General features: G+C 33.1%; 26 protein-coding genes, 4 non-coding genes and 3 pseudogenes across 44 annotated transcripts; 21 read left to right on the top strand and 12 right to left on the bottom strand.

Moving 5' to 3' along the window:
* The first annotated feature begins 14,681 nt into the window (after nt 1-14,681).
* On the top strand, nt 14,682-14,788 carry LOC131176214 (small nucleolar RNA R71). The gene has a single exon (XR_009146339.1). It is a non-coding gene; the product is annotated as a small nucleolar RNA R71 (small nucleolar RNA).
* A 13,751-nt stretch (nt 14,789-28,539) lies between these two features.
* LOC110634917 (protein LIGHT-DEPENDENT SHORT HYPOCOTYLS 10) lies at nt 28,540-35,038 on the top strand. Its single transcript, XM_021784076.2, has 2 exons — nt 28,540-29,253; nt 34,623-35,038. The coding sequence occupies exon 1, from the start codon at nt 28,688-28,690 to the stop codon at nt 29,222-29,224; it is 537 nt and encodes a 178-aa protein (XP_021639768.1). The 5' UTR covers nt 28,540-28,687; the 3' UTR covers nt 29,225-29,253; nt 34,623-35,038.
* A 1,654-nt stretch (nt 35,039-36,692) lies between these two features.
* Nucleotides 36,693-41,073, top strand: LOC110634916 (trihelix transcription factor ENAP1-like). Of its 3 annotated transcripts, none has more exons than XM_021784073.2 (2): nt 36,693-37,926; nt 39,538-39,929. In XM_021784073.2, the coding sequence occupies exons 1-2, from the start codon at nt 37,095-37,097 to the stop codon at nt 39,633-39,635; spliced, it is 930 nt and encodes a 309-aa protein (XP_021639765.2). In that variant the 5' UTR covers nt 36,693-37,094; the 3' UTR covers nt 39,636-39,929. The 3 variants fall into 3 exon arrangements, with proteins under 3 accessions (XP_021639765.2, XP_057996756.1, XP_021639766.2); XM_058140773.1 differs by lacking the exon at nt 39,538-39,929 and adding an exon at nt 41,012-41,073 and having other exon boundaries at nt 36,694-37,926; XM_021784074.2 differs by lacking the exon at nt 39,538-39,929 and adding an exon at nt 38,765-39,010 and having other exon boundaries at nt 36,694-37,926.
* A 2,617-nt stretch (nt 41,074-43,690) lies between these two features.
* On the bottom strand, nt 43,691-44,978 carry LOC110634894 (uncharacterized). The gene has a single exon (XM_021784040.2). It carries the CDS (start codon nt 44,796-44,798, stop codon nt 44,256-44,258), a length of 543 nt encoding a protein of 180 aa, XP_021639732.2. The 5' UTR covers nt 44,799-44,978; the 3' UTR covers nt 43,691-44,255.
* A 4,667-nt stretch (nt 44,979-49,645) lies between these two features.
* LOC110634910 (peroxisome biogenesis protein 7) lies at nt 49,646-50,870 on the top strand. Its single transcript, XM_058140398.1, has one exon. The coding sequence runs from the start codon at nt 49,732-49,734 to the stop codon at nt 50,686-50,688; it is 957 nt and encodes a 318-aa protein (XP_057996381.1). The 5' UTR covers nt 49,646-49,731; the 3' UTR covers nt 50,689-50,870.
* A 10,298-nt stretch (nt 50,871-61,168) lies between these two features.
* On the top strand, nt 61,169-64,363 carry LOC110634911 (F-box/LRR-repeat MAX2 homolog A-like). The gene has a single exon (XM_021784064.2). It carries the CDS (start codon nt 62,032-62,034, stop codon nt 64,108-64,110), a length of 2,079 nt encoding a protein of 692 aa, XP_021639756.1. The 5' UTR covers nt 61,169-62,031; the 3' UTR covers nt 64,111-64,363.
* Nucleotides 64,364-64,494: 131 nt separating this feature from the next.
* Nucleotides 64,495-66,262, bottom strand: LOC110634912 (uncharacterized). Its single transcript, XM_058140720.1, has 3 exons — nt 66,007-66,262; nt 65,714-65,906; nt 64,495-65,525 (listed from the first exon to the last, which is right to left on the bottom strand). Exons 2-3 carry the CDS (start codon nt 65,727-65,729, stop codon nt 64,864-64,866), a joined length of 678 nt encoding a protein of 225 aa, XP_057996703.1. The 5' UTR covers nt 65,730-65,906; nt 66,007-66,262; the 3' UTR covers nt 64,495-64,863.
* A 10,527-nt stretch (nt 66,263-76,789) lies between these two features.
* On the top strand, nt 76,790-77,691 carry LOC110639407 (abscisic acid receptor PYL11). Its single transcript, XM_021790338.2, is given in 2 exon segments — nt 76,790-77,124; nt 77,127-77,691. Coding segments are annotated over 2 exon segments (504 nt in total). The 5' UTR covers nt 76,790-76,955; the 3' UTR covers nt 77,462-77,691.
* A 3,711-nt stretch (nt 77,692-81,402) lies between these two features.
* On the top strand, nt 81,403-102,580 carry LOC110648956 (zingipain-2-like; annotated as a pseudogene).
* LOC131176096 (small nucleolar RNA R71) lies at nt 85,503-85,609 on the bottom strand. The gene has a single exon (XR_009146224.1). It is a non-coding gene; the product is annotated as a small nucleolar RNA R71 (small nucleolar RNA).
* A 4,054-nt stretch (nt 102,581-106,634) lies between the features above and the next one.
* LOC110649875 (uncharacterized) lies at nt 106,635-110,566 on the top strand. Its single transcript, XM_021804618.2, has 4 exons — nt 106,635-106,943; nt 107,585-108,712; nt 108,820-109,809; nt 109,908-110,566. Exons 2-4 carry the CDS (start codon nt 107,696-107,698, stop codon nt 109,944-109,946), a joined length of 2,046 nt encoding a protein of 681 aa, XP_021660310.2. The 5' UTR covers nt 106,635-106,943; nt 107,585-107,695; the 3' UTR covers nt 109,947-110,566.
* A 968-nt stretch (nt 110,567-111,534) lies between these two features.
* LOC110649867 (uncharacterized) lies at nt 111,535-117,283 on the bottom strand. Of its 3 annotated transcripts, none has more exons than XM_021804607.2 (8): nt 117,067-117,283; nt 115,740-115,815; nt 114,145-114,507; nt 113,954-114,030; nt 113,799-113,835; nt 112,666-112,885; nt 112,025-112,403; nt 111,535-111,925 (listed from the first exon to the last, which is right to left on the bottom strand). In XM_021804607.2, the coding sequence occupies exons 3-8, from the start codon at nt 114,467-114,469 to the stop codon at nt 111,779-111,781; spliced, it is 1,185 nt and encodes a 394-aa protein (XP_021660299.2). In that variant the 5' UTR covers nt 114,470-114,507; nt 115,740-115,815; nt 117,067-117,283; the 3' UTR covers nt 111,535-111,778. The 3 variants fall into 3 exon arrangements, with proteins under 3 accessions (XP_021660299.2, XP_057997074.1, XP_057997075.1); XM_058141091.1 differs by lacking the exon at nt 117,067-117,283 and adding an exon at nt 116,285-116,603; XM_058141092.1 differs by lacking the exons at nt 115,740-115,815; nt 117,067-117,283 and adding an exon at nt 115,565-115,678.
* A 4,791-nt stretch (nt 117,284-122,074) lies between these two features.
* LOC110649857 (plant cysteine oxidase 4) lies at nt 122,075-126,306 on the bottom strand. 5 transcript variants are annotated; one of them, XM_058140736.1, is made up of 7 exons: nt 126,141-126,306; nt 125,586-125,833; nt 125,133-125,435; nt 124,829-124,992; nt 124,507-124,654; nt 122,504-122,707; nt 122,075-122,390 (listed from the first exon to the last, which is right to left on the bottom strand). In XM_058140736.1, the coding sequence occupies exons 3-7, from the start codon at nt 125,230-125,232 to the stop codon at nt 122,269-122,271; spliced, it is 738 nt and encodes a 245-aa protein (XP_057996719.1). In that variant the 5' UTR covers nt 125,233-125,435; nt 125,586-125,833; nt 126,141-126,306; the 3' UTR covers nt 122,075-122,268. The 5 variants fall into 5 exon arrangements, with proteins under 5 accessions (XP_057996719.1, XP_021660281.1, XP_057996718.1 ...); XM_021804589.2 differs by having other exon boundaries at nt 125,133-125,411; XM_058140735.1 differs by having other exon boundaries at nt 125,133-125,411; nt 125,586-125,759; nt 126,141-126,300.
* A 4,282-nt stretch (nt 126,307-130,588) lies between these two features.
* On the top strand, nt 130,589-136,978 carry LOC110649838 (protein MALE DISCOVERER 2). 3 transcript variants are annotated; one of them, XM_021804571.2, is made up of 15 exons: nt 130,589-131,000; nt 131,158-131,455; nt 131,590-131,722; nt 131,824-131,895; nt 132,481-132,624; nt 132,707-132,850; nt 133,370-133,471; nt 133,632-133,693; nt 133,793-134,251; nt 134,926-135,116; nt 135,235-135,367; nt 135,462-135,619; nt 135,691-135,852; nt 135,978-136,265; nt 136,687-136,978. In XM_021804571.2, exons 2-14 carry the CDS (start codon nt 131,356-131,358, stop codon nt 136,236-136,238), a joined length of 2,121 nt encoding a protein of 706 aa, XP_021660263.2. In that variant the 5' UTR covers nt 130,589-131,000; nt 131,158-131,355; the 3' UTR covers nt 136,239-136,265; nt 136,687-136,978. The 3 variants fall into 3 exon arrangements, with proteins under 3 accessions (XP_021660263.2, XP_021660258.2, XP_021660271.2); XM_021804566.2 differs by having other exon boundaries at nt 136,662-136,978; XM_021804579.2 differs by lacking the exon at nt 133,370-133,471 and having other exon boundaries at nt 136,662-136,978.
* A 1,770-nt stretch (nt 136,979-138,748) lies between these two features.
* On the bottom strand, nt 138,749-139,711 carry LOC110648824 (protein DOG1-like 4). Its single transcript, XM_021803181.2, has one exon. The coding sequence runs from the start codon at nt 139,648-139,650 to the stop codon at nt 138,910-138,912; it is 741 nt and encodes a 246-aa protein (XP_021658873.2). The 5' UTR covers nt 139,651-139,711; the 3' UTR covers nt 138,749-138,909.
* Nucleotides 139,712-145,294: 5,583 nt separating this feature from the next.
* Nucleotides 145,295-157,414, top strand: LOC131175905 (protein DELAY OF GERMINATION 1). Its single transcript, XM_058140597.1, is given in 4 exon segments — nt 145,295-145,556; nt 148,783-148,786; nt 156,933-157,377; nt 157,379-157,414. Coding segments are annotated over 4 exon segments (747 nt in total).
* Nucleotides 157,415-160,786: 3,372 nt separating this feature from the next.
* On the top strand, nt 160,787-162,820 carry LOC110649829 (CBL-interacting serine/threonine-protein kinase 20). Its single transcript, XM_021804553.2, has one exon. It carries the CDS (start codon nt 161,254-161,256, stop codon nt 162,613-162,615), a length of 1,362 nt encoding a protein of 453 aa, XP_021660245.2. The 5' UTR covers nt 160,787-161,253; the 3' UTR covers nt 162,616-162,820.
* Nucleotides 162,821-164,343: 1,523 nt separating this feature from the next.
* Nucleotides 164,344-167,734, bottom strand: LOC110649787 (CBL-interacting serine/threonine-protein kinase 12). 2 transcript variants are annotated; one of them, XM_058140425.1, is made up of 2 exons: nt 166,144-167,734; nt 164,344-165,579 (listed from the first exon to the last, which is right to left on the bottom strand). In XM_058140425.1, exon 1 carries the CDS (start codon nt 167,598-167,600, stop codon nt 166,164-166,166), a length of 1,437 nt encoding a protein of 478 aa, XP_057996408.1. In that variant the 5' UTR covers nt 167,601-167,734; the 3' UTR covers nt 164,344-165,579; nt 166,144-166,163. The 2 variants fall into 2 exon arrangements, with proteins under 2 accessions (XP_057996408.1, XP_057996409.1); XM_058140426.1 differs by lacking the exon at nt 164,344-165,579 and adding an exon at nt 165,945-165,992.
* Nucleotides 167,735-169,926: 2,192 nt separating this feature from the next.
* LOC110649818 (anaphase-promoting complex subunit 13) lies at nt 169,927-171,526 on the top strand. Of its 2 annotated transcripts, none has more exons than XM_021804533.2 (4): nt 169,927-170,077; nt 170,441-170,542; nt 170,802-170,855; nt 171,215-171,526. In XM_021804533.2, the coding sequence occupies exons 2-4, from the start codon at nt 170,467-170,469 to the stop codon at nt 171,274-171,276; spliced, it is 192 nt and encodes a 63-aa protein (XP_021660225.1). In that variant the 5' UTR covers nt 169,927-170,077; nt 170,441-170,466; the 3' UTR covers nt 171,277-171,526. The 2 variants fall into 2 exon arrangements, with proteins under 2 accessions (XP_021660225.1, XP_021660233.1); XM_021804541.2 differs by having other exon boundaries at nt 170,072-170,172.
* Nucleotides 171,527-174,165: 2,639 nt separating this feature from the next.
* LOC110649774 (calmodulin-binding receptor kinase CaMRLK) lies at nt 174,166-177,788 on the top strand. 2 transcript variants are annotated; one of them, XM_021804481.2, is made up of 3 exons: nt 174,166-174,587; nt 174,728-175,999; nt 176,707-177,788. In XM_021804481.2, exons 2-3 carry the CDS (start codon nt 174,805-174,807, stop codon nt 177,348-177,350), a joined length of 1,839 nt encoding a protein of 612 aa, XP_021660173.1. In that variant the 5' UTR covers nt 174,166-174,587; nt 174,728-174,804; the 3' UTR covers nt 177,351-177,788. The 2 variants fall into 2 exon arrangements, with proteins under 2 accessions (XP_021660173.1, XP_021660166.1); XM_021804474.2 differs by having other exon boundaries at nt 174,166-175,999.
* A 3,584-nt stretch (nt 177,789-181,372) lies between these two features.
* Nucleotides 181,373-185,044, top strand: LOC110652589 (uncharacterized). Its single transcript, XM_021808203.2, has 6 exons — nt 181,373-181,969; nt 182,357-182,558; nt 183,359-183,490; nt 183,605-183,696; nt 184,094-184,212; nt 184,743-185,044. The coding sequence occupies exons 1-6, from the start codon at nt 181,574-181,576 to the stop codon at nt 184,807-184,809; spliced, it is 1,008 nt and encodes a 335-aa protein (XP_021663895.2). The 5' UTR covers nt 181,373-181,573; the 3' UTR covers nt 184,810-185,044.
* A 1,169-nt stretch (nt 185,045-186,213) lies between these two features.
* TRNAL-AAG (transfer RNA leucine (anticodon AAG)) lies at nt 186,214-186,294 on the bottom strand. Its single transcript has one exon. It is a non-coding gene; the product is annotated as a tRNA-Leu (tRNA).
* A 2,034-nt stretch (nt 186,295-188,328) lies between these two features.
* On the top strand, nt 188,329-193,056 carry LOC110649730 (nucleobase-ascorbate transporter 2). The gene is made up of 13 exons (XM_058140340.1): nt 188,329-188,729; nt 188,849-188,946; nt 189,065-189,241; nt 189,912-190,012; nt 190,114-190,189; nt 190,298-190,357; nt 190,723-190,907; nt 191,134-191,230; nt 191,308-191,453; nt 191,539-191,630; nt 192,213-192,290; nt 192,381-192,541; nt 192,640-193,056. The coding sequence occupies exons 1-13, from the start codon at nt 188,639-188,641 to the stop codon at nt 192,850-192,852; spliced, it is 1,575 nt and encodes a 524-aa protein (XP_057996323.1). The 5' UTR covers nt 188,329-188,638; the 3' UTR covers nt 192,853-193,056.
* A 6,772-nt stretch (nt 193,057-199,828) lies between these two features.
* Nucleotides 199,829-205,572, top strand: LOC110649724 (probable LRR receptor-like serine/threonine-protein kinase At3g47570). The gene is made up of 3 exons (XM_021804421.2): nt 199,829-200,738; nt 202,888-204,879; nt 204,987-205,572. Exons 1-3 carry the CDS (start codon nt 199,838-199,840, stop codon nt 205,349-205,351), a joined length of 3,258 nt encoding a protein of 1,085 aa, XP_021660113.2. The 5' UTR covers nt 199,829-199,837; the 3' UTR covers nt 205,352-205,572.
* Nucleotides 205,573-208,909: 3,337 nt separating this feature from the next.
* Nucleotides 208,910-213,535, top strand: LOC110649740 (shaggy-related protein kinase eta). 2 transcript variants are annotated; one of them, XM_021804443.2, is made up of 12 exons: nt 208,910-209,208; nt 210,042-210,134; nt 210,299-210,358; nt 210,834-211,106; nt 211,184-211,258; nt 211,359-211,415; nt 211,593-211,733; nt 211,835-211,885; nt 211,964-212,059; nt 212,314-212,397; nt 212,623-212,724; nt 212,907-213,535. In XM_021804443.2, the coding sequence occupies exons 1-12, from the start codon at nt 209,194-209,196 to the stop codon at nt 213,000-213,002; spliced, it is 1,143 nt and encodes a 380-aa protein (XP_021660135.2). In that variant the 5' UTR covers nt 208,910-209,193; the 3' UTR covers nt 213,003-213,535. The 2 variants fall into 2 exon arrangements, with proteins under 2 accessions (XP_021660135.2, XP_021660141.2); XM_021804449.2 differs by lacking the exon at nt 211,184-211,258 and having other exon boundaries at nt 208,932-209,208.
* Nucleotides 213,239-218,736, top strand: LOC110649755 (probable LRR receptor-like serine/threonine-protein kinase At5g45780; annotated as a pseudogene).
* A 1,533-nt stretch (nt 218,737-220,269) lies between these two features.
* Nucleotides 220,270-223,500, top strand: LOC110649705 (uncharacterized). Its single transcript, XM_058140341.1, has 3 exons — nt 220,270-220,569; nt 220,838-221,704; nt 222,879-223,500. The coding sequence occupies exons 2-3, from the start codon at nt 220,863-220,865 to the stop codon at nt 223,096-223,098; spliced, it is 1,062 nt and encodes a 353-aa protein (XP_057996324.1). The 5' UTR covers nt 220,270-220,569; nt 220,838-220,862; the 3' UTR covers nt 223,099-223,500.
* A 583-nt stretch (nt 223,501-224,083) lies between these two features.
* Nucleotides 224,084-226,125, top strand: LOC110649717 (60S ribosomal protein L11). Its single transcript, XM_021804407.2, has 5 exons — nt 224,084-224,107; nt 224,190-224,297; nt 224,389-224,431; nt 224,525-224,720; nt 225,741-226,125. Exons 1-5 carry the CDS (start codon nt 224,105-224,107, stop codon nt 225,937-225,939), a joined length of 549 nt encoding a protein of 182 aa, XP_021660099.1. The 5' UTR covers nt 224,084-224,104; the 3' UTR covers nt 225,940-226,125.
* A 6,168-nt stretch (nt 226,126-232,293) lies between these two features.
* On the top strand, nt 232,294-235,370 carry LOC110649694 (pentatricopeptide repeat-containing protein DOT4, chloroplastic). The gene has a single exon (XM_021804377.2). It carries the CDS (start codon nt 232,456-232,458, stop codon nt 235,090-235,092), a length of 2,637 nt encoding a protein of 878 aa, XP_021660069.2. The 5' UTR covers nt 232,294-232,455; the 3' UTR covers nt 235,093-235,370.
* Nucleotides 235,371-237,082: 1,712 nt separating this feature from the next.
* Nucleotides 237,083-239,019, bottom strand: LOC110649687 (receptor-like protein 51). The gene has a single exon (XM_021804368.2). The coding sequence runs from the start codon at nt 239,017-239,019 to the stop codon at nt 237,499-237,501; it is 1,521 nt and encodes a 506-aa protein (XP_021660060.2). The 3' UTR covers nt 237,083-237,498.
* Nucleotides 237,083-255,051, bottom strand: LOC110649675 (cellulose synthase A catalytic subunit 8 [UDP-forming]-like; annotated as a pseudogene).
* A 4,169-nt stretch (nt 255,052-259,220) lies between these two features.
* On the bottom strand, nt 259,221-259,302 carry TRNAS-GCU (transfer RNA serine (anticodon GCU)). Its single transcript has one exon. It is a non-coding gene; the product is annotated as a tRNA-Ser (tRNA).
* Nucleotides 259,303-262,331: 3,029 nt separating this feature from the next.
* Nucleotides 262,332-263,075, bottom strand: LOC131175904 (uncharacterized). The gene has a single exon (XM_058140596.1). It carries the CDS (start codon nt 263,073-263,075, stop codon nt 262,332-262,334), a length of 744 nt encoding a protein of 247 aa, XP_057996579.1.
* Between the last annotated feature and the right edge of the window lie 22,074 nt (nt 263,076-285,149).

Below are 285,149 nucleotides of genomic sequence, written 5' to 3'. Positions count from 1 at the left end.
TTGCATTTATTTTTAAGATTACAATATAAGAATTTAGTGATTAAATTAATTTAACGGTAAATTTAACCAAACACATATTAGAGAGACCAGATTTGGTCTAACAATAAAATAATAGTAAGTTAAGCAAAACTTGTCGGTAAGTGGATTTGACAGAGTGATGTTAATGTGGGATTTGGTGAAGTTTTGACTTGGATTAGAGTTCCAGATTTAGAATCTTAGTTAGCTTTCACTCCACCTCAGGACATATGCTAGTGTAAGATTCAATTTTATATATATCTAAATAACAAACTTATTAGCATTATTCACTTGTATCAAACCTATAATTAATTGTTTTTTCATATTTTTAATAATGAAGCCAGTAGACTATGGATCCTATGGCCAATATATCATGATAACATATTAGCTATGCATCATGTAGTGGTTGGGATTGACGATTTGGATATCTAACTTATCTCATCAAACCCATTAATTTTATATAAAAGAAAATTATTCAGTTATGGATCAGTAAGTGTAAGTAAAGATATTAAGAACTCTAAATTATTAAATCACTGTTCTATGGCATCATCAAAGCCTTTTGAGGTTTGACATTAATGGGGGCTTCTATATATGTACCTACTCCCGCAACTAATTAATAAACTTCACAGCAATTGGGTTAATTATAATGCATGGCAGGCCAATTAGTATTAATTATTGAATAAAAAACATGCTCCCATCATGTCTTTAGACCTCTACTTTCCATAATTTAAACCTAATTTAGCCTTAACACCACTAGAAAAGTAATATGTGCTAACTGCCAACTAACTACTTGATTAGATTCATTCAAACCCTCTAAAATTAATTTTATAAGTAAAAATACATATAGATTGAGTGTACTGAATGTCTGATTTTATTGGAAGTTCATAGTGACAAAACCTTGGCAGAGTCAAAAAGCCTCAAGGAAATGAACAAAATGACACATTAATAATATGGGCTATAGAAAATACATGGACAAGGTGGGATAATGCCCCACTCCTTCTAGCTGGACTGATGAAGTCAGTTCCCTGCCAAAGTAAAGCTTGCTAGAAAGCATTATCATTAGTCAGAAGAAAGTGGGGGTAATACCAGCTCATGCATCACCCCTTACAAACATTCATGTCTCACTAAACTCCATATCTTCTCAGCTGGCCAATTCACGTTCTCTATAGGATTTTAATTTCAAATATAACTTTCTATATGTACAAATTAATCATCTGATGTTTTACAGAAAAAATGTGATGGTAGATTTGTCACTTAGATCATTTTTATAATAACAAGTCTTAATCCTAAATTAATTAAAATTACTTGTATATTATTTTTCTACTCAAAACTCTGTTAGATATTAAATTGACCTTGATATCACCCTTACTTCTACGAAGTTAGCATATTTTCGCACTAACATTTGGTTGATTAAGTTCATGACTATATATGTATTTACTGACCTCATTGGAAAATGAGTGAAGGTAGGCCATGGAAATTTGAGGTTCAGCGGTAAATGACATTATTAAATACTAGATGGGACGCACGTGATGTCCATCATTTGGACAGCTAATAAGTTGTCCAGTATCATTAAATTTGTTACTGCAAAAAACATTGGTCCTCATTCTTGACTTGATCCTTCAGAAGTTTGTCGCATCTCTCGTCTTTCATCTCACCTTCTTGCAGCAATCCATGGAGTCAGGACAAAGGAACCAACTCTCTCCGATTTCACATGGTCCATTAGGCATCAGCCTGCAGGCCTCGTTTCAATTTTCATTTGGGAACCTCAGTTTTTGGGTCCTTGGACCACGAACCAAAAGTAACCAGACAAAAAAAATTTGGTATAATAGGGCCTGTGGTTTCTGTAGTGGGTTATGATGAATTCCGGCCCAGTCAATGCCAAGAAATCCACCAATAACATGGCCCAGTGTTTCAATTGCGTGGGAATATTAGCTACGAGCCTGTAAGCAGTGCAGTGTGCAAGGACTTGAATGCCAAGGGAGCCCTGCATGCGGATGAACACGGGCTGATTGAGTTTGAGCTCAAAGCAGTCAAGCCTCAAGGGGTGGCCTGGCACGGGAATTGTGGTTGAGTGGGTCGTCCATTGAATTCGTGGATGCCATGTGGGATGAAAAGTTAAATATTACTAGATTTGAGCTCAATCTAAAGAAAACGAAAAACTATTGCGTGTGCGTTTCCAACTCCATTGAAAGGAAGATAGGTCAAGGGTCTTGTCTTCTCCTTTCCAGAAGAAAAAAGAAACAATAAATCAGATGATAATAAAAGCAAAGGCCCAATGCATGTTTTCCATCTAACCTTAACTAAAAAATTGTGGTGACACCTTTCATTTCTCCTTTTAATTACTGTCACCATCGCTTTTATCTTCTTCCTCATATCGTCTATATTCATTGCGAGTATCATAGTCTCCTACCACATCATTGCAACCAATTCAATCCAAAAAATCCATAAATTCACATCAATCTCACAATCAAATCCAAAGTACTTCTCACATGAGACGTTGTAAATCTTCTTTTTAACTTCCTTCTCACTGAAATAAAATAATAAAAAAGAGAGTTCATGCATAATCAATGAAGCACAACCAACCTCTCATCTACTGAGAAACTCAAATTTTCAATCAGTTCTAAAACCCAAATCAACAACACTAACAACAAAAACATTCAAAATTTGTAATCATTTAACACCAAAAAAACTTTACTTGCCCACCAAGTTTGATTGAATGGATGTACGGCATGGGAGAGTGGGAGCAACGATAGGTGGCAAAAAAGAAGAGGTTGGGATGGATTATGGTAGTTGTATTGATTGGACGGAGGCGTTTGTGGAGAAGAATGGAAGTGAGGCAGTGGGTGGTGATAGAAGTGAAAGTGTCAGTCCATGAGAAATTATGTTATAAAGATGTGATTTTAAATAGCATGTTACATAAAATGATAAATCAATAAAATTTAAATATATAAATAATTTTAATTATTAAATTAAAGGACTTGGAGAGTCTAAAGGACATGGACCACCATCAAAAGAGAGATGGTGGTGGAATGAGGAAGTACAAAAGGTAGTGAAGAGAAAAAGGGAATGGTATAAGAAATTACCTAAATGTGATAATAATGAGGCATATGAACAGTATAAGATAGCAAAGAAAGAGACAAAAAAGACAGTTAGTCAAGCAAAAGCACAGGCCTTTGAAAAGTTATATGAGAAACTTAGAACTAAAGAAGGGTAGAAAGATATTTATAGATTAGCAAGGAGGAGAGAAAGGAAATGTCAAGATCTCAATCAAGTTAGGTGCATTAAGGATAAAGAAGGAAAAATGTTGGTGAAAGATGAGGACATTAAAGAAAGATGGAGAAATTATTTTAATGATCTCTTTAATAATAGTCAAAATGGTAATAGCGTGAATATAGATTATAGAACAATAGAAAAAAATGTAAATTATACTAGAAGGATTAGATCCTTAGAAGTAAAGGAAGCACTTAAGAGAATGAAAGTGGGTAAAGTTTGCGGACCCGATGAAATACCAATTGAAGTGTGGAAGTATTTGGGAGATATGGGAGTGGCATGGTTAACTAAATTATTTAATAAGATTCTAAACTCAAAGAAAATGCCTGATGAATGGAAGAAGAGTATTTTAGTACCTATTTTTAAAAATAAGGGAGATATACAAAGTTGCTCAAACTATAAGGGAATTAAACTCATGAGCCATACTATGAAGTTGTGGGAGAGAGTTGTTGAGCATCGACTACGTCATGATACTTCTATCTCTCTCAATCAATTTGGTTTCATGCCCGGTCATTCAACTATGGAAGCGATCTTTCTCATTAGAAGCTTGATGGAGAAATATAGAGATGTGAAGAAAGATCTACACATGGTTTTTATTGATTTGGAGAAGGCTTATGATAGTATTCCAAGAAAGGTCTTATGGAATGTGTTAGAACAAAAGAGGGTATCTATTAGGTACATACAAGTATTGAAAGATATGTATGAAGGAGCAACTACTATTGTGCGCACAGTGGGAGGGGACACAAGAGATTTTCTGATCTCAATTGGATTACACCAAGGATCAGCCATAAGCCCTTACATTTTTACATTAGTTTTAGATGAACTGACGAAACATATACAAGAGAGTATTCCTTGGTGCATGATGTTTGCGGATGATATTGTTTTGATAGATGAGACACGAGAAAGAGTCAATAGAAAGCTAGAACTTTGGAGAAGTACTCTAGAGGCAAAGGGTTTTAAGTTAAGTATAACGAAGACAGAATACATGCATTGCAAGTTCAGTGAAGGCCAAACTGGTGATAGAGAAGGAGTTAGTCTGAATGGAGTGATACTGCCCCAAAGTAATCACTTTAAATATCTAGACTCAGTCCTTCAAGTAGATGAGGGATGTGAGGAGGATGTTAGTCATAGGATTAAAGTCGGATGGTTGAAGTGGAGACGTGCCACGGGAGTTTTATGTGATCGTAAGATTCCCAATAAATTGAAAGGAAAATTTTACCGTACAGCCATACGACCGGCTATGTTATATGGTAGTGAGTGTTGGGCACTGAAAGAGTCGTATGCATCTAAGATAAGAGTTTCAGAGATGAGAATGTTAAGGTGGATGAGTGGCCATACTAGACTAGATAAAGTTCGTAATGAGAATATTAGAGAAAAGGTAGGAGTGGTGCCAATTGAAGATAAGTTGAGAGAAAGGAGATTGAGGTGTTTTGGTCATGTAAAGCGTAGACATACGGAGGCTCAAGTTAGACAAGTAGAGCACATTAGGTTAGAGGATAGAAAGAAAAAAAAGGGATAGACCTAAATTGACTTGGAGGAGAGTAGTACAACATGACCTAGAAGCATTACACATTTCTCAGGATTTAACCCAAAATCGTTCAGAGTGGAGAAAGCGAATCCATATAGCCGACCCCAAATTTTTGAGATAAAGGCTTAGTTGAGTTGAGTAAATTTTGAAAAGAAAAAAAATACTTAATAAAAACTGCTTAGTAATTACTTATAGTTATAATTTTATAAGGTCTACTTATCTATCCATGTTTAAATCTTATATGTTTGCAATTCCATAGAGAACATCCTAAATGGATTCATTATTATACTATATAATTTAATTGTCAATCCACACCCTCTGTTGCTCTGTTGTCAAGCCTCACTCCTCCCATTGTTTCTATGGTTCTTAGCTTTTGATTTTTTTTTGGTTTTACAAGCAAGTCAATTTTATTAATTAATAAAATGTAAAAAAAAAAAAATTAGCATGCATTATCCAACTAAGTCTAGGCCATCAGCCTCCCTATTATTAGTTTCTTAGCTTTTGATTTGTTATAGAAAATTCAAACTGATTTATGAATTTGTGAAATTTTGTGGATTTGCTGAATTGGGGTTTTACGATCTGTGAAAAGGAATAGAAAAATTGAAAAAGATGGAGAAGATAGTAGTAGAATAATGGAGAATTTGATCTTGAAAATTAGATTAGATTTTTGTAAGAGAAGCCATGAGAAATAAGGGCATAAAAGGAGAGATGAGTCATAGAAGAATATAGAGAGAGCAAAATGAGAAAAATAGGAGGAGAGAAAGATGGGAAGAAATCCCAAGAATCCATGTCAGCGGCTTTTTGACAAGGTGAGGTTCATTCTCTTAGGTAAAGGTTTGCCTCCAATAGTATTTTTAAAAAAAAAAATTTGAAGTGTTTAATAGAACGAAAATAGATGAGACCAAACTTTTTTGATAAATGTTTTTCGAAAATTATGAATTTGGCTTCTAAAAAATTACATGTATTTTTTCTTATATCTTAGTTCTACACTTATTTCCCCACATAGAATTAGGGAAACTACTCTTAATAGCAATTTCAACAATAATAATACTATCATTTAATTTTGGACACTACTTAACACCTAAAGATCTCCATATTGACTATGCATAATGCACCTTCTTTGAAAGTAGAAGACAAGACAAGAAGAGGAAAAGAATGATACTACTTCATCTTAAGTTTCTAGAGAAAGAAAATTAACAATGTGTTTATTGATACGGTGTGTCCGCAAGTGCACGGGTCACAGTTGTATAGTTTTAAAAAAATGATATCGATCCCACAGGGAATTGTGCTTAAATTGAAAATAAAAGTATAAGCTAATTAGAATGACAAAAATTAAAGATGTAAAATGAAATTTAGAATTAAAATTGGTATTTGAGGAATTAAAACTAAATCAATCAATTAATTAATTAAACTAGATTACCAAAAATTAATTTGAAATTTCTATTTATGAAATTTGAGAGGAATTAAATCTAAATTCAATAAAAATAAAAATAAAGTGATTCTAGAGATTGGATTTAAATTGGATTTAAATTTAAATTGGATTTAAATTGAAATTGCTATTTATGAGATTTGGAGGATTTAAATCTAAATTCAATGAAAATTAAATTGATTCTAGAGATTGGATTTTTCAATATTGTTTGCATGTGGTTTATCCCTAATTTAGCCAAACACATGAGAATTGCAATTTTGAGGGAAATCAATTCTTAAATTTTTGAAACCTTTTTCAAGCATTTCAAAGTTGGTTTTCATTAAATCAAACCCTTTTTTCATTAAATCAAACCCTGTTTTCACGGTATTTCAAACCTAACAAAAACCCATTTAAAGCTCTAATTGATTTTTGGAAAGTTCCCCTTAATCTTCTTAGCTTATCTCTAACACCAAGAAAATAAAGTTTATTGCAAGATTATCTATCCCTAATATTCACTTTTCAGTCCATCTATTAAGGATTAAAGCTTAACTTAATGAGGGCTCATTCATCAAGCAAGGCAACAAGCTCACAAGCAATAAATCAAAATGTGACAAATCTCATTTAAATGGCTAAATCAGTTCAAAACCACAATACAAATCAATATTTACAAACCCATCTCTAGAATCTCAATAAACTACTCACAAATCATTGTTTAAAGACAAACCCAAATGTATAAATGAAGAAATAATGGAAGTGTAAGCTAAGGGGTAGAAAAACCCAGAAATATGCAGCAGATTCTGCTGCAGAAAAGTGCAGAAAACGTGATCTGCAGCTGCTGAAAAAGAAATGCAGAAAGTGCTCCCTCCTTCTCTTTCTAATCTTGCCAAAAATGCCTCTCTTGCTCTCTATGGAAAGAAAATGATAAAATGAGGCTTTATATAGGCTAAGGGTCTGCCCTAGAATGGGTAAAAGGGGGAAGGTTCCAGAGAAAGTGAGGTAAAAAGCTGGAGTAACGGAAATGCCACATCAATTATTTTCAGTAAAAATGACATAAGCCGAGTCAGTTGTGTCGTGGGTTGTGTTGCGGGTTGTGTCGCTCTCGGCGTGAATATCTGACGATCGACACAACCTGCGACATAAGCTAATCTTGTCAGCCGCAAGTTGTGTCGCTTCGCCATTTTTACTCAACTTCAAAATTTTTGCAATTCGACTTTAATCTCCTCCAAATGGCTACTCTGATCAAAATACATCAAATTTCTCCAAATTTACCCTACAAAACAAATAAATTCCAAAAATTAAACTAAGAAAAGTGAAAATTGCAAAATTGACTAAATATATACTAATATCTATAATAATGGCTATGAACAAGGGTAAATTATGTGCAAAAATTACACCTAAATGATGATCTAAAATACATGCATCAAATTCCCCCATACTCAAACTCTTGCTTGTCCTCAAGCAAAATTTCATTAAAACTCATTTGGAAGGGAATAAAATCAGTCTTTGAAAACACAAAAATCACTAATCCAAACCACCAACTTACCTCTAGCCACCAACATTCCAAGTTCCCACCAGCAAAAGCACAAAGAATGAAGCAAGCACTCTCAACAATTACAGAATAGCTAAGAATTAACCAATCAACCCAAGCAACAAATACCAACCAATTACAAGAGTCAATTGTGCCAAAACAAACCTAAATGAAATAGATAGCCAATGTGTCTCAAATAGATGGTGAGTAATGTATGGAAGATTATATTGCCAAACCCATATGCAAGCATAAAAGATCTAACTCTACTAATGTAACAAGCATTTTTCAAAGAATCATTAGGTCTTTTTAAGGGTTGTAATGGGGTCAAATAGGGTAAAATTGTGGTTAACAAAGAAAGGGAATAAGGTAAACAAAATATGAGAATAATATTAACCATGAAACTCAAAGTGCATCCATTTTTTTTTTTTATAATAGTAAATTTTTTTTTTATCAAGAGGAAAGAAATTCACAATGAATCTTAAGTGCTAACACAATAAAGGGACTACTTTTATAATATATTTTTTTATTTTGTATGTGTCCCTATTTCACGTCACACCCAAAATTACCTTTGGGATATTTTTGTGACTTTTTTTTTTTTAAATCAAAATGTAACAATTACTCTAGCACTTTTCAAGATGTTTCAATCCTCCAAGTTTTTTTTTTATATCATTATTTATTTTATTTTTTTTTATGCACTTAATTGCTAAAATATTATTCTCATAATAGGTGGTAGTGTTTAGGTTTAATGGCTAGGTAAATGATTTGGGTTCCAAAGAAATTAGGGAATTAAGGTTCAAGGGGGTTTTCAAGGGTTAAAATGAGATTAAGGTAGGTTAAGGCTAAATGTGAGGTTTAAAATATGAAGGAATGCCTAAATCATATTCTTATCAAATGCAAGTTAAAAATTTCGCTTTGAAAGATCTAAAATGCTTGTTCTAGGAATGGTGAGACGACAAGGACCATTTTCTTCCTTAAAGGCTTATCCAGACACTCAAAACTCAAAATAACTAATCAGAATCTGCATACCTAGATGAATGTATTAATTTTCAGCTATTAAGTAAGAGAAAGAATAATGCTTAAGACTTTGTACCCAGCTGGAACTTTCATTCCACTAACCATCTAAAGGCAAGTTGGATTGCTTGAATAAGTGGCTTATGGAATCCAAAGACTGGTTTAAAAATCCAAAAATTGTGAATGAATGAATGAAATGCATGAGTGTATAAATGTATAGTCAACCTATATGCAACTAAGTATGCATAACTAAGTATATGAGGCTATATGCAAATGTATGTATGTGAATATGTACAAGTATGAAGTAATGAATGAGTATGTCACTATATGCAAATGAAAAAGGAAAAAATAATTTTTGCAAAAAATTTACCCTCTCCCCCATACTCAGAATGAACATTGTCCTCAATGTTAAAAGAGTGCATGGAATGGGATAATGTGCAAAAAATTGGTAGCTCATATGTGCATAAAAATTATTACCCTGTTGCATAAGCGATAGCACAACTTGTGTTGACAGTGACACAAGCTGAGATGAGAATTGTTACCTCATTGAAGTGCAGCCAATTTAATTAAGTAAAATTTGGACAGCTGCTGCACTCATTGCAAAAGAAACAATGCAATGGAAGCCATTAAATCAATTAAACTCAAAAAGTTGAAATAGGGAGTTAAGCTCGAAAATGTAACCATCAAGTGTAAATCCGAAGTGGCACATAAAAGCAAGTGAGCAATGTACTAAAAATATAAAAAAAATGTATTTTATGAGGAACTAAAAAAACTGAATAAGTAAATGGTTTAAGTAAAAGAAAAACAACACAAGCAAAATATTAACTAAATAAGTTCAAAATACTAATAAATTAAGCAACGAAATAAAGACATGAAATGTTTTTTTTTTTTTTTTTATGCTCATTTGCTTGCAATGAATTGCATCCCATCTGCACAAGAAAATTAGAACAATGTTAAACTCTGAATAAGGAGTATAGAAAAGCTTAAAACAAACATATATATGAAAGAAATAAAGAATCAATAAAAAAAAAATTATGAGTTATGCACAAAAATGCTAAGTTTAGGTCTTTAGCTTGACCATACTCACTCAAGATGTTATGGAGAATGAGAGAGATAGCAAGTTGCTATCTTCTCAATTGGCTCACCAACTGAATAGTGCCTCAATCTTTGCCCATTTACCTTGAAATTACCTGATTTTTCACCAAAAAGTTCCACAGCACCATGAGGGAAAACTTTCACAATTTTGAATGGACCGGACCACCTTGATTTTAATTTTCCTGGAAAAAATTTTAACCTTGAATTGAATAAGAGAACCAAATCTCCTTCTTTAAAGTCCTTTTTCTTGATATGCTTATCATGCCATTTTTTAGTTCTTTCTTTATAGATCTTAGCATTTTCATAAGCATCAAGTCTCAATTCTTCTAATTCATCAAGTTGCAAAAGTCTTTTATGTCCAGTAGCTTGTAAATCAAAATTGATTGCTCTAATGGCCCAATAAGCTTTGTGTTCTAACTCTACGGGCAAATGGCATGATTTCCCAAAAACTAACCTATAAGGTGTAGTTCCTATGGGGGTTTTAAATGCTGTTCTATATGCCCAAAGAGTGTCATCTAATTTAAGGGACCAATCTTTTCTGGACTTATTGACAGTTTTCTCCAAGATTTGCTTGATTTCTCTATTTGTGATTTCTACTTGGCCATTTGTTTGAGGGTGATATGGTGTGGCAATCCTATGCTTTACCCCATACTTTCTCATCAATTTTTCAAATTGGTGGTTGCAAAAATGGCTACCACCATCACTGATTATGGCACGTGGGGCACCAAACCTGGTCAAAACAAATTTTTTCAGAAATTTCACCACAACTTTAGCATCATTGGTAGGTGTAGCAATAGCTTCTACCCATTTAGATACATAGTCCACCCCTACCAAGATATATTTATTCTCATAAGAAGATGGAAATGGCCCCATGAAATCAATTCCCCACACATCAAATAATTCAACTTCTAATATGGACTGTTGGGGCATCTCATCTCTCTTGGAAATGTTGCCTACCCTTTGGCACCTATCACACTTTCTTACAAAATCTCTCACATGTTTAAACATATTAGGCCAATAGAAACCTGATGTTAAGACTTTTTCAACAGTTTTTGAGACACTAAAATGACCACCATATTCAGAGGAATGACAATGGTAAATAACATCATGTATTTCTTCTTCTGGTATACATCTCCTAATTATTCCATCATTACATCTTCTAAACAAAAGAGGTTCTTCCCAAGAATAAAATTTAACATCATGCAAGAATCTTTTCTTTTGCTGCCAAGATAAATCAGGTGACAAGACACCACAAGACAAGAAATTTACAATATCAGCAAACCATGGAAGTGCAGAATTCAACACATACAACTGCTCATTCATGAAAAACTCATCAATTGGCACAATTTCATCATCTTTATTTTCAGTTTTTATCCTAGAAAGGTGATCAGCCACCACATTTTCAACACCCTTTTTATCTCTTATTTCCAAATCAAATTCTTGAAGTAATAAAATCCATCTAATCAACCTAGATTTAGCTTCTTTCTTGCTCATTAAATACCTTATTGCTGCATGATCAGTGAAAATTATTACCTTTGAGTTGACCAAATAAGAACGAAATTTATTGAGTGCAAATACTACCGCAAGGAACTCCTTTTCAGTTGTGGCATAATTAACTTGAGCTTCATCAAGGGTTCGGCTTGCATAGTAAATGGCATAAGGTTTTCTATCTTTCATTGGCCAAGGACTCCAACAAAGAAACTCGCTTGCATCACACATGATTTCGAATGGCAAAGTCCAATCCGAGGGTTGCATGATAGGAGCTGTTGTTAATGCCGTCTTTAACCTGCAAAAAGCAACCATACAATCTTGATTAAAATCAAATTTAACATCATGATTCAAAAGATTTGTTAAGGGTTTAGCAAGTTTAGAAAAATCCTGAATAAATCGCCGGTAAAACCCGGCATGTCCAAGAAAACTCCGCACTCCTTTGACAGTGGTTGGAGGGGGCATTTTTTCAATAATTTCTATTTTAGCTCTATCCACTTCAATTCCCCTATTTGAGATTAAATGCCCTAAAACGATCCCCTCTTGGACCATAAAGTGGCATTGCTCCCAATTCAACACCAGATCATTATCAGCACATCTCTGCAAGATTTTAGACAAATTAGTCAAGCATGAATCAAAATTAGTGCCATATACTGAAAAGTCATCCATGAAGACCTCCATAATTTCTTCAATAAAATCAGAAAAAATGGCCATCATGCACCTTTGAAATGTGCCAGCGACACATTAATCCGAATGGCATCCTTCGATATGCAAAGGTGCCATAGGGACAGGTAAAGGTAGTTTTTTCTTGGTCATCATGATGTATTGGAATTTGAAAGAAACCAAAATATCCATCTAAGTAACAAAAGAATGAATGCTTGGCTAATCTCTCTAACATTTGATCCATAAAAGGAAGGGGAAAGTGGTCTTTTCTTGTGGCATTGTTCAACTTCCTATAGTCTATGCACATTCTCCAACCTGTAACAGTTCTAGTGGGTATCAATTCATTATTCTCATTTTTAACAACTGTCACCCTACCTTTTTTTGGTACAACATGCACAGGACTAACCCACTCACTGTCAGAAATAGGGTAAATAATTCCAGCAGCTAGTAATTTTAGGATTTCCTTTTTCACAACATCCTTCATTGTAGGATTCAATCTTCTTTGGTGTTCAATGGAAGGTTTACTATTTGGCTCAAGGAAAATCCTATGCATACAAACTGTTGGACTAATTCCCTTTATATCATCAATTGCATAACCCAAAACTCTTCTATATTCTCTCAAAACTCTCAACAATTTGTCAATCTCAATATCAGTCAAACATGCATTAATTATAACAGGATATGTTTCATTCGGTCCAAGAAAAGCATACCTGAGGTTGGAAGGAAGAGGTTTAAGATCTACCTTTGGGGCATCCTCTACCTTTAATGATGGTGGTTTGATCTCCAAATTTTGCACTCCTTCAAGTTGAAAAATTGTGGCTTCAGGATGTGGTGGAGAGCTCTCCAAGTGTTGTGCAAAAGCAGCTATGTTGTGATTGTCATCATCAATGCTCCCACTATGGACTAAGCAATTTTCAAGTGGGTCTTGTGGATAGCTTTTTCTGAAATGCTCTTGAACAATCTCATCAATAATGTCTACCCGCAAACAAGACTCAACTTCTTCATGTTTCCTTTTCATGGCAGGATTGATGTTGAATATCATTTGATCATCTCCCACTCTAAGTGTCAATTTCTCACCCTTTACATCAATTAATGCACCAGCTGTTGCCAAAAAGGGTCTTCCCAATAAGATAGGAACTTTTGTGTCTTCTTCCATATCTAGAATGACAAAGTCCACCGGAATGTAGAATTTCCCAACCTTGATAGGCACATTTTCAAGAATGCCTTCTGGATACTTAATTGAACGGTCAGCCAATGAAAGATACATGTTTGTGGGCTTCAAATCTCCCATATTCAACTTCTCATATATTGAAAGAGGCATTAGGCTGACACTAGCTCCAAGGTCACATAAGGCATTTGCCACACAATTATCACCAATATGACAAGGAATGGAAAACACACCCGGATCTTTGAGTTTGGGCGGTAACTTCTTCTGAATTATAGCACTGCATTGCTCTCCCAAGTTGATGGTGTCATAATCTTCTAGCCTTCTCTTGTTGGAAAGAATCTCCTTCAAAAACTTGGCATAACTTGGCATTTGGGATAGTGCCTCAGTGAATGGCACATTGATATACAACTTCTTTAGTACTTCAAGGAATTTGCCAAATTGTTTGTCTAGCTTGTGCTTGATGAATCTTTGAGGGTAGGGAAGGGTGGGCTTGTAAGGTTCAGGTGGGATGTATGGTTTCTCTCCTTCATCTTGCTCACTTTTGCTTTCTTCTTCTTTTTCATTTTTCTTGCTCTCAACTGAATTTTCTTCTTTTGTGCTCTCTTTTTCTTCTCTCTTGTTTTCACTCTCTTGACCAACTTTTTTACCACTTCTCAAGGTTACAACCTTACATTGTTCATGAGGGTTTTGTGGTTAGCTAGGTAGTTTCCCATAGGACTTGCTTCCCGATGAGCTTGCTTGTTGCACCAATTGAGTCTCCAACATGCGGTTGTGGACTTGTAATTGATCCATGGTTTGTCTCATGTGTTGCATTTCTTCCTCCAATTTGCTATTCATCTTGCTTTGTTCAGCAAAAAATTTCTCCATCATGCTTTCCAAGGTTGGCTTCGGTTCATGAGGTGGAAGGGATTGTTGTGCTCTTGCTTGATATCCAGGTTGTGGCTGCCTTGTGGGCTGAAATTGAGGCTGAAATTGAGGCCTATTTTGCTGCATAAACTGCTGGTTATGAGGATAATTTGAGCTTTGGCCTTGTTGAGCAAAAGTTGCTTGTGGTCTCCATGTTGAGTTGTTCACATTAGAGTAAGCATTTCCCATAGGTTTTTGTTGATAACCTCCTGCATAAGCAGCTTGTTCTTGCAAATAATCATCACCATAAGAAGAGTAATTAACTCCACAACTTTGGCTTCCATCTGTGAAAGCAACTTGTTGCATAGTTGTAGGAGTTGAGATTGTTGCCTTTGTGCAAAAATCACTAAGAAGCTGAGTCAACTGGTCAAATCTTGCATTCATGTAGTTAACTGAGTCAAGTTCATAGATCCCAGCCTTCTTTGGCTCAAGTGCTCTAGGATTTCCCCACAAATGGGTATTATGAGCAATCTTCTCTAGTAGATCATAGCATTCTTCACTTGTCATTCTCATGAAATCTCCTCCTGCTTGTGAATCAATTGTGTTTCTTATGGCTGGAGTAACTCTGGTGTAGAAATTTTGAACAATCATCCATTTCGGTATTTCATGATGTGGACATTGCCTTTCAAGCTCCTTAAATCTCATCCAAGATTCATACAAAGTTTCATCATCTCTTGGTTTAAAGGCTACCATCAAATTCCTCAAATGAGTAGTTTTCCCGGGTGGGAAAAATTGAGATAGAAAAGCTTGAGATAGCTGCTCCCAAGTAGCTATAATAGCTTGTGGAAGCGAGTCATACCACTCCAATGCTGAATCCCGAAGAGAGAATGGAAATAAGGTGAGCCGAATAACTTCATCTGAAACTCCAGGCTGCCTTTGTGTACCACATATCATCAAAAATTTCTTCAAATGAGAATGAGGATTTTCAAGTGGACTACCTCCAAATTGTGAATTCTGAACCATTTGAATGAGACCAGTTTTTAACTCAAATTGATTAGCTCCAATGATAGGTCTGTTATCTCTCACATCTGCACATCTAGGAAAAGCATAATCTAACATGGATCTTCTTTGAGGATCATTTTGATTAGCAACTGCATTTTGCCCGTTTTGCTCATTTCCTCCATTATCTCCACCAATAGCTCTATTTTGATTCTCCATATTTTATATTGTCACCTCTTGCTCAAATCTTTGTTGTTCTTCTTTTTCTGCTTCTTGTCTTCTTTTGTATTCCTTTTTGTTGGCTCGACAGAATTTTTCAATTTCAGGATTGAACAACAATTCAGTGTCACTTGTGCTTTTCGATCGTCTCATAAACAAGAAAAGTACCTGAAAAACACAAGGAACAGTAGTGAAAATAAAAGAAAATAAAAATTCTAATTAGCTTAAAACAATTAAAATCCAACTTAAAAACAAACAATTCAAGAACGGCGCCAAAAACTTGATACGGTGTGTCCGCAAGTGCACGGGTCACAGTTGTATAGTTTTAAAAAAATGATATCGATCCCACAGGGAATTGTGCTTAAATTGGAAATAAAAGTATAAGCTAATTAGAATGACAAAAATTAAAGATGTAAAATGAAATTTAGAATTAAAATTGGTATTTGAGGAATTAAAACTAAATCAATCAATTAATTAATTAAACTAGATTACCAAAAATTAATTTGAAATTTCTATTTATGAAATTTGAGAGGAATTAAATCTAAATTCAATAAAAATAAAAATAAAGTGATTCTAGAGATTGGATTTAAATTGGATTTAAATTTAAATTGGATTTAAATTGAAATTGCTATTTATGAGATTTGGAGGATTTAAATCTAAATTCAATGAAAATTAAATTGATTCTAGAGATTGGATTTTTCAATATTGTTTGCATGTGGTTTATCCCTAATTTAGCCAAACACATGAGAATTGCAATTTTGAGGGAAATCAATTCTTAAATTTTTGAAACCTTTTTCAAGCATTTCAAAGTTGGTTTTCATTAAATCAAACCCTGTTTTCATTAAATCAAACTCTGTTTTCACGGTATTTCAAACCTAACAAAAACCCATTTAAAGCTCTAATTAATTTTTGGAAAGTTCCCCTTAATCTTCTTAGCTTATCTCTAACACCAAGAAAATAAAGTTTATTGCAAGATTATCTATCCCTAATATTCACTTTTCAGTCCATCTATTAAGGATTAAAGCTTAACTTAATGAGGGCCTATTCATCAAGCAAGGCAACAAGCTCACAAGCAATAAATCAAAATGTGACAAATCCCATTTAAATGGCTAAATCAGTTCAAAACCACAATACAAATCAATATTTACAAACCCATCTCTAGAATCTCAATAAACTACTCACAAATCATTGTTTAAAGACAAACCCAAATGTATAAATGAAGAAATAATGGAAGTGTAAGCTAAGGGGTAGAAAAACCCAGAAATATGCAGCAGATTCTGCTGCAGAAAAGTGCAGAAAATGTGATCTGCAGCTGCTGAAAAAGAAATGCAGAAAGTGCTCCCTCCTTCTCTTTCTAATCTTGCCAAAAATGCCTCTCTTGCTCTCTATGGAAAGAAAATGATAAAATGAGGCTTTATATAGGCTAAGGGTCTGCCCTAGAATGGGTAAAAGGGGGAAGGTTCCAGAGAAAGTGAGGTAAAAAGCTGGAGTAACGGAAATGCCACGTCAATTATTTTCAGTAAAAATGACATAAGCCGAGTCAGTTGTGTCGTGGGTTGTGTTGCGGGTTGTGTCGCTCTTGGCGTGAATATCTGACGATCGACACAACCTGCGACATAAGCTAATTCGGTTGTGCTGCAAGTTGTGTCGCTTTCGGCCATTTTTTTACTCAACTTCAAAATTTTTGCAATTCGACTTTAATCTCCTCCAAATGGCTACTCTGATCAAAATACATCAAATTTCTCCAAATTTACCCTACAAAATAAATAAATTCCAAAAATTAAACTAAGAAAAGTGAAAATTGTAAAATTGACTAAATATATACTAATATCTATAATAATGGCTATGAACAAGGGTAAATTATGTGCAAAAATTACACCTAAATGATGATCTAAAATGCATACATCATTTATCACATTGCAAACCTAAATTTCAAATACAACCTTCACTAAAATTATTTGTGCCTCTTGTATTAGTGGCCTAGCTAATCCATTTCATTTGATATGCCAACCTAATTAAATCACAATACTTCCCAAAAAAAAAAATCCACATAATATGAACTTATAAAGAAAGGGCACACAAATTTATATAATTTTTTTTATATAGGAAATTAAAAAAATAAAGAGATAAATTTATGCCTTTAAGATAAATTTAACGTGATAAATTTAACGTATACAATCACTTGATCAAATCAGACTAGGCCAGCAAAAAGTTAACCTAGCACACCATCATCACCATATCGTAATCCATGTAGAGGGACCATGAATAGAAAATGCACTCGAATTCAATTGGAGGAGAGGGTGGGGGCCATTCACGTGGATTGGCTGGTCTTGCTGCTAGGGAAAGCATTCCAATAAAGAGCATAGCATTATAGAAATGTTTACTGTAATTGGTGATTGCTATCGGCTATGATATAGTCCAACTCCATATTGGCTTTGATAAAAGCCACTCAGTTTCAGTGCTTCACTATAATATACCTTGCTTTCTTTTTTTCTTTGAATGAATGCATTTTGCCTTTCAACCTTTGGCCCTATTCTTCAATTTCTAATCCCTAGAATTTCTCTTGTATATTCTTATCAAATATATAAAGTTCCATCTAAATTAATATCCAATTTTCTTTTAGTGTTACCTGTGAACTTATAATTATAAATTTGCATCTCTTTTTATTTATGATTATAATTGTCAAATTTTGATTCAAATTTTAACTCAATTGAAAACAACATAGTAATTCATTTTAATTTGTGTAAAAGTTTAAAATATTATAACATGAATTATCTATAAATTAAAAGTTTAATTGATTATTAAATTCAAAGATTCATATAATTAATTTATTTGATTCATTTTAATCAATTGAATTTTAATTCAAAATAACTTATAGTTTACAAATTTTTTTTGGAAAATTTTTATATAATAATCTTAATTAATTTAAATCAACTAATCAAAATCTGAAAAAATTTATCAATTCTGTTATTGGAAAATGCCACAATAAAAATATATAATAAGATGATACTTCCTCCATCTCATTTTAAGTGCTTTTTAAAGTTTTTTTTTTTTACATAGATTAATGAAATAATTAGATAACCTATTTTAAAAAAATACTAATATTTGATTAAAATACTTTTATAGTGTTATTAAAATATAAAAAGGTGATAAAAAAATAACTACATTAGAGATAATAATAAATATAAAATTAAAAAAATATTAACACTTTTTTAATTTTTTAAAATAGTAATTACAGTGGGGTATTTTTTTTTAATATCACTTAATATATAAAACTTATATTAAAAATGAATTAAATATGTGGAATAATTTTTTCAAAATTTGCATATATCCCGCTGAATATGAGTGCAATTAATTGTTTCGTGATACTATAATGATGAAAATGGACACAACTTCCAATAAAAGAGGAAAAATTGGGCTCTGCTGCCAATAAAAAGAGGAAAACGAAATGGAAAGGCTAATGGCAAATGGAACCCTCTACTATAATAAAGTCCGGCAAGACGTAAAACACAATCTTCAACATACAATTATGATTTTCATTACATCATTAACATTTAAGAAGAACCAAAAAAAATCTGCCAATGCTCAAATTATTGTTTGCTAAAGACACACACTCAGATACATATATATATATACATATATATATATATATATATATATATATATATATATATAATCGGACATGGTTAACACACATTTTAACTTTAGGAACGAAGGGAGCACTATAGGGAATAATTAGCTATTGTCTGTTCATTCAGGAGACAGTTGATGCGTCACAGAAGCCAATGACGATAACACTCTGCCTCCCAAAAATATATTGTAATAATGTGATTTTGGATTACTAAAAACACATCTGAGTGAATTTTCAATGGCAATTTTTATGTGTTATTATTGTCAAAAATTTGAAACTTTATCTAAATTGAAATTTTTGCTTATTATCAAATAAGTAATTATTTGGTCTTAAAAATTGATATCAGGTTTATGGACGATTTGTAACACTCCCATACTAATTAGTCTATACATTCTACTGTTTCAGTGACTAGTGTCTGTCCGAATAGTCAAGATGTTTAGAACTATATCTAAGTCATCTAAAAAAGTCATAAATACAAATTAATAGAAATCATATGAAAGTGATATAGAAATAAGAAAAATAAAGCATAATCGGTTAAATGAGTCGAGGTCCCAACGATAGGTGACCGAATTGGGAAGCGACTATGAGCTTAGTTGTTACCTTAAATTCGTGTGAGACCTTATGATACTCCAGGCCTATGAATAATTACGAAACTAATGGTAATGTGAAAACTACAGAAAAGAATAAAGAATAAGTTCAAATGATCGAATCACTGTTCAAATGATCGAATCACTATTCAAAGAGCTACCAAACACTATTAGAAAAATGGATTGAACCGGTGAGGGGTATTTTGATCAATTCATTCCTAAAGGTGATTTCTGACCTACATGTCTATTAAAATATGTAAAATTAAAATAATAAAAAATAGATTAAAAGTTAAGAGGTATAATGGAAGAAAAGAAAAGGAAAAAAAATCAAGTTTTATAATGAATTATGAATCATGATGACTATAATATGACACAATTAAAATTATAATATTAATTATTTAAAATTGTAGATAATTATCTACGTAAAAAGCTAAAAATAAAAAAAGGAAATAATTGTCTTCTTCTTCCCCAAACATAGCCGAATTCACTCGCTCTCTTATTCTCTCAAATTCTTCCATTTTTCCTCTCATCTCAAGCTTGAATCCTCACTTTCCCTCTATAAAACTTCTACCAAATTAGTATAAAATATTAAGTTAAGCCTTGATTTGAAGATTTGAAGGAAGAAAGATAAGAAAGAGAGAAGGAATTTCAAGTTTTGAAGAGCTCCACTTAAGTTGGAAAGGAACCCTCAAAGGAAAGAGGAAGAGTAGATTAACTCAAGGCAAGCAAAAGAGGTTTGTATACAATAAATTTTAAATTCTTTGTTTCTACTTGAAAAGCTATTTGAATAAGTGTTGTAAATAATTTTTTATTGTTATGACCTTGAGAAATTTATTTGAGAAATAGTGTGTTGCCTATTTTGTAAATGAGAATTAGAATGAAATATTATCTGTGAATTATATGAAATATTTGAATTATATGGTTTTGATTTGGACTTTGAAATCACACTTGGCATGACAATTCTATTGTGTTCCTCCTCTATCTATGGAGTTGAGATTAATTATGTTCCTCTCTCTTTGGCTTACCAGTTTGAGGTTGAGTTCGGATGAATATTCATATAGCTAGTTAGCCATCTCCCTCATTAGTTTCGATTAGTGAGATTGTAAATTGTTTTGTCATGGTGTACAACACGGCATTGATCGTAAAATTTTGTGTCATGACCTAAGTTGTATCAATTATTGGTAACACTATTGTTTATAATTTATTTTGATAAATTGTTATTAAAAATATTGGCATCAGCTTTGTGAATTATGATTGTGAAAATTTTTAAATTTCTGCTTACCAATGAATGATTATATTTTTATTGACATTTAAAAATTATTATTGTGTACACTGAGTAAATTACTCAGTGATAGCTTTTTCCTGCTGTCGCAAATAAAGAGAATGATAAAGTAGCAGAGTAAGCTACTTATAGCTGCAGTTGAAGAAATTTTGAGATCTTTATCGGATATAATATTTATACCATTGTAAATTTTTTTTGATGTAAATTGTTTGTTCACATGTATCTATAGAATCAAATGAGTAGTTGTACAATAAATTTGTAATAATATTATTTGGTTCTCTTTTTCATGAATTGAGAATTTAATAAATGAATTGAACTGAATTAAATGATATTGAGATTATTTGAAATTGTGTTGATTGAGTTTGGATTGTGTTGGGTTAAACGGAGTTGTGGATATTAAATATTTTGGGAGTATTTTTAACAGGTTTCGAAGAACTATTTTTTCAATTTCTAGTCGGTATTCTGCCAAAATTTTTATAAAATTTTTGAAATCCCGAATTAACCAAAATTTCGTTTCATGATATAAACCTCATTTAAAAACTCTTTAATAATTATTTATCACTATTTTATAATTTGGAATAAATTGAATTGGTTTAAAATCCATTATAGTATATTTAATAGATTATCGGTAGGGGAAGTTCGCTAATTCATTAGGTATACTATGGGATCATGTCATGCCTTATAGAGGAGTAAGGTGTGACATGATTTTAATAAATTTAATTAAAAGTGGAACTGCTGTAATATAAAAAAAGTCTTCTATGCAATGATTTAAGCTTAAGGTTATGTAGAGAGTTAAAATTCATGTGGGACTCATAATGTAAAATCAAATAAGTTGATGACATGAAGATTAATTTGAAAGAAAAAATAATTTATACGATTTGATAATAATGAAAAATATTTGTAAATTTAATTTTATGTTAAGAATATGAATTACATAAATATTATCTATAATATTTATTTTCCTTTTTTATAAGATTCTAACATTTTAAAATCAAGTTAAGTAATTAATTCAAGCCATTGCCTGGAGCAATGACCATATTCACAAGAATAATGCTAAAATTGATTATTCAAGCTATCATATGCTGCAACTCCCATCTACAAACCAAACATCTAAAGGACTAAAAATTGTAATGGGATTATTTACACAAAAAAGGGGATTTTTTTTTTCCAAAAAAATAAAATAAATTGCTTTAGTATTGCATGCAAAACACAGGGTCCCGCAGCCCACGTGTGTGGATGGATTTATCACGAAGCGTATAAGAAATTGCCCCCCACAAGATCTTCACAGTATATATATATATATATATATATATATTTTCTCTCTCTGTCTGCTTAATGTGCTCTCTAATGTCTAAAATGGTTGGTGACTTGGTGGGGTGGAACCCCCATTGATTGCCCTTCTTCTTTCTATGAATTGTCCATATCAACCCACTCATTTAATCTTTTCATAAATCAAATTATTAATACAACTGTAAATCATGCCAACTTTTTAGATTATATTCATCCATTATTCGAAACATTTTGATCTCAATACCTCATTTTATATAATTTTATTGACATTTACATTTACCATTAAATTAAGGCATCCGTTAATTTTCTCCATTTGTTGTTGATTTCCTTTTCAATGGCTGTGATGAGGATAGATAATAAGAGGCACTCATAATTTTCTATTTTTTAAAAATAAAAAATCATCCGATGCATAAACATAATGCATATATTTATCTTTGACAGAGTAAAATTAATGCCATAATTAATTAATTAATTGATTATTGTACAAACAACTAACCCAACAAACAGTCTTCTCTTTATTAATTACGCACCAGCAGCTAACCAAACTTGTACGCAATATCATATCATATTTTAAATTTGCTCCCACCAAAGAAAATACTTTGTCTTCATCGTTGTACTAATTAAATTATTCATTATGCTGATTATTTTCACAAATTCAAAGGATCGAACAAGTAAGAAAAATAATTCATGTATCAGAGTATATATATAATATTTCATTATTTATATGATGTAATTAAACTATTAATTATCATTTGATTGTCTAAGAAATTATAAAATACACCAAATGTATACTATTTTTTTCACACAAAGAAGGAACTGTATGTTTACATGAGTCAATTTCACCTTAATTGCAAAATCTTGACTGCCTACAAAAGAAAATATAAGTGGGGCTTTAAGAATTAAATGATGTGTGTCGTCATGTTGCCAAGCATCCATTTTCCAAGCTATTGTATGATTCACTCATACTCAAAGGTAAATTTAAATATAATGCGAAATAAACTATTTATAAAAGAAGAATTTAATTGAATTTTTATATAATTATATTTATATTTATTTTTATTTTAAAAAAAAAAAAAAAACATATAGACTGATTTGTTGATAGGCAGAAAGAGAAAGTTAATGAGAAATCTTTGTAAATGTTTAGTGAAGTTGACACCACTCAAAGGAAGCATAAAAGCAAATGAATGAGAGAGAGAGAAGATCGAAGAAGGACAAAGACAAAGTGATGAAACGTAAGAAAGGTAGATGTGGTCCGACAAAGAGTACATCTCTCTCCTTATTTTGAGTTGTTGGTCTTTTACTTTGGATTCTCTGGTAGGATGCTCACATTGTATTAATCATTCTATATTATTTGATGTAATTGCACAATTTTTTTTTTTATTTTTTTTTTAATTAATTAATGTGTTTGTTTGTTAATAATAATATATCTCTCTCTCTCTTTTTTTTATATTATTTTTTTTTTTTTTTTAATAATTAAGGAAATAATTGTATAACTTTATTTTTATAAAAACATACTAATAATTCACTAAATTATCTTTTATCTTACCTAGTTACTTCTTCTTTAAATATTTATTATATTTAATAGAGATAAAGAATAAAAATTAAAAAAAATAGTTAATGTTCATTGACTTTCTAAATGCGACAAACATTTAAAAAAAAAAATTCAAATGCGACAGATAAAATAGGTAAAAATGATAATCGGAATGTAAAGAATAAAATTTTATAATTTACTATAGTGTTAAATTTTTATTTGATCACATTTTCTATTACAATGATTTACATCCTAATAAATTAAATATGTACTACGTGCATGTTTAATTAGTATATCATAATGAAATGAAGCTCTTGGTTATTATTTTAATGAATTTTTATTTATTATATTTAATTAAGCCATCAACTTCCTAATTTTTAGTAATTGAATACTTATCTTTATAGCGTAAAAAGTTAAATTTAAAATTTGAGAATCTATATGATTTTTTTTTATATTTATTTTGCATTAATTAGATCGTAATTCAATTAAATTTATATAGTTTAAAAGTATTTAATGTGCTAAAATCATCCCATGACAATTTTTAAGCAATCAATTTAAATTTCAAGAATTCTATTTATTAGAAATAGTTTTTGTCAAGAAGCCACTCAATTTAAAAATTTAAGTTTGTAGCCGAGAGTCTTAAAAATAGTTTTATATCTCTAACACATCCCATATACAAATGCTCATTGAACTTGAAGTGTAAATAAACATAAACATAAAAATACTTTTATTTGTGTTGATATATTTAATTAATAAATGAAGATAGTCATAATTTGAAGTTTGAATATTGGTTTAAGAGGCTCTAATTAACATCATGTTAAAAGAGCACTTATTCTAAACTTTTAAATTTATAAAATACCTTTAAAATAATTTTATATCTCTGATAACTTCAAGTTGAATACACCACAAAAAAATATAGGAAAAAAAAAAGAATGAGTGAAAAATTGAAAGAGAGAGAAGGATCTTCACTTTAATAATAAGGAAAAAAAAATTTATATACACATAATAATGAATTCAAAATATAAATACATAAATTTCATTAATTTTACATATAAATTTCAGTATGTATTATAATTTAAGTTTATAATAAATTGAGTATAAACAATTAATGAATCGTGAACCGATTATATGGTGGTTGAGTAATATGATTGAAATGCATCCAAATTATTCAATGCATATAGAAAAGACAAGCAAGGCATAAATTTTCGGTGAAGTAAAAACAAAAGCAAATCGTTCTTCAAATTGAAAAATGGGTAATTTGGGCCATCCCTATCATACTTTTTCACTATTTTGGCCTTCAAAAGTCATGTGGCTTCCATACACAACATTATATGTTCATCATCATGCGTAGCACGAGTTAAACCCCATCTTCATGGATTTTAATTTTCTTCCCAAACTCATTTTTTCTCAAACCATTATTTCTTCTTCTTTTTTTTTTTCAAGGTATAATAAATTATAAAGCTAATAATTATCTTTTTTGCTTAACTTTACAACTTAATTATTAAAACTAATAATTGATGGTGGTCAAGAATAATTTAATTATAAAAACTTAAATTAGCCATAATTTAAGAAACATATGTATACTCCTTCACTAGGGATGCATAAATATAAACTATATATAATAAATTTAGAAGTTTTTTTTCCCTCTTTATTGATTTAATTATGAATAAGGCAAACACGAGGAACACTTTGCTAAGTCTCTCTTGCAGATATGCAGGGTATTAATTAGGAGAAATTAAAAAATATAAACAAAATTTTATTATGATCATTTATTATAGTGGGTTTTAATTAGTTGATCCATCATAATTAATAATTTTTTTATAAGTAAAATTTTATTAAAATTAATTTTAAATTAAAAAAAAAAAACTTAATGTTGGAACATCAAACTAAACTCAAGTCAATAAACTTACCCTAGTGCACTTAACTTACACGTACTATGCTAAGTGAAAATTTTTGTTAAAGTAGGCAAATTATATAGTGCTTCCGGTGTATTTACATAATCACTCGTAAAGTTATGAGTTTCAATCTCATAAATTTAAGCTAAAACTACTTTTTCTATGAGCTGCTGTAGTTTTGAGTGTATAAAAGAATGTCCATTGGCATGAGTTTAGTGTGCAGCTTTCTCCAGCCTTTATTCTTATCTTTCTTAATAAAATTTTTGCTTGCTTATCAAAAAAGGACTGTATACTATTTTTTATTACACTAAATGTATCTAATAATTTATCATCATATCCATTATATAAATAATAATCGTATAAAATAAATTCAAATTAGACCTCCAAATCTACGAGTAAATTTTCCACCGTTATAAATAATTCAAAATACTCAAAATTTCCTGGCTTATCCATCTTCAGGTCATTTTCTTTGCCATGTTTTGCATTTCAATGGCTGATATCTGTTTGGGATCGTCATTGGTTTTATTTTCTCTTGATAGTGCAGTTCTCTTTTTTTCCCCCAATATATTCTGCTCTATATTGCTCTTATACCTGCCATAGTTTCTATCTCTTGTTTGGTTTTTGCAGCATGAAATCTACTTTTACAAAGACCCTTTGATGAGCTATCTCCATAATTGGATTTTGATCACTCCAAAATTAGAAGCAAGGATATGAACTAAGTGGGCTAGGAGGAACCTGCAAGTACAAATGAATTTTATATTCCCTTCGACCAAAGGGATATTATTTCCTTTATGCCTGAGGAGACTTTGAATTTAGCGTCTGGTTAGAGTAACTGAGGGAGGGTCCATTTTTTTCAATTTTCTCGTTGATGTAATTTTATTTTCATATTCATAGAGAAAGAGAGCATGAAGCTCACCAAGAGCCACAATGAAATGCCAAACAAGTGGTACAACTAAAGGTAATGTCCTCCAAAAAAAACACATTATGATTCATCAGAGGCATAGAGTGAATTGTTGGACCCATCTCACAAAGATGTCTCGAAAAATTGGATCAATCTTTCTTTTCAGTGTCTTGTATTTTCAATCTTTGATTATATTTTTGTACAATCACTACAAAGGAATTATTCTTCTCTTTTTATTTACCTAAATATAGTAAATTTCCTTATCACGATATGCTCACTGAGATTTGAGATCAAGAAGAGATTGACCATTGATGGACAAATTAATTGTTAAATTCTTCACCAATGAACTTTAAGACTATAAAATCTCGAGTTCGAGCTCTAATTAGAAAACTAATTATAACAAAAAAAATTATTAAATTCCTCTACTCAATTAGGACCATTTTGTTTTCTTATAAAAATAGAAAAGAGCAACTCAAACTTGAAATCTTATTTAAATTGAAAGAAGCATTTTATCTGCAAGCTAAGCTTGCAATCAGTTAGTCATCATTTCTATCCACCTTATGCGTATCTCAGTTTCTCTCCCGGTTTATAATAATGGCCAGTACGATTTGACTGGAATTTAATTTGTAATATAATAAAGACCATAATTAAGAGATCTAGCTCTAGGGCTAAAAGAAGATCACAAGCATACAGTAGCAGGCGCGTCATTAGTTGATTCAAATATGATATAAAGTGATTAGAGCTTAAAATATTTTGGACCCCATGCTACATATACCCACTATGTGAAAGGAAAATCCCTTCTCTCTCATTGCTTTTTGAGGCCTAAAATACCTTTTCAATTTAAATTCACGATTCTGGTTCAAGGAGTCTAGTGAATTATGAATCAAAAAGTATGAATATCAAAATAGCACGCTACACGTTGAATTGGGTTCATCATCACTTAGCCACTTTGATTTGGGTTTTTAATCTCTGATTGACACATGAAACATGAAATTGAAATGTAACAGCAATGCCAAAAAACTGAACTAAAACTAAAATCGAACTTGACCTGCTTTGATATCATGTTGAGAATTATAAACTGAAAAGTATGATTAATTAGACTCCATACTTTTTTTATTTATTTTTCTAATATTTATATGCCCTTTAATTTTTAACATGCAAGCGATGTCTAACTTGTTTCCACAAGTAATATTCCAACAAGGAGGGGTATAGTACCAGCCGGCTAATATATCCTACTTGAAATTAATGCGAAGGCAAGTTTTCATTTTTTTTTTTTTTTAATTATACATGAGTATATATGATCCCTTTACTTATGATGCATGCATGGATATATGTGTGCATGTATATATATATATATGTGTGTGTGAGTATATATACAATTTCATACATGCACTAGGAAAAAATCTGACAGAGAAATGAGCTTGGAGTTTCAAGACAGGATTCATGAGGTATGTGTTGTATTGCCCGGTTTTTTATACCAAACTCAAGAAAATTTTGAAAGGAAAAAAGAAATAAGAGAAAGAAAGGGACAGCAACTAAGAAACTATTACCCACCAAAGGAATAAAAACAAATCAATAAGGAAACCAATACTAAAGAGTCAGCTGTTGCACTAAAATACCATCCTGTATTATTGGCCATTATTACTTCATCCTTCTGTGTCTGATGAATGGATAATGGTCGTAATAATCTTTCACACCCTAAGTAATAATAATAATAAAATACACTCTTTTATTTAGAATCTGATTTGGTTAATATTTAATAACCTTATATTGTGAAGTTTCTTTAGTTATATACCCATCAAAATTTTTTTAAAAACTGAAAAAAAAATAAATTAAAATAAATATTCAATAATTGAATTAAATTGATATAAGGGATGAGGGTTGATTTTCATTTTCTCTAAATGTATGTTGTCAAGTATGAGTTAGTGGCTCTAATAGGTTGCACCGACTAATGAGTCATGGATCGAGTTTCGGATATAATTGAATGATCATAATTCAAAGGGAAATGATGGTAATGATTAATGTATTGATGATGGTATAGATCAATTATAAATCATAATTAAAAAAAAAAATAGTTAGTGCAAAATAGTTCAATGGAAGAAAGAAATGAAAATTCAAAGAGAGGAAGAAAGAAAACAAAAGCACTTTCATGGGACCCATAATACGTCTCCTGATAGACCCATAGATGTGATTTTCATCTTTCTCCCCACTGCTCTACACTATTCTTCTTTCCCATAGTCTCTCTCTCTCTTGCTCTCTAAGCCCCAATATTTTTTCCCCATATCTTGCTAAAAATATCAAAGAATTTCTTTGAGAGAGAAAAAAATTGATCATGTCAGGTGACAGGCCTAAAGATTCTGCCGAAGGATCCTCGCGATCCGGCGGAGATCATCAGCAGCAGCTTCCTCAACCGGCTCCGTTGAGCAGGTACGAGTCACAGAAAAGGCGAGATTGGAACACTTTTGGGCAGTACTTGAAGAACCAGAGACCTCCAGTTTCACTGTCGCAGTGTAACTGCAACCATGTTCTGGAATTCCTAAGGTATCTTGATCAGTTTGGGAAGACTAAGGTTCATCTACATGGGTGTATGTTTTTTGGACAACCAGACCCTCCTGCTCCTTGCACTTGCCCTCTAAGGCAAGCTTGGGGGAGTCTTGATGCTCTAATCGGAAGGCTGCGAGCTGCTTATGAGGAGCATGGAGGATCATCAGAGACAAATCCTTTTGGAAATGGGGCTATTCGGGTTTATTTGCGCGAAGTGAGGGAGTGTCAGGCTAAGGCAAGAGGGATTCCATACAAGAAGAAAAAGAAGAAGAAGAATCAAATCAAGCCAAGAGAAGATGCAAAGTCCTCGATGCAGCCAGCTTAATCAACTCCTTCGGCTTCTGCAGACGAATGGTAATTCTGCCTTAGAATTATATGCAATCACATACACACATACGGATATATATATATATTTACAAATATGTTCATGCGTACATATATTATATGACCACTATAGTTTCGTTTTGCTTGGAAATTTTCAGATTAAGAGATGCAAACTTTACACTGCAATCTTTGTCTATATTAAATGACAAGCAGACAAATCAAAATCCCACTTAATTAAAAATCGATTCTTGAAAATGGGATTATAACAATTGAACCATAAATTAGAAATATAACCTCTGCGAGTAGAAAGAAGTTGAACAGATTAGCTAATTAGGGGAGGATACAATGAAAGAAATTGATGATCAAATAAAAGGGTTTCCTTTGTGTCATATATAAAACCCTAAACCCATATCGCAAAACCCTAATCCAGGCATGCCTATATATATGTGTGGACACTGAAGCACAGTAGGTTTAATAGTATATGTTTTAGCTTGGGTTGTATGGGATCGATGGTAACTATGATTGGAGTGGAAGCAAGAAAGAATGGACTCTCTCTCATATTATGCAAAACACTGTTTATACGGTTTCCAAATTAAATATTTCTGAATTGCTTACTTTTTCCCTTGTTTTTGGCTCTTTTTTCTTGATTCTCTGTGATTTTTGTGCTCCCCATGAATGACCATGTGACATGTCATACGTTGCATGTGATTTCATATGCTCATTGACGTCTCATTTCTATTCTATGCGTTCCCTATGTATACACTTAGCATTAATTATTATTATAAGCAGCATTATATATCTCCCTAACCATTTCCCCATGCTTAGGTGCTTCCCAATTATGTATAAATAATATATTCTTTTCTTTATATATTATTGTGGAACAATAGTCTTCTATATTAAAACATTTACTTTCATTGTTAGTAATCATTATTGCAAACCTCGTCTAATTAGTTCTAGGTTTGCTCGTACAAAGTTACCACTTATCGATGCATGCTATGTCAGGATCTGATTTGATTTACTGAAATTCTTATTGTATTACCTTTTTTTTAATTAAATTTTTAATTACTCGAAGAGAAATGAGTTTTTTTTTTTTCAAATAAAACTTTTATCAAACCAGTGTCTACTTGTGAGACACATTAATTTTTGTAGTTTAATATCATTAAACTTGTATTGATTTTGTTGTTAGTGTGTTACATATGTTTAGTCTGACTTAATTCAACAGTTAAAATTATATCACTCGTTTAGCAAGTTTGAGTATCTAATTTGATACTCTCTAATATCTTTATAAACAAAAAAATATGCTGCGCAATAAATTTTATTAATAATTATTAAGTTAAGAAAAACTTAACATAAAATCCTTAATCGAAATCTCGATCAATCAATAGGTCTTCCCTTAAAAATCAAACTAGAGAGAAAAATGCTAAGAGAGGAAGGTTAAGGTGAGGATATGTTGAGTCCTCAATTTAAAAAAAAAAAAAAATAACTACTTTAAAGGGATGAAGAATGCATCATCCTCTATTTTATATGTAGAAATTAAAAAAAAAAAGCTTGAGAATTAGTTGAGATTTCATTTTCTGTTTTACAATGTATATATTTTTTGGGGTAGATGTATAATTAATGAAAACGAAATTACTTAATTATTCTTTTCACATGTTTCTTCATATTGAACATATAAATAATTTCACTTTTATTATAAGTATATCTACATAAAAAAAAACAATAACCTTGCTTTATTTGTTTTATTGAACATTCAAAATTTTCATTTTGAGGTCAAAGCACAAAGAAGGTTTTTCCTCTCTTTCTCATTAATATTCCTCCTAATTTATTTAGACTCTGTTTGAGTATGACTGTAAATGAATTAAGTTATTTGCGAGCTATTTAGATGTGATTTGATAAAAACTAGGTCCGGTTTGACTCGTTTAGAAAATGAGTTGGGTTTAAACTTGATTTTTAGTCTCATTTAATAAATGAGTCGAGTTCAAGCTCCACAATATTCGATTTATTAAGACTCATGAATCAGCCTGTTTATAGACTCACAAATCAACTTGTAAGTAAGCTCATTAAATAGGCTCATGAATATACTTGTTTATAAAAATATTTATATTAGTTATTGTATTTTATTATATATTATAAACATTTATTATTTTATTTTATTTATTAACATTATGAAAATAATTATTATTTAATCAATAGTACATAAAATGTATTTTATTAAATATAGTTATTTATAATTTAAATTTAATTTTTATAAAAATTTAATTATTTTTTTTAAAATGAAAACTAATCAAAACGATGTAATTTGAACTTTATAATACTAAATCTAAAATTTACTTTATAAATGAGTTGAGTTACTCATGAGTTATTTAAAACTCAATTCAACAAAAGTTCAGATTAGCTTGGCTAATTTAGAACTTATTTTTTAAACGAGTCAAACTTAAAATGATTGATATTCAATTCGAACTCAAAGAAATTTTAACAAATTAAAATTAAGCTATTCAAAAATCAGCTTAGTTCGATCTGTTTACCCACATACATTTGAGATTGGAAACTAAAAAAATATTTTTTTAAAGAAAAATATCATTTTACATATTAAAAAAAAAGCAAAACTATTTAATTATTTAAAATTTTTTATGATTAAAACATATTAAATTTAACTTTAAATTAATTACTATTATCATTTACGATATATGAAAACCAATTAAACTGAAACCTTATCATTATTTTCTCCACCGACAAAGGAATTCATACTTACTTCACTTCCAAGGGACTTAGACGATATGGTTAATTTCTTGAGCTACGCAAATGTGACACGTTGTGCAGCATAATAGGGAGAAAGGGATGTTTTGAAGTTTACTTGGAGAAATTAAATTAAACTCTTTTACTCTGACTAATTTTAACTTGGCGTATGGTTTAAACCATAGTTATATTTAAATTTAAGCTTTAAAATAAATATAATATTAATAATCAAATTAATAAATACATCACCTCAAATACCTGGTTTGTTCGTCTGTCTATCAATGAATTTTTAACCTAGAGATACCTAAAAAAGTATAAGAGTTATTTTCAAATTTGTAAGATGTTGAATTTGAATTCCACGAAATCAATTATATATAATTGAAAAAAAAAGGAGCTGGTCTGTCTCCCTTGTGTTTGCTGTTGCTGTGCTGACAAATATAATATTGTTGGCCTATGTGTCTGTCAGTATTCATTAATTTAGCTATGAATGCTAAAGATTCTGGAAGAGAAAAAAAGAAATGCATTAGGAGAAATGTCTGTATTCTTTTAGTTCAGAGGTTGAAGATAAGTATTCTAATTTGTTAAGAGATTATTTTTTGGTTATAATATTGAAAGCTTGTTACAATTTTGTTCAATTTTTTTGACATATTATTTCACTTTGGTTAATTTAATCTTACTAAAATTTTATTAATAAAATAAGAACCATGAAAAATTTAACTTGAGATATCCAGCTAGACCCAGGTTAGCAGACTATCCATGTATACCCAACTTAGAACAACACAAGCTAAGTGAAAAAATCTAGAGAAACAATACACAAAAAAGAACACAAAATTCAACAGCAGGACAACAAAATTACCCAAAGACTTGAAATAAGAACAACAAAATTGCCCAAACCCTAAAAACACCAAGCTAAAATAGGCACACAAACCATAATCAAGAACAAAAGTATACTTCAGAGGCAAGAGACACCCAAGCGCATACAATTCCATCAAAAACAGAAAAAACCAGAAAGAAAATCAGATGCACAACGGATGCACCAAAGAGCCATTAGAGGAATGCAAAAAAATCCTGAGACCTTGAGTTATCCTCCTTTGCTAAGTGATCAGCAAGATGGGCAGTGAAGACCTGAAATTAATGATTTCATTTAACCATTTGTTCAAATATCATTACCTACTTCCAAACTTCATTTTGGTGGTGCATTAAAATTAAAATTCTTAACTATTTGATCAAATTAGTTTTTTTAGTCTTTCACTCTCTCACCTTAATACCATCAAATCTTATTATTATTTAATGCTTAATAGTTTTCAAGATGAATTTATGAAAGAATTGATTGATATGGTAAAATTGAATTTTCAATGATAGCAATAAACAATTAGAAAAATGAAGTTTAAAATTCGATTGATAAAAATTAGATAAAATTTTAATAACTTTAGAAATTTTAGCTAACTCTGTCAAGATTGAAAGTATTAAATAAAATTATTAAAATGCAATAAAGTTTGACTCTTTTTTTTTTTTTTTTTTTTTTATCAATAAGCCTATATGTCTGGGTTATACTTTAACCCTCTTCCCTTCGGTTTGGTTTCACTAATATATATATCACCAATGTGGTAATTGGCAAGAAACCACTCACCCTGACCTCAAAGCTTAAATTTGCAGATGAGTGTTCCAATAATAGTGTTCTGTCTAATATACTCTTGCCTATGAATGTCCATTGAACTTGAAGTGTGAACAAGTAGAGGTTCATTTTAACTTGTGTTGAAATATTTAATTAATAAATAGGGAGTTTAGAATTCGAATTATCTAAACCTTTGGGTATGAGAAACTTAGATATTATGTCCAAAAGCTACTCAATTTGAAAGATTAAACTTGTAGGTAAGGAACTAAGAATAGTTTTATCTATAATAGTGATGAGGTTTGTTACACATGTTTTGGAGGAGTTTTTTAGGGATGGAATTAGGGTTATGAATAACATATAGGCAACAAATCTCACTACAATAATGTCAGCTTGTAAAGAATGGATATTATTTGCTCATTTTTTTTACTAATTAATACTGATAGCACATAACAAGCCATGCATGCTAAGGCTAGCTAGCAGTAGGCAGTGAATTATTATATACGATATGCAGAAAGCACTGGATATCTGCTAAAGATTGCACTTTTCGTTTAGCTTTTGCCTACTTCTTCTAACTAGGTAGAAAAAAAAAATTAGAATGTTTGTTTGGCATTGAGTTTGGAAGATCAAAATTATTTTTCTGAATAAAAATATCATTTTAGATGCTATTGAAAAAAATAATTAAAAAAAAAACTGTTTTATTATTTTAGTGCTCTTATAACTAAAACATATTAAATTTAATTTTAAATTATTTTTTAATACTATCTAATTAGTATATTTAAAAAAGTGATATAGTTTTAACAGTAATACCAAAAAGGAGAGAGATACATATTAGATATGGTGTTTACAAGAATAAGTGATTGTTAAATTAGAATTAGGATTTGAGTGAATTTTCAAAGAATTATTTATGAAAAAGGAAGAATTGGATGAGAGTTTTATCAATACTATCTTTACGTTTCGTTTCTTGTTCTTTAATTATATATATGATGAATGCAGATTAAGTTAAGGAAATTAACAAACTCGATCTCTGTCTCTTTTGTGAATGTTGCAGGGGTTACAGAATAGTTCAGTTTGGATGAGCAGGTTATATAAATGGGAAATGATTCAAGTTTGTGGTGTCGTCTTCTCTATTCTCTAAGTGGGTATTAGGTTCGTCCACAGCAGATATGATAATATATATACATATATATAAATGAAAGAGCAGTGTTAGCTACTTCTGAAATAATGTTGTGGTACGTGGTCTAAAAATGGACTTGTAGAAGATAGGAATTTAATTACCAAGCACTTTGTAATGCCCTTATATCACTAGACATGTTGTTAGAATCCTAAAAAAGCTAGCATGCAATATCTCTTCTTTGCCGCAGACACAGTAATGTTTTCACATATACTGTGAAAAATAGATTAATTAAGCCTTCAACTTTCATGTTATAATTAGATGAGTTGTAATTATTAGTTATTACCCTTTAATTACTGGTCTCAACAATTCTATTTTATATTATATAATGTTAAATGATTTAAATATTAAAATAATAAAATAATTTTTTTTAAAATTAATTTCTTTAACGACATTTAAAAGTATTTTTTAACCTCTAAAATTCAATTCCAAATCGGGCACCAAGTGATATCAAATTTAAGAATTAAAAAATATTATCTTATGTTGTAACAAGATTCTTAATTAAGGGGATGGAGAATACTTCTCAAAATTAAAATAGCCGTTAAAGGGACACGATTTAAGATATTGAACGATAGGAGAATTTTATGGTGACCTTGATTTTAATAAAGTAAATATCATTTTATTAATAATTACTACAAATAAATGAAATAAAACTGCATTTTATGATAAAAATATAAAATTAAATTAAAGTGTAATAAAAATAAAGTAACAGTAGAAAGTGTACTTAAGACACCATAATTTAAATTTAATAAATATATTAAATTTAATTTATCAGAATAATAAATTAAAATTCATCTTATTATTACATCAAAGTATATTATTATTATTATTATTATTATTATTATTATTATTATTAAAAATGTTCGCATGAAAAATTGAAGTTAGAGGCCCATGTCAGATGGTCGATGGACCCTTAAATTATATCAGGCTCATGCAAATATATACACTTACAAAATCCAATAAAAATTAGTGATTTTTATATTTATAAAATAATGTTTTACTTTGTAAAATAAGTTAAATTTTAAAAAATTATACATTTTTAGCTCAAAAATTTTACATCAAATAATAATATTTTTTTTTATTATTTGGTAAAAATATTAAATTAAAGAAAAAATAACGTCACTTAAATAATAGATTTATTTTTTTTTATAAAATTAATATACTAAATATTTTTTTAATTTAATAATAATGAATTACATTATTTGCATTTATTATTTAAATTTAAAATTTTTGCTAATGCTTTATTTATAAAATGGCCATAAAAATCACAAGATCAGAAGGCACACAAAAATTGCCTCCCACTCTTCGAATTCACAGTTCTCCGTTCCGTTTACGGGTCCACCCTAATTGCTAGAAGCAATGTTTCAAAACCGCAAGCGCACAAATCAACCAGCCGTCAGTCATCAGTCGCCCGCTGAGCCGAGAAAACCCTCTGGCTTGGCAGCCGAAAGCCGGCGTACGTTGCTGGTCACAACGTCAAACCCCACATCGAACGCGACCGCCTTCCTCATTCCCTTTTTGCCCATATATTACACCACCGACCGGCTTCCTCTTTCCCTTTTTGCCCATATATTACACCACCACTTTTACCGAAGGGCATATTATTGGCTGCACTCTCTGGATGTATACAGTCATGCATAAAAATATAAATTTTATTTTATTTTCCAAAATTGAAAGTTCAAAACCGATGTATCTTATAATTTATCATACCATAGTCTTTTTTTATTTTTTAATTTTAAGCCCTTAAGAAATATTAAATTTTAAAATAAATAAATAAATTTAAATTTAAAAAATTACTTTGTCTTTCTACACATAGAAAAAAATTATTATTATTAGTAAAAAAATGAAAGGAATATTATTTTTTTATATAATATAATATAATCTTAACCTAAATAAATTATTATGACTGTTTGAGAAATAAATTAAGATATAATAATAATTATTGTGGAATTGGAAGGCAAGGAGTGGAAGCGCAGAGAGAGACCTAAATTATGGTTAGCGGACGGAGCAATCTGGCAGCTAAGACAGTAAAGTGGTAGCCGAGCCAAATCCCGATGACGCAACCCAAGTCACCACACCTATTCTATTCCCTCTTTACTTCACGCGCTTACCCACGTCCCGGCGACCCCTATCTTTTATTTCCCCTACACTTTCGCCCCATGCGTCCGGCGCGTCACCTTCGCCGCACCGACCCCGTTTTCTTGTTTTTTTTTCTTGGTCAGAGATCCCCTTTGCTCTTTCACCTTCTCTCTCACATCAATATCACACGAACCGAGAATAACCTAATACACCACCATCACCAACGAGAATACGACGACGACCACCACCACCATCCACCATTAGAAAGAGATGGGTGACCTCACGGATTCTGTCACGCAGTCCACCACCCCTCACTCACGACCGTTGCCTATCCGTGAGGATTGCTGGAGCGAGGAGGCTACCTCTACTCTTGTCGAAGTTTGGGGCAAAAGGTATTTGGAGCTCAACCGAGGTAATCTCCGTCAGAAGGACTGGCAGGAAGTCGCCGACGCCGTCAACGCCAAACATGGTCATACGAAGAAGACTCACCGTACGGATGTGCAGTGTAAGAACCGTATCGACACGATTAAGAAGAAGTACAAGATCGAGAAGGCTAAGGTTACGTCCTCTAACGGAACGATAACATCGTCGTGGCCTTTCTTCGAGAGCTTAGATAACTTGATCGGATCTAATTTTACCGCTAAGAAACAAGCTTCTCCGTCTCCTCCGGTGGCTCTGCCTGTAACTACCTACAGGAGGACTCCCACTTCGACTCCGCCTACGGCGGTGGTGGCTTTGCCCCAGAAGAGGCCGTTGGATGATGGCTATTTCAGGAGGAATTACTCCGCCATGGCTGCAGCTGCGGCAGCCGCAGCTGAATCGGAGAGTGAAGAGGAGGAGGAGGAGGAGAGGGAGGGGGAGAGGGAGAGGGAGAGCGAGGAAGATGAGGAGGGAGAGGGGATAAGGAGATTGGCTCGAGCTATAGAGAGATTCGGAGAGGCTTATGAGAGAGTGGAGAGCGAGAAGTTGAGGCAGATGTTGGATTTGGAGAAGCAGAGGATGAAATTCGCCAAAGATTTGGAGATGGAGAGGATGCGTATTTTCACTGAGACGCAGATTCAGCTTGAGAAGATCAAGAAGGGCAAGCGATCTGGGTCCAATGGTGAGAGAGATTATTAAAATTGACTCTAATTTACTTTGTTCCTTTACTTTTATGTAAATCTTTGTTGTAAGTTAGGGCATGGAGATTTCATGAATTAATATTATTGTGGATTTTATGCACAATTGGTAATATCAGAAGAATTTTAGACCTGCTATGAATAGAACAATACAAACAAACCTGAACATTTAGATATGACAAGTTACGATTAACGAAATTTGTCAGTCTTCCTTCTCAAGTTCAATATTTTGATATACTTGTCAATTTTTTTGAGTTTATTTGGAATTAATTTCCTCTGTGTTGGAATAGAGTCTATAGATGCTATCCTGGATCTTTTTTTTAGGGATTTAACTAGTTTCTAAAGATTTAGCTTTGTTTTGAGTTGTTGAAAGGTCAAAAGTAGTTAATTTTTTAATAGCCAACAACTGCCATCCAGAATATCTATGGATAGATTTTAAAATGTAACATGTTCCTGGTTTATGCATTTGATGCTATATGATTTTAAAATCATGCAAGTACCTAAATCCAAAATCCTATCCCAACTTTTATTGCTTGACATTAATCAAATAAGATCAGAGCCGCTGATTTTTGTCCCCAACAACTCTTTTAGTATGGATAGAGAATTCCCGTCATTTATGTTTAGGGGTAAAATTCCCGAGTAACCAATAATACAGGGTGATTTAAGCTTTTAGAGCAATCACTTTATATGAAAATGGCTATTTGGTGGTATTATCCATTGATGTCCTGCATTTTGATTTTGATGTATGTATATTTAGCATTTGTCTTGTAGCTTGTAGTGTTCCTGTGATTGATGCCTAACATCCATTTTTTCCTCTGCTAGGGTGAGGGTTTTGAGGGAGTATCTCCTCTGATTGTGTAGGCATCATTATACCTATAGGGCTTGTATTGACTACAACTGAAGTTAGTAATTTGTGCTTCTGAGTCTGCAGGAAGCATACTATTTTAGTTTTAGCAAACTTGATAGGACATTGGCATGAAAATTCACCATAATTCTAATATTGTCATTTCTCTAACAATGTAGGTATACTTCCTCCATGATTGTTCCTTCTGTCATTTTTTGGATGAATTATACACTTTTGAATGCTAGGTGACACTTTCTTGCTAGCTTGCCTAGTTTTTTAAGTGGGCAATAATGTATATGTTGAGTAATTTCATGAACTGGTTCTGTTCTGAGTAATAGATGGATAACACTAGTCTACTTCTAATTATAATAATCTTGTCATGCCAAGTTGGTCTAAACCTTCTCTAGTAGTCTAGTTGATATATAAGAAGCAGGAATTGACCACACAACATTCTAGTTACATCCTAGATTTTTTGTTAGATGCTAATGCTATATCTGTATCTATTATTTCATCCATTATTTCTTTGGTGCAAACTATATGCCTGTATTTCTTGATGGTGAAAAGTATAATAGCTGCTGGCTCAACCTTGTGTTAAATTTTTAGGTGAATTGTCAATAGGAATTATTGAACAACTTTTTATTTATATTATAATTCAGATGTGTATAAACATAGTGTCAAATTTTTTATCTTCATCTTCCCACGCTTCTTTATCAAGCCAGTTGATAAACATCTTGTCATTTCTTGCCTATAGGCCCCAACTTGCCATGGATGAAAACCTTTATGCTTTGGATTGGAAGGCTGATTCGAAGCAAAAAATCTTCATTAGGTAATAGGTACTTAATTTTTTAGAATTAGAGATTGTTGTCATATTGATGAAAACTAGAATCTGGGCATAGGGATAGCAGCTAGTCTATGTAGGGTTCTAGAATTTTTTTTTTTTTTTTTTTTTTTAAATATATAGAATCTGTTTATACACACTATAGAGAGAATGGATGTTGTAACAATGTTGTAGGAGAATGGATAATTGCATAGATGATGTTTACGTATTGTTTGACAATCCATCTGCAACTCTGATCCCCAGAGGCTTTGTCAGGATAATTCTAATCTAGATGTTAATTGCAAAAGCTCAAGGGGTTATGGCAATGGTCTTCCTTTGTTTAATTAGTATGAAAAGTTGTCGCGCAGCAGCTCTACCCATGTTGGCCTTGGCCAGGTTGGGGGCGGTAGTAAACTCATAAGCTTTCAAGCTTTTAAGGGTGATATGGACATGTTTGGATAGAGACGTGCAGAAATTCACTCTTATCTGGAATGATTTAGGACTTGGTAGAAACATTTGGATTAGGGACTCAACTGTGATTATATCCAGGCTCGAGTTTTGCAGAACCATCCGTGTTATCTTGAATTTGTCCATTGCCTTTGAGGAGTGTAAGCCCTGCACTTCTACATACCATTATCTTTAGTTAGTTATGTCAAAAGATGATGTTTGTTATATTTCTTAATCATATATGATTGAGAAGAGGATGAACTTCGTGAAGTGCAAACCCCATAGTCAATAAATGTTTAGTCCCTTATTTTCTTTTTCTTGCTTGTTTCTTCATTGACATTGAGCAAGGGAAAACTATTGTGATTTGTAAGAAAGAACATGGACGTGGTTGTTATGGATCACCCATTGGACGGCTTCTCAACTGATCCTCGCCGCTGTGACTAAAGCTGAATTGAATTTGAATACTCCACAAGAAACAAACAATAAGAGTGACATCTACACTAATCTTCTCCAATAACATTATCCATGAAAATGAAACCGACCCTGTGAGATCCACCGCGGAAGGAGCAGAGTTGAACTGCAAGAGCACCGTCCTTTTAAGTAGAGCCATATGATTCAACCTTTAGTCATCCCAGAGCAGTCGCAAAGCATATATAAAATTACCTTAGCCAGTAGCGGTTTGTTTTGGAAATTTCTTGCATACATCCGATTTTATATTATAAAGGATAAGTCTTATGTATCTTGCATGGGTTACCAATTAACCAAAAACAAGTATCTAGAAAAAAACAATCTTTTACTCAAGATTATTCTGCAGGCAAATGGAAATTTGCTGTATTTAGCATTGAGTATTTCAATTTAATTCTTGAAATAAATCTTGGATTAGAACTTGTCAATCTTAATTGATCTTTCATCCCACTTAGCAGCAGATATCTTATTACCATACAGCCAATCCCAATTGCAGGAAAATTGGATAAGATAAAAGAGAGTGAAAAGCTGGGTGAAGGTTAAAACTGTGGTGACTGATCCCGTCACTTAATCTCCCAAATGTACTTGGCAAAGGGGACGACAAAATAGTCGAACCATATTCGATCCTGCACTACCCACTTTATGAAAAGCAAGATGGAAGATCTAAAGGTACATTTCTAGCAACAAAGAGCATATATGAACTAAAGAACATATAAAATAAAAAATAAAAATATACAAATACAAATATATAAAATAAAAGCATATAAAAATAATAATAAATTAATTTCCTAACAGAAATCATTAAAAAAAAAAAAAAGATGGAAGATAGCGACTCTACTCTTCACCAATTGTAGGTCGTTGCAAATTGCAAAAGTGGGAGGCGCCGCTTGAATTATTGCATTTCCACAACTTCTAGGATTATGCACCACAAAAAGAATAATATCTCTTCTTTTTCTTTTATTTTTATGAACATTTTGGCCAATCAGAGCATGGGTTTATTAAAAAGTTTTCTTTTTTTAAAAAAAATAATTTTGTTATGGACAGCGGTTTGAACTTTAAAAGGGCTGGTGATTTGCGTCCTTGTGTTATTTGGCCATTATATATATATATGTATGCATGAAACATGCAGAATTATTGAAATCATTTTTGTATGTTATCTGTTTGGATCTTTTGCTCTTACACATTACGATTTTCTAAGGTCTTTGTTCTTTTTATTTATTAATAATTTTTTTTAAATTAAAAGTTAAGTACTAATGAGTTAAACTCTACTTGTTTAATGTTTTCTTTTTCCCATTTTTTCATTTATTTATTATTTGGCCCATCAACTAATTAAGATAGCCCTATAACTGAAGCGCTTGTTTCCATGGTGTCCGTCGGCAAACAATGGACAAATGAAAAGAATACAAAACGGTTGTTAACATAATGTTTCTTTCTGGCTAAAACTCTCTCTCTTTTTTTTTTTTTAATTTTAATTAATTATCATGACAACACAATTAAGATAATTAACCCAAATTCTTTTAAAAATCCTAATTCATTTCCCATCTGACAAAACATAGTACTCTATATATATGAATTGTAAATTTACAATTTTGAAATTAATTAAATTTGGTTTTATTAAATTAATACTCATTATTTGAAGCTTGCAACTCTTTTAAAAGATGAAAAAGAATTTCAGAGCTGCTACTCTGACAGTCCATAGTATGATATATTTTGGATTATAGATTGCATTCCAATGATACCAAAGCAGTGTCATGTTTTGATAGCCCAGATGGTGGGACTTGGCAAAATATTTTGTATGAGGAATTTTCTATATGGATGTGAGACTATCCAACCAATATAGATGTCAAAATCTACTGTAAATTATCTTTGCAGATGCTGGTGGCACCATCTAATAAAATCATCTCATCACCATCATGAACAAAATACTTAAAGACATGCCCCCAGCCAGCCCACTTGTTAGTGCAAGCTAGATAGAAGTGCATTATTAATTATTCTATGGTGGAAAGTTATGTGGGGACTATTATTTCATCCACCATCAAAGTCACTTTGATCATCTAATAAAAAATCTGATGATCATGGGGTAAGTGGTTGATGGGTATATGCTCTATCAAAGTTTATGTGTTCTAGCTATTAATATATAATACTGGGAAAAAAAAAATTTTGGTTCAACTCATTTTTATCTATTTATTCCTCCAATATGATCAGGTGGTATGCTACATTGATTATCATGACCAAATATACATGCTTTATTTATACATAGTAATATTTTTTTAAAAAAAAGAAAAAATAAAATAGGTCAAAGCGCATTTATTTCTTGGATATATCCCACAATTTATGCATGAAAATTGGCTGCTTTTGGTCAAAGATCAAGAATGGTTGAAACAATGGGAACTGCAAAAAATTTTAACCAAATTGGAGATTTTTTTTTTCTTTAGAAGTGCATTATGATTCAATTCCCCTCCTAGTTAACTTTGAGTGATAAGGGAAGTAGTTAATCAATGGATATTTATAAATTAATACAGAAATATAAATAATTATAGCTCTTGAAGTATATATCATTGTCTCACATTAATTTGAAATAAGGTGTTTGTACTATATATAAAACTTAGATAAATCTCTTCCTTTTAAGTTAACTTTTGAGATAAAATTAGGCCTAATTCATTTTTTAGATGTTCATGACTGAGCGTGAGGGAGTGTGTTATCATATTAGTTTAGAATAAAGTATTTGAGTTATATATAAGACTTTAGTAAACCTTCTTCCCTTAAGTTAGCTCTCAAGGCAAATTAGATTCGATTTATTTTCTCTATATATAAAAGTATTAACAATTAATACGTGGCATAAGAGAACTGTATTTATATTTATTAATTATTCAATGCATCTAATGTACTATTTTGCATTCACAAACACATGAAATGTGTCAAATTAGCCAATTTTCTACATATAACATCATGACAATACTTATTCTTCTAACGAGGATTAATTTATGTTTAACTCTAGAAGGAAATTGATAATAACAATAATAATAACTTAATTATTTGATGAGTGATGCAAGCATTTAATTTTATCATACAAAGACCAACAAAATCTTGAGCTACATAAACAAATTTTCCTTAAGAAAAGATATAAATTTAAATCATGGGCAGAATTGTTATGAGAATTGAATGGTGGTGTAAGAATCATCATTGCACAATCATTTTTCAATTCTTATTGAAACAATTTTTGGTACTTCACACAGTAGAAATGTGACCATTCTCAGTAACAATATCTATTCCTTATTTCTTACAAACAGATTAAGAAAAAAAAATTTTGCACATGTGTTTCTCTCTCAAAAAGATTACAAAAATTATATTGCTTTCTCTTCATGAATTTCTGTACTAATTAAAAGCCACACTTGAATATTAAAGAAGCTCTCAAAGCAATTACTTATGGCTTGATGATACATGGAGTAGCAAGATCCTGCCACAACTGTTTAATATCATCATCATCACCAACATCAATTTCCAAACCTTGACTCATCTTCTGCATTATTTGCCATTTTTCTCTATGCCTCTATATACACGAAAAGGGGGAAATTCAAAAAAAAAAAATGAAAGAAAGAAGAGAAGGGTAGGGAAAAGAAAAGGAAAATGAATAATAGGGATGGAGTTCTTGAACCCTAATGGATAAGAACCGCAGGAATGAATCGCAAAGAAAAAGAAAAATCATATATGGCTCATTACAAACTCATCAAGAACCTCCTTTAAGCATCATTTGGGGTCTCAGATATGCTCTCTAAGTGTGGTCTCCACACCCCAACACGACCTCTCCTTCGATCTCTCTGAGTTGATAGCTTCTCTGAAAGTATCTCACTCAGGTACCGATCAGAAATGAGAAGGTTTGTGGACATTGAAATGGAGTTGCTGACGACGTTATTGCTCAAATTGTTGCTTTCACTATTGTTGTTGCTATTATTCTCTCTTCTTTTCCTTCTGTTGGTGCTGGAATTTCTTGATCGAGGAGGCTTCTTATTCTCTGGGGTTGATGGGAGTGGAATGAGAAAATAGATCTTTCCACGCTGAAGCTCAGCATCAGGTGGGACTACAACGATCTTTGGAACCACCCCATCATCGCAGGGAGAAGAGGGCTTTTTCAAGACGTGTTTTGGGTGTGCTTTCATGATCTCGCTTGCTCGGATTGTGCCACTGATCTCTTCTACTCGGCCATTAGAGTGTACTATTCTAATCACGTCTAGAGCTCCACATGGTAGAATGCAAGAGATACAGCATCTAATGGTGTTCTTCATGGCTACTTCTCTCTCTCTATGAGTTCTTCATAGAGAGAGGAATGAGAAGGGGAGGGTTGTAGAAAGGAAAGAAATATATGGAGAGAGAAAGTGAGAAGACTTCTTTTTTCTCCCGTCTTTTTCTTTTTGGGTTTTGGGTATCTTTCGCAATGAGAGAGTGGGAATTAGTCACTTTAAGAATTTTGTATCAAATGATATAAGATTTTATTATAGTCTCTGTAATAACCTTTTTTTTTTCCCCTTGTATTCCTTTTTTTCTGCTTTTTGTGGATGAGGGGGAAGAGGAATTTTGCTCTTCCTCACTTGCTTACGATGAAATTCATGGCATGAATAATTGAACCTCACTCTGTACTTTGCCTTTTGGATCCATCATTTAGGGCCCCCCATCCCTCCATGCATCACCAAATTCGATAATTTTGGGGGTTGGATTTGCAAGGTTGGGGGACCCATGGTTAACACATGTTAGTGCATGATTGGGATGGCCAAGTAAGCAAAGACATGACCCTTTGGGGGTGATCCAAGACATGTGTTTCAATCAGGATTTGACATCTGTCCAAATTCAACTGAACCAGCCACTAAGATTAGGTGGAGAGGCTTATGAGGTGGGGTTCTTGAGGTGATGGCTTTGTTTGGAGTGAATTGGGTTTAGGGTGAGTGAGAGGAGTGGGAAATTTGGGAAATAGGGTATAGGGAGAAATCTTCTTTTGAGGGGGAGGTTGTGATCTTTCAATATCCCCAAGCAAGATCATGTGGGTTGTGGTTTTCATTGGAAAGTGAGGTGTGATAGACTTCTTTAACTTTTTCTCCTTGTGGATTTTAGGTTTGTGAAGTGCTTCCTGCTTTGACTCAAGGCATTGACAGTAATAAATAGTCTACTAGGCTTTTCTTTTCGTTTTTTCAACAAGAAATTTACTCTTGCATGACTAGCTAGAAGCCTCTAATAGTGCTTCTCTTTCTTTCCCTTTTGCTTAAAAAAAAATCTCACCCTTCATTTGTTACTTCTCCAAGAAATCAAGATTAGGTAAAGCAATATGATTTTCCATTTGCAGAAGTGAAGAGATATTGTCTTGCAAGAAAAACCAAAAGATTCAAGAATTAGATGATGAGAAGTAGGAAAATAGGCGAAGATTTTTCTTTTCTTTGGATTACTGTTGTGATAGATTTGGTGTCCGTGTAGTTTCATATTGAGCTATAAGACCAATCGATTTGTGAGCCCACATAGACATTTGCCACAAGAAAACAAGGTAGTTAAAACTGTTTACTTGGCTTAAGCTGCTTAATATTAATCTTGGCAATGTCCCATCCAAAACATGGCCCATCCATTAAATGGTTCAGATGTAGACGTTAGTGGGCAACATGTGAAGGATAGAAAGGAGGGGTTTAGCCATTTGCTTTCCATGTCACATTCATATATTTTTAATGCTAATAAAAATTATCTCAAACCAAAACTCTTTTTCACATTTAATTACAATCAATAAAAAACACAGCCATAACCCTAATAATTTTCTTTTACTGTGATATCACATTAATTACTATCATTTTCTCATGCATTTATAATGATTTTACTTTCGTTAATTATAATAAATGTTTATAACTCGATTTTTAATTTTTAATTTAAAGTGTTTGACATACATAATTTTTAAATTTATTTTCAAAAATTAGTAATCATTGGTTTAAAATTATAATTATATTGTTAAAAAGTTGAAATTTTCTTTTTTTTTTTTTTTTCTATCAAGGGGAGGGGATCGAATCGGGATATAACCCCAGGTTCATTATATCCTTACCACTAGACTAAAGCTAGGCAAATGAAATTTTCATACTTCACTTTTTATCCTTTTATTATATGTATCTATTGTTAATTTTGATAGTAGTAGATAAATCAATTTGACATGATTAAATATAAATAATTTATATAATGACTATATATATCACAAAAGAAAATATAAATTGGCATGTATTAGAATTTAAATTTTAATTAAATTATAATGCGTAAAAGTATGGAAGATGTAAATTTTCTAATATATATATATATAATATTTTATTTTTAATTAATTTTTATCCTTTTATGAATTTTTATTAATTATTTTATTTTATTTTTTTAATTGATTTTATATTTCAACGTGATTACTAAATTCTTAACACCATTAAATACTACCAAAATAAATGGATAGTGCATATTTATAAGTAAAAAAAAAAAATTTAATTATTAAAAGTGCAAGAGTAATTATATGTAGAATTCATGTTAGTAACTTTTTTTTGTTTTCCCCTGTTATTTTTAATTCAGCTAATTTTGAATAAATTACTTTCTAATCCCTAAATTATGTTATAATTAATATTTTTATTTTTATATTTTTAAAAATCAACACTCATATCTCTATATTTTTATTTAGTCCCACGGAAAGCTCTTCTGTCAAAATTTGCCGTTAATGAAGCATGAATTGACCCTATTGCCCTTTTCTCTCTCTCTCTCTTTACATTATTTTCTTTCCCCACGCTCTGTCTCTCTCAGTGTTCTCACTCTTCCTCTCCCCCCTTCTAACTCTCTCTCTCTCTCTCTCTCTCTCTCTCACAGCCAAATACAATAACATATAGAAAATGAAATAAAATTTAATTCCCTCCCTATATTTATTATTAAAAAAATTTAATTTAATTTAAAAAAAATATAACTCACTCGCTATTTTAATGTGTAAATTACTTTTTTTTATATTTTTCAAATATTTTAAAAATTAATTATTTTTAATATTAATTTCTTAATTAATTATTTTTAATCTTAATTTAACTATAATTAATTATTTTTATATTTTACTTTTTTTAATATTAATTAATAATGTGAAGACAAAAAATAATATTTTTATATTTTTAATTTTATTTAATTATAATTTTTTAATTTTAAATTAAAAGCGTGAAGTATAAAAATTATATTTTTTATTTAAATGATTAAAATTAATTAAAATTTTAATTAATTATATGAAAATATAAAGATATTTTTTTTATATTTTTAATTTAATTAATAATATTGAATAATAAAAATAATATTTTTATATTTTATTTAAATAATTATATAATATAAAAATATTTTAATATTAAAAAGTAATATATATTAATTAATTGAATTAATTTGAATATAAATTAAAATTTATGAGTTTAATTAAATAAAAAATTAAAAATAAATTAAATTAAACGTCGTCAAATTGAACATTATTCAAATAAAAAATTAAAAGGGCAGAGAATAAGTTTGCCGCATCCAACATCTCCCTCCCTTTGACTCTCTCTTCTCCTCTTCCTCCCACGCAGACAATATTTTTATGCAAATTAAACATCTAAATTCCTCTCCCTTTCTCAAATGTATATCTAAATCAATATATTCAACTCATCAGACTCATTCTTTCTCCAAACAACATACCAAGATAAACAAAACCAAAATTTGACAATGCAAATCCAGCTCAACAATTCCAGTCATTGTTGGGATATACAACACAACACGGTCCAAAAACCACAAGAAATAACTTTTAAATTATGCACAGAAGTTGACAAAAGTAAAAATTTCATTTCTCAAAGTGAAATTCTTTATGAAATTACAACACAAACAATTCTTCAAGATGGGGCTGTTCTCACAAAGTGAAGCTTTCTCTTAAATTAATCTCTCACCTGCTCTATTGATTTGAGTCTAAACTCAAACCCAAATTCAATTTCATCTCCTGCGCTTGATTGAATACAAAAAATCATTGGCATCCCGTTCACCATCAAATCCACTTGCAAACTCACCACCACCCACCAACTCACTCCCAATAACAGTATCTAGGCCACTTGACAAAAGTTTGCCTTCACCTGCATGTGCAGGGAACCCAAAAACCCAAGGAACCACCAATTCGGCTTGTTGCTGGTTCTTAATCGCATACTTTGATTGCAGAATGGTAAGAAAATGGTGAGGCATGGTTCATTAGACAACAATCGCAGACTTGGGGGTACTTGAGAGAACCAAGGTAGAAGTGCATATGGTTGTGCTTGACATGGGTTAGATCAACATTCTTAAAAATTCACTCTTTTGTGTTTCTGTTTCAAGGAGCGACGGGTTTGAGATGGAGCTTTTAGAAATTAGGTGAGGTTGAGGTGTTGAAGGAAATGGGTATGAGATTTAGGTTGATGCTAGCTGGGAGAACGAAGGTCTTTGAGGCTTTGGATGAGGAGAAGCTTGTAGGTGGTTGGATTGGACGGAAGGACTCAAACTGTGAAAACGAATTTAAAATGCAAGAACAGAAGTATAGACTTTTAAAAATACAGGGACAAAAATATTAATTATGCATAATTTAAAGATTAAAAAGTAATTTATTTTATAATTTTTAATATTTAATCATTTTAATAATAAAAAAAAGTCTCCACCAACTATAGAGCAACTGAAAGTTGAAACCACATAGTTGGCAAACCATTATTATAATAAATTCAAGTGAGTAAATTCTAGTTTTTTCAAGTGTCAATGTCATTGAACCATGTCTATCCATTAATGCATCTTGAAGCCCAAACAAATCCAAACATTATTAATGAGGCTGCTTGAGCTTGAGGAAGCCTCCAAAACTAGCCAGCTTTGAGTTCTAAATTTGCGGGATTGTGTCTAAATTCCATTGTTAAGAAGAAGCCTGCATTCTCTACACCAAAAACTCCATTATTCCGCCTAATTCAAGGCCATTAAAAAAGGGAATTAACAAAAAGGCCCCTCAACTTTTCCTAGCCCTTGAGCCCAAATACTGTTTAAGGTGTTTGAATTTGAAGCCCATCCCAAGGAAACTAGTTTTTTCAGCCCATCAGCCTCAATGGCTATGGCTGATCTGATCCAACTTTATCTCTCTCAGTCTCAACAACTCTTTTCTTTACTTTTCCCAGAGCTCCAACCGGATGATACATCACTACACCCATTCCCACCAAATCCTCCGACGCAATGCCAATCTTCAAAACGCCATTCAACGGCTACTCCGTTAAATTCAGTCCCTTCTACGAATCGCGACTAGCTGTCGCCACTGCCCAGAACTTCGGCATCCTCGGAAACGGCCGTGTCCATGTCCTCGCTCTCCCTCCATCCCCTTCCCTTCCCCTCTCTGAACTCGTCGCCTTCGACACAGCTGACGGTGTCTACGATCTCGCCTGGTCTGAATCCCACGATTCTCTCCTAGTCGCCGCTGTCGCTGACGGCTCCGTTAAGCTCTTCGACACCGCTCTTCCTCCAACGCAGAACCCTCTCAGATCCCTCCAAGAGCACACCCGCGAAGTCCACTCCGTTGACTACAATCCCACTCGGCGAGATTCCTTCATCACTTCCTCTTGGGATGACACCATCAAGCTCTGGACTCTCGACCGTCCCGCTAGTATACGCACATTCAAAGAACACGCCTATTGCGTCTACTCCGCTGCCTGGAACCCTAGGCACACCGATGTTTTTGCTTCCGCTTCCGGCGATTGTACGGTCAGAATTTGGGATGTCCGTGAACCGGGTTCAACGATGATAATTCCAGGGCACGATTTCGAAATTTTGTCTTGCGATTGGAACAAGTATGATGATTGTCTTATAGCGACGGCGTCGGTGGATAAGAGCATTAGGGTGTGGGATGTGAGGAGCTACAGGGCACCAATTGCTGTGTTAAATGGGCATGGATATGCGGTTAGGAAAGTGAAGTTTTCGCCGCACCATAGGAATTTGATGGTTTCTTGCTCTTATGACATGACAGTGTGTATGTGGGATTTCATGGTGGAGGATGCATTGGTTGGGAGGTATGATCACCACACAGAATTCGCAGTTGGGTTGGATATGAGTGTTCTTGTTGAGGGTTTGCTGGCTAGTACTGGTTGGGATGAATTGGTTTACGTTTGGCAGCATGGGACGGACCCCAGAGCATCTTGATGGGGAAGTGTTTTCTACTTGTTCTTCTTGTATTAGTTGCTAGCTAGTTGCTCTGAAAGTTGCATTTTCTATAGAGCAAAAGCATTGGTGTGTTGTTTGTCGGGGATAATTATCAAATTCCAATCTTGCTGAACGAATCCCTTGTACATCATTTTTAATAAAGCAAAAAGGTTTATACTTCATATCGATGCATGCGATTTTATCTTTGTTGAGTAGGTATTTCTATTAAATTGAAGATGCAAAAATATTTTTCACTGTTTGCTTTGTGCATTTTGTCTTTGTAGTATGGCTTGTTTTCTGTTAGGTTGGAGATGCTGGATTGTGGTTTATTTGGAATTGATATGATTCATTTTAACTTACATTTGCCTCTAGCAGTTTATACTGTCAGGATATGATAGAAATGAATTACATAGTACAAGGCACCAATTACATATAAAGTAATTAGCCTTTATATCCATCTGTATGTATATGTAGGTTGATTGTCAGGTAACTTGGTTTTTTCAAAGTATTACGTTGTTAGTCATCACCATTAGAAATGAAACCGCCAATGGATAAAAAATCTGTTAGGTATCAACCCTAATTCAACCTCTAGATGCAAAGATTGAAGCAGATCTAGGGAATAGAGAGTAGATGAGAAGAGAATTGGACTTAGATGAGAAGAGAAGAGAGAAGTTCTGTTATTGATTCATTAATGGAATGAATGAAACAGATGAGGATCTTTCGTTTTATACAGCAGTTACACAACTACAGCGGTTACACAACTAATTGTAACCAATTAACAAATTCAGTTATTCCTTCTAACTTCCTCAACAGCATTTCCCTCCAAACCAAGACAATCTTCTTGTCCCCAAGAAGATTTAAAATCAAGAAATTGGCTCTGGATAAAAGACTGATCCTACCATGTAATGAAGCCATTTAACGAGGCCTTGAAGGACTTGCTGCTGTTGCCTAGTTACAGTTCTTGTCTTCAACACCTTCTCAGGAGCTACAACAATCATGTCATCTTGAAAAGTGGGAAGATCTTGGATTGCAACAGTACCTTCACCTACTTTTCTCTTTAAGAGTGACACATGAAAGATAGGATGAATGGATGCCGTGGGAGGTAACTTCAATTTATAAGCAACAGAACCTACTTTAGCCTCCACCTGAAATGGACCATAGAACCTGGCTGCTAGCTTAAAATTCTTTCTTAGAGCCACTGATGTCTGTTTGTAGGGCTGCAGCTTAAGGTAAACCCAGTCCCCCACTTCAAAAGTCCTCTCAGACCTCTTTTTCTCAGCATACTGTTTCATCCTATTCTGAGCCATTAGCAGATTCTCCCTAATTAGCTGAGACATGTGCTGCCTACCCTTCACAAAGTCAACAACAGACCTACGATAGTATCATCCAAAGGCAGAAATGTCAAGGAGGTGGTTTGTAACCATAGAGAGTCTCAAATGGAGTCATTTTCAAGGAAGAATGATGGCTAGTATTATACCACCACTCGGCTAATGGTAACCACTTGGCCCAAGAATGTGGTTGTTGATAACAAAGACACCTCAAGTGCCCCTTTAGGCTTTGGTTTAGCCTTTCAGATTGACTATCTGATTAGGGATGATATGTTGAAGTATAAGCCAATTTGGTCGCTAACAACCTGAACAGTCCTTTCCAAAAAGAACTAGTAAGAATCTTATCTCTATCAGAGATAATAGTAATAGGGCAGCCATGTAATTTGAAGACAAAAATCCAAGAATAATTTGGCAACATCAGAAGCAGAAAAAGGATGTTGAAGTGGCACAAAGTGAGCATACTTAGTAAATTTGCAAATGACCACAAGAATGGTGTCTTTGCCTTTGGACTTTGGCAACTGCTCTACAAAGTCCATAGTGATATGCTGCCAAGCTTGATGAGGAACAGGTAAGGGCTGTAACAGCCCAGGGATAGCACAAGTCTCAACCTTACACTTGGCACAAACATCACAACTTCTGACCCAATCCACTACTGCCTTAGGCATCCCCGACCAAAAGAAATGCCTGCTAAGTCTCACTGAAGTGGCATTAATTCCTAAGTGTCCTCCCAACTGTGAGTTGTGATAGAGAGCCAATAAATGCTCCCTCAAACGCCCTGTTCTAACCCACATAAAGTCTGTCTTTGTAAAACAACAATCCATCTTTTAAAGAGAACCCAGGATGTGCATTTGCATCAATAGAGAGGTGAGAAATTAAGTCAGTAGCTTGCTTATCAGTAGCATAGCTATGAATTAAGTGTGACATTGAAGTAGGTTGCAGGGAAGAAGAATGCAAGGCCAGTAAAGTAGCTTTCAATGGTGCAAGTCTCCTAGACAGGGTATCTGCCACCTTATTATCCACCCCTCTTTTGTATTGGATTCTATATTGCAAACCTAGCAATTTAGAAACCCTTCAATTCTTCCTTATCCTTCTTCGACACCTGTTGCATAACCCTAATCTGTTCCTCCAATTCAGCTATTTAGCTGAATTAGTTGAATCCTGAGTAACTACTCTAGATTTGGTCATCATGCAACTGCCAGAATCACAATTGTAGAACTGATCCCTTTGTAACCTAGCTCTTATACCAAATTATTTGGTATCAACCCTAATTCAACCTGTGGATGCAAAGATTGAAGCAGATTTAGAGAATAGAGAGTAAATGATAAGAGAATTAGACTTAGATGAGAAGAGAAGAGAGAGTAGAAACACAGAGAGAGAGAAAAGTTATTTTATTGATTCATTAATGGAATGAATGAATACAGATGAGGATCTTTCCTTTTATATAGCGGATACACAACTACAGCGGTTACACAACTAACTGTAACCAATTAACAAATTCAGTTCGTCCTTCTAACTTCCTCAACAGCATTTCCCTCCATAACATTCTCTACTTGACCCTTATTCTGCCTAACAATATTATTTCTCTTATTTCTTCTACAATATGTAACAAAATCCCAGGTGCATTGCTTTGGTTGGCCAACTAAGGAAGCGTCAGATTTGCACCTCCATTCAATTGTTCATTATATCATTCTTCTATATGTAGATTGTGATGCTTTTTTGAGTGCTTTTACGATGTTAAAGGTACAACATAAAAATGGAGATTAACCATGGTTGATTTTGCTTTGCAGCAATTGAAAATGATCTTTTATGCTTCATTATATTATGCATTAAATTGAATTATATTTAGATGGTTTTTTAAGCAGGTGGTGATTGTCATTTGATGGGAGCCAAGGAGGGGCGCTGGAATGAATGTCAATATGATGAAAATGATAATATGCTTAAGATAGAAAGCCTATGAAAAGGTCAAAGCAAATAATCATTCCTAGTGAAGCATGTTTAACTGTTAATTGCTTTTGGCGTCATTGCTCTGCTCTGGTTTTATAGTTGTGATGATTGAATGGTTTAGTAGCTTGACGTAGTGGAAAAATGATTTCTACCATTAAATGGATTTGCCCAATGCTAGGCCTAGGCCTGAGAAATGGTAACCAAAGTTGCATCTGCCTACATCAAGATTGTGAAAGGCAATCTGCCTAAATTAATTTAATTTCATGAGCTCCGATTTTTATAAAGATTTACGTGTTAAATTATTCCAGCTTTACTAATTTTGATTTCACTAGTGTTATAACTGCTGCCCATTTGAGCTGTTTGCTTCTTCCCTCTATTGTTTTCTTTTTATTTTTTTCTTGTATCGTCTTTTTCATTCTCTTTTCACACAGGAAGTATATTTCTTTGATCGGTGAAGGAGTTTGATACAACCCAATGTGCAGTAGCTGATGTTCGCCTCACCTGCCCATCTTCTACTTGTAATGCTTGCAAGAGTGTACTAATCCTTTTCCACAACTTTTTTAATAGGGTGGCTGGTAATCCGAACATTGAAAGTACACCACAGAATCAGTATAGAATCGGCTGAACAAAGTCTGGGAAGAAAATAGAGGCTAAAGATGCCAAAGACAGTGAACCAAACACCACCATGCTACGACGAAGTGCAGTGATGTAAAATGGAGAACAAAAACCATCAACAAAGCTTATCTCAACACCATAAGCCAAGCAGTAAGCTAGCAAACAAGTAAGGCTAAATCACATGGCTATTGGATGTGTATCAAAAGGAGAGCAGTCCTTTCCCTGATACATGAGTTCAAGAAAGTTGAGGAGTGGCATGATAAAGGCGAAAATGGCATGAAGGGAATTGGGCGTAAGCCGATGTTGCTGGAAGTAGTTTTTCGCCGTCATAACCTTTTCCCATGGAAGGCTTGCTCTAGCAATTGTGCCTATTTGACTGAGACCACTTCTCTGTAAAAGATACTCTACCTTGATTTAGATGTATAATTTGTAGATGAACATATGGTGTTGATCGGATTAGAAGAAAGGAAAGGTTTCTTGAGTTGAACAAAACTTGGGTGGAAGTCTTTTATGGGGTATCCTTACTACGAAACCTAGGTGGTTATTTGTTATTATAAAAATTATTTTGTTCCTGATTAGTCACTTTTCCATTCTCCCATTGCTCTATGCTTTAGATTATATATTGCCACACCCCATTAACTGCCAAATTTATGCAAGTTATTTGGTGTAATCAGCTTCAACAATGCTAGGGCTGGATCGATGTCTAGTCCACAGAAGCGACAAAAAGATGAAACAGAAGTTTTTTAAGATATTCAATGGCATTTTTTGATCCTTGTTATTCGGGCAATTGTTCACATGTCCTTTTTTGATCCATTTTGAAATATACTAAATGCTGCTCAAAATATAATATATTTTTAAAATGAAAAGCCTAATAACCTAAAAAACTCAAACTTCATTTAAAAAAAAATCATATTCTTTTAATTAATCAATTTTAGCATAAACTAAATATTAATAAAAGTTATATATATAACTTAGTGTAGAAAACAATTTTCCATCAGCAAAATTTTATGAATTTTACATGTACATTTCAATTCTAATCCAATAAATTTGATAAATTTTTGTTAATATTATAGTTTACAAAATATTAATAAAAATCAGAAGAATAAATTAAAAATCATACAAATTTCAGTCAGTCATACCCCAAATGAAACCAACATTAAGATTTTAAGTTTTAAAAAATTTTAATTCAAAGATATCATTGAATATAACTTAACATCAACAAATTAAGAAAGAAAACAACCTGCAAGTTAAAGCTTAAAATATATTATTAAAATAAATTAAATATAATTTCTGAAATTTTAAAATTTTAATTCCTATTTATATTACTCGTCTCCCTTCAAAATTCCAACTACTGTTGCATCTCAGCTGAATAGATTCTGGGCAAACATTTTGTGGTCTGGTCAACAAAAATTGCATCTAATCAACTGGTCAACCCTGGCTCGCTGCTCCAAAACGCGACGGACGTCTTGTAGGAGTGGCCACTATTCCGGGATCGCCGATTACGATTTTTGATTCATCGATTCAGGTTCAATAAAATTATGAATCTGAACCAAACCTTCGTAGGATGATTTGGAAGACGATTCCTGAATTGTCGATTTCGGTTCGAGCTCCGGTGTAAAACGGTTTGAAGGAAGGTTCGAAAAAGAACGGTTCCAGACGGTTTAAAGAACGATTTAGGAGCAGTTTAGGGATAGTTTAAGAGCAATTTAGACAAAAAAATTAGAGAAAAATTTTATTGATTTGAAATTTAAGTTATATTTATAAAAATATTTTGATTTTTTATTAAAAATCTTTCAATCAAAATAAAATAAGAAAAAAAAAATCATTTTTAAGAAAAATTTAATAAGAAAAGACTTAAACTTTTTAAAAAAGTGGAGATGAAATTAATTTTTTAAAAAAAATTAAAAAAAAGTGCATGAACTTAATTTTACTTATGTATCTCTTTAGGATTTAGAAGAATTAAAATTTCCAATTATATTACTTACCTTTTTAAAAAAAATTATATGATAATTGATAATTAAAAAAGTATCAAAAAAAATTAAAATAGAGGGTATTGAAAATTTTATTGAAGACATAAAATAATAACATAGTAATTGAGATATTATTAAAAATTTCAGTGAGCATATAAAATAATAAAGTAGGGAAATTGTGAGAATACTGAAAATTAAAAGGAGTGTATAAAATAATTATTTAGAAAATTTGAGAGAAATTGAAAGAGTATTAAGAATTAAAGAGAGTGTAGAGAATAATTGTGTAGGGAATTAATGATATATATATATAAGTGAATTAGAACCGGAGTAAAGTGTTTATTGAATTCTTTTGTATTTAAATTGTCGATTTGGTCTAATTCAGAACCGTCTGTCTACAGTTTATAAAAAATATGAATGTAAACTAAATCATAGAATAACGATTTCAGTCCGGTTCGAAGCCGGTTCCAATTTGAAACCAAATCATGACCACATTGTCTTGGAATCATTAAGGTCCAAAACAGAGCTCTACTCTTTAAGTGGTTTTGGAGGCTCCAAAGTGAATATGAATCCATGTGGGCAACTGTTATCTCATAAATATCACATCCAACCGCAAAGCTTCAAGGCAGACTATATATACGGTCCTCTCGCTCTTAAAAAAATGATGAGGCTTCCACGACTATCCGGTCCGAGAGGGACTGATCAATGGATCTTAAGCTCTCTTGGGTTGATAATTCTTGTCCTATCTAGCCCTTGGAAGATGGACAATTTGATTAAATCAACTGTCAACCTGGCTGCTGCCTTCCCTCGAATCAGTTTTGTTTGCTCCCCACATGAAGGCAACAGTTTGACTGATGGTTTAGCTAGGCTTGGTACAGCTTTCTTGTTTATGAACGGAGCAGCTAGCGGGGTCTCTGAAAGGATTAATCTACAGTGGTAATTAACTTTGCTCCCTTTTTATTTCCCTGTATCGTATTCAGTTTTCTTCTTTCTTTGAAATGTTGCATCGTGTTTGCTTTCTGTAATGGATATTTCATTCGATCTTCTCATGATATTTTTTGATACAGCATCATGTCATAATCTGTATTGTTGTTATAACACATAGTATCCTATCACGTTCAGTTCATATGATTCACAATCAATCAACAAATCCACCATTTTGGCCCTTTTGGATGTTTCATCCCTGTCATCATTGATTTAGAAAGAATCTCGAATTTCGTACAAGATAAGAGTAGATAAAATTCGCATTCAATTCATGTTTTCTTTTGACATTGTAATCAGATAAAAGAGAAATGCTGGCTTAGATTATTGTGAATGATGACCCTTTTAACGCATGTGTATTAGATGATTGTCAGGCGTTCGGTTCTCTGAATGAATCCCGAAAGCACTTTACCTCATAATTGATCTCATCGGTCCGAACAGGTCTAACCATTGAATTAATAAATATCTATAATTTATTACAAAAAAATTATTAATTTAAATACATTAATAGTATCTATTTAGGGGTGGAGTAAAAAAAATTTTCTTAAAGGCCAACGTTATATTAATTTAAAAATGATTAATTATATTCATTGTTTTTAATATTTTAAAGAGTTAATATTATATAATTAAATTAATATTTATTTTAAAAAATTATTAATACTGAACAAATTTATTAAATATATAATAAAAAATAAAAAATTTTAATATTTCATGTGATAAAGTGATTAAATAATTTTAGAGTAATTAATAATTAAAATAATTTTTTATATATATAAATATATAAAAGAATATTTTACAACGAATGAGAGATGGCTCCCACTAGCCGCCTTCCTTGACCCGTGCATCTAGCAATCTTTTTTAAATAAATTCGAAGTATAATTACAAATTAATCAATAAGATTCCTTGATTATATTAATTAATCTTTTAGTGTAACAAAGTACAACTCTAATTAATACAAGATGTTTCACAATTTAATATTGCACATTTCTTTATCTTTTTATGAAATGCTTTATATTTTTTGAAAATTCCGTCTGATAATTTTTCATATATATTTACCAGAAAATATAAATATATTTTTTTGGTATGATAAAATTATATTTTAGGATAGATTATTATGAGTCCTTTCTATTTTATCAAAATTAGTTATTTAGCTTTTAATTTTTTAAATTTCAATTAAAATATTAATAAACTCAATATTAATAAACTTATTTTAATATTAAATATTTATATTATTTAGTCCTTACATTTTAACTATTTATATTATTTAGTCCTAAATAATTTTAACAATCTATATTATTTTATCCCTCTTATCAAGACTAAAACAAGTTGATTATTTTTTCTTTTTATAAAAATATAACAAAAGACTAAAGAGTTTGACTTTACTAAATACAATAATTTTTAATTATTTTTTTTAAATAGAGATTCAGACTGTTTATTTCACGAAAAATAATTTATATATGAAAAATATTTTTTAAAAAATACTTTTATGAAAATATTTTTCATTGTTGGTTGTAATGTTGAATTAATTGTATATGTTTATTTAATGTATGTATATATATTTTCATATTTTAATAAAATTATAAAAATTAAAAAAATAAAAAATAACTTTTTCTTTTAAAAAAAATACTTTACTTAAAAATAACTTAGCTTTCTCTTTAATCAATATCCCAAACACTAAAAAATACAGAAAATATTTTTTTATGAAACAAATAGAATTTAAGTAATTAATTTTGATAAAATACTGAGATCTTAATATGGGATCCAGGACTTTTTCATAGAAAAAAAATTAATATTATCAAACCATTTAATAGTTTTATATTATTTATATTTTATTTTTAATTTATCATTGCACATATACTATTTGGAGTGGGGTATTTTTCATCTACAAATGTTCTGGGTTGAAATGAAAAGTAAGGCCAAAGTGATGATCAGTGGATTTGTAAATGGGAAGCACAAATACATGTTTGATCCTGATTTCTCAATGTACTGCGTATTGAGACCCACTTGGAGCTTTAGAACTGAGTTCATTGCTTGGAATCATGTGTTTTTAAGCTGGGCTCTTTCCTCTCAAATTGGAAAAAGAGTTGGTGGGTACATCTTCTTGTGCTTAATTAGCTTTTGTGGTGACAGAATATATATATATATAAACATCTTAATCAAATCATAAAAAGATGTTTATGCTTATCTAATCCTAAATCTTATGCAGAATCCAAAGCTTTAATTAACCAAAATGTACAGTTCAGGTATCGTCACCTAAAATGATGATTTCATTTCTGATGGCTGGTTTTTCTTCTTTTTATTGGCTGTTGATTCTGTAAGTACTTTTTGCATAATCACTGCTTGTTTTCACTACAGTATTCAAATGTAGTACGAGAGTGATCTTCAGAACTCTAAAATTTTTAAATTTAAATTTTAATCCAAATTATTTATAAAAAAAAAAATATAATATCCTTAATTTTTTTCACCATTTTTAATTTTTATATATGGAATCTAGTTTTAAAATTCTTTTTTTTTTAAAAAAAAAAATAAAGAGACTGCTGAGCCTGAGAGGGTATCTGAGTGGGCAGCCTGTCGGGGTCATGGTGTTGAATAAGTGGCTTTTGAGTTGTTTCTTTCCATTTGGGTACTTCATTCAAATTGATTGAATTCAAATCGATGGTTTTTTATTTATTTATTTTTTATCTTGAATTAATTCGGACATATAAATATGTATGAATTAATATAATGTGTGATTCATCAATATATTCTAAATTAATGTAAACAACAGGCGTCTCTTGTCTTCTCTACTTTATTATTATTATTATTATTTAATATATCTGAAAGTACGCGTATAATTGTGCTTTCTTCATAATTACACACCCAGAACTTAAAACGATATTCTGTGAGTTCTCTTCCTTGTACTTTATTTCATGGGTCAACTTTAGCACTGTCGGCTCAGTAATGGCCGCAATTTAACGGTAGGAATTGGATAAAAGCAGTGGGTGTCATTTCATGTGGAAACCTAACATATCTCCATCATTTCTTCCAATCCACGATCGCAAACACCAACTTCTTTTATATATATTATGCTTTATCCTTTTATTTATCTCCTCAAGAAATCATTTTAAATTTAAAATATGATATTTTTAAGCAACAATTTATGGCTCAGCCGAAAGAATTTTAGTAGGGAAAGACACAAGAACATAGAAGTACCCACCTCTTATGGTAATAGGAACTCCTCCTGCTCAGGAATCATGACGTTCATATGTTGTCTGGTTCATTTAAAGCCACAAATCCATACAAGCTATATATTATCCACATTTTGTTTATGGCATTTTCCGCTTTTTTTTTTTTTTTTTTTAATCTATCAAAATATTATGTCAGATCATGGGGTAGAACTCTGTTTATAGATTCATACTCTTATCCCTCTTATGATACCGACTAATATATGTATTTGTCATATATATAATTTTATTTTTTCAAATTTAAGAAACAAATCAGTTTATTTTAAAAAATTTGTCATGTAAACTTAAATTTATTGTCGCAAGAATTGCTTTAACTTAATCAATTTCTTTAAGAGCCTCCAAGAATATCTTATTACAACATTTTTTGGAGTTGTTGAAACTGGAATTCAATTATTCAAATAATTATTGCTTTTAAACGGGAAAAGGAATTATAAAATGGAAAGGATTAGGCAAGTGGTATTACTGCAGCCAAGGGACTAACACATATCCATGGCTGAAACAAGTCGAAGTAACATACAATACAATTTTTTTCTGGGGAAGAAAAAAGGGGTGCCCTGCGATATCCAAAAAAGGTGAGAAAGATTTCGAAAAAGAATAATAAAAGGGTGTGTATCATGATCAACATGAGAACAGTGTATGGCAAGTGGCATCCCACCAGCCACTTACTCTCGCAACACACTATTACACTGTTGTATCTTTATCTTCAACCCTACATGTCCTCTCTCATTTAGAGTTCTCTAAAACCACCAGTTTCAGTCGCCGTATCTTTATCTTCATCCCTACAGCTCCTCTCTCTCTCTCTCTTTGCCTTATTCTCTAATGCCACCAGTCCCAGTAGTCGTATCTTTATCTTCTTCATGATAAGTATGAGACCCCCTCTCTCTCTTCAGGCCGCCACCAGTTCCCACTACTGTATCTTTGTCTTCATTTTCACACCTTGTCAAGATTCTCTCTCTCTTAACTCACCTGTCTCCATTCTTGAATCTTTCATCTTCACCCTCACACAGAGAGTAGGCCGGGTTTAGTATGTTTTCCTGCGTCTTTATCTTCATTCTCACACCACATAAAGACTTCCCTTTAATCTGCTCCCACAAGTCTCCAATTTGCGTTCTTGAATTTTTTCTTTTCAGGCACGATCCTCATGATCCCTGCTATATATATAAAGATCGTAAGGTTCGGGTTCTATATATATTTATCTTATCCCCTTCCAAGTTATACATGTTCCATTGCATTTCTCTAGCTATTCATATGTGAGCGTTTGCATGTCTAGTTACAGTTGACAAAATGGCTGGAACCCTAAGCAGTGTTCATTTTCATGCTATTCCGGATGTAATTCTTTCCAATATATTTTCCTTGATCACTGATATTCGTACCCGTAATTCCATGTCCCTTGTTTGCGTCAAGTGGCACTTGATAGAGCGATCCACTCGCACCTCTCTCACTCTGAGAGGCAATATCCGTGACCTCTTTCTCCTCCCAACTTGCTTTCGAGCTGTCACTGATCTTGACCTCTCTTTCCTCTCCCCTTGGGGCCACCCGATTTTTGATTTCTCTTCCAACCCTAAACTTCTTGCTCAGCTTATCCGTAGGGCTTTTCCCTCTGTTGCTTCTCTCACTGTTTATGCCAGGAATCCTTCAACTCTTCAACTTCTTGCTCCCCAATGGCCTTGTTTAAGCAAGGTTAAGCTCGTTCGCTGGCACCAGAGATCACCTACGGCTCCGGGTTCTGAATTTGTTGCACTGTTTGAGCATAACAGTTCACTTGCTTGGCTTGATCTGTCCCATTTCTACTGCTGGACAGAAGATCTGCCACCAGCCCTCGAAGCATACCCTTCCATTGCTGCTTCTCTAACCCATCTAAATATCCTTACCCACTCTTCTGCAGAGGGATTCAAGTCCCATGAGCTTCTTGCCATTTCCGCTGCCGGCCCAAATCTCCGCGAATTGCTTGCAACTTGTGTATTTGATCATAGATTCATTGGTTTTGTGGGAGATGAAACCCTGCTATGTCTTGCTTCAAATTGTCCTCGCCTTTCCATTCTTCACCTTGTTGACACTGGTTCCTTATCTGATGCCAGGGGTGACCCGGATGATGATGGATACACTTCTGAGGATGCTAGAATCAGCCATGCTACGCTTGCAGACATGTTTGCTGGATTGCCATTGCTTGAAGAATTGGTTCTTGATGTCTGCCACAATGTCAGGGATACTTGGCCAGCAGTGGAAGTGCTTAATTCCAAGTGCCCAAGACTTAAATCTTTGAAGTTGGGACAATTTCATGGAATCTGTAGGGGAATAGATGCTAGGCCGGATGGGATTGCTCTTTGCAGCAGATTAGAATCATTGTCAATCAAGAACTCTGCTGACTTGACTGATTCTTGCCTGATAGCGATCTCCCTTGGCTGTCCAAGACTGGCCAAGTTTGAGGTCCAGGGTTGCAAGAAGATCACTGAAATGGGGATGAATAAATTGGCCTCTATTCTCCAAAAAACATTGATTGATGTGAAAATCTCTGGTTGCAAGCACCTAAATGCTGTGTGCTCCTTAAGGGCTCTGGAGCCAATTCAAGACCAGATACAACGATTGCATATAGATTGTGTGTGGGAAAATGTTGAACAGTTTGGAGGGGGACCTAGCGTTTCAGGTGAATCTGCTGACCGCAGGTACTTCCCGTCAGAAAAGAGAGGTGGTATCTGGGAAGAAACAAGCTCAAGGAAGAAAAGCAAGAATTTCAATGGTAATGGAAATGAGCATTCTTCTAGGACTTGGGCTCGGCTAGAGTTTCTTTCCCTCTGGATTCCTGTTGGTGAGTTGTTGACTCCATTGAAGTTGTCAGGATTGGAGGATTGCCCTGTCCTGGAGGAAATTAAAATCAAAGTTGAAGGTGATTGCAGGCATCGACCAAGGCCTACAAATGCATTTGGGTTAAGCACTCTTGCGTGCTATCATCGGCTTTGGAAGATGAGTTTGAACTGTGGAGCTGCAATAGGGTTTGCCCTGACCGCCCCTTCTGGGCTTGCGGATTTAAGTCCTTGGGAGAGATTCTACCTGAAAGGGATTGGTAACTTGAACCTGACCGAGCTTGATTATTGGCCTCCACAGGACACTGATGTTAATCAAAGAAGCCTCACTCTCCCAGCAGCTGGATTGCTGGCTCAGTGTGGGAGGTTAAGGAAGCTATTTATTCATGGCACAGCCAATGAACATTTCATGATGTTTCTGTTGAAAATACCAACACTCAGGGATGTCCAGCTGAGGGAAGATTATTACCCTGCACCTGAGAATGATACTTGTACAGAGATGAGAATAGACTCATGCTCTCGATTTGAGGATGCCTTGAACAGGCGTCGGATCCCTGATTAGAGAATTGGGGGAGCTCTAGATACTGAACAACCTGCAATGCTGGAGAACTCTAGATTAATAACTGCAATTCTTTCTCAGGCGAGTGGGAAGTAAATAAAATTGAAAGAGCAGTTGTGTTGCAGATGGATCAGTATGCCCCCATTTGGAGTGTGAATTATGGAAATTTGTAGATAAATAAATGTAAGCTATTTAGAACTGAATAATGATCTTTGCTTATTAAAAAAAAAAAAAAAAACTATTTAGAACTGAATAATGATGATCATTCATATGAAATTGATTAAATTTACATCCTATCAAATTGTAAGTTCTGAATCTTTCATAAATTCATATTGAAGATCAAACCCAGAAGTACAAATTAAGCAAAGAGGGTCCAACAGCAGTTGGACAAAGGAGCTAGAATCTCATCATCCAGGTTAGGCTTTTCATCCACTTCTGCATAACGATCTGGATTAAGAATTCCCATTGAATTGGTAATCAATTTCGAAGGTGATTAAAGCTTCATAATTAAAAACTTAAATTGAACAAGAATTTCCATGGAAAGAAATCTAGGTAGCAAAAAGAGAGAGAGAGAGAGATGCAGATGTAATCAAAATCTTGGTTTAGGCAAAATAACTTTTTGAAGCACACCTGAATAGCAGAACTAACAAAGATAGAAATGACATGAAGATTTACCCAATTTGTAATCAATCAACCGCTTTATGGTGGAAATTGGGCAGCTTCTTGTCAAGGCATAGTTGAGAATTATAAACTTGATCAATCTTTAAAACATCCACGAACACAGAGCAATAAAGGCAGAGAAAAGCACGACTTGGACATAAATAGCAAATGTCTTCCCAGAATGGAAAGACCAATAATACTTAGCTCGTCTAGCTGCAGGTGCCTGCGAATGCAAACTGGAGAAAAAAAAAATTCTTCCAGAACATCAGGTATTTTTAACGTGTGAGAAAAACTATCTTTTAGGCGCAAGAACATAAGCTTTACTTTGTTCAAAGCATAAACAAAAGCTGCAAATGCAATGGGATAATTGAAAATTTGAAGCAAAGATGTATTCAAAGCATAAACAAAAGCTGCAAATGCAATGAGATAATTGAAAATTTGAAGCAAAGATGTATATTGCTCACAGGAAGACAGAAAGTTAGCTTCTAGAGATGAAAGAACCTCCACTAGTTTAGGTTTTGGTTTCTTGGATTCGAGGAATGCCCATTCTAGCTGTAATCTGGGATCACCAAGTGGCATCATGACACCTTGATTTCCCTGGTCCCAAGTTTTGTCATTGATCCATCTCCAAGAAAATTTGGATAAGCCCACTCTTGAAAAATGACCAGCTTTCGCATGGGATTGCCAGCTTGAAAATTTACTACTTGACTCAAAAGCTTTTTGTTGCACTGTATTTTGGATTCCCAAAGTGATGGCCCCTGTTTAATTTGTTTGGTTGTGAACATTTTCATCACTTTTATGCTTTTCAACTACTCCATCAAACACATATCACTGGACACTTAATTTAGTTAAATTAAGTTAATTCAATTTTAATTAATATTTAAAAAAATTAAATTAGTAAGTACAAAATAATCGAATTGACTAAATTTCATTTTCCTCTAATCACCTTTTGTTTTAGCCATTGGTTAGAAGGAAATTTTGCTGCCCCTTAGCCCTATTTTTTCTTTTCCTTCCTCCCTTCTCAGTTCTCCAAATTTCCAACACCAGCACACAAATTTTGCTGAACAAAGGAATCTTCATGTATTTGAATTTCAATCAAGTCTTCTGTTCTCTTCTCACCGTCGAACCTCTTCTATTTTCTGAAACAACACAAAATAGCTTTAGAATTCGACTCGACACATGACGATTCATCCCCAGAGAACAAACAATGGCTCAAATTCAACATCAAAGCATAGAAACCTATGACAATATTGTGAAGAAGCTAAGTCCAAAAACGAATCAAGAATCGGAGAGATCTGAGATCAACGACAGCAAGGAAGTTTGGCTCACTTCTTCTTCATGATATACGGTTGTGGTTAGAATTTTATCAATTTGACTCTCTTTTCTCTTCACTGCTTTATGAAAATAATTAATGATAAATAAATATTTAACATTAATTTAATATTTATCTCTAAAGATTAAATTTTGTAACAGATTAAATAATTTACTTTTGATAATTTATAGTGGTTATTAGTTTTCCTCAACGCTAATAATATTATTTAAAGACAAATAACTTTTCCTTTATAAATTACTTTTGTTGTAACGATTATTCATTACTAACAATAAATAACAACTAATAATTTAAAAAAAAACAAATAATACATTAACCTATAATTATATTAAAAAATAAATAATTATTTAATTATTTTTTTACTTTTTCTCGTAATAAATAGTATTTTGTTGAATTTTTTATGAGTTAATGACATATAGTTTTTTCTTTTTGTAAAAAAAAAAAATCACATGGTAACTATTTATATTTATATATATATATAATATATATAAATGTGGGAATGTAGGGAATATTGGATTGATAAAAAAATGCCTTCATTTTTTTTTAATTAATTATAATTATATTTTTATTATTTAAATTAATTTTAATATTTATATAAATTTAAAGCTCTTAATTTTAAAATTCATATAAATTTAAAATTTTTTATTCTATTTATACTTCAATTAAATATAAAATTTTATAAGAAACAATCAATTAAAATAAAAAATTAATAAGTGAAAATAAAAAGTACAATTAATCTATAATCTATTTGTAATTCTATCTATCTATCTATCTATATATATATATATATATATAAATATCTTCTATATATCTATATAAATGCGTGAAGAGAGAACATTGACTCTGTCCAAATTACATTTCATTATTTATAATTATTTTTTTTATTATTTAATTTAATTTAATTTTAGAATTTATATAAATTTAAAATTCTTGAAACTTATAAATCCAATTTTATTTAGAACTAATATATATAACAAATATTATATGACTTTTTAATAAACACATTAAATAGATTTTTTTGAAGGTAATTTTTTTTTTCTTTTGATCTTTCATAATTTTTTAATATATCTTAAACTGAATAAAATTTTATCAATATACATGAAAAATATAAAAATATTAAATTAATCTATTAAAAGTAAATATAGTCATAAAAATTTAAATGAATGACTTCAGTGTATTTTTTGTATTTTAAAATTATAAAAATAAATTAATAAAATGCACAGATTTCAATTTTTAGTTTATATTGTGTTTGAGCAATTTTGATAAAAGGGCAGCAGAATTGCATTTGGATTTTCAATTTCTTATATTTTGATGGCATATAATGGTAAATTCATTTATTTAATTGATTTAGTAAGTACTTGAAAGATTAAAATTCATCTAAATCATTTTAAATTAATTAAATATCACATAGAAGTTAGTATATTTTAAAGTTTTGATTAAATATATTTAATATAAGGGTGGACTAAAAATAAACATATTTGTATAAAACTAATTGGAAATGTTTTCTTATGATGAAAAAGGGATTATATTCTTTTAACTTTGAAAATTTTATCATAATTTTAAAATTTTATATTAAACATGTCAATTTAATTCATTTAAACCTAATTTAATAAAACAATAGTTAATTTTTTTTATTAACACATTTATTATTTTTTAATAAACTAATATTTAAAAGTAAAAAAATAATTTTAAGATGGAGCTGAAGATATATGAGAGAGGGAGAAATTCACATAATGAAAAATAAAGAAAAAAAAGAGAAGTAATGAGAGTGAAAAAATATTTTTTATTGTTTAAATTAATAAAATAATAACATATTTTTATAATTTGATTATTTGGTAAATGAATAAAATTGATATAAATTTTAAAAATTACGTTAAAAACATTGAAATTAAAAGAATTAAAAATAATTCCATAAAGCAGATAAAATTTGATTTTAATTGAATTAAAAATATTGTAATGTGTGGGACACGTTGAAAGAATTAGTGTATGACTACTTAATTAGTAATTACTTCCTTTTACCGAAAAACAAATAAATATAGTTTCTCTTGCAGCGCCTTTATATATATATATATATATATATATATATATTTTACATCAATAAAGATATTATATAAATTATTAGTAATTAAATTATATTTATATAATTATTATTTACAATATATTTCTATTACATTGTTTTTCATAATAAAGGTGAAAGTATATATGCATTTTCTTAGTACATAAAAAAAATAAGTATTTATTTATAATATCTTAATACTTTTAATTTAGAAAAACGATAAAAAGATCATGAGTGCACTATGTATAAATAATTTGTGCATACCAAAAAAAAGTATATTGCACAATAAAAAAAATGATGATAATGTTTTTATTTTTAATTTTGCTCAAATTCATATATATTTTAATTTTTAATTTTTTTTTTATAACTTGAATGTCCATTTCTGAAAGAATTGATAAAATATGTTTTATAATAAAATTGATGATCTCTTTTATATCATTTAAATTTTATTATTAAATATCTAAATAATAATTTTATATAAATATTAAAAGTTAAAAACAATAAAAAGAAATGCATATTTGTATGATAATTTCATATATTAAACAAAAATGCTCTTATAATCCAATAACTTTATATATATATATATATATTACAAAGTAAAAATTTATTGAACTAAACTTTGAATTTTGACTCTAATATGTAGCAAAAAAATAATTCAATTGAATTCTTTTAAAATTATACTTGATTTTTATTTCTTTTAAAATAAAAAAATTTTTAAATTGAAAACAATTGAATTATTTCATTAAAAATATAAGAATTAACTAAAAATAAATCAATTTTACATTCCAAACAAGAGATAAAAGAAGTGGAAGAAAAAAAAAATAAAATCAAGAGTCTTTCAAAAATTAGAAATGGGAATTTATCTAAATGAAATTAAGTAGCCATACTTCAATTGATGAGATTGCCATTAAATCAATAGTTGATGAACGTATTTTATAGTTGATAAATCATCCTTTAAGCTAAATTGGTGTAGGATTTATTTAGTTGGTAAGTTGAAAAAATAGTTTTTTTTTTTTTTTTATCTGTAGTAGAACGTTTATTTTTTTTTAATTAATATACTAATATATAATTTTGCAGTCTCTAGAGGTAAAAAAAATATAGTTTATTTTATATAGTTTTATTTGGTAAAAAATATGTCACATAAATAAAAATAGCCACTAAATATATATTAATTTATATCTATTTTATTTAAAAATTAAAATTATTATAACTTAAGGGCAAATAACATCACATTTAAAGATATAATTTATATATGTTTCAAATTATATGTCCCTAAATATCATTTTTGTTGCAGTAATATATAATTTAAAATTTTTAAATATGATAATTAATAATATAAAACTCAACTTAATTGAATTTTTTTTTATTTTAAACTTTGCAAACAAAAATTCTAAGATTCATACATATTGATCATTAATTAATTTTTATGTTAAATTTAATATAAAAAATTATTCTAAAACTTATTTTAAATTAGACTCAAAATATTATTTGCTCCATTAACATGGATACATCATTACAAGATTATTTATCAATTTCTCTTTGGGACCGTTAGCCAATTGATTTGGCCTAACGGCATGCTAGTCTATGATGTGCAATTATTATTATTATTATTATTATTAGGGTTTTATTTATTATGTCTGACCGACTATAACTCAAAGCATTTGGCATTGACTGATAGGTAATGTTAAAAAAAATTGACGAAGACAAATAGCGATAAAAAAATATATATTCATTAAGTACCTTTCATATTGTTTTATGATTTACAGAACTAAAATCGTAACTATTTCTTTTAACAAGGTCAATTTTAAGTATTGAAGTTGAGCTCCTTACACGATCAAATTCTTAAAGGTAAATAAAATTTAATTCAAGATTTTAAGAAACATAAAATTCAATTCAGAATTTAAAGATAAAATAAAGTAAACTAATTTTATTAAGAAGAAAATTTTATTAAAATAAATTTGAAAAACTTGTACATAATAAAAATATATTGGGTATTTATGAAGTTTTAAATACTAATTTAGATAATAATTCTAATCTAAATAAAAAATATTTTTAAAGACCTAAATTAAATAAAAATAATATTTTTAGAATTCTAAATAAACTAAAAAATACAAATAAAACTTATCTAAAAAAATAAAAAATCTATCTAAAACTAGAAGTCCTTGTGAAAATAAGAAAATAAAAGTGTTATAACAAGCACGCAAATCTAAGGTACACATACAAATTGCACAATTACACAGTATTGAAAAGACAAGAAGAATAATATAGGATTTAACGTGGTTCAACCGTAAGGTTTATGTCCACGGAAAAGACAAGAGAAAAAAGTTTCACTATGATGAAAAGAGCAAGATACAATCAATCAAAACTCTTAAACCCTAACCCCAGTGTATTTCTCGAATATCTCACAACTCTATAGCAAATGATAGAATATTACAATATTTATACTGGTCTACACTACGGGGGCGTTGCCCCCTCACCCCCAAGGAAATCAGTGGTGGGTTTCGAGCTTGGGCTTATCGGCTTGTGCCTTCTGCTGCCACCACAGATCTCACTTTTTATCCTAATCGGGTCGCAGCGCGAAACTTTTGGGTCGAGTTACAATTCGACCCCATGAAAAACATATCTAAAATTTCAAGCCACAAAAAATAACAATTCTTCCTCTTGGCTTGAATTCTCTCAATCATCAACAAAATAATCATAAAACACTCTGTCTTGCCATATGCCCTCGCAAAGGCACTACTAAGCACTACAAATACCTAAACTTATTGACTGGGACTCCCTTGGTCATCATATCTGCTGGATTATTATGTGTAAAGACTTTCTGCACAACTACAGTCCCTTGAGATACAATGTCCTGAATGAAGTGATATCTGACATCAATGTGCTTAGTTCGCTCATAGTACATCTGATTTTTTGTGAGATGTATTGCACTCTGACTGTCACAAAACATTGTTGCCTTATTCTGTAACCATAAAACTTCCTTTACTACCTCTGCTAAGGCCATAAATTCAGCCTCTGTGGTAGACAAAGCAATTGTAGCTTACAATGTTGCCTTCCAACTGATAGCATTTCTAGAAAGAGTAAACAAATATCCTGTCAAAGATCTCCTCCTATCTAAGTCCCCTGCAAAATCTGAATCCACATAGCCAACAACTAAATCACTCATTTTGGCCCTGTTAAATGTCATACCAATATCTGTAGTACCCTTCAAATACCTCAAAATCCATTTCACTGCCTACCAATGCTCTTTCCCAAGACACGCCATATATCTACTCACAACACTAACTGCATGTGAAATGTCAGGTCGGATGCATACTATAGCATACATGATGCTACCAACAACACTCCAATAGGGAACACTAGACATGTGCTCAATCTCCTCATCTGTTTTTGGTGACATGTCTGCAGATAACTTGAAATGGGCAGCAAACAGAACAGTCACAGGCTTAGCATTATTCATATTGAAACGCTTAAGCACTTTCTCAACATAGGCCTGTTGAGACAAGAAAAGCTTCCGAACACTTCTATCCTTGGTAATTTCCATTCCCAATATCATCTTTGTAGCACCCAAATCCTTCATCTCAAACTCATCACTCAATTGCTTTTTCAGAATGTTAATTTGTGACGTGCTTTTAGCAGTAATAAGCATGTAATCCACATATAACAGCAAATAAACAAAGGAATCATTTGAAAGCTTCTTATGATACACATAACTATCATATGAACTACGATTACAGCCATTACGAACCATGAATGTATCAAATCTTTTGTACCACTACCTAGGAGACTATTTCAGACCATATAAAGATTTCTTAAGTAAGCAAACACGGTTTTTCATACCTAGAATGACAAATCCCTCACGCTGACTCATATAAATTTTCTCCTTCAACTCACCGTGCAAAAATTTTGTCTTCACATCTAGTTGCTCAAGCTCTAGATCATGAAGAGCAACTATAGCAAGTAAGACTCTGATAGAACTGTGCTTCACAACTAGAGAAAATACTTTGCTAAAGTTAATCCCCTCCCTCTGAGTAAAGCCTTTTGCTACCAACTGTGCCTTATATCGAGGTGCTTTAACCTCTGGAGTGCCTTCCTTTTTCTTAAACACCCATTTTTAACCTATCACTTTTTATCCCTTAGGCAATGTTACAAGATCCCAAGTTTGATTCTTGTGAAGAGATTCAATTTCTTCACTCATAGCACCGACACACTGATTTGCATTTGAACAAGAAATATCTTCTCTATAATTGCTGGGTTCATGCACATCAACTGTTTCAGCAACTGACAAGGCAAATACAACTAGATTTGTATATGCATATCTCTGCGATGATCTAATCTGTCTTCTCTCTCTACCAGTTGCAATGCTATATGGTTCCTGTTGCTGTTGCTCAGGTGCATCCTCTTATTGCTCAGGATCTTGCACCTCATCCTCTGACTCACTGGACTGAACTGCTAAAGTATCAATATCAAGCTCCACCTGTTCTCTGACACCGTGATCTGATTCTACTATTGACTTCTCCCTCTAACTATCCAATGAAGCAGACTCATTAAATGTCACATCCCTGTTGATAATTAATCCTGGAGACTTTGGATCATTGCACCATAACCTGTAGCCTTTCACTCCATATGCATACCCTAGAAATATCCATTTTCTTGCCCTCGGCTCAAGCTTACTATCTCTCACATGAGCATAGGCAGGGCAACCAAATACTCTCAGTTGAGAGTAATCAACAGGTGAACCGGACCAAATCTCAAAAGGAGTTTTGCACTCAATAACTATAGATGGAGATCTATTAACTAAGAAATAGGCTATATTAATTGCTTCAGCCCAGAAATCCTTTCCCAATCCTAAATGTGAGAGCATTCTTCGTGCTTTGTCACAAAGCATTCTGTTCATGAGTTCTACAATACCATTCTGTTGTGGTGTCCTTGTACAAGTGCGATGTCTCACTATACTTTCATTACTGCAGAATGCATCGAACTCACGATTGCAAAATTTCAACATGTTATCAGTTCTAAGATGCTTGACCTTCTTTTCTGTCTGCTTTTCAATCATCGTCTTCCACTTTACAAAGATTGAAAATGCGTCATCTTTTATTTTCAGAAAATACACTCACACCATTCGAGAGTAATCATCAATCAAAGTCATGAAGTACCTGGCACCGCTCTTGGAAGGGATTCTATTAGGACCCCATAGATCTGAGTGGATATAATCCACCATTCCTCTAGTTTTGTGCATTGCCTTTTTATCGAACTTCACTCTGGTCTGTTTGCCAAATACACAGTGTCCACAAAAGTCCATAGATTTTATTTTTTGCCTGTCCAACAAATCCCGCTTGCTTAACACAGATAATCCTCTTTCACTCATATGACCAAGACGCATATGCCACAATTGAGTTTGATTCTGATTATTACTTCCGGATGCTACTGCAGCTTCCCCTGAAACTGTACTGCCTTAAAGAAAATACAATCCTAAAACCAAACTGCTTTTCATGAGTACCATAGAGCCCTTGCACACTTTGAGAACTCCATTCTCTTCATGGTATCTGAATCCATGAGAGTCAAGTGTCCCAAGAAAAATCAGGTTCCTCTTTAGTCCTGGAACATGCCAACACTCTATAGTTTTGACAACGCCATTAAACATCCTCAATCTGATGTTAACAATTCCTTCAACAGGGAATGCACAATCATTGCCCAGAAACACTTTGCCACTCATCTATTTATAAGTGACAAACTAGTTTCTGTGTGGACACATGTTATCAGTAGCACCAGTATCAAGAATCTAGGAATTTTGTCCATGATCTGAACTCACAGATAAAATTTTTCCAGCATTGTCATCACCATCAGAATTAATAAAACTATCAACCACATTTGCAGAACTTTCTGGTTGCTTTCCCTTTTTATTTTTCAACTTGGGACAGTCTCTCCTGTAGTGACCTTGCTCTCCGCACTCAAAATAGTTGGCCTTTTTCATTCTTGACTTAGATCTGGCCTTAGATTTCTTCCTGCTGGAAGAATCCTTCCTTGAATGTGTTCTTCCCCTGCTCACCAAACCTTCCTCTCAAATCTTTCTCTATTATCTGAAAATTTCTTTTTCAACTCCTTCGATTTTAGAGAATTACTAACATCGTTTAGTGAAATACTATCTTTCCCACACAACAGAGTATCAACAAAAGTTTCATAGGAGGGTGGCAAAGAACATAACACAATAAAGGCCTGATCCTCACTATCAATCTCAATATCAATATTCTTCAGGTCCATAATGATTGAATTAAATTCATCCAGATGTTCTTTAATGGGTGTAACTTTGCTCATTCTCAGATTGTAAAGCCTTGTCTTCAGATACAGGCAGTTGGTCAGCGATTTGGCAGAGTACAACTCCTCTAATTTTTTCCATGCCACAGATGTTGAGCTTTCACCAGCAATCTCGCGTAGGACATTATCAGTTACGCTCATGAAAATCGCACTCAGGGCTCTCTTTTTTAGATCAGCCTTTTCCTTCTTTTTCATACCTTTTAGAAAGTTATCATCGATTGCCTTCCATAGACCTTGTAGGATCAAGGAAGATTTAATTTTAATCTTCCACAGACTGAAACTCAATCCACCATCAAACTTCTTCATCTCATACTTAGTTGAAGACGATGCCTCTGTAAACCCTAAGTTTTTGCACACAAAGCTCTGATACCAGTTTGATATAACAAGTACTCAAATCTAAGACACACACACAATTCGCAGAATCACACAGTATTGAAAAAAGAATAAGAATAACAAAGGATTTAACGTGGTTCAACTGTAAGGTTTATGTCCACAGGCAAGACAAGAGAAAAAAGTTCCACTATGATGAAAAGAGGAAGATACAATCAATAAGAACTCTCAAACCCTAACCCTAATGTATTTTCCGAATATCTCACAACTCTACCGCAAAGGATAGAATATTATAATATTTATACTGATTCACACTGCGAAGGCGTTGCCCCCGCACCCCCAAGGAGATAAGTGGTGGGCTTCGAGCCCGGATCTATCAGCCTGTGCCTTCCACTACCACCACAGATCTCACTTTTTATCTCAATCGGGTCGTTGCACGAAACTTTCGGGTTGGGTCATAATTCGAGCCATGAAAACATATCCAAAAATTCAAGCCACAAAAAATAACAAAAAGTCTTCAGGTTTGATATTGATTTGCATATCGTATCATTCACCTACAGTTTTGAAAAATTTGATCTCAAATTTTAGGGTGTTGAAGAATAAAAAACTCTTTTGAAAGATTACATCATGTTTCCTTCTTGAATGATATCAATAAAGTTGAGTTGAAAAAAATTGAATTGAACAATTTCATATTGTCCCTTGCATCCATAAGAACATTTGGATAAATAAAATCAACCAAGATAATTGGAGTTAAAGGGTTAGATAAATTTTTAATCTCTGTTGATTCCTCCATTGTTCATTGTTCTTCAAGTTCCATTGAAATCTCTATGGTTTATTGTTCTTATTTCCCCATGACACTCTCTTCAAACTATTCGTCATTCACCATAGTGAAAGAAAATAAAATCAAAGTTTTAGATTCTTCAATTTCAAATCCTTTAAGTTTAGGGTCTTCAACTTCGTGTTGTTTTTTCTGATGCAGGTTAATCTTTTTGTTCTTACTCCAAATCTTCAACACCTTTTGATGTGTCAATAAGATTTGCTTTCACCTCCACATTCTTTGTTTCTGTTGAAGTACACAAGTCTTGAACAACACTTCTTCTATATTCATCATTAGTAACAAATATTCTTTTAGAATTAAAGAGATCAGAATTATAATTGACTCTATCATATTTAACTCCTCCGACTTGATTCAATTTATAATTTGTTTTCTTAACTTTACGAACTCCCAATAAGCGATGAATCTCTTGCAATTGTCACATAATTTTTGTTATAGAATTTGGTGCTCTTTAATTGCTCTCCAAATAGCTGATAATCCTTGATCACCATCACAAGGTTGATTCCCACCACTATTACCAATAGTGGCCATTGTATTTAAAGTGAAATCCCTGCTCTGATACCACCTGACGCAATGTGTAGCACGTATAAGGATCGATACACAATCAAACCCTTGAAAATAAAAAAAAAATCTAATCCAAGATATTAAAAAACACAAGATTCAATCCAGAATCTAAAAATAAAATAAAGCAAACCAGCTTTATTGAGAAAAAAAACTTTATTAAAATAAATTTGATAAATTTATACATATTGAAAATACAATGGATATTTATAGAACTTTTAATCCTAATTTAAGTAATAATCCTAATCTAAAAAATAAAGAATCCATCTAAAACTAGAAGTTCTTGTGAAAATAGGAAAATAAAAGTTTTCGAGTTTGATATTGATTTGCGCATTACCTTAGTTTACCCCTTAAAAAGTACAATAAGTCTTATTATTACACTCAATATTTATTAATAAAATATATAAATTTTAATTTAATGATAGTAAAATTATTTTTAAAATGATAAAATTTTAAATTTTAACTTTTATAGGAATTAAATAAAAATAATAAAGAAAAATGAAAATTGGTATGCTAGCTTAACTTCCAAGAAAAACCATAGCCAACATAAACACAAGAAGCCAATTTCTGATAACGCCAAAGTTCTAAATTTAGCAAATATCTCCCTATTAGATCAGCAAAGTTAAGAAGTTGAAGGCATATTCTCGACTTTAAAAAGAAAAAAAAAATTCAAAAAGAATAGGGATTCTTGCATAGCCGAGATGCTATATGACCCTGGCCTGCAAAGCCAACCTTAAAACGAGAACCTGAAAACACAAGAAATGATGATCAAATACTACGCTCCCATCCTCTCACCAAACCAGTGTGGGTCAAGCTTGATTCAAACCATAGACACACCACTCCCTCTTGTTTGGTCCATAATTCGGCAATTCGACAACCCACAAGCCTACAAGCAATTCGTCAAGAGTTGCGAAATTCTTTCTGGCAACGGTAGAGGGGAAGCGTACGTGAGTTGAAGATTATCTCCGGCTTACCGGCGAAAAGAAGCGCGGAGAGGCTGGACAATCTGGACGATGAATCATATGTGATGATGGTTAGCATAATTGGAGGTGATCACAAGCTTGAGAATTACAAGTCTACCATAAGTTTGCATGAAAGAGCAGGAGATGAGGAAAAGGGGAGGAAGACGGCTGTGATAGAGTCGTATGTTGTGGATGTCTCCTCGGATAGTTGTAAGGATGATACTTGTTTGTTTGCTGATACTATAATTGGGTGCAACCTTAGGTCGTTGGCTACAGTCACAGAGAAGATGGCTAGTGCCTGGTGACTGACAAGTTGTGTGGATTTTTTTTTTTTAATTTTCTTTTTTATTTTTTTATAAATTGAGGTTTTTTTTTTTCCTTTGATTGTAGGATTTTTTTTCCCGAATAAATAACTACTAGAATTATAGTAATTTTTAGGGCTGTGTACGGTTCTTAGGGAACCGGATCGAATCGAAAAACTGTACCGAATCGATGGAAACCATACCGAACTAAATTTATTTTGATATTTTGATTCGATTCTGATTTTTCACTAAAAACTGAACCAGAATCATACATAATTTAATCGGAACTATACCAAACTGGAACTAAATCGATAACCGAATTTATACATATATTTTTTTATGTTTTGTTAAATATATTATATACTTTCAATATAATAAATTGCATTTATATATGTATATATAATTATGAACTAAATATAATTTAATATTATATTTTATTTTTTATATTTTATTAATAATTTTAGTTATAAATATATTAAACTACCTTATAATTCTTAATTATAAATATACTATTATTATATATATATATATATATATATATATTAATTCTTAATCATATTTATATTTTATAGTTAAATATTGTATGATATATTTATACTATTATATTATGTAATATATTTAATCCTAAATTATATATGTACTTTATTGTTAAAAATTATATAATTTAGGTATAGCTAAAAGATATATTATATAATAAATTATGTATTAATAATCTCATTCAAAACTTAAATGATAATTCAAGTATAACTTTTTAAGAAAATATGATGAGAATCAAGCTACATCCACGCCAAAGGATTTCATCCAAGTTCCAATTACTAGAGTTAGAGCCAAATTACTTCAGAATTTAATTTGTGAAATCTTAAGGAGCAAGAATTATAAGCTGGAATGGCATGAAGAAAATTATAAATGATTAAATTTGGTGAAAATTAAGCTTGGAAGTGACTAGGTGTCATATGGAGCATTAAGTTACATGGAATAACCTGTAGACATGCATGCACCAGATCCAACCTATGTACATGTATCTACTGACACCTTTTTGAAGGAATATTTCTTACTGTTATAACCACCTCTCTTTGGACTTAAATGCCCTTATTTACTGCTGTATTAAATTTGCTTTTTGTTGGGTGTTTTTAGTCTTTTGATAGATTAATTTTTGTTCGGACTTAAAGCTCATTGCAGCCGTTACTAAAGCAGGGATATTTTTGTCCTTAACTTTGGAGCCAAGAGACTATAAATACAAGTATAATGAGAGAGTGGATGACACACTTTGAATATTAATGAAAGATTGTTTATACTCCATTAGTGAGTAAATTGGCTGTTGCCTTTATTCTTGTGAAGCTCATTAGTTTGCTGAGATTTCTATCTTGCAAGGTTTAATACGCATAATATTATTGATTTATTCATTCTCCATATGAATTAGGTCAAGAATTCCATTTTTGATATTTTCTTTGAATTACACAGCAATCTGTTTGTGTTGGTTCAAAGAATCAAATTCATACATCTTGATTTGGTGTTTTCCATATTGTTCCTTTAATTCTTGAGTGTGGGTTTTCAAGTTCTCGATTGCTTGAGGGTTCACATCAAAATAATTACATAAAATTATTATAAGAACCGAGAACTGAACTAAAATCGTATCGAACCAAACCGAAATTAAAGAACAGAGAACCGTATCAAACTGAAACTGAATCAATGAAGAATCGAATTAGAATCGTACCAAAATTTTGATTCGATTTTGGTTCTCAGGTAAATCCTGAACTGAACCAAAACCGAACACCCCTAGTAATTTTAATGAAGTGAGATAATTTTGTTAGTTATTGGTAGTTATGAAGTTAAATTTTTGTGTTTACTATATTGTAAATTTATAAGTCAGTATTTCATAAGGTTGATTTTTCTTCAATGAGTTGTAATTTCTAAAAATTCAAAATAAGTTTCAAAATGAGGAGGCGTTGATTTTTAAGGCCCAACCTGCTACTGACTTAATAAAAAAGGCCACATTTAAGCCTAGAAGCCCAAACTATCAATAATTTATAAATCCACATTAATAGATTAGATCATTGGAGCTCGGATCAAAATTGAATTGATCAAATGTAAATTCAAGACGATTAACCTATTCATGGTTTCAAACCGTTATGAAACTCCAAGGGAGGGCTAATTTTCTGAACCTTCAATTAATTTTTTTTTTTAAATTTCAATCAAATAATTAGATTAAGAAATTCAACTTACTTTAATTTGATTTTTTTTAATTAAAAAATTAATCAATACTTATCAAACTAAATTACTTTTATACATTTTAATTAAGAGTCTAGAGAATAGTTGGTTCATCCGTTCATGGAGCTTTTGCCTCCATACCCTTATCCACACACATACATATATATTTTATTTTCCCACGTCAAAATAATTATAAGCAATTAACCCTACAAAATATCAATTTTAATTTAGTGGAATTTGACTTTAAAAAAAATCAATTTCTTAAAACTAAAATGTCGCAAGATTACAAGTAAAATGCTTAATATTATTTATAAAATTGAATTATTTATTTCTCTAGCTATTATAATTATTTAGCTGCAAATGGAAGGCTCAACTACTGTTCCTGAAAGTCATCACTGAATAAATTCTAACGCATGCCCTCATTTTTTAAATTGATGAAAATATGTTATTTATGCTTTAATTATAATTATAAGTAAATAAGCCTTACTTATGTTATTTGAACCCTCAAAATGTTATAACATCAATAATGGGAATGATTTCCAATCAACAAAAATTACAATGTAATCTAATAACGCTATAATTTTGAGAAGGAATCAAATTATAGATATTAATAATATGAGGAAATATTTTCATTTTAATATTTTAAATTTTAAAAATAAATTTTTATTGAAGATGCCATATGGCTATTTATATATAAATGCTCTAAAAAAGATATCATTAATTGGGAAATTAATTTGAACAATTTATATATATATACAATTGACACTAATTAAAATTACAACTTAATTGAGTTAAATATTTACAAAATTATAATTTTTAAACATAACAAAGCTTAGCACCTAACTAGACTTTTCCCTCTGTCTCCTCTCTCTGTGAATTTATCTAATATTTTGTGTTTTTTTTTAATTTTCTTTTCATGTTCATATATTCATACTTCAAATTTAATAATAATAATAATAATAATAATAATAATAATAATAATAATAATAATAATAATAACAATAAATACTTGTGTTTAATTTGTATAAGATATATTTTTTATAATTTATTAATTTAAAATAAAATTTCATAATTTTAAAATAATTTTAATATTATTAAATTAAATTTATTAATTTAATTATGATTTGTTTGATACCTTCAGGCACATGGAGATGTTGCATATTGCAAATTAAGGTCTCGTTTGTGACTGAGATATTGAGTTTAAAAAAATATTTTGTGAAAAAAAAAACATTATTTTAGATATTATTAAAAAATAATTAAAAATTATTCTATTATTTTAAATTTTTATAATTAAAATATATTATATTTTAATTTTGAATTAATTTTAACTTCACTGAGTAATTAATGCAATTTTTTTTTTCCTAAAAAAAACAATGGTTGAGTAGGCAGAGGCACTTCAGATTTTATTTTATTTTATTTTATCTGAAGGCACCTAAGATTTGGCTGATAGATGCCCGTCACCTTTTTTAAATCAAAGTTTTAACTCTCCTCGCAAGTCAAACTTAACGAAACTCTGAATAGCAGACGACGGAACCACCCAACACTAAGTAATTCGGTAACAAAAGGAGCATATATTATAATAATACACATTTCAATTCACAACTACCAAAATCACCCCTTCAAATTTTCCAATCATTTGAAAACAAATATCATAATTTCACCTTTCCTTTTTTTTTTTTTAAATTTGAAGTGTGGAAGCAACAAAGAAATGGAACCTCACTTGTTGCCTGGTAGGCTGAAGGGCGAGACTATACATTGCCCAGATGGACAGATGAGCAAACATCACTGGCCAGTGGTGACCCACCTACAGAGAGAAAATGGGTTCCCAATTGGCTCTCTCATCCTTGCTTCTAGCTCCACTAATATGCCTCTCTTTTAGCCTCCCTTGTGAGTACTCCATAGTGGATAGTGACCTTGGTGAGCTGCTTTCAGAGGAACGTGTAATTGAGCTCTTTCAACAGTGGAAAGTAAAGCGCAGAAAAGTTTGCAAGCAAGCAGAGGAGGCAGAAAAGAGACTAGAAAATTTTCGTAGGAACTTGAAGTATGTAACCGGGAAGAATGCAAAGAGAAACTCGCATAATTCAGGGCATACGGTGGGATTGAACAAGTTTGCTGATATGAGCAAAATGAGGAGTTTAATGAGGAGTTTAGGCAACGTTATTTGTCGAAAGTGAAAAAACCTATCAGCAAAAATAAGAATCTGACGAGCAGCAGCTGGCAGAGAAAATTGCAAACCTGCGATGTGCCTTCGAGCTTGGATTGGAGAAAAAAGGGAATTGTTACTTGTGTTAAGGACCAAAGAGACTGTGGTAAGTTTATTTTATTTTTCTCCTCGGCAGATGCATCAAAGATGAGAAGAAAACACAGAGAGCGCATCAAAGAGCGAAGCCCAACTAGTTATAGAAAAGTGCTGAAGTCAGATGCATTTCTTAGAGCACAATTAGCATATTTTTCATAATTATTAATGTTATAATAAGCACGCAAATTTAAGGCACACATATAAGTCGCACAATCATACAATATAAAAAAGAGAAGAAAAAATAACACAGAATTTAACGTAGTTCAACCGTAAGATCTATGTTCACGGACAAGACAAGAGGAAAAAATTTCACTGTGATGAAAAAAGTAAAATAAAATCACTCAGAACTCTCAAACCCTAACCCTAGTATGTTTTCCGAATATTTCACAACTCTACCGTAAAAGGTAAAATATTACAATATTTATATTATTTCATACCATGAAGGTATTGCCCCCACACCCCAAAGGAGATCAGTGGAGGGCTTAAGGCTTAGGCCTATCAGCCCGTGCACTCCGCTACCATCAGAGATCTCATTTTTTATCCCAATCGGATCGCAACGCAAAACTTTCAGATGGGGTCACAATTTAGGCCCATGAAAAACATATCTAACTTTCAAGTCACAAAAAATAACAATTCTTCCACTTGGCTTGAATTCCCTCAATCATCAACAAAATAACCACAAATACTCTGTCTTGCTATATACTCTCACAAGGGTATTAAAAACACTAACTAAGTCTAGGCAATGCCTAAACTTTCTGACTAGGACTCCCTTAGTCATCATATCTGCTAGATTATCATGTGTAGAGACTTTTTGCACAACTATAGTCCCCTAAGATACAATATTCTGAATGAAAGTGATATCTGACATCAATGTGCTTAATTCGCTCATGGTACATTTGATTCTTTGTGAGATGTATTGTACTCTGGCTGTTACAAAACACTATTGTCTTGCTTTGTATCAACCCAAGATCACCCACTAAACCTTGTAACCATAAAGCTTCCTTTATTGCCTCTACTAAGGCCAAAGCAACTGTAGCTTGCAATGTTGCCTTCCAACTGATAGCACTTTCAGAAAGAGTAAACAAATAACCTGTCAAAGATCTCATCTTGTCTAAGTCCCCTGCAAAATCTGAATCAACATAGCCAATAACTGAATAATTCATCTTGGCCCTGTCAAATGTTGATGCATGCATTTTAGATCATCATTTAGGTGTAATTTTTACACATAATTTACCCTTGTTCATAGCCATTATTATAGATATTAGTATATATTTAGTCAATTTTATAATTTTCACTCTTCTTAGTCTAATTTTTGGAATTTATTTGTTTTGTAGACTAAAATTGGAGAAATTTGGTATATTTGATCAAAGTAGCCATTTAAAGGAGATTAGAGTTGAATTGCAAAAATGTTTGAAGTTGAGTAAAAAATGGCCGAGAGCGACACAACCTGCAGCACAACCGAATTAGCTTATGTCGCAGGTTGTGTCGATCGTCAGATATTCACGCCGAGAGCGACACAACCCGCAACACAACCCACGACACAACTGACTTGGCTTATGTCATTTTTACTGGAAATAATTGACGTGGCATTTCCGTTACTCCAGCTTTTTATCTCACTTTCTCTGGAACCTTCCCCCTTTTACCCATTCTAGGGCAGACCCTTAGCCTATATAAAGCCTCATTTTATAATTTTCTTTCAATAGAGAGCAAGAGAGGCATTTTTGGCAAGATTAGAAAGAGAAGGAGGGAGCACTTTCTGCATTTTTTTTCAGCAGCCTGCAGAACGTTCGATTTGCACTTTCTCAGCAGAATCTGCTGCATATTTCTGGGTTTTTCTACCCTTTAGCTTACATTTCTATTATTTCTTCATTTATACATTTGGGTTTGTCTTAAAACTATGAATAGTGAGTAGTTGATTGAGATTCTAGAGATGGGTTTGTAAATATTGATTTGTATTGTGGTTTTGAACTGATTTAGCCATTTAAATGGGATTTGTTACATTTTGATTTATTGCTTATGAGCTTGTTGCCTTGCTTGATGAATGGGCCCTCATTAAGTTAAGCTTTAATCCTTAATAGATGGACTGAAAAGTGAATATTAGGGATAGATAATCTTGCAATAAACTTTATTTTCTTGGTGTTAGAGATAAGCTAAGAGGATGAAGGGGAACTTTCCAAAAAATCAATTAGAGCTTTAAATGGGTTTTTGTTAGGTTTGAAATACCGTGAAAACAGGGTTTGATTTAATGAAAACCAACTTTGAAATGCTTGAAAAAGGTTTCAAAAATTTAAGAATTGATTTCCCTCAAAATTGCAATTCTCATGTGTTTGGCTAAATTAGGGATAAACCACATGCAAATAATATTGAAAATCCAATCTCTAGAATCAATTTAATTTTCATTGAATTTAGATTTAAATCCTCCAAATCTCATAAATAGCAATTTCAATTTAAATCCAATTTAAATCCAATCTCTAGAATCACTTTAATTTTCATTGAATTTAGATTTAAATCCTCCAAATCTCATAAATAGCAATTTCAATTTAAATTTTAGTAATCTAGTTTAATTAATTGTTAATTGTTTGATTTAGCATTAATTCCTTAAATACCAATTTTAATTCCAAATTTCATTTTACATCTTTAATTTTTGTCTTAATTTGAAATTTCATTTTACATCTTTAATTTTTGTCATTCTAATTAGTTTATACTTTTATTTCCAATTTAAGCACAATTCCCTGTGGGATCGATATCATTTTTTTTAAAACTATACTACTGTGACCCGTGCACTTGCGGACACACCGTATCAAGTTTTTGGCGCCGTTGCCGGGGAATTGTTTGTTTTTAAGTTGGATTTTAATTGTTTTAAGCTAATTAGAATTTTTATTTTCTTTTATTTTCACTACTGTTCCTTGTGTTTTTCAGGTACTTTTCTTGTTTATGAGACGATCCAAAAGCACAAGTGACACTGAATTGTTGTTCAACCCAGAAATTGAAAAATTCTGTCGAGCCAACAAAAAGGAATACAAAAGAAGAAAAGAAGCAGAAAAAGAAGAACAACAAAGATTTGAGCAAGAGGTGACAATTGAAAATATGGAGAATCAAAATAGAGCTATTGGTGGAGACAATGGAGGAAATGAGCAAAACGGGCAAAATGCAGTTGCTAATCAAAATGATCCTCAAAGAAGATCCATGTTGGATTATGCTTTTCCTAGATGTGCAGATGTGAGAGATAACAGACCTATTATTGGAGCTAATCAATTTGAGTTAAAGATTGGTTTAATTCAAATGGTTCAGAATTCACAATTTGGAGGTAGTCCACTTGAAAATCCTCATTCTCATTTGAAGAAATTTTTGATGATATGTGGTACACAAAGGCAGCCTGGAGTTTCAGATGAAGTTATTCGGCTCACCTTATTTCCATTCTCTCTTCGGGATTCAGCATTGGAGTGGTATGACTCACTTCCACAAGCTATTATAGCTACTTGGGAGCAGCTATCTCAAGCTTTTCTATCTCAATTTTTCCCACCCGGGAAGACTACTCATTTGAGAAATTTGATGGTAGCTTTTAAACCAAGGGATGATGAAACTTTGTATGAATCTTGGATGAGATTTAAGGAGCTTGAAAAGCAATGTCCTCATCATGAAATACCCAAATGGATGATTGTTCAGAATTTCTACACCAGAGTTACTCCAGCCATAAGAAACACAATTGATTCACAAGCAGGAGGAGATTTCATGAGAATGACAAGTGAAGAATGCTATGATTTATTAGAGAAGATTGCTCATAATACCCATTTATGGGGAAATCCTAGAGCACTTGAGCCAAAGAAGGCCGGGATTTATGAACTTGACTCAGTTAGCTACATGAATGCAAGATTTGATCAGTTGACTCAACTTCTTAGTGATTTTTGCACAAAGGCAACAACCTCAACTCCTACAACTATGCAACAAGTTGCCTTCACAGATGGAACTCAAAGTTGTGGAGTTGATTACTCTTCTTATGGTGATGATTATTTGCAAGAACAAGCTGCTTGTGCAGGAGGTTATCAACAGAAACCTATGGGAAATGCTTATTCTAATGTGAACAACTCAACATGGAGACCACAAGCAACTTTTGCTCAACAAGGCCAAAGCTCAAATTATGCTCATAACCAGCAGTTTGTGCAGCAGAATAGGCCTCAATTTCAGCCTCAATTTCAGCCCACAAGGCAGCCACCACCGGGATATCAAGCAAGAGCACAACAATCCCTTCCACCTCATGGACCGAAGCCAACCTTGGAAAGCATGATGGAGAAATTTTTTGCTGAACAAAGCAAGATGAATAGCAAATTGGAGGAAGAAATGCAACACATGAGACAAACCATGGATCAATTACAAGTCCACAACCGCATGTTGGAGACTCAATTGGCGCAACAAGCAAGCTCATCAGGAAGCAATTCCTATGGCAAACTACCTAGCCAACCACAAAACCCTCATGAATAATGTAAGGTTGTGACCTTGAGAAGTGGTAAAAAAGTTGGTCAAGAGAGTGAAAATAAGAGAGAAGAAAAAGAGAGCACAAAAGAAGAAAATTCAGTTGAGAGCAAGAAAAATGAAAAAGAAGAAGAAAGCAAAAGTGAGCAAGATGAGGGAGAGAAACCATACATCCCACCTGAACCTTATAAGCCCACCCTTCCCTACCCTCAAAGATTCATCAAGCATAAGCTAGACAAACAATTTGGCAAGTTCCTTGAAGTGCTAAAAAAGTTGTATATCAATGTGCCATTCACTGAGGCACTATCCCAAATGCCAAGTTATGCCAAGTTTCTGAAGGAGATTCTTTCCAACAAGAGAAGGCTAGAAGATTATGATACCATCAACTTGGGAGAGCAATGCAGTGCTATAATTCAGAAGAAGTTACCTCCCAAACTCAAAGATCCGGGTGTGTTTTCCATTCCTTGTCATATTGGTGATAATTGTGTGGCAAATGCTTTATGTGACCTTGGAGCTAGCGTCAGCCTAATGCCTCTTTCAATATATGAGAAGTTGAATATGGGAGAGTTGAAGCCCACAAACATGTATCTTTCATTGGCTGACCGTTCAATTAAGTATCCAGAAGGCATTCTTGAAAATGTGCCTATCAAGGTTGGGAAATTCTACATTCCGGTGGACTTTGTCATTCTAGATATGGAAGAAGACACAAAAGTTCCTATCTTATTGGGAAGACCCTTTTTGGCAACAGCTGGTGCATTAATTGATGTAAATGGTGAGAAATTGACACTTAGAGTGGGAGATGATCAAATGATATTCAACATCAATCCTGCCATGAAAAGGAAACATGAAGAAGTTGAGTCTTGTTTACGGGTAGACATTATTGATGAGATTGTTCAAGAGCATTTCAGAAAAAGCTATCCACAAGACCCACTTGAAAATTGCTTAGTCCATGGTGGGAGCATTGATGATGACAATCACAACATAGCTGCTTTTGCACAACACTTGGAGAGCTCTCCACCACATCCTGAAGCCACAATTTTTCAACTTGAAGGAATGCAAAATTTGGAGATCAAACCACCATCATTAAAGGTAGAGGATGCCCCAAAGGTAGATCTTAAACCTCTTCCTTCCAACCTCAGGTATGCTTTTCTTGGACCCAATGAAACATATCCTGTTATAATTAATGCATCATTGACTGATATTGAGAATGAAAAATTGTTGAGAGTTTTGAGAGAATATAGAAGAGTTTTGGGTTATGCAATTGATGATATAAAGGGAATTAGTCCAACAGTTTGTATGCATAGGATTTTCCTTGAGCCAAATAGTAAACCTTCCATTGAACACCAAAGAAGATTGAATCCTACAATGAAGGATGTTGTGAAAAAGGAAATCCTAAAATTACTAGCTGCTGAAATTATTTACCCTATTTCTGACAGTGAGTGGGTGAGTCCTGTGCATGTTGTACCAAAAAAAGGTGGGGTGACAGTTGTTAAAAATGAGAATAATGAATTGATACCCACTAGAACTGTTACAGGTTGGAGAATGTGCATAGACTATAGGAAGTTGAACAATGCTACAAGAAAAGACCATTTTCCCCTTCCTTTTATGGATCAAATGTTAGAGAGATTAGCCAAGCATTCATTCTTTTGTTACTTAGATGGATATTCTGGTTTCTTTCAAATTCCAATCCATCCTGATGACCAAGAAAAAACTACCTTTACCTGTCCCTATGGCACCTTTGCCTATCGAAGGATGCCATTCGGATTGTGTAATGCGCCTGGCACATTTCAAAGGTGCATGATGGCCATTTTTTCTGATTTTATTGAAGAAATTATGGAGGTCTTCATGGATGACTTTTCAGTATATGGCACTAATTTTGATTCATGCTTGACTAATTTGTCTAAAATCTTGCAGAGATGTGCTGATAATGATTTGGTGTTGAATTGGGAGAAATGCCACTTTATGGTCCAAGAGGGAATCGTTTTAGGGCATTTAATCTCAAATAGGGGAATTGAAGTGGATAGAGCTAAAATAGAAATTATTGAAAAAATGCCCCCTCCAACCACTGTCAAAGGAGTGCGGAGTTTTCTTGGACATGCCGGGTTTTACCGGCGATTTATTCAGGATTTTTCTAAACTTGCTAAACCCTTAACAAATCTCTTGAATCATGATGTTAAATTTGATTTTAATCAAGATTGTATGGTTGCTTTTTGCAGGTTAAAGACGGCATTAACAACAGCTCCTATCATGCAACCCCCGGATTGGACTTTGCCATTCGAAATCATGTGTGATGCAAGCGAGTTTGCTGTTGGAGCTGTCCTTGGCCAGCGAAAAGATAGAAAACCTTATGCCATTTACTATGCAAGTCGAACCCTTGATGAAGCTCAAGTCAATTACGCTACAACTGAAAAGGAGTTCCTTGCGGTAGTATTTGCACTCAATAAATTTCGTTCTTATTTGGTCAACTCAAAGGTAATAGTTTTCACTGATCATGCAGCAATAAGGTATTTAATGAGCAAGAAAGAAGCTAAATCTAGGTTGATTAGATGGATTTTGTTACTTCAAGAATTGGATTTGGAAATAAGAGATAAAAAGGGTGTTGAGAATGTGGTGGCTGATCACCTTTCTAGGATAAAAATTGAAAATAAAGATGATGAAATTGTGCCAATTGATGAGTTTTTCATAAATGAGCAGTTGTATGTGTTGAAATCTGCACTTCCATGGTTTGTTGATATTGTGAACTTCTTGTCTTGTGGTGTCTTGCCACCCGATTTATCTTGGCAGCAAAAGAAAAGATTCTTGCATGATGTTAAATTTTATTCTTGGGAAGAACCTCTTTTGTTTAGGAGATGCAATGACGGAATAATTAGAAGATGTATACCAGAGGAAGAAATACATGATGTTATTTACCATTGTCATTCCTCTGAATATGGTGGTCATTTTAGTGTCTCAAAAACTGTTGAAAAGGTCTTGACATCAGGTTTCTATTGGCCTAATATGTTTAAACATGTGAGAAATTTTGTAAGCAAGTGTGATAGGTGTCAAAGAGTAGGCAACATTTCCAAGAGAGATGAGATGCCCCAACAGTCCATATTAGAAGTTGAATTATTTGATGTGTGGGGAATTGATTTCATGGGGCCATTTCCATCTTCTTATGGGAATAAATATATCTTGGTAGGGGTGGACTATGTATCTAAATGGGTAGAAGCTATTGCTACACCTACCAATGATGCAAAAGTTGTGGTGAAATTTCTGAAAAAATTTGTTTTGACCAGGTTTGGTGCCCCACGTGCCATAATCAGTGATGGTGGTAGCCATTTTTGCAACCACCAATTTGAAAAATTGATGAGAAAATATGGGGTAAAGCATAGGATTGCCACACCATATCACCCTCAAACAAATGGCCAAGTAGAAATCACAAATAGAGAAATCAAGCAAATCTTGGAGAAAACTGTCAATAAGTCCAGAAAAGATTGGTCCCTTAAATTAGATGACACTCTTTGGGCATATAGAACAGCATTTAAAACCCCCATAGGAACTACACCTTATAGGTTAGTTTTTGGGAAATCATGCCATTTGCCCGTAGAGTTAGAACATAAAGCTTATTGGGCCATTAGAGCAATCAATTTTGATTTACAAGCTGCTGGATACAAAAGACTTTTGCAACTTGATGAATTAGATGAATTGAGACTTGATGCTTATGAAAATGCTAGGATCTATAAAGAAAGAACTAAAAAATGGCATGATAAGCATATCAAGAAAAAGGACTTTAAAGAAGGAGATTTGGTTCTCTTATTCAATTCAAGGTTAAAATTTTTTCCAGGAAAATTAAAATCAAGGTGGTCAGGTCCATTCAAAATTGTGAAAGTTTTACCTCATGGTGCTGTGGAAATTTTTGGTGAAAAATCTGGTAATTTCAAGGTAAATGGGCAAAGGTTGATGCCCTATTCAGTTGGTGAGCCAATTGAGAAGATAGCAACTTGCTATCTCTCTCATTCTCCATAACATTTTGAGTGAGTATGGTCAAGCTAAAGACCTAAACTTAGCATTTTCATTGATTCTTTATTTCTTTCATATATATATTTGTTTTAAATTTTTCTATACTCCTTATTCAGAGTTTAACATTGTTCTAATTTCCTTGTGCAGATGGGATGCAATGCATTGCAAGCAAATGAGCAATAAAAATTTTATTTTTAGCTTTAAATTTTGGCTTTAAATTTTAGTTTCAAATTTGTTCACTTATAATTTTCATCTCTCTTTTGTTGAGTGTTGCGTCCCAACCGCAAGTGCACGGGTCGTACAAGTAGTATAGAAAAATATCGATCCCACGAGGAGTTGTGTTAATGATTGAATTTTTGATATAAAAGTTGACTAAATCGAAGTATTTAAAGTAGTAAATTAATGGGTAATGGAATATGCAATTTAAATGTGCAAAATTAATATTCTATTCAACAATGTATTAATTAAAACTAAAATTGCATCAAATTGAAATAAGCAAGTTCAAATATGGCAAGATTCAAAATGGCAAGATTCAAAATGGCAAGTAATTAAATTCGATTAGAAATTAACAATGATAAAAAGGCGATTCCGGAGTTCGGGATTTCATATTCAAGCTATTTTGGGATTTTCCCTAGTTAGCCCAATCCATGAAATTTATGGGTTTAAAGGAGATTAATTCTAAAATCCTTTGAAAACTCTTTCGAGTGAGACAAAGAGTGCCTTAATTAACTTAATCCTACTTTCGTGGAGTTAAAATTAACCAAGACCCATTAGGTTCTTTAATCAATCTATTAAAACCCTCTTAACCCTTAGTCTATTTCTAGATCTAAGTTAATTAAGTCCAATTTCTTGATTAACTATCACTTGGTTTTCTCCTTTCGGTGCTTCAACCAAGGATTAAGAACATAACTTAATGGGGCCCTTCATTAAGCATGTGAATAAGCACACAAGAAATGGATTAAACCTCATAAATTCATTAAATTGGGACTAACCCAGTTCAAATCCACAAAAATAACTAAAATATTACATCCCTTACTCCAGAATCAAAAGTAAACTACTCACTATCCATAATGCTTACAAGATATGATGAGTTTAAATGGAAATAAAGCTTTAATCTAAGCTAAGAAGTAAGAAATTAAACACTAGAAATATAGAAAAATGTAAGGGAAGAAAGAAATCTGCAAATCTTGGTTGAGAATGGTGTGGAAGGTGAAAGTGACTCCTCAAATTCTGCCTCTCTTCTCCTTTCCTTTTCTACTCCTTGTCTCTCCTCTAAAATGAGAAAATGGGACTATTTATAGCATTTTTCTGACATGGAGCCCTAAAATAGTATGTTCTAGGAGGAATTGATTGAGGGAATCTTCACACTCATTAATGAACTCTTTATGGGATTGCATAAGTGGATCGCATAAGTTATGCGATCCCTTATGCGATTTTACTGGTTACGAGTCACTTATGCGAAATCGCATGACTTGGTGCACGTGTTATGCACAATTCCGTGAAGGTGCATAAGGGAGGCGAGAATGTGCATAAGCTATCTTGTCTCCTTATGCACATTTCACCGGTTCTGGAATGTTGATCTTTCTCCTTATGCAGATCTGCATAGCTTATGCGCAAGTTATGCACAATTTGGTCAATGCATATTTCACTTGAAAACTTGTTTTTGACATCTTTGGTAGAAGACACTCCTCAATGGCAAAATTCTCTTCAGTCCTTCAAAAACACCATTTTTCCTACAAAACAAAGTAAAAATTACAAATTAATCCAAAATTGACAATTATGGAAAACTAACTAAATAACTAATGAAATTAGCTAAAAGTGACTAATAATCAAATAAAATAGCTATGAAATTAAACCTAAATGATTATGCAAAATGTATGCATCATTGAGTATTTGCTGGTTCATATTACTGGATTCATTGCCCTTTTGGTTAATTTCAAGAGAAAATTTTTCCAAATTTTGACATCTTGGATTAAAAGGAAAATTATTTGAATTTGGATGTGTGAATTGGTGCTTTGAAAAATTATTTTTTTTTATGAGAACTTGATGAACATGACAAATTGAACAATTAGAATTCATGTTATAAAGGTTTAATCATTCGAAATCTAATTTGTTTCAATTTTTTTTAGGTGCTATGAAATTCGGTCATTTTTGGGCAGCAGACTGCATAACTTGCGACATAACCGAGATAAAAACTTCCTTCACCGGAATGGGCCAGCAGTAAAACCCAAAAGCCCACACCCAAAAACCAAACCTAAAACCAGCCCAACCAACTAAACCCCAATCCCCAAGCCCACAACCCGTAAACCCATAACCTTCTTCTCCCTCCCGACATCGCTCCCGACACAACCCTTCCCTCCCGCCGTCGCCTTCATCCTCACCGGCCGCCAATCTTCCCATATTTCTCTTTTTCAGATCACGCCCCTCCATTTCGCCATGTCCAACTCCCCATTATCCTTCGAAAACTCACCTCCCCACTCCTCATAGCCGCCACAACCCCAAACCACGCCACCCATCGCCGGCCCATTCTGTTGATGCTCCGATCGCCACACTCAAGAAGAAAAAGGCGAAAAGCATTAAACCACACAAATCGACGGGCGGCGTCAAGCGGAAACAACCCGAATCGGCCACACAACAACCCCTAATCCCGCCTCCAATGCCCGCCGCGCCTGCTGACCGACGTGGCATTCCGAAATCAGTGGTCAAGCGCCCCGGTACATCTAAAGCGAATTGCACCTTCAGCAGGCAGAGGATCTAGTGTCGGCACAATGTCACAATATGATCTCTTCTTTTTGTGGTGTGCAAAAACTGGCAAAAAAGCTTTCCCTGGTTATTATTTCTGCCGCCATGTGATCCGCCAGACCACTAGAGGTACTGGTAGCATTGTCTTCGGAGGTTTGGTCACACCCATTGCACATTATTTTGGCTTTAATCCTCAAATGCACAAGTGTCCTGCTCTTCCAACTGGTTTGTTATTTTTGGATGGACCTCATCTAGCCAACCAAAAATTTTTTATCAAAAATGAAGCTACCAAGCAGTATGAGATTCCTGCACTAACAGACAAACCACCTGGTTCTCCCACTGCCATTAGTTCCTCCTCAGCATCTGAGCGACCATTTGTGCAGCCTTCTACACAACCTTCAAGCCGAGCTCCACCAGCCGCTCAACCTGCTTCATCAATAGCTTCTGGACCATCCATAGCAACTCTTTTGACATTCATGGAGAATCTCAGTGATGAGATCTATTCTTTTCGGCAAATGACGGATGTCAATTTTCAGACACTACGAGATTTAGCTGACATATATTTGGATCGAAGTGCTGAAATGCAAGACGAATTGAAAGTCATGCGAGCTAAGCTGGAGAAGATCGAAACAAACCAGGCACTGATTTTGAACATTATCTCTCCACAGCAGCCACCACAAGCACCACCACCTCCACAAGATGGCAAGGGCAAAGGACTTCTCGTACCCGACTGACCAGCTTTTATTCTCCATTTCATGTCTTTAATTTCGTTACTTAATTAATTAGTATTTTGAACTTGTTTAGTTAATATTTTGCTTGTGTTGTTTTTATTTTACTTGAACCATTTACTGATTCCGTTTTTTTAGTTCCTCATAACATACATTTTTCTTTTATATCTTTAATACATTGCTCACTTGCTTTTATGTGCTACTTCGAATTTACACTTGATGGTTACATTTTTTAGCTTAACTTCCTATTTCAACTTTTTGAGTTTAATTGATTTAATGGATTCCATTGCACTGTTTCTTTTGCAATGAGTGCAGCAGCTGTCCAAATTTTATTTAATTACATTGGCTACACTTCAATGAGGTAACAATTCTCATCTCAGCTTGTGTCACTTTCAACACAAGTTATGCTATCGCTTATGCAACAGGGTAATAATTCTCTATGCACATATAACCAAATTATCCCATTCCTTACACTCTTTTAACATTGAGGACAATGTTCATTCTGAGTATGGGGGAGAGGGTAAATTTTTTGCAAAAATTATTTTTTTTTCCTTTTTCATTTGCATATAGTGACATACTCATTCATTACTTCATACTTGTACATATTCACATACATACACTTGCATATAGCCTCATATACTTAGTTACGCATACTTAGTTGCATATAGGTTGACTTGACATTTACACTCATGCATTTCATTCATTCATTTAAAATTTTTGGATTTTTAAACCAGTCTTTGGATTCCATAAGCCACTTATTCAAGCAATCCAACTTGCCTTTAGATGGTTAGTGGAATGAAAGTTCCAGCTGGGTACAAAGTCTTAAGCATTATTCTTTCTCTTACTTAATAGCTGAAAATTAATACATTCATCTAGGTATGCAGATTCTGATTAGTTATTTTGAGTTTTGAGTGTCTGGATAAGCCTTTAAGGAAGAAAATGGTCATTGTCGTCTCACCATTCCTAGAACAAGCATCTTAGATCTTTCAAAGCGAAATTTTTAACTTGCATTTGATAAGAAGATGATTTAGGCATTCCTTCATATTTTAAACCTCACATTTAGCCTTAACCTCCCTTAATTTCATTTCAACCCTTGCAAACCCCCCTTGAACCTTAATTCCCTAATTTCTTTGGAACCCAAATCATTTATCTAGCCATTAAACCTAAACACTACCACCTATTTATGAGAATAATATTTTAGCAATTAAGTGCCAAAAAAAAAAAACATGGAGGATTGAAACATCTTGAAAAGTGCTAAAGTAATTGTGAAAGGTTGATAAAAAGAGGTCACCAAAATATCCCAAAGGTAATTTTGGATGTGACACGAAATAGGGACACATACAAAATCAAAATAAATAAAATAAAATAAGTATAAAAAGAGTCCCTTTGTATAATCATTGTGATAGCACTTGAGATTCATTGTGAATTTCTTTCCTCTTGATAAAAAATTCTATTATTATAAAAAAAAAAATGGATGCACTTTGAGTTTCATGATTAATATTATTCTCATATTTTGTTTACCTTATTCCCTTTCTTTGTTAACCACAATTTTACCCTATTAGACCCCATTACAACCCTTCAAAAGACCTAATGATTCTTTGAAAAATGCTTGTTACATTAGTAGAGTTAGATCTTTTATGCTTGCATATGGGTTTGGCAATATAATCTTCCATACATTACTCACCATCTATTTGAGACACATTGGCTATCTATTTCATTTAGGTTTGTTTTGGCACAATTGACTCTTGTAGCTGGTTGGTATTTGTTGCTTAGGTTGATTGGTTAATTCTTAGCTATTCTGTAATTGTTGAGAATGCTTGCTTCATTCTTTGTGCTTTTGCTGGTGGGAACTTGGAATGTTGGTGGCTAGAGGTAAGTTGGTGGTTTGGATTAGTGATTTTTGTGTTTTCAAAGACTGATTCTATTCCCTTCCAAATGAGTTTTAATGAAATTTTGCTTGGGGACAAGCAAGAGTTTGAGTATGGGGGAATTTGATGCATGCATTTTAGATCATCATTTAGGTGTAATTTTTGCACATAATTTACCCTTGTTCATAGCCATTATTATAGATATTAGTATATATTTAGTCAATTTTATAATTTTCACTCTTCTTAGTCTAATTTTTGGAATTTATTTGTTTTGTAGGCTAAAATTGGAGAAATTTGGTATATTTGATCAAAGTAGCCATTTAAAGGAGATTAGAGTTGAATTGCAAAAATTTTTGAAGTTGAGTAAAAAATGGCCGAGAGCGACACAACCTGTAGCACAACCGAATTAGCTTATGTCGCAGGTTGTGTCGATCGTCAGATATTCTCGCCGAGAGCGACACAACCCGCAACACAACCCACGACACAACTGACTCGGCTTATGTCATTTTTACTGGAAATAATTGACGTGGCATTTCCGTTACTCCAGCTTTTTACCTCACTTTCTCTGGAACCTTCCCCCTTTTACCCATTCTAGGGCAGACCCTTAGCCTATATAAAGCCTCATTTTATCATTTTCTTTCAATAGAGAGCAAGAGAGGCATTTTTGGCAAGATTAGAAAGAGAAGGAGGGAGCACTTTCTGCATTTTTTTTCAGCAGCCTGCAGAACTCGTTTTCTGCACTTTTCTGCAGCAGAATCTGCTGCATATTTCTGGGTTTTTCTACCCTTTAGCTTACATTTCTATTATTTCTTCATTTATACATTTGGGTTTGTCTTAAAACTATGAATAGTGAGTAGTTGATTGAGATTCTAGAGATGGGTTTGTAAATATTGATTTGTATTGTGGTTTTGAACTGATTTAGCCATTTAAATGGGATTTGTTACATTTTGATTTATTGCTTGTGAGCTTGTTGCCTTGCTTGATGAATGGGCCCTCATTAAGTTAAGCTTTAATCCTTAATAGATGGACTGAAAAGTGAATATTAGGGATAGATAATCTTGCAATAAACTTTATTTTCTTGGTGTTAGAGATAAGCTAAGAGGATGAAGGGGAACTTTCCAAAAAATCAATTAGAGCTTTAAATGGGTTTTTGTTAGGTTTGAAATACCGTGAAAACAGGGTTTGATTTAATGAAAACCAACTTTGAAATGCTTGAAAAAGGTTTCAAAAATTTAAGAATTGATTTCCCTCAAAATTGTAATTCTCATGTGTTTGGCTAAATTAGGGATAAACCACATACAAATAATATTGAAAATCCAATCTCTAAAATCAATTTAATTTTCATTGAATTTAGATTTAAATTCTCCAAATCTCATAAATAGTAATTTCAATTTAAATCCAATTTAAATTTAAATCCAATTTAAATCCAATCTCTAGAATCACTTTAATTTTCATTGAATTTAGATTTAAATCCTCCAAATCTCATAAATAGCAATTTCAATTTAAATTTTAGTAATCTAGTTTAATTAATTGTTAATTGTTTGATTTAGCATTAATTCCTTAAATACCAATTTTAATTCCAAATTTCATTTAACATCTTTAATTTTTGTCTTAATTTGAAATTTCATTTTACATCTTTAATTTTTGTCATTCTAATTAGTTTATACTTTTATTTCCAATTTAAGCACAATTCCCTGTGGGATCGATATCATTTTTTTTAAAACTATACTACTGTGACCCGTGCACTTGCGGACACACCGTATCAAATGTCAAACCAATATCTGTAGTATCCTTCAAATACCTCAAAATCTATTTCACTGCCTGCCAATGCTCTTTCTCAAGACAAGCCATATATCTACTCACAATACTAATTGCATATGAAATATCAGGTCGGGTGCATACCATAGCATACATGATGCTACCAACAACACTCGAATAGGAAACACTGGACATGTGCTCCATCTCTTTATCAGTTTTTGGTGACCTGTTTGCAGATAACTTAAAATGGGTAGCAAACGAAACAATCACAAGCTTAGCATTATTTATGTTGAAACGCTTAAGCACTTTCTCAACATAGGCCTATTGAGACAAGAAAAGTTTCCCAACACTTCTATCCCTGGTAATTTCCATTCTTAATATCTTCTTTGTAGCTCCCAAATCCTTCATCTCAAAGTCATCACTCAACTGCTTTTTCAGAATGTTAATTTGTGACATGCTTTTAGCAGCAATAAGCATCTCATCCACATACAACAATAAATAAATAAAAGAATTATCTAAAAGCTTCTTATGATACACACAACTGTCATATGAACTACGATTAAAACCATTACGAACCATAAATGTATCGAATCTTTTGTACCACTGCCTAAGGGATTGTTTCAAACCATATAAAGATTTCTTAAGCAAGCAAACATGGTTTTCCATACCTGAAATGACAAATCCCTCAGGATGACTCATGTAAATTTGCTCCTCTAACTCACCATGCAAAAATGTTGTCTTCACATCTAGTTGCTCAAGCTCTAGATCATGAAGAGCAACCATAGCAAGTAAGACTCTGATAGAACTGTGCTTCACAACTGGAGAAAACACTTTATTAAAGTCAATTCCCTCCCTTTGAGTGAAGCCTTTTGCTATCAACCAAGCCTTATATCGAGGTGGTTCAACCCCTGGAGTGCCTTTCTTTTTCTTGAACACCCATTTACAGCCTACCGCTTTCTGTCCCTTGGGCAATGTTACAAGTTCCCAAGTCTGATTCTTGTGAAGAGATTCAATTTCTTCACTCATAACACCGACCCATTGATATGCATCTGAATAAGAAATAGATTCTCTATAATTGCTGGGTTCATGCACATAAATTGTCTCAGCAACTGACAAGGCAAATGCAACTAGATCTGCATATGCATATCTCTGCGATGGTCTAATCTGTCTTCTCTCTCTACCAGTTGCAATGTTATATGGTTCTTATTGCTGTTGCTCAGGTGCATCCTCTTGTTGATCGGGATCTTGCACCTTATCCTCTAGATCACTAGACTGAACTGCTGAAGTATCAATATCAAGCTCCACCTATTCTCTGACACTGTGATATGATTCTACTATTGACTTCTCCCTCTGACTATCCAATGAAGCAGAATCATTAAATGTCACATATCTACTGATAATTAATCCTGGAGACTTTGGATCATTGCACCATAACTTGTAGCCTTTCACTCCAGATGCATACGCTAGAAATATGCATTTGCTTACTCTCGGCTTAAGCTTAATGTCCCTCACATGAGCATAAGCAGGGCAACTAAATACTCTCAGCTGAGAGTAATCAGCAGGTGAACTGGACCAGATCTTAAAAAGAGTTTTATACTCAATAGTTATAGACGAAGATCTATTAACCCAAAAATAAGCTGTACTAATTGTTTCAGCCTAGAAATCCTTTCCCAATCCTGAATGTGGAGCATACTTTGTGCTTTATCACAAAGCGTTCTGTTCATGCATTCTGCAATACCATTTTATTGTGGTGTCCTTATACAAGTGCGGTGTCTCATTATACCTTCATTGCTATAGAATATATTGAACTCACGATTAAAAAATTCTAACCCATTATCAATTCTAAGACGCTTGATCTTCTTTTCTATCTGCTTCTCAATCATCGTCTTCCACTTTACAAAGGTTGAAAATGCCCCATCTTTTGTTTTCAGAAAATACACCTACATCATTCGAGAGTAATCATCAATTAAAGTCATGAAGTACTTGGCACCGCTCTTAGAAGGGATTCTGTTAGGATCCCATAAATCTGAGTGGATATAATCCACCGTTCCTCTGGTCTTGTATACTGCCTTTTTATCGAACTTCACCCTGGTCTATTTACCAAACACACAGTGTTCACAAAAGTTCACAGATTCTATTTTCTGCCCGTTCAATAAATCTCGCTTGCTCAACACAGATAATCCTCTTTCACTCATATGACCAAGACGTAGGTACCACAATTGAGTCTGATTCTAATTATTGCTTCTGGATGCTATTGTAGCTTCTCCTGAAACTGTACTGCCCTGAAGAAAATATAATTTTGAAACCAAACTGCTCTTCATGAGTACCATAGAGCCCTTGCACATTTTGAGAACTCTATTCTCTGCATGGTATCTGAATTCATGAGAGTCAAGTGTCCTAAGAGAATTAGGTTCCTCTTTAGTCCTGGAACATGCCAGCACTTTATAGTTCTGACAATGCCATAAAAAATCCTCAATCTGATGTTACCAATTCCTTCCATAGATAATGCATGATCATTGCCCAGAAACACCTTGCCACTCATCTGTTTGTGAGTAACAAACCAGTTTCTGTGTGGACACATGTTATAAGTAGCACAAGTATCAAGAATCCAGAAATTTTGTCCATGATCTGAACTCACAGATAAAATTTCTCCAACATTATCATCACCATCAGAATTAATAAAACTGTCAACCACGTTCCCAGAAATTTTTGGCTGCTTTCTCTTTTTATTTTTAAACTTGGGACAGTCTCTCCTGTAGTGACCTTGCTCCCCTCACTCAAAATAGTTGGCCTTTTTCATTCTTGACTTAGATCTGGCCTTAGATTTCTTCCTGCTAGAAGAACCCTCCCTTGAATATGTTCTTCCCCTGCTCACCAAACCTTTCCCCTCAAATCTTTCTCTATTATCTGGAAAATTCATTTTCAACTCCTTCAATTTTAGAGAATTACTAATATCGGCTAATGAAATACTATCTTTTCCATATAACAAAGTATTAACAAAAGTCTCATAGGAGGGTGGCAAAGAACATAACACAATAAGGGCCTGATCCTCACTATCTATATCAATATCAATATTCTTCAAGTCCATAATGATTGAATTAAATTTATCCAGATATTCTTTAATGGGCGTACCTTTGCTAATTCTCAATTGTAAAGTCTTTTCTTCAGATATAGGTGATTGGTCAGCTATTTAGCAGAGTATAACTCCTCAAATTTCTTTTATACCATAGACGCTGAGCTTTCACCAGCAATCTCGTGTAGGACATTATCAGTTACGTTCATAAAAATTGCATTCAAGGTTCTCTCCTTTAGGTCAGCCTTCTTCGCCTCTTTCATACCTTCTGGAAAGTTATCATCGATTACCTTCCATACACCTTGCAGAATAAAGGAAGATTTGATTTTAATCTTCCACATACTAAAACTCGATCCACAATCAAACTTCTCTATCTCATATTTCGTTGAAGACGATGCCATCTATAAACTTTAGGTTTTGTGCACATAGCTCTGATACCAGTTTGTTATAATAAGTACATAAATCTAAGGCACACATACAAATCGTACAATCACATAATATAAAAAAGAGAAGAAAAAATAATATAGGATTTAACATGGTTCAACCATAAAGTCTACATTCATGGGCAAGACAATAGAAAAAAGTTTCACTATGATGAAAAGAGTAAGATACAATCACTCAAAACACTCAAACTCTAATCCCAGTGTGTTTCCCGAATATCTCACAACTCTACTGCAAAAGGTAGAATATTACAATCGGCTCGTGCCTTCTGCTACCACAACAGATCTTGTTTTTTATTCCAATCAGGTCGCAGCGCGAAACTTTTGGGTCAGGTAACAATTCGGACCCATGAAAAACATATTCAAAATTCAAGCCACAAAAAATAACAATTAAGCATAATTATTAATATTAAGTTTAAATTTCGATCATGTCTCTAGATTATTATTTGGCTATTTGCTCATTCACCGGGAGAATTCGTAATGATGGCCTTATGGAAGAATATGTTGGTATCCAGCCAAAACTTTAATATTAATAATAGATTGTAATGTTTTGTTAGATTTCTTAAATCTTGTTTCATGTTCTCTGCCTGAGTTATTGGTTGGTCAATGTTCACAGGAAGTTGTTGGTCATTCTCTACCACTGGTGCCATAGAAGGAATAAATGCCCTAGTCTCCGGAGACCTCATTAGCCTTTCAGAACAGGAACTTGTGGATTGTGATACAAGCAATTATGGATGTGATGGAGGCTATATGGACTACGCTTTTGAATGGGTTATTAGCAATGGTGGAATTGATAAGGAAGCTGATTATCCTTAAACTGGTGTGGATGGCACTTGCAACACCACCAAGGTTAATTAGTTTCTATCTATACTAGAACCCAACGAAAGTTATTTGGCTGATCTTATCTCCTCTGTCTGATTGTTTATGGTGTTTTTGTTTGGTTAGGAGGAGAGAAAAAATTGCTTCCATTGATGGGTACCAAGTCGTAGCTGAATTAGACAGTGCTCTCTTGTATGCTACTGCTCAGCAACCTATTAGCGTGGGTATGGATGGTTCTGCAATAGATTTTCAACTGTATACAAGTCTCTCTTTTCATTTTGCAAGCATTATTATTATTATTATTATTATTATTATTATTATTATTATTATTATTATTTGATTCATTTGGTTTTCATTGCAATTCAAACTGAGATATTATAACTCCAGAAACGGTAGGAGTGTTTAGTTTAATAATATGAAAATGATGTGATGTGGTCAGGGGATATATGATGGTAGCTGCTCTGATAATCCAGATGACATTGATCATGCTGTTCTTATGGTTGGTTATGGCTCTGAAAATGATGGAGATTATTGGATTGTGAAGAATTCATGGGGTACTGATTGGGGTATGGAAGGATACTTCTACCTAAGGAGGAACACTAATTTGCCATATGGTGTTTGTGCCGTCAATGCTATGGCCTCTTATCCAACCAAAGAATCCACTGCTCCATCTCCACCTAGTCCTCCACTCCTCCGTCCCCACCATCACCGCCACTAGGTAACAATTCAGTTCGTGAAATTCAAGAATTGCTGTTAGTTCAAGATCGTTACAAGTTGCGAATCATTAGTCCTTTTCCTATTGAACTTCGAGGCATGATTTGATCATTAATTAACCTTTCCTTTTTGTGTGTGTGTGCTTGTGTGGCAGAGCAAGGGAGATTGCCTGGGAGTGGTTGCAAAGAAGCGGTATATGGCTAAGCACAAGTTCCCCTCTGAAGCAAGCTAGATGAAAGCAACAAGAGAGAAAAAACCAACCTCTCCAGTGGAAGAGGAACCCTTTCGCTGCAGTTCGCTAAAAAAAATATGATCCCTAAAGAATTTAAAGGTAGGAACAGAGGAGAAAACTCTTATCATATATGTTCCATGGCTTGTAGGTTTTTTCGAGCCATATTCAGTATTATTATCTACGACCTCGCAATATACTTCAACAGATATTGATGGGTTTTAATTTCAGTGATTTGAAGTTCAATATCAAATGGAAACAACTGATCTGAAGTCTAAACCTCATAGCTATTGCTCAGAGTCAGAGCTCCAGTTTGAGTCCCTCTACCAGTAGTCCCAGGATTGCTGAGAAGGGGAAGAAATGGGCCATTGTCAATGTTACCATCCAACAAAAATGGTCAATGAACGACTTGAGAATTTGTGACAGGACATCCAAATAATCTGGGCTCAAAGAGCGTGAGGCTTTCAAATTTCCTCCTTTCGGATTGCTAATTGCTGCATCGTTATCAGTTGATGATACAGTGATTTGAATTTGGTGAATTGTTAGGTCACATCAAGTGACAGGATTTATACATAGATCACAAATTTTCTTGGAGTGGAGTGTCCTCCTGAATATTCCAGAGGAACAATGCACGTTCAGTATATTCTCTCTTCTTCTCGGTGCAGCTCCACTCTCACTCTGACTGTAAAATTAACTCACCTAGGCAGGGTTACAAAAATTATGTAATTTTTTGAATTCATTAAATAGAATTGAATTGACATTATACAATATAAAATATATGAGACATTTAAATGAAGTGCACATGTACATTCATAAAAGAGTTATATATTCTCTAATCTTTACGGTATGAGTAAACGGGTTTTTGAATAAAGAGGACACGTGTACTTAAAAGGAATTGAATATCTTTTGATCACGTCAGCAAGAAAACCCCATACCATAATGCGATCGCCTTAGATATGATCTCATTTCTAAATTAGAGATAAAAGAGGTCATATAATTGATCTCTAATTTTGAAATTAGTGATATAATTCACTCAATAAAAGATAATGATAACTATCAATTATATTTCATAGGGAATTCCATGGGCAACATTCATTCATACTGGGAGAGGTTAGCAACAATGCTGCATCCTTAAAGCACAGTACTCAATACGACGAAAAGGAATATAACATAGAAATTAGAATTTGTTGTAAAGTCATCACATTTGTAAATTGATTAATGTATTATCCGATAAAATTAGGATTAGAGGCCTTACATTACTCAAGCATAGTTTGCGCTATCTCTCAACTTATTTAAATAGGAATGTCTTCATAGATCAATAAATTTATTTGTCTCAAATAAACCAGTGAAATAAGTTATTATAGTACCAATCTGATTGGCTATCACCTGTCACTTAATTCAGGCGTATCAGAATTATTATTATTTTAAAATAATTTGATTAGACTTTTTAAATAGACTTCAATAGTTAACGCAGTTCACTTATAGTAACTTTACAGTTGTTAGGCAAACATTGAATTATTTGTTCTAAAAATAAGAATCCATTCATATTGGAAAGATTAAATTTTCCTTTTTTCTTTAGCCTATGTTATGCCTTTCATTATGATATCACATTACTCTTTCTATAACTTTATTCTGAGAAGCAGCCACAGTAACATGATATATTAAGGTAGTCAAATTTATTTGTCTCAAATAAACCAGTGAAATAAGTTATTATAGTACCAATCTGATTGGCTATCACCTGTCACTTAATTCAGACGTATCAGAATTATTATTATTTTAAAATAACTTGATTAGACTTTTTAAATAGACTTCAGTAGTTAACACAGTTCACTTATAGTAACTTTACACGTGTTAGGCAAACATTGAATTATTTGTTCTATAAATAAGAATCCATTCATATTGGAAAGATTAAATTTTCTTTTTTTCTTTAACCTACGCTATGCCTTTCATTAGAATATCACATTACTCTTCCTATAACTTTATTCTGAAAAGCAGCCGCAGTAACTTGATACATTAAGGTAGTCATATATATCCTAAAGAATGCCCTAGCACCTATATTATCCCAAAACCCACCTTACCACGTGTTGCTATTTCAGATACCCTAATCCTTTGTTATCAAAATAGATAAATGAAATCATATATGAAGAAGCCAAGTCCACAATCAGTGATGAATTTCTTGGGTTGAACGACAGATATTTATCAGGGAGATAAGGAAACGTGGTCATAATAGGGTCGAAAATGAGTTTGGTGTTCCTTTCTGAAGGGTAACGGGTTGGGTGGTGGGTTGTTGTTCATGGCATGGCCTGGCCATGGCGTGTTCAGTGCGCAAGTGGTAGGGTAAGGTTTTCTCTTCCTTTTTCCACATAAAGATTAGAGAAGCTAGACAAAAACAAAAGCACTTCCCACTTACCATGTCTTGTAGTTGCATGATATCATTTTTTTGGACATTCCTCCTATTTTATTCTATTCTACAAAGATTACATTTAAACCAAACACATGGCCTAGCCTCTGAGCACCATAAAATCAAAATGTGAAGCTGTTTTAAAAAATTAAAATTGTTTTTACACTCTTCCATATAGAAAAAAATATATTTTTTTCCAATATATTTATCATTATTTTTATGTCTCATTCCATTTCTTTTTGCATGCGTGAAAGATAAATGTGAAAAATGAACCAAAGAGCTGAATAATTTTCAAGTTGGGTATGGTTTTACAATTTTACATATTTTTAACAGGTTTAAATCTAATAATTTTGAATTTTTTAAGTTGATTTTAAATTATACGAATTTAAATCAAATTCAAGAAATAGGAAAAGGAGAAACATACCCTGGAAGGTTAACTTGAGCGTAATTATTTGGAATAAATAGTCATAGTATATCAGCACAATAAATGATTAAAATGCTGTGCTGGGTAGGTATGCTATAAAAGGGATGTTATACTTCAATCACGCCCCCCTAAATTAAATTCCCTTTAATAACCATAACATAAGAAAAAGAAAGCTGATTAGACTGGGAACGTTAATACAATGAAGCGACGTTGTCCTTCAAATTGGTCGGCATCCAATTCCACCCATTAGCTTTTGCTCTATCTGAAGAAAGATTATCTAGGGAGGTTATTTATTATTAGATTAAATTTTTGTATTTAAATATTTAAATTTTATATATTTTTTTAATTAATTTTATATATTTTTTAATATAAATATTTAAATTAATAATTATTAAATTTATTTTTATGTAAATTATATGAACTTAAATTTATATTAAATATATTTAAAATTAATAAATACAATTAACATATATATATATATATATATATTAGTAAATGCAGTTAATGTATATATATCTGAATAATTATCGAGATTTACTTTTTATATTAAAAGAAATTTTCTTTTAAAAAGAGAAAGTACTTTTATATATTAAAAATATTTTATAAATTTTTTTACTATTTATAAGAAAATTTAAATTTAAAATCTTATCAATTTTAAAAAATAATATATTTGTCGTTGGATATAGTTTCCTTATTAATTTGGGAGTAATGATTCCTTAATTTATTAATGTTTACTGTATCTAAATAAATATAAAGAGTTTTAAAAAATTAAAAAAAATTATTAAATACGTTTAATATATATATACATATTATCTTTTATAATTTTATAATTTTACTTTTTATATTATATAGAAAATTATTTTTTTTAAGAGAAAAAATATTATTTTTAATGTTATTGATATTTTTAATAATTAGTCAAAATTTGATTAAAGAAATAAAGTAGGGAAGACCAAAATCAATGGCGTGTTCAAACGGGGAGACCAAAAAGTAAAAGCATAGGCCAAGCCGAGACAAGTGTTTAACCTTCCTGCCTCTGGCTATCTCCATGAATGCTTTCTCTCTCTATACTCAGAAAGCTAAAAAGCATGCGCTCTCTCTCTAGTGACTTTTCTTTATTTTCACTCATTCCCTGAATTTTCGGCATCATTTTAGGACCCCTATTGAGCAGTAACATCAGCCTTCACTTAAACTCTCTCCTTCATTCGCTCTCTCGTTTTCTTCTTCTTCTTCTTCTATGATCCTTCAGTTTCATTCAGTGACTTATAACTTCAACGAAACTAAAATCTTTTCAAGTTTTTCTTTGATCATGCAAGGTAAGTTGTTTTCATTCCTTCCGTTTGAATATCTTCAATTCAACTTAATTTGACTATACAGTTCTTTCTTGCCTTCTTGGTTTCTTTTGAATTTTCAATCTGCCAGAGATACTTTGGTTCTTAGTTCATGATAGGTATGGATGATACTTTAGCCGTCAAAAGGATCAGTTCTAAGAGTTTATGAAGTTAGTTGTTTCTGACCAGAATATGTACTTACTTATCATGTCAGCTCATATAATAAATGCCCATTTAGTATTTACATGGAGTATTTTAACTCTGTTTTGCTGCTGGGAAAAATTGAATTCTATATATAGTATTATTTTTGCTCTGATCTCACCAGATTAGTAAGTTGAATAAGGTTATTGTTTTCACAGATCCCAATTTGGTTTGTTTATTTTTTTAATTTTCTCTATGGCACCTGACACAGCATTTTTATGATTCCCTTTAATTCTTATGAGAGAACAATAAATGATCTTGCTTTTCTAGCGTTATTATACGATTACTTACTGTTTTGAAGCGTGCAGTCGAAGAGATCATTTTTCCATTGTCCTCAATCCCTCTATTTCTCTCTCTCTTTTATCTTTCAATTTCATGCCATATGGTGTTCAGCTTATGGTTACTATTTTTCTGTTTATTTTCAGATTTTTTTTCTGGAGGATTGGGATATGGAGGAACTCGCCTGGATCCTTTTGTGTAAGCAATGATTTGAAATTGGTGATTTTTGAATTTGCTTGATAGTGGAGCGAGCAGTGATGGAGGAAAGGAAGTTGAATTTCAATGTGCCGCTTTTGTCAGTTAGGAGATCTTCTACTCCAACAAAATCTTCAAATGGAGCAAATAGGGAAAAATTCGAAAACTCCCACCTCAATAGACGCCAGACTCTTCGTTCTCATAATTCGGATTTCAATTTAGATCAAGTAACAGAACCAGTTGCAATTCCTTTTCATTGGGAACAGATCCCTGGCAGGCGCAAGGAAGCTAGCATGCATGTTCCTCGGGGCCGAAAGGAGGCATTTGTTACTCAAAGGGCATTGGATGTTATCAGGAACATTAAGGGAAAGAAACCTCAAGATCAAGATGTGTTTAGGCATCAAAATGAAGCAAATTCTTTCGAGAATGTTGTTGTGAGTGGATTGGATCGTTTGAAGGAGGGAGTGAATGAGAAAGCAGGCTTCAATTCAGAGAACGATGGTGACAATGATAATCATGATGATGTTTACTCTGATGCACTATACACATTGTGTCCTACGGATTCGTCCTCTGTGAACTGTAGTGTAAGCGGTGTGAGTGGGTTTGATAATCAGGTTGTGAAGCGATCAGGAACATTCTCCACTGATCCACAAACCCGAGACTTCATGATGAGTCGCTTCTTGCCTGCTGCCAAGGCAATGACATTGGAGACACCTCATTATGCTTCAAGAAAGCAGCCTGTATCAGCTGAACAGCCTAGGCAGATTATGAAGGTTGTTCATCCAGATAGGAAAGCTCCTGTTAATCGAAATGAATCTTTAAATGCCCTACCTTATGGCCAGGATATAGAAGATGAAGAAAGTGAAGATGAATGTGATGATTGTACTGATTCTGGCAGTATAGCAACCAAAGGCTGTGGTATGCTTCCTCGGTTATGCGTAAGGAATTCTTTGAGCCTCTTGAATCCTGTTCCTGTGATCAAAGTTAGGGCCCACGCTTCGATGTCTTCCACCCGTGACGATATTAAAAAACTGAGTAAAGCAGCTTATGCCAGGTCTCAGAGTCCATCAGTAAAGAAGGTATTCTGTTTTTCTTCTGTTTTCAGTGTTAAGCTTTCTTGTTATGACTTGGAGGTCGTTTCTCAGTGTTGGCCAATGCTGACAATTTTTGGGTTTCTGCTTTTCAGCCTGCCAAGGATGCTGTTTATAAACAAAATCTAGACAATGAAATTCGATCACCTAAGCTTGTAGGTGTTGAGAACAAGCTAAGTTGTGGATCCAATCGGTTCTCATATACAAGTGACCGGCAAATGATAAGTCGGACATCTCCTTTTAGGCGATCAGGGGGCATATCTCCTTACCGCAATCAAGCACCTCAGTCACCCTTCCGTGGAGGGGGATTTTTGGGCATCCCTAAAGAACTCGAGGATTTGAAAGCTAATAAATTGAATTTTTATAGCAAAGTCTACAGTAAGTCTCAGGAACTAGTATCTTATCATGGGATTAGACGAGGATCTTGCCCTGTGACCCCCCCTGTTGAGAAGACATTGTATGTCGATACTGTAAATGTGGCTGGATTATTGTGTTCAAATTCAGCTTCCTCTGAAGTCAATAAGAGGGGTTTTGTGGACTCTGGAGAAAAGGATCTTAAATCTTTGTTAAATAGCAGAGAAATTCAAGAAACTGCTGCAATAGAATCTTTTTCTGAAGACACGAAACGCCTGAATCTTCCTGGGGGAATGGGTAAACTGGAACACAAGTGCTTGGAGTCTGGTGAAGCTGATTTATATCTTCTCTCAGACAGGTCATCTCACAAAGGCAAAGCAGACAGGTCTGAGAACTTATCTCAGGAATCAAAGGCCTTAGTATGTGCAAGTACAACCTCAGAAGGAAATCTAAATATTGATAGCAATCAGATTTCAAACATTGATTCTCAAAATGCAAAAACCAATTTAGTGCAGACTCCTCTTCCCCCACTTCTACCCAAAACTCCTTCGGAATCTTGGCTTTGGCGTACCCTGCCTTCAATTTCGTCTCAAAATCTGCCATGGCATTTACACCAAGGCACCAGTTTCCAGAGTAAGCAGGAGGATCCTAAGACATCCTCTACTAGTTCCAAATGGGAAAATATTGTAAAATCATCCTATTTGCACAGTGATCATGTACGCTATTCTGAGGTAATTTGATCGCTTGCATAATAATCTTCACAGTTTTTTCATAATTGCTTGATGTTGAGATATAGAAGAATTGACACGTTTTAAAATTTGTTGGGCAGGAATTATTTCCTCATGCTTCTCAGCAATCTAAAAGTTAGAGACTTGAAGGGCTTTTCTACATAACATTCTCCAGCATCAATGTTTTGTTTGGATTTTTCTATAGAATGCTCAAACACAGTTCAAATCTTCAAGCCCCTATTTTTTTTCCTGGGGAAATGATCCTTACGTTGCTTATTCTTCTACAATGGAAGGTGGAATGCATTTGTTCTTGTTTCTTGTTTAAGTTTTGTAAATTGGCATTGCCTTGAATACTTGCACTGATACAGGGGTGAAGCTCTGGGAAATTAGGAATATCACACCATTAGAATACATGAAACATTGTTAAATGTTTTCATCATCAATTCTCGTCTTGGGATCCTTTGATATTTGTGCTTCACAGGTTGGTTTGGTGATCAATCTGATATACCTTGCTCTGATGATGGCAATCATTGCCATAGCAAGCATGGAATACCCAAACTCATAAATTAGTTTCCCTGGGGCTCTTGGCCTTCAAAGTTTAAAGCAATTTTGTTTGACCTTTGACATGGGAGTAGTTTGAAATATTTATCTGCGACTGGAGTTGGAGTTTATGTGGGATTATATATGCCGTAATGAGGTTGTGTGTATTTTTATATAATTGTGTATTTCTTATTTTAAGGGATCACCTCTGTTTCACTTCTTTCGTTTTATTAATCTTTAAGCTTAAATTGTGAATCCTATTAGAAATTATCAATGCTAATTGCAGTTAGATATGTTAGTTATTTAGTCATCTCAAAAATAAAATTGTATGTAGTAGAATTCTAAAGATTTTTTTTTTATTTTTAAATTTCATGGTGAAGCAAGCATGCCCTTAATGCATTAAATTTAACACCAAGTAGAATAATTTTTATGGACGCTCCATCCATTGTCATACCGCTGCGTCCTATGGCACTTCAACATAGAGTGTCTTAAGTTTGCGAACTCATATCAGGGTCTAGCCCAACACTTTTCGTAGCCCAACATCCTGGGAGGGCTAGTTACCGAGCATAGGCCCTCGTCTAGGCTTAAAGGGATCAAGTCTTGACTTTGGACACGCAATTTTGATTTGAAGAAGCCTATTTCATTTCCGAGATGATATCTTACTCTATTTATTTGTGATAGTTTTAATTTGTATTTTATAAAAAATATGAAAATTCAAATAAAATAAATAATATATAAGAAAACAAATTAAATAATCTATAAAATAAATATACTCTCTACATGTGTGAAAACATATTAATTATTCTAATTTGCTGATCAATGTATAAAATTCACTTCTCAAATCTGATTAAGGGCAAGCTATTAGCTATATTTTGATTTATATATATAATAAAGCAGTGTAAGTTTTTTTTTTTTTTGAATAATTTTAAAAGGAATGAGAGTTATTGACATTTAAATTTTAACCTTCTGCATTATGAAAGGCATATAATGGTACAGAATTGCAGGTCTAAGGCACATAACATGATTCAATGAATGCTATGCATGCGATATGTTACTTTCGTTCACTTTTAAAATGCATTTTAAAATTTTTATCAAAACCCCATCTATCATAAACTTATAATATAAATATATAAAACTTATATATTTAATTAATATATCATACTATTCATCTTATATCTTATCTCTATGTGCATACAAGAAATTTGCCTTAATTTCACTCAAAACTGATTCAGTACCAACAGGGACAAACAAAAGCGCGTAAAGGTTCCAAGACAAGTACTTAAAAAGATCTCACTCTTCTGTCTTTCTTTCTACATATACAGTCAGATATTCCCAAGTACTCAGCCTCTGCGTGTGGGCCTTTGCTGCAAATGTATTCGTACGGAATGCTACGCTTTATTGCTTTTCTTTCAAAATCTTCTTCTTGTTGGCACTAAGAAAGCGAAAGCTTTGTGCTTATATCCTGTTTGTTTCTACAATGGCTACTCTTATTCTCATCGATTCCCACTCTTTGGCTTAGCCTCAGCTGCAAATCTGGCAACCATTCCTTATTATCCTTCAACACTTTATCTTGATTCAACTGCATGCATGCAAGGGAAAGAAACATAAGATTTCAAGGAGTTCTCTTGAGACATTTCAAACAGTAAACTAAATATTCTAACTAGCAATTGTTAGTTACCTCAAGCCGAAATGGGGGTTCAAACGTTAGTTTACGACGATTGAAATCACTGTTAGAATCGTGCGAGTTGAATAAAGATTGCTCGGTTGGTTTCCAATAGCAAGTTGCCCCAGCTGATGACCTTGGTAATAAGTTACCGATTTGATGTGGTTCAGGTTCAGAGCAGGTATTAGGGCAGGTAATATCAGTGGGATTTTTCGTAACTTTCCATCGATTTTTAATCATTTCCAACGGAGGCCATCGCCTTTCTTCAAGAAATCTACTAGGTCTCAGGGGCCCAATTTGCATCGTTGTATCCAATCCTTGTTCAACATCATTGCTTGTCAAAGTGCTTATTTGCCTTCTTCCATCATGCTGATAAGAACTCCAATATTGACGCCTACAATAATATATATGACATGAAAGGTGATGGCATTAGAAATGTGAAACAAAATTTTCATCTTCTTATCCTGAAAACAAAGTAATTTTGGCTAGATCAGCAAGATATAGTACAATAGCAGATGTGAGTAGCTATAACTACAGATAGAGTTTGTTAGAGAAATTGTCTACACGTGAGATATACTACTATAATAGTTATCCTTATCAAAGTACTTTTAATCAATCTCATACAAAACAAGCATCCACGAATGTATAAGAGTTACCTTGAGAAGCTTGCTTTGAAACTTAGTGGTCTCTGGGGCTGGGAGAAGGAAGAGTGCAAAAGATTGTGACCAAAAGTATTCTGATGAATAGAATTTCTAGCTAAAACAATTCCACCATTTTCCATTCTAAAATGTTGATGAGGAGCTGTTGTAATTTGGTGTAACATGCCTGAATTAATGCCATCTCTTCTTTGCATGGATCTGTATGCATGACTTAGTACTGTAAAATGAAAAGCAACTTAATTAATTTGTTAGAATTTGATATATATCTTGACAATAATATGAGTACATTATTTTCTTTTTTTTCATTGGTCTAAATTATGGAAAATTTTTAGATATGTCAAGGTGTATAAAATAATTGATATCATTTCAGAATGATGCGAGCAGGTTTCCAATTCAATAACAAAAGGATGGCTTTTATTATATATTATTTTCTTTGATATATCATCAGAAAGTAAAGATGGCTGTTATTATTTCATGTGAAAAGTTATACTTATCCTGAAAAATTTTGATCTCTTTGGAGAACATCTTGATGTACAGATTTACAGGGAGGCTTTTCTCCCACTTAATTTTCCTTCATTATATATCATATTCACTACTTATTGTTCTGTACATGTTTCCAATATTCGTTTTCTAATAATTATAATTATTATTTTAATGATAGTTCATAAATTAATTTAAATTTAAATTTTGATCTAATGGTCTAACGACATTAATTTGCACAACTTAAAATAAAATCCTAATTTTCTTTTCAAAATTATCATAATAAAATAAAGTAAAAATTCAAATTTTTTTACTATAATTAAGATAAAATTTCGATTTTTTCAAAATTATTAACATGAATATCTATTCTAATATAAATTACGCGTGTTTCACTGTTCTGGACTTGATTGATATCAACAGGAATAATTTATTTTAATAGTTAAAAAATTTAATATTGACTTTTATTATAGTCAATTTATTAATCATTAAACTTTATTTTTATTCTAAATTAAATAAGTCATTCCCAATTTAAATTTCTTTAAATTGGTTTTTAATCATTAATTAAGTAAGAACATTTTATTTATAAGAAGATTAAATTTCAGTGAACAAAATTTAACAAATTGATGAAATCTAAAGATAAGGAAACTCACCTTGCCCAGCCTCATCAAGCTTCTTACTTCGATACATCTGATATGCATAAAGAGGAAGAAGGTATGAGTCGGGGCATAAATTATGCATGGACGAAAATCAGAAAAATAGATCCATGCATATGAGACCAAACCCTAGCTAATTAATACTATAGTACCTGCAGATGACTCTTTACATGGGCAATGCTAAGCCCTCTCACATTCATTAGCTGAAGAACTAACTTGGGAGTTGCTCCTTCACCAATTAGAATGGATAATAATTAACAAATTGTCATATTCCATTAATTTTCATTAGCTCATGAAAAGAAGAAAAGAAAGATAGAAAATTCAATATATAGAAAGTTCTTACTCTCCTGTCCACCAAGCCTTTCAACAGCATGCACAAAAGAGAGATGGAGATCAGGAGTCCATCGCAGCCGTGGCATTTTGGATCGAACATATTGTCTAACAGTAGTTCTTCGTTCATTTTTTTCAATGGAAGAATTATTATTATTAGCTGATGAACTCCCTTCTGTTCTTTTCTCATCTTCCTCGGCACTTCCATCTTCTTCTTCACTGCTAGCTTCTTCATTTAAATCGAAGGACGAACACTTTTGTGAAGAAGACAGTAAAGAATTATTTTCAGCTTGTTCTTGTTCACTTCCAGTACCGCTCTTTTCTATTTCTTCCATCATGTATAGCTGCTGCCCTTTGTCCCCAAGATTCAGTTTCTCTAAAAGGCATACATATATGAAGATTGAATCAATATGAAGTTAACTGTTAGGGGCATTTGACAAAACCCTAGTAGGAGCCCCTTTTTTTCCAAGTCGCATACTAGTGTAATATAAATGCAATTTCGTTTCCTTCACCAACAGGGTTGACGCGCAAAGGTCAATATATATTATGATGCAACAAAGTGAAAATTGTAAAATTAATTTTCTTCGTCCAATCATTTCCATATTTTGTCCCAAGTATTTACTTAGGTACCTCAAGTTGGTGAAAGATAAAGAAATAAAAATCAATAAAGAAAAAGTAGTTCAGTATTTAGTAGCTGCTCCCAGCCATCAATGGTATTCACAAATCCAGCGTATGTGCATTAGATTCTTCATTTAAAACGTCACCTTCTCATGCTGCAAAAATGATATTTTGTTCCACAAGATCTCTAGGTGTATTAAATTATCTATTCCACACAGCTTTTTCTTCTTCCCATCCTAACCTAGATATGGCATGCTAAACGTAAAGTGTTAATCGCTAGTCTGCAATTAAACATATTAATGCAGTATTTATTAAATTAATCAAGACCCGGAACTGGAATAATTAAGGAGCTATATATAGCATAGTTAACATGTATCATGTATGTATATAATGTGCAGATTGCAGTAGCAATAAGCTGAACATGCGCCCAGCCCTTCGATGTTGAGAGGCCACCTTCGCTGGCGATAACTAATTAACGATACAAACTTATTATAGGTTGCTCAAGTTTTGTTTAGGACATTTATTTTTGAAAAACTTTTAGCAGGAACTGCTTCATCCACCCATATAAATGGAGACAGCTTGAAATTAAAGGATTTTGGTTGAAAAGAATGAAAACACTTTATTCATTTTGCTCAACTGTTCACTATTCATGTTTATGAGTGTACTTTTATCTTGTCTCACGTTCAGAAGGCTTAAAGAAGGAGTATTATGGTAGGTATATGGCGAATGTGTAGAATAGTATAGATAGCCACACTTTCATGAACATAAATCCTAAGAAATTAAACATGCTCCCACCCATATGTATGTATACATACCTAAAAGTTGAAAAACTTGTGACCAAATCTCAATTTTTTGGGGATCAAATGGAGCAAATGATAATTATGCTTTTTAGCCCTTTTCCTATATATAATATAAAAAACAATAGAATCAAAGTGGATGTAATTGAATTAAAGGAAAATTGTAAGATATTTTTTTTGTTTTAACACTTACATTGCTATTTCAATGCTTTTGAGACAGAATTTGTTCGCAAATATCCCAATTTTTCTGCTCATGATCTTCTCTCATTCTGCAAATTGGATGGTGATGCAAAGAGAAAAGAAAATAAAAATTAAAACATGTTTTTGCTTGAATATAAGATGTATAGTGCTAGAAATAACTACTGCAGTACCATAATAAGGGCAGATTGCAGTCAATCACATTTCTCAACAATAACACAAGTTAAAAGGGAAAAAAAATAAGAAGTTTCTTTTCCAGGTTACACAAATCAAATGTGATTATATGGGAAAGAAAACGATGGTTTAAAAAAAAAAACAAAGAGAGGGTTTACTTTTTTCCTTCCACTAACGTTTAATTCAGGAGACTCGAATTTAGAATTAAAATAACCCATCAATATTTTCTCAGAAACATCTTTGCTAGACATAATTTTAATGTTGTGAAATAATTATTGGAATAATGAAATAATCCCCTATACTAGGCACATAAATGTGCAGAAAAAAGAAATATTTACAATAAAATTTCAAAGAAGTTACTGTTACCACTAATAATCCGATTCTCGAACAAGAACTTAAATTTGGTTGTTGGACTCAATTCTATGAGAGTACTGTGTGTGTGTCTTTACAGAGAAAGAAAAAGAAATTATCATATGTACTAGAATGAAAATAATTGATTCATTATTTTTTTTCTTATAATAAAAGCAATTGATTCATTATTTTCCATAGCTGATAGAACCTTAGAACAAGAAAATTAATAAATTGATTAAGAAAATAAATAATACTTGTTATTTTATGAAAAAAAATAATTTTTCCCATGATATATTTCAATAAATCCATCATCATCGCACCCCAGAAGGAGAAAAAGAAGAGGAATGAACCAGCAAAACGAACTGTAATTCATCACTGATATGATCAAGCAAAATAGGAAAGACAGAAGAAGAAGAAGAAGAAGATAACTTTTGATTTGATGTACTAAAGGTATAGTTAAGATTTTAATCAGAATTTCGGGTCATGAAGAAAAAAAGGAGGAATAGTGAAGAAATCAGAGAAACTAATTCAGTAAGAATTTTCTGCAAAAGGGTTGAGAAATCTGCTGGTAATTTTAATTAAGATAGATCATCTAACTCCTTTCCAAAAAAGTTATGGGAATATTTTTTTATCCATAAACGGGCAAAAGAACAAGATCATCAACTTCATATTAAAAATTATAAAATCTTGAATTTCAACTTCAGCATAAGAAAATGAACAATTTGTGAATAATATGTTGGGCAAGAAAATTTCAAGAATACATGTTATTGTTTTCTGTTTTCCCTACTAGTACAAACCGTTTTTGATGAGGATGAAGATGAAGATGGCCTCTATCATCGTCCTTCCAAGTTGTTGATGATCAGATTATACAAATGACAAGACCGATCCAGGCAGGTTCCTTAAACTTGACAGATTGATGTGGACATAGTTCTTTAACAAATTAGTGAGAGAAAGAGAAAGAGAGGAAATGTTTTCTCATTTGGGTTTTTTATGATGTTTTGGTATCATTGAAAAAAGGAATCAAAGTCATCAAAGTTCAGATATTGAAAAAACTTTCGTGGTTAATTAATTAATTAATTAATTAAAATTTAATTATTTAATTAACTTTAATTTTCTCCAATTTTTTCCCTTCAAATAATAATTAACCAACCATTTTTTGGACACCACTTGTTCTTTCTTCAGTGCACTAATACTCACATTATGGATACAGATGCGACTGTTGAAGAATCATGTGATCTCTCAACCCTTTATTTATTTATTTTTAATTTTTTTTCCTTTCCTTTGTTTGACAGTTGTCCAAGTAAATCCCTCTCTCTCTCTCTCTTGTGATTATCTTAATTGTTTGACATATGTTAGAGACTCCTTTCATTGTTAATTAATAAGATAAAAAAAAAAGAATTTAATTGTGTTTTTCGAGTTTAAATATATAATATATAATTATCTAAAACAAACGAGATGGAGACCATTTCTTTCATCAACCCATCAATTTGATCTCACCTAAACAAAGACTTTCTTCCCTTATCACTATCCTGTTTTTTCTTCTGTCTATACGTTCTTCCCTATAGCTGCCAGCTTTATCTTCTGGTGCTATGCCAATTCATGAAAAATGGTCGTTGAAGAAATACACTTCCCAGAATTATATGTGGGGCTACCCTAATCGTGATTGAATTCAACCTAGAAGCTAGTCAATTTTGGTGGGACTTTTGCATTCAAATAAAGAGGCACATCGATCTTTTTCTAACCAGAGACTTCTGTTTTGGCAAATGGCCGGCAAGCGTGAAAAAGAAAAGTTAATTAAATTAATTAATGAGCTGTTGACTTCATTTTAGACTTCATGGGAAAGAAACGATATATATCTCTGTTTAAAAGATTCAAGTTGTCAATCTACAAACTAGCTGAATAAAAATTAAGGGTTTAGATATAAATTATTGTACTGTCAAAATTATTTTTGGGACTTGAAAATGGTCCATGCAGAACCTGCACATGGTTCACGAAGGATGGATCAAGAATTCCCCTCTTGTGATGATCGGTGACATTAGGGAGGAGGGAGATTAATATGAATTTCAGAAAAACTAAACTAAATTAAAATAAAAATGCCAACAACTAATAATATATTTAAAGATTTTTTTTTTATGAAACAATAATATATTTAAAGATCATTATTTATTATTAAACAAATTCCAGTATTAATTCTAACAAGCTTGTCTTTATCACTTTTAATACTATTTTTTAATGATTTTTGTTAATTAGTAATTAACCAAGCTTGTATCTATAAATATATTAGGAGGGTCAATTATTTGTGTGTATTTTTTCATGGTTAATAAACAGAAATATTGAGTGCCAGACAGGGAACCAGATGATGTATGCGTAGGGATTGAGCAGGGTGCTGATTGCAGAAAGAGTTCAAAATTAAATCTGATTAGCCAGAGGTAGAAAGCACACAGTTAAAGCCAGAAAATAGAGACAATATTAAAAGGAGGTGGGGAATAGTGGTAGGAAAGTCATACTTGAAACCTTTCTATTTTCTCAAATTGAGACCCCATTAATTAATTTATTGTTTTCCCTACTACCATCCAAAGGGTTTTACTTTCCAAAGCTGAGCTGAGAGAATTTGGACTGATTTGTCTCTCTTTAGTCTTTGAGAAAGGAGAAGATAGCTATAGGAATCACTCCAATTAGGATTAGGTTTGGGAAGAAGACGCTCAAAACTGACTCGTAAAGAGTGACATGTGCTTATTTTCCCTGGTAGAAAGAGAAGACAGATATTCTAACAATTTAAAATACATAAATGGCAGAGAAAACTACGTGGAAGAGAAGGAAATCGAGCATTATAATGTTAAGAAAATGAACAAACTCCAAACCCTACTTACCTAGAAGACACTTGATGTTTTGTCCTGTCATGTGCATGGGGAGTTGACAATTTTATTATTTTAGTTGCTAAGAATCTTTCAAAGAATTAATTACTTGTTTTATTTTTATATTATTTCATGTATGAAGAAGACATCCAACCAAGCTACCTAGCATCACATTACATAGTCAAAAAAATTATATATAAATATGTTTTAGATATATTGGGAATTTTTTTTTCATGGGACCATAAATGAGAATCATATATAATTACTTATTTAATCAAGCATAATATCAACCATATACACGCCTCAGAATCATTCTGCTTATTTCTTATTTTCTTCTACATATCATTATTAATTTCCATTGGATCAGCGGCTCTTTTTTGGGTTTGAAATCCAACCATTGGCTAATGATCACGAACAAAACCGGCTTTCCAAAATGCTGTGTCCAGAAGTGCCTGTTTTCTCATCATTCTATGAAAATCAATGCCATTCTATGATTTTCCAAGATTTGTGTGATTAGTTACGAAATAATATTTCAGAGATAAATTTCAATAATTGTCTCTGAATTTATATAATTGTAATACCACAGTTCTTTAATTTTAAAATATAACATAAAACCTCATAAACTTTTAAATTTTACACTGTAAAATCCTTTTAACTTTCAATTACTAATTTTTTAGTTAAAAATTGACGTTAACAGCTCTCGCATGACTCTTAATTAATATTTCTCTCTTCTCTCTCATGTAATGTGTAAAATTATTCTCTCTACACGTGAAAAATTATTCTGCCTACAGAGAGAAAAGATTCAATTTGCACATGGCTTGAGAGAGAGAGAAATACTGACTAAGCTATATAATGAAACTGTTCAGGTCAGCGTCTAACTGAAAAACTGGTAATTGGAGATTAAAGAGATTTTATTGTATAAAATTTAAAATTTGATAGGTTTTATGTTACATCTTTAAATTAAGGAACTGTAATGTTATAACTAGATAAGTTTAAAGATAATTATCAAAATTTATCTAATATTTCAATGATTTAAACCGTATCACTTAGCAATTCTTTTGATTTTTTTGTGATTCACTGTGTACAACGTAAAAGGGAAAGCCAGTACAATATTTTTACCTACTCTAACTAATCTCTTAAATTTTCCATTTTATGGATAGTACTTATTAATTAGTTTACTTTAATTTTTGAAGAATAATGCCCTAAGCTAGATTAAACAAGTGCAAGACCCCAAACATTTGCGTCAACTATCTTGAATGTCATGGTGCCTTTATGTTCTATTGAAGATAAATGTTATATATAACATGGTTATGTATAAAAAATTATTTATGCATTTAAAAATACGCAAATAATAAGAATATCATTATCCACAATACTTGAAATCTCTCGGTTGTATATGGTCCCTTTTCTCTTTTTTCTATTTAATGTATCTGATCTCTTTCCACTTGCGAATGGAATTAGATCTCAAAACTCTTATAACCATGCCAAGCTCTATTTAGTATTCCGATCCCATTTTCAAAATACTTAAATCTAAAAAAAATAAATTTATTAAAAAAAATCCAATAATACATTTTATATCTTTGACATGCCTGCCTCATTATATCATGTGAGATCAGAATACAAATTTGGTCTAATAATAATAAGTGTAATCATCTCTATTTTTCATATTGATGACAAATAAATTAAGAAGAACGTAGAATAAAATTTTTCTTATATAGATTCAATTTGTCAAGAACTATTGAACAAGTATATGAAAGAATTTTCAGGCAAACATACATTCCTTAAAGGAAGTAATTAATGAGATTAGAAAGCAATATATAAAGCAGGTAGAATATATATATATATATATTTTAAAAAAAAAAGGAAGGGATATATTGAAAGAAGCAATCTTCAAATTTATAATTGGGAAGAAAACAAAATTGAGGTGTGGAGATCGATGAAGCGTTGGCGAAAGAGTCGCCACGAACATTGGCGCCTGTATGCTTGCTGTACTTTGTACAGGTTGGAGAAGATGAAGATTCTGACACTCTTCAAAACTCTTAATTTTCAAAAACCTTCACAAGGGGGCTGGGTGGTATTTAGTATTTACTTGTAAGACAGAGTAGGTATGCCAACTTTCCAATTTTTAAAATTCTATATTCAATGCCTTTGACAAGGGTTTTTTTTTTAACCTACCCACATGAATACTTTTGATGCAAGTAACATCGGTCCTGTTTTCAGTTTTCATTTCAACTTCAAGTTCTAGTTTTCCAGGATTCCTTCCTGAACAAAGGAGAGGAGAGTAGTTGGAAGCTGGCTATTTGGCAGCGCTAATTAGAGGACCCTTAACTTCATCCACTCCGTTAAAACAGTAGCCCATTAAAAATGGCTCTTGATAGTTATTTCATTTGCAAATATCTACCGTCTTCCATGCATTTTCTGTTGGGTCCTCTCCCACAACCGTTTCTCACAGTGGGCGATTTTATCAGTAATTAGGTGAGTTGCGTTTATAAATGAGGCTCTGACGCACACTCGATTTACTTCTCCCATGGGATCCAATTGGCAAGGCGTTACCCTTTTATGAGAGTAATGATTTAGCAATTGCATTAATTCCCGGTTTGGGAAAAATGAATGTTAACTGTTAGTTGCTTAAAATGAGTAGCATAGCTATCAGCAACATGGCTGGCTGGCTGGCTTCACGTACTATCAGCAGAATAATTTTTCATTAGTTCTTGTGCTCAGAAGGCCTTAGGCACTTAGGAGAGAACACTGTTTCCATAAAACATGGGGTTTCCATTGTTTATATTTGAACCCAGACCACTCCTTGGAGATCCATGTGCAAATGCGTGCATTGAACATCCTACAATAATGCTGAGCTATCACCCCTCCTCGACTGATTACTGATGCTTGTCAATCGCCAAAAGAAAAATCCGGCTACTCTTTTTGGCGAATGACTCGTCAGAGTAAGACAGAAACAGAAATTGCTTTTTCGATTAGGCATTTATCGTAACACACAAAAACCTTACAAAAGCCAACGACTAACTATTACTTGCCAAGTCAGTTGACAGCTTTTCAGCAATCAATTCCAGGGTTATCCATGTGTTCATCTAATCTAATTAATGGTATTTTACATCCTATTCAAAAGAGCAAAAAGGGGGAAAACTTTTAACGCCTAATATTAGGGCCTTTGTAATGCCCTCTCTGGACCACAACGTTTTCTGGAGGCTGAGTTTCTTCTAACCATGCCACTTCAGAGGGTTCTAAGCCACACAATTGAGCAGCACCTTCTGCGAAAGGAAAAAATATACGTATATATAACAGAGTTGATTTCATTTTTCCTTTCATAGGGATAAGATGGCCAATGATGAAGAAGAATTTAAAAAAAAATTGATATTTATACCTGGTAAAACACTTCCAGGGACCCTTCTGAAATAAGAGCAGTGTCGCCCATCTTCCGAGGAATATGGGGGTGAAAGAACATCAAAGAGAGCACAGGGTGTCAAGGCTTTGAAACAATGAATGTTGCCACCAGTGGTGGGATAAAGAACTGTTGTACCACAGGGTGCAGTCATTTCACAATCTCTAACAAGTTTTGCAGGTCTTGCTGTAAATTTCCACAAACGAAACTCAATCTATGAACAAGGTTGCAAAATAATAGAAATTGAGAATTGAATACTCAGACCAACATTAACCAAAGGAAACAACATTTAAGAGAGAGATGAAGAAAAAGAATGAAGCTGAAAGAGTTGGACTCTGCATTCTGAAATGATAATAAAAGCATAAAAATAGTCAATTAGATTTAAATGTGTGCCAGTCTACTTTCTGTTTACTGAAGGTAATATCCACAAATTTTTAAATTTTCATCTTAAACTTGGAAAGTTAACCGCTGTACACAGCTATGACAGGTATTACTAATTAAACCTGAGTGAAATCTCTACTGCACCAATCATGGCAAGTCTAAAATATATCAAAATCCCAAACAACAAGTAGTTCTCATCCAATAAAATTCACAGCATATCATGATATCAGCTCCCTTCAAAAATACCTAGAATATTTTTTAAAAAAAAAGAGAGAGAGAGAAAAGAAAAGAAAAGAAAAAAAAACTGCTCAACACAGTTGCACGTGTCCATGGTTACCAGAATTTATTGACACAAATTTAAAAGTATATTACAAATTGCTATACTGGTTAGGGATGATGAAGCAATGAGATATGGCAATGAGTATATAACTAGATCTAAAAATAGTAAATAATGGAGAATGAAAGTTATGATAATGGAAACACTAGCAGGTTGCACAGTTGTCAAGTTTATGATCAGCGTCTGTCAGTAATGATGATAATCAGTTCAATCCAAGTAGTTTTACTTTAGTAACACCTCTAAAAGCAATTTCTTTGCTTTTCCACCACACACAATTACTCCCAGATAAATATTAAGCAATTAAAATGATCATATCTTTTGAGAATTCATCATAATCTTTTGAGAATTCATTGTCAAAAGGCATTGTCTTGTTAGATATACTACAGTAACCTCCTTTGAGGTAAAATGCAGAATTATTAGTAAAGATCATCTTCAAGGAAATTTAAATTGTACCAGCCTTCCATTGAATTCTGTACAAATTAGCGCATTGGTATTTGACATCAGCTACTGGTAGTTTGTGAGTAGAACCTCAGTCAAGTTAATCCCAGTTTTGGAAAAAATTATCTGCGGATTTCTTTTTGGCTCTCCTCACTCAATGTATTACAGTTAGGATTTAGCTTAGGCCATTTCTTCAGCTGCTCTTTAGTTTGATTGTTTTGATATTTATTATCCTATTTTAGGACTTGTAACTTAATTATTGTATCAGGCTTTGTAGCAGATTGCCATCTCCACCAGTTTTACTTTTCAAAAAATGAATTGCTAATCCAAAAAAAGAGAGGAGGGAAAGCTTGTACTTACATAAGCTATGGGAAAGGATAATTGGCATCAGAACGAGCCATGAAGGACTAAATCATTAGCCAAAAATAAGTCAGCCAAGTGGTTAGTTTTAGGCACTGACATAATTCCCATGCACAGAACAATACCAAAAGCATGCTTATAAATAGGTGCTGATTTCAAGTTTTTAAATTACAATTAATTAGCCTTTTTAATATTTGATATCACATCACATCAAAGCATCTTTTACAATCCAGTAATACAGCTTCTACAAATAAATATATTGCAAATGGGAAGTTTCTTAAATCTCTATGAGAATATACCTATCATCATTTGGTAACTGCATTTATAGCACATCTGAACAAAAGAACTCTTTGAAAAACATAGCAATTTAAGACTCTGGAATTCTAAAACATAACATAAATATCATTCCCATTCACAACTATTAGTGCCATAATTATGGAATATTGCTAAAGCAGATAAAGAGTAGCACCTTGAGAGGGATCGTCAAACCCAGGTAGATCAAGCCAATCATATGACTTTACAAGTAATGAACCATATAGAAGCTTGCTCAACACAGTCATCCCAGGATGATTGTGAAGTGGTATAATAGAGGAAGGTGGCATACAAAAGATTCCTATCTGCAACGAAGTCCCAAATGCAAAATATAAATACATAAATATGTAAGTTAGTTTTCGCTATCCACGAGCATAAGAAATCCACAAAATTAGAAACCAACATTCTTTGGGTTAGAAGGAAAAAAAAAATTCAATTCAAATGCACAGTTAATGCCTATAATGATTTTAATTGCTTACGGAGAATCTGTTACACTCATGCAAGTGCAAATATTTTATTGGAGGTGGGTACTGATGACTGCCATTACGCCCTTTTCTGCCATTGGTACCATTGATGTATCCTTTCCATTGACGAGCATATTGTGCCTCCTGTTCGAGACCCACATTAGAAGGCTTCATTTGATCTGGTAGAGCATTATATAGAACTAGAAACGTTAAGATAGTAGATATAATCTCGAGTTAATGCAACCATAAATTATTCTATACAAGAGCAAAATACTTGCTATTCAAAATAAAAGTAGATAAGTATAATTCAATCCCGCACCTAAAATTCCACAAACTTTTTCAAGAGCTTCTTCTGATACTGGACCATTGGTTGAGAAAGACTCTTTGCAAGCATCATACAACTTTTGAACTACTGGCATGATGCCAATAATAAAGCAAATAACCCACCAGCTAATCTAATCACGAAGTATGAAGAAGCTGACTTGTAGAGCAAATTCTGGATCACCAAAAACTCAGTGCAAAAATTGATCACCCAAATCAAATAACAACTTGGATTCCTCTAGCTTACAGATGTGCAATTAACAGAAACCTTCTCTCTCTGCAAAAATTCCAAAATGCAGACCTACATGAGCCAAAAGGACAATAATATAGATGCAGGCAATTAACACTCCCAAGTTCAAATAGCTTGCAGCCAACATTTAGGGATTAAGAGATTAAAACAAATTACATAAGACGACATACATAACAAACGGCAATATTTTGTTATTCTTACTTTTCATGAGAAAATAATCCATGCCACAGCCTTTCCCTTGTACTTTCAAGTACTCTGATTGATTCCCAAGAAACCAAGAGTCCAAGATGGTGCAACAATGAAGTAAAAACCCGTGGAAATTACTCAAAAGCATAAATCCCCAGTTTCCATTTCGTTTACTTTTAGCTCAGATTCCTTGGTAACACATCAGAATTGAGTGGAAAATCAGATACCCATAAGGGGAAAAGTAGCAATCCACATACTGGCAACTGCTCACACCATAAATTAAACTCAATCCCATCAACTCAAACCTTTAATTGCCCAGATCAAAATCATATATACAATACAAACACAAACGTGTATAAATCTCCAGTTTCCATGGTAACGCAGCAGAAATTATGTGAAAATTAGATGAGGAAACAAATTAATAATCCTTTAGACCAAGTATCCATACAACAAATTAAACCCAACCCCATGAAATCAAAATTCAAATCTTTAATTGCCCAGATCAAAATCATAAACATATACAACATACGTATATACACGTATATATACAGTGAGAGAAGTAGGGAGTACCAGGGAGGGAAGAAAGGAGGAAGCGTCAATTGGTATGGTGAAGAAATTGAGAAGCAGAAGAAGAATCAGGAAAAGGGAAAGCAGAAACCAGAAGGCGTCACCATCCGAAGACAAAGGGGAATTACTTTTACGGCCACCAAGCCCTTGCCTGTGACTCCCACCGTGTCCATTCTATCCCACTTGATGTTTTTTAATTACAATTTTGCCATTCCCTTCTTCTTTTCATTATTTTTTTGATAAAATTACTATTTTAATTTGTTATAAAATTACAATTTTGCCATTATCTTCTTCTTCGCAATCCTACCCTTCATTTGTTGCTTCACAGTTCACACCACGCCTTGCTATTGTCGTGCTCACACTTATCATCCTTAAAATTATATATTAAAGTTAAAATTATATATGAACTTCATATTACTTGGAAATTTCAATTTAAAAAAATAAAAAATAAAAACTCATTCTCCATAAAACTATATCATTGATTCACTAGGAGGAGTTAATTTATAAATAATTTTCCTATAATTCATATCTTTTGGTTGCAGTTATTATATATTTAATTTTATATAAAAATAAATTTAACAATCCTTAAATCAAATATTTTAATTAATTATGAATAAATTTTAATGTAAATGTTAAATTCATCATATAAGATAGAATTTTTATTAAATGCATTCAAATTTTTTACTATAAAATACATATTTAATCTCTAAATATCTAGATTCTATTTAGTAACAGTTTTTAAAATAGTGTTTAGTATTTTGACTCTAATCAAAACACTATAATCTTTATTTATAATGTTCACTAATATAGTTTAAAAGTTAAAAGAACATTTTGATTATAGTCAATAAAATAATATCATTATTTTTATATTTAATAACTAATAGCTATTTTTGCTAAATAATTCTTTTCTCTTTTTTAATATTTTACATCGGGTCGGCCCACTAACAGCTTGTTTGAGAGGAAATTTTTGAAGATAAGAGATGGATTTTTAAAGTACCGTGTTTATTTGAAAGGAAAGTTTTTTCAAAATATTTAAGATTTTTAGAGGTTTCAAAATTTTCAAAATCCTCACTTTTTTAACACACCAAATTGGTGGATTTTGGAGGTTTTACTATATTAGCTTCTATTACTTATCCTTAATTTGAGAGGAAGTTTTTTTAAAGTAACGAGAGATTTTTCAAGATTTAAAAACTTTGTATTTATGTTTGAGAGAGTATAAAGTTTTTTAAAATATGATTTTTTGAAATTTTTAAAAACCTCTAAAAATCTTAATTTTATAACCTACTAATATTTTCTTTTTAAAATATTCAAAATACACTTAAGAGATAAAGCGCTTTCAAAAAGTATTTTTTTTTATACAAGAGAATTAAACATTCAATCTCACTTAAAAATTAAAAATATTGAATCATTCATATTAAATATTCATTAGAAATTAAATAACTATAAAACAACTAACTACTAATAATTAATATTTAATAATTAATAATTATTAAAATATATAATAATTATTAAGATAATTGATGTTATCAAATTGAGTTTAAGTCATTAAAAAAAAAAAAAAGTGAGTCATTAGTTAGATTCATTAACTATTAGGTAGCGGTTCTATTTATTTCCAACCAACGATACTTGTCTTTGAAGATGAGTACATTGGCATTAATGATCTTCTATCATTTCCACCACCTAATGATTGGAAACAATAATGCATGCAAACCCTTGTTTCTTTTTTTCCTATAAATAGTCATAAATATATAAAAGAATTCCCATTAAATAGTCATAAATATATAAAAGAATTCCTACATACAGCATAATAATAATAATAATAATAATAATAATAATAATAAGCATATAACTAATGGTGTAGATTTTTCCATCTCTCAAACAATTTACTGAGCTTGTTTTGTGGAATCAAATTCCAAAACCATATTGGTCTGTTCCCCATAATTTAATTATAACTTTTGTTTTTTTTTTAATAATTGAATTTTGATTTCTAAAAATCAGTTACCAATACTAATTGATATCACATTATAAAGTACTGGTTAATTTAAATGATATACTAAAATATTAATAAATAAAATTAAAAATAATTTTTAATACTTGTAATTAAAATATTATAAGAGTAATCTGTGTACATCAAGATAAAATATTTTCTTAAACGATTTTAAAAATACATTATTCTATATTAGTTTAGTGCATTTATAATTGGTATAAATATATTTTTTTAATTTAATAAGTATAAGCATTATGAAGGTTTATGGGGTGCCACTATCGATATATATATTTTGAAAAATTTATAATTTGATTTTTGAATTTTATTTTATATTACACTTTAATTTTTAAATTTTAAAAAATTAATTATTAATAACTGAATTTTATATTATATTACACTTTAATTCTTAAATTTTATATTAGATCACTTTTTAATTCATGGAATTTTAATATATAAAATAATTTAATCATTATGTCAATAGATAAAATTATTATAAATATTAAAATTATAATAACTAAAGTATTCTATATATTAAAATTAAAGGGACTAAATTTAATTTTCAAAATTTAGAAACTAAAATATAATATAATGTAAAATTTATTGACTAAATTATTAATTTTTTAAAATTTAGAAACTAAAATATAATAGAGGGAAAAATCCAATCATCAAATTATGAATTTTCCATATATTTTTCATAAGGAAAAATGAAAAAAAAAAGACAATAAAAAGCAAAGAGCTAGAGAATGTCAAAACACTAAATGCTACTAAACAATAAAGTTAATCTAATTTACAAATGATATTTTTAAAAGTTATACATTTTTATTAGTCTTGTTTTGCTGGATTATTTCATTTTTTAAATATTTTAAAATTTATAAATTCCATATCCTAACAAAATAAAGAAGAAAATGTAAAATGAAGCTCTAAATATTTTGAAATTTATAAATTGTAAATATTCCTCAAGATTTTTTAAAGTTGCGAGTTCGCCATTGTTTTTCCTTCAAAATATTGTGCATGAAGAATATTTTAAGGTAGTATAAGAACAGAAGATTACTGCTTGAATAATGAATATGCTGCGTGCTCTGTTTCATTGCTTTTCTTCACAGACATAACTTGGTCTCTGAAAGTGAGCTAACAATCCTGCAAAATATATTAGTTGACAGTGGGTTAAAAGGCTCTGAGAATTAGGACCCATGCATCTACGTACTCCTTTGATTAATGTGGCATGTGCATTACTTTTCTCGAGAGGATTATATTTATACATAATAGAAGAATCATTAAGCTTTATTTATTATGGGGTAATTTAATTGGCACCTATGCGTCTCCTTTGAATTTTTTTCTATTTCTTTATTTGGTTAAATGTCTATTTTGCATGTTTACTTAGAATGAAATAAGAAATGAAAATCAAATTTAGTGCTCACCTTTTATCATAAATTAAAATGTTAGCTTTATTGTATTAATATTAGCTTAAGAATAGGGGCTAAAAAAAGAGATTAGCTTAAGAATATGGGCTAAAAAAAGTGATTAGCTTAAGAATAAAGATTTGAAGTCTTTCTTGATCTCTATCAAGAAGTTTCGAATTCAAATTTACTTAATTGAGTATGGATTAAAATAAGGGTCAATATGAGCCAAGAATTTTTTCCTAGGAAAATTGTTAGGTGCACTTCAAATGCTTCTTGTACTTATATAAACTAGTTATTTTATCTATACGTTATATAAATTATTTATTATTTTATTTTATAATATAATTTATTATATTTTTTTATAATTATATTATGAAATTTTATTATTATAAGATTTTTAATTAATTATAATTTTATTTGGAGTATTGATAAATAAATAAGTTATTAATATGTTATTTTATTATTTTTTAAATTAATTGACATAGCCATATGCTAATAAAATGATAAACAAAATAATAAAAAATTACCCTACCATAATAATTTTTGAAATATCATTATTAAAATTTATAGACTTTAAATATAAGAAATATTTTAAAATTAATTTTTTAATTTTTATAAATAATTTTTATTGAATAAATATATTTTTAAATAATTTGTCATTTTTAATCTAACTAAAATTTTAATTAAAAAGTAATATAATATGATAATTATAAACCTAAAAATTTTTAAATTTTTAAAAGATGTAATAAAAGAATTTTAGAAAGTTATTATATTTTTTATAAAATATAATTTTAATAATTTAAATTTAAAAATATTTAAATAAAAAATTAATATTAAATATTATAAAATAATTTTTATATAAAAATATAAAAAATAAAAACAGAAACTTTACCGCATAGCGATTTGTTAGGTCTGTTATCAACGCAAGTGACAGGATTTGGTGAACATTTTAATGGCTCAATTTTAAAATAAATAAATATATTTAAATGAAAAAAATAAATAAACAAAATGTACGCAACTGCTTCTGAGGTGGCTGGTTGGGATGAAGAAGGGAGATAAAAAAACAGAAAGATGAAAAAAAAAAAAAACGGAGGGAGGAAAGGACAGAAACTCATGTGAAGAGAGAGAAAAAAATCAAACAAGAGAAAGAAAATTCAGAGAGAGAGAGAGAGAGAGAGAGAGCCACCCCTTGAGAGAGGCTCCTCTGAGATCACCCTGCAAAGGGGCAGTAATAGAAAAAGATTTCATATTTTATTGAAAACCTTTGCAGTTTTTTCATTTCTTCTAAATTTTTTTTCATTGTTGCCTTTTTCAGTCTCTGTCTTATCTTCCTCACAGCTATCACCACCCTCATTTTGAACTAATTTGTTCTTCTATTGGAAAGATAAAAAAAAAATATTATCAAATTACACCAGAATTGCAATATTGCCCTCAAGAAAACCTGCAATAGGCTACCCTTTCTGCCATTTCTTTATGGTATATTCATTCACCCTTTTGCTTTTTCTTTCTTTTGGATTGCTTGATCTTGAGGGTATTCCTTGATTCTTTGTTGCAGCATTGTAGTCTCTTCTACAAATAACGGTTTTTTATTCTCTTTGCTTATAATTTTGTTGTTCTGTTTTTCTCATTGCAGCTCCCATTCATTCTGTGGAGATTATAGAAAGATAGTAATGAGCGACCTGATATTATCATAGCCAGCAAATGCGAATTCTTTGCATTTCTTTGTAATATAGTCTTGTATAGTTATTTGTAAATCAAAGCAGATACTCAGAATTAAAATAGTCTTGTATTATTGTTTCTACCTCCGCTGCCATAATTGGTTCACTAAGCAATGGGGTTTAGATGGAACGCAAATGGGATCCGGTTTTTGTGCTTTTTGGTTTTGATTCTTGGTCTTGAAATTCAAGGGTATTGGTCCCTAGATGATGAAGGTAATTCTCAATTTTTACTTTCCATGTATTAATTAAAATGGTAGAATTTTGTTTATATATATATATATATATATATATATATATATATATATATATTTTTTTTTTTTTAATTCAACTTGACTTGGTACATGCAGGACTAATTTTATTGGAGTTTCGTGCAAGAGTGAGTTCTGATCCTTTTGGTGCTTTTGCTAACTGGAATTCCAATGACAATAATCCTTGTTTGTGGTCTGGTGTTCACTGTGTGGCCGGCAAAGTGCAAATATTGTAAGTTCCACTGTGGGCTTGCTTTACCATAGCTATCATTTTCTCTTTGATTGATAGGATTAAAATGAATTTCTTATTGTAATACTTTTTTATACTTGTAGAGATCTGAATGGGCTTTCTTTAGAAGGTACATTGGCTCCTGCTCTTGGAAAACTCAATCACCTAAAATCTCTGTAAGTATTCATACTTTTGCTTCTTTTATTATTGTTTGCATCATCATTTTCATTATCATTTCTATTGTTATCTAGTCATAAATTAATTTATCTAGACAAGTGTTGCAAGTCTATTCAAGCAAAAAATTCTTTTTGCAGCTCTAGCTTTTTCTTTGATATTCAAGTTGTTCCAAGTCAGCCATTTAATAATACCTTAGTAATTCTACGTATATATGATATTTCACATCTTAACGCAACTAATACATGATAGTTTTCTTTTAGGCTACATCCTTATTTGGTCTCATTGGATTGTATTGCAGCATTACTGAAATGACATTTTTATTGTTAGGTTATCTTGTATGTTGGAATATTATCATAACATGTTATCCAATGAAGGTTTTAGATTCAATACCTTCACATTTATTTGGATTCCACATTTATTTGGATTCCAAATTATTGTAGAAAATAATTGATTTTGATATCTAAAACATGTTATCATATTGTGTTATCTATAGGGATATTAGTAGACTATAGACACTGCATCTGCAGTTTTTTTATGTGTAGCTTAATACTGTAACCTCCCTTGTGCTCTTGATGTGTTTGCAGTGTGCTCTGCAAAAACCATTTCTTTGGTACCATTCCTAAAGAGATTGGAGGACTCACAAAGCTGGAGCTGCTGGACTTGAGGGATAATAACTTCATTGGAGCAATTCCAGTGGCATCAGGAAGACTGCCATCACTTAAATGCTTGTAAGTTAGCTCTAATTGATTTCTTTGGTTTCTGTTATTTTATATTTAGTAGTTATGTAGACTAAAACCACCTGTACACTAGGTTGCTCTGTGGCAATAAATTTGAAGGCAGCAATCCTCTGGAGATCGGGAGGCTTAACTTATTTTCTGAGTTGCAATTTGATGAAAATCTTGCATGTGCTGCAGACTCTAGCACTAGCTGTGTAAATCGAAAGTTTGGAAATGGGTAAGTGATTTGCTTATCTCTCCTTTTCAACACCCACTTATACACATTGGCAGTTCAGAATCAGCTAATTGGAAATCATGTACTAGCAATAAACTTGTTGCTCACAGTTAGAAGTTTTAGCTGGGGCTGATATATATAGGGAAAAAAATAGTTATATCTAATTGATATCCTGTCACATGCTTATTGATTATTTCTTCACTCAGACAAGCAAAATTTTTTTGCCTTTTTGGCTCTTTGAACCACGAAATCATGCTGAAAAAAAAAAACCTGCTTAATCTATCTCACTTGATTAGTAGGTTGAGATGATTATTAAATATGCCAAATATTGACTCTTAAATTGTAAATTTGTGCTCTAAGCCATGAACATTTAGGATAGCATCCAGAATTTCCTTTCTGTTTGATTTTTTCTAACTGATCATGGAGCATTATTTTCCATAATTTTCAATTCATGAGGTTGACTGGCTATAGATGTGACTCGGCTATCTATTTTTCTGATCCTTTAATATATGTCTTGGGCAGTATGTGGCAGAGCAGTTTGAAACGATTGAATGGTGCTTATTCATTGATAATCCCAATTAAAGGAGCTGTTATACGTTACTTCAATGCCTTGCCACTGCAACTGTATGGATTATATAATATTTTCCATGTGTACATTAGTACATACATATGTACACTTTTATCCATATATCTATTTTTGTGGTTAAAGCTATGCTTCTGAATTTCTCTATGTTTTAGGTAATTTATTTTGTTCTTTCTACTAAGATGTTTACTCTCTTATAAGGTTCAAGCTTGGAAAGAACTCTCTGCATGAATGTGATGACAGTTACTATGAGAAGCCAGCAAGTGAGTCCAAGTGGCTTCCCAATCTAGGCTTATTTGAATTGAGAATTAAAATATATGCCAGTGAGGAACAAAATGATATTGTTTTGTTGCATTGAACAGGTTCATCTGAGCTGCCCATGGCCCAAAATATAGAGGTCCTTGTCAAATTTGCACGTCGTAAACTATTTGAACAGTCCAGTAACCTCCCTGCTGCACCTGCTAGTAGTGGGTCCTCCACTCAACAGATTATTGCTTTACCAACTAGCCGAAGTAGTGGGAGTTTCCCAGCTATACCTAATGCAAATCAAACTCAATCTCCACCTGCACCACAACCTTCACCTGTTCAGTCTCCACCAAAAGGGTTCCAAAGTGATTCTGATTTCAGTTCAACTAATAATCCTTCTCCAAAAAGTGAAACTTCTAGTAATGCATGGTATTATTTCTTGATTATTCCAATTATGTTTACCTTGGTCATTATTGCTCTGGGCCTGCTGTTTTTGTGCCGTAAACAAGGAGTCACGACCATAGGTCCCTGGAAGACTGGACTGAGTGGACAGCTGCAGAAAGCTTTTGTTACAGGTGAACTGTGACTTCATTTGGTATTGAACTGCATATTGATTAGGTAGTTTATAAATAAATAAATAAATAACGATCACATTAATTTAGCAACAACATTTTGTTGTTACAAAGTGGCATGAACTGAAGAAAATGAAAAGGCTATAATTGATTTAGCCAACCTGATTGCTTGAAGTCATGGATTAAGCTTGAGATGTTTTTTGCCTACTGAAATGTTCCTTGAGGATAGCTAGCTGCATTTGTTGCCCACAGCTTGTTCAGGTATAGCATGTTGCAACTTTCAAGTTGGGTGTCCTAATCATTTAGATGGCAACCCTCAAGCTAGGAACATTAAATCTAATTACAAAAGAACCTAATATTATATAAAGAATTTAGTAATATGCTTCTGTTTTGTTTTTTTTGGCCTAGAATTGGGGTGAAATTTTTTATAATTGCTCTGATCTTATTTCCTGGTCTCCTCTGAAAAGCTGATTGATGTTTCAAGTGCCATGCAACACATCATGAACCCACTAAATTTTACTATGCTCAATCAAATTTATATAAATTCCTACCTTTTCACTGTTCAGAGTAGTGTTTGCTCAGGGTTAAAGCTTCTCTCTTTCTTTTTTTCCCAATTGCCTAGTCTGATATTTGTTTAGTATGTTGTGTAAGTAATAATCTATTTATATGAAATTCAGGAGTTCCCAAGTTAAATAGAGCAGAGCTGGAAACTGCCTGTGAGGATTTCAGCAATATAATTGACACTCATGAGAGTTGGATTGCTTATAAGGGAACATTGTCCAGTGGAGTTGAGATAGCTGTTGCTTCAAGTTCAGTTGCTTCTTCCAAAGATTGGTCAAAGAATTTAGAAAAGTCCTACCGGAAAAAGGTTTGTCTCTTTGTAGTTATTGAGTTGAAGATCTGATGTTTCAGGGGAACAGCCTCCAGAGATTCTTTACTTAAATCTCTTGCCTTCTCTATTAAATTTTGTTACTCTTGCACTGTAGATTGATGCATTGTCTCGGGTTAACCATAAGAATTTTGTTAATCTCATTGGCTACTGTGAAGAAAATGAACCTTTCAATAGGATGATGGTGTTTGAATATGCTCCGAATGGAACCCTCTTTGAGCATCTGCATGGTAATACTCACTTGACATATTTCATTGTGAAAATTTGGATAAATTTCTCAGGTTGTAGCTATTTAGATGCTGAAACAAAATTTTCTGTCTTCAGTTAAAGAAATGGAGCATCTTGATTGGAGTGCAAGGATGAGGATTATCATGGGCATTGCTTATTGCTTGCAATACATGCACCATGATTTAAATCCACCAATAGCACATTCTAACTTAAATTCAAATAATATTTATCTAACTGATGACTATGCAGCAAAGGTAATCTCTTTCACAGGGTTCTTTTTTGTTTCTTTAATGTACTCTTTTCACTGTCTATATTGTCCTCTTAGATTGCCGAGTCAAAGAGCTCAGGGGACAACGAGTCGGAGCATTCTACATTGCCACCCATGGCCGATGTTGATACAAATGTCTATTGTTTTGGAATTTTATTACTTGAAATCATTTCTGGAAAGCTCCAGTACTCGGAAGAACAAGGGTCCCTTGAGAAATGGGTAAATCTTTTATGATACCCTATACTACTCTAATAGCATTGGGCATTGCTTTACAGCTAAATTTGTGTTCTAGATGCATTTGCATGGCTGCTTGATGAGCATATAATTAACGGTAAACTTGCCAGGCTGCTGAATATTTGAATGACAAGCGGAGTATCAGCTACATGATTGATCCAAGCCTCAAATCTTTCAAAAACAATGAGCTTGACATCATCTGCGAGATTATCCACGAGTGTATACAGCCAAATCCGAGTCAAAGACCAACAATGAGGGATATCAGTTCCAAGTTGAGGGGAGTGATTGCTATCTCACCTGATCAAGCAACTCCGAGGCTTTCTCCCCTATGGTGGGCTGAACTCGAGATATTATCTGTTGAGGCGACTTAAGTTCTGCCTGACACTTATCTCAGTATTGTAAGTCATGTCTCTCTCACATTTCATGCCAAAATCTAAATAATCAGTTTTTTGATTGCTGCTTCTCTCCACATCACTTAATACCATCACTATGCAGCTTCGACACCCCATTTTTTATCTCGTTGTTATATATTTGCTCCGTGACTTCATTCTATTCCTTTTTAGTTTTTTAAAATTTCTCTCTAGAATTTCCATCAGAACGAGAGTAATATATTTGTTTCCTTGATGCGGTGCTATGCTTCCAGCCGATACATGTCATATGTATTTTGTGATTGAAGTTTGTGGTGTAAAAAACTAACATAGCACTAGGATAATAGTCCTGGTGAACATATTAATTGTGAGCCTTATTTTTATAAATAGGCTGTTAGTATTCACAGGATTCCTTATTGTCCACAGCATATTTGCTGTTCTTTGCACCTAGGACTCGGGATGGATGGAGGTAATGGAAGCAGAGCTGTTGTAATCGTTGTTGCTGGGTTTTGGCACAGGATTTTCTGTTAAAACAGGAAAATTGTAGCGGACTACCATCTCCTTGGTAGAAAAAAAAGAGAGAAAATATTCAGTCTTTCATATTCTGAAGTCATCCGCTAATTAATATTTTAAGGTGTAGTTAAGATATTATTTCTAGATCAATACATGCGGTAAAGGCATGAAATTTTTTTCTTTTTCTTTAATTTGAGTTACATGGCAAATTATTGAAGAGAATTTGAACACATCTAACTATGACACAATGGTATGTGTTATTAGGCTATAATTAAATATCGTTGATAAAATTCAATTATTTTGATCGGAATCTAATTCAGTTATAGTTAGTAGTATTTTTTATTTTTATTATCAGTTTAATTATTTTAATTAAATTAATTAAAATAATTGAATTTATATTAATAATAATTTTAATAATATTATTATTTGTAATTATTATTTTATAATTTTAATAATAATATTTAATTTATAATTATTCTTTTATTAAATACAATTTTTTATTAATATTTATTAATTAATAATATATATATATATATATATATTAAAGTACTAGTTCAATGATATTAATTTTTAATAATTATTAATAAATGAATAATTAAGTATTACTCATAACAATGGAAGTAGTCATTTTGTCTTTAATTAATTATAATTTTATTTAAAAAATTGATAAATAAATAACTTATTATTTTTTAATTAATTAATATAATCATATATCATTAAAATGATAAATAAAGTAAAAAAAAAAAGTATGTCATTACAATTTTTGCAATATTATTATTAAATTTTTTACTTTAAACATGAGAAACATTTTAAAATTAATTTTTTAAATTATTTGAATAATTTTTTATTATATATATAATTTTTTTAAAAAAAATTTACCATTTTTAATCAACCAAAATTTTAATTAAAAAGCTTATATTTTTTATATATAATATGATAATTGTAAGCTTAAGAATTACAAAATTTTTTAAAAAGATTAGGATGTGTAACATGTAAATTTTTTAAATATTCTCACTAGATTATGTGACATTTTTGTAAAGTTATTTATAAGATTCAACTGTATATGTAAAATAAATTGATTAATATATTATTTTCTATTATTTTTTAAATTAGTTAGCATATATAATAGTAAAAAGATAAATAAAATGAAAAAAAACACATATATAAAGCAACAATTTTTAAAACACTTATATTAAAATTCTTCGTACTTTAAATATAATAAATATTTATAAAATATATGTGTAAATTTTATAAATATTTTTTTAGTAAATAATTATTTAAATATATATATTAATATATTTTTTTTAAAAAAATAATTCACTATTTTTATAAATTTAATTGAAAATTTATCTAAAAGATATTATATTTATGAACATAACACTTTATGTTGTAAAGTATTAAAATTTTTAAAAGATATAATAAAAAAATTTAAAATAATTATTTTTTTATAAGATAAAATTTTAATAGTTAAACTTTGAAGACATCTAAATAAAAAAAGAAAAAAAAAGATATTTATAAAAGGGAGACTTTACGGCATTATATATATATATATACACCGACAACCCACCACCTTTTAAAAGCATAAGAAAATGACAAGCAATTTTCACAGGTTGTCTCAAAAATTGGAGTTTCGGAGTGGGATGTGAAAAAGAAATTCTCAAACGCAGACAAGGTATAATTCTCCAACTTAAACAAGATATAAAAGAGAAACTCTGTCGCCCATTGTCTGATCAAGACAGTCAGTTCTCATTCTGATAATTTAGTGGCGGGTGAGAAGCATAAATTCCAAGTTTCTAACATCTGCCATTTCTTCTGCTTTGCCTCTGCGTCCGTACGTATGCATTTATCACCTGCTTAACCCATATTCTCTACCACCTCCCCGGCCAACGAATCTATTCATTATTACATTTTCATAAAACAGGAAAATAAATTCTCAAATATAAAACTCTTTTCGATCTGTTGAACAATGCAAAACACAAATTAAAATTGATTACTACAGATTGAATATAAAAAGAGTGATGATAAATAAAATCCAAACCACTTAAAGAGGTACACACATTAATTAATTAAGACAAAATCAGAACGAATATATAAAAAAAAGTTCTAAAAATGAAATCAAAACCCTTTAAACCCTACAAATTAATAGAAGGTTGTCAATTAATTATGCTATATTTATATCCCTTTTCTTTCCATATTGCCTTAGCTGAATTTGAAGCATGCCAATCTCTGCCAAGAACTCCGCACACTCTAATGGCTTCAAAATATCCAAAATTCCTTTTAAAGTTCTAAGTCTTACACAATCTGCTGCTTTCATTACCTTCTCTAGTCCTGCCATTAATATTCCCTTCAATGCTACCTGCACCATTCCCTCCACTTGGTTCACTTGCTCCCCATTCTTCACTCGAACCACCAACCTTGCCAACTCCGCCATCTTCTTGTCCGCTACAGCCACTTGTTGTCTCTCCATTTCCCTCTCCACCTTCTCCTCTTCTAACCTTATTTTCACCCTCAGTGCCTCAATCTTTCTCTGTTGTTCTTGTGTCAATTCAGCCAGATCCGAACCTGGAACACGAGATGTCCTGATTGAGTCAACCAGTTTAAAAATCGCCGAAGGTTTCCACCCAGTAATCCAAGAATACGCATACTCTAATGGGGAAACCCAAATTGGACAAAAGAAAGCAAGCACATCTTCATGAGCTAAAGCCCATTTTATAGTGTAGTAGTCTTTGTAATGTTGTGTGACTTTTGACACTAAAGCTTGCAGCTCTTGCTCAGTGTCACACCAAGCCGTTTTAGATCGATAATCCTTCGACACCCTTCGCAGCTGTTGGAGATATTCATCGAGTTGACATATCCACTTCTCCAAAAACTGAGAGAACTTCTCCTCAACTTTGGTTTTCATATTGTTCAAGCAAAGAGATGGAAACGAGAGGAACAACTAGTTAGGTGGGAGTTTAGAGAGAAATGTATATATATATATATATATATATATATATATATATATATATATATATATATACAAGAAAATGAATATTTGAGGTGTGGCTTGTGCATGGCTTACGCGCAGCAATGAGGCAGTAGTGGGGTGTCAAGGGGGAGTGACGCTTTGCAAACAGGGAGAGGCACATGAGTCTGATGCGTTTGGGTTTGGGTTTGGCTTTGACTGTGTTGATGAGTCACTCTTGCACCCCACCACCTGGTGTTTTGTGTTTCTGATGTTGGAAAACGTGTCATTAAAAGAAACTATGTGGTGTTCAACGTGGAACCCATGTATCTTCCACAGACCCTCACACATCTTCCTCTTGAGGTAATATCAAAATCAAATACCATGCAATTAATTTTTCCTTCTTCTTTAGCTGATATTTTTGATAGCTAAAAGACCAACAACTTGCTTTCTGCCCATTAGGTATTCAATAATTAATTAAGCTTTTTATTACATGAACTTCATCATTTTATTGTGTTGCTTGCTTCAATTGCTGGATTGATTAATTTGGGTAATTATATATTATTTTTTATATGTCAAGAAAAGGCTTCGGATTTGAAGACCTCATACACATACATATTGAATCTTGATTGTATTGGTTGTTTTTGTTTGCTCTCATTCGTGCATAAATATGTGAATGCTTGTTACTGTTAAAATTTATTTTATAATTTTTAACTCTTTAATATAATATTCTCACGCAATTTAATTTAAAAATGAAAATTAATATAACAAACTCTGTTTAACATGTAAAATAGATATTCAGCTATATAAAATAAATTAAATTTACATCAATAATAAAGAAAATGCATAATAAAATTTTACTAGCATTTCTCTGTATCATGGTCGACACTTAATAGAGTTTATAACATTTTTTGGATAATTAGTAACTTAATGATATATTTATATATTTTTTTTATCTCTGATAGTTTTATCAAATTTTAATTGTTAGAATTTAATTACACTTTAATTTTTTTTTATAATATATATATTTTTTAAATTATAACCATTTGTTAATATAGAAATATATTTCTAAATATACATGAGCAATTGGGCGTGGATATATTTGTAATTTTCTCGCTTTCCAGGAGTATACAGTGTCAATCAATAATTATTATTTTTAATTACAATTATAATAAATTTCGTACAAAAATTAAATGCACATAGTTTTCGGATATTTGTAGGATAAGAATTAATTTCCCTTTTGATCATCCAACTTATAATTAAGTTCATATAAAGTTTAGTCTGAATATTTTAAGATGAAAAATTTGGAAAGAAAATTCTGTTATCATTTCAAGTATATATATATATATATATATATATATATATATATATATAAAATAGATCAACTTCATTTTATTATATCTGTTGTATCATAGAACATATATAATTAGTTTTGATCATTAATTTTTTTATCATTTTCATCTTATTAATTAGTTTTATGTGTATCTTTTCTCTTAAAAAAAATGTTTTCATATTATTTTAGAAATTTTTCTTATTTAGACTAACTCCACCATAAATCAAAACATAAAATGTATGATGAAGCCTATCTATTAAATATATAGATCTCACATATTTATATTTTAGATTCATAATAAATTGAATTTAAATAATAAGTTTCTTTATTTTGAAAAATTCATCAACAGAAAATAATTCAGATCTTATTCGATAATATTAGTTATTAACTATTAGTGATTAATTATTTATATAGTAATTTAAAGTAGAAATCTTCAATAAAAATAACTATTAGACGATATCAGTATTGATTTTATAATTTTTTTAATAAAAATCAAGACAGTTTTTAGTTTTTTTTATTATTTATTTATTGAAAACTGTTTTTTTACCAATGTGCTTACATAAATAAATTGTTTTTTAAGAAATAATAAATATAAATTATTGATTAATGACTTTTAATATATACATTTATATACAACTTAATTATAATTATTATAGATAAATAAATTAATTTAAACAAATTTAAGCTGTAGTATTTTCTCCATTATCTGTACTTATAAGTTAGTAAAGAAGTATATTTAAAAAATTAAAACATATATTGATGGAAAAATAAACAGTAACAGATATTGGCCAATGTGTTTCAATTTTTTTTAAAAAAAAGACAAAACCAAAAACCACACACTAAAATATTCACAAACAAACGCTCTCTTAACTATGACATGCTATCATTTTATTGATTATAAATAAAATATTTTCTTAATATCTAAAAGCTCATAAATTATTATCTCAATTTTTAAATATTAGTATAAATATTATGTAATTAAATAATATAAATAAGAGAGATAATATTTAATTAGGATCAAAATACTAAATTCTACGATATTAATAGATTGTAAAAAAATATAAAATTTAAAATTTAACCAATTTTTATTCAAATAATTTATACTAAATTATGTTTTCAAGTAATTATGCTAAAATTAAATTTGCATTTCTTAAGTGAATTAATAATAAATAATTAACTGAGATACAAAGCTCATGTAACAACCGATAGAGATAACCAAGCTGCGTGTATCAAGTCATCAAGCTAACCTCATTATCTAACTAACCTTTCTTGTACTCATTATTTGTACTTTAAAGCTAATGCAAAGATGATTGCCGGTGCCTGTTATTCTAGATTGTATCAGAGCTTCCTTGCCTAACTGCACAATGTCACTCAAATGCCTATTATTCTAAATGGTCACGAGCTTCCTTTGCCTCTCATCTAATCTTGAACAAAAGTCTGCTCCTTCCCTATCAAATGCCTCTCAATTTCTCATTACCAAACCTACATCCAACAATTACCTCCTCTGGCATGCTCAATTAATGCCACTGTTACATAGCCACAATCTTGCGTCGCATGTATCTCCTTCCTTTACAACACCAACACCAATTCTTGATGATGGTACACCCAATCCTCAATACACAAGCTGGTTTCAGCATGACCAACTAGTGCTCAGTTGGCTTTTCTGATCCATCTCCGAGACCTTACTCCCGCAAATCATTGATCTCAAAACAGCGAAAGAAGCAATGAAGAAGTTGGATCTCTTCTGGATCTAGGACACGGATTCAACAACTCCGCAAACAGTTGAAACATTTGTCCAAGGGCACCGACTCCATTGACGCTTATATGAGGCGAGCCAAGTCCATTTCTGATCAACTAGCCTTCTTACAATCACCTATACCCGAGGATGCTTTAATCAGTGATATTTTAGAGGGACTGGGTTCACAGACTATCGCCCCTTTCCACGAGCAATGGAAGCTAGGAATGCTTTTATCACTCATGACGACCTATATGCCTCACTCTTGAGTGAAGAGTTTCAGCTACAGATGGACAAAGTTTCCTTGGAAAGAACAAAGTCTCATGTCAACAATTCTAATGGAGCCACTAATTCACGTTCCACCCGTGGGGGATGTGGCAGAGGCCGAAATAGTTCATTCTCCTCGTATCAATCTGAGTCAAATATTGCATGCCACAATTGCAATGGCAATGGCCATAAGGCGCGCCAATGCCCCTCACCACTTCAGAATTACCGCTGCAATTACCATCCCAATCATCCAAAGCCTATCACCAATGTCACCCTAACGACCACAACACCAGAAAAATCATGGACAATTGATTCAGAGGCGAACTACTATGTTACAGCTGATCGTGGGAATATCCCTAATTCCTCTGCCCACGGATGAAGTCATTATTGGTAAATCAAAAAGATTAACTACTCTTCAACCGAAACTAAAGCAACTTTATTCGAAGTTGCGCCTGCAAAAAGATTTCTTATTGGAACTTGAGCAACTTTAGTGTTTCTTTTATCGGAACTTGAAGTGTAAGGGAAAATCCAAAACAGAACTTGGAAGTATAAATCTAGTCCAAACTCTTGGAAGTTTAAATCAAGAGCAAAATTACAATTTTAGAGGGCTAGTGGGACTAGAAAGTTTGTCGGTTTATGCTTCAATGTTAGAATAATGACGCAAAATTTTAGTGGATTTAGAAAGAGTCATTTTTTTAATTTGAGTTAAAGAACTCTTATTTTATTGTTATTCTTAAATTAAGTGAAACTACTACTCTGATTAAAAATGAAAGAATTAACACTATAAATAGGGGAGAATGGTAAAAAAAGTTATTTGACTTTCAACTAATTAAGTAAGGCTGTCACCCATTGCAAAGAGGGGCTTTTGCTAATGGCTGAGTATCCTATTGATGAGGGGCTCTACCCTTTGCAATCCCATGGAGGGAAAGAGTCTTCGGTTTAATGTAGAGAAATGGTATAGAATTCAAGAGAAATGAATTCTTATCCATTAACGAGAAGACTCTTGCTCACTTAGTTAAAGACACCCTTTGGTGTAATGGTTAAAGTAGTGAATATATTGAGTTATGTCTAGAGTATACTGAGATGACTAACTAATGTATTTACTATGAGCAGTTATGTAGTGTGGGTTCCCTTAGGTGTGATTGGGTTTATGGGTAGTATAATTTTGAGCTTTTAATTAATAATTTATTATTATTGATAGTGTAAGATAATATATCCATAGATATAGCTCTATGTGGAGAAGGTAAATATTAGTATTTTGTATATTTACTTTATTTATTTGTTATTTATTTATATTTTACACGCTTTTGTGGTGCATAATATTCGAGAATATGCAAATTAAAAGCAAGTACCAAATAAATCAAAACCCACTTGGATCTCTTCTGTCCTAGCTTATGGCTTTACTAATTGGAATAAGGTTCAATTTGCTTCATGTATTTATTGGAGAGGTTCAATTTAGTCCATTTTTAACTTTTAGTCCAATTTAACTAATAAGTTTTGATTTATACTTAAATTAGTCAAATTAATAAAAATATCATTTTTTATATTAAAATATAATATAAAAATAATTTATTTAATATTTTATTTATACAAATTATACAATATAAAAATAATATTTTAATATCATTTTTAAAATATTTAATTATTTTGTTTAAATAATATTAAAAAATGACTTTTGTTAATATTAAAATATTATTTTTATATTGTATAATTAATTAATTTGTTTATATATCAAATAATTTATTTAATATTTAATTATTTTTTTAATATTAAATATTATTTTTTATATTGTATAATTAATTAAATAAAAATATTATTTTTATTATTAAATATTATTAATTGGAATAGTAATAATTTTTAATTTTAATTAATATTTTATATTTTCTTATAATTAATTAAAATTAAAAATTATTACTATTCCAATTAATAATATTGAAAATAAAAATAATATTTTTATTTTTATTAATTAATTATATAATATAAAAATAATATTTTAATATTTAAAAAAATAATTAAACAATTAAATAATTGCACATTTTTTTTAATTGGACTAATTTGAGCATAAATCAAAACTTATGGATTAAATTGGACCAAAAGTTAAAAATGGGCTAAATTGAACCTCCCCAACAAGTACAAAGGGCAAATTAAACCTTATTCATTTTCTAATTTGGTCTAATATGCAAGTTTTGTTATTTCCCTTGAGCTACACCTACTTAAACACCAAAATGCTTTTCTGAGTAAAAACTTGAAGATGTACTAGTTCCTAAATGGCAAGCAATAATGACCAAAACAATTCAGAAAAATGCTTCCTAGATTGGATGAAACTCCAAGAAGTAGACCTTGCAAAACTTCTCCAAGTCCTCACTTTAAGTGACAAACTTGAGAGTTCACTCAGCCAACTTGCAGAGAAAAACATAGAACACTTTCAAGTCTACATTGACAGGCAAACCCAACTTGCCCACAATGATGTCTCTGCCTATTTTGCACCCACCTGGAACTCTTCCTTGGAGAATTCCTTGCTCCAGTTGTGTAATAACCTAATTTTTTTTTTAGATTCTATTTTCTTAAATTGAAAATATTATTTTAATAAAATATATTATCTTATTGATTTAATTTTAGTGTTTCAATATTTTTACAATTATTAAAAATTATTATTAGAAGTATTATTAAAGTTTAGTTTGAATGTGTTAAACATTTTGGACCTACTTGAATACACCTAAAAAGTTCAGGGACTGGGAGAGTAATTAAAAGTTAAAAAAAAACTAGAATTTTCCAAAAAGGTAGCAGACCCCCCCCCCCCCCCCCCCTCTCTCTCTTCTCTCACCCTTTCTTTCTTTTCTTTCCCAGAGACTGGTTAGGGGCAATGTCGGCCTGTCACCTTCACCTGCCCAGCACTCATCGACGACCGTGGGGGGACCATAACAGCTACGAACGGCGGCAATTTGGGTCTTAATGCACGCGCACAGCAGCGTTCTTCTAGGCACAATTTCGACGGCTTTCAGCGATGAATGGGGGTGTTCTTGGTGGTGTTGAAAAGCTTATTCCGAGAGCTTTCTTTTGATACCAACTTTGCAGCAAATGGTAGTCAGAGGAAAAAGTTATAAAGGAGAGAAATTCTAGTTTTTTCAAGCTTTCCATTCAGATCTAGGACGATTTAACTGTTGGATTGATGATCCGAGAGCATCGATGGACTCAAAGCGATGAAACCTTTGAGATGGGACTGACCCAGCTCCAATCGGACATAGTTTGAAAAAAGTAATCATCGGACGGTCCAGATCGCTTGATAAAATTTTTGACTTTTTTGATGCCTAAAAATTAAATATAGTTATATGATAATTATTAATAATTTTTTAGTTTTCTTTAGGTGCAATCGGATCGGTGATACCTCACCGACACTTAAGACCGAGTTTCCATCTCAATCTAGGTGTTCGGCTAAGTGTCCTAGGAAGGAGTCATGTTTACAGTCATTTCCAGCATTTTCAGATGTTCTAGATGCAACGGCCAGGCCCACTGGCTAGTATTATTTGCTTTGGCCCAGCTCATACTAGGCCTCACGGATTTATCTCTTAGGCTTTTACACTAAAAAAATGCGCTGACCAGTGTTCCAAGACCACCTAATTTAAGTCCAGGATCTCTCCTGTGCTTTGCCGATGTGGGATTTGCCTAAGGAACCTTTCTTCCCCCCTTTCGGGACTCAGCATCCTCATTGAGGTTTGTCCCACCATCCCCCAAGAAGACACGTGAGCGGCTCTAATACCAATTGTAACGGCCTAGCCTACTGGCTAGTATTGTCCGCTTTGGCCCAGCCCATACTAGGCCTCACGAATTTATCTTTTGGGCTTTTACACCCAAAAGCTTACTAACCAGTGTTCCAAGACTACCCAATTAAAGTCTAGAATCTTTCCCGTGATTTGTCGATGTGGGATTTGCCTAAGGGGAGAGATCCTGGACTTAAATTGGGTAGTCTTGGAACACTGATTAGGGCGCTTTTGGGTGGAAAAGCCCAAGGGATAAATCTGTGAGGCCTAGTATGGGCTGAGCCAAAGTGAACAATACTAGGCTGAGTCGTTACAATTGGTATCAGAGCCGCTTGAGTGTCTTCTTGGGCAATGGTGGGGCAAACCTCAGCGAGGACGCTGAGTCCCGAAAGGGGGGGAGAAAGGTCCCTTATGCAAATCCCACATCGGTAAAGCACGGAGATGGTCTTAGGTTCAAAAAGTAATGATATATAAAATGGGGGAACTAATCACTAAAGGCGCCTTTTGGTGGAATGGCCTGGAGAGTTGGAAGAACTCCAGGGTTAAGCGTGCTTGCTTGAGAGAAATCCTAAGATGAGTGACCTCCTAGGAAGTTCTCCATTCCATCTATGGGACAAAACCGTGAGACTTATAGCCAAAGCGGACAATTCCTCTAGTGGTTGGAGCCTGATCGTTACACTAGACGTGTTCCAGATAGCAGAATTTGTAAAGATAATCCCTAACTCAAACTATGTAGTTTGTTCCTTGTTTAAACTAGCTGGTTAAATCGGTAAAATATTTTTGGCTTAGAAAAATTTAGTAAAATAATTTTAATTAATACAAGGACGATGTAGAGAATCTTCAGGAATATTTTCATAATTTTTGAAGTGCTGAAAATAAATATTTTGACTGTAGAAGAATTAGGGACCCGAGCTGAAATTTGGAGGATTGGACCTAGATTAAGATTTTTCTAGGCCCTGGATGGGTATTTTAATTATTGTTGTGGGCCTAAGGCCCTCTGTGTTATTGTTGATTCATTTTTTTTTACAGAATGTTAGGTCCAATTATAAGGGAGACTCTGCCAAAATTTTGATAAGACCTTAGGATTTATTTTAATTCTATAGTTTGAATTAATGATGTATATTTTATCAGTCTTTTGATAAAGGTCAGTGTGCATGTTTAGGTGATTACCGGCCGTTTTCTCTTTTTAGCTGAACCGGCTGCAATCGGATGGGCCAATCTGTGAGTTGGATATTGATTATTTTTGCAATTTCAATATTAATTATATATCTAGCATGCTCATGCATTTTATAAATATTTAATTATTCACATGCATAGCTAATATATTAGGAACATTTTGATTGCTACATATTTAATTATTGTTATTTATTTTGTGATTATTGCCCTGAGAATAATTGTAACACCCCTAATTTTTAAATTATTATTTTATGAAAAAATATTAATATTTTATTTTATTTAAAATTTAGAAAATTATTTGAAATTTTTCAAATTTTAGAAATTCAGTTCGATTTTCCAAAAATATAAAAATTTGATGATTTTTAAAAATTAATTTAAAGACCACGTGGCAAAACTAAAAATATATTTGGACTCTATAAATTTTTCTGAGTTTTCTAGAATTTTTTCAGAATTTTTGGGCCTCGTTTTTGGTCTCAAGGCAGAGTAAAAAAATTCAAAATTTTATATCTTGAATTGGACCGACCGAATCGAATTTGATTGGATCGGACCCGTCGAATCGGACCGGCCTTCTTTTTCTTTTCTTCTCTTCCTCGCGCGTTCCCGTCTCTCTCTCTCTCTCTCCCGCTTTCTCTCTCCTCCCTCCTCCCAAGGCCGAGCCGCCGCCACCCAGCCCTCCCCACCTTGCCGGTGCGCAGCCCCAGTGCCTCCCCACTGCCAGCCTACGTCCCAGGCAGCCGAAAAATGCCCGTGAAAACCCACTTGCGTAGGCGCGCCGTTTCGGTTTTCCGGCCAAAATCTGATCGATCCGGCCACTATTTGAGCCGGGTCTTGTGTTTAAACTTATCTACACTACGAGAGGTTTTCATAGACACCAAGAACACCAAAATCCATCAAGCGGTTTGCTCAATTTTTGTCTAGAAAGTTTTAGCCCATTTTGATTTTTGGGCTAGATTTCTCGCAAATCGTGATTCCCACGAGAAAACCAAGAGTACCAGAGCCCTCCACTCATCGAGAGCTTCGCGGTAATATAAATTTCAAAATTTTTCGATACTATTTTTCGGTGGGTCCCACGAAACTTCGTAGTATTTTTTCGAGCACTAAATAGCTTAGAAAATTTCGTAAACATTATGTACTAACCCCCATGTTGTGGGCTTCGTGTAGGTACCTTCAATTCACAGAAATTCGACTGTTGCCCAGGTATATGAATTTCTAGCCAGACGGATAGGCTACCGAAAAAGTCTTGGAATTGGGTCGAGATTTTGGCTACCCCATCGTTGTCAAACATCCTGAGCGCATCCCCAGAGTCGTAATCGGCATAGGTAAACCTGAACCTTACTTTTTCATAATTTTCTAGTGCTTGAATTAGATTAAAAATTTATAAAATATTCTTGGTAACTCAGAAAATTATAATTCCTTTTGCATTAGCTTAGTAATGATGCTAAGGACCGCGGGACAAAGTTTTAGAATTTTTAGAACTCATTTGGGTAGTTTTTGCAAAAAGGGTTAAATTATGAGGACTAAACTGTAATTTTATATATTGTGATTGATGACTGTTTGGATGGGCCGAGGAGGGGTTGTTTGATGTGATTGAATTGTGGGTGTATAGTATATGGATATAAAAGTGCATTTTAAGCCTTTTTGCAGGTTGGGTAGGTTCCAGGTATAAAGGAGACTCTGCCGAATTTTCGGCATGACTTAGGACATTTTTAGTCTTTTTCTTAGCTTGTATTTAGGCAAATGTACTAAATAATTGTAATAAAAATTGTCAGGTGAGCCGGGACAGGCTTCCTCCTCCACCCAGCCACTATAGTGACTTCGGTTGAGTCTGTGAGTAAAATATTAATTTTAATTGTAATTTCGATATTATTATATGTTCAAGCATGCTCATGTATCACTTATATGTATGTATCTATGTAGTTAAACACTAGGCACGTTTTACACTACATTTATAAATGTTGAAGTGACATGAATGTTGTTTGTGGTAATTTGGAGCAATGTATGTGCGTTGGCGTGTGTGTGGTATAGTGTTGGATATGGACAAGATGAGTAGACACGACTTGAGATCTTCGCTGGGACCCGGTCCTTCGGGGTAGACACGACTTGATTTCTTCGCTAGGACCCCGTATTTGATTTATTAAGTGAAAGTCCAACTTGAGATCTTCCCTGGCAGAGGTTGGATTAAGAAGGCTATATAGGGGATCAGCTCCCATATATGTATTGTTAGACACTCTCAGGTGTGTGAGTGCTCCAAATTGCCTTTTTGAAGTGATTTGTATGAAATTTATGACGGTGTTGCATTTCACTTCATAGGATGCATTAGTTTTAGATAGCTATAGAGATTATAGTTAAAATTGATATTTTACTCTCTGAGTCGAATGCTCACTCCAGTTCATTATTTTTCCAGGCTACAGGAGGATTATTGTTATGGTTAACCTGCTTTTCTTTTTCGCAGGTCGTTTATTAATATCTGTAATATTTGTGTAATTCTATTAACTCCTAGAATTTCTGCATGTGTTAGAAATATTTATTTGATTTGGGTCTGTAATATAATTTACCATGTTGGACCTGTAAACTTATTATATGCATGTATGTTGGACTGGATGAGGGAGTTGAGCTCCCATTTGACGTTATGTTATTATGAGTATGTGGAGGGTGAGCTGAGCTCTCCAATTGATTATATATTGTGTTTACAGGTTGGATGAGTCAAAAACTCCCCGTTAAAAGGTCCATTTTATGGTCGGACTCTGTCCGATTGAATTCTTGAAATTGGGCCCAAATGGTCCTTAGAGTTGGGTTGAGGAATAGTTAGGCTTACTACGGGCCTCGGGGGCTTTAGGCTGGCCCAGGTCCTAGTGCCGGTCCGGCCCATAGGTTGGGTCGTGACAAATGTGCTCATGTCCAAAACAGAATTCAGGACAAGATATGGTCATTATGAGTTCTTGGTGATATCTTTTGGACTCACTAATGAACCAGTAGCCTTCATGGACTTGATGAATAAGGTGTTCAGGCCATTCCTGGACCGTTTTGTCATCGTATTCATAGATGACATTTTGGTATACTCTCAGACCGAGGAAGAACACGTGTGGCACTTGAGGATGGTGTTGCAAACTTTGAGAGAGCACCAGCTATATGCCAAATTTTCAAAATGTAAATTTTGGCTAGAAAGCATCTCATTCTTGGGACACGTGGTTTCTAGTGAAGGCATTCAAGTGGATCCCAAGAAAATTGAGGCTGTAACTGATTGGTTTAGGCCTACAACAGTCACTGAGGTGCGAAATTTTCTGGGCTTAGTTGGCTACTATAGGCGTTTTGTGCAGGATTTTTCAAGGATATCAGCTCCCTTAACTAAGTTAACTTGGAAGAATGTTCCATTCATTTGGACAGATGATTGTGAGGAGAGTTTCCAAAAGTTTAAGAAATGTCTAACCACCACCCCTGTGTTGATATTACCGATGAGTGGTGAAGGATATACCGTGTACTGTGATGCCTCCAGAGTTGGCTTAGGGTGTGTTTTGATGCAGAATGGAAAGGTAGTGGCTTATGCTTCAAAGCAGCTAAAGAGGCAGGAGTAGAACTACCCCACCCATGATTTGGAAATGGCGACTGTAGTCTTTGCACTAAAGATTTGGAGACACTACCTGTATGGTGAAGTGTGCGAGATATACACCAACTACAAGAGTTTGAAGTATATCTTCCAACAGAGGAATTTAAATTTGAGACAGAGGAGATGGATGGAGCTTTTGAAGGACTATGACTGTATCATCTAGTACCACCCTGGGAAGGCCAATGTAGTAGCAGATGCTTTGAGCAGAAAATCTTCTGGCAGCTTGGCGCACATATCAGCGAAGAAGAGACTGTTGATTCAGGAAGTACATGAGTTGATGGATCAAGGTCTGATCTTAGATCTTTCAGATGAGGGGGTATTGTTGGCTCATTTTTCAGTAAGACCAGACCTGCGAGATAGAGTCAGAGTTTCCCAGCACAGAGATCAACAAATGATGAAGATCATAGAAAGAGTGCAGCAGGATAAAGGTGGTGAGTTTGGATTTGCCAATGATAGCGCCCTTATGCAAGGTTCCAGGATATGTGTGCCCGACATGGACAATCTCATAAATGAAATCATGCAAGAGGCACACTATACACTGTACAATGTCCACCCAGGCTCCACCAAGATGTACCATGATGTGAAAGATAGTTACTAGTGGAATGGCATGAAGAGACACGTAGCAGATTTTGTATCCAAGTGCTTTACTTGTCAGAAGGTGAAGTTTGAACACCAGAGGCCATTAGGGAAGCTGTAAGAGCTCCTTATCCCAGAATGGAAGTGGGAAATGATTACTATGTATTTTGTGATTGGGTTGCCTCGTACCACGCGGGGATATGATTCGATATGGGTAATTGTAGACCGTCTGACTAAATCAGCTCATTTCCTGCCTGTGAAGACCATATATTCTGTTGCATAGTACGCCCGGCTCTATATTCGAGAAATAGTCAGATTGCATAGAGTTTCTACTTCCATAATATCTAACAGAGGGCCCCAGTTCACTTCTCGATTTTGGAGAAAGTTATAGGAGGCACTTGGCATGCAGTTGAACTTTAGTACCGCTTTCCACCCTCAAATAGACAGACAGTCTGAAAGGACAATCCAAACACTGGAAGACATGCTTCTCATGAGTATTTTAGATTTTGGAGGTCAATCATCAGCTACCTTTGGTGGAGTTTGCCTATAACAACAATTATCATTCCAGCATAGGGATGACACCCTATGAGGCACTATATGGCAGAAAGTGTAGGTCTCCTTTGTGTTGGACCGAAATGGGAGAAGCAAAGGTACATGATGTAGACCTAGTGCAGTACACTTCAGAGATAGTTTCTTTAATCAGGAAACTATTGAAAACAGCTTTCAGTAGGCAGAAGAGTTATGCAGACCCCAGATCGAGGGATGTAAAGTTTGCAGTAGGCGACTACGTATTCCTGAAGGTTTTTCCGATGAAGGGAGTCATGAGATTTGGAAAGAAGGGCAAGTTGGCACCTCGATATATTGGATCTTTTGAGTTTACTGATAGAGTTGGAGCAGTTGCCTACCGGTTGGAGTTACCACCCAACCTTTCTCATGTTCATCCTGTATTTCACATCTCCATGCTCAGAAAATACATACCTGATCCTTCTCATGTACTACAGTCGGATGTAGTAGAGCTAAAAGAAAACCTGACGTTTAAGGAGCAACCTGTAGCCATAGTGGACTACCAAGTGAGGCAGCTAAGATCAAAACAGATCCCTATGGTTAAGGTTTTGTGGAGGATCCAGTCAGTAGAAGAGTGCACCTAGGAATCAGAGCGGGACTTGCATAGCAAATACCCTTATTTATTCAATGTGTAATTCTGTACTTTATTCTGCCTTGTGTAAAATTCGAGAACGAATTTTCTGTAAGGGGGAAAGAATGTAACACCCCTAATTTTTAAATTATTATTTTTTGAAAAAATATTAATATTTTATTTTATTTAAATTTTAGAAAATTATTTGAAATTTTTTGGATTTTAGAAATTAGGTTCGATTTTTCGAAAATATAAATTTGATGATTTTTAAAAATTAATTTAAAGACCACGTGGCAAAACTAAAAATACGTTTAGACTCTATAAATTTTTCTGAGTTTTCTAGAATTTTTTTCGGAATTTTTGGGCCTCGTTTTCGATCCCAAGGCAGAGTAAAAAATTCAAAATTTTATATCTTGCATTGGACAGGTCGAATCGGATCGGCCTTCTTCTTCTTTTCTTTCCTTCCCTACACGTTCCCGTCTCTCTCTCTCTCTCTCTCTCTCTCTCTCTCTCTCTCTCGTTTTCTCTCTCCTCCCTCCTCCCTAGGCTGTGCCGCTGCCACCCAGCCCTCCCCACTTCGCCGGAACGCCTCCCCAGTGCCTCCTCACGGCCGGCCGATGTCCCAGGAGGCCGAAAAATGCGCGCGAAAACACACCTATGCACACGCGTCGTTTTGGCTTCCCGGCCAAAATCTGACTGATCTGACCACTGTTTGGGCCAGGTCTTGTGTCTAAACTCATTTACACCTCGAGAGCTTTCCATAGACATCAAGAACATCAAAATCTATCAAGCGGTTTGCCCAATTTTTGTTCGGAAAGTTTTAGCTCATTTTGACTTTTGGGCTAGATTTCTCGCAAATCGTGAATCCCACAAGAAAACAGAGAGTACCAGAGCGCTCTACTCGTCGAGAGCTTTGTGACAATATAAATTTCAAAATTTTTCGACACCGTTTTTCGATGGGTCCCATGACTTCGTAGTGTTTTTTCGAGTACTAAATGAGCTTAGAAAATTCCATAAAAATTATGTACTAACCCTCATGTTGTGGGCTTCGTGTAGGTACATTCAATTCCCGAAAATTTGACGGTTGCCCGGGTTTGTGAATTTCTGGCCAGACAGATAGGCTACCGAAAAAGTCTTAGAATTGGGTCTAGATTTTGACTACCCCACCGTTGTTAGACATCCCAAGCGGGTCTCCGGAGTCAGAATTGGCATCGGTAAACCCGAACCTTACTTTTTCATAATTTTCTAGTGCTTAAATTAGATTAAAAATTCATAAAATATTCGTGATAGCTCAGAAAATTATAATTCCTTTTGTATTAGCTTAGTAATGATGCTAAGGACCGCGGGGCAAATTTTTAGAATTTTTAGAACTCATTTGGATAGTTTTTGCAAAAAGGGTTAAATTACGAGGACTAAACTGTAATTTTACATATTGTGATTGATGACTGTTTGGATGAGCCCAGGAGGGGCTGTGTGATATAATTGAGCTGTGGGTGTATAGTTTGTGGATATAGAAGTGCGTTTTAAGCCCTTTTACAGGTTGGGTAGGTCCTAGGTATAGGGGAGACTCTGCCAGATTTTCGGCACGACTTAGGACATTTTTAGTCTTTTTCTTAGCTTGTATTGAGTCAAATATACTAAATAATTGTAATAAAAATTGTCAGGTGAGCCGAGACAGCCTTCCTCCTCCGCCCAGCCGTCATAGTGACTTCGGTTGAGTTTGTGAGTAAAATATTAATTTTAATTGTAATTTCGATATTATTATATGTTCAAGCATGCCCATGCATCACTTATATGTATGTATCTATGTAGTTAAACACTAGGCACGTTTTACATTGCATTTATAAATTTTGAAGTGCCATGGATGTTGTTTGTGGTAATTTGGAGTAGTGTGTATGCGTTGGCGTGTGTTAGCATATAGTGTAGGATATGGACAAGACGGGTAGATAAGGCTTGAGATCTTTGCTAGGACTCGGTCCTTCGGGGTAAACACGACTTGAGTTCTTCGCTGGGACCCTGTATTTGGTTTATTAAGCGAAAGTCAGGCTTGAGATCTTTGCTGGCAGAGGTTGGATTAAGAGGGCTGTATAGGGGATCAGCTCCCATATATGTATTGTTCGATACTCTCGAGTGCGTGAGTGCTCCAAATTGCCTTTTTGAAGTAATTTGTATGAAATTTATGACGGTGTTGCATTTCACTTCATAGAGTGCATTAGTTTTAGATAGCTATAGAGATTATGGTTAAAATTGATATTTTACTCTCTGAGTCGAACGCTCACTCCTGTTCATTATTTTTCCAGGCTACAGGAGGATTATTGTTATGGTTAACCTGCTTTTCTTCTTCGCAGGTCGTCTATTAATGTCTATAATTTTTGTATAATTCTGTTAACTCCTAGAATTTTCGTATGTATTAGAAATATTTATTTGATTTGGGTCTGTAATATAATTTACCATGTTAGACCTGTAAACTTATTATATGCATGTATGTTGGACTGGATGAGGGAGCTGAGCTCCTATTTGACGTTATGTTATTATGAGTATGTGGAGGGTGAGCTGAGCTCCCTAATTGATTATATATTGTGTTTATAGGTCGGGTGAGTCAAAAACTTCCCGTTAAAAGATCCATTTTATGGCCGGACTCTGTCCGGTTGAATTCTTGAAATTGGCCCCAAATGGGCCTTAAAGTTGGGTTGAGGAATAGGTAGGCTTATTACGGGCCTCGGGGGCTTTAGGCTGGCCTAGCTCCTAGTGCTGGTCCGGCCCATAGGTTGGGTTGTGACAAATAATTTAGTGCTCTGTGTGTGTGTGTTGATGTGAGTATGGTGTGAATATGGATATAAGTAGTACGGGTAGTCATGACTGGAGCTTAACTTGCTGGGACCCGATTCTTATATATGGAAAAGTCAGGATGAGTACAGCTTTGAGTTGATTTCACTGACCTCCGCATTTGGATTATTAAGCGAACATCCGGCTTGAGTGGACATTGCTGGCAGGTATTGGATTAAGAGAGCTGTATAGGGGGATCAACTCCCATGCATATACATATTGATGTGATACATTGGGTGTATGAGTAGCTCCAAATTAACTTTTCGTGCGAATATTGAGTGAATTAGTTGTTATATGTGATGGATGTACGTTTCATGGTAGAATTACACTAGTTTTAGATAGTTATAGAAATTGCACTTATAATCAATATCTAAACTCTCTGAGTCGAATACTCATTCTTGTTCAAATATTTTTCCCAAGTTGCAAGAAGAGCGAGTTTATTTCTTCGAGTTCAACCTGTATCCAACCTTAACAGTTTCTTGTATCTATTTATTTATTTAATAACTAAAACTCCGCTGTGACATTGGGTTATGTATTTATAGTACTAATTAATGAAAATTTATTATGATATTAAATAATTTGTATATGATGGAATCAGAGTTGAGCTGAGCTCCACTCACTTTAGTTTCTAATAGTTATCCGGTTGGATTGGCCCAAATAAAAATATAATATTTTATTTTATTTTATTTTATTTGCATATTGGGGCTTAATTTTGGCCCTAGTTATGGGTTTGAAAATAGTAAGACTTACTACGGGCTTCGAGGGTTTTATACCGGCCCAAGTTCTAATGTTGGTCTAGCTCAGAAATTGGGTTGTGACAAGTTGGCTAGTTGCAGGCCCTCCATTTTTATCAGACTCATATATGCACTATGTGGGTCAACGTTCGAGTCCCATCTAGCATAATACCTTCAAGGTTTAAGGACAAGGAATCTTGGTGACTTTTCGTCGAAATAGCTTAATATGGTGAATAATTTGCATTCCAAAACTATAAAGCAAGAAGAGAAATTGACAGCCCAGTTGGCGAGTTTTCAAGAGGACATAGCTGATGAGCCCATCTCTGTTATCATCAAGGGCCAGGGCCTGGCTAGTGAGCTCAATGAGGAGGTGGAGCTTGCACTTCAAGATCACAATGAGGCTATGATGCGTATCCTGTAGGAGGTTGATAATTTGAGGCTAAGCATGCTTAAGGAGCTGGTTAGCATTTTAACTCCTGTTCAAGCAGTGGATTATCTAGCTACTGGCAAGAGGCTTCATCTCTGCATGCACGAGTGGGGTAAAAAGAAGGGATCTTATGCACGGTAGAAGAAACTAATTTAGGATCATATATATATATATATATATATATATATATATATATAGTTTTTTATTAAATTTTTTAAATCAACTCTATATATATGTGTATATATGTACATATTTTTTTTATCTAAAAATATATTTAATTAGATGAAATAAGAGTGGCCTAAACTCACAAGAGATTATAGTATTACAAAACTCCAACCCAAGTCTAAACCTTAAAAGATATGAAACTCGAGGACTTAATCGAGTATGACTCGATTCCATCATCATCCTCAGCCGACTTCATCTCCTCTTCATCAACAACTTACTGCTACCACCAAAGGAGATCTGCAGAACTCAAGCAAGCATGAGAAAAGGGAAACAATATTACGGGGAGTGCTTAAGTACCCCACACATTTCATAATTCTCCTATGCTTTCGATCTCAAAGGAAAATGAAGGAGATTTGCAATAAAACTAGGAAATAGCAGGGACTAGGACCAGTGCCGGATGAATCAGGAATAGACTTGGCAAACATAGGTCTTTCATACTCGTCATGATGAAAAGACAAACCAAACCGACTGCCAGCCGACAATCTGCTCTTTAAAGCTTCATAGTGAAGCACATGGAATACTGCATCATGCAGAGCAGCGTTCCTAAACACCAACAAAAACCCCATCCTAAAATTCCAATAATGGAGACTAAAGAAAAAAGAAAAAACAGCTAAAATACTATTAAAGGAGCTTTAACTAAAGAAAAGATAGGGGAGGGTCGACAGCCAATTGGCCGGACCTCCCTCAAGGACTAAATTAGAACTAGTGCCTTTTTTGTTTAGGGAGAGAGAGAGAGTAGTGGTTTGAGAGGGGAAAATTTTACTATAAAGGCAACTCAAATCTTCGAGTGTATGTGTGTGTAATTTTAAATTTCTTTGCAATTTTTAGATATATTTTAATTGGCCCAGAAAAGATATTGCTGGATATATTAATTATGGGAGAATATATAGTCTTGGATTCAAAAATTTTTTATTAATATTAGAAATTAAACAATAAATATTCTAAAAAAATTAAAAATATAAAATTAATTTTTTATAATTAAACTTGATAAAATCTAATAATTTAAAATTATTAATAATTATATTGTTATTAATATTATCAAACACATTTTTTATATAATTAAAAATTTATTTATTAATTGATCATCAATATTACTTCATTTTAATTAATTTTAATTTTTCTAAAAAACTTTAATTCATTTATATATCGATTAATGAAAAGAGTATATATTATATGGATTTTATGAAATATTTCTCTCATTTCATGTCATGCAAATATACTTTAATTAGAAAACATATATCTAGCATTTTGAGTAAAATAACTGATGAGAATTTTATTTATAATTATCAATTAATCTTGTAGTTTGTTGGGAAAAAAATTAATAATTTTTATTTTATATAGATATCATTGATGTAAATTGAATTATTCTATCTCTATGCTGTGATTAGTCAGATATGACGTGAACAGCATCAGTATCAAAGCGGCCATTTCTAAAACTTTAGAGTTCATAAGGGGGAATGTGTCCACCTCAAACCACATACGTGTCTTCCATTTTCAGATGCTTGTGACAGGTGCCGAAGCCCAGCACCATGCATCAGTGCAGCCATGCAAACTCAGCCCTCGCTTTTCATTATCTTCTTTTCTTTGAACAGAGAGGGGACCGCGACTAAATTTGGCTACTTTCAGGAACGGGAGTGGCCTCGTAATGGAAAACAACTTTTATATGTTTTTTTTCCTTTTCTTTTTCAAGCTCAATTTCATTGACTAATTTATTAGATACGTTAAATTTAATTCATTTTTAATTTTTTATTTAAATTGATTCAAAATTTTTAATTTAAGCTTAATTTAGTATAAAAATTAAAAAAAAAAAACTTAATTTTTTTTAATTTTTAAGATTAAATACAAAAATTTAAGCTAAAAATTAAGAAATTAACATTTCTTAATTTTTATTTAAATCAAGAAATTTAATTTATAAATTTTAATTTTTGAATTAATTTATTTTTAATTTTTAATTTAAATTGATTCTAAATTTTTAATTTAAGCTTAATTTAGTATAAAAATAAAAATAAAAACTTGAGTTTTTTTAATTTTTAAGATTAAATACAAAAATTTAACCTAAAAATCAAGAAATTAATATTTCTTAATTTTTATTTAAATCAAGAAATTTAATTTATAAATTTTAATTTTTGAATTAAATTATTTTTAATTTGTAAATAAAAAGTTAAAAATTAATTAAATTAAATTTTAAAGAGGTGAAATTCTTTTTAAGAAAATTTTTTTCTTTGATTTTCTTTAACTTTACAAAAAATATAATTATTTAACTCCAAACAATTGGCAAACACTAACATGACTTATACGTGCTTTGATTTTACATTAAAAGTTTAAAAAATTAATAATTATACTTTTATGTTTAGGTTTAATAGTTAACAATGCTTCGGTCTTAATTTTTTTTATATATATAAAACTCACATAATGATTCAAAATTTTCAATTTTCTTATCTTTTAAATATTAATTTTGATAATAATTTACTCTTAATCCAATTTTATTAGTTAAAATCATGAGATGCATTAAACGATGTTAATTTTGATAGTTCATTAGGGATAATGAGATGCAAGAACATAAGAAATAAACGAATCGAGAATGGATGGAATTGAATTGTACAAGCAATTGTCAATAAATGGCCCAAAACTCATTCAAGTTATATATTTTCGAGTGCAAAGAGACGACACAACCCACGAACCCTCTCTCTCTGGTCACTGCCAAGAACCATTCCTTCTGTGTGCATTATTTAGGGTCAAACCTTGTGGAGGGGCCTTTTTTCTCCGCCACCGGCAACTTGGTTATGAAGTTAATTGCTTCTCTCTCCATGTCAAGGATTTTGCCCATTTGTGGCCATTATGGGCAGTGTGGGTCACTTGGTCCCAAGGCCATCCACATGGCTAAGCCGGATGGAACTCAACTTGATTGATAAGACTTGTGGTCCAAAAATACTTGATTTTCTTTTTTCGTTTTTACTGCGTGGATGTACATGTGTTTCAGATTTTTATGCTGATCATTTTCAAGTTAGAAGATTGAGGAGCATATACCAAACAATACATTTTCAGTGTTGATTTTTTTTTTTTTAATTATTCATGTGGTATTTTTACCACACACACAATTGCTTAAATTGAGAGTAATATTTAAATAAAATCTTTCAATAAAATTAAGCAAGTCTACCTAATAAGCAATTTGCTGTCTAAATAAGCAGGTCTGCCTATACATGCTTAATTAAGGCTTTTGTCCTTATCTACACGTAAATAGGCATATATAAGTGCATGCATAATTAAAAATACATATGAATTTTTGTTTGAATGTATTTTAATGCTGTTTCTTTGGAATGTTAACTTTAATTAGCATAATCTTCGAGTTTCCTACTTTAAAATGGGCACCGAGTCATATGCACAATGTTGCCCATATTAATCCTTTTTGATAGACACTTGAGTCAGATTTTCTATTTTTATATTTGATGATAAGATTTAGTTCTCTGTTAGCTGTAATTCTTCAAGGGATTATAGAATAGACTAATTTAATTAGTCCTTTGCTCGTTTCTTTTCTTCACAACTATATTTTAATTCCATTATTGCCTCCATGTTAGGCAAAGGTTTAGTTCCTCTCTCCTCTTTGTGACATAGTCCTTTCTTTCTTCCCATTTCCTCGAGTTCTTATGGGCTAAGAGAGGGAAATAAATTCAGCAGAATGCAGCAAATAATATAATGGATGAAGTAATCAATTGATCTTTCCCCATTATCGAATCGTTTCTGATTTTGTAGTGGGACGAAGGAAATATGGAGAAGAAAAGTGCTATATTGATGAACAGGTATGAGCTAGGGCGATTGCTTGGACAAGGGACTTTCGCCAAGGTATACCATGCGCGAAATCTCCAGTCTGGCCAAAATGTTGCCATCAAGATTATCGATAAAGAGAAGGTCCTAAGGGGTGGTTTGATAGATCAAATCAAGAGAGAAATCTCTGTTATGAGGCTTGTTAGACATCCCAATATTGTTCAGCTCTATGAGGTCATGGCAAGCAAGACCAAGATCTATTTTGCCATGGAATACGTGACAGGTGGTGAGCTTTTCAGCAAGGTTGCCAAGGGGAAGCTCAAGGAAGACGTTGCTAGAAAGTATTTCCAACAATTGATTGGAGCAGTTGATTTTTGCCATAGCCGAGGTGTCTATCATCGAGATATCAAGCCTGAAAATCTCCTCCTTGATGAAAATGGTAATCTGAAGATTTCTGATTTTGGATTGACTGCTTTGTGGGATTCAAGAAAGCAAGATGGGCTTCTCCATACAGCTTGTGGAACTCCTGCTTATGTTGCTCCAGAAGTCATTACCAAGAACGGCTATGATGGGGCTAAGTCTGATATATGGTCTTGTGGGGTTGTTCTGTTCGTTCTTTTGGCTGGCTATCTTCCATTTAATGACCCAAATCTCATGGAACTTTACAGGAAGATCATCAAAGGAGAATTCAAGTGCCCTAACTGGATTAACTCAGAGGCTCGGAAGCTTCTTTCGAGGATTCTTCACCCCAATCCTAGCTCAAGAATCTCCATTGATAAGATAATGAGCAATTCTTGGTTTAAGAAGGGTTACAAACAGATTGAAACCCCACCATCACCGCAAGGTCAAGCCAGATGCACGTTGCTTAAGGATGTTCATGAAGCCTTCGACTCATCGTTACCATCAGAAGGCGTAAACAATTCACAGAAAGAAGTAGCAGAAGATGCAAGAAGCCCTGTGAAACCAACTAATTACAATGCCTTTAATATAATCTCCCTGTCAAAAGGATTTGATTTATCAGGCTTGTTTGAGAAAGATAGTAATCAACGGCTAGAGGCAAGATTCACCAGCAAAGAACCAGCATCAACGATCGTGTCGAAATTCCAAGAGATAGCAATGATGGAGAGCTTCAATTTTAACAAGAAAGATGGAACAGTGAAGTTGCAGGGATGCAAGGAAGGAAGAAAGGGGCAACTTGAAATAGATGCAGAAATATTTGAAGTTACACCATCTTTTTTTGTGGTTGAGTTGAATAAAGCATCAGGAGATACGTTGGAGTATAAGAATTTCTGTAACCAGGAATTAAGACGTTCTCTTAAAGATATAGTTTGGGCATGGCAAGGGAATGAGCAGCAGCAAGTATAACCTATTAGCCACCCTTAATTTGGGTCTTTTCTTTGGATTGGATATGATTTTTCTATAATTACCTCTATCTGAAATGAGTAAATGTTTGTACTTTGCTGCTTCAGAACTTTCGCCTTTTCAGTTTTTGTTCTTCTCTTTTCCCTTTCATTTGTTCTTTGAAACTTACAATTTCAATGCAAATGGATGAAAGTTTCACCGGCCATAATCATAATCGTCCATTTCTACAAATCCTTAGTGCCTTTGAGGTCTGCTTATGCCATTTTCTTTATTTAGCTCTAATTCGAATTTAAATTTGAGATTTAAAATTAGGAAGACGATCCTAATCTTCCAATTTTCAATAATGCCCAACCATCGCCCCATTTGGTGGCTTTTTTTTAAAAAAAAAAAAAAAAGGAAATGTGACTATTATTCATTAGAAGCAACAGAATACAGCCTATACCTAACAAGAAGATTTAGCTAATAAAGAAGCGGGAGTAGACACACATCCCACAGCAAGATTACCCAACCTAACACAATTTGCAATCCAATCAGCTTAACTATGAGACGTACCATAAACAAGAGAAATGGATATAGCCGTGGGAATTAGACACAAGCCATCTGGTGGAAAGGCCAATTGGTGGCTGGTGCTGTGTCTCTGTTGGTGCTGAACCTTTAATCAATAAAACTTTTATATGGTAAGAGTAGTTGGACCAAGGGCCCCGTACCCAGGAAGGAAAAAAAGGTCAATGGATAAGATTAGGCTTCCAATTTTCTGCTCGGCCTTTTCTGGGCACTATTAATTCAAAGCCATTGACTCTTGGCACTAAAGCTTCTTTTTTTTTTTTTTTTTATCTGAGACTCTAGGCTCCAGCTACAAGCAAGTGAATTCCTTAATCCACAGTACAGGCCCCATCGTAGATTGATTTTAGTGACTTGGCTATTGTAATAATGGTTTAATGAGATCATAAAACGGTAAAATTTTTTTAAATTTTTATACACCGTTTTTACTTCTAAGTAATGTCCCTAAAGCATATTAAAGCGTTCTCCCCATCGCCCTTGGCTCGGTTGGAAACTGGCACACTCAAAAAAGATACATCCCGCCGCTAGCTCTTAACAGATCAGGCTTTGGAGGTGCAACTGAGCATTCTGCTTTCCCAACTTCCTTTCTTAGGGTTTTATCCCTTTAATTTATTATTTAAAATTTTTTTAATTTTAATTTTTTTCACAAAATTTTCTATAACTTCATATTATAATAGATTTCATTATAAAAATATTAATACCATCACAATTTATTTTTTAAAAAAAAAATTACTTTTATTAAAAAGTATTAATATTATATTTATAGATGTCACATTATAGTTTAGAGTAATTTTTTAATTTGAAAATATGTTATTAAATGTTAAAGAAATTTTTTTGAAATAAAATTAAAATTTAGAGATTTTTTAATAATAAATTGACGTAAAAAAAGTAAAATTTTTTAAAATAAAATTAAAATTAAAAATTTTTTAATAATAAATTAAAATTAAAAAATAAAAATAATTACAAAATAAAATTTAAAGACAGATTATATAAATTACTTGTTTAATTTTTTTTTTTTAATAAGTGATTGTGATTATTTTTATTTTTTAGAAGGTGATTGCGAGTACCCGTACAATTTTTTTTTAATAAGTGATTGCCATTATTTTTTCTTTTTTTCAGAAAATGATATTGAGGAATGAGGCCCACCTAAACCTTAATATCAAAAATTAAAAAATAATAATATTATTATTATATAATAAAAGAAAAGGAGACTCTAAATTATTGGGGTAGACAAGATTAAACTTAAATTGGCAGCAAATCCATACAATACAGCTGTGATCGTTATCATGATCCCATAGACACACTGAACTAAGAAACAGGATTTCATCATGATCCCATAGACGGAGGGAAATAGGCCCGTGTGATTACAGGCACTGGGAAACACCTTTTTTTAATTATATGAGTGTCTCATACGGGGTGGTCCTACTCCTACAGTTTTAATATCGAAAAAGGCATACCCTACATTTTCAGAGCTGTAAATCTTCTGCAAATCTAAAGAATCTTCAACAAGCTTACATAATGCCACTCAAGCAGGTTTAGACGCAAGGACAAAAGAAATGCATAACCTTACTCAAGTAGATGAGTGCAAATGCAACCTCCTCAACCTTTCCCATATGAGTCCAGCCTTACCATCAACTCTTTGCAAGAGACGTCGGCATGGCACATATATGAATTTATGCAAACAATTTTCAATTCCCTTTGTTGTAGGACTCCATAAATAGCTTCGTGCAGACTATTTCTCCCCCCTCTCTTATTCAAATCCAAATCATTAAACTGTTAAGTTCTATCCTTCACTCGCTGCCCACCTTTAACCGAAGGCCAGGCAACATATCATGGTTTCACGTCTGTGATCCCCATTTTGCATAACAACCTGGTCCTGGACAACTGGTTGGACCATCCAGTCCTGACACGCCTTATCCATACACATCATTTAGCAATTTTAGTTAGGTTTAAGGGACAATCAAAGACAAATACCATGGGAAAATATGTAGACGTATCCAAGTCCCCAAACTATTGGAAGGCAAATGCAGGAGTTAAGGATAAACCCGTCCAGGTTCAGAAACACATTAGTTTTTTCCAGAAAAACAGCTACAAACCAAAACTCCTTCCCATCAATTGCCTTAGTCTAGTAATTTGTTTTGCCAAGTGGGAACTCATAGTTTCAATCAACAGTCTTCATTTTTACAAAATTGAAAAACTCCAGCCAGCTAGGCGATTTTAACTGGTCAATCCAAATCCAAATGTGTCTTTCTTTGATATTGAACAAAATACCAGCAAAAAATTTAATAACAACCGGTAGAATTTTCATCTTCTTGCTCTGACTACTGATATGCATTCATATCTGGTCTCTACTAAACAGTAAATAATAGCAAATACTTCTCTGCCACTCAACTTCAAGTAAGGTATCTGTTTGAAATGATAATTTGCCGAAACATTAGTAACATTGCTGATAATGAGTACTTGTCATCAACTGTGTTTGGAATAAATAAATATGAAATTCATTTTCATTATTAACAAAATAGATTGACAAATCAATTTCGATATTTGTATATTAATTATTAAATATAGTATTTATTTGCAAGCTTGAGTATAATCAATTCCATAGAATTAAAGATGTAAAATTGCAAACTATCTTTTTTACACACCACAAGTTTCAAGTTTGAATTTGTAAAGGAATTCCATAAAAATTGTTATATGGAATCCATTTATACCACATAAGCTCGAAAGGAAACTTCATTCCCTCATTTACAAAAACACTCACAAGTCAAGGAGAACCAGAAATGTGCATTCCATTCTCTTTAATCAAATCGACTCTCTCTCTAGATACAAGGATAGGATATACAATATGTTAGCAGCTAATCCCCTCAGAAGAATAACAGACAAATCAATGAAAATGAAAAACCAAGAAGAAATAATTATCATATAAAGCTTTAGCATAGCAAATTAGCAAAAGGAGAGAGAAAAGCATACCCATTTTCTTTTCTCTTTCTCTATTCAGTATCCGAAGGTAAATATGTAGAATTATTGGGTAAAGATTCATTAGGTAATTGTGAAGAAGCCGCGGCCGCAGTTTCAGATTCCTCCTGCATCAACTTCTGCAACCCAGGTTTCAATTCCTTGCTACAAAACTCCTCATACTCTCCTCTATCCCCTCCTTTCTTCTTAACATCAACCACCACTAGTTTCGGCGTTAGCTCAAATATTTCAGCTGCAATTGTTAATGGACCTTTGACACCCTCCCTAGACCCTTCCAAACTCACTCTGTAATCCTTTTTCCTCACTGTAAAGCTCACAACTTTAGCAATTTCCTCCAGTTTTGATATAATCTTGGATACAGGAGCACCAGAAACAATTCTTGCTCCCTCTCCACCATCTTCAAACAACCCAGATAAATTAAACCCAGGCGAAAAGGATATAATGTCAAAAGCATTCAAACTTGCAGGTCTAGGTAATGAAGTAACCCTTCTTCGATTTTCCATTTCAGATTCTGATTCAGACTGTGATTGCTCGGAGGATGAACCGGCATCATCCTGCTGTCCCTCAGCGTCAAAACTAAAAACTTTATCATCCTCGATGTAAAATTTGATATGCTTGAACCCCTTTTTGAACCACTTATTCTCCATTACCTCAGGCATCGTAATTCGAGTTTCAGGGTTTGTATCAAGAAGCCTCCAGAGAAGTCTAATGAGCTCCGGAGAGAACCATCTAGGACACCGGAACTCACCCTTATGGATCTTCCTGTACATGACCATGATATTCTGGTCATGAAATGGTAAGTAACCAGCCATTAGCACAAACAAAATCACCCCACAAGACCAGATGTCTACTTTCGCAGCATCGTAACCTTTTCTCGCCAGAACTTCCGGTGCAACATACGCCGGCGTCCCGCAAAAAGTATGAAACAAACCATCTTGTCTAATCTGATCGGAGACCGCACTAAGGCCAAAATCAGAGACTTTCAAGTCACCATTCTCATCAAGCAGAAGATTTTCCGGCTTGAGATCTCGATGAAACACGCCCCTGGCATGACAAAATGACACTGCAGATATCAATTGCTGGAAATATTTCCTAGCCACCTCCTCTTTTAACCTTCCCTTAGCGACCTTATTAAACAATTCACCGCCACGGACGTATTCCATGACGAAATAGATCTTGGCCTTGGTAGCCATGACCTCAAAAAGCTGAACTATATTAGGGTGGCGAACACGGCGAAGAATGGAGATTTCACGCTTGATATGAGCAATAAGGCCACCTTTAAGAATCTTCTCTTTGTCAATAACTTTGATGGCTACGCTCTCGTTGGTCTTGACATTACGGGCATGGTAGACCTTGGCGAAGGCTCCATGGCCAAGAAGTTTACCGATCTCGTATCGACCCAGAAGAAGAGTCTGGTTACTGTTGGTATTGGTCTGGGTTTTGGGTGCCATGGATGGATTTGAGGGAGAAAGGAATTGAGTTTTGATTCGATGTTGATTTTTGGGCGGAAAAAACAGAGCTAATGGTAACACGATGAAGTGCTTTATTTTGTGGCTTCCGGTTTGAGGCTGCAAGGCGATGCAGGCCTTTTCTTGTGACAGTTCAGAAAATCACTTATTTAAATATATTAATTAAAAAATATTAAAAAATAATTAAAAATTAATTTTAATTAATTTTAATTATAAAATTATTTTTTTAATAATATTTAAAATAATATTTTTATATAAAAAAAATAATTTTAAATTTTAAAATTCAATGTTAAACAGAACAGTAAATTTACTGTACTATAAAACGATTGAAATTGTTTAGGTTTTAATAATCTTTAATTAATAATTTTCTCAACTTAATAATTTCATAACTTCTACTAAATTTTTTAGAACATTATTGTTTAATTGGTATCTTGTTTCAGAAAAAAAAAAAAAATCTTGATATGGCCAAATATGGTAAAGAAAACGGTAATACGTTACACACCTTTTTTTCAAAAAGAACAATAGATTAAAATTTAAAGAATAATCAAATTAAAAAGTATATTTATATCATATTAGAGATTTCGAATTTAATTTGATAAAAGAAAATTTTTGTATACATCAAGTGTATACACTCAACTAGTAGAAATTTAATAAACTGAATAGGTCTTACAATAATTTTAAATAAAATTAATTATAAATTTATATAACTGTCATTTATAAAGATATATATATATATATTTGGGTTTAAATAAAACTTACTGGTAAATGATGCCAATTATAACATGCTATATCATATTAATGTGATTATAATTACCATTACCATTATAATCACAATTTATCATGTGACTATTACCATTTTACCATTCCAAAGAAAAATCATCTGTTTATATATCAACAATTACTAGAAATAAATTTTATTATTATTATTGTTATTATTACATCACCATAAAATACTGTTTATGTTATCATAACAAGATGCTTACAATAATTATACTATTAAATGTAATAATAATAGTAATAATTTTTTTTATTATTTATCCTTTTTAATCATCAAACCCAAAAAAATATAATTAATTGTTAAAATAATTAGAATACTAATATAGCTTTTTAATATATATTATTTTTATTTTTGACTTTATTTTTAAAAATTTTAAAAATATAATGCTAACACTAAACGAATAAAAAAAAAATCAAACGATTCTATTTCTGGAGATTGACGAATCTTTACGGTTTTTCGGTAAAGACGAACAGTTGTCAGATCATACAAACAACCCTTCACCTTCCAGCCGCACATTCAAACCTTGTATTTGACTTTTTTATGCTTATCTGTCCTAGTCAACAACACCTAGACAAATCCCATTTTTCATTTATAGCCATTCGCTCTCTTTTCTACTGCGTGATCCTGGGTTTCATCTTGAAAGTGTGTGCCGCACGTACAGGGAATTTTTTGTGTGAAAGGAAACATTTTAAATTGAATTAGCGGGTTACTTGTACGTTTAGGGATCCCGTGATGCAATGCTTCACGGTATTGCTATTTGTCACAAGTCAACTTGATAGATAATGGTCGGTTACCAGTAAATAATAAAATAATTTTCAAAAATAATTAATATATATATATAAATTAATATTAAAATTGAGCCTTAAAAAATAAATTTACAGAAGTGTTACTTAACTGCAAAAAGTATTTTAAAGCATTAATAAATGCACCAATCCATTGTTTAGTAATGGCAATTTTCATGTCAAGAGAAAAGCACATTGCAACTTCCACGGGAAAGCCCAACTACGCATATGTAAACTAATGGGTTTTTTGACAGACCTTGTTTAAATATATCAACCACGTTATTCATGATCGACTCTAATTAAGCCTGATCACGGGTTGATTTCAGTTTGAAATCGATTTGGTGATGGTTTGAATCCAAATCAGTCCATAAGGTTTTCTCATGGTTTTTATTAGGGTTTTAACTTTAGTTCAATTTGGTTTGATTCAATTTTGATTAAATCTAATAGTTTAGATTTTTCTTTATTTTTAGACAAAAAAATTCAATTTAAGCATGAAAATGGACCGGTCGGTTCTGATCTATTTCAATCACAATCTAAGTAAATTATAGTTTCGACCAGTTTTAATTCGATTTAAGTCAATCCGATTTCGATTCTGAAATGACGCTTTCCAGCTGTAACTCTAGCACCATTGAAAATCAGAGTTGTTTCAGGATGCTCGGGCCTCATGTCTCAACATGAAGGGCCAAACCCCACCAAACCCAATATGGCTCAAAAGTTCAGCAAATGATTTAAGTCCACATTTGAAAGACTTGGAGCAAAACTGATACCAGGCCATTTATGCGCTTCCTGACGAAAAGCCCATAATTGATCCCCATTTTTACGCTCCAGGGTCTTTGATTTGCCTGCAGCTGCCCTTGTCCCTGCTGGTCACCAACTGATCAATTCAAGTAACCATCCGGGTATTTTTGCTTCTTTCTTCTTCTTCTGCCATTAGATTCGTACAATTTGTCAAAATATTTACCTTTATTTGTTTATCTTTTCCTTTGAGAATAAGGTAGAAGTTTCCTGCTGTTTGGAAAAATGATTTTGTGTTACCCAACTTACACGTTCAACTTGTTCGATAGAATTCCCCAACAACACTTTACTAGTTTGCGGAGTTTTTCTTCTCCTTCACTACTTCATTTTTCGTTTCTCTTGATTTGGGTCTTTCGCTGTGTTGGGTCACATTTATTGTACTCTTTTATCTGAATATTAGAATCGCTAGTTTTTACATTATTACTAATTACTTAAACTTCTGTGTGTTGTTTGTGTATTGTTGAAAGGTAATTAATTGAAGTGCTGAGCAAATATGGCAGAATTAAGTCTGGGTGTTCTTATTGATATCGTGGACGAGGAGTGGATGAGAGACACTTTACCTGATGACGGTATCATTTGTGCTTCCCCCTTCTAATGTGTTTCATTCGCATATGCATGAAGTAATTCACAAATGATTCTGTATGCTTATGCATATGGGGATATGGGATGCAATTGTTAGCTTGCAATTCGCAGTACATGCACAAGAGGGCGTTGCTTATTTTGAATTCTAAATATTATTGTCCATGTATTGTTCTCCTTTCATTGTATGCCTATTGTCCCCTTATAACTGGTTGCTTCAAAATTCAAATTATGATTCTTTTAATGAAGATCTCCCTCTACCGCCAGTGCTGGTTGTTCGGACTGATGATGCTGAAGATTCAAGTATGCCCTTCATTTTTTTGCACACTTACTTTTGCTTCTGGAGAATTTTAGGCCGTCTTTGTGTGGATGTCCATCTTTATATATATTCCCTGTGCTTGTCCACTTGTTCTTTCTGATAGACAATATTTTATACGCACTTGTGATGTAAGAGGTTAGAGGCCTGTTGTACATGTACACAATTTCAACTATGCATTTGAACTAAATGAAGCTTTTGAGGATAATAGCTTTTCTTACTCTTTTATGGCATGATTGATTTGATCACAACTGTATTTTCATCAATCAATTTTTTCATGTTGCATTCCAGTTAATTCAATCATTCATTATTTAAAAGTCAGATGGATTCGCTCTATTTTTTTCAGATCAAGAGACTCAACAAGTTAATGGAGACACTTGGCATGACCTTGCACTAGGCAATCAGTGAACCATTCTGGTTGCGAGGGAACTTGGTATTATGCTGTGGAAGCAGTACAAATCTATTGGAAGCTTTGTTATGTTGACATGTGTTTACGTTGTGTGAATCTAAATTTTAGACTTTTAACATGCAATTGAGTTGAAGTGGCCTCAATTTCGGAACTCCCAACTCTCTTTTATATTTTAGGCTACTTAAGCTCTGTCGAGCTTGCAGTTGGATTTTGAATGTGTGATAATAGTAGTATCCATTTGAGTGTTTACTTATAAGTGGCACTTCATTTGAATGTTGCTAAAGTTTTATGCAGATCAAATCTCAACAAATATCAATTTCCAATGCAAATGAGTTGAATGTAGCCAAAATCTATGTTTGGTAGGATTTCTTATTCAAATCTGATATAAAAAAAAATGTGAGGTGAACCTTTTGCTCACAAGTAACAATCACAGAGATTGTCTGATTGTGGGACGCTGCTTCCCTCACTCTTTCCTTGCTTTTCTTTTTCACTGACATTTTTGTTTTTGCATCATCTAACCTTCATACCTGTCAATATTAGACATGTTATTTTACATAACCAAAACTAGTTGTTCTGTACTAGAGTAAGCATCATAGCAGTTTAGTTATAGTTTTGTACAGTTGCATATCTTCTAAAGCCCTGTTTGGCATTGAGTTTCAGAGTTTGAAACTGTTTTTTTGAATAAAAATATCATTTTAGATGCTGTTGAGAAAAGCAGTTTGGAAAAAACTGTTTTATTATTTTAGTGTTCTTGTGACTAAATTGATCAAATTTAATTTTTAATTATTTTTTAATACTCTGTAACTAATATATTTAAAAAAGTGATTTTCTCAATAGCAGTTTTAATAGTAATGCCAAAGCAATGCCAAACAGGCTATAAATATTTGTTATTGAACCATCTAACTGAAGTTCTGTTGAAGTATTTAATTTGAAGTATTTAACTGAAGTTCTGTTAGAGTACAAATTTCATTTGAACAAAAACGCTATTAAGTAAACAAATTTTTTCAGGTTTTGAATCTTCTAATATTTGTTCCTAATGTTTGGATATAAAAAAAAATTGAAGCATTTTTTCAAAGAATTTTTAGAATGGTATCATTGATGTTTCTGAGGATTTAACCCAAAATCGTTCAGAGTGGAAAAAGCGAATCCATATAGCCGATCCCAAATTTTTGGGATAAAGGCTTAGTTGAGTTGAGTTGAGTATCATTGGTGTTTCTGAAAATAAATTCCGCTATGATCATAGAGCAACACTGATGAGCAACACTGAATCAAAAAGTATCAGGGTTCACTCAAATACAAATACGGTGGAAGTGTTTTTCTATTTAAATATTGAATGGGAAAAAAAACATATAATATTGGCTACTTCCTGGAATATTTAGGTAACAGGTAGAGTTTAGAATTATTTATAATTTGAAAGCTTAGTTGTCATTCCTTTTGGAATGTTGATTTGGAATTATGTGGATTAGGTGATATGCCTTCTATCGAACTTACCTCCAAAACATTTTAATAACAAGGAGAGGAAAAGAACAAAGAAAATGAACCAAAAGTCATGTTGCAGAGCAGGTGAGAACCATCCATACACTTGACTGTGGAGCAAGTTTTCTAGCTGCTCCTAATCCACTGGAATGTGTTATTTCAGCAGATTCAGCTGAAATGCTAATGGGCTAAATTTGACTAAAAAAATACATTTTCATCATCAGAACATTTTAGTCATAAGTAAATGATAGAAATTTAAATCACCCGGCAAAAAGCCATTGTTGACAAAAGGATATAAGAACTTGAAGCCTGTTTTGGTCAAGCTCGTTACTGGAACGATAATGATGTGATTGTAAAATTGTAGTTGAATCTTCCAAGCATTATGGCCTGCATTATATAGTTCACGTGGCATGTTTTTGTCAAAAGGTTCCATAAAAATAAATGTTTTTGATGAACCCATTAAGCATATTAGGTGATTTATTTTGGATGGCGGGTGTTTAATGCGGAAAGAGCCGCAGCTTTTGAAAGTACTGCACGCAGCTTTTCTTTTTATCGGTATATTATTATTATTGTTCTGTTAATTGTTTTTTTTTTAACCAACATTAATCTTTTATTATTTCTCGATCTAATAATATTGATTTTAGTTAATTACACCATTAAGTGCATATGATACAGATGATGTCAAGTAATCAAAATCCAAAAGTATAGGAACAACTGTAAAAATGACAAGCCAAGCAAGGAACAGCTAGTGCTTAGTTGAATATGATGCAAGAATTAACTCTCAGAAATATGGTAATTAGTGACTAAGCTTAATGTGAAAGAGGCCCATTATGGAGAATACGCGCCAGACTTTTGTCTCCAACCATTCCTTTTACCTTCTCTGGAATTTCTTGCATCAACAACTGGTGGGTTCCACTCATACCTGCAGAAGGTACTAATCAGACTAGTGTAGGTTGATCAGATGACATATGGGAAAGCTTGTTGTTGACCCAGCACAGAATCAACGGCCAAGAAGGGTACAAATTTCTTCACCACCATACCATGGACAACGCTCAAATTAATCGAGAAGGTAATGTGTATTTATGGATGTTCAGTGGAAAAAGTCAACCATGGCGTTGGTGCCACAGAGCTAGAACCATGAAAGAAAGGGGACCTAATAGACCCACAAATTAACAGGACCCCTCCATTTTTCCTTTTCGGGCCAGAGCAGCAAAAATGTGCAATCAAGAACAGCAGCCACCAAACATGGCAGGAAGTTCAAAATTGTAATTACCATGTTTCTGTTAATAAATGACTTATAAAATAGGACAACGTAAAAAAAAAAAAATAAAGAGAAGACATTTCTTCAGCAATCACCGCATCACCAACTGGTGTTAAGACCCTGTTTGGCTTCTCGAGTCAAGAGTCACCGTTCAGTACATTAAGAGTTTTCTTTATTAATTCAAGCCACAGGACACATTAATCACCATTGAAAGATATGGATAATAAAAAATTCGGTGTGAATCGGACGGCGGAATTAAAAAAAAACCTTTACCATGAGCGGGCGGTGTAGAAGATTAGTCTTTGTTTGGTTTTGTGTATTTTATATTTCAACACGCTTTTTACTTGTTGTTCTGGTATACTTAACGCCGTTGTTTACTGCTTCACTAGAGAAAAGGGTTAACCTTTTTCTCTTTTGTCAAGCCAATAAAACCAAGCAAGAATTAGCTGTGTATTATCCTCTCTCTCTCTCTCTCTGTTCCTTCTTTCTTTCTTTCTTTCTTTCTTTCTAGTATGGGAAATAGATGTGAAGGGAGTTGATACTGTCAACAGAAAATATGGAAATGTTTAGCAGGTTCTTGCTTGTCTTTTCGCTGTTTATTGTGCTTGTGGAATCGGAATCTAATACTACCTGCAATATTACGGACCAAGAACTGCTCTTTAAGGCTTTCAAGTCTGTTTCTGGTTTCAATCCTTCTTGGTTCCAACCTGCAGATTCCAACTGTTCTCAAGAAATAAGGCTTTCCTCAAGAAACTTGAGCGGCATCATTTCATGGAAGTATCTCAAGAGCATGTCACAGTTGCAAGTCATTGATCTCTCCAGCAATTCAATTAAAGGTCAAGTTCCAGGTTCGTTCTGGTCTATACCGAGCTTGAAAGAAGTCAATCTGGCTAAAAATAAGATTGGAGGGAGCGTTGGGTTTGAACCTAACCCGGGAAATGATTCATTTTCCTCGATCAAAGTGCTGAATCTCTCAACCAACAGGTTCACCAACTTGGGTAAAATCTCCTGTTTTGCAAATTTACAAATTCTTGATCTTTCACGCAATAATATTGGTTCTTTGCCTTCTGGGTTCACTAACCTGACCAAGTTAAAGTCGCTTAACATTTCAAGCTGCAAAATTTCAGGCAATATAAAAACTATATCAGGTCTTCATTCATTGACATCTTTAGATGTCTCAAACAACAACATGAGTGGTACTTTTCCTTCTGATTTTCCTTCACTAGATGGCCTCGAGTTCTTGAATGTTTCACTGAATAACTTCACTGGAATTGTTCACTCTGACGAGACCAACAAATTTGGAAAATCTGCTTTTCTTCACGTAGGTGGTTTCAATTTCACTGCCTCCAAAACCCCATCAAAAACCCCAAGCAATCCCATCAAGCCACAATCAAAAGAAACCCCACCTCACATCAACAGCATCCCAAAACACTCATCACTCAACAAAAACACCGCCAGGAAAATCAAATCCAAATCAAAATCAAAGACTAAAACGTTAATCATCTGTGTGTCATCGGTATCAGCATTTCTGCTTGTATCTATTGCTATTTGTGCCTTGTGCATGCACAGGAGAAGAAAGATTGCCACCAGAAACAAATGGGCAATCTCAACACCAGTAGTCCAATTCCCTTTCAAGATGGAGAAATCAGGGCCGTTCAGTTTCGAAACGGAGTCGGGCACATCATGGGTGGCAGACATCAAAGAACCAACATCAGCCTCAGTGATAATGTCCTCCAAGCCGTTGATGAACCTGACTTTCAAAGACCTAATAGCAGCCACCTCACACTTCGGTAAAGAATCTCTACTTTCAGAGGGCAGGTGTGGACCCGTTTACCGAGCTGTCCTACCAGGAGACGTCCATGTGGCAATCAAAGTATTAGAGAACGCAAGAGACATCGACCATGACGAAGCGGTGGCCATATTTGAAGATCTTTCGAGGCTGAAACACCCAAACCTGTTACCCCTGTGTGGGTACTGTATTGCAGGCAAGTTTTTATTTTTATTATTATTATTTTTTGTTAAAAGCTTTCAAGGGCCGTTCTTGACCTGGCAGTTTTTAGACGCAAAGCATTAAATGGCCTCACGGGTTGGAATTAAATTCAAATTTTCGGTGTCGTGCTCGGTAGATATCTTTGCATAGAGACTAAAGAGTATAGACTTGTCACGTAAATCTAACACTAGTCATTATTACACAGTTGCAGATTTTGCTGTCTCGTGTCTCTTCACTTCCTTGAATCCGTCCATAGATTTTGGAACTTGTTTTACTCTCTGTCTCTACTCTCGTGGCCCTTGATAAATTAGATATTTGGCTTCAAATTTTTAATTTTTCGTGTATACACTGAAATTTAAATTTAAGAAGACTTCAATACCTGATTTCAATATTCCATTGTGGAAATATAATATGGTTGGTCATTGTATAAAAAGCTGTTTAATGATTAAGTTGTTGTGAGTTTTCATATCACCCAAAAGAAGAAAGGAAAAGATAAACGACCTGAAATGGTCCCATTAGATTAGATTACGAAGAAAAGAGCAACAAGAATCGGTCCCATTTGGTTTCTTTACGTGAAATTTAGTGTCCAAACGAAATAACTTACATGGAAATTTAATACCCGGTGACAGGCAAATGCTGTCACCGTTTCAATTTTTTTTTTTTTTAATTTTGTTTGTTGATTAATTCATATATGCATATCAGGTAAAGAGAAGCTGGTTCTATACGAATTCATGGCCAACGGAGATCTGCACCGCTGGCTCCATGAGCTTCCTACCCTCGAACCCAATGTGGAGGACTGGAGCACCGACACCTGGGAGCATCAGAATATATCTGGGTCCCACGTCGCTTCTCCTGAAGAAAAAACTAATTGGCTCACGCGCCACCGAATTGCCGTCGGCGTGGCTCGCGGGCTTGCTTACCTCCACCATGCTGGCTCTGTACACGGCCACCTCGTCGCATCCAACATTCTCCTCTCTGATACCCTAGAGCCAAGAGTAGCTGATTTCGGCCTCAGAAATATCTGTCCGAAAAAGAAAAATATCAGAGCAGACAGCGAAGATTGCGGGGTTGAGTTTGACGTATACTGTTTCGGGGTTTTGTTGATAGAGTTACTGACGGGTAAGCAAGGGAACGAAGAGAGTGTTGGATGGGTGAGAAGACTAGTGAGAGAAGGGAGTGGTGCAGACGCTCTTGACTCGAGATTAACAGTGGACGGTGACTCATTGAGTGAGATGATCGAGTGTCTTCGTGTTGGTTACTTATGTACGGCGGAATTGCCTGGAAAGAGGCCAACCATGCAGCAAGTTCTGGGTTTGCTAAAGGACATTCATCCAGAGTTGAACTGAGTTTCAGTGAGTCAGCCGAGTCAAGTTTTCTAAACCTGGGCAGTGGAAGGACAATGCCTGGTTTTTGTTGGAATTGGGGAGAGTTCAGGCAATTTGAGTTTTGGGAAAATGTTCACGCGCTGCATAGTGAATGGGATTGGAAATTAATTTAATTTTGCAAGAAGACCATATCTTGTTGTCTTTCTATTTAAAAAAAAAAAAAAAAGTTAATCTGGTGAATGGTTATGTATAGAAAAAAAAAATAAAGAAAAAAAAAGTTCCAAATTCCAAAAGAAAAAGTGGAAAGGAAAAAAAAAAAAGGACAAAAGGATGTGGGGGTATGGTAAGATGACTTGGCAGAACAATACGCCAGAGAATCCCACTTATTATTTGTCTTATCTATTGCCATCACCAACTAGTTTTCATATTATCTCTAAGCTTTATCAATTTTTTTCTTTATGATTTGCTTTATTGCTTTGGTTGTTTTTATTTTGTGAAATTAAATTTCTTTTTTTAAAAAAAGAAAAAACAGAACATGTCATTTTCTTATTTGCGTGCTTGAGTTGCCATGCCCATGGCTTAGTTGGAAGCATAATTCAGGAATCAGGCTCGTCTTTGGATTCCTTTTCTCATTAATGGGCAAATCGTACAAAGTGCAATTTTTGACACGTTAACGCATTTACGGGTTGTCAAACTTTGTTGGCTTATTTTGTTGTCTATGCTTGACATCCACTTTGGAAAATATTTCAATATTATTAAAATAAAATAATTTATTAATTTTTAGTTCACTTTTATAAGAAAATCTGAGTTCTTGGTCGATGTATAAATTTTCTTCAGTGTTCTGTAAATTCTCTCGCATCCTAATACAAGATAAAACAAAACGATCCTTGCTAGTCGAAGAAAAGAGGAAAGGAGTTTCTATTGCAACAGAATTCGAGATTTGCATGGGAGAAGACGCAAAGACTTTATTAAGCCAAAGAAGAGATCATCCTAGCTATTAGAAAATGTCATTATCTACTTTTATATGAATTATTAGTATTTACGAGACTTTTCCTAAGCAAGTCATTCTCAGAGAGAGAACACGAATGACCCCCTCCATTTACTTTTGCAGACTCAGACTTACTCATCAGCACAATATATCCTCTAAAGTTGAGACATATCAAAAAGTTGGATGGAACCCCACGCTAAGAGACATGCAATCAAAGCTTCAAGAAACAAAAGCGAAAGAAACTTCACTGAGAATACTTTCCTTCTCTATCTTGAGAACAGTGAAAGAAGATAGCGGTGGTCATGTATATACAAAACTGCAATGATGCCGTGCCCCATGTAACTTTTCTTTTGGATTCAAACTCATAATCTTATAATTTTATGACTTTCCTAACAATGTATCAAAACTCATTAACGGATTATAGATTTGGTTAAATAGCTAAAGGTAATGATAACTTGGAAGTTTAGATATTTTTTCTGTATGAATGCCTAATCTTGCATTGGAAGGTTGGAAATTTAATTAGTAATTAATGTTTTGGTGGTATCTAATCTATGTTAGGAATACCAACTTGCACCTAGATCTGAAACTGTTAGTTATGTTCTTCTATTTCGTATAGAAAAAAGGGTTATTGAGTGTAATGATTTCCAAAAAATTGGGTACGTTTATAGTTCAAATTCATTACTTTTGATTAGTGATTGATGTGGCCAAAGTTAGCTCTCAAACATGCATTTTTATTTACTGGAAGATGAAATGTCTTTTCTTTCAGTTTCCTAGTTTCGACTATAATTCCTTGGTTGAATTGAAAATACCACCATCCAAGTTTTTAAATGTGCTCTTTATATTAAATACAGCTGTTTTATTAGTTTATATAATAATTTAAAGTAAAAATATTAAATAAAAATGCTATTAAATTAACTGTTAAATATAAAAATAATGATATTTATTGACGCGAGTTTGATAAGTACATAATTTATTAATTTTACTTTCATTATTTTTAGTATTTTTAATTTTTTTATGCTTAATTCAGTTTGTTAGGCATTTCGTATCAATTAGGCATGATCTTAATGAGTTTTTAGAATAATGGCATTAAATTTAAGAATTTTCAACATCTTTTTACCTCGACCTTTGTTTGATTTTTCAGGTGTTTCTAAAGTTGTGGGTCTCCAAATCCAATGCTGTTTAATTTATTGAAAAGCTAAGTCAGAGCACTACAAATGACAAAGAAGTACCAAAGCCCAAATCAATTTCCAAAGTTGTCAAAATTAGCTATAGATCTATTACAAAAGCCCACACTTGATGTGTCACGATCAGTTTTAGGATTTATTTTATATCTGGAGCTCCGGGCATCCAAATGAAGCAAAATCAGGCCTAATTGAACTTTAAGAACCACCTCTACAATTTTTATGAGGGGTTGAAGACAAAATTATATCGTTTTTGTGGTTAAAAATGGCAATGAAGTCAAATTTATGGGCTGAATACTCTGTCAGAACTAATTTCGGTTTTTGGCCCATAAATTGGGCTGTAGACCTCCGATTTGGGCAAATGAATACTCGTTGGAAAGCTAAGAAGTAGGGTTACAACTTTCCTGAAGAAGTCAGAGACAGAATCGCAAGGGAAGTGGCTGAAAATTGGCCGTGATTGTTGAGTAGAGAATCTGTCTTTTTGAATTTCAAAAATTTTTCAAGTTTGGTTCTTATCTGTGGACTAGGTTTTTTATTATAAAGATCATCTTTGGTAGCAGGAGAGACAGATATTATTCATTCACGCCTTCAAGACCTCCATTCATGTTCATAGTTTTAGATTTCTCCATTTTATTTTTATTTTGTAAGCCACGAACATGAGCGGCTAAGTTTTAAAATTCAGTTCAAGGGATTATAGTTTTTATGCATGATTTGTGAGATCAGGTTCTTAATTTAAATTATGCCTTTTTGAATATTTATTATTTCCTGATTTCATTGTTTTTGATCTGTTGAATGATTTACTAAAAATGTCTATTAGTTAATTGTTTGATGTGATTAATTACTAGTTCATCTTTATAATCCGTAATTGTTGTGTAATATTGAATGTGAGTAGCAATTAGGTTTTATTGCTTATGATCCAAATTTTCGATAATAACCTAAGAAAACAATAAGGTGAACTAAATGATTTATGCTTTATAAATCATTGTTCAGCTTAACTACTTCCTATTCTTAAGGCAATTATTAAATTGATGAGGATTGCTTAATACCAATTCAGTTAATAATTAGAGTCAATAAGAGTGTTGGGCTCAAATTGATGAGTATAGGGAAGTTAGGAGTTTTACTTCGCTGTTTGGTAAATCTACGTTAAGTATTTAATAAGAGATAATTATATTTATTTTGTCTATAATCAAGTCATGCATTAAAATATGAATTACCTTGAAGTGAAATTTGTTTAAATTGAGAATTTTATACCAAAATTTAGTTCTTTAATTTATGAACTTGATTTTTTCTAATTGAGTGTTACAACCCTCCTCACATTTTCTTTTTTTTTTTTTTCTATTACACAAGTATACAAAATTTAGTAATTCAGTCTTTAGGGTTCGACCTGGATTACCACTTATTGCATTTGTTCAGAAAATATTTCATTACTAGTAATTTCAGTTAATTTTTAGTGGAATCGACAACCATCAGAGTCAAAACGTTTCTTTAATAGAAAGTTAACTTATTCATTAATCATTCTTTCAATCTCTAAACATTAATATAAATATCATACCATTAAATATTATGAATAAGAGAGTAGTATTTTGAATAGGGTCAAAACACTGAGCGTCTTAAAAATTATTGTTAAATAGGGACTAAATGGATTTTAAAATTATTTATCAATAATTTTGCTAGTTACTATGTTCTATCTATATCTGGCAAAAAAAAAAAGTTTTAATTAATTAATTAATTAAACATTGATTTGAGTTTAGTTATATTGTGATTGAATGATCATTTATGGCCGGGCCGAAACGCTGGGCTAAGGTATTATGGGCTGAAATGGTTTATCAAGTTTGGGTTAAAATTGAAGCTTCGTTGATGACCCAAATCCAAATTCTCAAACCAACTGAGTCTCTAATGGGAAACTGACCATTCGCAGAAACGCTGCTTATACTTGTTCTGTTCAGAAATCTCCCCCCAGATTTGATCTGTTATCCTAATTCTAGCACTTTTTTGTCTTTTGGGTGACGGGAATTCTCCAAATTTTGTTTTTGGGCGCTTGAAATCGGAAACCCTAACCCTAAATTTCAAAAATCATGGCGTCGAGGAAGAAACAGTCAGAAGGAATCGCTTTACTCTCCATGTACAACGATGAAGATGATGAAGATATGGAAGATCTCGATGACCAGCAACAACAGCATGAAGAGCAGCAACAACAGCATGAAGAAGACGAGCTGCTGGAAGATCAGAACGATTATAGGGAATCAAACGAGACGGGACCTGATTCAGTTAACGATGCAATGGTTACTGATGACTTGCCTAATGAAACATCAGAACATTTAGAAACGTCACAACCTATTGAAATGAATAATACTGTTATTGAGTCAGAAGCTGTAGAAAATGAAGGTACTACTAATGTTCTTGCAGAAGATGATTCATTGGATAAATTTCTTCCCCCACCATCAAAAGACAAGTGCCCAGAGGAGCTGCAAGTAAGTTCCTTTTTATTTGTCATCTATGGTATCTCTCAGGAGCATGCCACCTTCGGTGTTTTTATACATCCTTTTCGGGGTAACTTTGTTTCCATAAGTAGTTGTGGTGTGTCTTTCTATAGTTGTTGCTATGAATATTCTCATAAACTGCCTTGATTGAGCAATGCAGTGTTACTTCAATTGTGAAATTTGCTTTATTTGTTTCGAAACTAAACTTGAGATCGACTGATTTTGCCAGGTCACAATAGTAAACTACGGTTTCTGATACTTAAGATGCTTTGTTAGTTCAATGTGACTGATTTCTGCGTATATAGTCATTCAGTCATTAATTAGCACGTCTTACATCCTCTGATGTATTGTCTCCTTTTCTTGTTATGTCACTTGCAGAGGAAAATAGATAAATTTCTTGCTTTGAAGAAGGTTGGCAGAAGCTTCAATGCAGAAGTCCGCAATAGAAAGGATTATCGAAACCCTGACTTCTTGCTGCATGCAGTTAGGTATCAAGATATTGATCAGATTGGGTCTTGCTTCAGTAAAGATGTATTTGACCCTCATGGATATGACAAAAGCGACTTCTATGATGAAATAGGTTAACAACAGTTCCTCATGCAATTTTCCCTCCGTTTATTTTAAAGATGTAACTGTAGGGTGTGTAACTCGTTTTAGCTAATGTGGGTTTTAGTAAGTTTGATTTTGTGATTTGGTCAAAGTTTTTACAGTTAACTGAAATGAGCTGTGTTTTGTGGTCAAGAGTAATGGAAGTAGTCTAGACTCTAGAATTTTTCTTTTGCTATGTTACTTTCTAATTCTGGATAGTTATGAAAGTTACCTGAAAACGGAACAAACTACCAAAGTGGTCTTATCATCTTGCAGTTTTTGCTAATTCTGATAGTAGGGCTGTGTCGACATCGGGAATCATAAAATTTTTTCTTTGACGTTGTGATTATAGAAGTGAAATTAGTTCATGTTGCCTGACTTTTTCCAGAATGCATATGTTACGAAGCCTTAAAAAAAATTCCCAGCTGTTAATCACATGCTTTATAGATTTTTGCTTGGCTTTGATATTACTTGGATATATTTTGCTTGGTCAAACTTATGTCCTACCTGGTTTGGGTTCATTTAACTTTTTCATACCTTTCTTCTCATATTTTGAGTTTTGTACTCAAACTCAATTATCTCATTAATTGTAGGTTTCTAATATGTGTCCAACACAAGTACTTTGGCGTAAAGCAAAAAGTTGAAGTAACAGGGGTTGGTCCATAGGATAAAAATCTTCTCTTTACACAGCAATTGCTGGTTTTTTTTCAAAGTCATCTATGATGCTGTCTACTTGTTGCATTTTTTTTCAAATGTAATTTATTGCCATTGACATTTATTTTTGCAAAGCAGAAGCTGATATGAGACGTGAAAAGGAGAGGAAGGAACAAGAGCTGAAGAAGAGTCCTAAGGTTGAATTTATTTCTGGAGGAACTCAGCCTGCTCAGGTTGCGGCCCCACCAAAGTTTAGCCTGCCTATTCCAGGTCCAAAAACCATCTTCTGTGAATGTGGTTGATGACTTTAACTTCACAAGTGCATTTTTTATTTTGCATGTATCAATGTTTTATTCTTAAATTGAGTCATATTTGTCATTTCAGTTGCTGCTCCTAGTGGGTTGCATTCTGCATCAACCACAGCTGATGCAGTTGTTCGGGATGGTAGACAGAACAAGAAGTCAAAATGGGATAAGGTTTACTTTCTCTTCATACAATACAAAGAAACTGAGAGGGAAAGTTTTTTAAAACTACAGCTTTAACCTTGATATTCTGTAGGACAATTCACCAATGAAGCATAACAAGTTTATTTATAGATTTTTCTTTTAATCTCTCAAAATAATTTATAGATTTTTCTTTTACTCCAAATTTGGAGACAGTACTTTCTGTGAACCCTAAGGGAAATTTTTAATTATTTTTCCACTCACTATCCTTTGCCCTTACTTTTGTTTTCCAAAGAAAGTAAAATAATTTTCTCTTCTTATTTTCCCCCATTTATTTTTCTTTTATTTTTCTCTCTTCCCAAACATAGCAAGCATTTAGATACTTTTGGTATTGGTTGAATCACCATTCTGAACTTTCTATTTGTTTCAGGTCGACGGTGATGGAAAAAATCTTCTACCAACTGGTGGACAGGATTCTTTAACCACAGTGGCAGCCCATGCAGCACTTTTATCTGCTGCTAATGTTGGTGCTGGATACACAGCTTTTGTGTAAGTTTTCTTGTATTAATTATTATTTATCACCTTTCTATGAATCTTTAGCTCCCCTCTTGATTCCATTGCTTTGGACATGTATGTATATTGGGCTATTACATGCATCATTCTCTCCTTGAGTTGTTTGAAAATTTTTTTCCTTCAATTTATTCTTGATATCTAACTCTTCCCAGTGCCCATAATGTGGGAAGCCTTTTGCACTGGAAACCCTTAATGTGTTCTGGATAAGTTAGTGGTTCTATTACATTATAATTCCAATGAAGTTTTGTGAACGGGATCCATTTAATTGGTACTATGTATAAGAAAAGATTTAAAATGATTGCTTGCCTATTAATCTCTTAGGGTATCTCTTCAATATGGAGATTTGTTAGTGACATATGTTTTGATGTATCTTGATCCCTTATAGATATGTGAGATGTTTGGAAAATTTAGAATTGCTAAGTTGGATGGTGATGTATTATTTAAATTATTTGGATTTCAGTTAAAGAAATTATTAATTTTAATATCATTAAACACTTACGTTGCAGGCAGCAGAAACGGCGAGAAGCAGAAGAAAAAAGATCCAGTGAAAAGAAGTTGGAGAGAAGATCTTGAGCCTGTTCATTGTAATTCTTGGCAGAAACACCTAGACACCTATTAGAGGAAGGAATAGGCAACCTTGCTCCACATTTTTTCACTTAACTAATGTCTATGAATGAAAATAATAGTCAACTGTGCGGTACAGTCAAATTTGTAATTTCAATCTTGAGGTTCAATGTAATATATCAAACAGCATGAGTTGAAACAAATGTGCTTAGCTCAAATTTCAGATTGGTATAATTTTTTTGCATTGGATCGAGTCTAATGGGATATTGGATTAACTCATGCAGCGCTTGAGAGTAGTTCTTAACAGTAAATGCAATTTGTAAGAACTGCGCAGAAAATCTTAATACAACATTTGTATCCAAGTTTCTATATTTATATTTTTGTTTGATGTCTGTAATCCACTAGGCGCTTTGCTTATGCCTCGTGGATGATGTGATTGTGTTCCGTTGAATTGGTGGTGGGTTTTTGGTGCCTAGCCTTTTTTCCACCTCTCTCGAGCTGAGCTCCCTTGACCTGTGTCCTAATAAAAAGCCAAATTTCGCAGGAAACACGCACTCAACTATAAAGATGCGTCAACAGAAAAGTGATCCTTTTGAATTGGGCATTAATACGTACTCACAATGGACCCTTGGAAAATCAAAATCAACCTTTGCGTGCCCATTCCAAAGTTGTAGCCGAAAGGGTTACCTTTGTGAAATAATTCAAAAGGAGGCATGACCCTATGCTGTCTCCTTCTTAAATTATTCTTCTCTCTTTTGGATGGTATCTTAGCTATCATATTCCTTGCCAGTCTTTTCTTCCTCATTTCATTATCCTTTACTCTGGACACTAATTATTACCTCCACTCTCTTTTCTTATCTATTGCATTATCCCATGATTAGATACCATTGTTTGATGATAATACGATTTTGATTACAGTTTGTGCATTGTTAAAATCTTGGTAAAATATTAGAATATCGTTAAACTCCTAATCCTGTACCATTCTCTATGAAATAGGTTGCCACTGTACCACTAGAGGATATTGCTTTTTTTACTCTAATTATGACTTGAATCCGAAATCTTATGGTTTAGAAGACGATTTGATTACATTGTCCTAAAAGGCACTACTTTTATGTTGTGTGCTCGAAAGTGAAATATGATGCTTTTTGCAAATGGAATGTTTTGAGCAGCTATGCACATGAAGCAGGTTGTTTCTTACAGTTGATTGACTTGATTCTTTTTCTTTAAATGTACTAATTGGAATCCTGCGACATACGATGATTCATTATCTACAGAATAACTACTTTAATGGGTCCTACTCTCCTCTCCTTCCAAACAGCTTTTTCTCTCAAGAATCCTTCCTCTGTGTTCATGGCTGCTGCTCTAACTAGTTTTCCTACTTATGCAAGGAGGACAAAAAAATGAAAAGAGAATTGTTGAGAGTGGGATTTGAACCCACGCCCTTTCGGACCAGAACCTTAATCTGGCGCCTTAGACCAACTCGGCCATCTCAACTTTATTGATGTTATAGCGCTGGTAATATTTAAACAACTTATGAATAAATGATTTTTCTTTCAATTTATATTTAGAGCCTTTTTTTGAATGTCATTCAAACCTTTTTTTTTTTAATTATTTAACTGTTTTGAATTTTTTATAACTAAGTTTGGTTAAATTTAACATAAAATTAATTTTTAACATTTAATATTTAATTAAATATATATATTTTTTATACAATTGGCTTGATTATATTCAAACTTGAAATTTTATAATTTTAAAAATAAATTTAATTATTATTAAATCAAAATTAATTGATAATAAATGTATTTTTTTAATAGCTGTTATAATAGGATTTTTTTTTAAAAAAAAAAAAACTTGCAGAGAAAATATTGTTTATATATTAAATTAAATATTCTTCTTGAAAATAAATGAATAAGAATAAACTGGAAGCATAAATCAAAATTCAATTAATTTTACTTAAAATTTATTTCTGTCTGCAAATCGCAACCAGAACAATTTTCATCTAATGAAACACGAACACGACTATCCATGACAATGGCCAAAGAAAGTAAGAAATGATCCATCGTTTTCCTTCTTCTAAGCAAAATAGAAGAGACAAATATTTTTCTTTTTATTTATTTTATTTTATTATTTATTTTAAGGTGGTAAGTTAGGTCAGTTGAGGTCAGATGTTAAATACCATGAACGTTGCTGCAATTGCAGAAAGCGAAAATTTATAAGCCATATACAGATAGATAGAGCGAGAGAGAGAGAGAGCTCAGATTTCAAAGCCATTTGTCTTTCATTGAAATAAGAGACGTTGGAGATTCGTACTCTGTTCCTTCACACGTTGGGGCCGACTCAGCTTGTTCAGTTCTTTTCTCCAAACCACGCTCTTTATTTTTCTTTAATCTGATCTTAACTTAAAAAAAAAAAAAGGAATGTTGGTTTCGTAATTATTTCAATTATATAAAATTCAAAACAATTTAACTTAAAATTTTAGCTTCTATAGCAATTTATTTTTAACAATATTTATAATAAAATTTGTAAAATATATTTTTATTTTCAGTCATAATATTTATAACAATATTTTTGTATTTCTTGTTAAGTTGTTGAATAATAATTTATTTATATTATTTATTTAAATATTTTATTAATAAAATAAATGATATGATTAATAAATTAATAATTATATATTTATTTAATAATAAAATAAATTATATAATATATTTTTAATAATAATAATTAAATATAATATTACTACACATGTAAGTTACAATTTATTATAAGATGTCAAATTGTACCCAATAATTAAATTAAATAGATCTAAATTAATATGAATTTTGATTAAAAAATAAATAAAAGTTATTTTTAAAAAAATTAAGATTTAAATTTAAAATTACTGAAAATTTATAAATTATTATTTATCCGATTTATAAATAAATTTACATGGAATTTGAATGTTTTTACACATAATAATCTAAAATCATTTTATAATGTAAAGTAATTTAATTAAAAAAAGATTTAAAATGAAATACAATTTCCAAAATAATCCGAATACGTCTCATTTGCCACCTATATTAGAATCGATTAATTTCTATTTTCCCCTAATCTTTTTCTTATACCCAGTTTAGAATTGTATTATAAAAAAAAATAAATAAAATAAAGGAAAAAAAATATATACAAAGGGACCTTATTACAGGGTCCATGCATTAAAATGAAAAAGAGAAGACCCACCAACCTATTCATAACCTTGCATTAGAAAGAGAGATCAGCATTGTTGATGCATAATTAAAATTAAAAAAAAAAAAAAAAGAAGGAAGGTTGGAATAAATTTTTACTCTTTTTATTTTTGGGTTTTTTCGTTTTATGGTAATAAAATCTGTAAAGAAGGGATAAATTTATTATAGGAACAGTGGAGGCAGTAAGCAACGGTAACATGCAGCTTGGAAGTTCCTTAAAGGGCAATTTGGGAACTATAAAAAAGTTAACGGAAACTTTAGTGCTTAAGCAAACCGAAAAGGTGGTAGTAGCAGAGCAAAGAAAGCGCATAGACACGATAGGGAGATAAAAACTCTGCACAAAGCCAAATTTAGTGGGCGGCAAGTGCCAATTTTTTTCTCATTAATTTCTCTCTCACTCTCCTTACTTTCTTCTTCCTTCTTTATTTAAACTTTTCTGCTTTATCTTTCACTTTCAAATTGCATTGGTTTTGATAACCTGCAAAGACCTTGAGAGGACTTCTCTCTCTTTTCTCCCTCTGTGTATCTGTATCTGTCTATTTTTTGATTCATTTAGAAGCATAAACCATTTGAGTTTAGAGGCTTAACAAGAGTTTTGAAGAAGGTAATAGGTAGAGGCGATGGCAGCTCCAAAACCAGAAGAGATAAGTCACCCACCAATGGACCAACTTCAAGGTTTAGAGTACTGTATTGACTCCAACCCATCTTGGGGTATGCTCATTTCTATTATTTTTTTCCCTCTTTTCCTCAAGCTCAATTTTTTTTGCTACCTATATAATTTGGTAATTTATCTCCTTTTCTATTTTTTCAACTCTTGTATGTGAGAGCAGGAGAAGCTATAGCTCTTGGTTTCCAGCATTACATTTTGGCATTAGGAACTGCTGTTATGATCCCTTCATTTCTTGTTCCTTTGATGGGTGGTGATCATGTGAGTCCATTTTTATCTTCTCATTGATACTCGATTAATTACTCATGCTCCTTTCTCTTTTCATTTGCTTGCAGCAAATTGTAACTCTGGTTGTTTGGGCTAATTTTGATTTGCTCAGGGTGATAAAGTGAGGGTGGTGCAGACTCTGCTATTTGTCGAGGGGATCAATACACTTCTGCAGACACTATTCGGGACGCGTTTACCCACCGTGATTGGAGGGTCATATGCATTTATGGTCCCAATCATATCAATCATTCACGACCCTTCCTTGATGAGCATTCAAGACAATCACGTGGTTAGTTTAATTTTTTCTTGGCCCCGTCGTTTGTTTTTTCACCCTCCATTTCCACATTTGCTTTCTTTCACTAGAGTTGGATTCCATTTGCGAGAACATCGAGAGATCTTTTTAGTCAAATGTACGTCTGACCCACTTGCCTAATTAGCTAACTTTCACTATTTACCATGGCAAACTTTTCTTTTTAATGTAAGTCAAGCCACTGTACAATAAATTCAAGCTTCTTAATTGAATGAACAAGTGTAATCAATAAAAGTTCATTAGCTTATGTAGTAAGTGTTCATTGATTGATTACACATCTACAGTGTCATTACATTATTAGATGTGAGAACTTACCAATCCTAATGTATATTAAGAATCGTCCAAATAAAATGCTAGTTCAAGGGTTTGAGGAATATGAATTACATGGTTAAATTTGTTAATCTTTATTAATGGTTTTATTATATGTATGCGTAGAGATTTCTCAACACCATGAGAGCAGTCCAAGGTGCTCCAATAGTATCATCAAGAATAAAGATAATTATTAGATGTGAGATAGAACTTACCAATCCTAAATTATATTAAGAATTATCCAAATAAAATGCTAGTTCAAGGGTTTGAGGAATATGAATTATTATAGGTTAATTTGTTAATCTTTAATGCTTAATGGTTTTATTATATGTATGCGTAGAGATTTCTCAACACCATGAGAGCAGTCCAAGGTGCTCTAATAGTATCATCAAGTATACAGATCATTTTGGGGTACAGCCAATTGTGGGCAATTTGTTCCAGGTACAGCTTTGTCTCGAGTGAAATTCAGTTGCATAAAGAAACGAATTTTTTATTTTTAGTTTGCTGATTTATTGAGCTTATTTGTGACATACCCTTTTCAGGTTTTTCAGTCCGCTTGGAATGGTTCCAGTCATTTCATTAGTGGGTTTTGGTCTGTTTGATAGAGGCTTCCCTGTGGTATCTTTGAATGCCATTGTTTGATGTTCTCAATTGTTCTCAACTACGGAAAATTCTCAAAATTCTCACTCCATTCAATGTGTTTCTTGCTTTGTGAATTTGCATCAGGTTGGACGGTGCGTGGAGATTGGCATTCCCATGCTTATCCTATTCATATCCTTCTCCCAGGTGTTACTACTAACCCCCTCTATCACCCAAAAAAAAAATAATAAAAAAAAAAAATATATATATATATATATATATATTCTATCAGTTTTTAATGCATTAGAATGGTAGAATAAGTAATTTGCATGTCATTAGCATATGTATTAATCCTTATGCTTGTATAGTTATGGCTTTGCTCTCTTCTGGTAGTCATTATGCGAATTCAATGACAAAAATGACTGAAATAAAGACAATTTCTGGGAATTTTATTTATCGTGTCACAAGCCTTGTCTTTTCTGATCATCCCAGTTTAGTTTCTTAGTTTCATCAATCAACCACTAAAGACTATAGAGGACTAATTTTTTTGAATTTTGTTCTGCTGTGAACAGTACTTAAAGAACTTTCAGACAAGACAACTACCAATACTTGAGCGGTTTGCTCTCCTTATATCTATCACAGTGATATGGGCATATGCACACCTCTTGACAGCCAGTGGTGCATACAAACATCGTCCAGAGCTTACCCAAATTAATTGTCGAACGGACAAGGCCTATCTCATTTCTTCCGCTCCATGGTCGGTAACTCAATCCTTTGCTATTTAATATTTGTAGTTATCTAGTGGACTAAAATATAACCACATAAGGGCCTATCTCAGAGAAAATGTGAATATTATATCCCAAGATCCATGTGGCCACAGGGCATTGGCTACAACAGACGTTTCTGCTAATTAATACAAGCTTTGGAAATTCTATTGAATATTTTAGTATTGGCTATAAAAGACTCCTGAAATTTGCTTTTAGGATAAAGATCCCATATCCTCTCCAGTGGGGCGCTCCCACATTTGATGCTGGTCATTGTTTTGGAATGATGGCTGCTGTATTTGTCTCACTGATTGAGGTACTCGTGCAAACTTGATACAATATCTTACTCACTATTGTTCATACAATTAAAATTAAATTTAAGGTCTTTCTCAGTCTACTGGAGCATATAAGGCTGCATCACGTCTAGCAAGTGCCACACCGCCTCCAGCTCATGTGCTTAGCCGTGGTATTGGCTGGCAGGGCATTGGGATTCTTCTAGATGGACTCTTTGGAACATTGAGTGGGTCAACTGTCTCTGTGTAAGTATCTGAGAAATAATATTCTTATTGTTTGTTTGTTCATACTTTGAAAGTTCTCCAATTCATTACTATTGGACTGTAACAGAGAGAATGTGGGGCTGCTTGGAAGTACTCGTGTTGGCAGCCGCAGGGTTATCCAAATCTCAGCTGGTTTTATGATATTTTTCTCAATGCTAGGTAAGTGATACAACTAATTATGTACTCTGATTCTTTGACTCTAGCTCTCTTAACCTATGTTTGGATCCTTAATTGTGCAAGGGAATTGGAGAGAAATTAAACAAGAGAAAAGAAAAGAAAAAAAATTTGATTTACTTTCTATTGCAAGAGAAAAGAAAAGAAAAAAAATTTGATTTACTTTCTATTGCTTGGATAAATTATTAGAATTAGAGAAAAATATAATTTCTGTCTTAAAAGAAAAGAGAGGAAATAACTATTATATTCTTTTCTTTAGTATGTCTATTTTCTTTCTGATATCTATTTCTATTATTTTGTAGAGAGACATTTTAGTATATTACTATAAATTTCTCTCCATTTCTCTCTCTATTTCCTACTATTTTGAAGAGAAAAATAGTGTGGGCTAATTATAAAGGAGAGGAGAAATTCCATTTCTCCTCATTTCTTCTTATCTCTCTTCCTTTCTTTCTTTTACTTGATGTCCAAACAAGGGAATGGAAAGAAATCAAATTTCTTTTCTCTTTTCTTCATTTCTCTCAATCCAAACAAAGCATTAGGTTTGACAAATTTTCTTAATTTTGGCAGGAAAATTTGGAGCTTTATTTGCATCAATACCCTTCCCCATATTTGCTGCAGTGTATTGTGTTTTGTTTGGTCTTGTTGGTGAGTGTTTGCAGTTTCTTTTAATATCACCTTGTGTATTATATTCTTTCTATTAGTATCTAATATTTCTCATGTCGTTGTTATGCTCAGCTTCGGTGGGCTTGTCATTTTTGCAATTCACAAACATGAACTCGATGAGGAACCTTTTCATCACCGGAGTTGCATTCTTTCTCGGTTTGTCCGTCCCTGAGTACTTCAGAGAATACACAGCCAAGGCCTTTCATGGCCCTGCTCATACTCGAGCTGGATGGGTAAATTTTCAGACTGTCCTGTTCAAAAAGCAGTGTTTAATAGTTTCTGAAATGTGAAATGTATAAACAACCTTACAATCTTTTTCTTTGGTGTGCAGTTCAATGATTTTCTGAACACCATCTTCTTCTCATCCCCAACTGTTGCATTGATTGTTGCTGTTTTCTTAGACAACACGCTTGACTACAAGGACAGTGCTAGAGATAGAGGAATGACATGGTGGGTAAGATTCCGGTCATTTAATGGAGACAGCAGGAATGAGGAGTTTTACACCCTTCCCTTCAACCTCAATCGTTTCTTCCCTCCATCATGAAGTGGCTCCGTCACCAAAGAAAAATGTTAGAGGAAAAACATCATTTCCAGATAAGGATATTTATGGTGATTGCAGCTGCAATGAAGAAGAGTGTAAAGATCCAAATGTTTTTCTTGCAGAGAAAATGGCCTTTTCTTCCCCTTTTTCATTGGTTTATTATGTATATGACCCTGGGCTTTCGAGTATTAACATTGATTGCTTTTGGAACTTTCGAGTATTAACATTGATTGCTTTTGGAACTGCGGTTGAAAATAACATTTTCTTACATGTATTGATTAAAAGTATTAAAAATTAAATTTAATATATTTTACTAACAAAAAATTAAAATAAAATTTTCCAAACTATTAAAAATAGTACTTTTTTTTAAATATATATTTTTTTAACCTTGAAACCCAATGCCAACCATGGGATAACAAGTGGAAGGCATATTTTAAATCTATGTTGTTGTATATGCAATCACTGAACTCAGTTGAACAAATGAATAATGACACCAGCCAATCAGCAATCTCACAAGGATGCTGCATTGTTTGCTGATGAAAATTGTATTCAGGGCACCTTGGCTGTCATTAAATGCTTCAACCAAAACCGGACACGCACCCCTTCGATCATCTTTCTTATTCTATCTTCAAAACTATTCCATCCTATAGTGCTGTTCTCTGACAAAATTGCAGCTAGCCTCTTGTTGTTAGGCCTCAAGTTTGGGGCATGTCCACCAGCATATGTCCGGAAACCAGACACTAGGGATGACCATTGACTCCCAGAATCAGTCATGGCAAAGACATCAGAAGTCGCACAAGCAATAAAGTCCAGTGCAGCCATCTGCATCCAAAGAAATTCTCCACTAAATTATAGTCCATTTGGATGCTGTTAAAAAAGTACCGTTTTAGAAGATGTTGAAAACACACCCAACATTTATAGTATCGGAAAGCTAATTTACCTGTGAAGAGAAATTCCTAAAAGGTGCAAGTTCACTAGCTGCGAGGAGAGTTTCCTTTGTGACAAAATTAGGGTAGAGGCTGGTGAAAGGATACATACTAGACTCTCCACCATACATATGAGAACCAGCAAGATAAATGTAAGTTCCACGTTTAAACCCAAGACCAGCATGAACAATGGCAGCCTCTTATGGTGTCAATGGGAATCTTCCTTACTTTCTTAATTCTGATGGAGAGATAAGCCTGTGGGTATCAATAAAGACAGAAATTCAAGTTAGAGTTAATTAGGGAAGATACAAAAAGGAAAGCCAAGTGAACTCCTTTTTGGAGTTTTTCAACCGTACAATATATATAAACTTTTAATATATTTTATTTTTATATTTTTTTATTTTCATTATTAATAATAATTAATAAATACATATTAAATATAATTCATTAGTTTTATTATATGTAACTTTAATTTGTAATTTTCTACTTGCTAAGTAAACTTTTAATGCATTTTATTTTTATTTTTTAATTATATATGTACATGATTATCCATTTTTTTTTATATTTCTTAGTAATAATTTGACAATAAAAAATTATATAAAAAATATTTTAAAATCAAACCAAACTAAAGTATTGTTTTTTCTTTTTACAATCATGTATAAATAATTATATGAAATTAATAAATATAATAATTAAAAATATAAAAAAAATTAAAGTGGCATTCTTTAATTTTATATAACAATAATCTAAAAATTTTAAAACCTACAAATAACTATGTCTTTATAATTGATTAATAAGAGATTATCATGGAACTGTGAAAAGTGGCACATTTAAACTTTTAATACATTTTATTTTTATTTTTATTTATATTTTATTATTATTAATAATTAATATATATACATTAAATAAAAAAATATTAGTCTTATTATTACTACTAATTAATATGTGAGTTTATAATTATCTATTATTCAATATAATGTGTTAATAATATTAAAAAAGAAACAATTTAATATCTCTTATATGTACCTCTATTCATGTTTTTTTTATATATATTTTGGGTAATAAAAAAAGAAAGGAGTTAAATATCAAGGTTAATTTTCTCAAATAATAATTAATATTATCTAATTAAATAATTATGTAAAATTAGTAAATATTATTACAAATTGAATAGAAAATTTTACTTTGGACTATAAAAACATGCTCAAAAGAAGGCAACCGGTTTGTTTTATCTCTTCAACTTATGCTTAATAGTTAAATTATTCCTTTTTTTTTGTAATAAAAAAAATTTCTTTGTAATTTAATGGAGTTATATTGAATAATATAATAATGGATAGATTATATAGTGAGAGGTATATTTTTTTAATAAGTAAATAAAAAATTTAAATTTAAAAATTTATCGAAAATCATGAAATTTATCGATAAATATAATATTATAATTTTTTATTAATTAGATATAAATAAAAATCTTCCCATTTTAAAACTAAAAGAAGGGTAAAGCGCATCAATCAAATAGATTTTTTAATTTTTAAAATAGAAATTATATATATTTAATTTTAATAAATATATTTAATATTATTATTGAAATTATTATTGAAATTTTTTTTTAAAAATATACTACATAAGTTAATAAAAATATTTAAAAAGTTGTTATGTGACACTTATTTTTAAATTTAATTATGTATAAAAAATTAACTGTAACACCCCTAAATTTTAAATTTTTATGAGCATTTTTGGTATTTTAATTTTATTAAATTTTTGGAATTTTTTTTGAGATTTTTCGAATTTTAAAAATCGGGTTCGATTTTCTGAAAATACAAACTTTGATGATTTTTAAAAATTAATTTAAAGACCACGTGGCAAAACTAAAAATATATTTGGAGTCTACGTATTTTTTTGAGTTTTCTGGAATTTTTTCGGAATTTTTGGACCTCGTTTTTGGTCCCGAGGCAGAGTAAAAATTTAAAATTTTGTATTTCGAATCGAACCGGCCGAATCGAACCGGACAGGATCGGACCGGCTCCCTTCCCTTTTTCTTCCCCGCGCGCGTCGTTCCCTCTCCCTTTTCTCTATCTTTTCTCTCTCCTCCCTCCCCTGCCGCCGGCCAGCCACCTCCCCCTGCCACCCCAGCCGACCGGCGCCGCCACCCTGCCACCCCAGCCAGCCGGCCGCCGCCCAGAACGGCCGGAAACCGCGCGCGAAACGCCCTCCCCTGCGCGCGCGGCGTTTCGGCTTCTCCGGCCAAAATCCGGCCGATCCGGCCACCAATTGGACCGGGTCTTGTGTCTAAAATCATCTACTCGGCGAGAGATTTCCATAGACACCAAGAACACCGAAATACATCGAGCGGTTTGCCCAATTTTTGCCCGGGAAGTTTTAGCCCATTTTGACTTTCGGGCTAGATTTCTCACAAACCGTGAATCCCACGAGAAAACCGAGAGTACCAGAGCGCTCCACTCGTCGAGAGCTTCGTGGCGACATAATTTCGAATTTTTCCGACACCGTTTTTCAGTGGGTCCCACGGAACTTCGCAGTGTTTTTCCGAGCATTAAATGAGCTTAGAAAATTCTGAAAAATTTATGTACTAACCCCCGTGTTGTGGGCTTCGTGTAGGTATCCTCAATTCACGGAAATTCGACAGTTGACCGGGTCTGTGAATTTCTGGCCAGACAGACCCGTCACCGGAAAAGTCTCCGAATTGGACCAAGGTTTTGGCTACCCCCCATTGTCAGACGTCCCGAGCGCGTCCCCGAAGTCGGAATCAGCAAAGGTAAACCCGAACCTTGCTTTTTCGTAATTTTCTAGTGCTTAAATAGGATTAAAAATCCATAAAATATTCGTGGTAGCTTAGAAAATTATGATTCTTTTTGCAATAGCCTAGTAATATTGCTAAGGACCGCGGAGCAAAGTTTTAGAATTTTTAGAGCTTGTTTGGGTAGTTTTTGTAAAAATGATCAATTATAAGGACTAAATTGAAATTTTACATATTGTGATAGATGACTGATTTGATGGGCCCAGGAGGGGCTGTGTGATGTGATTGAATTGTGGATATATGAGTTGCGAATATAGAAGTGTATTTTTAGCCCTTTTGCAGGTTGGGTAGGTCCTAGGTATAGGGGAGACTCTGCCGGATTTTCGGCACGACTTAGGACGTATTTGGTCTTTTCTTGATTTGTATTGAGTCATTTGTATTAAATAATTGTAATGTAATTGTCAGGTGAGCCGGGACAGCCTTCTTCCTCCACCCAGCCGCCACAGTGACCGTTGTCAAGTCTGTGAGTAAAATATTAATTTTAATTGTAATTTCACTATTATTATATGTTCAAGCATGCCCATGCATCACTTATATGCATATATTTATGTAGATAAACTTTAGGCATGATTTATGTTGCATTCATAACTGTGAAAGTGCCATGTATGTTGTTGTGTTAATTTGGAGCAGTGTGCGTGCGTTGGCGTGCGTGTGATGTGGTGTGGACTATGGATAGGACGGGTAGACACGGCTTGAGATCTTCATTTGGGACCGGTCCTTCGGGTAGACACGGCTTGAGTTCTTATTTGGGACCCGATTTGGTTATTAAGTGGAAGTCCGAATGAGTTCTTCACGTACAGATTAGAATTAAGAGAGCTGTATAGGGGATCAGCTCCCATATATATATGATTGATATTGCTGGGTGCGTGAGTACTCCAAATTACCTTTTTGCTGTTATGATGTGAATTTATTGCTGATGCTGCATTTCACTCCGCAGGGTGCATTAGTTTTAGATAGTTATAGAGATTATGGTTAAAATTGATATTTTACTCTCTGAGTCGAACGCTCACTCTTGTTCAATATTTTTCTAGGCCACAGGAGGATATTTTTGAGGTTAACCTGCTTTCTTCCTCGCAGGTCGATTATTAATGTTTATTTAAACTTGTTAAATCTTAGAATTTCCGCATGTGTTATAAATGCTTATTTTATTTGGGTCTGTAAACTAAATTATTATTGTGGACCTGTAAAATTATCATATGCATGTTTGATGGACTGGATGAGGGAGCTGAGCTCCTATTTATCTTTATGATGATATGAGTATGTGGAGGGTGAGCTGAGCTCCCCAATGGATTGTTTATTGTGTTTACAGGTCGGGTGAGACAAAAACTCCCCGTTGAAAAGTTCACTTTATGGCCGGACTCTGTCCGGTTGTTTTCTTGAAATTGGGCCCAAACGGGCCTTGGAATTGGGTTAATGAATAGTTAGGCTTACTACGGGCCTTGGGGACTTTAGGCTGGCCCAGGTCCTAGTGTCGGTCCGGCCCATAGGTTGGGTCGTGACATTAACTTATTATATTAAATATTAATTTTTATTTAAATATTTTTAAATTTCTACTATTAAGATTTATTTCAATTATTAAAATAAAAAAATAATTTTAATATATTTTTTAAGTAATATAAATATTATATATCTCTAAAATCAATAACTTTTTTAAAAAATTATGTATATATACTAAAAAATTATTTTCAAAAATTCTATTTTATATATATATATATATATATATATATATATATATATATATATATATATATATATATATATATATATATATATATATATATATATATATATATATATATATATTGGTATATGTTAAATAATTTAAAAAATAATAAAAAATAATATATTAATTTATTTATTTAATAAATTTAAAATAAAATTATAATTAATTAAAATTTTATAATATAATTATAAAAATACAAAATATTATAAAATATATTAAATTAAATTTAACATATTTTAACATAAAAAAATTTAAAAAAATAAAAATAACTCTTTTTTTTTCAAACTGCACTGATTCATATCATGTTAAGAAAAAATAAAAAATTATCAACTCAATAATTTGGAGTTTCTTCCTCCTCCTATAAAGCTTCAACTGTTACTTGAGCATTTGCCTCCGCCTCTGTCGCCGTTGCCTCCCTCGCCGATAATGCTCTCTCCTCTGCTGATGCAGCTACCATCACGCACTGGCTCTTCTTCTTCGTCATCCTCCTCCTCCTCATCAGCATCGGCAAGTCCATCAACCACACCAGAGAAAATACATTCAACGATTCAAATTCTCAAAAGCCGTTGTCTCACTCAACGATTCAATAACAAATACATAAACTTGAAAATTCAATTGATCAAATGAACAATATCAAAAAAACAGAGATTTGAAGCTAATGAAAACAAACTCTTGGGTTGTAGGCAGATTTGAGGGAGATTTTGGAGAATATATGGATTTGTTGCTGTGAGTTTGCCACCATGGCTGGACATGCGATCGCGATCTGGGCGACGGTGAGATGGGGGGAACTCTAAGAAATTTGACCATCGATATAAATGGATTTACAATGAAAAGATAATTGATTAACTACATGCTTCGCAGAGGTACTGCAGGTGAAGCTTTGCATTGGGAAAAAATACCTCATGTTTAATTGTGCAAGAAAAGATTAATTAGTAAGCGTAAAAGCAATAAAGATCCATAAAATTTCCAGATTTTTGCAAAGAAATGCTTGTCCGACCCATTGCAGCCTTGAAATTTCGCTGAAGCTAGTTCTATCACGGCCAAACGCAAGTTGGAATATAAAATTAAAAGAGATAAATATTACATAATTACATTTTGAATTGCCTTAATTATTTTACTTTCCAGGCTGCAGGTCTGCAAGTTGCAATAAAGTGTGCAAGTAATGCAATCCAACCCAATTGGGTTCCCGTAATAAATTATTTAAAATTCCATTAATGGTAGTGGTGAAGAAAATCTATCACATCGCATCATTTACGACTAGTTTCTCCACTACTTTCTGCAGCGACTTGATCATAAAAAATGACCAAAGATTAATATCAATATCAATACTTTTCCGATTCTGTGGATCTAAGCCAATAGATAGATGATCAAGCACCAAGCTAACTTAGCCAAAAAGAGAGGCCACAGGAACAATATCTCACCATTTTTATCCATACGGCTAGCACGAAAAAATTGACTTACTAATCATCTTTAAACTATAAAATGGTCAGTGACTTTAAGACAAAAAAGCCACCAAACCAAGAGAAAAATATGGCCGCCTTGTTGTCGAGATCTTTCTACGCCTTAATTACTGATCAAAAATCAAAGGGCACTGGTTTGCCTCACAAAATATTCTGGTTTGTTATATCAGTACTGTTTTTACATTGTTTCATGGCTATGGCTGTGACCAACTTGAGCACAGATGAATCTGCTCTTCTTGCTCTAAAAACTGTCGACCCTCATAATGTCACGACGTACAATTGGTCCAGCACTAGCTCCGTCTGCAACTGGGTTGGCATCTCATGTGGCGCTCCCCATAGAAGAGTAACAGCTTTGAATCTTACAAACATGGGTCTTCAAGGCATCATTCCACCGCACCTTGGAAACCTCTCCTTCTTGGGTTACCTTACCGCAAGTGGCAACAAATTTCAGGGTCGTCTGCCAGAAGAGCTATCCCGGTTGCGGCGATTGAAAGTTATCAATTTCAACAAAAATAACTTAGGCGGGGATCTTCCATCTTGGTTCGCAAACTTAACTTCACTTCAAACCTTGAATCTCGCTAATAACACTTTTGTTGGAACCATTCCAGTTGAAATTGGTAATCTTACCCGCCTAAGGATACTCGACTTGCAGCAGAACCAACTTTCAGGGCCAATACCTAGGAGTATCTTCAACATGTCTTCATTGGAAAATCTTGCGTTGACATTCAATAATCTCTCGGGTAGTCTCCCTCTACCAGATGATATTGACATATGCCATCCACTTTCAAAACTGAAAGGGCTATATTTGTCTTCTAATCAGTTGAATGGCCAAATTCCATCAAGTTTGGGGGAGTGCAGCAACCTTCAGGTCTTATCCTTGTCAGTTAATCGTTTCACAGGAAGCATTCCAACAGTTATTGGAAATTTAACAGGCCTAAAGCAACTATTTCTCGGATCAAATTACCTAACAGGTAACAACTCCCAATTTATCATCCATATTTTAATATTTCTTACCATATGAGGCTTAGATTCATCCTAAGGTATCCCATGTGTTGATTGATAATTTCTCATGTTCAATCGATTATTGTTTTCCTACTTAGGCCTTGTTTGGTATAGGATAACTGGACTAATGAAGTCGGAATTTCTGAAAATTGCACCCAAATGTTTTGCTTCGTTTGCACTATCCTGGAGAGTGAGATGATCAAACTTCTCCATGGAGAAGTTATTCACCAAGTAGGAGTTAAGTTGCACTTCCTGAATATCTTAGAAAAAAAAAAAAAAAAAAAGAAAAAGAAAAACTCATATGTCTAACAGTATCTTAATTCATTATCATTATAGTCACTTTTTAACTGATTCTGTATGATTAAATTTTGGTTTTTATAAAAAGAAACAGAAAATTTTCAAACTGATCCAAGATTAAGCGTTATCTAAATAATGGTTCTCAAAATTTTAAAATATATTTCTTTAACGAAAAAGTTTAGGTGAGGAGATACTCCCCGTCTAAGATTATATTGAAGTCTCCACAAAAATAAACTTGAATTTTATAAAACAATTAAAAAAAATAGATTTTTATTTTTATAAAAAAATAAAAAATATTAAAATTTAGAAATATAATTAAATAAAAAAAATATCTTTTTTTTTTATCTATGATAACATACTAATTAAACAATTAAAATTAATTTATTTTACTTTTATACATATCTAATAATAATAATAACAACAACAATAATATATGTATAATTTATAATCTAAAAATATACATAAAAAAGTAATAATGAAAGGACAAACTTATAAATATATCCTTAACTTTTAGATTATTTATAATATTATAATTTTAATAAAAATAACTATAAAATAATAATAAAATATAAAATTAATAAGATAAAAAATGTAATATAAATAATTATAATAAAATAAAAAAATGTAAGTCGCATTTAAACTTGAAAAAAGGAAAAAGAAAAAAAATAATATTGCATGAAAGAAAAAATATGGTTTCTATTTTTTCTTAATTCTATCTATTGTAATATTAGTAAAACTCCAACATTATTTAATACATTGAGAATTAAAAAAAAATTATAATATTGTAAATTGTATATTATTTTGATTTGATAAATTATATATTGAGATCCTATTGATATAAATACATTATGATTAGACTTTTACATTTTCATTAATCTTTAACATGGAATTTATTATTAGTAATGCTATAATTAAATTATGAATATTAAATAAAACTAATTTTTTTAATATTATGAATTGGAAATAAATTAAACAAAATAAATAATAAAAGAACTAAAGATGAATATTAATTTTAAAAAAATAAAGTATAATTTAGTAAAATTTTTATTTGATATAAAAAAAATCAATACTAACAAAATATCATTGATGACAACTAAACCTGAATCTATTTAATTTATTCCCCATTATATTTATATGATAATAATTATTTATTTGATAAGTAAAAGTTACTAAACTTTTTAATTAAAGAGCTCGCTATGCTAATTATTCAGATGAATATTTATATTATTATAATTATTGTTTTTCTTATATTTATTTTCTTTAGTGTTGAAGGCACAAAGTGTGCATAATTCATAAAAATTTATATTTTAAAATTCCAACCACATCAATAAGAATTGTATTTTTAAAAAATTTGATATTGTAAAAATCAAACTATTATTTTATTGTTTTAACACGATTTTTTTTCAATAATTAAACTAAAATCTATATCAAATTGTACGGATAAATAAATGGAGAAAAATTAATATATTTTTCATATTTTTTAATATTATATATAATTAATAAATTATAGATATTTTAATATTTTTAATTTGATGCACGTACAGGTGTTATAAAAACACTTAAGAAATTTTGATATTAATTAAAGGACAAGCATATTATATACAGAGACACTTTTGCCAATTTGATTAAAAATATAATTAATATGTAATGCAAATAGCGTCACCCTAATATATATATATATATATATATATATATATATATATATATATATATATATTTTAATTCAATGGATGCCCGTGCCCTCATTTTTTGTTCTTAAATCAGAAGCTTCTTTTGTTGCAAAACTTCAATGTATGAGCGTTGGCATTAATATGATGACAGGTGCAATGCCAAATGAGTTGAGTCACCTAAGTAATCTGGAGGCTTTGAGCACACCACATAACAACTTGAGCGGCTTCATTCCTTCTTCAATCTTCAATCTCTCGAAGCTGACACTCCTTGACGTTACGGGTAATCAACTCTCTGGCCATCTTCCATCAAGCATATATCTTCCCAATCTTGAGTATTTCGATGTATCGGTTAATAACTTCAGTGGCAGAATCCCCGGCTCTATCTCCAATTCTTCTAACCTCATCATACTATATACGTACAATAATTCTTTCTCTGGCCTTATTCCCAACACACTTGGTAATCTACGAATGCTACAGAGGCTTGACATTACTTTCAATAATTTAACAGCTGATTTGAGCTTTTTTTCCTCACTGACAAGTTGCTCGTATTTGGATACCTTATCACTTTCCTTCAATCCCTTGAACGTTTTCCTTCCAATTTCTATTGGGAATATGTCCTCTATCCAATATTTTATGGCAGGATTATGCAATATCAAGGGTATCATTCCAGTTCAAATTGGTAACTTGAGCACAATGGTGCAAATGGAACTTTCTTTAAATGAATTGATTGGGTCCATACCATCAACATTAGGAGGATTGAAGCAGCTTCAGGGTCTGTCTCTCTCTGGAAATCAGTTACAAGGAGCCATCCCCAATGACATATGTCACTTGGAAAGTTTGAATTACTTGTACTTAGAGAGCAATAGGCTTTCTGGACAGATACCCACATGCATGCCGAATTTAACTTCTCTGAGAAAACTCTACTTACAAAAAAACAGCTTGAGTTCGGCCATACCCTCATCTATCTGGAGTCTTACATTTCTGTTGGAAGTAAGATTGAATTCAAATTCTTTAAATGGTTCTCTACCATCAGATATTGGAAATTTAAAGGCCCTGGTATACATGGATTTATCAAGAAATCAAATATCAGGCGCTATTCCAAGTAGCATTGGAGGTCTCAAAGATTTACAGTATCTTTCCTTAGCGGAAAATAGTTTTCAAGGCTCTATTCCAGTGTCATTTGGCGGCTTGGTAAGCTTGATATCCTTGAATCTATCGGCAAACAATCTCTCTGGAGTGATTCCCAAGTCCTTGGAGGCACTTTCGAACATCAAATCATTCAATGTGTCTTCAAATAGATTGCAGGGAGAAATCCCACGTGGAGGACCCTTTGTAAATTTCTCAGCTGAGTCGTTTAAGTTTAATGATGCCTTGTGTGGGTTGCCAAGGTTACAAGTCCCGCCTTGTGAAACTATAACTCCTCGAAAATCCAAGGCAGGTAGTGTCCGCTTACTGAAATATATTTTACCAGTGCTTGCATTTCTCAGTCTGGTAATTGCATTCACTATCATATTCATCAAAAGCCGAAAGAAGAGGAACTTGAAACGAGAGACCCAAGTAACAGGAGATTTGTTACCCCTGGCAACATGGAGGAGAATTTCCTTTCTGGAACTTCAACAAGCAACAGATGGATTTAGTGATTACAACTTGCTTGGCACAGGGAGTTTTGGCTCTGTATTTAGAGGTTCCCTGTCAGATGGGACAGATATTGCTGTTAAGGTTTTCAATTTGCAGGTGGAAGGAGTATTAAAGAGTTTTGATTCTGAATGTGAAGTTATGCGCAAAATTCGCCATCGAAATCTTGTAAAAATCATAACCAGTTGCTGCAACATTGATTTTAAAGCCTTGATACTCGAGTTCATGCCCAATGGGAGCCTCGACAAGTGGTTGTATTCTCACAACTATTTCTTGGATTTCCCACAGAGGTTAAACATTATGATTGATGTTGCATCAGCCCTTGAATATCTCCATTCTTACTCCGCACCTATAATCCACTGTGATTTAAAGCCCAGTAACATTCTACTAGATGGAGATATGGTGGCACATGTGGGCGATTTTGGCATTGCCAAACTCTTGGGTGGAGGTGATTGCATTTGCATGACACAAACCCTGACATTAGCCACAATTGGGTATATGGCACCAGGTAATACTCATTCAATTTCTCATTTCAAATGTGATTTCTCACACCATCTTCTCCAAGCCAATAAGTATTATCAGATTATTTCCTGACAAAGTAAAATTTAAATGCAGAATATGGACAGGCTGGAATAGTTTCTACAAGAGGTGATGTGTATAGCTATGGCATTCTAATGATGGAAACCTTTACCAGGAAAAAGCCTACTGATGAAATGTTTTCAGGAGAGATGAACATTATGCTGTGGGTGAAACGTTCACTGCCTGATGCAATAACTGAAGTTGTGGATTCAAATCTATTAAGGGTAGAGAGGCCCTCCATTGCTGAAACAGATAGTGTAATGTCGACATTGAAATTGGCATTGCATTGTTGTGCAGATTTACCAGAAGACAGGCTGCACATGAAAGATGTCCTTTCCTCTCTGGAAAAGATTAGAACACAGTATTTGAAGGACCTTCGGATAAGAAATTCTGAATGCTAGAAGAACCACATCAAATTCTCAAAAATAAAAGAGCCTGGAGGGAACCATTCACAAATATTCCGCCTACCAGGAAGGTCTAAATTCCATTTCTTCTCAAAATGTTATTAATACTTGCTACTTTGATTTGGGAGTCATGGGCTCCAGAATATCATTATTTAAATCTGAAAGATTTAAATATCTTACCTTACAAATAAAATCTACTTGAGATTAACCCCACGCCATTAATTTAATCACTTGTTAGTATTTTAATTATTGAATTAAACCTTATCAGATCCACCAGTAGAGTAAAATTACTATATGCTCGAGATATATAAAAATGAGTTTTGGCAGCATTTAGATTAAATTTTGTTATACGATCCACACAGGGTTAATATCCTTATTATTTCAATCATGAATACAGATTAATTATAATATGACAACGATTAAATATCTATAAAACATATCAGTTTCATTGAATTTCAGTTCTATTTAAAATAAATTGAGAATGAAATTAACTAAATGTTCTAAAAGCAATTGATTTGGGTCTGTTGCCTATTGGACTGGCTTTGAGCAGCCTCGTTGGAGCCCGAGTTCAACCCAAGGCAGACATGGCTCTGAACATCTCATTTGAGCTCAACCCTTGTATAAGCAGCATGATATGTTTTTAACCAAGATTTCTGAACAACATATTTACTGTAATTTTTTTAAAATTTCTTTATAATTTGATGTTCAAATTGATTTTATTCCGACCATTATTAATCTACTTTACTGCATTATCACAAAAAAAAAAAATCCTCACCATTTATGAATTCTTAAAAATTCTTCCAACCAGATGGAGCGTTATCTGATCAATACCCTTTTGACTGATTATACTGTTACCTTAACATGAATTTTTCTCAAAGGTTAAAATCCAATCAACTTAAAATTCCTGAAACTTGTCAACATCTTGATGTTGATATTAACCTACTGTACCAACGCGAATCGCAGGGAGGATCTGACAATAAGTAATCAGAGTTCAGTAAGGCCTGCTAACACACTAACCATCTCTGACTTTGACCCTTCCACAACCCAATACCCAAAAGCCTGACCTTACCTGACCAACCACCACCGACGCAAACACCCTACCTATTGTGGTCAAAACACTCAAAAACTCAAAACAGTAAACCCTTTTCGCACATTGGTTTCTTAGCAGAAAGATAAAAAATCAAAAGAAAAGGTGACCGAAAGGTAAAAAAGAATTGGTCCAGAATTTAATTTTGGAAAATTTGCCATGAAAAAGCTTTTTGCACGCCTTTTGTTAGAGTGGTGAAGTGAAGGTCATTTTCATGGTGTGTGGAATTGGATGGACGATGGTGATATTTACCTTCCGTGGAAAAAGGGTGACAAATGGGCTTAAGGCTTTTCTATATTATCAGATTTAATTCAGCTTTTCAAAACACACCAACCAACCATAGTGTGTGTCTTGTCTTTTTATGCTTGCAAGCAGCATGATTTAGTCTGCTAGAAAAGCCTATATCTTATGGGCCTTTGTCCCCTGTATCAATTTTTTTTTTTATCTCCTCCCCTCTCCACCCAAAAATCATATCCCTTTTGTATAATATCACCGAGTTTTTTTTTTATAATTAAATGATAAAATGTATAATAAATATAATTTTGATGCTTTGATTTGAATAAAAAACCCAAATAAATAAATTATAAGTTGACATGGTAAAGAAAAAGGAAATAGCAAAATGTGGTTGTTTTGTATGGGCATGTAATGTGTTGGTATCATCTTACTAAATAAAAACACATGAACCAACAAACTTACAATAGTTGATTCATCTTTCCATCATCATGTAAATGGTATGTGCGCTCCACCAAATACTAGCCTTCTCATGCATCACTTCTCACCACCAAGCATAGTAATCTAAGTAATTAACTTGGTGAGATAACATTATCCTACTCTAATTTAACTATCTACACCAATATAATAACTAAATATTATCTTTACTTATGAGTACAATAGAGAAGGTGATAGAATATCTAGTGATTCATTTTATTAGGTACCATCTTGAGTATATGGTTGATGCTACATAGAGTTCGGTGGTAGATCTCTTTCTATAGAGTTAGATTAGATTGAGAATGTCAATTAATGACCTTAAGCATCAAGCCGACGGAAACTATAACCGTCATATCCAAAGTATTCTCATTTAAAAAAAAAAATAATCACTCATTCACACTGTTCACACTCTCTTCATTTACCTCATTTTATGAAATCTCCTATTTTATCATCTTCTTTCCTTTTCTTCTTGTTTAAATACCCTTTTCATCCTGTTAAGATAATTTTTTTAAATTTATTATAAATTATAATTTTTTATAATTTTAATTAATTTATGTTTTTTATGTCATATTAAATCAAACGGATCATACTTACTCTTATTTGCATCATGCTACATGTATATTTATAAAAATGTCATCGCCATGATCATCAATATCAGGATAATCATAATCACCCCTCTCTCACTCCTCTGCCTACATAATAGTTAAGATAGTTATATTATATAAATGTTAATTAAAGTGATGAGAGTTTATGTATTAAAATAACCACAAGGCCTGTACATGGTCAACCTTCTTCATATACTTTCCAAAAGGTATATCTTAAAGATTTTGTTTTCTTTCTTTTTTTTTAATTTATTAAAAAAAAATGCGACAATGATATGTCTTTGCAAGTTCATCGGCTTCTTTTTTTATTTTTCAAATTTTTAAAAAACTTAATATTAAATTCCAATATAATTAATTACAATTTTAATGGGAAATTAGAATAAGAAAGAAGGTCCCATTAAAATGGATGAACCTCCAAAACCTTATCACCAATGAGGCAAGCTGGCGGCTATATTTAGACACTTGCTGTTGGACCACCATGCTTGTGCTTGCTGGTGGATGATGGCTATCACCTTCTTCCTTTTAATAATGTTCTATTTTACTATTTTTATCATTCTCATTAATTATATATCTATATTTTTTGCAATTTTTTTTATATGGAATATAATCCCAACATATTATTTTTTTTTGTCACAGAAATAATTTGAAAATCATTAAAGGTCATGGATGACATGTATAATTAATTTATTTATCATATAAAAATTGAAATAAAATCTAATTAAATTATATTTTTTTATTCTTAATTGTTTAAGAATACTAATTTTTTTTAATGACAATTATAGATAATAAATACACTATATATCTAATTAATAAAAATTATAATATTGTAAAAAAAATCTAATGTATTTAATTACACAATGCACATTTTGGGAGTTTTGATACCATTTACTTAATTTTTATATGTTACAGTTGATTAGAAATTATGAATTTTTTTTTTTATAAAAAATTATATATTTTAATTTTTGTTAATAATAAAAAAAAGGGAAAGAATTGCGAAACGGTGAGAGAAACAGCGGGCGGAGGCAATAGAAATGATGTCCGCTCCAACAATTTTGAAGTCGGCAACGTCAAATATTCAAATCTCAATCTCGTAATTGTTCGAAAAAGGGAGGGCAAATTGGTAATAGATGAACAAAAAGGCCAAGGAGAACGGAAAGTAGAGAGAGACAGAAAGAAAGGGAACGAGGAGAGAGAAACGAAGGAAAAGGTGGGGAGGGAGGGAGAGAGAGAGAAGACCAAACCAAGAAAAAAAACTCTCAAATAGAAAAAGAGGGAGCTGGAATCACATGGGCTTGTTTTTGTTCTTGTCTCTCTCTCTCTCTCTCTTTCTCCATCTACTGGGTCCTCTTGCTCCTCCTCCTCCTCCTCTATCGGCTTTCGCCGCGCCATGATCTCTCTATCTGACTAAGAAAACTAGTGACTATCTATCTCTGACTTTAACCATGGCTGATGATAAGGTATTTTTTTTCTCTGAATTTCTACCTGAGTTTCTAGTTTTTCGATGACACTCCTGCATTTTCATGGGAAAATTTTGACATCTGTTATGGGCTAATAAGTTCTTATCTCTCTCTTCTCCTTTTGGGGTTATTCTGTGCTGTTGATTTTGGATGAGATATTTAGAGGAAGTTGAGAATTTTCTTTTTTAGATTTAGAATTTTTTTTTCTCAGCTGTTTAACTTATCTAACTCTTCGGAGGTCGGATTTGCTGAGAAGCGTGTAGTTCTATCAGATTTTAGGATCTGGGTTTCTTTTCCTGGGTTTTCCCAGCTTCCAAGCGGATATTTCTTTTCCCTTTGAGCATAACAAGTTCTGTTACCAGCGATCTAGCTTGTTGAGCTCCTAGAAAAACCTGAAGATTATGTTTCTGCTATTTTTTTTCCCTTGTCTCAATCTGAGATCTCAGCCTTTTCATCTTCTTATACTGTTTTTTTCTTATAGAACGAAATTATGCTTTGTGTTGTAAATTCCGATCTCTCCTTTTAGTGTAAGCAGAAGTGTGTTTTTGGTTACTTGGAATTTTCTTTCGTATTTATAGATATTGGGTTTGTTGAACAACTTCATCTAATTTCTGAGCTGGGTTTGGTGTAGATTTCTAGATCATACCTAATGTGCGCATTCTCTTTGTGTTATCTCTGCTGCTGTGCATTTTATATTGCATTAGCTTATTTATCTTATTTCTTTCGCCCAGTTTATTATTTAGCTTGGTGGTAGTAACTATGCAACCTATACTATAAATTGTGCTCCCCTAAATTTTCCCTCCTCATCACAAGTGAATCTGCATGTCTTGCAGGATATGTCTGCGCGAGTTGTGGATGGGAACGATCCAGTCACTGGTCACATCATATCCACGACGATAGGAGGTAAAAATGGGGAACCTAAGCAGGTAATGAGTTTTGTTGACATTCTTTTTACTTTTCTTCAGGCTACTCTTTGTAGTTGTCAGTCATTATGAGGATTAAGAGACGAATTTAGTCCAAGTTTTGGATATGTTGATAGCTGACTAAGGTTCTTTTTTTTGTCCTTTTTTTGATGCTTTGCTTTTCATAGACCATCAGTTACATGGCAGAGCGCGTAGTGGGGACTGGGTCATTTGGCATTGTTTTTCAGGTACCAGCTTATATTATCTGTTTACTTATAGCCATTTGATGCAGCCAAAAAATTCAAGAAAATTCATAGTAAGAATACGCCAGATTATGGTTCAGTTTTTAATTTTATTGTAGAGCTCGTTAAGAAATTGTAGAGCACCTTCTAGTTCTTTTGGAGTTTTTTTTAATGTGTTTCAGGAATAATTTTGTAACTTCAGGTTTGCTAGAAAGGGCACCAAAATACTGCTTCATGTGCTTATTTAACTTCTCAGACATACCATTCTAAACCTTTTATTTTACTGTTCACAGCCCACAAATCTTCTTTTTTTGTTCAATTTGTCTTCTCGGTTCCATTCTTCTACGAACCCTAAATTCCTGCTGGTTTTAGTCTTCACAAAGCCTCAAATTTCAGCTTTAATTCTAGAGACTTGCTGGCTGTCATGCACCACCGTTTTAATTAATCCTACTCAATGAGCTAATATTTCTCTTTCTTTTAGGCCAAGTGCTTGGAAACTGGGGAGACTGTAGCCATAAAGAAGGTTTTGCAGGACAAAAGATACAAGAACAGAGAACTGCAGCTGATGAGAGTGATGGATCATCCTAATGTGATTTCTTTGAAGCATTGTTTCTTTTCAACTACAAATAACAATGAGCTCTTTCTGAACTTGGTCATGGAATACGTTCCGGAGAGCATGTATAGGGTTTTGAAGCATTACAGCAATGCGAAACAGACAATGCCACTCATCTATGTGAAACTTTACATGTATCAGGTATTGAAAAAAATGTTGTCTTAGGTGGATTTGTTATTCATATTCTTTCTGGATAATAACTATGAGATGGCTTCCAGATTTTCAGGGGACTGGCATATATCCACACGGTTCCTGGGGTTTGCCATCGGGATTTGAAACCTCAAAATATTTTGGTGTGCTTATACAACTATTAATTGTAAATAAGAAGATTGCAGTATTGCTTCTCTTCTTCCCCTGCTTTTTTTTTTTTTAAAAAAAATTGTCTGTCTGCAGGTTGATCCCCTCACTCACCAAGTTAAGCTGTGCGATTTTGGAAGTGCAAAAGTGCTGGTATGGTGACTCCCTTTTATTTTGTTTTCTGCCCAACTTCGAAGCTAATTTGATTAAAATCAGTATCATTTTTCTCTTTAATAGAAGGTGCATTTGCTAGTTGATGGGTCTAGAATATTTGTTTTTCTGCTATTTCCATGAAATGTTTCACATGTTGACAATGCATTTTGTGTTTAGGTCAAAGGTGAAGCTAATATATCATACATATGTTCTCGGTTCTATCGGGCTCCGGAACTTATATTTGGTGCCACTGAATATACAACCTCAATTGATATATGGTCTGCTGGTTGTGTCCTTGCTGAGCTTCTTCTGGGCCAGGTTAACTCTTTATGGCAATTTAAGATTGCCCTGACATAATGACTTAGTTCTTTAGTATAAATATGTTGTGTAAAGTTTTGATTATTTAGAATTTTTTGCAGCCATTGTTTCCTGGAGAAAATGCTGTGGACCAGCTTGTAGAGATCATTAAGGTATGATTTGCTTATTGATGCATAAATTGATGCTGTTTATGCAAGTGTGAGTCAATTTCGTTTTGTACTGTATTACAGGTCCTTGGCACACCAACCCGAGAAGAAATTCGCTGTATGAATCCAAATTATACTGATTTTAGGTTTCCTCAGATAAAAGCACACCCTTGGCACAAGGTTTGTTTTTCCCTTGTTAGCATCTTTGTGCAGAAAATGCCTTCAAAGTGACTTATTTATTTATTTATTTTATTTCGTTAAATTCAACCTACATTTTGAAACTTTCCTTGGTTTTGCTATACGGTTAGGATATTTGTGGGTTTAAAGTTCTTGAAGATGGAAATTTCATTGATTATTTGAGTGCGACAGATGTAATCCTAGTTTATATTATTTAAATTAGATTCTCATTCACTCAATTACTTCTTGCTTTTTAGGTCTTCCACAAAAGGATGCCTCCAGAGGCCATTGATCTTGCTTCACGCTTGCTGCAATACTCACCGAGTCTACGATGCACCGCGGTGAGTTAAAATTACTTTGTTTTCTTGTCAATTTTTAATCCTTGCAGAAATATGTAACATGTTCAACAATGGGTTTATCTTGTTTCTACTCAATGCAATTAAGTTCATGCCATTTAACTTTCTTTTTTGTCTATTTTTTTATGAATTTGAATTTATCTTTTCTGCTTCTTCAAATGCTAGCATTTGTAACACTTCTTTCTGAAAAGAATTTACCTTTGTTTTCAGCTAGAAGCGTGTGCACACTCTTTCTTTGATGAGCTCCGAGAACCGAATGCTCGCCTACCAAATGGTCGCCCTTTACCACCACTCTTCAACTTTAGACAAGAAGTATGTGTGAAAACTTAAATGAACTTTGTTTCTTTCATAATTTGAAAAATGCAGCCATTACTAAAACATTGACTACATATTAGCTGAAATATGTCCGTGTAGTTAAAGTAGGTTATTGATTTCATTCCTGTACCCAAATCACTGTAAATCCTTATCCTTCCATTTTTGTTGTTTGGTTGCAGTTAAGTGAGGCATCTCCTGAGCTTGTTAACAAGCTGATACCGGATCATGTGAAAAGGCAAATGGGTCTAAACTTTTTGCACCTGGCTGGGACATGATAAAATACAAGTGATAATAGAATTGATATTTAGCCAGCTCTATTGATACGAAGGAGTTCCATCTTTTGTGTTTGATCGTCAAAGCGTTGAGCTCTGACAAGCAACGGCACTTGCTCCATCAGGACACGTACAGGATCAGGCGGCTGGATGGCTGCACCTTCTTGATGTTCTATTCTCCACGTTTTTTCTCATATCCTGTCCTCTTTCCTTGGTCGAAAGCCTTTTTGTTTATGTACATGTTTGATAGTAAAGATAGCCTGAGATGGACTTGTCAAATAGCTGCTAGCAGAGGTAAAAAGCTTGAGGAAGTGTCATCTGTAGCTAAGAAGAAGGCCCCTAATAGAAAGGCCCAAAAGAAGAAAAAAGGGGTGGGCATGTTGTTGGATGTTGGGTTTCGTTTACTTGCTGTGTTCTTTTTGTATTTAAGTGTTTTTGGTGACTTGTGGATGTGGTGGCTGACTTTTAAAAAACCAGACAATTGTCGTCACTGGCTGATTGTGCAAAGTAATGTTATTGGGTTCTCCTGTAGTGCACTTCACTCTACCTTTCTCTTTGGATTTCTGGGTTTCCAAAGTTGTCACATTTGACATCTTCCGGCGAGATTGCACTTCCAGAACCGGCGACGCTTATTTTCCGTCCAGTTGATTACTCCCAAGAATTGGAATTTAATATATTTGATTTGGGTACATCTGGGCCGTTGATGGTCAAAAGTAACATGTGTCAACGGTCTTAATGCAATCAAGTGTAATAATTGATAAAAAGGAGGCATGTGGACCATTTCGAAATCTCGCGATTTTCAATTTTATAATTCTGATTAGCTATTTTCCTGGTCTCGCGAGTCTCGATCTTCAATTAAAAGTTTTCAAACAAAAACAGCAATTTTTAATAAAAGAAAAAGTCTCTCTACTCAATTTCTTGCGTATGGTTCCATATTTTAAAAGATATCATAGTACTGTATTACTTTATGCAATTTCAAATGCCTTTTCTCGAGGAAAAGAAAGATTCCTAAAATTATCATTCAGTCAAGGAACTGCCAAGAAAGTCCAATTCTGCAGCTGCATTGCAGCCGTTAATACTGCTGCTTTAATATAATGTTCAGACTCAACTCTACAAGCCAGACAATTTAGATTTTGGGCAGTCAGAAACCCAGTAAAAATTTTCAGCTATTTTCTTATTGGGAAGTGTAAATTATAAAGGCCTCCATTTTGTTCTGTTTCTTGTTGTTTTGGGTGGATTTTTACTCTAGCCTCTGATGGTCTTGTGCTCTCTCCCAAAGGTGTTAACCATGAAGGTGACACTTTCAAACGCCTAAAATATAGTAGTAAAAATAAGAATAAGCCTTTTTGGCACTTGCATTTTTCTAGTAACAATTGGTTAAAGTTATTGGTTCTGTTTTCGGTTGTGTGTGAAAATTAGCGGCGGCATTGATGGCGGTGAAGAGAGACATGGTAGATAAATTCATGGTAATGGACGGTTGGTATATAAACTCCGTAGATCCCTGCACTTGGAACATGGTCGGTTGCTCTGTTGAAGGCTTTGTCATTTCCCTGTAAGTCGCACACATTCTTGTTTGGTTCTCCAGCTTCAATCATCATTATGTTCTGTTTCTGCATTTTTTCCAAGTTTCTTTTTGTTTTTGTGTATGTGGAGTATGATTTATTCTTGTTGTTGGCAGTGAAATGGAAAGCATGGGTTTATCATGGACGCTATCACCCAGTATTGGGAATTTGAGTCCGTTGAGGACAATGCAAGTTTGCTTTCTCTTTATTTTCATTCTCTATTCACTTGATTGCTACCCGAATTTTTTTTGGCTCTGAATTCTTTTCTTCTGATAATTTTTGAATTCATTGCTGGTTTTTGGGTATTGTTAGTTTGTTCTAATTCTGATTGCTGGACGCGAAGGGAGTAATTGGTGCCTTGATACCTTGATACTGTCTGTTGCATCCTTTGTGCAATTTACTTGCAGGCTATTGCAGAACAATCAGTTAACTGGTCCCATTCCAGCAGTGATAGGAAAGCTTTTAGAGCTTTAGACTTTGGACCTTTCAGGTAACCAATTTGCTGGAGATATTCCGAGCTCTTTGGGTTTTCTGACCCATCTAAGTTCCTTGTGAGTGTGACTTCATTTTTGTTTTTGGCATTGAAATTCCTTTTGGTTCTAGCATTGGGTTTTCTTCTGAACAATTGTGTTTTACACAACGTGCCATTTTTTTCAGGAGGCTCAGTAGAAACAAGTTATCAGGACAGATTCCTGTACTTGTAGCCAATCTTTCTGGACTTCTGTTTTTGTATGTTCCATCAGACATCTGCTATTCTTTTCTTGATGGGTTTTGGAAGATAATTAAGGTTTGTCTTGCCAATATAATGCAGGGATTTATCATTTAACAATCTCAGTGGTCCAACCCCAAAAATACTTGTAAAAGGCTACAGGTGAGATAATTTAGTGGAACTGCATTTTATCTTATCCATAATCAATCAATTGATACAAATGTACGAAATTTTTGTGCAATTTAGCAGCACCTTCTGTCTATTATTGATTGAGCATATGAAGCTCAAATTATTCTGGCAATGCTATGCAACAATTAAAATCTCTATTCAAACTATTACCCTGCTATCAAGTGTGCTTCCTCTTTTTTTTTTTTATGTTAGAAAATCTCAAAATCATTGAACTATTAGCAATGGTTCATCGGTAGCTGAGAACTTTCAAGCCATTTGTGTTGAGCAGTAGTGTGCAACTATTATTGTTTTTGGTTTTCAGGAGTTGTTGAACTGAAATTCCTCTTTGATTTTTCGGTCTTCGTCTATTTAAAGGGGTATGTGTTTTTATTGCAGCATTACAGGGAATAGCTTTCTTTGTTCCTCCTCACCCGCACAAATTTGCATGGGAGTTCCAAAGCCAGGGAATGGTAAATGGAATTAACCTGTTGAACAGTTTTTGGTAAACTTTCATCTTAACAACAAAACTATGCAATATGAATAGATGTATTATTGCAGAGACAATTTCATCTCAGAAAGCCAGTTATCACCATCGGTGGGCGCTTTCTGTTGCAATAGGTGTCAGTTGCACATTTGTGATTTTTGTAATGCTGCTTGTTTGTTGGGTGCCTTGGTACAGGTCTCACCTACTTTTTACATCACATGGTACTTTCTAAACCTAAATTTCTTTTATTTTTAGCCTACATCAAGCATATAGATGAAGGTAAATATTATGAGAAATGTGTGATAATTACATTTTGCAGTGCAGCAAGATTATGAATTTCACATTGGGCATTTAAAAAGGTTTTCATTTCGTGAACTGCAACTTGTTACTGGCAACTTCAACTCTAAAAACATCTTAGGTCAAGGTGGGTTTGGGGTGGTTTACAAGGGATGTCTTCCAAATAAGACATTGGTAGCAGTTAAGAGGCTGAAAGATCCAAATTATACTGGAGAATTGCAGTTCCAAACTGAAGTTGAAATGATTGGCTTGGCATTGCATCGAAACCTCCTACGATTGTATGGCTTCTGTATGACAACTGATGAGAGGTTGCTTGTATATCCATATATGCCAAATGGCAGTGTTGCTGACTGCTTGAGAGGTCTCTTTCTCTCTCTCTCTCTCTCTCTCTCTCTCTCTCTCTCTCTCTCTCTCTCTCTCTCTCTCTCTCGATATAACAATAGATGCAAATAACTATAATGTACATCAATGAACTGTTTAACAGGCCTAAAGTTTCAATTAATCAGTGATTAGTTAAAGAAGTAGATTTCTTCAACTACAAAATACTCTAAATCTTTTTGTATTTTAATTTGAGAATTTCTTCATTACCTTTTTCTTTAAAAATATTCATCTCGACAATCCCATTTTTTCTGACTTTATACCTTAATGTTGGATATTGAACAGTATTAACAACTGGTCAAATATATATATATATATATATATATATATATATATATATATATATATATAGTTCATGCTTGGACTTCAATGATGTTAGAGTTGGACTTTGGAATTTGTTACTTCTTTTCCCTGATTCCCATATTTTAAAAAAATCAAAACTCAAATGTAGGTGTAGCAATTTCTTCTTCTTCTTCTTCTTCTCTTTTGGGCCACATTCTCATTGATTTGATTCTGTATAACAGAGGCTTATCGAGAAAAACCATCATTGGATTGGAACAGACGAATTCATATTGCTCTTGGGGCTGCCCGTGGACTTCTATACATGCATGAACAGTGTAATCCAAAAATAATTCACAGGGATGTCAAAGCAGCAAACATTTTACTTGATGAAAGTTTTGAAGCTATAGTTGGAGATTTTGGTCTTGCTAAGCTATTAGATCAAAGAGATTCACATGTCACTACTGCAGTGCGGGGTACTGTGGGTCATATTGCTCCTGAGTATCTTTCAACTGGGCAATCCTCTGAAAAAACAGATGTCTTCGGATTTGGTATACTACTTTTGGAACTCATAACAGGGCAAAAAGCATTAAATGCTGGACTGGGTAAGTAATTTCATGCATTGCTCTAGGTTTGGACACGCGTTTTACAATTTCTTTTTGAGGTGCTGGTTGATAGTAGTGCAGCAAAATGTTCCTGTAAACCTGTAGATACCTGTAGAAACTGGAAACCAGATAATATCAATATGTAATTCTTTAGTCAACAATCCATGATTATAGTCATGATGGTATTCTAAATTCGATGAGCAATTATTCTGATATGAACTGCTTGAACTGGATAATGCTTCTCGAATTGAAATATTTTCAGTTAGAATTGCCTAACGGTTGTCTAACTCAGAAACTGAATATTTTTTAGTTGAACACAAAAATCAAGCCGACGTATATTCCAATTTAAAAAAAAAAGGCTGACATAAATTCCATGTTTTGTTCTCTCTGTATATACTGTTGTAGGAAGGAGAATGCATTATTCCTACATATTTGAGCTGCTTTGCCCATCATCCCTTGTAATTTAAGAACTGAGGGATTTATCTTTTATGATACTTGCTAAAGAGGGTTTCAGCCATTGCAAATGTAGGTTATAATAATATAATAATGTCTCTATCATATTTATTCGTCCATTTGTAAGATTGATCTCTGCTTAGCAAAAACAATCTGGCTACTTCATATGATAACAATAATACTCAGACTATCATAGCCATTTATTTCTAAACTTGTGCACCAAGCATAAATTAGTAATAATTGTCGAGTTGCACAGGTTAGGACCTTGCATGAGGAGAAGAGGTTGGAAGTTCTAGTTGATAGGGATTTGAAGGGATGTTTTGAAGCAGTGGAGCTGGAGAAGGCAGTGGAATTGGCTGTGCAGTGTACTCAGTCACATCCAAATCTCCGTCCAAAGATGTCTGAAGTCTTGAAAGTCTTGGAAGGTCTTGTTGGGCAGTCAGGAACAGAAGAATCTCAAGGTAGATCCAATATGTATGAGGCAGGGGTTTGCAGTTTCTCAAGGCATAGCAGTGATTTCCATGAAGAATCTTCATTCATCATTGAAGCAATGGAGCTTTCTGGACCTCGATGAACAATTATAAGTTTTCCTTTCTGAATTCAAATGTAAATGAGTTTTCTGTATTTAGGGGGATCCATATTCTGATTTGCTATTTTCTTTCTCGGATTAAAGAAGGGATACATCAGGTAGATGAAGCTATGTTCTAAAAATGTTGGTTGTGGATAATGGACCGAGTTAAATGATAGCTCCCTCAGTTGAAGCAGTTCCATATTCAACTCTAGGAGATTTCATTATTGCAAATTCTTAAGCATCTTCCTAATAGAGCTCTTTCATGCAATGATAATAATAATAATAATAATAATAGTTATTATTATTATTAATTATAATCATTAAAGTTTCAATTTGAAAATAATATTACTGCCAATGATGTTTTGGCTGTTCCCACTGCTGCTTTGCATGATGTGTGCTGATGGTTCAATGGAATCTAAAAAGTGACATACAACCATGAAATTGTACAAAAAATAACATAATAATTGCAATTTGCATACCATAATGCTTTTAGTCTCAAACAAATAATTAGGGTATTAAAAAAAATAAATAAAAAAAGATCCAGGCTGCCATTATCTGATGGACCTGAATTTTTTAGTTGCTTGAGAGAAAACGTTGTGTTATTGAACAAGAAGTATTATTTGACGATGCCGATATGAGAATGCGTCGTTTTGAGTTATCATTATTGATAGAAACTTCACAGGCGACAATCTCCTTTTCATGATATTGGTAATTATTCTTGTGGGTCCTTTCAATTTTTGCCTGGAGTAGATCCAATCATCCAGGTGAACATGAATCTCTTACGGGCCTGAACTTTACAGTCTTTCTCATTAGTGATATTCTTTGCCGCTGGGGAGGCTCAACTTAATATTCTTTGCAGGTGTGGTTAAGGAATAAATTATAAAGGATACGAGGAGATTATTTTATTTGCTATAACCTACAAGAAAAGAAAAGGATATCCCCAGATTGACCATCCATACAATTTATTCCTTTATACCAGCCATGTATCATCCATGAATGGATGATATGCCATCCCTACAGGCCCATAGTGCGTATGGGAAAAGTAACGTATATAAATTCTGGGGTATACAAGTTGGGTTCAGTTACCAGTTATGATTCATGTATAGCTCAAAATTCATCACAAAAATGGAACTGGAAGGAGAATAGGATGTGTATTTCTAATAAAGATTTTGACTTCTTACCTGAGCTCCCCCTAAACCCGCTCAAAATTTTGTCCACAAGTTCTTGTGCTGTGACCAAAATCAAATCTCATATTTATTCGTTGCTGTTTCAATTATGCAATTTTTGACAAAGAACACAAAGTTTAATCGGTCAGTGCCAAGTTCCTATCAAACCCCCATTTTAGTGTGTGCATTTTTTGTGTAAAGAAGAAGCACAAGGTGCCCATAAAGAAATTTCAACTTTGTGTACAGAGGTAAGTAGGAAACCTAGGACTATTTTATACAGAGTCAAAACTCACTGCAAGACAAACCCGAAACGACACGGCACCAGAGTTGGCACCACCTCCACCGCTACACTGCCTAGTTCTGTCCTTCGTTATCCATTCACAAAAACTTCTCTTTTTCTGTGAAAAAAAGGTTGATTGGGTATAGATACAATCATTGTGTCCCATGTTCTTTTTATATTAATGATCAGCGTTTACTCTTGCACATTCGCACGCAATAAAATTTGGATGGAAGATTAGTGTACTTGATAATTGGTGACAAAAACAGTAATCAAAGATAACAAATCAGAAACCTTGACTACAGGGAATAACTATTTACAGTATATATACTATTTATAATTAACAGCATTTCCACTTCCCACTCCATCTCTTCCTTACCATTTCCAGTTATTTTTCTCCACCAAAGCGCTGTCTCTTTCACATGACCTGTAGCCATAAATATATACTGTATGTGTATAGACAGAGTATTTGGTGTGGTTAGCTTGCAGAAAACTCCTCTAGACGAATAGATCTCTTTCTTTTTGCTCTTTTGTTATATGTTTAATATTGAAAGTAAACTCTTTTGTTGAGAGAACTGGTGGGGGCTTATACGTGGAGTTGAAGTTATCCTGAAGGAGTCGGTAATCATCTGGGTTTTCATTTTTTTCATCAAAGCTATCTCCCTTTTCGCTTAATTAGCGTAATCAGCCTCGTTTTTCTTTGAGTTTGTTTATTTGTTTTGAATACTTTTGGTTTACAAACATGAAGTACAGTGGTTGGTTTGGATATTTTTGGGTTTATAGGATTGGTTTTGTTCATGGCCTGCCTGATGGTGGGTTTAGATAGATAGCTGGCTACTTGTTTGCATAAATGCTTATAGTATAGGAATTCTCTTCGAGTTTTTTGCAGAGATTATATTGGCAAAGAAAAATTAATGGATCAAGAAACGAATGGACATAAAGCAATCGTTAGAACTTTGGGTCAATTTAATCAAGAAACAATTGGGACCTCAAGTGGAGATTCAAGCAATTCGGATAATAAGGTTGTGTTGGAGAATCCAAATGTTCCAAATTCACGAGAGACAGTGAGTGCTAGGGATAAGGACGCAAGTGATGGAAAAGGAATTGGTGAGCCATTGGATGAAGGAACTAGCGGGAATTCAATTAATTTAGTTGATAAGGTCGTTCTTGAGAGAATGATTGTGGTAAATTCAGGTGAGATCGTGAGTTTTAGTGGAGAAAACAAGGATTTAGCTATAAAAATTGATGAACTGGGGTCAAATGATAGAGAAATTCAGATAGGAGGTCAGGAAGCATGTGTTAGAGGAGGAAATAGTGAGGCATTGGATAAAGTTGAGCAAGAAAGTCATGGGGATTCCAGTATTTCAGTTAATGAGGTTGTGCTTGAGACAGTGATAATTGTAAATTCAGAAGAGCATAGATCTATTAGAGGAGGAAACGAGCTGTTGGAAATCAAGGGCTGTGGGTTGGGACCGAGTAAGGTAATGGTGGATGAGTTAAAGGGAGAGGTGTCCAAAGGGGAGAAGCAATCATGTGTGATTGATATGAAATGTGCTGGTGGAGGAGGAGACAGTCTTAAGGACTGGGATGGAGAAAGGGTTTGTCGGATTTGTCACTTGAGTTCTGAGGGGTTGCAAGAAACTAGTGAAACCACCTCTTCTATGGGTCTAATTCAGCTTGGTTGTGGGTGCAAAGATGAGCTCGGCATTGCACATGCTTATTGTGCCGAGGCCTGGTTTAAGCTGAAAGGAAACAGGTACACGTTTTTGTTATCAATAACTTAGCCTCGGTATGTAGTCTGTGTTTCCTGTTTGTATGTGCTCGTAGATTGAATTGGATTCAGTTTTTTAATCATTAGTAGTTTATCATACTATCTTGTGCTTGCTAATGAAGAGGGCTGTGCCGTTATGCCATTTATCTTTCATTTAAACAGTTTGTTTATAGTCTCATGATCTCAAGCAAGGTTCTGACTTCTGAGTAGAATTCAACAATCAAGGTTTTCTTATTTTATTTTGTTTTCCATTAATGTTGGACTTTGTGGTGAAAAATTAAAAATGAAACAAGGTGAGAGAAAGTCCTCCAGATAATAGAGGGGAAAAAGTTTACACCTATCGTCTTCTTCCTTGCACCATCCAAGAAACAAAATAAAATGTGTACAAGTGTTTTCGTGGTCTAAAGTGTTTTGTGATTTAAATGTGTATGCTGTAGGGATTATCACCAACAATATTTGTTTCAAAGTTAGTAAATGATTTGCTTCTGAGTTTCTTTAATTTTCGGTCTCTGTGTATGGAACAGCAATCAGCAATTGTTATTTCATTAGTTTCCAGCTCAAATAATGGCTTTAATTTAGGAATATGGATGCAATTTTTGTTGGGTATGCTTGAGGAACGTCCAATCAATTGCTGTTTTTCCAGTTATTATGATTGATTAGAAAACACCAAATGGTAGTGGAAATAAAGGAAATTTCTGTTATTACAGTTATTGGGGTTCTGGGATATGTCTCAAGCCTATCTAACTACTAAAAATTTCTCTGATTTATCTGTTTTGCTTTTATTTGACTTGTTAAATCTTCAAGTTATCGTATGTAATATGGGACATGAAAAAAGCTTTCATCCCGTAGGAAGGTCATTTCTGTGACTGTGTGTGCGTGCGCCCGCACATAGATAGAGCACAGAATATTGTGAACTTGCATTACTGTCATGATGTTTTCAGACAAACACCAGTGTTCAATTTCTGGGTGTCCATAAGCACATGAGCAATGGCCTAACATTTTTGTATTGATCTTATGTTGGTGTTCCATCATTTACTTTTTTTTTCATTAAGTATTTCTCACTACTCTGCACCAGCATCCTCTTATTTGTCTCACTTCTTGATTCTATTGAACTACAGCTTGATGTTTTTCTCAATTCAACACATTGTTGTTCATGCAGAATGTGTGAAATTTGCGGGGAGATAGCAAAGAATATTACAGGTGTTGGGGACAACAGGTTTATGGAAGAGTGGAATCAAAGGAGATTTATTGGTAGCAGTGGTAGTTCATCAGACAGAGGCAGAGGATGTTGGCGGGGACAGCCCTTTTGTAACTTTCTGATGGCATGCCTAGTAATCGCTTTTGTACTCCCTTGGTTTTTCCGGGTGAATATATTTTAACTGGGAGCAAATGGAGCTCAAAGATTCTTCTCTTGCACTGCAATTCTCATGCTTGCCTGTCAAGAGCTTGCCCAGCGGGGTTGTAGGTTATTTTGGTTAATGTTGGTTGTGCTTTACAATGCCCTGCCAAGACAATTTCTATATTCTTTGTGTTGGCCTGAGGTTGTATAGTTGCTCGCCCCCTTTCGATACAAGGCTTGGGAAAGGTCTCTAATATTGAGAGAAGGGGTTTTCTGTTTTCTTCCATATGCATTTTTTTTTCTCTTTTGTCTCTGTCTATATGATGGAAAAATATTATTTGGAGAGTTCCCACCATGCACACACTTCACAAATTGGTTGATGTACAGATATACACACAATTTGCATACAATTAATTACGATGAAAGATTAGTTTGCTTGTTCCTTTCCTATTTATTTCTTCTATTTTAACATCTTCAGCTTGCTGGTTTTGGCTGTGACTCTTGACTAATATCATCAGGTAATCTTTGGTTACCACACCCGAGCAAGCCAATTTGTTAAAAATTAACAAAAGTTTCCTTGATTAATTTGAACATAAGAAATTGGTAATTGGTTGTTGGCAAAACTAAGAAGGGATTTTCGTAGCCATGGCCATGATTTGGATTGGAATCAGAATTTTTATTTGTATCAAAATTGAACTTTGAAATCGAAAACTCTGTCAATGGTTAGGGTCCTTCCAAACCTGAATTACATCAGAATTGACAGGTTATTTCAATAGTCCAATTCGATTCAATCTGTAATTTTTTCACATTAAAAAAAAAAAATTAAACAGTTAAAATTACCTCAACCCAAAATCAAATCAAACTCTCTTTTAAACCGGGCCCGTGCCCATCCTCTGACCGGGCTTTGTGGCCTCCTTGGCAACAAACAGAAACCAGCCCATTTTTTAAGGGTATTTCTGTCATTTTATCCATCTACAAACCCTAGTCCTGTATTCACTTATAAAAGCAACACTTCTCTGCATTAAAGCTCCCTCCAAACCGTAACAATGGTATCTATTCTTTCTTTTCCTATGCTTCTAACTAGGGTTTTTCTATGTGTTGTACTGACTCTGTTTTCTGTTGTTAAATTAGGCTTCGGAGAAGAAGCTCTCAAATCCTATGCGAGAGATAAAAGTACAGAAACTCGTACTTAACATCTCCGTCGGCGAAAGTGGCGATCGTCTCACCCGTGCTGCCAAGGTTTTTCCTTTTCTTTTCCATTTATTCAATTCTCTCTGCTTTGTTTTTCTTTTGGAAAACTAAAAAATAAATTTTTCTTTGTTTTTCTTAGGTTCTTGAGCAACTCAGTGGTCAGGCCCCAGTCTTCTCTAAGGGTATGATTTTAATCACTGCGTTATTTTTATCCTATTTTGTTTTTTTTTTTTTCAAATTTTAATTTTTTTTTTGTTGAAAATTGCATTGAGCAGCTAGGTACACTGTTAGATCTTTCGGGATCAGGCGTAATGAAAAGATTGCGTGCTATGTGACCGTGAGGGGAGACAAGGCCATGCAGCTGCTTGAGAGCGGGTTGAAGGTCAAGGAATACGAACTTTTAAGAAGGAACTTTAGTGATACCGGTTGCTTTGGATTTGGTATCCAGGAGCACATTGATCTTGGAATTAAGTGAGTCTTTATACGGTTGATTATGTTTTAATATCTCGTATTTATTGAAAATGTGAATGCTTTTTCCGGTTTATGAATTCATGGTGAAATTAATCCTTGGTTAATAAGGGTTGGATATAGTCATATGAATAGGCTCTGATGCTTGTTCACTGTTGCCCTGTAGGCCCTAAGCTAGAACTTAGACAAGTAAGACAGTTGCAGTAATTTTAGGTGTTGATTTGGCTGCTTAGGTTTCTGTTGGAATGGTGTGACATGTATAACATTTTGGAGCTTATGCCAAGACACATGCATATTGCTAGCGTGTGGTCTGAGCCTAGTTGTTGGTTAAGTTGGAATGTAATTAACTCAGATTCTAGGTTCCACCATTCACATCTGCTTATAATATTTTCCAACTCTTACATGTGTTATATTGATTCAGTTTTATGGTTCATTTCAAATTTATTGTGTTACATAAATTTTGATTTCTTGAAAAAAATGGGCAGATGCCACGCTCACTCTTTTCATATTTGTTGGTCATTCATATTTTGGGTTCATATTATGGAGAAACAGTGGAATTTTGTATTACATCTGTTTGATTGTATTTACCATAGACTTTGCACTGCCCACTAGTGAAGGTGAAATTGACTTAAGGCTGTGCTTTTCTAAGTCTCTTCCAGTATCAATAATGATGGACACTATTATTCTTGTAGTGGCATCTATGTAATTATGTTCAGGATGGACTTCTTTATGTATTCCTTGTTCAAATAAATAATTTTACTAGCTAGGTTTGCATTTTTGTTTACATAATTGTATGTGGACTACATGTCTGCGTGGTGTTGGTTGGTTCTATTTTAGTTCTCCATTTTGTGGTCTTTTTGCTTGATAGTTGTAACAAAGCATTTGATAAAAACCTTGTATTTTCAAGTTCAATGTTCTAAATATAGAGGATTTTCATGCCTCAGGATGTTCATTTTGATTCAATAAGGGTAAATAATTGAACTTATTGCTTAACTGACTTCAATACCTAACAACTCTTATCAGGTATGACCCATCAACTGGTATATATGGAATGGATTTCTATGTTGTTCTCGAGCGCCCAGGGTACCGTGTTGGTCGTCGCCGAAGATGCAAGTCACGTGTTGGAATTCAGCACAGGGTGACAAAGGAGGATGCCATGAAGTGGTTTCAAGTGAAATATGAAGGTGTCATCCTTAACAAGGCCCAAACTATTGGAGCTTAGAAATGGTTTGATCATATTAAGTTTTGGTGAGTTGTCATTTTTTAGCAGGACAATTTTTATGTTCTTGGAATTAAAACCTTTTTTGAAGAGAGAACTTTGAATGTTTACTAGGTGGAATACTAATCATGGTTCATTATTTTAATGTGGATGCTTTATTATTTATACAAGTGAGTAGATTATGCTAAAGTCATGAAAATTATGTGTTATTATTTATGTGAGTGGGCAGATTATGCGAGAATCATTCTTAGCCCAAATAATTATGGTCCAGTAGCAAGCAAGATTTGGTAATCTTTCTGCAGCTTGCCATTATATAGTATAGTAATTGCGAACTGAATGGTTGGTCAATTGAGGTGGTCGATGACCATTCCAATTATTGCTCCCTTTGGTTGCGATAGAAAATTTTAGTTCTTGCAGATAATAGGAAATGCGAAAATGAGAAACTTCCGTGCCAAAAACAACAGAAGACGGGCAAATCCAATGCAAAATTCAGGACCATTTTCTTGCTTCAGCACTGTTTAACTTTAATCTTCTTGTTTTTATGTGTGTGCATGGAAGCTTTGAGGACTTGCAATTCCAAAGGCTCACTTTCTTCAACCTAGAGTAACCTTTCAAGACCTCTGGACTTTGCTAGTTCCTTCAGATCTGGGAGTTTTATTTCCTCTGTTCTTGGCAATATGTTACTTTCTGTAGCTGTTGATAGCTGCTTAACTCAATAGCTTTGGGGCCTCCTTAACAAAATTAGATGGTGGGCGAGGTAAATTGAAGCTTGCTACCGATCGTTGTGCAACATCTTGCAGCTTATGATCCCTTCTTCACACCTCTTTTCCGTTCCAACACCTTATCTCCTTTTATATTGTCATATGCAAAAATTACAAACTCGAAACCAGGCATTTAAAGACAGTTAATAAACCATATTGTAGTGGTGATTGTGAATTAACCAAATTTGACATTGTAATGTGTTGCATCGAGGAACTTATATGTGGTGTGGTCGAGGAGACAAGGTCTCAGGTCAATTGTACAAAGAAAAGGTTAAAAGTTTGGGTCAATTTACATTTATACTTATAAACTTAATTTGCGTGTGAATTAGTCAAATTTTTAAAATTTTTTATAATTGCATTCAGAATGGTGAAATTAAAAAGTTAATGGTAAATTATAATATAATATTTAAAATTTTATTTGATTAATAAATAAAAATTTTAGATATAATTATAATTTAGTATAAATGTTTGATATTTTTAGTCAATTAATTAAATTTTATACTAAAAAATATTTTCATAATTAAAATTAACATAATTATCTTTATATCAAACCAAATAAGTCTATATATCCAAATATGAAATATAAAAATAAATTTATACGATTTTACAAAGTGTTCTCACCAAGTAATTTTAAAAATAATATATAATTAAAAAGAATATATCTCACGTGAACTATAACATTCATTAAATGAAATATGTATTTTATATATAATTTATTTTAATTAATGTGTATTTTATATAATAGATGCTACAATTAATAATAAATTGTGTGCAAATAAAATTTATTTTATTAATTTTTTACTAAATTTTTGAAAAATTTATTAATGAGTTTAAATTTATCACGGCCCAACCTATGGGCCTGACCGGCACTAGGACCTGGACCAGCCTAAAGCCCCCGAGGCCCGTAGTAAGTCTAACTACTCACCCGACCTGTAAACACATTAAACAATACCTGTAAATACATTAAACAATCCATTGGGGAGCTCAGCTCACCCTCCACATACTCATATCATCATAAAGATAAATGGGAGCTCAGCTCCCTCATCCAGTCCATCAAACATGCATATAATAATTTTACAGGTCCACAATAATAATTTAGTTTACAGACCCAAATCAAATAAACATTTCTAATACGTGCGGAAATTCTAGGAGTTTATAGAATTACACAAACATAAATAAATGACCTGCGAGGGAGAAAAACAGGTTAACCTCAAAAATATCCTCCTGTGGCCTGGAAAAATATTGAACAGGAGTGAGCGTTCGACTCAGAGAGTAAAATATCAATTTTAACCATAATCTCTATAACTATCTAGAATTAATGCAACCTGTAAAGTGAAATGCAACATCAACAACATTTTCACATCATAACATCAAAAAGGTAATTTGGAGCACTCACGCACTCTGTAACATCAATCATAATATATGTGAGCTGATCTCCTATACAGCTCTCTTAAATCCAACCTGGTGCCAGCGAAGAACTCAGCTCGGACTTCCACTTAATAACCAAATCGGGGTCCCAGCGAAGAACTCAAGCCGTGTCTACCCCGAAGGACCGGATCCCAGCGAAGATCTCAAGCCATGTCTACCCGTCCTATCCATAGTCCACACCACATCACACGCACGCCAACGCACACACACTGCTCCAAATTACCACAGCAACATACATGACACTTTCACAGTTATGAATGCAACATAAATCGTGCCTAAAGTTTATCTACATAGATATATGCATATAAGTGATGCATGGGCATGCTTGAACATATAATAATAATGAAATTACAATTAAAATTAATATTTTACTCACAGACTTGACAACGGTCACTGTGGCGGCTGAGCGGAGGAAGAAGGCTGTCTCGGCTCACCTGACAATTACATTACAATTATTTAATACAAATAACTCAATACAAATCAAAAAAAGACCAAGTACATCCTAAGTGGTGCCGAAAATCCGGCAGAGTCTCCCCTATACCTAGGACCTACCCAACCTGCAAAAGGGCTCAAAACACACTTCTATATTCACAATCCATATGTCCACAACTCAATCACATCACACAGCCCCTCCTGGGCCCATCAAATCAATCATCCATCACAATATGTAAAATTTCAATTTAGTCCTTATAATTGATCATTTTTGCAAAAATCGCCCAAATCAGCTCTAAAAATTCTAAAACTTTGCCCCGCGGTCCTTAGCAATATTACTAAGCTATTGCAAAAAGAATCATAATTTTCTAAGCTACCACGAATATTTTATGGATTTTTAATCCTATTTAAGCACTAGAAAATTACGTAAAAACATACCTTTGCCGATTCCGACTTCGGGAACACGCTCGGGATGTCTGACAATGGGGGGGTAGCCAAAACCTCAGTCCAATTTGGAGACTTTTCCGGTAACGGGTCTGTCTGGCCCGAAATTTGCAGACCCGGTCAACTGTCGAATTTCCGCGAATTGAGGATACCTACACGAAGCCCACAACACGGGGGTTAGTACATAAATTTTTCAGAATTTTCTAAGCTCATTTAATGCTCGGAAAAAAACTGCAAAGCTCTCGTACAGTGGAGCGCTCGGGTACTCTCGGTTTTCTCGTGGGGTTTACGGTTTGTGAGAAATTTAGCCCAAAAGTCGAAATGAGCTAAAAACTTCCCGAGCAAAAATCGGACAAACCGCTCGATGGATTTCGGTGTTCTTGGTATCTATGGAAAGCTCTCGTCGAGTAGATGATTTTAGACACAAGACTCGGTCCGATTGGTGGCCGGATCGGCCGGATTTTGGCCGGGAAAGTTGAAACGCCGCGCGCGCGAGGGAGGGAGTTCGCGCGCGTTTTCCGGCTGGCTGGGGAGGCTGGGAGGCGGTGCCCGTCGGCTGGGGTGGCAGGGGGAGGTGGCTGGCTGGCGGCAGGGGCAGGAGGAGAGAGAAAAGAGAGAGAGAGGGAAGAGAGGTCGACGCGCGGGGAAGGAAAGAAGAAAAAGGAAAAGGCCGGCCCGATTCGACCGGTCCGATCCGGTCCGGTTCAATTCGGCCGGTCCGATTCAAGATATAAAATTTTGAATTTTTACTCTGCCTCGGGACCGAAAACGAGGTCCAAAAATTCCGAAAAAATTTCAGAAAACTCAGAAAAATACGTAGACTCCAAATATATTTTTAGTTTTGCCACGTGGTCTTTAAATTAATTTTTAAAAATCATCAAAGTTTATATTTTCTGAAAATCAAACCCGATTTTTAAAATCCGAAAAATCTCAAAAAAATTCCTAAAATTTAAGTAAAATTAAAATACCAAAAATGCTCATAAAATAATAAAATTTAAAATTTTTTTGGGGTGTTACAAAATTTTAATTGAAGAGAAATAAAAAAAAATCAACCAAATAATATTCTCTTCATAAGGAAAAAGAAAGAAAAAGAAAAAAATTAGTGAAAATTTTTTTTATTAAGATTTAATTTATCATAAATTGCATCATCTATTAAATAAAAAATATATATATTAATTAAAATAAATTATATATAAAATATACATTTATTTAATAAATGCTATAATTAATGTGAGATATGTTCTTTTTAGTTATATATTTTTTTCAAAATTACTTTATAAGAAAGGTATGAATTTATTTTACATTTTATATTTATATACATGAATCTATTTGGTTTGATTCAAAAGATAATTACGTTAATTTTAATTAATAAAATTATTTTTTAAGTATAAAATTATATATATATATATATATATATATATATATATATATATATATATATATATATATATAATTTGATCAATAGACTAAAAATATCAAATATTTACATTAAATTATAATAATATCAAAAAATTTTATTTATTAATCTAATAAAATTTCAAGTATTATATTGTATGAATCCTTAGCACAATTTCAGGGAATTGAGATTTTTCACTCTTATCCTCCTATTTTGTTCTTCTTGATGCGGAACTTGTCCGGGATGGTTTGCCACTTCTACTTCCATTAGAGTTCGTGTTTGAAACCTTAACTGAAGCACATCCTTTTGTAAGGCAAAAGCTAAAGGCCTATCTGCAATCTCAGCCACATTTAACATGCTGCATAAAAAATTGAGCTCTCAGTTGAAGTTCACAACATTTCATACAAAGCATCCTCACGTCAATATATTGACATCCAAGCTTCATGACAAGTATATGAAAGGTTTTATATAGAGTTAAATTTAAATTAAATTTATTTACTTTGCCAAGTTTGAATATATTTAATTGTCTATAACTACTGATTTCAGGGGATAAATAGGCCTTTAATCCTCCAGTATGATAGCTACTTCATTTTTTATAGTTTATTCACTCATAAAAGGGAACCAGTGAGTCACTCTCTATTTCCTTCCAAGGTCAGACAAATTCTGAAAATTCACCAGTACCCATTACCCAATGAACGATAAAAAGTTGGGAAATGCCATTATTATTGGCCTGGCCTTTATCCAGCAATAATCATTTTGACGATCGTTAAGGATCAATTCATACATAATCATTAATAATGAGGCTAAAATTTTGACACTGCATCACTTATAAAGTTCAGCAACTGACTCTTCTAAGGAATTTCATGAATAGTTCAATACGGCAATCAAAATCTGATGCAACAATTGTAAATAAACTGTGGATCTGTGGTATGGTGATGAAGAATAGATTCGTAGGTTCACTGAAACACTTCAGTTTCATTGCATGCCCCACATATATGACTGTAGAGATGGATATATGATGAAAACGAGAGATTCTAATTTTCAAAATCAGAGAAGTTATATCGTCTTTAGATGCTTAAGATACAAAACAAAAGCAGTCAGCAGATCTTTCTCTACAAAGAATCAACTACTTGATTACACAGTAACACCTTTACAGGTTCCATTTAAAATTCATGGAGATCAAATTCTAGGAGGGCTACGAGATATATACCTTATAGAGCGTAAATGGGTTGGAATTTCCCAGCATGAGCTGCCTGCTTGCTGAAAGAAAAACATGAAGGTTGAAGACTGGCTGAGAATTGGAAAACAACTGCATTCATATTTTCAAGGAAATCTTTTAGATTAGATGGAATATGCAATTGGATTAGAATTACATATCAGTTTTATTAAACTCGGGTCAAATCAACTTATTAGATCATTAAATTAAATTCTAAATCAAACTTAATTTATAATTGAATCAGATAAAAAATTAATTCATTTTAACCATGTTGAACGAGTTGATCAAATCAATGAACTAATATAACTCAAACAATTCAATCAGTTTATAGGATCAAAATTTCTTTTCGTATTGGTAAAGAGAATTAAACTATAAATCCCATAAAAAAATTAACAAGCTAGCTAGCTTGTTAATCTAAAAACATATGTATCTTTTATTTTATGATAAGATAATAAATATTTAATAAATATCGAAAGTCTTATTTTAAATTATTAAAATTTAATTAATTATATTTATTTATATTAATTTTTAATTATTATATATATATTTAATTATTTGTTAGTGATTAACCGATTGACAGCCCCCTTTCACCCAATTATTTGGAATTTAATAACACGGTTACAGTTACCCTTTATATGAGATATTGTAGGTTTCTATGATTGCTGAAAATACCAAGGCCACATCTTGCTTTAGCGCATGTAAGCCACATGGCCAGTTTATGTACGTAAACACACGACTTCTTTTTCTCTTTTAAAAAATGAATTTTCCTCGACAGCTGCAATTTCCATTCGTTTGTTGATCTTTTTAAAAGTTTGTTTTCCCGCATTTTTTTTCTCTATTCAATGTTGATTTCCATGGCCAAAACCGCACCACCAAAGATCTCTGTTTCTCCACAGAACAAAAACCACAGAGACAGCTCTATTAAATCTCGAAATGTCTTCTTTTTTGCTAAACCATATCCAAAGTCCACTCTTTTTTCATCCCATTTACACAGTTCTTATACCACATTGTCCATCTCTTCCTCGGTTATTGAGGCAGAAGAATACAAAATCTCTGATTGCAACAGAAAAATCTGTGAATTATGTGAAGTGGGTAATCTTAGAAAAGCCATAGAATTGCTTCACATGTCTCCAAAAACCAAAATTGAATCAAGTACTTACTGTTCAGTATTGCAGCTTTGTGCTGACACTAACTCTTTACAAGATGGCAAACAAGTTCATTCGATTATTTGCTCTAATGGGGTTTCAATCGATGGGGTTTTGGGAACAAAACTTGTATTTATGTACGTAAGTTGTGGGGATATAAGAGAAGGGAGATTAATTTTTGATAAGATTGCAAATCGGAAAGTTTTTCTTTGGAATCTAATGTTAACTGGGTATGCATGGATCGGTGATTTTGAGGAAAGTGTACATATATTCAGGAAGATGCTGGATTTGGGGGTTGAAGTGAACTCTCATACGTTTTCCAGCATTTTGAAGTGTTTTGCAGCATTAGGAAGTCGTAAGGAAGGTGAATGGGCTCACGGGTATTTGTTGAAATTGGGTTATGGCTCCCATAATATTGTTGTTAATTCTCTAATATCTTTTTACTTCAACATTAGGAAAGTTGAGAGTGCACGTAAGTTGTTCGATGAATTGAGTGACCGAGATATTATCTCATGGAATTCTATGGTAAGTGGTTATGTGGCAAATGATCTTCCCGAGGAAGGACTGCTGGTTTTCAAAGAGCTGCTATATTTGGGAGTTAACTTGGATTTGTCTACAGTGATCAGTGTCCTTGCAGCTTGTGTAAATTGTGACAATGTTCTGTTGGGTAGAGCAGTTCATGCTTTAGCAATAAAGGCCTGTTTTGATAGGAGAATAACCTTTGCTAATACTTTACTGGACATGTATTCTAAATGTGGTGACTTGCATGATGCAATTCTAGTTTTTGAGAAGATGGGTGAAAGAAGTGTTGTATCTTGGACTTCCTTGATTGCAGGTTATGCTCGAGAAGGTTTGTCTGAAGGGGCTATTAGATTGTTCCAAAAAATGAAAAGTGAAGGTGTTAGACCAGATATTTTTACCATTTCTACAATTCTTCATGCTTGTGCTTGTAATGGGTCACTGGAAGATGGCAAGGATGTGCATAATTACATCAAGGGAAATGATATCCAATCAAATCTTTTTGTATGTAATTCTCTCATGGATATGTATGCAAAATGTGGAAGCATGGAAGAAGCTAACTCAGTGTTTCTGAAGATGCCTATGAAAGACATTATCTCATGGAATACTATGATTGGAGGGTATTCAAAAAATGGTCATCCCAATGAAGCTCTTGGTCTGTTTGTTGCAATGTTACAAGAATTAAAACCTGATGGTAGAACAATCGCTTGTATTCTTCCAGCTTGTGCTAGCCTAGCTGCTCTAGATAGAGGTAGAGAGATCCATGGCTTCATATTGAGAAATGATTGTTTTTCTGATCAACATGTTGCCAATGCACTTGTTGACTTGTATGTGAAGTGCGGGGCATTAGCTCTTGCACGGTTACTATTTGATATGATTCTCACTAAGGATCTGATCTCATGGACAGTGATGATTGCTGGGTATGGAATGCATGGATTTGGGAAAGAAGCTATTGCTGCCTTCAATGAGATGAGGCAAGCAGGGATTGAGCCTGATGAAGTTTCCTTTATTTCTATACTGTATGCTTGCAGCCATTCTGGGTTACTAAATGAAGGATGGATATTATTTAACATTATGCAACATGAATGCAGTATTGCTCCAAAATTGGAGCACTATGCTTGTATAGTGGATCTTCTTGCCCGCACTGGGAAACTATCAATGGCATATCAATTCATAAAATCAATGCCAATTGAACCCGATGCCACAATATGGGGTGCTTTGCTCTGTGGGTGCAGGATTCACCATGATGTTAAATTAGCAGAAAAAGTAGCAGAACATGTCTTTGAACTAGAACCTGAGAACACAGGATACTACGTACTTTTAGCAAATATCTATTCTGAGGCTGAAAAGTGGGAAGAAGTGAAAAAACTAAGAGAGAGGATTGGTGGGCGGGGTTTAAAGAAAAATCCTGGCTGCAGTTGGATAGAGGTCAAGGGCAAAGTTCATATATTTGTTTCTGGAGACGGTTCACACCTACAATCCCAGAAGATCAAGTCTTTATTGAATGAGTTAAGATCAAAGATGAAGGAGGAAGGTTACTTTCCTAAAATGGAATATTCACTGATTAATGCAGATGACCTGGAGAAGGAAATGACTCTTTGTGGGCATAGTGAAAAATTGGCCATGGCTTTTGGAATATTGAACTTACCACCCGGCAAAACGATACGGGTAACCAAAAATTTAAGAGTCTGTGGGGACTGTCATGAAATGGCCAAGTTCATGTCTAAGATAACGAGGAGGGAGATCGTAATGAGAGATTCTAATCGTTTTCATCATTTTAAGGATGGTACTTGTTCTTGCAGAGGTTTCTGGTAAATCATGCGATGTTAGGAGTTTGAATGTAATAGAGCTTATCATAGCTATTTGGAGGTTGAGTCCTATTTATTGGTCAGAAAATTATTGTGAATACTGGTCAAGACAAGCATTTTGCAGATTAGGAATTCAAGTCAGGGTCCCTGTTGTATACCTAGGTCAAACTGATTATCAGTTCAAATTATGTATTCCAAACTACTGAGAAACGGAAAGCTACCCTTTTCTCATTTGTGAACGAGGGAGAGATCATGAATGGAGATCACAAAAATGGCATTGTTGTATTGTGTTTCATTGCTGTTGGATTATTACTTGTTTGTATTATAAGAGGCATTCTTCACCAACCCACCCACCAACCACCACCGCCGCCGCACCCACCCACCACCAACACCCACGCACACCCCCAACCCCCCACCACCCCCCGCCCAACAACAACCTTCCCCCGCTATTCTTTTTTTTCAATCTTTTAGCCATTGCCCTCTTACGGTGTTTGCCTCAAATTCTTTATTGTTCTTGAAAGGGTTAATGATTAAAAGGGAATCTCCAAGATAGAATGAATTGGTTTTCATGGAAAGGCAGGGCGTAAATGGTCAGAAAAAGAGGTTAGTTTTACATTCTTTTCAAGATGGCACATGGGAATAATTCCATGGCCAGCAGTCCAAATCTGTAACTGAATTGAAAATGCATATAACAGATTGAAACTATTATGATAATAATGACCTTTTCCCCCTCTCCATAAGAATTTGGAATTCTAATTCTATGCAGATGCAATTAGCCATCTAATTAATGATACTGAAATTATTTTCTGGATTTTAAAATTTTAAATTCGAGTTTCATAAAAGTTAAATACCAAAAAAGTAAATAAAACCGTCTAAATAGTTGAGAAAGTTTAAAAGACCACCCTTTTAAGTGTCAAAATGTGTTATATTTCCATGACTGATTTAACCATGAAATGCTAGTCAGAAATCATGTGAATGTAATTCTAAAACTGTCTACTTAGAAAATTGTGGAAGTGAAGCATGATAAGATGATAATAACTGTAGGATTAATATTATGCCCTTACTTAGCATCTACAATTTTGTATTTGCTTTGCTCTCTATGATAAATCCTTTCTCACATCTTAGAAGCTTAATTCCCAGGCTGTGCTGTTCTTTGATCTGTGGGTGTGGGCAGGATGATTGAATTTGCCATGGTAGGGAATAAATCCAACATGGCATTCAGCGAAAAAGGAGATGGCAATCAATATCTTCACTCTGTTAACCATATATTTTAGGCCTTTTTTTCCCTTTCATGATTATGGTTCCAATGGCAAAAAAGTGTACAACTTTTATAATGTCTTTCTGCCTGACCTGTGTCAAGTACGGTATACCTCAACCATTACATGAATATTTTACTTTGCCCACTAATTGTTCATTGCACCATTTTTTTTTTATAACTATTTAGCCTAATTGATTCTTGTTCAATAAAAAAACAGTGCACCAGATTTATTAGGATTCACCTACCATCATTGAAGAGGATGATGCTATAGAAACTTGTCTGCAAACTGCAACGGGCAAACTCTCATTTCAGCCCCAACTTATTACGATTGATTGTTCTTTCCACATTAATTTTTCATCAACTGTCACCTACTAGACTCCTGTCCTCTTCTTTATCTGAGCCCATGGCTTCCTAAATAATTATTGAGGAATAATGTCACCTGAAACAAACGCCAATTCCGCAGACTGTGGGGATGGGATGGAGGAATATATTTAGCATTGACATGTAAATAATTTTTTTAGCCACAACAGGCAAAACACACCTCATGGAGAAACCAATGCTGGAGATTGAGATGGAATCATGGAAATAAGATTTTATTTGAAAAAAAAAAAGGGCATTGGCCAAAGAAAAGCAACAAACCTTTTGCCAGTGTACAAAAATGTTAAGTAATAGGGAGAATGTGGGTATGACTTTAAACAACTTCAGCAAATAGTAAACCGAACAAAACCAAATGGCACAATTCAGGACCAAACATAGGCTGGAATTTATAAAAATGAGATCAACTAATGTTTTTAGCTCAACAAAAGTACATAATTCGTGATACAACAAAAATATCAACCTGCTTTCCCTATGTAACATTCAATTATCCACCACGAGGAGGTCAAATTCACGAAAGAAAATAATAGCAAGAAGCAACCACTGCTGTTCTCTTCAACCAAATTACTAAAGCAGAAGAAAAAAAAAAAGCTGCAAAAGATAACACACCAAAACAATGATTCCTCCCTCTCCTTTTTTTTCCCCCTTTTTTGGTACACTTCTGCTCTACAGCCGCTCTCCTCCATAATCAATTGTATAATAAATCAAACAATAAAAATGATTTCTAATTAGCAAATTTTCTCTAATCTCTACTCTTGAAGAAGAAATTTTACCTTCCAATCAACCACACCTTTTTGAGAGAAGAATAAGGAAAACGATGAGGAAGACTATTGAAGATAGCCCAATTGCCACACCAAGAACAACCTTATTAGGCCCATGATGCTTCCCTCCCTTGTTGCTAGAATCATCCTCTGAACTATCACCATAATCTGATGAATCACTTTCACTATCACCTCCTGATGAATCTTTAGCTGGTGGCGGTGACATTGGCAGTCCATGTTTATCGCAGGGAGCAATCCCAAGCTTCAATTTTGATGACAAAATTGTATGGTTATAACACAAATTGCTATTCCCACCAACCTTGAACACATCCAACCTCTTCAAAAAGGTAACGTTGAAAGGCAAAACACCATGGAACTCATTGTTTGCAAGATTCAAGTACCTCAAATGCTTCATTTCTGAAAAAAATCTTGGTATTGTCCCATTTAACTGGTTTGAACTCAGATCAACATGTACTAAACCTGGAATTGCTGACATAGAATCTGGGATCGACCCAGATAACGAATTAGACCCCAAAGAAACATTCTTCAATGAAATCAAGTCACCGAAATTAGTGGGTATTTCACCAGTAAGAGCATTGGAGGAAAGATTAAGCATTTCAAGTTTTTCCAGAATTGAAATAGAACTGGGTATTCTTCCTTTGAGCTTATTACCCGACAAATCCACATGGGTAAGATTGAAATGCAGATGTTTTGGTATGGAGCCCGTGACATTAGCATTGGAGATAGTAAGATACTTAAGCTTGCGCATATTACCAAGAATCACATAAAGACCACTAGTATTGACAGGTACATTACTTACAGTGAGATCGGTGAGATTGACAAAGTGAGAAAGCCAGACACCAGTGAGGCGTTTAAGAGAGTGAATGCAAGTGAAGGAGTGAAGAGAGAGGACAAGATCTGAAGGGAAGCGAATGGGTGTGATGGGACAGTTGGTGAAAGTGAGAGATTGCAGAGTGGAAAGGGATTTTAAGGCAGTGTAGGAGAAAGAAACGTCAGAGTAGCAGTTGGAGAGGTGGAGAGAGATGAGGTGGCGGAAGGGAGAGGCAGAATCACAGATGGTGGAGTTGTGAGGAGAGGGCTGTATGCAAGGGTCCTTGGAAGTGGGGATGTCTAGAGATTGGAGGGCTCTGAGTTGTTTAGGGTCTAAGGTGGAGTGGGTAGAAGGAGAGGGAGTGGTGGGGGCGGAGCTAGGAGAAGGAGTGGTGGAACTTGGAGTGGGAGAGGAGATAGGAGAGGGAGCGGTGGAACGCGGAGTGGGAGAGGAGATAGGGGAGGGAGTGGGTGAGACAACAGTGGTGGTTGTGGTTTTGTTGGCGGCTTCAGCGGAGGTGGAAAGGAGAAGGAGGAGGAAGAAGAGGAGGGAGAGAGAGAAGAAAAATGGTGGCTTCGGTGGTGGTGGTGGGGGTAACATTGCGGAGAGAAAAGCGAACTTAGGGGAGTTTGAGCCTGCGAGGTATGCGAGTGTCGTCCGTTGTTGTTTGCAAGGGGCAGTGTACAAGATTAGATTTGCAGGGTGCATACTGCATAGTTAGAGTACTTTCATGCCCTTGGGTCTGTCATCATTTTGCAACAATGCAATTTAACCTTGCGTGATGCCAAGACAAATGCTGGGACTAAAATTGTAAATAGTGGATAATCTCATGGGTATCATGGTCAGTAATTATACAAAAATAACAATCTTTTAAACAGGATTCAGTTTGGAAAGGAAGATTGTCAAACAAAGTGTCCGTTACAAGAGTCAAGCAGTCAACATGCAAAGGTCCAGCTTACTCTGGTCATAATGAGTAATAAAAGAATAAGCGAAGGGCAATTAAGCATAATCAATTTGAAGATAGCTGATGGGCTGGAGCTGGGTGGTCTCCAGCTCTTTCCTTCATTTTTTTTTCTTTTATTTTTATTTCTTTATGAGACGACACTTGTATATGCACTATACTTTTCTTGTGAAAATATTGATTTACTAAGGCAACAAAACTTTCTTAATTCTTCCTTTTCTTTTCAATGATCAAACTCCATTACTTGTCTCCAGATCCCTAATACAAGAATTGATTTCACCACTCATGATTATACATAGCATATGCATGAAACTTTCATAGCAAGCATGTGCTTTTTTCTTGATTTTAATAGTGAGCAATAGGTTTTGAGGATTCTTTTTGGTTTCCTTGCTCTTACGTTTCTCTCAGCATTTATTGCCGCAAAGGAAAAGAAAAAAGGGTGTAAGAATAACTTTCGCGAGTGCAAAGAAACCATTGAATCCTCGAAGGAATAAAAAAGAATTAGAGAAATTGTAGAAAAGTTAAGACCCTAAAAATTTTTCTTTCAGAAGATGAATACAAACCCCCACCAAGTAAAAAGAACAGGATTATGCAAGTAGTAGGCAAAAACTTTCCATGTATTCAGGATAAAATGGTCATATTGAGTGACCGTTGGAGACCAAAGAAGCGGTATCTAGCGGCTAGCTACATCTTTTATTGTCCTTAAAACAATTATGGCCCCTTGGTCCTTGTCAGAAAGTAATACTAAGAAAGTGATATGTTAACCAAAAGGAAGGAACTAATTATTGAGGTTAGACTTAGTATGATGTGGAACCCATTACATTGTGACAGAAGCAGAATAAACTACTTTCTTTTTTTAACAGAAATCAAGTTTAACACGCTGAATAAACTCTGTATAACAAGCTTGAGGAAGTTGATTCAGAGTATACTAGATAATTCACAATATTAACTAATAAGAGTACACTATCCAAATTGATAGTACATAAAACATGAGAATGTCAATTCATTCTTCTGTTTTGTTTTTCTAAATTCTTGAAAAGTAACTCATCTCTACATGTGTATTTTTTTTTTCCATTTAATATTGCTCACTTGTTACTTAAACCTCATGACAAAAGCCAAAAAAAAATGAATACAAACCGTTCAAAACTTGCTAGAAAATTATATTGCAGTGCGGTTCAGTAGAGAACTGACCGCATATTCACAATCATATCCCAGCTCCCAATGGTCTAAAGCCAGCAAATTTCTTGATGGAAACTCAGCAATCTATGGAAATGCAGGTTTGAGCAATGGCTGAGCTATCTACATTGCTAACGAATGGATTAATCTTAACCCAAACGAGAGAGAAGACAGAGGCCAAAAGCACTGACCAGAGAACAACAATGGTTGGTGTTCTGTTTTGGCGGCCCATGAGACCTTTGAGGAATGGATAGAGATGGAGAATCACCCAGAAGGCAAAAAACACCTTGCCAAAGAGAGGTCCCCATGCTTCATATCCTTTGTTGAGTGCATCTGAGAATCCAGCAACAACACCAACCATATTGAGAATGATAAGGGTTGTTGGAGGGATCAAAAGTGTTGTCCACTTGACCATGTAGAGTTCTCCAAATTCTGTATCATCTGCTGCTTTTGCAGTGACAGTGAAGTTGGTATCAATGCCAGCCAACATTTTCAATAACCCTTGGAAGACGGCAAAAAGATGGGCTGAAACACCTCCAATCACCCAGAACTGCTCATTACGCCACAAATCTTCGATGCTAACACCACTCCATCGTAGCTCAAGCACAGCTGTTACAATAATGGAGATGAAGAGGCCAAGAAAGAGCATGCTTGCCAGGTTTGAGAGCTAGATCAGTAATGAGATATGTGATCCCAAGTTAGCGCTTTAAACAAATAATTTCTGAAAATTATTTTGGCTGATGAGATTTGTAAGACAGATATTTTATCATAAGCAGAAAATTATTAACTAAGCTCTATCTAGTGATGTCACGCATAACTATGATCTGAATTGAAAAATGAAGAAAAGAAAGCTATAGAAAATACCGTTGGTATGATGAATTTTCCTGTGAGAAGACAAATTGCAGGGAGTGTACAATAGGCAATGAGAGGGAGAGATGTAAAAGGATAAACGATGGTGTTAATGTATGCTAGCCTTTGAAGCCATTTAAGACGGCCTCCTCCAAACCCATACCAGAGGGGACAGTGTCTGCTCAAGAAAATTTCCACAGACCCAAGGGCCCACCGAAGAACCTGGTGCAGACGATCAGACAGATTTATGGGTGCAGACCCTTTGAAGCATGGCCTTAAAGGCATGCAGTAAATTGATCTCCATCCTCGGCAGTGCATCTTAAAGCCAGTTAAGATATCCTCAGTAATTGACCCATATATCCAACCAATCTGAGTAGACACATACAGAGTTTGATATCTTCAATAAATTACCCATTTCCTCATTGTGTAGTAGAATTTCAAGAATAAAACTAAAATATTGTATTGGAATTTTCACCTCTTTTCCCCATTCAGTCTTCTCTTCATAGCCGCAGCTAATAACATGTATTGCTTCTTTGATGAGTATCGAAGGGTTAACAGATTCAGGTACTCCTCCATTTGGCATTAGTGTAGATTCGATGAAGACAGATGATAAGCCAAAAGTTTTCTCGAAGCTCATCTGGGAGATCAGCATTGATCTCTCATACTCATCATAATCTGCAGAAGTTTAAACCGTCTTGAAAAACTCTATTATCATCTAAATACAAATGTCTTATGAAAAATAAAACTTACTGTCAATCTCTGTAAGATTGAAGATGGCAGCATTCAGGTCCTCTCGTTTTGCATCTCGATAAACCTCAGCCGGATCTTTTGCAGGCTTCTTCTTAGAAAGGCAGCAACAAGAGAAGCATGACGAGGATGGGGAACTCTTGGGTAAGCTAGGCATAGAAGGAGGCCCATAGCCATAAAGTGCTTGCCTATTGAAAACACAACCTGTTCCCACATATACTGGTCCTTGAATGCCATCAAGTCCTTTCATGTTAACCTGAAAAAGAATAGGAAGAAATTTAAAAAGTAAAAAATGCTATAATCCATTCATGTATACATGGACCAAGATAATTTGGATTATATTTATAGTTTTATGTTTATAAAGTGTTGCCTAACTCCTTTTTTGCATTTCTAAACTTTTAGACCTGTAAAATCCAAATTTTTATCGACAAGTTCAATTTGGGAAGTATTGCATCTATCTGAACTTTGATATGAGTAGAATCCAAATAAGTATCAACATCCAGTATTGTGTCATCTAGGATCTAGAAGAAGTTCCTGAAAACAAACATGTTCACATGATATGAAGACTATACTTTATCATCCATATTCTGAACTACTTTGTTCAAGTTAATGTAAACATGAAATGTTTGAGCTTCAGAAATATAAATCTCTCTATGTTGCATGACCAAGTATTGAAATTAAAGGAGAGATTAAACTGGCTTAATCTTACATCAAAGAAAACCACATTTCTGTTGGCATATCGATCACTCTTATCTATGCCATCAAATCTCTGAGGGAACTGCACGAAGCATACATCTCGACCAACTTGTGGGTCCATGAGGATGCACATTGCCTCTCTAACTGCCTTGCTATTGTTAACATAGTGGTCACAATCGAGATTGAGGATGTAAGGAGCATTTGTGAGAACTGCTGACACTCTTACCTATATTAAGCATTCATTCAAGTATTAATACACCATTTAATTCTTTTGGACACACTGCTGATCTTAAACTATCTACACTCACCAATGCATTTTCAGCACCGGCCTTTTTGTGGTGCTGGTAGCCAGGTCTCTTCTCTCTGGAGACATAAACCAGTCGGGGAAGTTCATTTCCCTCCACATCACAAGCTCCAGTGTTTCCAAGGAAGACCTATAAAATGCCTTATGAGTAAATTGAGTCTTCATAAAATATTTAGTGCTCTCTCAGGCATTTTTTTATAAATATATTTTATCATTTATGGGCAGTTGGCTAATGAATAATAAAGTTATCTAATGAAATCAATCCCCAGAAAAGGAAAGAAATAATCATGCCATACTTTTTTTTTCAGCTCGTCCTAGCTCCTTGTAGAAGCAAGAGATATTAAAGATGCCATGTGCATCTTATGCCTTTTAAAGGTTAAAATAGCCTAATTGATTAATTGATGCAATGTAAAGATACTCTTTTTAACAAGTCAAAAGGTTTAGTAATACAAAATACTGCATAAAAATTAACCTGAATCATGCCAGGGTGATCACGTGGGTTATTTCCAGGCCAAGGTGTTCCATCCTGCATAGTCCACCCTTCCTCAGGCATTTTCTGAGCCTTTGCTACTAAGGCATTAATTCGAACTTTGTATTCTTCATAATCTCTCTGAAATCAAATAAAAGCATTGATGAAATGGCCTCTATTTTATAATACAAAATTTAATCCCTACATCAAAATGGCACAAGTCTTAGGTGCTCACTTTCATTGCTCTACGTTCCTTCACAAAAGACGGCTGCACCTTATCTTTCAAGTAATCAATCTTCTGTGAGAAGTAAAACTCAGGAGCCCTAGGTTCAATTGAGAATTTTTTACAGAATGGAACCCACTTCCTCGCAAAGTCAGCTGTCTCTACTAAGGATTCAAATGTAAGCATGGAAGCACCATCATCAGATACATAGCAGGAGACTTTATCCATGGGGTAGTCCAAAGCAAGAATGGAAAGAACTGTATTGGCAGTGATTAATGGAGGTTCTTTCAATGGATCAACTGTACTCACAAAGAAGTCCACCGCAGCAAGTTGATTAGGCTCACCCTCCCTTTCATACCTGGCACAACACAGAGTGAAACCATAAAATTACTATTACATATATGTATGTGGTCGTATTCTTTATATTTGGGTCATTTGTAACTCTTCCATAGTGATTTGTACCATTCATGCATAAAATATCTCATTATTTCACATTCTCTTTTATGCTATAATGTCTAGGAAACTCAGCCTACTTCTTTAGAAAGGAAAATGTTGGATAAAGGTCAAAAGCTTATATTTTATTAGAGCCAAAAGTTGTCTGCCAATGTCTGTAAACCAGGTTTGGCAAAAATATCTTCCATTACCCCCACAAAAGAATGGGGCTTTCACATATCGTAAGGAATATACTAAAACTAGTGATTTCTGATATCGTAGTGAGCTTGGATAAAATATATTCTCCAACTTTAAAATTTTCAAGTAGAATGTTGAAAGTTTTGCAATGTGTACCTTGCAGAGAGCCTGTCAATGTATGTTTCCCTATTGACAGGACACCACTTTGGGAACTGATCCAACACCCAGGAAAATGCAAACCAAATCTCACATATGACAGAAGTAATCCAAAGACCAAAAGCACTATCTACAGGATTTGTTATTCTGTAATGGAAGAAAAGCCCAAGAATGATCAACCGCATAATTATCACAGTTCGGTATGGTGTGAGTTTGTTCCGTGGAAGTGGAAAGACAATTGAAAGTGGCTCCGCAGCATCCGCAGACCTAAACAAGACATCCTTATATATGTAACATCATTGTTCATAAAAGGACATGGCAAGTGAAATTGAATCATCAAATAAAGACATTTGAACCCATCAAGATTCACAAATATATGGACCTGTTCAAATTTTCTATGGAAATTCAATGGACTAATAACTGCTCTGTGCGTACAACTCTCCTAAAAAATCTCCATGTGTGGTGACAAAATGAAAGAAATTCAAAATTAAATGAGCATATATATCTAAAACATGCAGGAAAGTGATTTTTCCACCTTTTGCTTTTCTTAGATGATGTTGTTGGGATATCAGAATCGATCTAGTAAAAATTTGACGCATCGAGAATCATCAAGTCTTCAATGCTTTGGTAATAAGTTCATCACTTTTGATTTACACATTAATCTAGTTAAATGTCCAACAAAACATCAACGTTCAGCCATTGAGAAAGTGACTGACAATACTTTCAACAAGATTAAAGTGAAATTTGTCCTTGAATAATCCTCTTGATATTGGTTAAAAATATTCACTGTGTTTCTTTCTATACACTCTATCAAATCATCTAAGGTTGTATTTGGTCGGAATTTGAAATATGATGATTTGGATTCGGCTTTTCTTTGTACTTACGGTTTCTCCTCCATCTGCTGCTCAGGTGGAATTTCAGCTGGCTCCTTTTCAGGCTTAGGAGCATTTTTTTTCTTCTTGTTCTTTTTATCTTTCCAACTCTCCACTCGATTTTTCCAAATTGGATTCCCCGATTCATCATTCAATTCTTCATGAAAACAGCAGAGGAGATGATCAACGACAAGTTTCTAAGGGCTGAAATAAGCAATAAACAATATTTAAAAGAAAATCAGTATCACTTACCACTATCCACTGTAGACACACTACTGATATGTCTTGCATGAATACCTACATCCTGTGCAAGCCAAGTTGCGTTAGATACAACTGTTTGATACTTTGATTCCCAATATTCAGAACTTCATACCCAAACAGGTAGAATGTTCGATTAATATGTCAGGACAAAAATGGAAAGAATTTCATCAAATTTTTTAGAACTTATTTATGTTCATCCCAAAGTTGATTATGCAACAGAATTTTGTTTTCAATAATCGTACCTGAGAATTGTTGAGGTGAGATGCCATTGTGGATTGATTACCCGGTGCCTTTGCTTCACTATCATCCAGCAAGTTCTCTGGAAATATCAGTCATGAAATCAGCATGATATATTATGGAGGATCACAAGATTGAAACAGAATAAACATCTGATAGGAAGACACTGATCAATCAAGATCCAAGATTTTTAAATTCTTTCCAAGATTAACTTATTGCAGCTTATTGGACGTGATTCAATTCCCCAATAAAAAAGAAAATGATTGAAATGTTCAAGGAAAAAAGGCCGGAATTTCCTTCTTTCTGTCACATCCAATACAAAACAGTATATACATCAGGGTATCCAAAGAAAATTGACAAGTGAAAGGTGCAGTTATGATGTTCACTATGTGTTTGAGATTCCACTGAACACTAATGAATCAAGAACAGTATTATCTTGTGAAACTTGATTTAGATCAATTGTTCAATTATAAAATTTTCATTTTTTGCAATATGAATATGAGAATGTGTCAATCCAAGCCTATATATATATATATATAATGACTTAAAATTGCAACTTTAACAATTAGATAACACAGAGAGCTAGCCGGGAAAAAAAGAATGGGGGAAAACCATAATTAAACTAGAGACTAAAAATGCAAAAATCTGAATCTTAGCAAAAGAAAAAGTGCAAGATAAGTTGTACCATTATAGGGGGAGCCACACCGCAAGCAAACTTTCCGACCTTCCTTGATCTCGTACTCGAAACAAGACTTGCACATGGGAAAGTTACACTCATGGCAAGCCACAAAAAGCTCACCATTTGCATTTTGCCCCACCTGTTCACCGCAGGTGTGGCATACTGGAACCCCAGAATCCATCATCTTGCTGATCAGTTACACCTGTCCTCAGGAACCCAAAATCCTTTCAAGGGATATCTCCCAACTCTCAATCTTCCCCTGTCTTGGCCTTGGCCTTGGCCTTGTCCTTGTTTTTTATATGACTCTAAACAAAGCTAGGGTATTTTGGTATCTTAGAGAAGGTGTTGCTGGCATTTTTGTAATGGTGAAAGAGAGGTGAGACTGGTGGTTGGTGGGGTAAGGACGTTGGGGTGTTGGTGTCGTCTGTTTTGCAGAGAGAGATGAGAAGCAATGTCATTTTTTTTTCTTTCTGCGATGTAACAGTCTACGGAAAAAGATTTGAAATTTTTGCGGGAAGTTGAAGGAAGGCTTCGGTTGGGCAGGCCACATCTTCAACTGACAATCTTTGAAATCAAGTCCTCTCTTCAGAAATCCATATATACGCATATGGGTCTAGGGTCTGAGGGCTGGAGCTGGCAAAATGAACCCAAAACTCAAAACTGTATGACCCAAATAATCCAGGGTCGCCCATGCCTCAGATTGCTAGCAATAATCATATTCGGATCAGCTTGTCAGAGCAACTCTTTGTGGTTAGGTGCAGCCACCAGCCAGTGAAATAGGGTTACTTATTTTGGGAACTTATTTTGGGAAATTCTGAAATATTTTTTTCCTGTAGCTGTCCTGCTGTATAGCGATCCATACGCCTTGTGGGTTCCATTTGTTTTACAGGACTACAATTTAGTAGCTATACCATTTTGCAACTCTAATCAGACTAAGGCCATTTGTTTGGATTAATCATTGAAACGAATCGATAATCATTGGTGATAATTTACATCAAGTGATAGTTGATAGCGATAGTGATGATAATTGCTTTATATTAAGTGTTTGGTAAAATTATATTTAATTCACATTAATATGTGAAATGACTAATAAGGGTATATATAATATAATTTATTTTATTATTTAAATAAATATAAAATTATAAATTTATTATATTATATTATTTATTTTATTATTAAATTAAATATATAATTATTAAATTAATATATTATATTATTTAAATAAATATATAATTATTAATCTTTTATATTATATCATTTATTTTATTATTGAAATAAGAAAATAATTATTTTTTTAAGATAATTAAATAATTTTAAAAAAATAGATAAAATAATAAAATAATTATTATTGTTAATAGAAAAATTTATAATTAATTTTAAGTTTTTGAATATAAATAAATATTTTATATTTTCTGTTATTAATAAAAAATATTTTAACAAAGTTGAAATATGTTAATTAAAATGTTAAATTACAAATAAAAAAAATAAAAATATTAATAATATTAATTTTCAAGTTAAATAAAAAAGGATAATATAGTCAAAATAAAAAATAAAACCAGATCAGCTATAAGCTAATGAGAAACAGCTCTATTTTTAGAGCTGATACAAACTGCAGCTGATGGGTATCATATCAGTTGCCCATCAGCTATCAGCTCTATTTTTTTAAGCTTGCCAAACACCACCATTTACCTGTTTGGGTGTCTATCAGCTATCAGCTGCACCCAACAGGTAAACCAAACACCCCCTAAGTCTGCACGTAGCAAAACTACATTTTAGAAAAGAAAGGGGAAAAAAAAAATCATCTGTTTGTTACATCTGCGTGGTGCATTATTGACTTCTTTCAGATAAGATGGGGAATTGCTAGACGAGGTAGAGAACCTAGTCCTCCAGGAAATTGTAATTAGATGAGCTCAGGCACAGAGCTTTGGAAAATAAATGAAATATATAAAAATTATGTAATGAAAAAATGACTCACTAAAACACTATAATTATAACGAGTCATTATACCTAGCAGGATTCTTTACATTATAAGATTAACGAATAGAGACTCTTGTTGAAATTTAAAATTTAAGGTGCTAGGCATGAGAAAGTATGTTTGGCCATGAATGCAATTTATAAATTCTCCTTACCCAAATAGCAATTCATCAATAATGGAAAATTGAAACACAAATAAAACAGCCCAACTAGAAAGAAGCTTACTGCCAACTTTTAGCCCATGAGTTGTGTGTTAAAGTTTATATCTTCATGCTAAAATGAATTTAAGAGTTTACATAAAAAAACAAAATCGAACCAAAATTTTAATACGCCTCTAATTCAAAGTTTGATATTTTGAGTCCAATTTGAATTTTTAATACTTCAGTGGGCTTCAATTTCTTAAATAATTTTATGAAAATTGTTACCATGAAAAGTCATACACAAATAAAAATTTAATTGCTAGTATCATATATTATATAATATAATTTTTACTTATTTTTTAATTATATAATTTTAATTATATATTTAATGATTAAAAAGTTACTTATGTTGAATTGTACATAATTAAAATTATATAGAAAATATAAAAATGAAAAGCATAATATTAAATTGTACATAATTCATTAAAAGTATATATATATATATATATATATATATATATATATATATAATTTGTTTTTCAATTTAGCTCCAAATCAGTAATCAATGTAGTATAATTCCTACTCTGTTTTTAGTGAAAAATCAAACTAAAACCAAATCAATAGTTCAATGTATTTCCAATCAAATATAATTCTTCATTCAGTTCGAAAATCTAAAAAACCGTGCATACCCCTCTTTCTCATGTCATGTCATGATCAACATGAGAGGTTTTACATTCAAGAAAGGTATTGCAGCAAATAAAACTATCCAACCAGTGAGATGATACGTAATAAATACCAATTAATCCTAACTTGTATTAGTTTAAGGGGGTGTTTAATTTACCTGTTGGGTGCAGCTGATAACTGATAGACACCCAAACAGTTAAATTAGAGCTAATAGCTAATGGGCAACTGATATGATACTTGTATCAGCTCTATTTTTAGAGCTGTTTCTCATCAGTTGATAGCTGATTTTATTTTATTTTTTATTTTAACCATATTATCCTTTTTTATTTAACTTGAAAATTAATATTTATTAATATTTTTATTTTTTTTATTTATAATTTTAACATTTTAATTAAGGTATTTCAATTTTGTTAAAATATATTTTATTAATAACGTAAAAAATAAAATATTTATTTATATCTAAAAAATTAACATTAATTATAAATTTTTCTATTAATAATAATAATTATTTTATTATTTCAATAATAAAATAAATGATATAATATAAAAGATTAATAATTATATATTTATTTAAATAATATAATATATTAATTTAATAATTATATATTTAATTTAATAATAAAATAAATAATATAATATAATAAATTTATATTTATTTAAATAATAAAATAAATTATATGATATATACCCTCATTTCACATATTAACAGCAACAGTTAAATATAATTTTACTAAACACTTAATATAAAACAGCTATCATCAGCTATAAGTTATCGGCTATCAGCTAACAGTAATCGCTATCAGCTAACAACTATCAGTTGTATTCAACAATTAAACCAAACAGGCCCTAAAACTCCAATCGCTCATTGGGTGCGCACTGGTGTGCCCCGAAATGGGAACCTCTTTACCTTAGTAAGTGATACTATGAAAGTTGCCTCTGGAGAAACAAGCCCCCTCTTCAGAAGGGACGCAACACAAGGGCGTACAGGAAATGATCTTCTGCACCAGAAATGGCCCTCCCGGCTTAATGGGAATTGATTATTTTGAAATTCTAATCTATGAAACAGAATAGACCTTTACTATTTTGGTAGTATCACAGACAACAAGATTTTCTGATTCAGTCGGAGTGGTACATAGCCAATTTACCTGCCAAAAAGGATATTAGATGAAAACGTTAGAACAAGTAAATTAAAAAATAAAAAAAGGTAAAAACCAAGATTTCGCAGAAAGGAGACTATTAAAAACTCACCTTTTTGCTCAAATTGATGTTATGATGAAGAATATTGTCATTGCTACCACTTTGCCCAACATCAAGATATCTGGAGCATTCCCATACCTTCACTGACTTGTCATTTCCACCTGTAATTATAAACTTCCCCCTCTCTCCAAACAGTGAGAATGCCACACAGGACACAGCAGCAACATGGCCACCCAAAGTGTAATCCAAATGCAACCTCTTTCCTTCTGTGCCTGGAGTTGTAATACTGCCTTTAGACGTTGATTGAGATCCTTGGTGAGCTTTGGTGGTACTTTTTGACCTAGTAGCAGCAAGCTCTGATTCAATGTTGATCACATCAACGGCCCCATCACCCCTACCAACAATGCATACATTGCCTGACTTGTCTAACATATCAGCATCTGGAACTGCTATTGCATGAACAAACGCAGGATTGAAACACTGTGCCATGCTGCTTCCCTTCATTTCAGGCAAACCTGCAGTGAAGAAGAGATAACAATCATATCTAGCAGGTGAATAGATCAATATGCACTTAAGTGCCACCTACAGGAAGGACAACAACATTTATACTGGTCAGTGTTTAACATGTGTGAGATAAACACTAAACAGATAAGATACAAATAAACAGAACAAGAGACATACACACCAAAATCTACAATTTTGATTGGGCGCCCTTTGGAAAAGTCCCACATGACAAGCTTTGAGTCGAGTCCTCCAGTAATCACTGCCAAAATTGTACTAGTGGTCAATATACCCTGGAACAAGAAAGCTTGTAGTAGAAGCAAGAATAATCACCATTAACAAAGCTAATAAAGGATTCAAAATTCCATGTAGTAGCATCATTCTCATGCACTTCCATCACACACCAGGTCAATAGACTATAGGTTCATACTTTGTATGGTCTTAACAAAAAATGGGCACCTACTCTAAATTCTCTAGAAACTTGAAATAGCTTGTACTTGGGAATACCACCTCTTCTCCTCGTCTATTTTCCTTCACTGGTTGGTCTTTGACTCCATCATATAACAGACCAATTTGGCAGGTCAGTTACCTTGTTACATATTTCTATAGGTGTTATGTTGAAGAAATGAAGCACGAAAATCACTGTTCAAGCAGATGAATGTATAGTGTAATATTCAACATGCTAAAGTACCCAAAATTAATAGCCGTCAAATCACTTCATTACTCTGATCACTGATGCTATATGTGAACATATGCATGATTGTGCTTAGCAAGAACACATGCAGTGTATGCATCTTAGAATAAAGAGGGTGGGGAGAGGGATGGAGATCTTCAAACCAAAAGAAATAAGAGCTCAAACAAATACCTCCCCAAGGTCTCCAAGGAATGAACTGAACACTGCTACAAATCTAAAGCACGGTTAAGTGTCACTAAAGGTTGCAGAATTTAACAGGGAATTAGCCAGAAGCTGGGGCACACTATGGAAATAAGACATAGCTTAAAGCTTTTGAGAAATCAAGCACGCACTTCATACTCATGCATACATTTAAAGTCAATTCAAAACTTAGTGTCAAATAATAAGGAAGGATACGCTTGTATGACCAGCTCTCAGTGTTTTATAAAGGCAATGCTGATGCATGTCAATAATCTGCCACGAAGATTACATTACCAGCTGTTAATCTTCGAAAATGCAAACTAATCAGAAGCAGGAGAAAAAAAATTATTAGAGGACTGCTCTACAGAGAGAGAGAGATGAAAAAACTAATGAAGAAAGAGGCACATATATAAAGCATAGAAAAAGCTCCAAAAGTTCGCAGATCTGAAGGGACAGGATAAAGAAATGGAAAGTTACTGCTTTCCTTCATTTGGAGTATTTGTAATATGATATTCTTATATTTCTCTGCTACAAAATTTACCCAAAATATGGCAGTTAACCTATGCAAAAACAAAATATCTCTTCAAATCTTAAATGCATCCTGATTTTATGGAAAGATGTATCAAAAAAATGGTCATAGCATGATCACAATTCCCACTTTCCCAGGTAATGATGAAAATCAAGCAAGCCATTTTGCCATATTCATAATAAAATGAAGAACTGATTCCACACCCTGGTTCAAATTACATGTTAAACTCATCCTAATGGAGCAGGGACACTTCATTTAAGAAGTTGGCATGAATGTGATAAACCATTTTAACGGATTTTTTCCCCTAGGAGTCTGACAACCTATTATTTGTTTAGAAAAGGAGAAGAAGAGGGTGCATCATCCTAACTGCTAGGTTGTAGGTAAAAAGGGCAAGTATTCCTGGAATCATCCTTACTCTTCAATCTTGCATCTCATAAAGTTCATTTCTCCAAAGATTATTTCTAGTTGAAATATCTCATGATTTAGGAGAACGGACATTCTGTCTTTGTTTGTGAATCTACAGCAACCCAACATCACACATGCTGATGCACCTTCTGCTGCTTTTGAAAAGAATCCCACACACACCACCTTCATTTTGCAATTTTACCTTAGTTCAATCTAGTTTTTACAAAGAAAAACAGAGCACAAACATGTCTAGCACAGGCTTGTTCCATAATAGAAAATCAGGAGTAATGAATTGAGAAACATATCGTACCTTGACATCACCACTATCATCTGCAGAAGCAAGAAATGTTGACTTTGAGTTGCAAGCAATCTGCAGAAATATGAAGCTTTTCACTTGTTAAAAAAGGTTGACTACATGTCTAAAATCTATAAAATCTCATGATTAAATTTCAAATACTTTTAAGGTAACTGGAAGGAGAAAGTTGTTTTTTGGCTTAGAGAATTAGTAACCACAGAGAGAGAGAGAGAGAGAGAGAGAGAGAGAGAGAGAACCAACTGCACCATTCAAACAAGAACCATAACAATCTAATACTCTTGTAGAACCAAAAAAAAAAAAAAAATCTAATACTCTTGAATGCAACAACTTGGTAAAAATGGGTAATATGCACAAAAAACACTAATCAAATGAGATAAAGTAAAATCTGGCCAAAATGGTAAAAGTAAGCATAACTTAAAGAGCTGATATTATATGACAATAATAGTCACCTGATTTATTTCCTCCTTATTGTAATTGTAACTTTGCAACAGCCTCTGTGAAGTAGCCTTCGAATACAAAATGCATGAAATATAATCACCAAGATTGCAATTACTGATATTGCAAAAAAAATAAATAAATAAAATGCTACAGTGAAAGGAACAAGAAAAAAAGGAAAAAAAAAAAGGAAAAGAGGGAATAAACAATCAAATTTGTGGTTTACTATAACTTGTACTATTTCATGTTTGCAGTGAAATTAAAATAGAACAATGGAGCTTTTAAAATAACTTGCAAGAGCTTAACATTCAATATTCAAAGATAAGGAATCATATAAAGCCAATGGTTTAACAACGTATCGGTTAATGGTTACCATATTCATATCAAAACACTTGACTTCGCTTCCTGAGCAAATGTAAATAATGTCTTCATTTCCTGAAAAATTCAATAATCATTTGACAAAGTAGGAAGGAGACAAAAACTCACTTTTCAAAATGCACCAAGAATAAATTGCAGATAGACAACACTTATAGAAATATTCCCATTCAAGTTTGAACTGTAACCAAACACCCCCTATAGCCCTTTTTGCTAAATTATAGCCTTCTACTTCTAGGACTTCATACACGCAACTAAAAGATTCTTCAAAATATGCAAATTCCTTTTCTTTTTTGATTTGTAGAAACGGAAAAGGAAGCAAGTGCTCAAACTCCAGCCTAACTGATGGCACTGTGGGGCAGGTATGCAACCGCCAGTGGCTATACCCATATATACTATCTAAACAGATTGCATTTATGTCATTCATATTTATACAAATGCAAGTTAACCAAACGAATGAGAGCTCACCTGGCATGAAACACAATGAAGAAATAGGTTCCTGGCCAACCTGCATAACAAGTTGTGCTTCTTTGCATCGCATATCAAACCAGCAAACGCAACCATCCTAATTCTCGCAAGAAAGAGAAGAAAAGGAAATTAAGAACCAAAAAGATCGAAAGAGTCAAAATTTACTCATATTCATAGTCATAACTCCCCAAACCTCAAAATAGCCAATTCTAAAATTGGGAAATCAAAATTAAACTTTCAGGGCAGGACAAGAGGCAAGTGAGGCACAAATAAAAGTACCTCGCCGGCGGTGGCAACGACGCCAGGACGGACACGTGAGGCGGTACAGCAAGTTGCGGTGGCTTTGTGACCTCTCAAGCGTCTCGGCTCCGACATGGCTGCTTCTTTTTACCCTTTTCCCTCGTTCAATCAATGGTTTGGTTGCCCGTCTCGCTCTTCCCTCCTCGGGTTGTGCCTTTTTTCTTTGTTGCCACCTGCCAATTGCTGCCGCGAGCTGTGCAACTGGGCTCATAGCGGACTGGGTTGGGTCGACTTTGGGCTTGAACCCGGTTAGCAAATTTGTTGCCATAGAATTTCTTGAGTCCTTCCACATGAATTGTTGAATTTTTGGTTAGACAGGTGCCCTATAAATACTCTTCCACGCAGATTGAGGGGCAACCGAAGATGATTGACCAGCACATAATGTAAATCAGCGTCAGCTTTAAGCAAGTGATAAGCTGATTTAGCTGTAAGTTTTCCCTCTTTTATTGGATTCTAGATGAGTTTATAGGAGCAACCTTATCTTCTATTGACATCTAGGGTTCTGTCTGGACGAGTGAGAGAAAGATAAGTAATAGAAAGATATGAAAATATATACATATATTTTTTTTTTCTGAGAAGAAGTAAATTAATAAAAAAATAAAAATAGATAATGTATAATCTTTACGTTTAGGAAGATACCATGAAAGAATAATAAATTTGAATAATTTTAAATAATATAAGAGATTTGAGGAGTAAAGGAAGATAAAGAATCTTCCTCTTTTGTAATGCTTAGTTATTCTTTCCTTCCTTCCTAGTATTGATTAAAAAAATAAAAATAGATAATGTATAATCTTTACGTTTAGGAAGATACCATGAAAGAATAATAAATTTGAATAATTTTGAATAATATAAGAGATTTGAGGAGTAAAGGAGGATAAAGAATCTTCCTCTTTTGTAATGCTTAGTTATTCTTTCCTTCCTTCCTAGTATTGGTTGCGTTTGCCCCTTTCGAACAAGGGTGGCTCCTCCATCGTCCGCCCAGTTGTGGATTGCTCTCGCCTACCTCAAAGTGGGTTGTAAATAGGATTTTGTTCTTGATTTTCAATGGATCTGCACTTCAATTGAGAGGGAGTCTATGTTAAAATCTGTTTTTTTTGCTTTTAAGTTTTTTTTTTTTTTCCACACTTGCATTAGATATAATGGTTGCAGGTTCATGGGAAGGCTATAATTATTGTTGAACTCCATTACAAAATAGGGATGAGAGGCTTTTGATGGGCAACTCATTGGGCTCCAAATGAGGCAGATATCATAAAAGGCTCGATTGGGACACCAAAGACACCCACCAGTACCGTCCTTAACCGAATTTTGCGATGTCATATGGCTTGCTTACTTTGATTGGCCTGAGTTCTTGTGTTTTGTGGGTGATGGATCTAGCCAAACTCTGTTATTTTCAGCTTTATGTGGCTAAGGTTCTGCAATGTTGTTGTCTTGGGGACCTCTACAACTTGACTCAACTTTTGGGGTGTTTGTTTGGGAAAGTAGTAGTTATTTTTGCTGTGTTGTGTGTCATTTGATTTGGCTTAACGGAATTTGATTGCCGATTATGGTTTTGAGCAGTCCCTTGCAGCATGCATCTCTTGTTGCTAGTAGTTTGATTATTGGGTCGATCTAGGATTCTTAGCTAGTGAACTGGTTTCTTTTTTTGGGTTGGTAGCTATGTGTAAGATTCCTTTTCTTTTAGTGTGTCATTTGATTTGGCTTAACGGAATTTGATTGCCGATGATGGTTTTGAGCAGTCCCTTGCAGCATGCATCTCTTGTTGCTAGTAGTTTGATTATTGGGTCGATCTAGGATTCTTAGCTAGTGAGCTGGTTTCTTTTTTTGGGTTGGTAGCTATGTGTAAGATTCCTTTTCTTTTAGACTTTGGTTGTATTTTTAAGGGGTTTGGACCTTCTTTGATTCTTCATGTACTAGACCTCAAGCATTTTAATGTAATTGTCTTTAACAATATATATATATATATATATCCTTATTTACCCTTACTGGCCATCAATTCATCATTTAAACCCTCTTACCTTTTATTTATTTCTCTTTCAGCATCATTCAAACAGAGCCCAAAACTGTGTTTGGATGAGGTGAAATAAGATTTAATAAAATTAGGTATGATATAATAAGGTAATGTAATAGTTTATTTTATATTTGGGAGGAAAATAAAATAAAATATGATAAATGAATGTTTAATAATATTGTTTATTTAGGGAAAAAATATTAAAAAGTAAGATTAAATATACATTTTTTAATAAAATGATTACAAACATAAAAATAAGGGGTAATTTAAAGTTTTTAGAAATTAAAGAAGGATAATATAGGAATATAAACACCTTAACCTCTCTTAATCCACCAAATTTATGGGTTAAAAAAATGAAAGGATTTGGGGTTGAAATAATCACAAAAAAAAATCCTTCATACATACTCTCATACTAAACAATGTAAAAATCTCCTGAGACCTTACTTTGCCTCGAAACCCCTTCATCCAAACAATTTATAAGTGTTGCTTAAGATTCCTAACATCCCAACTCATTTTGTTATCAACCAGAAGGTCTGTAATAACTCTATTAACAAGACGTTTTTTAATTTGATAAGCTAGAAAATGTCGTTTTGCTGTGGTAGTTAACCGATCAAAGGAGAAAGTCAAAAGAAGAAATGACAAGACAATGCATGTGAACTGAATTTGGCAATACCCGGCAAAAAGGCCTTGCGTTTGATTTTGCACTGTCGTATCTTTTGAACTTTTTCCATTTAGCGAGAAGAAGAAGAAGAAGAAGAAGAAGAAGGGAATAGAGAAGAGAGAGGCCTTTGCAATTTGCATGTGTTTGCTGCCTTGACTTGGTTTCACGGGCTTGTAGTAGGAAAAGAAACTCCTTCCGAGGAAAAGTTATGACCTTGCACCAACTTGTAACCCCCAAATATGAAGGACCAAAAATGGACTACAAAAATTGAGCCTGCCTAGCTTGCTTGTGTTTTGCACTCCCCAACGTTTGCATTAATATTAATTGTATATTTAATTGATTAATGTCTATTTTTAATTTTTTATAAAAAATTTTCAACTTATTAATTACTTGTAAATTTTTTATTAAGTGATTGATTTAGTTATTTGAAAAATACGATGAAAATAATTTATAATCTATAAATAGATTACAATAGTATATTATCATATAGATTATATATTTATTAATGATCAGAATAATTACACAACAAATTAAAATATATTCATTCTCAAATTTTATATTATTTAATTTATTTCAATTAATATTAAAGTTATAAATTTCCTTTCAATTTATCATATGCACAGCCTTAATTATAATCAAAATAACACAATTTTCTACATTTAAACTTCGTTTATTATATAAAATAATTTATTTATAAAAAATATTTTTATTGTTTGAGTGTAATATTAAATTAATAATATATATTTTATGTAATGCATGTATAAATATTTTTATATTATAATAAAATTATTAAAATTTAAAAAATTACTTTCCATTTTAAGAAGATAAAGTGATTTTTTTTAAGAAGCACCTTATTTCTCTAGCCCATTTCTTAAGAGTCCCAAACAGAAAATGTAAAAAATATTTTCAATAAGAATAAATTATACAAAACAAATGGAGCCTTTGTTGGATGATTAATGAAATACAAGCCTTTAATTAAGACAAAACAACACAAATTTTGGGGAAAGTGATACTTAAAAATTAAATTCAAAAGACTAAAATCTATAAAATGTCATTTCTGAATCGTCTTAACTCATCTTAAGCCTAATTAATTTTTCTCTATTCACTTGAATATGTTTTATTATTTTTTTATTAAAAAATTAACTTATTGTTAAATATTTAAGTTTTTAAATATTATAAATTTACAAACATTATATTTATATTATCAAAATTACATCTAAAACTTAAATTTCTATCATATAATCCAACTTGACCTCAATCTTTTATGAGATATGGATAGAAGGACTGATTTTACGCTCGACTCAGTCTGTTATCATTCTTAATTAGAGAAGAGAAAATCAAAGTTGATAAACAAATAGTTTAGTATTATCTTAGTAAGAGATGCATGAAGTTTGGTGTGCTTTCGAAAATTTAAAATGAAAAAATTCAATTTAGTTAAATTATATTTAATAATTTTTAACCTAGAAATGTTTTAAATTAATTAAATTTATTTTTAAGTGAAAATTTATTTGAAAAGTTATATAATTTTCAAAAATGCAATTTATTTAATAAACTTTTTATATTAGAATATTTTAATTTAAATTATATTTATTTTTTATAAAAAAATAAAATAGAAATGGAAGCATATTCATTTCACATTTTAATTATTTTACAATAAGATAATTTAAATTATTTTATTTTAAAATTTTGTCAACTTCATAACAAAGTCATTGAAATTAATTGAATTCTTGGGGAAAAAAAATTCAAACGTGGTAGTTTTCTTGGTGAGAACAAAACAAGAATCGTGGCCTGTGAGATTCGAACTCACGCGGGGAAACCCCACTTACTTAGCAGGCAAGCGCCTTAACCACTCGGCCAAAGCCACGGCGTTGAGACCATAAAATATTAAATTAATAAAATATTATAATTTTTTTTTTTTGTTGAAAAGTGAATTTACTTATTTATTTATTTTTTTTTTAAGGTCTCAAATCATTTACCATATCTACATTAAACTCTTGAACCTTGAACCAACTAATATTTTTATTATCTGACAGTGCAGGCCACAGCATGAGCGCCCAGGACTTGAGATGCTCCTTCATGGCCATTCCATCACTTAATGGTGGCATCTTCTTCACTTAAATGTTGTTGTTGACTTCCAAACATGCCTGATGCTTCATTATTGAGCTCCCTATGGTATGTCTTGTCGATGCCCAAGTCAAGTTCTCCCAGTACGTTTCTCTTGTTTACTTCTTTCTCCTCCTACTTCTCTCCTCTCTTTGTTCCCATTGCAAGTTCCGCTTCTTCATTGGTTATCTGCTGCACTTGCTGTGCTCTCGGTGGTTCAATTAGACCTCGCCACGGGCTGGTTTTGGGTCGAAACCATCGGTTCGGCTCAATTCAGGTTTGAAAATAATTTTAATTTGAAATGTTTCAATTCTAGAATGATTTTGGTTTGACCTTTGTATTCTCAAACTATAATAAATTTTTAGAAATTATTTATAAACTAAATAATTTAGTTTATAATGTAAAAAATTAAAAAGACTCAAGCATAAACTTAATATAAATTTTAGAAAAAAAAATTTTTTTGAAACAAGGATTTCGATTCAGAATTATTAGTTCAAACTAGTCAATTTCATACTCAATTCAAAGAGAGAAGACCCTTAATAGGCCTCCAAATTTCAGTTTAGAATCGATTTAAAGCACTAAATTAGGGATAACAACATGTCAAAATTTTAAAGTACTCGATTGAATTGAACCCTAATAGGATGAGTTTGGGTATTTTATAATCGGGTTTATAATTAGTTTGGGTTTGAAAAATAATACTTAAACCCGTTTACATGTTGGGCATCAATTATTTGAACATATTTATATAAATACTTAATTAAATATAAAATTTATTTTTTTATAATAATATTTATAAAATTTTATATTTTTTATTTTATAAAAAATGAATTTAAATATTTTACAAAATTATTAAATTTTTAAAATATAAATTATTAATCAAAATAATTTTATATGCAAAATATTAATTAACATATATAAAATTAAACGAATTTTAATTTTTTTTTAGTAATAATAATTGTGTTTAGAACAATTAGTAGTTAAAAATAAATTTTAATCGAATTTAAAAAAAAATTAAATTTTAATAATATTAATCAAATTCGAGTAAAATAATTTTCGTGAATATTCTATCTATTATTATCCTTATCCTTCACCATAGATCATGGACGATTTCGAGTTTGACCTGGACTGATCTTTGTCCAGTTCAAAAGATGAATTGGCCCTTGTCCAGGTCAAGGTTCAATATCTGCAACAATTCACGGCACTTTGGGGCATCTGGGGGAGCTAAACTCTGGATTTAGCAACTCATTTGGCTGGAGTCTAGATAACTGGCTTGGAGGGTTCTGTTTATTTTTGAGTTTCTTTGGTGCATATTGGCTGAGTTATAAATTTAAATTAATTAATATTTTTATTACATATAAAAAGAAAGCAGCTGGTATTATAAAATTAAAATATAAATAAAAAAGAAAAGAAATTGAAAAGCAGCCAAATTTTGAAAGGAAATATTCTGTTTTGATGCTTTTATCATTCTGGTCCTTTGATCGAGTCTCTGAAATTGAGGAAAATTCTATAGAGTTGTTTTATATTATATATATAAAAAAAAGGGACAGCTTAGAGTTCATTTAATGGCGATATTGAAGGGATATTTATTCCATCACGCCTCTATCTTAATAATTTGTTTTTGGAATAGGTGGTGCATCGGTTGACGTGGCACGCAATCATTGAGGAAAAGAAATAATAAATTAATTATAGTAAATAATGACTTCATTATTTATCCAACCCGTAGTTAAAAATGGCTAAAAAAAATTTAAATTTTTTTATAATTATATTCTAATTTTTTAATAATACAACAGTGCAATTATACTTTATTATTAATTACACCGTTAAAAATTAAAAAAAGAAATTCACTTCAACTATTAATATCACTTAATAATTACATCTTATAATTTGCAAGATTAATATAGTAGATATGGAGCTATTAATACCATTTAATAATTACACCCTGAAAATTACATTAATTTAGGAGATTAATATAATTGGAATGATAATTTTGTTAATTTTTAATAGTGTGGTTAATGGCTTGATATAATTATAAAAAAAAGTAAAATATATTATAAAATAAGTAAAGTTTGAGATTTTTTTTTTGGTATTATCTCGCCGGTACACAAAATGGTATCTATATATTGCTCAATGCTTATCCATAGAGATTTGAGAGAAATCACAAATGGGCGCCGTAAAATGATCAAACAGCCGGGTTTCACTCTATAGGCCCCAGCAACCATTTACATTGTGATTCACATGCATTTTTGGTTACGGGCCCAAGCTACACGAGGTATCAAAACACCACCAAGACAATGAATGATCTGCGTCCTTCTTGAGAGGGAATTAATCTATCACCTGCATTATTCCCTCCTCCTGCAGGACCTGATCACTGAAACCATCCAAGACCAGTTCAACAGGTGTAAAATCTTCCTGCTAAAGTACAAATAAATATATTTTTTTCCCTAACATCAAAGCAACCAGCAATTGCTTTGTAGACCAAATCCCAATGATTGTTCTCTCCCTTTTTATTTTATTTTATTTTATCCTATTTCACTCTTCAAACTAGTTCTTGAGATATTTCTGGAGAGACGGTTATTCCAAAACTCGTAGGATATTTCACAACTATATGTGCAGAAAAACATATCAACTCGAAAACAAGTGAAATGAGATGCAACCTACTTTTATTTACAATTACAAGCTGTAGGATTGCTGAAGAAAATAACAACCAAAATCATATCACAACATTTGCCTAAACAAAAAAAAAAATCTGATTAAATAACAAAACTGTGAACCCTGAATCTGAAATCTCTGTTATCTAACAGTAGATGCAACAGTTTGAGCCCACCATTTAAGATTATCTTTCATGTCCATCTCATTGCTCGAAGCAGGAAATCTCCAATTCATAAGTGGATCCTCTTTCTTTCTCCTATCCAAATTATTCCATGCTTCAGAAAGATAAGGCCTCGAAACTGTAGCCTTATCAACATCACTCTCTTCTTCCCCATCTTTCTTTCCCAATCTTTGCAACCCTGGAATTATTGAAACCAAACTTGAATCCTTGTCTTCCTCAGAAAAAACAAAACCCAAATCCATAAACCCTTTTAGCTCTTCAAATTCCAATTCTGACAAACTCTTGCTCAAAGTTTTCATCCCTCTTCTCCTGCTTCTCGCCTTCTTTTTAGGTGAATCTTGAACATATACTCTCCGTTTCTGTATCGATATCGAATTTTCTCCCTCTTCTTCTGCGATTTCTTTGCCTGAAAGGACGGTATGGAGTTTCGGCGTGAGGAGGACTGAGTCCGGAGAGAGAGATAGACCAGAGCCGACGCTTGCTTTGGGCAGCAACAACTGATCACTCATACACCTTGAAATGATTGTTGGGACCCTGGAAAGCTCTGGTTTTGGTGATTCTTCCTCATTTTGGTGATCTGGGTTGGCATCAACACCTGATGATTTTGACAAACGTGATTGTTTCTTAAAGAATTCCATCTCAAACCAGCATGAATCAAAGAGCTCAATAAATTCTTTCGCTTCCATCAATGGCGTGGCGGCCATACAACAGGCGAGAGGTCAATGAGAATCTGCAATTTGTGTGCAAGATGTGGCCTAAGCCCTTGCAGACTTTATAAAGACCGGACATGTACCCAAAATTGCCCTTCAGGTTATCAAGAAATTACCCAAAAGATTCAAATAATTGCAACACGTTTAATTATTACGGTCTTGCATTAACAGACAAACTTGTTTACTAATATTATTTTCCCAGCGAGTTGCTTTTGGTCTTAATTTTACTTTTATTTTCCGTGTTAGCTTCTTTTCCCGGAAAAGTAAAGTGATTGGAACGTGTTTAACACGAAGATGACGTGGCTTTTACACGAAGCAATATAAAATTATTGCTCTTTGGTGGGACACCGAAATTATTAGCAGATGAAACCATCAGATGTGGGCGATACTGTTGATGGATTGGAAGCCACCCATCATCTTGCATCACATCTCCATCTTGTTAGATGTGATAAAATATGCATCATATATTGTTTAAAAGAGATTTATTTAATTAAATTAATTATATTAAATCCCTTTTTTACAAGTATTAATTATTTGTTGCTTCTAAATTAGATTTGATGATGAAGCCATGAAAAAAAATATTTGTAATTAGAATTTCCTTTTTCTGAACTTATTTTTGAAAGATTTTGAGTGCAATTAATCACTACCCTTTCTATGGGTTATCAAGATATACCACTTTAGACATAATGTCACTAAACAAGTGCTGCAATCCATTGATTTGAAATTAGACCAACAAATTAACTGAAAGCTACTTGAGCATTTGTTGATCTCATATAAATTGTCTTCTTTTCTTGCTAATTTTGATAAATTTAAAACAATAATATAAATTTATTTTTTACAATTTTTTAATTGCATAAAATAATTAAAAAAAATCAGTCATTCATAAAATTATCTATCTTAGTCATAATGGAATTCAAATAGAAGTTTATAATATGTTAATAAGTAGCATATGATTAATAAGTTAGATAATATCAAGGTTAGGTAAAAATAAAAAATGGCCTGCAGCCTCTGCCCTGTAGTGTGAAAGACCAGAGTAGATAATTACAAAGAAGAAAATGAAAATCAATAATTAATGTTTAATTGAAATTATAAAATGACAGGTGGCATGAATATTCAATCTCAAAACCCAGTTGTATTGCCATGTCAACAAGAGAGAGGTGCGACTTTTTTTATTATTTGAATTTGCAAGGGTATTATCGTAATTGAGTCTGGTTTTCAGGAATATTCTAACTCTCACGAATCAATGATGCTTGTCCTTCGTCTGGGTAAGCGGCTAACTAAGATTATTGAAAGATTTTTTTTTTTTTTTTAAAAAGGGAAAAGACCAAGTTCCACGTGCGTGTTGCCACGCGAGGTCATGCCTAACGTTCCGTGCCAAAATTTATAAATTCATCCATAATATTTAAAAAAATCTAATAATTTATTTTTTAATAATAAATTAATTATTTAATATAAAGTAATCAATTTTTACCACTAAATTAGATAAAATAATCTATAATAATCCTAAAAATAAATGGTTAGCTCAGGTGAATTGGAGGAAATTTTTTATTTGAATTATAGGCTGACACCCAAAAAATTTTAAAGTTATTATTTTATGAGTAATATTGATATTTTAATTATTTAAATTTTAAGAAAATTATTTGAAATTTTTCGGATTTTAGAAATCGGATTCGATTTTTCGAAAATATAAACTTTGATAATTTTTAAAAATTAATTTAAATACCAAGTGGCAAAACGAAAAATATATTTAGAGTCTATGAATTTTTCTGAGTTTTCTGGAATTTTTTCGAAATTTTTGAACCTCGTTTTCGGTCCCAAGACAGAGTAAAAATTTAAAAATTTTGTATTCTGAATCAGACCGGCCCTTCTTCTTCCTTTTTCTTTTCCCCGCGCGCGTCCCGACCTTCCTCTCTTTCTCTTCCGTTTTCTCTCTCCTTCCTCCTTCCCTTGTCGCGCTGCCACCTCCCCTACCACCCCAGCCCATCGGCGCCCATCCCCAGCCGTCCCAGCCCACCGGCCGCTGCCTGGAACGCCAGAAAAAGGCTCCCGAAGCAACGCGACGAGCAAGCGCGCCGCTTTGTCTTCCCGGCCAAAATTCAGCGGATCCGGCCACCAATCGGACCGGGTCTTGTGTCTAAAATCATCTATTCGTCGAGAGCTTTCCATAGACGCCAAGAACACCGAAATCCATCAAGCGGTTTGTCCAATTTTTGCCTGGGAAGTTTTAGCCCATTTTGACTTTTGGGCTAGATTTCTCACAAACCGTAAACCCCACGAGAAAACCGAGAGTACTAGAGCGCTCTACTTGTCGAGAGCTTCGCGGGGATATAAATTTCAAAATTTTTCGACACCGTTTTTTGATGGGTCCCACGAAACTTCGCAGTGTTTTTCCGAGCATTAAATGAGCTTAGAAAATTCTGTAAAAATTTTATACTAACCCCCGTGTTGTGGGCTTAGTGTAGGTATCCTCAATTCGAGGAAATTCGACAGTTGCCTGGGTCTGTGAATTTCCGGCCAGACAGATCTGCTACCGGAAAAGTCTCCGAATTAGATCGAGATTTTGGCTACCCCACCATTGTCAGACATCCCGAGCGTGTTCCCGAAGTCGGAATCGACAAAGGTAAACCCGAACCTTGTTTTTTCGTAATTTTCTAGTGCTTAAATAGGATTAAAAATTCATAAAATATTCGTGGTAGCTCAGAAAATTATGATTCTTTTTGCAATAGCCTAGTAATATTGCTAAGGACTGCGGGGCAAAGTTTTAGAATTTTTAGAGCTTGTTTGGGCAGTTTTTGCAAGAATGATCAATTATAAGGATAAAATTGAAATTTTACATATTGTGATGGATGATTGATTTGATGGGCCTAGGAGGGGCTGTGTGATGTGATTGAGTTGTGGATATATGGATTGTGAATATAAAAGTGTGTTTTGAGCCCTTTTGCAGGTTGGGTAGGTCCTAGGTATAGGGGAGACTCTGTCGGATTTTCGGCACGACTTATGACGTATTTGGTCTTTCCTTGATTTGTATTGAGTCAGTTATGTTAAATAATTGTAATGTAATTGTCATGTGAGCCGGGACAGCCTTCTTCCTCCGTCCAGCCGCCACAGTGATCGCTGTCAAGTCTGTGAGTAAAATATTAATTTTAATTGTAATTTCGATATTATTATATGTTCAAGCATGCCCATGCATCACTTATATGTATATAATTATGTAGTTAAACTCTAGGCACGTTTTATGTTGCATTCACAACTGTTAAAGTGCCATGGATATTGTGGTAATTTGGAGCAGTGTGCGTGTGTTGGCGTGCGTGTGATGTGGTGTGGACTATGGATAGGACGGGTAGACACGGCTTGAGATCTTCGCTGGGACCCGGTCCTTCGGGGTAGACACGGATTGAGTTCTTTACTGGGACCTCGATTTGGTTATTAAGTGGAAGTCCGAGCTGAGTTCTTCGCTGGCACAGGTTGGATTTAAGAGAGCTGTATAGGGAATCAGCTCCCATATATTATGATTGATATTACTGGGTGCGTGAGTGCTCCAAATTATCTTTTTGCTGTTATGATGTGAATTTATTGCTGATGTTGCATTTCACTTTACAGGATGCATTAGCTTTAGATAGTTATAAAGATTATGGTTGAAATTGATATTTTACTCTCTGAGTCGAACGCTTACTCCTGTTCAATATTTTTCCAGGCCACAGGAGTATATTTTTGAGGTTAACCTGCTTTTCTTCCTCGCAGGTCGTCTATTCATGTTTGTGTAATTCTATAAACTTCTAGAATTTCCGCATGTGTTAGAAATATTTAATTGATTTGGGTTTGTAATATAAATTGTTATTTTGGATCTGTAAAATTATTATCACATGCATATTTGATGGACTGGATGAGGGAGCTGAGCTCCCATTTATTTTTATGTTGATATGAGTATGTGGAGGGTGAGCTGAGCTCCCCAATTGAGTATTTATTGTGTTTACAGGTCGGGTGAGTCAAAAACTCTCCGTTGAAAGGTACATTTTATGGTCGGACTCTGTCCGGTTGATTTCTTGAAATTGGGCCCAAATGGGCCTTAGAGTTGGGTTAACGAATAGTTAGGCTTACTACGGGCCTCGGGGGCTTTAGGCTGGTCCAGGTCCTAGTGCCGGTCCGGCCCATAGGTTGGGTCATGACATAGGCAATGGTTGAACAAGCATTTTTATTGTGAGAGAGTTGAAAGCAAATATTAATATTATGAACATTATTAGTAATTTAATGTAGATATTAATTTAATTAACAAAATTATTTGGAGAATTCTCACAATATGTATTATTGTGCAAAATATATATATTTTTTAATGTATAAGGCTTTGTTTATTTCACATAAAATATTTGATTGGAAAATATTTTCTAAATTTTTTAATGTTTAAAGCACTAAAAAAAATTAATAAATTGAAATATTTTCTTAAACAAAGGAACATTAATTTTTTTTTAAGGAAAATAACTTTTTCACTTATTTCAATTTATTACAATCATATTACAATCATAGCATATTCTAATTAGCCACTTATTTCACATATTACAATCAAATAATAAAAAAAATTTTAAAAATATTTTTTTATATATAAATTATTTTATATGAAGCAAACTGAGTTGGAGTATAAAATTAAAAATTTTAAATTTTAATTATAAATTACAATTTGTGTTTTGGGCCCATAAATTTTATTTTATAATTTATTAAATTAAATTATTTTTATTAAATCAACCTATTTAAATATTGTCATATGTGAACTAAGTGGCTAATTAAAATATGCTATGTGGCTTATAAAAAAGGATAAATTAACTAATAAAATCAAAACACTTGTTAAATTGTAATTGAGGCATCTACTCCCAAGCGCTCCGATTTTCAGAAAGATCATCAATGAGATCAAAAAGATAAAAGTCTCAACCTGCTGAAACTTCGTCCAAGCTCTATATAACTTTCACCAAGTAATGGGAGTACCTAAGAAAAGAATCAAAGTATTGAATTTCTTATCTTAAGAAATTCTACGTTAGAGGTTTCCACTCTTTTATTTAATTAATTTAAATTGATATTTGTTCACTGTTTTAGTCTATTTAGACTATAGACTCAAAATTTGTGTGTACAATGTGTATTTCAATCTTGTTGCTATTAATAGAATATATAATTAATAAACAATGATTTTTTTAACAAATTTGCATAATTGGAGTGCAAGATTAAAATTGAATACAAAATTTAATTTAAAAAAAAAATAAAATTGAATATAAATTCATCAAATGTTTGTCATAGTAAAGTAAAAATCTAAATAAGAAATGAAAAAAATTGGCTAAAGATCTTTTAGGATAATATATAGAAAAGTAGTATATATATATGAGACTTGGACTTAAACCCAAACAGGGAAAGAATTTAGGCCCAAATACTCAACTTTCCTCTTTCAAAACACAACTCTTGGTTTAACCTGACTAATGGAGATTTATATATCACCTGGCTATTACAACCACTGATCTAATATTAAAAAAAATAACACTATTACTAACAGGGTTAGTACCAATAGTAAAAGGCTATATATCTCTTAAGTAAAGTTTAGTGTATCCGCTAAGAGCTCTTTACCTCCATAATAGTCTTTTCGGCGCGAGCAGACCTAACCAGTAGATTAGGTGACTTTTGTGATTTATTAAAACAGATAATAAATAACACTATTAATTATAACATTGCATTATCAATTGCACCATCAATTAATTATCACTATTGTGTTATCGACTAATACGCTGCATTGGCATCTATTTATAAAATAGTGACATTCATTAATTTACCTTTACTTTGGGTTGGTTCGCAGGCATCGAATTCAGTTACTGTTTTGGCTGGGCTAGATATATATTGTGTTTTTGTACAGTTGAATTGCCGGGCAAATCTCCTTTGGCAGTGAGCTCACCTCTTTTTTGTAAGTTGATTGAAGTAGCCAACTGCCAAAGGGGTAATTGCCCAGCAATGCATCCATACACTTCAAATTAAAAAGAAAACTCACTTTCGTTGATGAATAGTATAGAAGTTCCATCTCCATTTATACTGACGATGAGAACAGAAATCTAGTCTTTTCCATGATATATATTGGCATATTCTAAGCACATCCAATTTTTAATTTGGTTAGTAGTCAAGAGTAAGTGGTCCTTCTTTTTTAATACAATTGGTTTCAACTGGGATTCGAATTTGAAACCTTATGGTTAGTCGGTAAGTTGTCCTTCAGTGATTTCCTTCTCAAAGCCTTAGCCTTGGCCTTGGCCTTGGCCCTCTAGCCTGTACTAGGTTCGTTTCCAAACAGCTAGCTATATGTACAGAATAAATAGTTTTTAGAGCTGTGAGGTTTCGAGTTCGAGTTTAGCTACAGTAAAAAGAAGATGCCCTATGCCTTCAACAGGCTACTGCAAAAAGGACGTTTCTAGCATTCTCAAAAGTGACAGAGAAAGAAATCATCATTTATCTTGAGGTAGAAGAGTTGACGTCAGTAAATGTGGATCACAAATACCGCCTAGCATTAGTAAAGGATTTTTGGATTAATTGCATGCCAGAAGCAAATATTATATGGATGGATAATATCTGGAATTTGCATGGTGTTTCTAGCATATTCCTTACGAAAATTAAAGATCACATAGAAAAGAAGAGGCTAATGAAAACTGAGACTGGTCCTATTGGTGGGGATGGTGAAATGATATTGGGACCATGAAACCATAAATGAGAAAGATGATAGCTTTTCAACAGGAATTGTACTGGCATATCCCCTATTCCTCCCGTTGGCATATCCCAATTCAGGTGCGAATCCTGTTGCATATAAGGGCTTCGCAGTTACTGCATGACTCCAGCAACAGTAGTGTGCATGGTTGAGGAATGACAGGCAATTCTCCCTTGGCAAGCAGATCACCCGTTCACCATGTAAATGCATGCTGTAATGTATTTCTGTTTTGCCAAAGGAGAATTGCCCTGCCATTTCTATTATCATACATTTATGAAATGCAGTTTATTAACTGTTCAATTAATCTCTTTAGCCATGGCATTAATGATTATTTATATATTTTTTCCCTTTCTCTTTAGCAGGTAATTGCTTCACATCAGCGTTTAGAAGACCCCAAAGGATCAACAAGGAGTACTAGCCAGTGGGATATCTACACATGCTTCAAGAATTTATTTACGTGGAGCTGGAAGACAAGCACTCGAGAGATTCTCATCATTTTAATTTGCCAGGAATTTGAAGCTAAAGTGAACAGATTGGGCTAAATACAAGCTCTGCAATTTTGTAAGAAAATTAGTGAATTAAAAAATAAAATCTCCTCTCCCCTTTTTGGTAAATGCCTTTCTACAGTTAAATATTGATTCTTAATTGGATGATTAAGGATTGAAGTTCATTGGAAGGTTAATTTGATATTGAGAGAATAATTAAGTTGGGGAAATAATTTTCCATTGTTCAAGGCAAAAGAAATGAGGCAGACCAGTTACTTGATCCACTTGTTTACAAATTTCTTTTAGAAGAAATTCCTGCAGAGTCTCCCTAAAATAAGAGCAGCCAAAGAAGAAGGTGAAGGCATCAAAAACACGAGTAGTTTAGTGGACCCTTTACAAAAAATGGACTAACGCATTGGAGGGAAGACTCCAAGAGCAAGCCATGGCTGATGGATGTGTGTCATCAAGTTGTGATGTAATTCGTACCCATTCATATTGCTAAGATTATGTGATCCACAATCTATATAACAGTTATTTATTTATTTATTTTTATCAAAAAGCTGGAAACCCAAGACAAGAGAAATCAACATATCGTTGAATCGACACCTAAATTTTACTTTGGATTTCTCTACGTCTTTCCATCGCCGGATTAATATCTGCTTTGATCCAAATTTCTTGAAGTATGAAATCCTAGAATTGCTGGTTGTGTATAGATTAATCCCAATAGCATTAGAATTATGAAATGTTGAATTTAAGTTTTAATGAATTTAAATAATAATAATAAAAAAGAAATAATTTTAAAAAAATATAAAAAAACTATAATTCAAAACAAAAACATAAAATATTGATGGGCTTAAAAAAAAAAGGTTTTCCCCTTCTCATATTCAATTCACGAAGTAATTGATCCTACAAAATTTCACAATATTTTTTACAGTAAATTTTGCTCCATCACTAGAATTCCTTCAATCAGACTACATAGACATTCTAATTAATTAACAAAAGGCCAGAAAATTATATAAAAAAAAAATCCCATTTTTCTTCACAATTATCTTATTATTATTTTTTTAAAAAAAGCAAAATTTAATGCATCCTTGTCAAATGTCGAAATTCTGGATTTTATATTGGGTTTGAAGCCACAAAGGCTTTTGTGCCCAAATTCCTACCATATTGTTGGAGCCCACTAACAAAAAGTGGATTAATTAGAATAAATTTGACCCAAATTTCACCTTTAATGTGGAAGAGAAATATTGCATGAAATTATTCTACACTTCTTGTGGATGTGTACTCGTATCCATTATATAAAAGCGTGGGTTTCATCTTGTTAAATTCTCGATAACACATCGGATGTATTATGTAATTTGCCTCGGTACATATATGTGATCATATATATATATATATATATATATATATATATACGTGCACACACATTTGCATAAAAAAAGTCATTCAACTAAAACTTACTAAAACTATGATAGAATTCTAAGACAAGAAAAGTTAAGCCATTGATTGAGAGAATTGTATGGCATGAATTGCGGGGCAAATCTTCTTTGGCAGTAAGCCTACTCTTTCTGCTTGATTATATCAATGATGAGTTGCCAACTGCCAAAGCAAGAATTGCCCAGTAATGCATGCCCATAACCATAAGGGGCCCCTTTCATTTTGTGCCGATGAAACAGTTTCAAGTTTCAATAGTAATTTATAGCTCAGTAGAAGAGTGTGCCATTTTCCCTGCACAAGGCATATTCTAAGGTACAATCCATTGTTTGCGAGTTGAAAATTTGGTCCACAGTTCTAGTCCACATAATCATAGCTCTTTCCCTGTGGATGGATGATCTTTGCCTTGATAAATAACAATTATAATATCTTCCATTCTTATTTTCTTCCAGAGGAAATTCCAAACCCAAATTACAATTATGATTTAAATACTCATTAATTTGTTTGATCAATTATAATTTATTTTCTCTCTTAATTTTTTTTTTTTTTTTTTTTTTATAACTGCAAAGATAAGTAAAAGATTTTATATGCAAGTCTTTTTATTTATGATAAATTATAATATAGTCTTTGAGATTTGGCAAAATCAATAATTTAGTAGCCTCTAAACTTTTAAAATCAAATAATTTAGTCTCTTACTTTTTATTATATTAACAAATTGGTCCCTGTCTAATTTCCATTCAATTTATCGCTAATTATAACAAAAATATCACAATACTCTATTTTCAAATATAAAATAATTAAGTCCATAAAGTTTTATTTTATTAACAAAATAGTTCATATAAATTTTAAATTAAGAGACTATTTTATTAATAAAACAAAACCCAGAAACTTAGTTGTTTCAAACTGAAAATAGATCGAATTAAGGGTATTTTAATTATTTTCATTATAACTAACAATAAATTAGATGGAAATTGGACAGATAGACTAATATGCTAATATAATAAAAAAGTGAGGGACTAATTGTTTGATTTTGAAACTATAAAGATTAAGTTGTTGGTTTCGCTAAACCTTAAGGACTATATTATAAATTACCATTTTATTTATCAATTAATATGTTGAGACATTTTAGGTTTTAAGTTAAAATTAATAAACATAAAAGCAATGTGTTATGTTTTATTATTTTTTAATTATGTTTTTTTTTTTGGTTATTAGTAGTCTTTATTGCCAGGGTAAGTTCTTAGCTATAACAAGAGATATTGCTATTGCCACCATAGATATGTGCATATTCATGGCATCATTTGATGAAGGCCCTTTCAGTGTTCAAAGGGACAACAATATACAGTTGGAAATTACTGGAAACTTGAAAGGGACGTATAGCATCACTTTTTGCCTCTGAAAATAATTAGATACCATTCGCAAAGGAGAAGATAGGAAAACCGAAAGAGCATAATGAAGAAGGAAGATCCAGTGGCATGTTCTTCTTCTATATCTTTCTCATTATTAATGCTGCATGATTTTACGTGTATTCATGCATGTGTGTTTGCATTGTACGTAAGTATATATGCATTGTCTCTACATAAAGTCAACTTCATTTTCTTTGTGCTCATCCATGCTCTACTTCATAATTTGTTGCTAATATTATGAAGTAATATTTTAAAGAGGCAGTTAAATTTATTAGAGTTATTCTTAAGCTAAATCATGAAGAATATATATTTTTCTTCTTATACATCTTTTAATTCTAGCTTGGATTAAGTTAGAATATTTCTTAATCTCATATTTTTAAGGAAATTAATTAATTAATTAATCCATAACATTAACTACGTATAACCAAAAAAAAAAAAAAAACACAATCGCTTATCTGTGGGATACTAGTTAGATTACGTATTCAATTTCGTATATTTTTATATAAATGGAGAATTAACAATTGCAATAATTATTCGAAAGAAAATCATTAAACATACACATATATGTCATCCGAACACATCACTGTCTCTCAAAATTAAAATTTTTTTTTCTAAGCTTTTAAAGTAAAGCATAAAATTAACCCCATCTTTATCCTTTTATACACTTTTGGAAGCTTCAATAGCCAAAGTATTCCAAAGAACATGTTTGATGTTCTTATTTTCCCTCTTCTTTAATTAGTTTAGTTTATAGTAGGGATGACAATTGATAGAATATTGCAAAAATCATTCTATCAAAAATTGAATAATAATTTTAATATTTGAATTCATTTCAAATATATATTATCTGTATTGGTCCCATTCGAATCGAATTAAATCAAATACTTGAAAAAACTCGATTCATTGTCATCCCTAGTTTAGGGGAATCAACATAGATTAACCTTTCTAGTGTAAGTTATTAGCTTTCTACATTCTGACAGAGCATATATCATATATTTATTTGTATTTTGTTACATTGAAAATTTTAAGAGAAAAGAATCATACTTCAAATTTATAACTTGAACAATGAGATTACAAAAGCCTGATAATAATACATTTGACATATCAAGTTTACTACTATATATATTTTCCAGAACTTAATTAAGCTGAATAAATATAAAAACATGACATGTATTTTGTAGTGGGTCTACTGGGGAACTTTTCCAGTTATTCGGATCCTTTTTTAAACATGATCATGAATGTCCTAACAATTGTAGCTAATTAGGCTATATATATATATATATATATATATATATATATATATATATATATATATATATATATATATATATATATATATATATATATATATATATATATGCTAACAGTTGGGGAGAATTCTATTTTTATAAAAGCAAATGAAATATATGGGAGATTTTTTTGGCTTTACAACTCATGGTGAAAGAATTATAAGGACCACAGTTCCATGATGGAGAAAGGAGAACCTTCAAGGAAATCGACCCCCAGCTACTCTCCCAGCATATGCTGCTGCTTCTTCAGCATATCCTCTTTCTTTTCTTCTTTAATTCCCTTCTTATTGATATGGCTTTTTATTTCTAAGTCAGTCCACAGTTAGATTAGTTCAATCTTTTTTCTTGATCATATGTATGTTAACACATCACAGATTTGGACTCTCATTTTCGTCAAGCTCTTCTGTTTGTTGAGAAAATATATTTATTGAAAGAATTCTAAAATCAGCCTAAATGAGTATTGAGTAATTTATCATGAGGACCAGCTATTGTTTGTATATTCAATTAATTAATTGTTTAAGATTAATCCAATATAATGGTGGGGGTAACGCTTGAACATCCTGTAATTAGGCTGTTCAAATTATAATTGAAATACTAGAAGTTTATATATACACACACACACTTTACTTAATTAACTATTACATATTCTGGTGGATGATGGGCATTGTACCACCTGGCTTATTTATATGTGGTATGCCCAACTGCAAGTGCACTGGTTGTACAAATAGTATAAAAAAAATATCATTCCCTCGAAAAGTTGTGTTAATGATTGAATTTTTGATATAAAAATTGATTAATTTAAACTAATTTTGAAATTCGAGTGATAGATTGATCGAATTTGAGGTGAGAAATCTATATATGCAAAATTTAACAATCTAATTATCAATATAAAGATTTAACTAAATTAGCAGTAATTAAAATGAGCAAATTGAAATATGGCAAGAAATAAAATGACAAGCAATCAAATTCGATTAAAAATTAACAATGATAAAAGGGTGATTCCAGAGTTTGGGGATTCATATTCAAACTATTTTGAGATTTTTAAATTGGTTATCCAATCTTATGGAAATTATAGGTTTTAAGTAGATTAATTTTTAAATCCTTTGAATACCCTTTCAAGTGAGATAAAAAGTGACTTAATTAACTTAATCCTACTTTTGTGAAGTTAAAATTATTCAAGACCCATTAGGTTCCTTAATTAATCTGTAAATTCTCTTAATCCTTAGTCAATTTCTAGATTTAAGTTAATTAAGTCCAATTTCTTGATTATCTATCACAGGGTTTTCTCCTTTCAGTGCTTCAACCATGGATTAAGAACAATAATTAATGAGATCCTACACTAAGCACGTCATTAAGCACACACAAAATGGATAAAACCTCATAAAAACTATAAAATATGGATTACCCAATCAAAATCCACAAAATATCTTAAATATTACATCTTAACTCCAGAATCTATAAAAAACTACTCACTATCCATAATTATTGCAAGAGATTTTAAGTAAATATGGAAATAAAACTTGAGATTATATCAACAACTAAGAAACTCAATACAAGAAAGGTAGAAAGTAGTGAAGAAAAGAAGAAAACTCCAAATCTGGTCCAGAAATGGAGAGTGACGCCTCTTGCTCTGTTTTTCTTACTGTTTCTCTGCCTCTTTCTTCTTTATTCCTCTTTCTCCTCATTTTAACTCAAATGGTTGGTGTGAAATATTAGATTAATATTGGCATGGGGGATATTGGTGACTCTAACCTTGCAATAAAGGATCCCGATGCCAATGGTAATCAAAATCCGCCATGTCATTCAATAAGTGAATAACATCCTCATGACCTCTTTGAAGAACATAATCACCAATTGCCTAAGCTCCATAATCTATTCAATTTCTTGTTGCTTCATCCAAAAACCATCATAGAAACAAAGAATTAGAGACTGATTTAAAAGGTTGTGGTTGGAAAATCTCTCTATCATATCATTGAATCTTCCTCAAGCGGTATAAAAGGGTTCCAAGTGCAGTTGAGCAAAACTTGTGAAGACTTGGTCATGAAACATTTAAATTAATCTCACAAGTTAAGCAAACGAAAAAAAAATTAGAAATATAAAAGCAAAATTCAAAAAGAAAAAAAAAACACAAAGTAAAGTAATAATAAAGAAAATAAAAAAGAAAATGTTCAAATTAACTAAACAACCAAATCATCTAATATTAAACAACAAAATGAAAACAACGAAAAACACAAAGTGAAAAAATCATATATAAAAATAAAAATCTAAAATAACTAAAACAATAAAAAATTCAATCTTAAACAAACAACTCCCCGACAACGGCGCCAAAAACTTGATGTGGCCCAACTGCAAATGCATGAGTCGTTCAAGTAGTATAGAAAAAATATCATTTCCTTAAAGAGTTGTGTTAATGATTGAATTTTTGATATAAAAATTGACTAATTTAAACTAATTTTAAAATTTGAGTGATAGATTGATAGAATTTGAGGTGAGAAATCTATATATGCAAAACTTAACAATCTAATTACCAATATAAAAATTCAACTAAATTAGCAGTAATTAAAATGAGCAAATTGAAATATGATAAGAATTAAAATGACAAGCAATCAAATTCAATTAAAAATTAACAATGATAAAAGAGCGATTCTCTAGTTTGGAAATTCTTATTCAAGCTATTTTGGGATTTTTAAATTGGTTATCCAATCTTATGGAAATTATAGGTTTTAAGGAGATTAATTGTTAAATCCTTTGAATAACCTTTCGAGTGAGACAAAGAGTGTCTTCATTAACTTAATCCTACTTTCGTGGAGTTAAAATTAATCAAGACCCATTAGGTTCCTTAATTAATATGTAAATCCTCTTAAACCTTAGTCTATTTCTAGATCTAAGTTAATTAAGTCTAATTTCTTGATTATCTATCACAGGGTTTTCTCCTTTCAGTGCTTCAACCATGGATTAAGAACAATACTTAATAGGATCCTACACTAAGCATGTCATTAAGCACACAAGAAATGGATAAAACCTCATAAAAATCATAAAATATAGATTACCCAATCAAAATCCATAAAATATCTTAAATATTACATTCCAACTTCAGAATCTATGAAAAACTACTCACTATCCATAATAATTACAAGAAATTCTGAGTAAATATGGAAATAAATCTTGCAACTATGCGAAGAACTAAGAAACCCAACACAAGAAAGGTAGAAAATAGCGAAAAGAAGAAGAAGAATCCAAATCTGGTCCAGAAAAGGGAAGTGACGCCTCATGTTCTGTTTTCTAATGTTTCTTCTGTCTCTTCTCCTTTTCTTGTTCTTTCTTCCTTTTCTTTTTATCGCTAAAATGAGATAAGGATACTATTTATATTTTTCTGACAAGTAACCTTAAAATGGTATGTTTGAGGTGAAGTTCACGTGTGAGAATCTTTCTGCCAGCTCATTATGAAGAATTGCACAAGTTGTGCAAGTTTCTTATGCAGGTTCTATGCAAAATTGGTGGTTCCAGGTGCTTCCCGTAATGTTGCATAAGTTATGGAGACTGATTATATAGATTTTTCAAGCTTTGGAGTCCTCCGTGAAACAGCATAAGCGGACTGCATAAGTTATGCAGACTCTTATGTAGATTTCGGCAGGTTTGGGAGCTCTTTCCATGAAGCTGAAAAAGTGAGGAGTGGAACTGTATAAGTTATGCAGCAAGTCATGCAAGTTTCGGCCAAAGTAGTTGTTCCCTCCGTAAAGTTGCATAAGCAGGGTGTGAGACTGCATAAATTATGTAGCAAGTTATGCAGTTTTCCGTAAAGCTGCATAAGCAGGGTGTGAATCTACATAAGTCATGCTGTATGTTATATAGGTTTCGGCTGGCTCACAATTTGCTTTTTCTCCCTGTGTAGAACTGCACAAGTTGTGCAGTAGGTTATGCAGACCGGCAATTTTGCGTTTTTCAACTTTCAAGCTTTATTTTGACATTTTTTGCTATGGAAATCACTCCTCACTGGCACAATTTCTTTTTTAGTCCCTCAAAAACACTATTTTACCTACAAAAGAAAGCAAAATTACAAATTAACCCAAAAATTAACAATTATAGAAAATTATCTAAATAACTAATAAAATTAGCTAAAAGTAACTAACAAATAAACGAAATGGCCATGAAATCTAACATAAATGACTATGCAAAATGTATGTATCAATATGACATTTTCTTACTTGATAGATAATAATTACCAGTGTTAGTGACAAAAAAAAAATTACTTTGATTTACAATAATGGCCAATCTTTTTAAAATTTTTATTTATATATGAAAACTTTTTTATTGGTGACAATTGTATCTAAATTGGAAAAGGCATGTACCATATGTAAATCTAAAATTGGTGCCATGACATATATTTAAATCATAAGATGAGAAATGAGATGTGGTAAAAAATTTCATATTTTTTAAGTTGTGAAATAATGTTTAATATCAAAATATAATTATAAAATGGCCAAAATTTATATTTTTAACTTCTCAAGGTGCTAATTTCAATTTTGTGCAAATGGTAAATTATGTGAGTTTAAGTAGAAATCATGCATCATTGTAACTATAGCATTGAGAAAATAAAAAAAAAAAAAAAAGAATTCATATGAGAGAAATACAATGAAATTGCACATAGACACCTCAGTTCCTGAATATTAGTCGATGTTTGAGAGTTTTGAAATAAAGATGGAGGCATACTTATATCGATCACAAAAAGACTGTTGCAGTGGAACTGGTGAGCAAATCTCCTTTGGCAGATAGAGATCCACTTTTGCAAATGCAGCCTGGTGGAGGTGATCTGCCAAAGAAGACTTGCTCAGTAATTCACCTGCAGTACTGTGTCAAATTTATGGATTTATGATCGAGAACAAGCTATTTATAGCTTCAATGCAAAAAGTATACTTATTATGCTTCTCATGTAGCTATAAGTTGTATTTGATTGAAAGATATATGTGAAACGTCTCTTACATCTTTATTTATTCTCTTATCTTTAAAGCATTCTCGTACGAAATTCTAGATCATATATTTTATTATAAAATATGCATAAAAAAGCCATGAATTCATGAATGTTATAGTGGAGTACTAATGCATTGATCATGGATCAAAATATTTGATAGAATATATTTATTATAAAAAAATGTCATGGAATATTTGAATGTTATTGTGGAGAACTACTTGTAATTGTTCAACTTTAAAATTTAAGCTTGCAGTAATGTGAAAACTTGAAATTAAGGTTTATATCTCTAACTTGCCTTGTGCTAATTAAGGTTTTAAATAAATTTTACATGAAACACACTTTCTCATATACAAACTTGATGAACTTGGATGAGTTTTATACCTTCATTATGTAAATAATAATCACTATCCTTGGTGTTGAAAATCTGTCTCAACTGCTTAAGTTTGAATAATTTAGAAGATATGCTACTAGAGAATATTTATTAGATAACAGCTATTAAGATTTAGTTAGATTTTTATGATTTTGTTAAGATTTTTTGTTATGTTTTTAAATTTTAAATTTATAATATTTAGCAGATTTAACGAAGTAATATCATTACATAAATGTAAAATAATATCATTACATAAATGCAAAATAAATCAATAAAGAGAGTCACAATTTGAAAACCATTTAGTCTCAATATATGCTTTTATATATATGCCTCTATACCCTTCCTTTAAAAATCAATTGTGGTATCAGAGCTAATTTTTTAAGGGCCAATATTATTAACCAAAACCATGACCAAAACCATGTCAATTATGCAAGGTGCCGATATTATGACCAAAATCATGTCTGAAGCCAAATTTGAAGTTACTAAGAAATAAACTTGAATGTACAACATCTGATACAAGGAGGGGTCTTGAAAATGTCTCTTAGTTGCTAAGTTTAAATAATATAGAAGATATGCCACTGGAGAATATTTATTAGATAGTAGCCATTAAGATTTAGTTAGATTTTTATTATTTTGTTGAGATTTTTGGTTTTGTTTTTGAATTTTAAATTTATAATCTTTAGCAGATTTTAGCAAGTAATGTTATTATATAAATGCAAAATCAATCAATAAAGAGTCACAATTTGAAGACCATTTAGTCTCAATATATGCTTTTATATCCTTATCTTCTTCCTTCAAAAAACCAACAGTTGTCTTTTAATTTTTTGGTTATGCCTTCCAGAAATGCATATAAATTGTGTTAAATAGAGAATTAAAGGTCACTGAATGAGATGACAAGGAGAAGTTCTTGACATATGGTTCCAGATTTGTGGTCCTGACTTTTTAAAAGGCAATATATATCGTGCATATTAGCAAAGTTCAAAAGCATTATAAGATGGCTTAATCGTGATCTTTTGAAGATGGGAATCAAAATAGCAAAGCTCAAAAGTACGTATACATGATTGATATCATCATAAATTCATAATCTATGGCTAGAATGCTAGATAAATCTATGCTTTGTAAATTGTGGCCATTCTCGATTGATCTCGAGCAAATGCACTTTAATTTCATCCATAGTTGCATATAAATTAAATTAAAGTGAATGCTGTCTAGTCTTTGTATCATTACAGTCTAAACAGATGCTTCATAAAATCATGATATAACTAGGAAATGGGTTGATTTATTAGTTTCACAAACACGTTCAAAGAAATCTGATTTTCCTTCTTTGCATGTTCAATTATTCATATACATGTTAATTGTATATAGATGTGTGCATGTCATCCATATAGCCACATACCAATGCATGAGAAAAGTAATATAGCCTTATCTGGAGAAGGGGGATCATGCATGTAGCTACGTTTCCTGCATATAGCCTTATCTGAAGAAGGGGGACCAAGATGGAAACAGTACAGAATTAGTGGAAGAACAAGCTCTGGGGGAATGATCCGCAGGATAATTCCAATTCATTTCATTGCTCGAATATCCATGTTAATGTGCGAATCATGCATGTATTAAATTGGCAATTCAAGTCCTGGAAATTTGCGGGGTGCAGGAGGAAGCTGAACAGGATCCATGTCCTACTCCTAGAGGGTAGTGAAGAATATCAGTGCAATTCTCCTTTGGCAGGAATATGGTGTTCTGCTATTAACCAGTATACTAGAACTATTTACTGCCAAAGGAGAATTGCCCTGTTATTCAACTACACTACAAATTGCACATCGTCTAGTAATGCATGCCATATTCAACAGCCCAAGGTGCCGTCTTTCCATTTTTTACCCTAATGACAATATATATGCATATATAAATATTGTGTTCTTTGCTTACAGGCTGGTGTTATAATCAAAGTTCACAGGCAGTGATCGGTCAAGAGAATGAGAGAACTTGAAGCAGATATATTTCCAGGATATCTCACCCGCAGGCATGTCACAGATACATATGTGTCTAAATAGGCTAACCCTAGCTACATGGAAGTTTTAGAAAGCTTTGCAGTTTGGAGCATGTCCAAAGCTTGGCTCAGGAGATATCGTTTTACTATATTCTCAGAAATTCAACAATAAGGGAGAACCAAATCATGAGGAAGAATCCTGTCAGTTATTCAGCCAACAGATTAAACGCGCGCACACACAAAAAAAGAAGGAAAGAAAAAAAAACTTTTGGTGATGCAAATTGTGCGACTGTGTTGGATTTGAAGGAAGAAAAACTAAGAGCAGATTTATGCTAGAACAATTGGAGAGAAAGAAAAACATAAATTCATTAGTAAAACAGAGGATTTACATATAACATATTCAAAGATTTTTTTTCTTCCTTTTCTTCCTCATTTCCTTAACTCTCTAAAACTCTCTTTCCAGCTCTCTCAATGTCTCTCTGCTCTCTCTATTTCCAGCAGCAACTCTCACTATTTCCAGCAGCAACACTCTCTTCATTTTATATGGAAAGAATGCTTTCTTTAGTTAACATAGCCCATACTTGCACCATACTTGGATATGGCTGTTTCTTTACTAGTACACATATTTTTACCCACTAAATCTCATCAACTCCAACACTCCTCCTTGATGAGATCTTTGTTGGAGCTGTGAATTCAATCAAGTCTTCAAGCATCTTCAGATTTTTGACCTGTTTGGTTGTTTTGGAGCACTTCTCTCCAAGTTTGATGATGTTCTTTTGCTTTGATGGAGCACTTCTTTCCATGTTTGTTTGTTGGTGGAGCACATCTCTCAAACCCTTTCATGGAGCCCTTTCTCCAATAATTCTTGATTGATTTTCTGGTGCACTTTCTCACCATGATACTCATCTTCTTTCTGATGCCCTTTCTCACCATTTTTTCCTCCTTTTGGGTGCACTTGCTCACCATTGTTCTTCTTTTTCTGATGCACTATCTCACCAGCAAAGTTTCTTTCTTCAAAACAAAATTTCTTCTTGTTGGAACAACCTTCCTCCTGCAGGCTATCATGGGCTTGCTTAATTGTGTAGCTGCTGCCATCTCATTCTTGACAAGAACAAACTCTAACAGGTCCCTCAAGATCAAAAAGCTCTGATACCATTTGTTGGATTTGAAGGAAAAAAAAAAAGAATAGATTTATGCTAGAACAATAGGAGAGGGAAAAAAAAAACATAAATTCATTAGTAAAACAGAAGATTTACATATACACATTTAATCATTTTTTTTTCTTCCTCATTTTCTTAACTCTCTAAAACTCTCTTTTCAGCTCTCTCAAAGTCTCCCTGCTGCTCTCTCTATTTCCAGCAGCAACTCTCACTATTTCCAGCAGTAGCACTCTCTTCCTTTTATATGGAAAGAATGCTTTCTTTAGTTAAAATAGCCCATACTTGCACCATACTTGGGTATGGCTGTTTCTTTACTTACCTACTACCGTTGCCAAATGAGTTAGTGAAGCAAGCAATGTGCCGCAGAATGCGTGAACAGTCAGGACTAACAATTGTAACATACTACAGAACGTCAATAAAAAGGAAATCTAGACAAGTACTGTATGTTTTGTTGATAAGCGACTATTTAGCGACGCATATTTGAGTCATCATAGAGAACATGACGAGGCTGAACTATTTTCGCCGAGCAATATTAGTCAGCAAGTATAATAAATTGCCAACAGAATAGTTCTAATCTTTGCAACATGCTGCTATGTAGCCAACTTGCACGATCAATACTGAGGCTGCAGACAAATTGTGTTGCAAAAATATATATTAAAAAAAATTATGGGTTTAAGCCCTGAAACCAACGGATAAATTTTAAAAATACTAGATTATGTGTTAAAATGAACCGCTTGCATATATGAAAAAAATACTCTACTGATCATATGATTTTCATTTAATTATATTTATCTTACAGTAAACATTGAAATATATAATAATGCTCTATGATAACAAAAGAAGAAATCTCCTAAATTAAAATGGAAAATAACAACAATTAAACATGAAATACCAAATATGTCCTGTATAGAAAAATAAGTACAATCCTCTAATAGCAACCATTAAAAAAAAATAAAAGTTGTGATTAACATTTACAGTAATTAATTTAAGGAATGGAAGAATCTGATTACATATATGGTTCAGGGCCCTGAGAAAATTCTAAATACATTGTTCAAAAATAAAAGGCCACAAGAATGTTGGGAAATAGGAAGTATTGAGAAGGAATGCAAGGTTAAAATCCAAAACCAGTATAAACAAGGGATACATCAGCAGCCTCGCTAGCAAACTTTACACGACTGCTGCTGGGAAAACATGTTTTCATTTACTCATGGTGATCACTTCACGTTCTGATGTTTCAACTTAAGCTTTAGGAACCCTCCTAAGCACAACCCAAATTCATCTCTTGCTAGTGACCTCATCTGTACCTGCCAACCCAAGAGTTTTCTTGCATGCCCTGTCTGTGTGGATTCTTAGAGGCATAATTGATGATAGACCACCCAAGTACCTTCTCCTTTTTGCATTTTACCCCACCACTTTAATTATCATCCAGATTCACAGCTTCATTTCATTGGCATATTTTCTTTTACCACTAAAGCTGGGTTCCTTGCCAAAGCAAAGTTGCCATCAAATCCTTGATAATGAATTAATCAACAAAATGAATGTGCAATTCACAATCTGCCATCGTTCTGATTAACCCTATAATGATGAGCATAAAATAGGCAATGGTTTTTTAAAACTTCCTTGTTTGGTTCTTCTCTATCCCTTGCAAAAAAAATTAGCTAAAAAGCAGAAAGGATTGTCATTGTAATTGCGATGAATTACCCTAGATTGTTGAATGATATTTGTCACTGCTTGCATCAAAAGAATATAAAAGGTTCATAAATGAAATTAAAGATAAAAGTTCATGATATTGTAACTTAAAAAGATGGAACACGATCTTGCAAGACCTCCATGCATGAACTATAAATTCGGGTGAATTATATAAATATTACCTCAACAGTAAGGTACCTAAACTTTAATTTGTTACATAAAACCTCTGATCTTTAATTTAAGTAACATAAAATCTAAAAACCTCATGATCTTTAAATTTAAATAACATAAAACCCCTTATAACATTTAGTAGCTGATTTCTATGTTATTTTTGCTAACGTGCCTTGTTAGAATAAAAAAAAAATTCTCTTTATTAATTTGACACTTATCTAGAAAAAGAATTTTAATTATTCTCTCTCCACTCATAGTTTCAACAACCCAATTTGCACAAAAGGATGCTTCAACAACTCAAAACATATTTACCCAAAACTACCAATTCATGAAAATATTATTTTTTTTAACTTGATAAATGATACACCAATATAAATAACCTATAAACATATTATTAAA

Source organism: Hevea brasiliensis, chromosome 18, assembly GCF_030052815.1.
Source record: "Hevea brasiliensis isolate MT/VB/25A 57/8 chromosome 18, ASM3005281v1, whole genome shotgun sequence".
In the NCBI taxonomy this organism is placed as follows: Eukaryota; Viridiplantae; Streptophyta; class Magnoliopsida; order Malpighiales; family Euphorbiaceae; genus Hevea; species Hevea brasiliensis.
This window is presented reverse-complemented; position numbering and strand designations above follow the sequence as displayed.

What these genes read in the sequence shown, in the direction of transcription:
- LOC110634917 (XM_021784076.2), top strand. Translation starts at nt 28,688, where the DNA reads ATGTCAGGTGACAGGCCTAAAGATTCTGCCGAAGGATCCTCGCGATCC.
- LOC110634916 (XM_021784073.2), top strand. Translation starts at nt 37,095, where the DNA reads ATGGGTGACCTCACGGATTCTGTCACGCAGTCCACCACCCCTCACTCA. An exon ending in CAAGCGATCTGGGTCCAATG is followed by an intron (nt 37,927 to 39,537) that starts GTGAGAGAGATT and finishes TCTTGCCTATAG; the next exon opens with GCCCCAACTTGCCATGGATG.
- LOC110634894 (XM_021784040.2), bottom strand. Translation starts at nt 44,798, where the DNA reads ATGAAGAACACCATTAGATGCTGTATCTCTTGCATTCTACCATGTGGA.
- LOC110634910 (XM_058140398.1), top strand. Translation starts at nt 49,732, where the DNA reads ATGCCAATCTTCAAAACGCCATTCAACGGCTACTCCGTTAAATTCAGT.
- LOC110634911 (XM_021784064.2), top strand. Translation starts at nt 62,032, where the DNA reads ATGGCTGGAACCCTAAGCAGTGTTCATTTTCATGCTATTCCGGATGTA.
- LOC110649875 (XM_021804618.2), top strand. Translation starts at nt 107,696, where the DNA reads ATGGAGGAAAGGAAGTTGAATTTCAATGTGCCGCTTTTGTCAGTTAGG. An exon ending in AGAGTCCATCAGTAAAGAAG is followed by an intron (nt 108,713 to 108,819) that starts GTATTCTGTTTT and finishes TCTGCTTTTCAG; the next exon opens with CCTGCCAAGGATGCTGTTTA. An exon ending in ATCATGTACGCTATTCTGAG is followed by an intron (nt 109,810 to 109,907) that starts GTAATTTGATCG and finishes TTTGTTGGGCAG; the next exon opens with GAATTATTTCCTCATGCTTC.
- LOC110649867 (XM_021804607.2), bottom strand. Translation starts at nt 114,469, where the DNA reads ATGATGGAAGAAATAGAAAAGAGCGGTACTGGAAGTGAACAAGAACAA. An exon ending in AAGGCTTGGTGGACAGGAGA is followed by an intron (nt 114,031 to 114,144) that starts GTAAGAACTTTC and finishes TAATTGGTGAAG; the next exon opens with GAGCAACTCCCAAGTTAGTT. An exon ending in AACCCCCATTTCGGCTTGAG is followed by an intron (nt 111,926 to 112,024) that starts GTAACTAACAAT and finishes GCATGCATGCAG; the next exon opens with TTGAATCAAGATAAAGTGTT.
- LOC110649857 (XM_058140736.1), bottom strand. Translation starts at nt 125,232, where the DNA reads ATGCCAGTAGTTCAAAAGTTGTATGATGCTTGCAAAGAGTCTTTCTCA. An exon ending in AAAAGTTTGTGGAATTTTAG is followed by an intron (nt 124,993 to 125,132) that starts GTGCGGGATTGA and finishes ATGCTCTACCAG; the next exon opens with ATCAAATGAAGCCTTCTAAT. An exon ending in ATGAGTGTAACAGATTCTCC is followed by an intron (nt 124,655 to 124,828) that starts GTAAGCAATTAA and finishes ACTTCGTTGCAG; the next exon opens with ATAGGAATCTTTTGTATGCC.
- LOC110649838 (XM_021804571.2), top strand. Translation starts at nt 131,356, where the DNA reads ATGGGGTTTAGATGGAACGCAAATGGGATCCGGTTTTTGTGCTTTTTG. An exon ending in CTGCCATCACTTAAATGCTT is followed by an intron (nt 132,625 to 132,706) that starts GTAAGTTAGCTC and finishes CCTGTACACTAG; the next exon opens with GTTGCTCTGTGGCAATAAAT. An exon ending in CTGATGACTATGCAGCAAAG is followed by an intron (nt 135,620 to 135,690) that starts GTAATCTCTTTC and finishes TTGTCCTCTTAG; the next exon opens with ATTGCCGAGTCAAAGAGCTC.
- LOC110648824 (XM_021803181.2), bottom strand. Translation starts at nt 139,650, where the DNA reads ATGAAAACCAAAGTTGAGGAGAAGTTCTCTCAGTTTTTGGAGAAGTGG.
- LOC110649829 (XM_021804553.2), top strand. Translation starts at nt 161,254, where the DNA reads ATGGAGAAGAAAAGTGCTATATTGATGAACAGGTATGAGCTAGGGCGA.
- LOC110649787 (XM_058140425.1), bottom strand. Translation starts at nt 167,600, where the DNA reads ATGGCACCCAAAACCCAGACCAATACCAACAGTAACCAGACTCTTCTT.
- LOC110649818 (XM_021804533.2), top strand. Translation starts at nt 170,467, where the DNA reads ATGGCAGAATTAAGTCTGGGTGTTCTTATTGATATCGTGGACGAGGAG. An exon ending in AGACACTTTACCTGATGACG is followed by an intron (nt 170,543 to 170,801) that starts GTATCATTTGTG and finishes CTTTTAATGAAG; the next exon opens with ATCTCCCTCTACCGCCAGTG. An exon ending in TGATGATGCTGAAGATTCAA is followed by an intron (nt 170,856 to 171,214) that starts GTATGCCCTTCA and finishes TATTTTTTTCAG; the next exon opens with ATCAAGAGACTCAACAAGTT.
- LOC110649774 (XM_021804474.2), top strand. Translation starts at nt 174,571, where the DNA reads ATGGAAATGTTTAGCAGGTTCTTGCTTGTCTTTTCGCTGTTTATTGTG. An exon ending in GTGTGGGTACTGTATTGCAG is followed by an intron (nt 176,000 to 176,706) that starts GCAAGTTTTTAT and finishes TATGCATATCAG; the next exon opens with GTAAAGAGAAGCTGGTTCTA.
- LOC110652589 (XM_021808203.2), top strand. Translation starts at nt 181,574, where the DNA reads ATGGCGTCGAGGAAGAAACAGTCAGAAGGAATCGCTTTACTCTCCATG. An exon ending in AGAAGTCAAAATGGGATAAG is followed by an intron (nt 183,697 to 184,093) that starts GTTTACTTTCTC and finishes TATTTGTTTCAG; the next exon opens with GTCGACGGTGATGGAAAAAA. An exon ending in GCTGGATACACAGCTTTTGT is followed by an intron (nt 184,213 to 184,742) that starts GTAAGTTTTCTT and finishes CTTACGTTGCAG; the next exon opens with GCAGCAGAAACGGCGAGAAG.
- LOC110649730 (XM_058140340.1), top strand. Translation starts at nt 188,639, where the DNA reads ATGGCAGCTCCAAAACCAGAAGAGATAAGTCACCCACCAATGGACCAA. An exon ending in TGACTCCAACCCATCTTGGG is followed by an intron (nt 188,730 to 188,848) that starts GTATGCTCATTT and finishes ATGTGAGAGCAG; the next exon opens with GAGAAGCTATAGCTCTTGGT. An exon ending in TTGTGGGCAATTTGTTCCAG is followed by an intron (nt 190,013 to 190,113) that starts GTACAGCTTTGT and finishes TACCCTTTTCAG; the next exon opens with GTTTTTCAGTCCGCTTGGAA.
- LOC110649724 (XM_021804421.2), top strand. Translation starts at nt 199,838, where the DNA reads ATGGCCGCCTTGTTGTCGAGATCTTTCTACGCCTTAATTACTGATCAA. An exon ending in CGGATCAAATTACCTAACAG is followed by an intron (nt 200,739 to 202,887) that starts GTAACAACTCCC and finishes ATATGATGACAG; the next exon opens with GTGCAATGCCAAATGAGTTG. An exon ending in AATTGGGTATATGGCACCAG is followed by an intron (nt 204,880 to 204,986) that starts GTAATACTCATT and finishes ATTTAAATGCAG; the next exon opens with AATATGGACAGGCTGGAATA.
- LOC110649740 (XM_021804443.2), top strand. An exon ending in AGCTTGTAGAGATCATTAAG is followed by an intron (nt 211,886 to 211,963) that starts GTATGATTTGCT and finishes ACTGTATTACAG; the next exon opens with GTCCTTGGCACACCAACCCG. An exon ending in TCTTCAACTTTAGACAAGAA is followed by an intron (nt 212,725 to 212,906) that starts GTATGTGTGAAA and finishes GTTTGGTTGCAG; the next exon opens with TTAAGTGAGGCATCTCCTGA.
- LOC110649705 (XM_058140341.1), top strand. Translation starts at nt 220,863, where the DNA reads ATGGATCAAGAAACGAATGGACATAAAGCAATCGTTAGAACTTTGGGT. An exon ending in TTTAAGCTGAAAGGAAACAG is followed by an intron (nt 221,705 to 222,878) that starts GTACACGTTTTT and finishes TTGTTCATGCAG; the next exon opens with AATGTGTGAAATTTGCGGGG.
- LOC110649717 (XM_021804407.2), top strand. An exon ending in GTCTCACCCGTGCTGCCAAG is followed by an intron (nt 224,298 to 224,388) that starts GTTTTTCCTTTT and finishes TGTTTTTCTTAG; the next exon opens with GTTCTTGAGCAACTCAGTGG. An exon ending in CACATTGATCTTGGAATTAA is followed by an intron (nt 224,721 to 225,740) that starts GTGAGTCTTTAT and finishes AACTCTTATCAG; the next exon opens with GTATGACCCATCAACTGGTA.
- LOC110649694 (XM_021804377.2), top strand. Translation starts at nt 232,456, where the DNA reads ATGTTGATTTCCATGGCCAAAACCGCACCACCAAAGATCTCTGTTTCT.
- LOC110649687 (XM_021804368.2), bottom strand. Translation starts at nt 239,019, where the DNA reads ATGCACCCTGCAAATCTAATCTTGTACACTGCCCCTTGCAAACAACAA.
- LOC131175904 (XM_058140596.1), bottom strand. Translation starts at nt 263,075, where the DNA reads ATGGCCGCCACGCCATTGATGGAAGCGAAAGAATTTATTGAGCTCTTT.